General features: G+C 35.4%; 22 protein-coding genes, 2 long non-coding RNA genes and 1 pseudogene across 29 annotated transcripts; 14 read left to right on the top strand and 11 right to left on the bottom strand.

The window, feature by feature from the left end:
• Positions 1–18,140: 18,140 nt before the first annotated feature.
• LOC109006492 lies at positions 18,141–18,611 on the top strand. The gene has a single exon (XM_018985779.1). It carries the CDS (start codon positions 18,141–18,143, stop codon positions 18,609–18,611), a length of 471 nt encoding a protein of 156 aa, XP_018841324.1.
• A 3,601-nt stretch (positions 18,612–22,212) lies between these two features.
• LOC109006673 (brefeldin A-inhibited guanine nucleotide-exchange protein 1) lies at positions 22,213–33,881 on the top strand. Of its 2 annotated transcripts, XM_018986035.2 has the most exons (11): positions 22,213–23,702; positions 23,962–24,279; positions 26,505–26,826; positions 27,088–27,510; positions 27,905–28,197; positions 29,039–29,315; positions 29,628–30,130; positions 30,427–30,748; positions 31,090–31,450; positions 31,903–32,585; positions 33,108–33,881. In XM_018986035.2, the coding sequence occupies exons 1-11, from the start codon at positions 22,627–22,629 to the stop codon at positions 33,708–33,710; spliced, it is 5,181 nt and encodes a 1,726-aa protein (XP_018841580.1). In that variant the 5' UTR covers positions 22,213–22,626; the 3' UTR covers positions 33,711–33,881. The 2 variants fall into 2 exon arrangements, with proteins under 2 accessions (XP_018841580.1, XP_018841581.1); XM_018986036.2 differs by lacking the exon at positions 22,213–23,702 and having other exon boundaries at positions 24,155–24,279; positions 26,495–26,826.
• Positions 33,882–52,097: 18,216 nt separating this feature from the next.
• Positions 52,098–54,410, top strand: LOC109006674 (3-hydroxy-3-methylglutaryl-coenzyme A reductase 1-like). Its single transcript, XM_018986038.2, has 2 exons — positions 52,098–53,740; positions 53,979–54,410. The coding sequence occupies exons 1-2, from the start codon at positions 52,226–52,228 to the stop codon at positions 54,225–54,227; spliced, it is 1,764 nt and encodes a 587-aa protein (XP_018841583.1). The 5' UTR covers positions 52,098–52,225; the 3' UTR covers positions 54,228–54,410.
• A 17,457-nt stretch (positions 54,411–71,867) lies between these two features.
• LOC109006677 (AT-hook motif nuclear-localized protein 25) lies at positions 71,868–73,358 on the top strand. The gene has a single exon (XM_018986041.2). The coding sequence runs from the start codon at positions 72,095–72,097 to the stop codon at positions 72,914–72,916; it is 822 nt and encodes a 273-aa protein (XP_018841586.1). The 5' UTR covers positions 71,868–72,094; the 3' UTR covers positions 72,917–73,358.
• Positions 73,359–73,966: 608 nt separating this feature from the next.
• LOC109006675 (AT-rich interactive domain-containing protein 6-like) lies at positions 73,967–80,097 on the bottom strand. Of its 2 annotated transcripts, XM_018986040.2 has the most exons (14): positions 80,031–80,097; positions 79,792–79,942; positions 78,691–79,526; positions 78,565–78,604; positions 78,150–78,202; positions 77,783–77,828; positions 77,606–77,677; positions 76,485–76,607; positions 76,289–76,340; positions 76,133–76,208; positions 75,528–75,594; positions 75,374–75,424; positions 74,906–74,998; positions 73,967–74,358 (listed from the first exon to the last, which is right to left on the bottom strand). In XM_018986040.2, the coding sequence occupies exons 3-14, from the start codon at positions 79,443–79,445 to the stop codon at positions 74,254–74,256; spliced, it is 1,533 nt and encodes a 510-aa protein (XP_018841585.1). In that variant the 5' UTR covers positions 79,446–79,526; positions 79,792–79,942; positions 80,031–80,097; the 3' UTR covers positions 73,967–74,253. The 2 variants fall into 2 exon arrangements, with proteins under 2 accessions (XP_018841585.1, XP_018841584.1); XM_018986039.2 differs by lacking the exon at positions 80,031–80,097 and having other exon boundaries at positions 79,792–80,024.
• Positions 80,098–93,103: 13,006 nt separating this feature from the next.
• On the top strand, positions 93,104–96,469 carry LOC109006678 (probable L-type lectin-domain containing receptor kinase S.5). Its single transcript, XM_018986042.2, has 2 exons — positions 93,104–94,415; positions 95,402–96,469. Exons 1-2 carry the CDS (start codon positions 93,164–93,166, stop codon positions 96,253–96,255), a joined length of 2,106 nt encoding a protein of 701 aa, XP_018841587.2. The 5' UTR covers positions 93,104–93,163; the 3' UTR covers positions 96,256–96,469.
• Positions 96,470–96,500: 31 nt separating this feature from the next.
• Positions 96,501–98,367, bottom strand: LOC109006680 (transcription termination factor MTERF6, chloroplastic/mitochondrial). The gene is made up of 2 exons (XM_018986044.2): positions 98,170–98,367; positions 96,501–97,823 (listed from the first exon to the last, which is right to left on the bottom strand). Exon 2 carries the CDS (start codon positions 97,816–97,818, stop codon positions 96,820–96,822), a length of 999 nt encoding a protein of 332 aa, XP_018841589.1. The 5' UTR covers positions 97,819–97,823; positions 98,170–98,367; the 3' UTR covers positions 96,501–96,819.
• Positions 98,368–98,457: 90 nt separating this feature from the next.
• On the top strand, positions 98,458–101,591 carry LOC109006679 (pentatricopeptide repeat-containing protein At4g38150-like). Its single transcript, XM_018986043.2, has 2 exons — positions 98,458–99,567; positions 101,048–101,591. Exon 1 carries the CDS (start codon positions 98,549–98,551, stop codon positions 99,548–99,550), a length of 1,002 nt encoding a protein of 333 aa, XP_018841588.1. The 5' UTR covers positions 98,458–98,548; the 3' UTR covers positions 99,551–99,567; positions 101,048–101,591.
• A 2,379-nt stretch (positions 101,592–103,970) lies between these two features.
• On the top strand, positions 103,971–107,037 carry LOC109006493 (protein FAR1-RELATED SEQUENCE 6-like). The gene is made up of 6 exons (XM_018985780.2): positions 103,971–104,100; positions 104,194–104,347; positions 104,426–106,527; positions 106,610–106,735; positions 106,818–106,892; positions 107,011–107,037. The coding sequence occupies exons 1-5, from the start codon at positions 103,999–104,001 to the stop codon at positions 106,845–106,847; spliced, it is 2,514 nt and encodes an 837-aa protein (XP_018841325.2). The 5' UTR covers positions 103,971–103,998; the 3' UTR covers positions 106,848–106,892; positions 107,011–107,037.
• A 95-nt stretch (positions 107,038–107,132) lies between these two features.
• LOC118344847 lies at positions 107,133–108,702 on the top strand. The gene is made up of 3 exons (XR_004798541.1): positions 107,133–107,500; positions 108,175–108,239; positions 108,399–108,702. It is a non-coding gene; the product is annotated as an uncharacterized LOC118344847 (long non-coding RNA).
• A 518-nt stretch (positions 108,703–109,220) lies between these two features.
• Positions 109,221–111,452, bottom strand: LOC109006681. The gene is made up of 4 exons (XR_004798525.1): positions 111,376–111,452; positions 111,210–111,271; positions 109,628–109,799; positions 109,221–109,530 (listed from the first exon to the last, which is right to left on the bottom strand). It is a non-coding gene; the product is annotated as an uncharacterized LOC109006681 (long non-coding RNA).
• Positions 111,453–111,706: 254 nt separating this feature from the next.
• LOC109006683 (AP-1 complex subunit sigma-2) lies at positions 111,707–115,148 on the top strand. Of its 2 annotated transcripts, none has more exons than XM_035686155.1 (7): positions 111,707–111,923; positions 112,482–112,568; positions 113,129–113,220; positions 113,331–113,439; positions 113,543–113,578; positions 113,776–113,862; positions 115,077–115,148. In XM_035686155.1, the coding sequence occupies exons 1-7, from the start codon at positions 111,921–111,923 to the stop codon at positions 115,077–115,079; spliced, it is 417 nt and encodes a 138-aa protein (XP_035542048.1). In that variant the 5' UTR covers positions 111,707–111,920; the 3' UTR covers positions 115,080–115,148. The 2 variants fall into 2 exon arrangements, with proteins under 2 accessions (XP_035542048.1, XP_018841590.1); XM_018986045.2 differs by lacking the exon at positions 115,077–115,148 and adding an exon at positions 113,945–114,283 and having other exon boundaries at positions 111,710–111,923.
• Positions 114,532–133,949, bottom strand: LOC109006684 (phototropin-2-like). Of its 2 annotated transcripts, XM_018986046.2 has the most exons (24): positions 133,656–133,949; positions 132,803–133,459; positions 131,561–131,743; positions 130,552–130,643; positions 130,191–130,476; positions 129,780–129,996; positions 129,210–129,280; positions 128,351–128,457; positions 128,100–128,149; positions 127,817–127,921; positions 126,454–126,513; positions 125,815–125,904; positions 124,288–124,364; positions 122,999–123,083; positions 121,825–121,905; positions 120,787–120,890; positions 120,293–120,342; positions 118,901–119,007; positions 118,147–118,269; positions 117,584–117,635; positions 116,819–116,931; positions 115,441–115,581; positions 115,135–115,253; positions 114,532–114,877 (listed from the first exon to the last, which is right to left on the bottom strand). In XM_018986046.2, exons 2-23 carry the CDS (start codon positions 133,417–133,419, stop codon positions 115,137–115,139), a joined length of 2,928 nt encoding a protein of 975 aa, XP_018841591.1. In that variant the 5' UTR covers positions 133,420–133,459; positions 133,656–133,949; the 3' UTR covers positions 114,532–114,877; positions 115,135–115,136. The 2 variants fall into 2 exon arrangements, with proteins under 2 accessions (XP_018841591.1, XP_018841593.1); XM_018986048.2 differs by lacking the exon at positions 127,817–127,921.
• Positions 133,950–134,848: 899 nt separating this feature from the next.
• LOC109006685 (tetraketide alpha-pyrone reductase 1) lies at positions 134,849–137,266 on the bottom strand. Its single transcript, XM_018986049.2, has 6 exons — positions 137,008–137,266; positions 136,686–136,855; positions 136,024–136,212; positions 135,712–135,874; positions 135,377–135,569; positions 134,849–135,215 (listed from the first exon to the last, which is right to left on the bottom strand). Exons 1-6 carry the CDS (start codon positions 137,132–137,134, stop codon positions 135,077–135,079), a joined length of 981 nt encoding a protein of 326 aa, XP_018841594.1. The 5' UTR covers positions 137,135–137,266; the 3' UTR covers positions 134,849–135,076.
• A 1,086-nt stretch (positions 137,267–138,352) lies between these two features.
• On the bottom strand, positions 138,353–145,211 carry LOC109006687 (chloride channel protein CLC-e). The gene is made up of 7 exons (XM_018986050.2): positions 144,753–145,211; positions 144,161–144,596; positions 143,360–143,560; positions 141,702–142,168; positions 139,924–140,481; positions 139,326–139,531; positions 138,353–139,120 (listed from the first exon to the last, which is right to left on the bottom strand). The coding sequence occupies exons 1-7, from the start codon at positions 145,155–145,157 to the stop codon at positions 139,090–139,092; spliced, it is 2,304 nt and encodes a 767-aa protein (XP_018841595.1). The 5' UTR covers positions 145,158–145,211; the 3' UTR covers positions 138,353–139,089.
• Positions 145,212–146,159: 948 nt separating this feature from the next.
• LOC109006503 (UDP-rhamnose/UDP-galactose transporter 3-like) lies at positions 146,160–148,510 on the bottom strand. Its single transcript, XM_018985792.2, has 5 exons — positions 148,307–148,510; positions 147,867–148,054; positions 147,555–147,755; positions 146,719–146,880; positions 146,160–146,639 (listed from the first exon to the last, which is right to left on the bottom strand). Exons 1-5 carry the CDS (start codon positions 148,440–148,442, stop codon positions 146,283–146,285), a joined length of 1,044 nt encoding a protein of 347 aa, XP_018841337.1. The 5' UTR covers positions 148,443–148,510; the 3' UTR covers positions 146,160–146,282.
• Positions 148,511–150,504: 1,994 nt separating this feature from the next.
• On the top strand, positions 150,505–155,336 carry LOC109006688 (ankyrin repeat domain-containing protein 2B). Its single transcript, XM_018986051.2, has 8 exons — positions 150,505–150,721; positions 150,940–151,091; positions 152,086–152,298; positions 152,397–152,545; positions 152,684–152,852; positions 153,390–153,482; positions 154,769–154,908; positions 155,024–155,336. The coding sequence occupies exons 1-8, from the start codon at positions 150,688–150,690 to the stop codon at positions 155,121–155,123; spliced, it is 1,050 nt and encodes a 349-aa protein (XP_018841596.1). The 5' UTR covers positions 150,505–150,687; the 3' UTR covers positions 155,124–155,336.
• A 1,571-nt stretch (positions 155,337–156,907) lies between these two features.
• On the top strand, positions 156,908–167,842 carry LOC109006691 (annotated as a pseudogene).
• Positions 167,843–167,952: 110 nt separating this feature from the next.
• Positions 167,953–172,009, bottom strand: LOC109006689 (DNA repair RAD52-like protein 2, chloroplastic). The gene is made up of 4 exons (XM_018986052.2): positions 171,458–172,009; positions 171,287–171,324; positions 171,004–171,095; positions 167,953–168,338 (listed from the first exon to the last, which is right to left on the bottom strand). Exons 1-4 carry the CDS (start codon positions 171,892–171,894, stop codon positions 168,201–168,203), a joined length of 705 nt encoding a protein of 234 aa, XP_018841597.1. The 5' UTR covers positions 171,895–172,009; the 3' UTR covers positions 167,953–168,200.
• Positions 172,010–176,197: 4,188 nt separating this feature from the next.
• On the bottom strand, positions 176,198–178,372 carry LOC109006690 (60S ribosomal protein L10-like). Of its 2 annotated transcripts, none has more exons than XM_018986054.2 (2): positions 178,262–178,372; positions 176,198–177,074 (listed from the first exon to the last, which is right to left on the bottom strand). In XM_018986054.2, the coding sequence occupies exon 2, from the start codon at positions 177,067–177,069 to the stop codon at positions 176,395–176,397; it is 675 nt and encodes a 224-aa protein (XP_018841599.1). In that variant the 5' UTR covers positions 177,070–177,074; positions 178,262–178,372; the 3' UTR covers positions 176,198–176,394. The 2 variants fall into 2 exon arrangements, with proteins under 2 accessions (XP_018841599.1, XP_018841600.1); XM_018986055.2 differs by having other exon boundaries at positions 176,198–177,070.
• Positions 178,373–178,580: 208 nt separating this feature from the next.
• LOC109006692 (NADH dehydrogenase [ubiquinone] 1 alpha subcomplex subunit 2-like) lies at positions 178,581–180,497 on the top strand. Its single transcript, XM_035686314.1, has 3 exons — positions 178,581–178,713; positions 178,884–178,990; positions 180,084–180,497. The coding sequence occupies exons 1-3, from the start codon at positions 178,628–178,630 to the stop codon at positions 180,185–180,187; spliced, it is 297 nt and encodes a 98-aa protein (XP_035542207.1). The 5' UTR covers positions 178,581–178,627; the 3' UTR covers positions 180,188–180,497.
• A 4,411-nt stretch (positions 180,498–184,908) lies between these two features.
• LOC109006693 (heparan-alpha-glucosaminide N-acetyltransferase-like) lies at positions 184,909–190,782 on the top strand. The gene is made up of 13 exons (XM_018986059.2): positions 184,909–185,589; positions 187,149–187,286; positions 187,547–187,628; positions 187,874–187,950; positions 188,259–188,365; positions 188,870–188,984; positions 189,096–189,212; positions 189,304–189,395; positions 189,600–189,666; positions 189,752–189,830; positions 189,931–190,022; positions 190,226–190,369; positions 190,487–190,782. The coding sequence occupies exons 1-13, from the start codon at positions 185,317–185,319 to the stop codon at positions 190,511–190,513; spliced, it is 1,410 nt and encodes a 469-aa protein (XP_018841604.1). The 5' UTR covers positions 184,909–185,316; the 3' UTR covers positions 190,514–190,782.
• Positions 190,783–190,995: 213 nt separating this feature from the next.
• LOC109006694 (CDP-diacylglycerol--inositol 3-phosphatidyltransferase 1-like) lies at positions 190,996–197,514 on the bottom strand. Its single transcript, XM_018986061.2, has 11 exons — positions 197,376–197,514; positions 196,638–196,769; positions 196,373–196,457; positions 196,224–196,273; positions 195,488–195,527; positions 195,277–195,321; positions 195,091–195,156; positions 194,828–194,942; positions 194,682–194,738; positions 194,487–194,585; positions 190,996–191,830 (listed from the first exon to the last, which is right to left on the bottom strand). The coding sequence occupies exons 2-11, from the start codon at positions 196,699–196,701 to the stop codon at positions 191,771–191,773; spliced, it is 681 nt and encodes a 226-aa protein (XP_018841606.1). The 5' UTR covers positions 196,702–196,769; positions 197,376–197,514; the 3' UTR covers positions 190,996–191,770.
• A 4,172-nt stretch (positions 197,515–201,686) lies between these two features.
• LOC109006695 (glyceraldehyde-3-phosphate dehydrogenase A, chloroplastic-like) lies at positions 201,687–209,618 on the top strand. Its single transcript, XM_018986063.2, has 5 exons — positions 201,687–201,831; positions 201,918–202,034; positions 202,662–202,966; positions 203,076–203,320; positions 208,949–209,618. Exons 1-5 carry the CDS (start codon positions 201,790–201,792, stop codon positions 209,449–209,451), a joined length of 1,212 nt encoding a protein of 403 aa, XP_018841608.1. The 5' UTR covers positions 201,687–201,789; the 3' UTR covers positions 209,452–209,618.
• A 574-nt stretch (positions 209,619–210,192) lies between these two features.
• On the bottom strand, positions 210,193–212,966 carry LOC109006696 (probable xyloglucan endotransglucosylase/hydrolase protein B). Its single transcript, XM_018986064.2, has 5 exons — positions 212,843–212,966; positions 212,525–212,715; positions 212,278–212,378; positions 211,891–212,084; positions 210,193–210,811 (listed from the first exon to the last, which is right to left on the bottom strand). Exons 2-5 carry the CDS (start codon positions 212,709–212,711, stop codon positions 210,412–210,414), a joined length of 882 nt encoding a protein of 293 aa, XP_018841609.1. The 5' UTR covers positions 212,712–212,715; positions 212,843–212,966; the 3' UTR covers positions 210,193–210,411.
• Positions 212,967–230,963: the final 17,997 nt, after the last annotated feature.

Raw genomic sequence — 230,963 nt, 5'->3', positions numbered from 1 at the left:
TTTCTTAAAATTATTATTTTTATATATTTTATAATTAGCACCACATTCTCAAAAATATAAATTTTATATATCTAAATATTATCAATTTTATATATCAAAATGAGCAATTTTATCAATAAATATTAATATGTACTAAAAAACATTTTGTATCATCAACTTAATATAAATTTCATATATCAAAATTATCTTGATACAAATTCCACAAAGTTGATTTTAATGGGTATGAGAGAGAAAAACAGTAAAATAATGTTTGGAGAGTGAGGAAACATTATTCATAGCTATACAAAATTTTGAAAATGTATAATTTAATGTAGACCAATTTAGAGAGATATTATGCAAATATGAAGATGAAGATGAATATGAAAATGCATAAGCTATTGCCAATGCTCTAAAGAAGAGGAGAGCGAGTGTTTTTTGTTGTGGAGTGTACGTCAATTTCCTTTGCAACTAACGTTTGAGAGGCATCGTTTGTTTTCGTAGATGAGTTGAGATGAAAGTTGAAAGTTAAATAAAATATTGTTAGAATATTATTTTTTAATATTATTATTGTTTTGAGATTTAAAAAAATTGAATTGTTTATTATATTTTATGTGAAAATTTAGAAAAGTTATAATGATTAAATTATGAAAAACTCTATTTGCACTCGAGAAGGGTACCCCCCACGTACACGGGCCTCCACGTGGATAAATGAAACACTACGTTTCATATGCAAGCTCTTGTCACATGCAAGTAGATTCACTTCCCTTGGTCACAGACACAAAGCAAGCTCTTCTGCTTCCCCACCCACGAAGAGCTTCATTTTGGCGAGGGTGAATCTGCTTCCCACAAGCCATGAAAACATGTTATGCTTCTTAACTTCATCTTCTCTTCTTCTTCTTCATTTTTTGTGTTCGCATTCCTGGATCCAACCGTGTACCTCATTGCCATCGTCTTTCCCAATTTTTGGAAGCCCATAACCCTAACCCAAGAAGAGCTTCATTTTGGCGAATGTGAAGGGTGAATCAGCTTCCAACAGGCCACAAAAATTACAACTATATGTCACACAATATCGACACTCCTCCAAGTAGTAAGCAGGCGAGGGAGGTTGAAGCCCAGCACTTGACTGTAGCAAAGTTTTCATCTCGGCGGGCACGTTGTTTGTTTATTATTTGAAGCTAAATGTGGATTTCTTTTTATTGTGTGCGATATGATACGAGAGAAGATTAATAATAAGAAAAAAAAAGATTTGTATTATTTGCTTTTGCTTATTGTGTTGGGTTCGGGCAAAGCGTGGTTGTGCTACACATCCCCGTTTCCTTTACCTCCCCTTGTCTTTTGGCTTAGGTTCGAAGAACACGAATAAGTGATTGCATAAAAGGAAGCTTCAAGAACTGGTGCCCAACATGGATAAGGTAATTCTCAAAATTACAGAAAATTTGAAATGCCCAATGCTCAAATGGCCAAGGAATGAAGAAGATAAAGACAATTTATGAGATGCAAAATAGGGATGAGTTTGGCGCTAGATGAGATGTGTTTCTTAAATCGAGTTTTTTTTTTAATTTATTTATTAAAATAATAATATAAAAGTGACATGGCATTAGCCACGTCACACGATTCCGCGATAGGTACCCAATGTCGGGTACCTGTAGCAGAATTGTTAGATTATATGAGTTGAAAGGACTTTTGCATCAAATTGGGGCTTAGAATGTGTAAGTTCTGCCTTTCTATTTGAAAAAAAATATGGTCCACTATTAAAAAAAATAATTTTTTCACTTGAGTTTCATTTATAAAATCTTTTCAAAGGAATTGTGCAAAATTTACACATCCTATAACTATAAGTAGCATTTTTCTATATAGAATTTGAGGAAAAATAAATATCTAAGAGTGATTTGAATGTCTTGCATATATTTCTCTCCCATTCTTGAACTTAAGGAAATTTATGTCCTCCAATAAGTGGATTAATTGGCCAGAATTCCTAATTGGGAATCTTTGTTGCATGGCTAAAATTGACATGCAGATAAAATGAATTTCAAATTTTATAAATTTTATGTTCAATTGAATCAAAGAATTTGAAGAGGGATATATATAATATTAAAGTGTTAAATGGATGGCCGCCCACATGGAGTTGACCTCTTCCTCTCATGTTTGTAACGCATGGCGCCGTTACTTGCTTGTAATTAAAGGCCATGCGTTACTACTATTTAAATGGCAATTGGGGTGGGCTAAATATAGCTCCTCTCAATTGGTTTTTTGCATCATCTGAAAATACAAAACTCTCTCTCATTTTATTCTCTCTTGAAATAGTATTTAGGTTGTGAATGTGTTGAATGTTACTCTAGTGTATACTACGTAATACACTTCACCACTGAGAGAAGACGTTTGAGATTTATTAAACTGGATAAATTTGTAGAGCAACTTAATAAGCTATACTTGAAGAATTTTTCATTGTGCTTTCTAATATTGGTGTCAGAGCATATTTTTAAGTTGTTACCGATTTATATTTTTTTCTTTGCATATGCATGAAATCATGGTGCCATTTTTTTTTTTTTGTCCTCTATTTTTCTAAAATCCAAAGCCGTTCAGTGTGCGCAATAGTGGTGCTGCAACAATTGTTTTTCTTAAATATTTTCGAGCCACCATGGGCAGCGAGGTGCTACACCAATGCGAGGTGGTGCGAGCACCATTGCGAGGTGCTGCCCCCACCAGTGAGGTGGTGCGGCACCACTTGGATGCTTGGAGTAAAAAATTTATGGCGGAGGAAGCTGCTGAGGCTGCTTGCGGTGGTCTCTAGCGACGGATGGGTTCCTGCTGTGTAAGGGCTAGTGTTCACATGAACAGTAGCCATTCTGGAGGAAGAAGATGAGTTTTTAAGTCATTCATATGGGCTTATTTTTTGATTGAGCTTGGGCCTTTCAGCCTATTTGTTTTAAAAGTAAAAAATAAAATGGGCTGGGCCTTTTTTTTTGCGCCACAGCACCACTGAAACTCATATTTTTTAAAAAGAAAAAATATATATAGGACATAAGAAATGACACACAGTTGGGTTTTGAACTCAGTACCACCTACTAAACCAAGGAGCTAGGCGCATAATTAGGTTGCAAGTTTTCTTTGGTTTAGGTGGGGGTTTTTAATTTTTTTTATTTTTTACAAAATTTAATATATGCTTAGATATATTTTTATTGTCATATTACATGTGACATTTTATTTAATATTTTAGATTAAATATGATTACATGTGAATGTATGGTTATATTCATGCTATTTTTTTATTCCATAATGTTGTATTACACGTGATTTTTTTAATATTTTAGATTAAATGTAATTACATGTATGTGTGAGTTGAACTTGTGGATATGTGATTATTTTATCATCTATGAATGTTAGGCTTGAATGTTTAGACATTAGCATTGATTTCTTTTAGTGATAAAATAGAAAATTTCCACTAAGTAGTCTTAGTTAATATTATCAGTGTGAATGATAGGCTGAAAGAATTATAGTGGCCTTAGTAACAACTGTAAATGCACTGTATAGCCAAAAGACTACGGTAGTCCCAGTAAGAACTACAAATGCATTGATGGAACAAGAAAAATAGATTGTAATGGTCTTAAAAGAACCATCTTTATAGACTAGCCCAATATGTTGCTGTAGTCTGAGTAGTTATCCTTGTAGACTGGCCCAACAGGTTACTATAGTCTGAGTAGCTGTCCTTGTAGATTTGCCCAAAAGGTTACTGCAGTTTTAGTAGGTTATGTCTTTACATGTGAATAGGGTTAGATGACTACTTGAGATAGTGAAAGTATGGTTGATATTTAAGTGGATTTGAACTTCCATATATTTTTTAAATTAGTACGAAAATTAGGTTAGAAATTAATAATTGGATATTATGACACAATAGATGATTATGAAACTTAGCGATTTTTCGATCTTGCGACATATTTGTATTATTTTTTTCTAACTTGGATTGACGTAGCATATTTCTTAGGTGTATGTGTAATATCTATTTTTTGCGTATTGTAGTGAAATGACATCCAAGCGTATAGTTGCCGATTTAAACAAATGGGAGAAATTTGATAGAGAGAGCTATGACATTTGGCCTCGAAAGATCCAATATGTCTTAGATGAACAAGAGATATTGGAGGTCTTATCTCACTCCCTTACTGCACCTGAGGAAGGGGACTCGAACCAATATAAGATAGATCATCTATCCTATACTGTATGGGCAAAAAAGAACTGGTGTGTGCGCATAATCATGTTGATCAGCATGCACAATAATCTTATGTGTGAATTCGAAACCTATGACACTGTCCAAAGCATGTGGCAAGCTTTGAAGATGAAGTTTAGGGAAACTTCAGCCACGAGATTACGTGGATTAACCATAAGGTTTGACTCCTATAAGATGCGCTCTGACCACACGATGAAGCAGCATCTTAGGGCTATGTCGACCATGATCTGCGAACTTAGGACGTCAGGAAACAACCTGATAGATGAACAATAAGTCCAGGTAGTGATACTATCACTACCGAATTCTCTGGGAGAATATGAGCCAGAATCTAACGCATAATGAGAATATCAAAGACTTTGATGATGTCTCACGTCACTTGGAGCATGAGGCTGAACGCCTAGAGGCTGCTAAGTCCAAACATTCAGCCTATATGGCTGAGTCTAGTTCGCGCAAGACATCTAGGCCTAAAAATAAGAAGTCCAAGATAGGGGTAGCTACTAGACAAGTTAAAAAAGTATCAGGAACTTATTCGCGCATCAAGAGGGGCAATTGCGAGAAGAACAAGTCAAAATTAGAGTGTTTCAACTACGGAAAGAAATGCCATTTCACTCGTGACTGGACTGAGCTGAAGAAAGTACACTCTAACTTTTCTCGTATTGTTTTTGTAACTAGTCATGTGATGGTTGCTCATTCCTATCATGTGTGGACTGTTGATTCAGGAGCAATCAAACACATAGCGAGAGATCGAGTTGGTTTTGTGGAGTATCGTCGAATTCCAGCTGGGAGTCGTGATATCAAGGTGGGTAATGGAGCTAGCGTGGAGGTGCTGAGAGTTGGTACCTACAAGCTGGATTTGCGGGGTGGCCGCACTCTATTTCTCTAAGATGTGCTACACGCTCCCGAGATCCGACGAAACTTAGTTTGAATAATTACTTTATTCAAACTTGATTTTCGAATTGTATTTGAAAACAATGGTGTTTCCTTTTTATTTGGACAATGTGTTTTATGGTTATTTTTTTTATTAGACGATTTTATGATATTGGATTTGGACTATTCGAATATGAATGAGTCTATTGTTTTTCTTTCTGCATCTGATAATTTGAATTCATATATATGACATACTAGATTTAGCCATATAGGGTAAGATAGAATGACTCAGTTAGCTAGAAAATGTTTGATAGGCAATCTCGCTAAGGTCATCTTGTCCACATGTGAACATTATCTTATGAGAAAAGTCAAAAGAAAATCGTTTGGAAAAGCTACTAAAGCATCTTTTCAGTTGCAATTAGTCCACTCAGACATATGTGGTCCAATGACTGTGAGGCTAAAACACGAATGTGCTTTTTCATCACATTTATAGATGATTTTTCATGTTATGATTATGTCTACTTAATTTCTCATAAGTCTGAAGCATTTGAGTGCTTTAGGCAATATCTTAGAATGGTTGAGAATCAGCTAGACAATAGCTTAAAAACCTTAAGAACTGATTGAATACGAGAATATCTCTTTGAGCAATTTAAAAGGCTCTGTGATGAAAAAAGAATCAAAAGACAGTTGACGATACCAAGTACGCCACAACAAAATGGTGTGACAGAAAGGAGAAATCGAACACTGCTTGAGATGGTTAGATCAATGATGGAGCAAGCAAACTTACCAATTTCTTTTTAGGTGGTGCATTTTTTACTGCTGCCTATATTCTTAATCGAGTGCCCTCCAAATCAGTATCTCCCACCCCATATGAACTATGAACCAACGAGAAATCTAATTTGAGTAAATTGCGGCCATGGGGTTCAATGAGTTTTATTCATGACGTTTCTCATAAATATGGAAAGTTAGGCCCTAGAGGAAAGTAGTGTATCTTTATAAGGTACTCAGAATACTCAAAAGGGTATGTGTTAATATGTGAACAATCTGTTGGAATTATTATTGAGATTGAGTCACGAGATGTAGATTTCATTGAGAATGAGTTTCCAAGTAGGGGTGACGTTGATAGGATTTTGGAACTCCATGAGATTGTGGGTCAAGAGGAAGGCACTCCAAAATGTTTAGTTGAGAATGAGGAAGAAATTCCTCAAGCTCCTACAAATTGTAAGAGTGACTTGTCTCTGAGTGGGAGCACACCTCGGAGCACACCACTTGTATATGAACCACAACAACCTCAGTCGCATAGAAGCACACGTGAAAGTGTTTCCTATCGTCATTTTAAGATTGAAGGGGAAGGTTTTATGCTAGCTCGCAAAGATGATGATGAGCCTAGAATAATTCAAGAGGCTCTTTCGTCTTCAACTAAAGATGAGTGGATTAAAGCACTAAAAGATGAGATAGAATCTATAAGGACAAATCATGTATGGGATCTGGTAGATCTATCATCAGGGCACAAGGCTATTGGAAACAAATGGGTTCTAAAGGTCAAGCACAAGTCGGATGGATCAATAGAAAGGCACAAAGCTTAGTGGTGAAAGGATATACCCAACATGAGGGTATAGACTAAAGGAGACTTCTTCACTAGTGGTGAGATTTGCCTTAATTCGCCTTATTCTAGCTATAGTAGCATACATAGATTTGGAATTCTACCAGATGGACGTTAAGACAACATTTCTTAATGTAGAACTAGATGAGGAGATCTATATGGATCAACTCACGGGCTTTGTGGTCAAAGGTCAAGAACGCAAAGTGTGCAAGCTCAAACAATCTATATATGACCTAAAGCAATCATCTAGACAATAGTATCTCAGATTCCATCAAGCCATTCTCTCGAATGGGTTTACGATGACCACAAGAACCATTGTATCTATGTCAAAAGGTCGAAGAAGAGTTTCATTATTTTGTCATTGTATGCTGACGACATATTATTGGCTAGAAATGATAGAGGGTTGATAGTCGCCACAAAAGAATGGTTATTCTTCAATTTTGAGATGAAGGATATGGGTGAGACATAATACATTCTAGGAGTTAAGATCTATAGAGATCGCTCAAATGAACTTTTGTGTTTGTCTCAACAGACTTATATTAAGAAAGTTCTTGAGCGCTTCCAAATGAGTGAATGTAAACTTATTGACACCCCTATTGCGAGAAACGAGAACTTGTCAAAAAAGTTGTGTCCTAAGACTCAAAGAGAAATGGAAAAGATGGCCCATGTCCCCTATGCTAATGTTGTGGGTAGCCTGATGTATGCAATGATGTATACTCAGCTAGACATATGTTATGTAGTTAGTTTGGTGAGTAGATTCTAATCTAATCCCGAACTAGCTCACTGGAAAGCAGTCAAAAGGATTATGAGATATCTTAAGGGAACTGCAGACTATGTATTGTGCTATCAAGGTTCGGATTTGTAGCTGAGGGGTTACAACGATTCTGATTGGGGAAGTGGCCTAGATGAGCGCAAATCAACCATTGGGTATGTCTTTCTGCTCAACAATTGCGTCATTACATAGAGCAGTAAGAAACAACCTTGTATTATCTTATCCACCATGGAGACGGAATACATAACTTGTTCAGTAGCAGTTCAAGAAGCTGTTTGGTTACGGAGGTTCCTCAAGGCACGAATACTTCAGATCTAGTGACGATATTCTGTGATAGCATGACAGCTCTCGCATATGCTACGGACTCAAAGAATCATGGAAGAACCAAACACATAGATATTAGATATCACTACTTCAGATACATGATAGCGCAAAAGGAAGTGGTCCTGAAACACCTTTCTACTCGCATAATTGTTGATTCCTTAACAAAACCTATAGTAAGAGATGTTTTTTAGGATCATGTTAGAAATCTAGGACTGCGTAAATTGTAAATATAATTTGTGTTTCAAGTGACATTGACATTGAGATGTAACCTCTCATTTGGGATATTAATACAATATAATTTAGTTCTTATCTTTATCGTATTATTTTTCTAATACACACATAATATATGTCAACAGGCTTAAATCGGCTCACTCATACGAGCGATCGCCTCTAGCGCTTAAGTAGCGAGTAGAGATGATATATTGTGTCCCTAGGTACTTGTCCAAATGGGTAAGTTAGTTGACATAAAGATATGTCACCTTAGTGTACCATGCATGAGTTACCCCACTATCCATATAGCCTATGATTAGCCAAATGCGAGATCCTCTTTGATGCTTTGGAGGCGAGCAAATGGAGGAACTCGGGTTATACGTTTAAGAAGTGGCTAGACTAAGATATGTACGGTGTTAATACAGGCATATGTTCTTTAAGAAAGATAAATCCACCGTAGCATGTATTCATACTACATGTGCTTATTCGACCAAATGAGAAATTGAGTAAATGGTTTTCTTCTTTCTCATTGTGTGAATCTCATATTCTTTAAGTGTCATTTATGTACTTTTGATTATGTCATAAGATGAAGGTTGTGATGTCTGCTACTTTGGCATGTTGTTTATGACCATGATTGATACGGTCTAAAGAGGTATTGTTGGAAAAGCGATTCAACCAAAGTTGAATGACATGAGGGCAAAGGGAAGACTATTTGACATCATATTTTCGATTGTGTTACCGACGTCGAACTATGACTCTACACATTAGTAGCGACTAAGGATGTGAACACATTGAAATGATTTGGAGGTAGTCAAGTATTGTTCTAAGTTTTTTGAACTCAAGAGGGTTCAAAAATACTTGATCTGATGCGATCGAATGAGTCTAGAACATGACAATACATATTAGAGATGTTACTATGCTGGTCTTCTCAGGGAAAGATTTGATGTAATACTCTCACCTTTCTTTTATAAATGTGCTTGGTGGTTGCACAACTTATTTACTTGTATGAATGAGATTGAGAATATTAGACAAATGCAGACCTAGAATCATGTCCACTGTGTGCGAGTGTGAGATGTTAAATGGATGGGTGCCCATGCATTACTACCATTTAAATGGCAATTGAAGGCTAGCCGTGTGGGGTGGGCTATATATAGCCCCCCTCAATTTGTTTTTTGCATCATCTGAAAATACAAATTTCTCTCTCCTTTTGTTCTCTCTTGAAATAGTATTTAGGTTATGGATGTGTTGAGTGTTACTCTAGTCTATACTACGTAGTACACTTCACCACTAAGAGGAGATGCTTGAGGTTTGCTAAACTGGATAAACTTGTGGAGCAACTTAGTAAGTTGTGCTTGTGGTATTTTTCGTTATGCTTTCTAACACAAAGAATTATATATATCATCTTATATCGTTCTATCATTCTATGTGATCATGTGATCTTGCTCATCAAATATCACAATAATTCTTATTTCCAACGCAAAATTTTAATAAGAGTGAGATGATAGTATGGTTTAATCTTTTTTAATATAATTTTTCCTGTGATAATCTTTATTTGTAATAAGGGATAATTTAATATAATATTATAACAACTACGTGTTCATGCTATTAATTTATAAGAGAGAAATGCTAGATTTACCTATAGATCTTGTAGAATAACTTATACAATTATATTACTTAATGCAATTAATCAATTTCATAATAAAAAATATTTTACAATTTAATGTATTGCATTACAAGATAAATTAATATAAATTTATTTTTGTTAGATTTTTACCTCTACCAAACATTTTATCCTAAAAGAAAAAATGAAAAAAGGTTGGTGCATGGTTTAAGGATACTTTTAGTTGAGTAGTGATATATCTCCATATATATATAAAGAGCCTATCTAACGGAAATTCTTGCTTTAACAGTTCCCAATATTTTTCCATTAAAAGTTATTATTCTCCGTTAAAAGTTCTTCACATCCATTAAATAGCTCTATTTCCAATTTGAAACCCATTTATTGGGTCTTTTACGCCATCTGTATTTCAAATTTGATGATGCCCATTTATTGAATCTTTAAGGCCATTTATTGATTGTTAAATTAGGAAAAATAAATATATTAAACCGTTGTTTTTCCATCCAATCATTGAAATCCTCTCTATTTCTCAGTTCTTGACGATACAACTACGTGCATATCATTCTGAAATTCATGATATTTTGCATCTGCCGTTATAAATCCGCAATTAATAATTACACATTAAAAAAAATACAAATACATAAAATTTAAATAATAACAAATACTCTTCTTCTCAAATAATCTTCTCATGAAATACTCTTCCCAGCCGAGCCAGAGAAATTCCCCTTGTTCCTCCTTGAGTTTGTATTGATCTTTGTACTCTTGGAAGCTACTAGAGATTTACATATTCAAATTCTGCTAGATTTGGGGTAAGATTTCGTATCTTTATCAATCTTATGTTTAACTATTTGAATGAGAAAAATCCTATTCTGACCTCAAAAAATTCAAATACATAAAATTTAAATAATAACAAATATTCTTCTCCTAAAATAATCTTCTCATAAAATACTCTTCCCAGTCGAGCCCAAGAAATTCCCCGTTTCTCCTTGAGTTTGTATTCATCTTTGTACTCTTGGAACCTACTAGAGATTTACATATTTAAATTCTGCTGGATTTGAGGAAATATTTCGTATCTTTATCAATCTTATGTTTAACTATTTGAATGAAAAAAATCCTATTCTGACCTCAAGATCTACAACTGCATATTCACAGTTTATCTTTCTTCTATGGTCTGTTTCTCTCAAATCAGTTGTCTGGAAGCAGTGCAGTAGTGATAAAGTTTGAAGGAAACATTGAAAAGGTCAGTCTAACCACCTTTAGTGTGTTTATAGTATATCTATAGTCTACCTATGTTTTAGGTTTATAGTTTGTGTCTAATGTTTATGGTATATCTATAGTCTAGAAGTACAAACACAACCCAGATATGTTCTCTATAAGAAAATGACATAACTTGTATTTTGTGTTGTTTACAAGTATATAACTGCAGGATCTATATAGAGAAATAGACATAAATTTACAAAAAATTATAATGCACAAGATTCAAAATTCTAGATCATATAATATATAGGTTTCAATGAAACACTAACATATTATGGGTAATAAGTAGTTAGTGGGTTGGTTAATTGATCACTTATTATTTATGAAATGATTGAATTTGTATTTATACGGATACAACATAATCATTATAAATTCAATGACATACAAACATTTCCAACATATATTTCACTCCAAGAATTTATATTTTTCTGTGACTTACAAACAATTCAAATCTTTCAAGAAAACCGACAGCTTGGTATGATTTCAACACAAACAAAACACATTTATCAACTGTAATTCTAAATCTTCAGAGTCGGACAGTTTTCAAATGTTAAAAGTCATTAAGGTAAACAGTCTCCCCTGGCAATGAATGTGAATACACAGTTTAAGCAAAATTTCATTCCAGCTAATAGAGAAATCATTTCCCATCAGAATTTTTCTCTTCATAAGCAAGCCCATATCAAAACACTCATTCACAAGAAATCAATCGCAGGGGACTGGAAAGATTACCGTAAGTGTGGGCTGTAAGTTCTCACTTCTCAGTATATATTCAAACGCCCGACACATAAATAATGAAGATAGAGCACCTGTATAAACAGGAGCAAACCAACCTTCGGCTTCTATTTACAAAGCAATACTAAACTAAAGGTCATAATCCAGTAGCTCCTATTTTTTGTGGAATCCTTCAACGAGGTTTTTTTCTTTTAACTTAATTTCTTCTTTTTTTTTTTTTTTTTTGGGTTCAAAATATGTACCCAGAACTTAAATTAGCACTCTGACCAAATTAACTTAAGAAGATTCTGATATGGATTTAGTCAAAGATTATGGTCAAGAGCTTATAGAATTGATAGAAACATGTTTTATGAATAAAACATTAACTATGTTGAGAGGTGAGATATCCCAGAAGCTAGCTAGCCATGGTCTTAATTTATAAGTTTCTGGCTTTTCAAGCAACATTCAATATTGTTCTCCAATCACTCTGGCAAGTAAGTATATAATATATTAAAAGCTTACACCTTCCTATTTCACCACAAAAAAAGAAAAAAAAACTTTTCGATCTATCTTCAACACATTAACCTTACAAATAGCTTATATTCTGCATCCTCCAAATTAACCTTAAATCTACAACACACAAGCTTGGACAACAATTTTTACAGAGATCCGTGGCCCAGATGCACCTCTATGCAGAGGCCAGGACATCCTCTGATCTATAAACCCAACCACATGAAAAATTTGCAATAGGGAAAAGCAAAAAAAATAACTCATAAATAAACTGAGAAACCTAGGAAATCCCTCCTAAAAAAAGAGTTAAACCCCACTGCACAACCACATAGAAGCGAGCAAATGAAATTTGTGAAAGGACAACCACAACTCCACTCCATAATCCAGAACAAAAACAAAAACAAAAAATAAAAAACAAAAGAAAACCTAGGAATGTGGGAGAAGAAAATAAAAATAAAAAATTCACCTTTCCCGTGAAGAGGACGGCCTCACGGTGGATGAGCAGCAGCTATTTGGAAGCAAAAACCAAAAATAAAAAATAAAAATTTATCAGAAGAAGAAAAAAAAATATAAAATAAAAACTCCACCTTTCCCGTGAAAGGGATGGCCTCACGGTGGCTGAGCTGGGCTGAGCAACGATGCGGCTGGCCATGAGGCTTGGGAGGTATTGCCGTGGAGTTTTTTTCTGTGGGTGAGGAGGTGGCTTGCAGCGACGCGGCTGGCCGTGAAGCTTAGGAGGTGTTGTCGTGGCTGAGGAGATTGGGAGGGATGAGAAATCTAGAGAGAGACAGAGAGAGAGGCTCTGTTGAGCGGAAAATAATGGAGTTTCCGTAAGATAGAAAGAGAACGAGAGAGAGAGAGGTCAACTTTACATTTGTTGCGGGTAAAGTATTGGACGGATAGAATTCAGTATTCGTGTGTTGTGTTTTTTCTGTGTGAAAGGGAAAGGTGGATGCAGTCGTAAGTTGTGTTTTCTCGGTTGAAGTGGACAGCCAGGATGTGATTGTAGAGTGCTGATGCGGATTGTGATAGAACTTAAATGCAACTCATCTCATTTCAATTCATCATTACAACTTTTTTAAATTTTAACACAAAATATAATAAAAAATATAATATTTTTAAATATTAATAATATTAGAAAATAATATTCTAACAATATTAAAAAATAATTTCCTTACGGAAAATTTCTACTGAATTGTACTTTTTTTTAATTTTTCTTTTACTTAATGATTACTTTTTTTTTTAAAAAAAAGTTAATTACTGTTCCTAAAATATTAATAATATTAGAAAATAATATTCTAACAATATTAAAAAATAATTTTCTTACCGAAAATTTCTACAAAATTGTATTTTTTATTAATTTTTCTTTTACATAATGATTAAGTAAGAGTTTACTTATTGATTAATTTTTTTTTTAAAAAAAGTTAATTACTATTCGTAAATGAATTTCTTATCAAAAATTTCTACTAAATCGCATTTTTAAATTTTTTTTATTTAATGATTAAGTAAGTGTTTCTAAATGAATTTGTGATTTTATTTATTTTTTAAAAATATTTAAAATGTTTAAAAAAATTTCAGATAATTTAACTTTTTGTAAAAAGAGAAATACTATTATGCCACCCCATTCTTATCGTTCCATTTGACAGCATGGCAATTTTTTTTTTTTTTACTTAATGATTATGGAAGTGATTTTAAGTGTATGAGTGTATTTTTTTAATTTTTTTAAAATATTTAAAAAAATGATTGAAAAAATGAAAAACAAAAAGAAAAAAAATTGCCCTTTCGGTGAGGATTCTCAAACAATTAAAAATTTTTAATTATTACAAAATATATTAAAGTGAGAATTGATGAAAAACAAAAAGTGATGAGAGAGAGTACGTCTGAAGGGGGAGAATAACAGAATATTGAGAGAGAGTGAGAGAGTGGAGTTTTTTTAGTTTTTAAAATCTTAGTATAAATTATATATATAAAAATATTTCAATCAATTAAAATAAATAAAAAATCATAATGTTCCAAAATAAGAAATTAATAGAGAAATATTTTAAATAATTATTAGAGAAATAGTTGGTAGTTGCTTGGAATAGGGAATTAAGTTTGAAAAATATTTTCTAAAACATGTTTTATATGTGATATTGAAATATGCTTTTTATAGATTTCAGTTTCATAGTATTTTATCATTTGATTATTTATTTAATTTTTTATATGTGATATTGAAATATGTTTTTGTTATATTCCAGTTTCATAGTATTTTATCATTTGATTATTGATTTAATTGAGCCTTGGAAATAATAGTTATTTATTTATTTCATCTTGCTTGTGTAGAACAATATCTAACAGTTGAAACAATCATTTTCTTCATTAACATAATGAGAAATGGTAAAATTTTGTAAATAATTTATTTAAAAAAATTTAACAATGGAAATATAAATTTGTGTAAAATTTAAGTCTATAAACAATTTCTTGAAGATCATGGAAAATAACCTGCAAAAAGAATCATGTATAAAGATTTACCAGAAGGGAAAATGAGGAGATTCGTAAAAAGCAAAGAGAAAGATATGCTATACAGAGAGCATACAGAAGCAACTCGATTCGTATTAATTATTCGACATCATTTGATGATGATGATTCTAATAGATCTGTTGGTGATCAAACGACTACGTCGATTGCTCGATATTCAAACAGTGATATCCAATATACAGACAACATTCAAGACTTTAGTTTTGTTCAAAGAGTATCAAAGAGATAACGAAATTCTGATATTCATATTGATATCACTGAAGAGGATTTGTCTCGTGAATCATGTGTTCTTCATGGTGTTGATGTTTGTGTTATTAATTCAGAGACAAATTCATCCATAAACAACGTCTCCGAATCTTCTAATCAACTATTTATCTAGCAAGTTCTCCTCTAATAATTTTTCAAAATTTATTATTTAGCCATCATTATGTTATTTTTCTCTTAGATTTCAAAAAATATTATACAAATAGGATCCATATGTTGTTCGAGAGGAGTCAAGCTACGGTCAGTCGCATCACGGTTCTACTGGATTCAGACAATTGTTGAAGGTAGTGCCATCTGAAGTATATTCTCTGCCATTAGTACCCAGCTGCATACAATGTAAAGTAAAGCGATTCTGCCATAAAACAACTGGCTTTTGTTGTGCTGATGGGAAAATTTATTTAGCCACAAATGATGTTCATGATCAGCTTTATGCATTGTTCACCTCCAACACGGATGAATCTATACATTTTAGGACATACATTCGAACTTATAACAAGTTTGCTTTTACATAATTCGGAGTGAAATTTGATAAAGATCTATGTAGGAGAAATAGGAGAATTTATACTTTCAGAACTCAGGGACAGATCTATCATTATATCAACGATTTGCTTCCTTCAAATGGCCGTCCTTCTTATCTCCAGTTGTATTTCTATGATACAGAGCATGAATAAGAAAATCGCATTTCTAATTCAAATAGAATGGATCCATCAATTATAATTTAACTCATCGATATTCTTCATATCAATCCATATTCCATTTTTTTCCGTTCTCTTGGTGATTTGCCAGATTTAGAAAATAAAAAAATTCGTATAAGATAAGATGATGGCCTAGATCAACGTACATTTAATGCCCACACATCTTCACAAGTTGCAGCAATATGAGTAGAAAATGATGATGGAGGTCAACTAAGAGGACGCGACATTTTTGTCTTTAACCATTCTGGTGGAAGTCATATAGTTCAGTACTATTTTTGATGTTATGATCCGCTGCAATATCCATTATTATTTCATTTTGGCGAAATTGGTTGGCATCAAGGAATTGAAAGGGTCAGCAGAGGAAAAAGATCTACACATAACGAAACAAGCCGATCAATAAATCCTCAACAATCAGGAACTACAGAGGAATTATACTGCCTTCGTCATTTATTAGAGGTCCAAGAGACATGAGAAAAAGATATATGGAAACAATGGCTTTAGTTCAGCGATATGAGAAACCAGACATTTTCTTAACAATGACGTGCAATCCAAACTGACAAGAAATTACAAACGAATTAAGTCTGCATGAAGAGAGTCAGAATCGACCTGATTTGGTTGCTCGGATCTTTCATTCAAATTTAGAAGAATTAAATGATCAATTATTCAAGAATCATATTTTCGGTAAAGTCTCATCATATGTTTACGTTATTGAGCACCAAAAAAGAGATCTTCCACATGAGCATTTTTTAATTATCTTACAGAAGGATTGGAAAGTCTATGCGCCTGAATCTTTTGATAAGATCGTATCAGGAGAGATACCTGATAAAAATACAAACTTTTACTTGCATAATGTTGTTGTCAAGCATATGATGTATGGACCATGTGAAGCCTTGAACCCATCAAATGTTTGCATGAAAAGAAATGATTGTTGGAAAAGTAATTATCCAAAGAATTATGCATCTGCTGCAACAGTTGGAAATGATTCATTCCCAATATATAGACGTAAGAACAATGGAATAACTGTTAAAGTCAGAGGTAAAAATTTAGACAATCGTTGGGTTGTGCCATATAATCCATATCTGCTTGCAACATTTGACTGTCACATCTGCTGCAACAGTTGGAAATGATTCATTCCCAATATATAGACGTAAGAACAATGGAATAACTGTTAAAGTCAGAGGTAAAAATTTAGACAATCGTTGGGTTGTGCCATATAATCCATATCTGCTTGCAACATTTGACTGTCACATTAATGTCGAGATTTGTTCTACAATACAAGCAGTCAAATATCTTTATAAGTACATTTATAAAGGGCATGATCGTGTTGCTTTCAACCTGGTTTCTGAACAAAACAATCAACAAGTTGATGAAATCTAACAATTCCAATTGGCACGATGGATTGCTCCCTCCGAAACTATGTGGAGAATATATGAGTTTGTTATTAATGAAATGTATCCAGCAGTATATAGTTTACATTTACATCTGGAGGATCAACACCCAGTGACTTTCCAAGCAAATGAAGATCTAATTAACGTTGTCAGTTTAGATCGTTCCAGAAAATCAATGTTAACAGAATTGTTTGCATTAAATCGAGTAGATGATAATGCAAAGAGATTACTGTATAAAGAATTTCCAGAATATTATGTTTTGAGCCAACAATACAAAGAGTGGATTCCTCAGAAAAAGAAAACTGTTATAGGTCGTATTGTTACAGCAAATCCATTTGAAGGCGAGAGATATTATCTACAGATATTACTAAATCATGTAAGAGGACCTTTGTCCTTTGAAGATCTTAGAACAGTTGATAGTGTTTGTGTCCCCAACATTTCGTGAAGCAGCAACAATGCATGGTTTGCTACAGAGAGACAGTAGCTTAGAAGATTGTTTACAATAAACATCTCTATATCAAATACTGTCCAGTTTTAGACGATTACTTGCAACGATATTGATTTATTGTAATCCAACCAATCCCAGGGAACTATGGGAACGTTTTGAGCAAGACATGTCAGTTGATTTCAAATAACCAGAAAATTCTATATAAAATGTAAGAACCCAAGTATTGAGGTTAATCTCCTTCACAATCGAATTGATGGGTAAAGACATTAATTCCTACAATCTACTTGATGATGCCATATGTTTTGATGAAGAAGAATTTCAGTCTAGAGAAATCGATGATGAATTGGCTGTTGAAATTCCAGAATAAGATATTGTCGCTTCATAATCTCTTAACAGTGAACAAAAACATGTCTATAATGCAGTGCTGGAAAAAGTATTTGCAAACCAAAATGCTGCATTCTTTGTAGATGGCCCGGGTGGTACAGGGAAAACATTATTATACAAGGCACTTCTGCAACAATACGATCAAGAAAATTGGTAGAACTTGCAACTGCTTCATCAGGTGTTGCCGCATCTATTCTTCCGGGAAGTCGAATGGCACACTCACGTTTCAAGCTTCCACTTGATACTGACAAAAGAAGCATGTGTTGTATCAGCAAATAAAGTGCATTAGCAAACCTACTTCGTTTAGCAAAATTAATAATATGGGATGAGGCTCCAATGACAAAAAAACAACACATAAAAGCATTAGATAAAATGTTACAAGACATTAATGATTCGGATGTAACATTCGGTGAAAATGTTGTTGTTTTCGGTGGAGATTTTCAACAGGTTTTACCAGTGGTTCGCAAAGGAATGAGACAAAAACAGGTTAATTCTAGTTTGGTTTATTCGTATTTGTGGCCTACATTGACCAAGTTCCACTTAACTGAAAATATGCGAGCAAGATTTGATCCAGTTTTTTCAAATTATGTGTTAGAAGTAGGCAACAGAATGCAGCCGAACACAATTGATGAAACCATAAAAATCCCGAATGAGATGCTTGTTCCCTATGAAGATGACAATACTTCTTTAGATCATTTAATAGAAGATGTTTTCCACAATATTCAAGAATATTCAGCAAATATTTTAACTATGATGAATCGGGCCATATTAACACCAAAGAACGGTTCTGTTGATGAAATAAATGCATTGTTGATTCATAGGTTCCAAGGTGAAGTTCATTGATATTACAGTTTTAATGAGACAATAGATGCATCTGAACAATCAGTTATGAAAGATTTCTTAAACACTCTAACCCCAAATGGACTTCTGCCTCATGAATTATTTCTCAAGAAAAATTGTCACATCATGTTGCTTAGAAACATTAATCCGTCAGAAGGTTTATGCAATGGAATCCGTTTAATTTGTCGGTCTTTTGATCGAAATATCATAGATGCAGAAATTGCAGTTGGACATCATATCGGAAAAAGAGTGTTCATTCCAAGGATACAATTCTTACCAAATGTTGATGAAAATAGTGATTTTCCATTTAAACGAACTCAGTTCCTTATAAGATTAAGTTTCACAATGACTATAAATAAGTCACAAGGGCAGACATTGGATTATGTTGGGATTTATTTACCTTAACCAGTTTTTTCACATGGTCAATTATATGTGGCTTTATCAAGGGCGAAGACAGCATCTACAGTGAGGATTCTAATACGATCAGTGTTCATTGAACAACGTGAAAATAACTACACAAAAAATATTGTGTTCACGGAATTACTAACATTATCATCTTCAAATTAATGTTATACAGGTGACTAGATTTAATTGTATAGTTTTGATTTACTGTCTATTATAATATTAATCTCTATATGACTAATATTCAATCATTTAATTAAATGCCTTCGTCAATTGCTCTGGTAGATCATGAATTTAAATAAACACTTGTTATACTTATACATTTGAAATTTTTGTATCTTAAAATAGGAGAAAATACGGACGGTGTATATATCAATAAAAGATATCACTCTAAATACAAGAGACTGAAAAATTAAGATGATCGTTGCGGAGAAGTCACCCAAGCGAATAAGCAAACGCACAACTGGGAAGTACCAAAATCTGACATTATTTGATGAAGATGTATAATATTTATTGGCATATATTAGGTTTCAAATTTTTAATATTCTTTGAAATTGGAGGTTCTTAAATTCTATCACATATTATATAAAAATATTAACGATGCTGCATTTATTTATTTATCTGTTCACAACATATTTTGTTTCATAGAAATCAAAAATACAAAAATGATTAAAAAAATACTTTACTAAAATAATCCTCATAATTTTATATAATACGCTATTAATTACAATTATTTTTATTATTGTTCCAGGGAAATCGTATACATGCATCAATGTTTGGAACTGATATTGACCATAGGGAATACACTTTAAATATTTTCCAGTCATATTATATCAGCAATGCACATGTCAAACTAGTAGATCTGAAATACAAAATTGGAGAATATCAATATCAATGGACCTTGAACTCAAGAACAATAATAGAAGATGTTCCACAAAATCAATAGCAAATAGAGACACCAAAATATGATATCGTCTCATTCAAGGACATAGACGCCTACATAGAGACGATTGGAGAAATAGGTAATTTAATTTTAATTTTATTATAAATAATAATCAATAAATTAACATTTCTATTTGAATATTTAGATATTTTAGCTGTTGCAATCAAAATTAAGCCAACTAAAGAGGTAACGACAACATTTGGATCAACAACAATCCAAGAGGTATATGTCATTAATGAAAGGTAAAAAATTCTTATAACTTCTCATTTCTTTTAAAATTGAATTCCAATATTAATTTTGATAAATTCTATTAATTCTTTTAATTATTTCAATTTTGTAGCTTGAACCCCATATATTTGACTATGTGGGGTAAATTTGTCGAAAACGAATGCTAGAAAATAACAGAAATTGTTGAAGATAAACCAATAATACTTGGAACAAAAATATCTGTTCGATCAAAAAACGGTATTTATAATAATTAAGAAGCTTAATTATTTTTCCGTATTATATATGTCTGCATTAATATTGATCTCAATTGCAACAAATGATTGTCTCTGTCATCACGTCCGTCAAGTACCTTTACAATCAATCTACTCTTCCTGAGCCAGCTACAATGAAGAAATGGTAATTCTCAAAAATTAAATATTACAAATTAGTGCATTTATATTATAGTTAATTCTGCGATTTATGTAATTTATCTACATATTTCATTTCCTTATATTATTCTTCATTTCTGTATTTTAAGGGCGGATGATAATGATTTGATCATTAAAAATATCATTGCAAGAAACTTAACATACCCATCTGCCCCTCTGTCATCTGTTGGTATCCGAGAAATTGTAAAGAACTGTGATATTCCAGAGTTGATGAAGGGTCTGCAATCCATGGAGGTAAATATTATTTTATTAGTAATAAATTAAAATATTTACACAAACATTTATTCTAAAAATTGATTATGATTTAATGTAGAAACTCAAATTCTGGATAGAGGCCAAGATAAAAGTGATTGACTTTGACCAAATATTTTATTATATGTTATGTGTTGGTTGTAATAAAGGAACTGAATATAAGTATAATGAAAGTTTCGTTTGTATATATTGCAAAAGTCAATGGGTCTGTAAACTACGGTATGTATCTTACAATTTAAATTTACAATCGATATCTAATTTAATTTAGAATTCAACAATATTCAAATTTAAAATAATATATTCAATGCATTTAAAGTGTTATGGCATATGTTGAACTGGACGATAATACTGGAAAGATAGCTGCTATTATGTTTGGTGAAGTAGCAGAAGAGGCATTTGATTGTTTAGCAGTTGAGTTGATGGAGCATTCTGGAGAGGTATCTTTTAAAAATTTTATTCAAAAATTGAGTTTGGTTATAATGAGTTAATTAAAAACAAAATTAGGTTTTAATTAATTATGTAAAGCTATTCAATTTTTTTTTTTTTTTAAGGAACATCAACCATATATTTAAAGCGTTGCAGAAAAATTATCAACAAAAATCTAGAAGATTCAAGTTTTTGCAAATCCAGAGAAACTGAAGGAGAAAAAACATAATCATTTTAATGTCCTCTCTATCGAGGCAATACAAGATGAGAGAAATGCTGGATTATTATCCTAGAATCAAAATTATCTTAAATAACTTTCATAAGACTATGGACGACGTTTATTTACAAGGCTATGTTATAGTTTCTATTAATGCTCTTCATTTACTTGTGATGTTAATTTATACGAAATAAACATTACATCGTTATATAATTAAGCCAAAAAATTATGTTCTTATTAATAAAAAAATAATTCTTAAAAAAATTAAAATATAAACTAAGAAAACATGCATTGCACGTTGTTTTTATATAGTATATATATATTTATAATTTTATACTCATTTTATTAATTTTTTTTATTAATTTTTTTAAATTTTAAATTTTATAATTTTTAGTATGTCAATCATTGAGACGTTAATACATATAAATTATAAATATATTTTATTACGTTGTTTGATGATGATAGATTTATTATTTTTTTATTATTTTATAGTGTTTTTGAATTTTTTTTTATTATCTTATTTTAAATATTTTTTTAACATTCTTAATCTTTAAAATTTTTTTTTAAAAATATTCAACTTTATTATTTTCTTAATTATTAAATAAAAAATATAATAAAAAATTAAAAATAATAAATAGAGTAATAAATAGTGTGAGAAAGTAGCAAGTTTATTTAGCGTTATACCTGACCCCAGAGATATGTCGGTGAGGCCTTCCTGATTTGGAAGGTACGTAAAATTGTGTTGTATTTTCAGTCGTTAGAAATGCATGCATGAGAAGGTTTTATGAATGGAAGGGAAGCTGATAGTAGTGTTAGATATGATTGGTCTTGAACAAGGTTTATGAATCGAAGCATTATGATGGCTGTGTTCAGAGTTTTATGAATTCGTGGTCACAAGGGAAGCGAGTCAGAGATCGTGTCGGTGAGCAATACACAGTGTAGGCCGGCCGGCCGGTGGCCGAGCATTGCTTTCCGACGGTAGATAAACGCAAATGTGGCTTGATGGTACACTCTTCTTCCCGCATTGCTTCTCATCAAATTGAATGAGTGAATGAAAGAAAAAGATCTGCGAGAATCCATCCACTGATCCGCATCCAATCGAGAAAGTAGAGGAGGAAGGAAATGTCGGCTTCGCAAACCCTAGGGGGGCCATCCCGGTGCGGCCGGGTACTGGGCCCGTACCTGGACAAGATCATCAAGAACGCTGCTTGGCGCAAGCATTCCCACCTCGTCTCCGCCTGCAAATCCACGCTAGATGTTCTCGAATTGCTCTCCGACTCGCCCAGTCCGGACGTCGCCTCCCCTCTCTTCGGCCTCTCCTCCTCCCATGCCGATTCCCTCCTCCAACCCCTCATTCTGGCTCTCGATTCCGCCTACGTCAAGGTCGTCGAGCCCGTCCTCGATTGCGCCTTCAGCTTATTCTCCCTCAACCTCATCCGCGCCGAGATCGACCGCCCCGATCCCAGTAGCAACAACACATCCTCTCTTGTAAGCAACAACACATCCTCTGTTTACAAGATGATTGACGGCGTGTGCAGGTCGGCTGGTCTCGGAGAGGAAGCCATCGAGCTGGGTGTGCTCCGTGTTTTGCTTTCCGCCGTTCGATCCCCCGGAGTCTTTATCCGGGGCGATTATTTAGTGCATGTAGTCAGGACCTGCTACAATGTGTATCTCGGCGGATTGAATGGCACCAATCAGATTTGTGCAAAGTCGGTTCTTGCTCAGATGATGGTCATCGTATTCACCAGGGTCGAGCACGACTCCATGGACCTGGGTGCTCCCTTTCGAAGGGTTTCCGTTGCTGAATTGTTGGAATTCACAGACAAAAACTTGAACGAAGGTAGGTCCATACATTTTTCTCAAAATTTCATCAATGAGGTCATGGATGCTAGTGCAAGTGAAGGTCTTGCTGAAAAAAATACTCAGTTACCTATTACTAGCTCATTATCCGAGCAAAATGGCAATGGGCATATGCAGACTTCAAACAAAGTAGACGAAATGAATGAATCGACCGATGGGGGCAGTGAGATTATTGAGGACGGGTTTTTGATTTTCAAGAATCTGTGCAAATGGTCTATGAAGTTCTCGTCACAAGAGCACCCTGATGACCAAATCTTCTTGAGGGGCAAAATTTTGTCTTTGGAGCTGCTCAATGTCGTCATGGGAAATGGTGGTGCACTGTGGCGCACCAATGAGAGGCAAATCCTTCTCCTTGTATATTTGATCTTTATCAGAGTTCTGGGATTGACCCATTTCTTAATTCTGCACTTTTTACTTTCTTTTTGAAATTTGTGAGATTAATTTCACACCTGAACCAAGTATATGATTTATGATTCTTACTGGCTCGCCTCAATTTGTCTTTTTTTCCCTGGGGGGTGGGGGTGGTGTTTGATACTATCCGTATAACTTGAAAGACTGGACAGATTGTAAGAATCCTATTTCTTTTACTTGGTGCAGGTTTCTCGATGCTATCAAGCAGTGTCTTTGCTTATCGTTGTTAAAGAACAGTCCATTGTCAGTTATGGCTATTTTCCAGCTTCAGTGTTCTATATTTATGAGCCTTCTATCAAAATTTAGATCAGGGTTGAAAGCAGAAATTGGTATATTTTTTCCCATGCTTGTCCTCCGCGTACTTGAGAATGTGCTCCAGCCAAGTTTCTTGCAGAAAATGACTGTCCTCAAATTATTGGAGAAGGTCTCTCAAGATCCCCAGATTATCGTAGACATATTTGTCAACTATGACTGCGATGTTGATGCTCCAAACATTTTCGAAAGGTATTACACTTCTTTATATCTGTGTCACTATTGTCCTTAGATTAGGGATTTTTATGGAGTCATTTTTTTTAATGAATTTTACTTATTCAATTTTTTATTTTTATTTTAATGAAATTGAAAGAGGAAGATCTTTAGTTTGTGTGGGGAGTAGTATACAGGCATCCTCTTCATTTTCACAGTTTCCCTAGATTTAACTCTCTTGAAGGAAGTCTTTAATACTGTTACTGCACTGACCCTTAATTAATATTTTGTGACTTTTTCTTTGGGCTCACGGAATACAGGTAGATAACTATTTACACTTTGAGTAATGTGCCCTCAAAGTTATAAACTAAACGTAGTATTTGCCTCACAAATTAGTATGACTCCACATGGGTGTGAGGGTTCGGTGGGTACATCATGCGAATCCTACATTAATCACACATAATTTAGAAGTAAAAAATTTAGGAAAACTTGGTTAATAACCCCTTGTGCTTTGCTCAGGTTGAGATTTGGCCTTTGTGCATTTTTCTAACCCGTGCTTCGATATTTTTAAATCAAGCCCCTCCTTTAGAAAGTCCATCCACCTTAACTAACAGAGAACATGACTACCACATGGAAATTGTTTTTCTTATTCCAATGAATGAAATTAAAATAAAAGATAAAATCATAATAAATTATTTTTTAAAAAGTTAAAAAAAAAAAAAAACAAAAAAGAGGCACTTGGAAGGCAGGTCTCTCCTCCTCCCTTGGCCACAAGGTGGTGGCCATAGCTCATGTGCTCTAGCCACCATGGGGTAGCCTGGTCAGCCACCACTAGGTGACTTGAGCTTGGCCACCACAAGGGTGGCCATATACCTTGTGGTGGCTAGGCGGGGAGGGGAGACTTCCCCTTGATGCAACATTTTTTTTTTATAAAAAGGTTCGTATATATTTAATTTTAGTTTTGTTTTTAGAAATAAGAAAAAATAATTTTCCACGTGGATGGAATTTCTAACAGAGGGACTTGATCCCAAACTTGTCATAACAGAGAATGTTACTCCTTAAAAAAAGGAGCACAATGACTGCATCTCAACCTGGGCAAAGCAGAGGAGGTTATTAACCACATTTTCCAAAAACATATGTAAGATGAAGGGAATCTGTAAGAAGTTTCTCCTGAAGGCTATTATTAGAGGCTCTTAATTAACAAATCTTATAAGCTCAAAAATGATAACTGGGCATGGGCAAAATACTCCTATGTTGTTTAGTTATTTTTTGTTTTATTTAGGAGTTTGGATTTGAAGATTGCAACTCTGATAATCACTTCAAGGTAGAATAGTGGGAGTTCTGTTCTTGCTCATAAGAATTTTTCTTTTGATAAGTAAAAATTTTATTCATCAAATGCAATAGGCGCAGCCTAGGTACACAGGAAGTATACAAAAGAAATACCTAAATACATTCTAAAGCTAGAAAAACGAGGACACAAACTCATGTACCGCCCCTCCATTAAGTACAATAGCTGAAAACCAACTAAACAGGGAACACATAAAAAATTTCCAGAGACTCATAAGAATTTAAAATGTAATGCAATTTCATGGCCAAAGAAATATCTTGAAAATGATGATTATAGATTGTTTAGAGCTTAGTTGAGCATATTGAATGAAAGGGAGAAATATTGCCTTGCAATCTGAGGATCTTGACTGCAGGCCTTTTCTGTAAAATTCTATTTTGAATTTTAATACAACAGAACTCCTCCCACACTTCAACTTACTGGAAGGTTCTGGATCTGAAGTTGCCAACGGAAGTTGACTGTAGTGAATTATTTTCCAATGTTATTAGCAACTTATTGAACTGCCAACTATCGCACCTTCTTAGTATGTCAGTTGGGTGAGAAGAATCAAGGACCCCTTGGAGGAGTATCATCGGTGGGACCAATATGGATCATTCCCCTTACAATCCCTTTAGAGGCCATGTTTGGAGTTCTATTTGAATCTAAATTGTGCCTGATTTTAACTCTGGATCATTGGGTTACATTAGACTACTCAAGGTTTTTCCAATGTTCATATGTCCTAGATTGAACCCATTTTCTCTATTTTGAAGCTATTTAATCCTGTTTTTTTTTTTGTATCAAGGGATTATAACTCATTGGGTGTTTCTCTCTCTCTCTCTCATATATAATATATTATTTTAAACCTTTCCCATTGTTAACTTTTGGAATTGTGTTTAGTAAAATGTATTAAAACCCTTATAATTCCATCAGATATTTTCAGGGTTGTCAATGGCCTCCTGAAAACTGCTCTAGGACCACCTTCTGGTTCAGCAACAACGTTGTCTCCAGCACAGGATATCACTTTTCGGCATGAATCGGTAAAGTGCTTAGTTAGCATCATTAAGTCAATGGGAGCCTGGATGGACCAACATCTCAGATTAGGAGACTCGTATCTGCGAAAGAGTTATGAAAGTGATACTAATTTGACCCTATATGGAGAAGATGGAACTGCTCCTGACTATGAGCTACATCCAGAAGTGAATTCTGAAATATCTGATGCTTCTACCCTTGAGCAACACCGAGCTTATAAAATTGGACTCCAGGTTTAGTATTGTTTTTTTGGAGTGGCAGCATAATCACTCTGGCAATATTATATCTGCCATTTATAATATGTACTGATAGAGTATGCACCTATTAATAATCTGCTGTCCTAGGAGGTCCATTTATAATTTATCCTTTCAGTTGATTGGTTGCTGTGCTATAACTTTCTTATCCCTATTACTCCAACTTTTCTGTCATTTTTTTTCCTTATCCAGGATATATTTTGGTTCATTCTTTAGTGACAACCTTTGGGTTAATTGCAGAAAGGTATCTCTTTTTTCAATAGGAAACCTTCCAAGGGAATTCAGTTTCTGATAAGTACCAAAAGAATTGGTGGTTCTCCAGAAGCCGTGGCTTATTTCCTGAAGAATGCTTCTGGCCTCAATGAAACCATGATTGGTGACTATATGGGTGAAAGGGAGGAATTTTCTTTAAAGGTCATGCATGCTTATGTAGACTCATTTAATTTTGAAGGAATGGATTTTGGTGAAGCTATAAGGTTTTTCCTCAGGGGCTTCAGGTTACCTGGAGAGGCGCAGAAGATTGACCGCATCATGGAGAAGTTTGCTGAGGGCTATTGTAAATGCAACCCAAACTCATTTACTAGTGCTGATACTGCTTATGTTCTTGCCTACTCTGTGATAATGCTCAACACAGATGCCCATAATAACATGGCAAAAGATAAGGTATGCTCAACCTTTATCAATCTGTCCTCTTTCAAACCTTTTAATTTCTCCATTACTACTGATGTATCTACGTCAATTTTGGAATGAATATTTATTTGTGGGTGGTTTTTTATTGAATTTAAAATAGTGTCTTCATTAAAGACGTGATATAAGATCTCCCAAGATCTCATTTGTTATCTTTCTGGAAGATTGTAAATAATGGATTAAAGTACTTAATAGAACATGAACATGTCTATAAAAAGAACATATAATGTTTTTTACCTAAGTTCAAGAAAAACAATATGGAAAATTTGTTTTTGATTAATTATGAATGTAGGACTAATTTTTATTCTCTTATGACACATAAAAATAATTATCCTCTTACGATTCCTTCCTGCATTGGTTGGCTAACCAGATGACGAAGTCTGATTTTATCAGAAACAACCGAGGAATAGATGATGGAAAGGATTTACCAGAAGAGTATCTTGGCACCATTTATGATCAAATTATTAGAACTGAAATTAAGATGACTGATGAGTCTTCTGCACCACAGAGCAAACAAGCTAGCAGCTTTAATAGATTATTGGGCGTGGGTGGCATACTCAATCTAGTCACTGGGAAGCAAATTGAAGAGAAAGCATTGGGCGCAAATGGGCTTCTCATAAGGCACATCCAGGAGCAGTTTAAGGAAAAATCTGGAAAATCTGAGTAAGCTGAGATATGACATAATTAATAGCTGTTTTTACATTACATTTTGGAACTTGTAAGTCATTTACAAGGAGGGTCTTGTTGTGACAAGAGGATCAATGGGGCTTGGGAGGATGGGATGTGTTGCTGTGGTTTTAGGGCATATAATCTTTCTGCTTGGTCATTTTTTTTATAAGTTAACTTCATTAAAAAGCATAAAGGCGCAACCTAAATTTGAGCTAGCCACTCAATGGAAAAACTTTGTGCCCCATACACCCTCAACTATAGAGCCCTTGACATTTTCCTCTAAAACACCTCCGTTGTTAATGTAGCCCGCTCTTCATTACTCATGACTAGTTTTTTCCTCATCCTTTGATGTATAAGGCTGTGTTTGGGTAGTGGACTATTCAATATTTTATTATTATTTTTCACCTACTTTTTACTACTATTCACACTATTCAATATTGTATCATTACATTTTCACCACTTTTTCTCTACTATTCACAGATCATCTAAGATCACCTCACTATCCAAACGTAGCCTAAATCCCTCACTTCTTCCATACTACCAGTAGCTTGCAGATCTTCCATTAGAGTTATACAATGTTCTATATTACATTGAAAGAACACGCTCTCTCTCTCTCTCTCTCTCTCTCTCTCTCTCTCTCTCTCTCTCTCTCTCTCTCTCTCTCTCTCTCTCTGCCACAGAATGAGATACATAGGTTGATGATTGAGGACATTTTATCCAGTGAAAGTGAGACACCTATGTTTTCAGTTTTTTATTTTATTTTCTCTCGAGCCCTGAAATGTCCTTTCCTTGAGCCCTGTTATGATTAGAAATTCACTATCCTTTGATGTCACAGGTCAGTTTATCATGCTGTCACTGATGTAGCAATATTGAGGTTTATGCTTGAGGTTTGCTGGGGTCCTATGCTGGCTGCATTCAGTGTAACGCTTGATCAAAGCATTGACAGGCATACTACTTCTCAATGCTTACAGGGCTTTCGACATGCTGCACATGCTACTGCAGTGATGGGGCTGCAGACCCAGAGAGATGCTTTTGTGACATCTGTAGCCAAGTTTACTTATCTACATTGTGCTGCAGCAGATATGAAGCAAAAAAATGTTGATGCTGTGAAGGTAAGCATGCAATGGTTGTGGAAAATCTTGCTCCACAGTTTTGTTCAAAAGATGAGCCAGTGCAGGAATAAATTAAGGGTAGAACATATGCATTTAAAGGTGGAACTGATTGGATCTTTGTGCACTGTAATTTTATGCCTTTTCTTTCCAGACATTTAGCCATATATAATTCATTAAACAGAGTGGAATATCTCATTTAGGATCGTTCCAATACGAGTCAAGTTTATTTAGATGTTAAGATTGTTGTACCATAATTTATTTCATTCATTCCCCATGCAATGCTCTTTTACCTACATTTTTTCTTCCGTACAGGCAATAATATCAATTGCCATCGAAGATGGTAATTTTCTTCAAGAAGCATGGGAACACATATTAACATGCCTTTCCCGAATTGAGCATCTGCAACTGTTGGGTGAGGGCGCACCGACTGATGCATCATTTCTTACTGTTTCTAATGGTGAAATAGAGGAAAAAACACCAAAACCGTTAGGTTTTCCTAATTTAAAGAAGAAAGGAACTCTACAGAATCCAGCTGTGGTGGCTGTTGTTCGCGGGGTCTCATATGACAGCACCACTGTTGGAGTCAATACTTCAGGATTAGTAACTCCAGAACAGATTAATAACTTCATTTCAAACTTGAATTTGCTGGACCAGATTGGGAATTTTGAGTTGAACCATGTATTTGCTCATAGCCAAAGGCTGAACAGTGAAGCAATAATAGCTTTTGTTAAGTCCCTGTGCAAAGTTTCCATGGCAGAGTTGCAGTCTCCAACAGACCCTCGGGTATTCAGCCTGACAAAGCTAGTCGAGATAGCGTAAGATTCCCCCCGTTATTTGATGATTATTTTGCGAATTCATGATTTTTCTTAGATTTGATGCGGTATGAGAATGTAATAATAGCAAATCTTTACATCTAATGTAATCTTGATGCATTAGACTCGATGAGTTTTAATGAACCAAATGTTGATGGCCAGTTGCTGGAGTTCCAAGGGAACCTCTTTTATTTTGATTTTCTTATTAGAGTATTAGTGTATTTTTTAAATACCTCACTTGTCCCGGACTCCCAATGAGAGTGGTATGGATTTTATGATTATATCTTGCTCTTTTGCAGGCACTATAACATGAATCGCATCAGATTAGTGTGGTCTCGCATATGGAATGTTCTCTCTGATTTCTTTGTTTCAGTTGGACTGTCAGAAAATCTCTCAGTGGCAATATTTGTCATGGATTCCCTGAGGCAGCTTGCTATGAAATTTTTAGAGCGCGAGGAATTGGCAAATTACAACTTCCAGAACGAATTTCTTCAACCATTTGTGATTGTTATGCAGAAAAGCAGCTCTACAGAAATCAGGGAGCTAATAGTACGGTGCATCTCACAGATGGTCCTCAGCCGTGTTAGTAATGTAAAATCTGGCTGGAAAAGTGTTCTTATGGTATGTTGGCATTGGTTTATCAATTTCTGATGTCATAGATGTTTTAGCCCACATTACATAAAAATTAATTGGAATTCTGGCAAGAAACGGGATATTTTCACCTACTGATTCTTGAGAAATTATTTTGTATGTTGCATGTGATAGTACGGATGGATGGACTTAGCCGTCACCAGTTGACTCATTGAATCTCCCTATTTGAAAAAACTGGTCGGTCCATCCACATATCCCATTTTGTTCTAGAGGGGAAAAATGATGTTAAATTATCCTTCAAAACTGCTAGAGAAGCGGCTGATTCTGTCTTCAAGTGTCTTGCTTCTTACGCAGTTCTGTTGGTTTCTTAGGTTTTTACAGCTGCTGCAGCTGATGAGCAGAAGAGTATAGTCTTGTTGGCCTTTGAGACACTGGAAAAAATAGTACGAGAATATTTATCTTATGCTACAGAGACGGAGACGATGACTTTTACAGATTGCTTTAGGTGCCTCATAACATTTGCAAATAGCAGATCTATTAGTGACGTTAGCCTCAATGCCATTGCATTTCTCCACTTCTGTGCTGTGAAGCTTGCTGAGGGAGGACTAGTTTGGAATGAGAACAGCAAGGTTGATTGTTCATTCAATCCAGTTGGAGATGCAGATGCTTCAGATATACATACTTTTACTGATAAAGACGAGCACACATCCTTTTGGGTCCCATTGCTAATAGGTAACTTGATTCACAGCGAAAGCTAGAACTGCATGCCGGTCATGATTGATGGCAGAACCTGACTACTGACAGAGTGACTGATCTATGATCTTATCTAAATGCATGCAGGGATCTATGTTGTAACTCTATGTATATAGATTATTTCAGTTATCTAATTTTAAACTGAGTAAAAATGGCACTTTTTATAGTTACAATTATCAAACCAAGTCCATTTTGGGCGTTGACTTTCACATTACCCATAACATCATTAGTCTCCATACGGATTTATATGTTATGGTGATAACCCCTACATGTGAGCCTTAATGTTATGGTGATAACCTGTGTCTTCTTTCGGCACTTTCTATTCCGTATGAAGACTGATGCACTGTTTTTTGGGCGGTCGGGGCTGGTTGGGTTTTCAATGCTTCTTTTTTCGTTTCAAGTATATGATATTCTTACTTCAATTGTTTCAGGGTTGTCAAAACTAACATCTGACCCCAGATCGGCTATAAGAAAGAGTTCTTTGGAAGTGCTTTTTAACATTCTGAGGGATCACGGTCATCTTTTTTCTGACCACTTTTGGACTGGTGTCTTCAATTCTGTGGTTTTCCCCATATTTAGTTCTCATTCGGACAAGAGAGAGAAGCAAGTTGAAGATCAAGAGTATTCACCAGCTTCAAGATCTCTGCATTCTGAAGGAAGCAGATGGGACTCTGAAACTTCTGTTGTGGCAGCACAGTGTCTAGTGGATCTTTTTCTCAATTTTTTTGATGTAGTCAGGTCTCAACTACCAGGTGTGGTATCAATACTCGCAGGATTTATAAGAAATCCTGTTCAAGGTCTTGCTAGCACTGGGGTTGCTGCTTTGATGCGTTTGGCTAGTGATTTGTGCAACAGGCTCTCACTACATGAATGGAAAGAGATTTTTCTGGCTTTGAAGGAAGCAGCCACATCAACAGTGCCCGTGCTTATGACAGCCTTGAGATCCATGGATAACATTGAGGTGCCTGACAATGCTCAATCTTATGCCGACTTAGAAACATCTTCTGATCATATGTTGACAAACGATGATCTCAATGATGGTAATCTGCAGACTGCACGATATGCGGTTTCAAGAATTAAGAGTCATATAGCTACACAGTTGCATATTGTACAGGTTCCTCCTCCAACTTTATGCAGATACATGCTTATATACCCATAAAAAGGTGCTCACACACGCAAATACATAAACATCTAAGTGTGGTTGTCATGATCTGAAAATACAGATTGAATATGGATACTGAGTTTGGATTTTGTAAATACATAGTTTCCAACAGTATATTGGAAGTAGGATTGTGGGTTTGTTGAATCCTCATGCTATCTCATCTCATATACTTTCTTAACCAGTCGAATAGTTAAAAAATTGTCATAAAAGCCAGCCATGGTGGTACCCTTCATACTTTAGCTAATATTATACATGACTTACATGTTTTAAGTCTAGCATGATGTCTGCATTTGTGGTAGGTTATATCTTCATCACGTGGAAAAAAATACAACTTTTTATCCTGATAGTTTTAGCCGTGAACTGTCCTCCTGCGTCTACTTACCTTGATAAAAATATTCCAGTAGATTTGTCTCTGAAGTTGGATTGATGTGACAAAGTGTAATAGTAATACCCTTTAACCTTTCCTAATTTCAGGTTGTGACTGATCTTACACACCCAGAATCATTGTCGGTGGACAACATCGTGATCCTCCAGGGAATTTTTTCTTTTATCTCATCACATGCCCACGAACTTAACTCTGAGAAAATCCTGCAAAAGAAGCTGCCAATAGTGTGCTCTATCCTGGGGCTCTCTGAGCCACCCCTAGTTCATTTTGAAAACGAGTCTTACCAGAATTACCTCAACTTTCTCCAAAAGTTACTTGCAGATAATCCATCCGTGTCTGAGGAGATGAACATTGAAGCAGAACTTGTGGTCGTATGTCAAAAGATATTGGAGATATACTTGAACTATACTGGTTCTCACTCTGACGAGCAAAACTCAGAAAATCTGCGGGTGCTACACTGCAATGTTCCTTTGGGCCAGGCAAAAAAGGAAGAATTAGGGGCCAGGACTTCTTTAGTAGTCTCAGCATTATGGGGACTAAATGGCTTGGACACGGAGTCCTTTAGGAGGTACGTTTCACAACTCTTTCCTTTGTTGGTAGATCTTGTGCAGAGCGAGCATAGTTCTGGAGAAGTCCAGCGTGTCCTAAGCAATGTGTTCCAATCATGTATAGGCCCAATAATAATGGAATGATATTTTATTTTGTGTTATATATATTACACATACGCCATCTATTTATTTTGTCCTAATGGCTCGTGCCAGCTATTTATTATTTTTGTAGAATATACTGAGCCTTATTTATTTATGTTTACCTCCTAAATAGTATGTATGAGCTACTTGCTTATTAGATAAACTGAAAATCTTCCCAAGTTTCATATCATTGCACTATTCTCATGACCTCTCTCAGATTTTTTTCCTTTTTCTTTTTTACCCTCATTTGATAGTGGTAAAGATCTCTTATCCCTTTATAATTTCCCCTACCCTACTGTTTTTTTTTAAACTATTGTACTTGTATTTGCTTAAAAATAAACAAAAGTATTTTAGAGTAAATACTACTACTACTACTGTTTCGTTTGCTGAATGTCCGAGAAGTTAACATGGTTGCGGATCTTCTTGCTAAGGAGGGTGCAAAGGGTTGGAGTTTAGATTTTCAGGGTGAGGAATTTGGAGGGAGACGGGGAGACGTTTTCGTGGCTTTGTACGTACTGATAAATGAGGTCTTTCCTATATTAGACGCTAGTGTTTTTTATACTTTTTTTTATTTTTTTGTTGTTGCTGTATTTGTGGCTTTCCTCCGCCTTAGTGAGGCTATTAATAAAGTTGGGGCTTTTGCCTTGTTTTTAAAAAAAGAAAAAAGAAAAAAAAAATACTACTACATACAACATTCTTTCTAACCTACCAAAGACCACGACCATTTTGCTTTTATATTTTTTGGATAATTGGTGATGATATATTCCTAATATCAAATGTTACAAACGTATGGGGAGGACCCAAAAGACACCAATAAATCGAAAAAAGTGAAGTTAGGGAATGGCTCCAATAGGTAGAGTGGTCAGTCCCATTTTCTTGGTTTGATGCCATGAGAGTATCATTACGGAGATGGTCATAAGTTTTAGCCCAGGTACTAATTTTGCAACTGCCTTGTTTGTTTTTAGAGATGATATGAGATGAATTGAGATTAAAATTAAAAAAATTAAATAAAATATTGTTAGAATATATTTTTTAGTATTATTTTTGTTTTGAAATTTAAAAAAGTTAAATTTTTTATTTTTATTTTTGTGTGTAAATTTGAAAAAATTGTAATGATGAGGTGAGAGATTTTCAAAGTTTTAGATTTTAGTCTTGAAAGCAAACCAGGCAGAATCCTAACTTTTAAGGCAATCTAGCGAGAGATTATTATAATGATCTTCTCTAATAGATTATTTAAAAGCGATTATCATTGATCAACTTTTCTTCCACGTTATAGATTTTGGGAGTAGGGGTGTAAATAATTCGGTCCGGCCTGGCAAAATCTATCGGACCGAATTTTGGATCGGTCGGTCTCGGTCCCAAAATATGTGGACCGATGACATTCGGTTCGGTCTTAGGGTCTACAAATTTTGGACTGGACCGAATCGGACTGAATTCCTATATATATTTAAAATATTTTTAATAATTTAATATATTATTTTTTATATAGTAATTATATAAGTTAATGATATAATTTTTATCTAATTTATTATCATTGACCATATAAAATAATATATGTTATCAATTAATAATAAATCATAAATCACGTGATAATTTATATCATTATATGTAATTAGTTAATACATCATACATTCATACATACTTTACTATTTACATTTAATTAAAATAATTAGGTATTTTTTTTTTTAAATACCTAAGTTGCAAGCAAGCATGGATAATCTATGTACAATGAAATTATTTAATATTCATTAATTATATATAAAATGTATGACATTATTAATAATTATACATACTAAAGAGTAAAGTCTAAGTTAGTAAGTAGTAACTATCAATATGTATCATAAATATAATTATAGTAAAATATTTTTGTAATGAGTTAGTTACATAATCCACATTAATAATTTACTTAATTTTAATTTAGTAATTTAAATAATTTTTTTATTAATTTATTTGTAAAAAAAAAAATAATAATAATTAGGCCGGACTAACCGGACAGATAGCTACCAGTCCGGTCTGGTTCCTATAGATGTTCGGTCCGAAGAAAATAATGGACAAAAAATTAAGACCGGACCAGACCGATTTATAGCCCTAATTGGGAGGAGTGTTGAGGAGAGATAGAAAAAAAATTCTATTCAACAATCCTATACCATACACCTGTTGAGAAAAAAAAAATAAAAGGATAAAAAATAAAAGCTCACATAAGCATGAGTGTAGTATAAAACTGATGAGTAGAAGAATTCGAAACAGAAATCATGACTATATAATTAGATGTGGAGAGCAAAAGTGCCGTATACATATAATAAAACACCCGGGGGGGCGGCGCGGGGGGGTTGGTGGGAGCGCGCGAAAAGGTGGAAAAAAAAGGATTGCATGCAGCATGAGTCATCGTCATGACCAACAGATCATAGTTTATTTCTTTTCTTGATCATTTTCATTAATTTCTTTGTTTTTTCTGTTCATGTTCTTTGTGTTTTACTGCACATTTTGGAACGTTGTCCCTTCTGCCACTGACTTGTGTATTGTTTTATTTATTTATTGAGAGGTAGGCTTGATTTGAACAATCAATTAAACAGCTTGGAACTGACCACTACCGACGTACTACTCTGACTTGTATTTTAGAATCATTCTTGGTCAGCGATTTAATTATTAATTAGAACATTATTTTTGAGTAAAAAATTTAGGACGAAGACAAACAGTACTACTTCGTGTAGAAAAATACTAGCCTTTGGAACTCTTCAAAACCTCTTCATTTCAGCATATTTTGAGTTAAATTAATTGCAACCAACCAAGACAAAGGATATATCACATACATGCATGGATTCTCGATCGTGATCGTATGAGTCGATCGAGTTCTACTACTTATATAATATGTATACCATTTATTGTAAAAAAATATAAATATTTTTTACATAGTACGATTCTATATCAGGGTCAACTCTTTCATTAAGCAAGTTAGGCAATTGCCTAAGGCTCCTATTGGAGAAAGGTCCCAGATAAAAAAAAAAAAAATTAAGTAGAATTGTTTAAATAAAAAAATATCTAATTAAAAAAATTAATTAACTTAATGAGAATATCGAAAATATCAAATAAATATAATGTTATTATTAGTTTTGAAAGTATCCCACGTAATAATTATTTCAGATACTCTCATTAACTTAATGGGATCTCATTCTAAGAATAGACTTCTTTTTTGTCATTATTAGTTTAATATATAATGTAAAAAATATAAATAGTAAAATCTAATTTTCGAGTGTTCATAAATTTTTTTTATATAATTCTTTGCAGAGGCAAGGGCCCACTTTTCCCAAATGTGTAGGTTATTTATATAACTTTATTGACAATAATGATTATAATTGCTTCTATATTGACTCATTTGGATACTAAGAATATATCATGATATCTGTGAATAATAATAAAATAGTTTGTAAATAATAATAAAATAATTTGAGTTAAGGTATTTTATTGGATTTTGAGAAATGAGAGAGAAAAAAGTAGAATTTGAGAACATCTAATAGCAGCTAAGAAACAATTATCTTCCTAAGGGCTCCAAGAGTCTAAAACACGTCTTGTAAAACTAGATTTGATAAAATCCTCTCTAAATCGAAAGTTTTTGTGGCGCCTTCGACTCCCACGTGTTATTTTTATGGAGTTCGTGACACAGGAATGATGGCCACACAGATCACGCACCCCAACGACCAGTGCTCAGAATGTGTACAACATGCAATAAGTGTAAAATAATATTTGCAGGGGAGAATAAAAAATGTCTTTCTTTATTAAGTACTAGAATTGTTCAAAAACAGTAAAATAACTTTACAAGGATTATACAGTCATCCGACAGATAAATTAAAGACAGGAAATAATATAAGGGAAACAAATCCCATAGCGCTGAACAATATCTCAGCAACTCAAACCTCCGGCGGAACTGATCTCTCGGGTTCATACTCGGGCTCTGTGTCAGACTCTACGGCACCATAAGAAGGAATTGTAGGGTAAAACACCACAATGAGATTATGACATCTCAGCAAGTAATTAACCAAAACAACATCCAAGAGATTTATAGTACAATATTGAAATCACGCGTCCCCATACGGACAAATATGCATCAAACAACACCACATTTCCTTTTTTCCAAAATACCCATTTTTACAACTCACACCAAAAATCTCATTTTGGTCCAATCATAACCATTAATTAATAAGCATGCACCACGGTCTCCTATATGGACCGTCCGCACGACCTGGCTCTCATCGTCACACCACGGGTAACATCCATGAATGAGACTTCATAACGAGAGCGTTACCGTTTCGTCCATTCCCGTCGTCGCCCAGTAACAACTCAGGGGACGTCACGCAGTCTGTTACGCTCCCGAGTGATCAAAGGAGCTCCACCGAGATAATGTCTCATCTTGGCTTGGGGTCGTGATACACATGCACCCACATATATTCAGTCACAATTCCAAACAGACAACGTGACATCACAACAAAACACAATTTTATTAAAAACGATAAATATACATTCAACAATTTATTGAATGAAATAACTCATTTATATAAAATGGTTATCCATTTAGAAATACACAATTTTCCAATTACAGGCAAAAATCCCGTCCTCCAATCCGGCCCAAGGCCCAATTCCAATAACTCCAATTTACAAATTCAACCCAACATTTCAATGGCCCAAGGCCCAATTTCCAATCAAACCAACAGATTAACAGTTTACAAATGAACAACAGTTAATGCCAAATTAAATCACTTGAGTCGTGATGGAAAATTACATATACACGAAGATAGGAATACATCTGAAAGATCAAGTGAAATGGGCGTTACTCAAGGCGGCGACTCAACGACGGCAACAATAATTTTCAAGAATTAAAACAGTGGCTTTTCTAGAGGGTTCTCTCAAAAGAAATTCGATCTATGAAAAAGGATGAAAATCTCACCCACGGCAAGTACAAAATTCTCCAAGAAACCAAGTAAAATTTCACAACTTTAGAACAAAAAGAGCACGGCACAACTCCTCAAGCTCTCGGATTTAACTACCAAAATTCACAATTTTAGAATCAAAATAGAACTCGGCAAAGCTTCACAAGCTCACAGATTCAACACCAAAATTTACAGAACAATACTCAAAATATCAAGAGAAGCGAAAATCTTAAGAGAGAGAGAGAAGATGATGAACTCGGAGGGTTTTAATGTAGAAGCCGTTGCCTATTTATAGACCAAGAATGGTGGTGGTAAGTGCCCGTGTGTCACACGGGTAGAAGAAGAGAAAACGGCAACAAGCCGTGCGTGGTAGTGCGGGTTGCGTGGTGAAGCAGCGGTTTGACAGCAGATGAGGTATGGTGTAGCCGAAGGACACTGAGGCAAGCAAGGAAGCTAAAGGTGGAAGGTGGTGGCCACGTGGAGCGATGGCCTGCCAGCAAGCCTTCGGAGTCACTATCGAAAGACACGGAGCTGCCATGAGGTGGAGGTGGCTCACGGCAGCTGCTGGAAAATAAGAAACTAGAAGAAAATAAAAGAAGGAAGAAGAAGAAGAAGGAGGAAGTTGTGCGGCACATGAAGGAAATGAAGGAACCCTATGGTTCTAAGTGGAACGACGCCGTTCAACTAAGGGGAGGGGCTAGACTAAACCGCACGGGTTGGGCCCTTCAATGCACAAGACCGGGCTTTGCACTTGGGTTAGGCTTTACTCACTCGGTCTGGGTTAACACAAGCACGAGCTGGGCTTCACTCTCAACACGGGTTGGGTTTTTAAAACTCAAAGGATTGGGCTTCTAATCGGGTTGGATTAAAACAGAACACACATGCACACACAGCCTACCAAAAATAAAAACACTACAAAAACAAAGGCCCAAACCGAAAATACACCAATAACATAAATAAAATACCATAAATAAAATAACATAAACAATCATAATTAACAAAATAACACATTAATTAAAATAACATGGAATTAAAAATACATGCAAAAATTAGAGACCTCACAACCTCCCCCCTTAAAGAAATTTCGTCCTCAAAATTGCCAAGTTCCTTTATTGAATTCCAAAACAAGATACATTACAAAGCTCAAAACAAGCTTGAGAAAGAACACAAACATTCAAAACTACCCAAATAAATAAGGGTAAAAATTTCTCATGTCTGCCTCTCTCTCCCATGAGAAATCCTGAGCCAAAGGATCTCCCCAAGATACCATAACTAAATATATCGTATTAGATCTCAATTGTTACTCCTTTCTGTCCAAAATCTGAGTTGGAACAACTTCATACATGAGATCAGGTCGGAGTTGAATGCTTCCGGGGTCAACAAAATGTGGCTCTTGCTGTCCAAAGCTCTTCTTCAATGACGACACGTGGAAAACATCATGAATCTCTCCAAAATATTCTGGCAAGGCAATACGGTAAGCAACAGGTCCAACCTTCTCCAGAATCTGAAAAGGGCCAACATACCTCGGGCTAAGTTTCTCTTTCTTACCAAAACGCTTAATGCCTTTCATTGGAGAAACTTTGATATAAACCCAATCACCTTCCTCAAATAATAGATCTCTTCTCCTCATGTCCGAATAGCTTTTCTGACAACTCTGCACAGCTACCATCTTGTATCTTATGACTTGAATCTGATTCCTCATTTCCTGAACAATTTCTGGTCCAAGTAGATTCCATTCGCCAACTTTATCCCAAAACAAGGGAGATCTGCACTTCCTCCCATAAAGAGTTTCATAAGGGGCCATTTGAATAGTCGTTTGAAAACTGTTATTATAAGCAAACTCCATAAGCGACAGATGATTTTCCCAACTTCTCTTAAAATCCAAAACACAAGCTCGCAACATATCCTCAAGGGTCTAAATAGTGCGTTCTGATTGGCGGTCAGTTTGAGGATGATAAACACTGCTGAATTTCAATTTGGTGCCCAAAGCTGTCTACAAACTCTTCCAGAAGTGAGACGTGAATCGTGGGTCCCTATCTGACACTATACTCTTGGGTATTCCATGAAGACGTGCAATTTCCTTAACATACAATCGAGTCAAACTTCCCAAAGTATCAGTGTTAGAAATAGGTAAGAAATAGGCACTCTTGGTCAACCGATCAATAATTACCCAAATTGAATTCTTCTCACTAGGAGTCCTTGGTAGTCCTATTACAAAGTCCATTGTGATGTCATCCCATTTCCACTCGGGAATATGGAGTGGTTGAAGATAGCCAGTAGGCCTTTGATGCTCGACTTTAACCTGCCAACAAGTTGTACATTTTGCAATAAATAAAGCAATGTCTCTTTTCATTCCTTCCCACCAAAAACTTTTCTTCAAGTCTCAGTACATCTTTGTACTTCCAGGATGAACTGAATAAGGAGCTGCATGGGCCTCAGTCAAGATTCTTTCTTTAAATTCTGAATCTGTAGGAATCACCTTACGATTTCGGAATAAAAGAATGTCATCTCTGCTTACACTGAAATGCGTGAGCCCTTGCGACTTCTTGATTCTTTCTTTAATATCTAATAACTTAGAGTCATTTTCCTGCAGAGTCTTTAATCCTCAAAATCAAGAACCCGGATATCATGTATTGCAGTCAACATCTCTTCCTGCTGCGAACTTTCAACAAGTAGTCTCCTTATACCAAAAAGAAGAGAGTCTAACCCTGGTGACTCAGCCTCATTAACCGAATAAGACTTCCGACTCAGTGCATCCGCAACCAAATTTGCTTTTTCTGGATGATACTTAATCTCATACTGATAATCACTGATTAATTCTAACTATCTCCTTTGTCTCATATTAAGATTTTTTTGCGAGAAAAGATGTTTAAGACTCTTATGATCAGTGTAGATTTCACAAGTCTCCCCATATAAATAGTACCACCAAATCTTGAGAGCGAAAACCACAGCTACTAACTCCAAATCATGAGTGAGATAATTCTTCTCATGATCTTTCAATTGACGGGATGCATATACCACAACTCTTCCCTCCTGCATAAGAACACATCCCAAACCAAATTTGAAAGCATCACTAAAAACTACAAACGGCTTATGAGGTTCCGGAAGTGCCAGAACAGGTGCTGTAGTTAGTCTCTTCTTCAACTCCTGAAAACTCTTTTCACATTTATCGGACCAAACAAACTCCACATTTTTCCTGGTAAGAGTAGTGAGACGTCCAGACAATCGAGCAAAGCCTTCCACAAACATGCGATAGTAACCGGCAAGTCCTAAGAAACTTCGAATTTTGTGCACTGTTGAAGGACGTGGCCATGCCAAGACAGCTTCGATTTTACTTAGATCAACTGCTACTCCATCTCGGGACATAACATGACCAAGAAATTTAATCTCCTCCAACCAAAATTCACACTAATTCAGATTTGCATAAAGCTGATGCTCCCTCAACTTACTTAAAACCAATCGAAGGTGGCTGGTGTGCTCTTTCGGTTCTCGAGAATAAACCAATATATCATCAATAAAAACTATCACAAAGGAATCTAAATAAGGTCGGAATACTCTATTCATCATATCCATAAATACTGCAGGGGCATTGGCTAATCTAAAAGGCATCACTTTAAACTCATAATGCCCATACCTAGACCTAAGGCAGTCTTAGGAATATCCTGATCCTTTATCCTCAATTGATAGTATCCCGACTTTAAGTCAATCTTTGAAAAAGTTGTTGCACCTTGGAGTTGATCGAATAAGTCATCAATCCGAGGTAGGGGTACTTATTTTTTATGGTTACCTTATTGAGCTCTCGATAATCTATGCACATTCTAAGGGTACCGTCCTTCTTTTTAATAAATAGCACTGGTGCCCCCCAAGGTGAATAACTAGGCTGGATAAACCCCTTATCTACCAGTTCCTGCAGTTGACTTTTCAACTCTTTTAACTCCGCTGGCGCCATTCGGTACGAAGCCTTATGAATTGGTACTGCACCGGATTCTAAATCGATGGTGAACTCCAAATCACGAATAGGTGGCAAGCCAGACAAATCATCCATAAACACATCAGAGAACTCATTCACAATCGGAATATCTGCTAAAGATTTCTTCTCCGAAAGTGCAGATACCACTTGAACCAAGAAGGCATCCGCTCCATTTGCCAAGTCTCTACTTGCTTGAATGGCAGATATAACTGCAGGTTTTGACTTTACCTTACTTCCTGCAAACTCTAAATACTTCCCACCTGGTAGTTGGAAACTAATTGTCCGACTATGACAATTAATACTGGCAAAATACTGATATAACCAGTCCATTCCTAAAATAATGTCAAACTCAAGTAATTTAAACATTATCAAATCTGTCTTAAGAGTTATTCCACCAATAACTAGAGGACAACCTAGGGTAACCTTAGAACACCATACAGTCTCTCCATTTGGTAACTTCACCACCAAAGACTGCAATAAAGGTTTAAAGACTAGGTTGCACATCCGTGCAAAAGTGGTAGATATAAACGATTGAGATGCTCCCGAATCAAACAAGGTGCAAGTATGAAATTCAAACAGTCGAACTCTACCTAAAGAGATTAAAATTACTGATGAAATCTATCAATCAACTCACATGGTATAGCAATTTCAAATGATTGGATAGAAATCTATACCTGTGATGACTCTAGCATTTTGGGTTTCCGGAGCTTCATCATCTACCTCACTAGGGGTCACTGCGTACACCCTTGCCTGAACAGTTGGTCTCGGGGTAGTCCTTCCACCACGGTAATCGCCTCGGTTCGTCTTAGTCATGGTAGGGCAATTGCGAGCAAGATGTCCCATTTGCCCACATCTGAAACACTGAATCCCAGACATATGGCACTCGCCTACATGCGACCTATTACATTTGCCACATACTGGCGCTCGTCCCCCCATTCGTACCCCTGTGTTCATCTGCGGTCGGGCTCCAGTCCCGGTAGTAAACTTAGGTGCAGACCTAGAACTACTACATTCCCCGAAATTTCTTCTCTTTTGACCAATTGGAGCGGCAATAGGATCAATGAATTCCCACTCTGCAATTGTAGCAACCTCCACCAACTGCTGGAAGGCCGGGATTTGCAGACAAGCAACCTGTCTACGAATCTCTTGCTGTAGACCTTTCTGAAATCGCTCAATCTGCATTTCTTCTGTGGCAATTAAATGCGTAGCAAATTTCCCGAGTTCTATAAACTTCCAAGCATACTGCTCTACCAAGAGAAGCGAAAATCTTAAGAGAAAGAGAGAAGATGATGAACTCGGAAGGTTTTAATGTAGAAGCTGTGGCCTATTTATAGACCAAGAATGGCGGTAGTAAGTGCCCGTGTGTCACATGGGTAGAAGAAGAGAAAACGACAACAAGCCTTGCGTGGCAGTGCGGGTTGTGTGGTGAAGCAGTAGTTTGACAGCAGATGAGGTATGGCGTAGCCGAAGGACACAGAGGCAAGCAAGGAAGCTCGAGGTGGAAAGTGGTGGCCGCGTGGAGCGATGGCTTGCCAACAAGCCTTCGGAGTCACTACCGAAAGACACGGAGCTGCCATGAGGTGGAGGTGGCTCGCGGCAGTTGCTGGAAAAGAAGAAACCAGAAGAAAATAGATGAAGGAAGAAGAAGAAAGAAAAAGAAGAAGGAGGATGAGGAAGTTGTGCGGCGCATGAAGGAACCCTAGGGTTCTAAGTGGAACGACGCCGTTCAACTAAGGGGAGGGGCTGGACTAAACCACTCTGGCTGGGCCCTTCAATGCACAAGACCGGGCTTTGCACATGGGTTAGGCTTTACTCACTCGAGCTGGGTTAACACAAGCACGAGCTGGGCTTCACTCTCAACACGGGTTGGGTTTTTAAAACTCAAAAGATTGGGCTTCTAATTGGGTTGGATTAAAACAGAATACACACACACACACAGAGCCCACCAAAAATAAAAACACTACAAAATCAAAGGCCCAAACCGAAAATACACCAATAACATAAATAAAATACCATAAATAAAATAACACAAACAATCATAATTAACAAAATAACACATTAATTAAAATAACATGGAATTAAAAACACATGCAAAAATTAGAGACCTCACAGTTTTCTAATAAAGATTAAGTCAGTTATTAGTTGAAAAAATGTTATAAAATCTTAATCAGTAATTTTACTTTGCCAAACGATATAAATTATTGTTAAATAAAAATATAATATGAAAAATTAAAATTAATATATTTATTCTATTAAAAAAATTAATATATTTAATTTTACTTTTAAAAATTAATTTTACTTTTTAAAAAAAGTCTCAATCAAAATTTTAGCCTCAGCCCCCAAACCTATTGAGCTGGCCTTGTTCTCTATCAATGGTGTATTTTGTGTCAATAAACAAGCTAGTATTAGAACACTTGCAGTGAGCTAACCATAGATAAAATCTAATGAAAGTTTGGCTAGCCAGCTCAAAAACACCTCATAGTAAACTCAACAAAGCTACAGTAAATTTAGTTTTGGACTTTTTGGCTGGCCAAATGTAACCAGTTTCACTGGCTAGCCAAAAATATTTGATCACTGATCTTTAGGTGATCTATACAGCCAATATTACATTGGACAAATGTATAAATAAAAATTACAAATAGATATTTAAATGGAATAGTGATAGATTTAGAGAGTTGTGTTATTTAATGTTGTTGACAAGTGGCTTGCTAAACTAGAAAATGTGAATTTTTCATGAGTACATAAGCCTCCCAAGAAAAGTAAATGAAATTCAACTTTGTGATTATAGAGTATGGTGGTCTTACCGTCTTAGGATGGAAATCTTTTCATATCTAAATAAAATTGAATATTATTATATGCAATGGCATCTCCTTAAAATCCAAGTACTCTTATTAAATTACTATTGAACAAGTCCACCATTCAAAGTGAACAATTCAATGTATAATTTTTCAAATTGAGTAGGCTTACTATATTACAATCCAACATTAATAAATTAATATTACGTTTAACATGAATCATGAAATTGTCAAACTCGGTTTAACAAAAATTTATTGAATGTGTGACTATACATATATATATATATACTAGTAAGATGTTACGTGCCTGAGGCACGTATGTGCAATTCAAAGCACTAATATATTTTATTAAAATAAAAATAAAGTACATATATCTTATTATTTTATTACTAATATATATCTTAAAAGCTATTGAAAGATAGGATATTTATAAATTATTATAATGCTTTCCTATTATAATGAATACGAAAAGATAAATCTACATAAATATGTTTTCCTATTATAACGTATTTTCAAATTGGAAATTGAATCCATGATTATTATTATAATAAATCTGCTTTATTAGCATATTTAAAGATATTAATAGTGGAATAGAAACCAACAGAAATCATAAAAGTAGCCATAAACAAAATGTAAAGGAAAATACAATTGTATCCCTGTGTTCTGTAATTATTACAAATGGATGGAAAGTTAATGAAAATCAGCATATTCCGTTAAAACAAGAAATTTCTGTTAAAACAAGAAAATTCCGTTTCACAGGCTCTTTATATATATAGAGATATATATATATATATATATATATATATATATAATCATGCCTATAAAATTACTTTTATCAAGTCCATGCATGCTTATAAAATATTTTATCCGCCATAGCCCTAGCTCTTTAAATGGTTCCTTTTATATTTATATAATAATATTTGTACAAATACTTATTTTTGTCACGTTTATTTATGAATAGTAAAATCTCTCGTACACGCACTACAAGAAAATTGTTTAATTGTGGCAAACTATTTATTGCAAAAATGATAATTTTCTGCTAAAATGAGTTTATTTTCATTGTAAATAATTATTTTCGTCACAAATATTTATTTATCTTGTAGTGACGTGACTAAATTCGATTGTATAATTTGAAAACATATAGATATATAGTACTATAAGTTCTACAATATTTGGGGGAGGTTTGGATACATATATGAGATATGAAATTCTCAAGATTTTCTTTTCAAACATAACTCAAATACAAAATACTTTTCAATTTCAAAATTTTGAATTTTTCATCTAATTATGACTTAACATTATTCAAACACAAAAACCAATACAATTTTTACAAATTTCAAAATAAAATACAAAATTAATATAACTTTTTCAAACTTCAAAATAAAAATTATATTAAAAAAATTATATTCAAACAATTATTTAATTTTATAATATTTTTATTTTTTCTCTTTCTCATTATTAAAACCCAATAAAATATCTTAATTCAAACCATTTTATTACTAGTCATATATAAAATTCTGAGATACTCCAAGTGTCCAAACAAACCCTTAATATTGTTTGTTTAAAATTTTTGGCAAAGTATCGAATTGGACTATCCAATTTGAACAAGAAATTGAAATTGAGATGATCTATGATGGTTAATCTATAATATGGAAAGCCCATTTTTGACTCATGATCGGCTTAATTGATAGGCTGATCATCATGAGGCGTGGACTTTAAATATAATAAAGGTATATATAATAACGATGATGAAAGATGTACCTTTTAATGAGTCATGTAGTACGTATATTTTCTACAAAACAACAGGCGGAATTTTAACACTATTTTTTTTTTTTGTATTCTCTTGGCCATTATCTTCCAACTTTTAGGGCTGGTTTTGAATGTAAAAATGAAAATGCGATCATTTTAGATGAAAGATAAAAGTTGAAAAAAATATTGTTAGAATATTATTTTTTAATATTGTTATTATTTTAGGATTTGAAAAATTAATTGAGTTGAGATTTGAAAAAGTTGAATTGTTTATTATATTTTATGTGAGAATTTAGTAAAATTGTAATAATGAGATCATATGAGATGAGATGAAACAGTACTTTCTGAATCCAGACGGAATCTTAAAGTGACATTACGGTCCATATAGTAGTAGTAGTACTAGTCTATCATCATCATCAAAGTCCTTCACTCAATCCTTTTTGAATGTGAATGCAAGGAAATTAATTCCACACGTTATATTCCTTTATTATTATTATTTTTTGATCTTAATTTCTGTAATGTTGAATATGTTGTATGAAACGTCAGAACCAAGTTGGGGGATATTCTGCCTACAGAAAAAGACATGAGTTTTAACCTAATTCATGTACTTAGTGACGGTCTTGATGATCCAAGTACGTACATGAAGTCAGTCCACTTTAGAACTCACTTTTGTCGAACATGTTATGTGCGAAGACCTAACACTAATATCATTTGAATCTAATTTTTAAAAGATGATGATGATAATTTAATGTACTGTTGTCTCTAATTAATATGTTGACAAATGAGTAGTATATATGATAGATATGGGTACGTACGTCATATTCATTGTTTCTCTAATGATCAATGCGCATAAAATTAAAGTCGTTCTTTGTAAGAGAAATTAAATTACATGCATGCATGGCGCCAGCCGGTTCTGACCTTAATTAATTAGCTAGCGGATTGCATACATGCATGCGCGCAGGGCGCTCATGTTGAAAATAAAAACAATATTACAGTACATGAAAAACATGATAAGATCAATGAAATTAATTAGGAATATATTAGGAATTAGAAATAAATGGTACATACATGCATGGTTTTGTTGCGTGGGTTTGGTCGATATATATAAGATAATCTCTCTTTTTGCAGTAATTTATGACCTCGATCGTTTTGAACTCATGTGATCTGAATTTTAGGTGAATTTCGAAAAAGAGATAGTCATGCACGTACGTGGCTAGCTTATACCAAACAACGAATGATCATCAATGAATATTATTAATGGAGGTGAAACATTTGAATTTTGTTACGTCTACTTACTTTTACGTACGTATTCTTTGCACGATCTATTGATGTGATTGGTCAAAATAATTATTTTCTATTAAAAAAATGATGTAGCTAATCCCATTAGTTGAATGCACAAAGAGTACATAAAAGTGATTGCAAGTAGAGTTTTTTGAAACATTTTCAACTTTGATCAATAAGGTGAAGTACTACTCATATCAATAATTTATAATTAGGGTAGGGACATTAATGTTATAACTTACCGATGACATGGGTGGAGGCCAGGGAAGGGCACCTGCATGGGTTTAAATTAAGAACCCCATGCATGCCCTTGTAAGTTAATCACATTTTGCACTAAATTGCATCATGTAGTACTGCTGTGATATATATATATATATATATATATATATATATATATATATAGCCACTAAACCTGAGCGTAGATCTTAGAGATTATGGACCATACATGATATATCATATATAGGAATATATAGGCCGATATCCTTTAATAGAGGGCTAGCTGATGAGGTGCTATGATCCGCTCATGTGAACCTGTCCCATGCGAAAGCTTAACTGGTCGTCGATTTAATTATTAATTATATTTGTCTTAATATGACTACTTTCAATGAGTGGGCCAGCTATATATATTCTCTTTTAATAAATGGAGCTTGAAATATTTAATTAAATTAGATAAAATATAGACTTAAATTTTAAACTCAAAATTTCTGTTCTGATGATATTATGTAAAATTACAATTTATCTAAAAAATAGTTTAAGCTAATAAAAAAAATTTAATTATTTATATTTATCGTAACAAGCTGGGGAAAAGATCAACATGATGTATGTTTGCGTGAGAGAGAGATAGAGTGTGTGTCATATAGTCATATTTTACAACCCGATAGGCCACTTAATTATTAGCTTTGACAATATACTCGCAAAAATTACATATATATCAATCTCATTGAATATGGATATTTCCAATTGCTTGAAAAAAACGTACAAAAATTTAGACAGAAAATTGCATGCAGGATCGATCCCAATATTTCACAATATTAGCTATACACATGATATATAAATATATATATATATATGTATAGATAAAAAGTTGTGAAATGGGACGTTTGATGTTTCCATTAAATGCTAATTTATCATGATGATCGTATTTATATATATTTCTCTTTATAGTTTTTTTTTTTTTTTAACTAGCGCGAACCTTCATCGTGTGAAACCCCATGCAACTATATATATATATATATATATATATATAGAGGTACCGACGGAGTGTCGACTTTCACTACTTATTGCCAACATTACAATTAGTCAAAAGGTAATTTGCATCCATATCGCGTTAGAAAGTACTATATATGTGTGTATATATATATATATATGTATTATATATATATATATATATGTGTATGTGTGTATATATATATATATATGTGTGTATGTGTATATATATGTGTATGTATGTGTGCGCGAGCCCGCAACTTTTATATATCCTTATCGGAGTACTCTCGCTATGCTATCGTGTTGACGTTGCTAATTAATTCTTAATATGATAAATTTAGGAGTTGATGGAAAATCTCATATCCGTGTGATGAATTGTGTGGTATATAATATTTTTCTTTATTTATTTTTTGATAAAAAAATTGGATAAATAAACTATATTTTCTTGAAATATTCGTTTTGATCTAGGTGATATAAATAATTAAGAATAACTAGGTACCTAGCTAGTTAGCTACTTCTTCTTCCTTATAATTTATTATTGTGCGTATAAAATTATTAAAAATGATCATACAATCTTGTACACCCCAATTACTAAGGTCCCGTTTGGATACAGAAACGATATCATCTCATCATTACAATTTTATCAAATTTTCAGACAAAATATAATAAATCATTTAACTTTTTCAAATTTAAAAAAAAAAATATATATTCTAACAATATTTTTTTCAATTTTCAACTTTAATCTAAAACCATCTCATCTCATCTCACTATCCAAACGAGGCCAAAATTGACAAAATAGTATTATTGGCCTATTTTAATTGTTAGTATAGATAATAAACAAGTAATTACATAATACAATTTTAATGGTTAGATCTTAACTGATCATGATCATCGACCTTACAATTCTTTTAATAATTTATTATTGCTCATTGTTTATTTAAGTTTGTATTTTGAGAGGAACGAACTTGGCTTGGCTTGGCTTTCCCATTAAATTAATTATATTAAACAGATTTTGAAACAAATTGTGAAATTAATATATGAGTAGTGAAGACTGAAGCATAAAAAGTCAGCTTTCAATTACATTGATCTTTCCCATATATATCCCTTATACCTACTTTCTACAACTTCTTAAAAAATAAAAGAAAACATTTCTTTGTGAATCTCATGATGAGTCAAGTTAAAAGCCAATAATATATATATATATATAAATATATATATATATATTTATATATATATGGGAAAAAAATGAAGAGGAAAAGAAGGAAGAACCCACGCGTGACTATGGTAAAAGCAAACTTAATTAGAGCATTATTTATTGACAAAATCAGCTAAAAAAAAGAGGAGAAAATTAAATGGTAAGTTTTCAAATAAGGATGCAAACTGTTTGAAAATGATAAAAAACAATAATGGTTTGGATAGTAAAATCATGTTTTATATGGAAAAATAATAGTTGTTCGATATTTAATTAAAGAACTCTATATAGATATCATCCTAACGTGATATATAGAATAATAATAAGGCTTCGTTTGGATTTGAAAAATGTTTCATCTCGTCTCATCTCATCATTATAATTTTTTTAAATTTTTACATAAAATATAATAAACAATTCAAAATTTTCAAATCTAAAAATAATAATAATATTAAAAAATAATATTCTAATAATATTTTTTTCAATTTTCATCTAAAATCATCTCATCTCATATCTTCTTTGAATCTAAACTAACCCTAAAAAATCAAACATTTAAAACTATATCAAAGCGTAATGAAAAGTATAATGACTAAAGATATAATAAGTAAGATCTGATCTCTTCAACACATCATCCGACAATGAGTGAAATTGTAATGTTCTTTTTTGACCAATTTGGTTAACATTTTTATTGTAATAATAAAATTCGAAATTTGTGAATGAGATTAATGAAAAAATACTCTAAACTATGAAGATATTCATTTCCAAGAGCATCAAATTAAAAATAAAGAAATTAAATTAAATTAAATTGTTGGACTATAAAGATATGCACATCCCACGTTCATTGAATCAAAAGCAAATAAAAAAAAGTAGGTGGAATATAAGATAAGAAGAGACATTCAAAACAATAATTAAATTACTAAACTAGAGAAGATTAATGAGCCAAGACAAGGACTTGATCCCCGCAACAAAGGGCAGCAAGCTGGATATACAATTTACTAAATTAGGAGTCGTGTGGAGCCCACCAATCCTTTTTTTTTTTTTTACACGTGCCATTAATTTATTTTCACTCGTTAATGGAACCGGTCCTCGTTTCCCAACCCACCCTGCTTCCTCGCTCTGTCCTCGTACGTGTGAGCCGTGTTTACAAAAAGACAGAAAAGCCTACGAACAGAATCGGAAGATCCCCTACCAATTAGGACATACACGTAAAATGAAGAGAACAAAAGAGAGCAACTTTCCCACTTTCATTTCCTATAAATAGTGCCTAAATGCACGCTCTTCCATTCATCTAAAGATCAAAACCAGTCAAGACTCTACAGTAGTCTACACTCCTCCTCTTCCTCCTCCATTGGACTTGCCGCCGGCGTCTCCCCCGCCAGACTACCGCTTTCTCTGCTCATTTCACGATGGAATTGGGCCGGAGATCTTCGAGCAAGGCGCTGGCGCCGGTTAAACCAATGAAAATGGGCGGAGTTGTGGACGATATTTTAAAGAAGGATCCCAAAGCTTCGGACGCACTGCCTCTCCCTCTCTACCTCACCAATGGGGTCTTCTTCACACTCTTCTTCTCCGTGGTCTACTTCTTGATTACCCGCTGGCGTGAGAAGATCCGTCACTCTACCCCTCTCCACATCGTCGACCTCTCCGAGATCATCGCCATCCTCGCTCTTGTTGCCTCCTTCATCTACCTCCTTGGATTCTTCGGAATCGATTTCGTCCAGTCCATTCTTCGCCCTTCCACCGATGTTTGGGCTGCCGAAGATGAGGACCAGTCCATCGCAGCTAATGCTGGCCCACAAAAGCTTGATGAGGAAGCCCTTCTGAAGGAGGATTCTCGTAAAGTCCCTTGCGGCGCTGCGCTCGTGGACTGTCCGATTCCCCAAGTCTCCCAGGCGATCACACCACCGACCGAAGAGGACGAGGAGATCATAAAGTCGGTGGTGGAGGGGAAGACGCCGTTGTATTCGCTGGAATCGAAGCTGGGCGATTGCAAGAGGGCGGCAGCCATCCGGCGCGAGTCGTTGCAGAGGATGACGGGCAAGTCGCTGGATGGGCTCCCACTAGAGAACTTCGACTACGAATCCATCTTGGGTCAGTGCTGCGAGATGCCGGTTGGGTACGTCCAGATTCCGGTGGGGATAGCGGGGCCGCTTTTGCTGGATGGGAGGGAATATATGGTGCCTATGGCCACCACTGAGGGTTGCTTGGTGGCCAGCACCAACAGGGGATGCAAGGCCATCCAATTGTCCGGCGGCGCAAACAGCGTTTTATTAAGGGACGGCATGACCAGGGCTCCCGTTGTCAGGTTCGCCACCGCCCGGAGAGCTGCCCAGTTGAAGTTCTTTCTGGAGGAACCGGCCAACTTTGACACCTTGGCCATGATCTTCAACAGGTCCAGTAGATTCGCAAGGCTCCAGAGCATCAAATGTGCGATTGCCGGAAAGAACCTCTACATGAGATTCTCATGCAGCACCGGCGACGCTATGGGGATGAACATGGTCTCCAAAGGTGTCCAGAACGTCTTGGATTTCCTCCAGAACGATTTCCCCGACATGGATGTCATTGGCATCTCTGGCAACTTCTGTTCCGACAAGAAGCCTGCTGCAGTGAACTGGATTGAGGGTCGGGGCAAGTCAGTGGTTTGTGAGGTTATCATAAGCGGAGATGTGGTGAGGAAGGTCCTCAAGACCAACGTGGAAGCCTTGGTTGAGCTCAACATGCTCAAGAACCTCGTTGGTTCCGCCATGGCTGGAGCTCTGGGCGGTTTCAATGCCCATGCCAGTAACATCGTCTCCGCCGTCTTCCTAGCCACCGGCCAAGACCCGGCGCAGAATGTCGAGAGTTCTCACTGTATCACCATGATGGAAGCTGTCAACGATGGAAAGGATATTCACGTCTCCGTCACCATGCCCTCTATTGAGGTAAAATTTCCACATTTCAAACTGCATGCAGTGGTACTACTTCAACCACTTGCACGAATACTTCAAATTCCACAACTTGCATGAAATAACCAGGATTCTAGGAATTCCTGATTTGATTTCCCACCTTATCTCGATTCACACACGTCATTATTGCCAACAATCACAGATTATCCAAAACATTTTGTATTTTCCATATAGTAACGAGCTGTGGCCTTACGCGGATCTTTTCTCTTTCCAGGTTGGTACAGTTGGAGGAGGTACCCAACTTGCTTCTCAGTCAGCATGCTTGAACCTGCTTGGAGTGAAGGGTGCAAACAGAGAGGCAGCAGGATCAAACGCAAGGCTGCTGGCCACCATCGTAGCTGGTTCTGTTCTTGCTGGGGAACTCTCTCTCATGTCTGCTTTAGCAGCTGGACAGCTTGTCAACAGCCACATGAAGTACAACAGGGCCGGGGCGACCAAAGACGTTCCCAAGATCTCCTCTTAAGGGAACAGAAGTACTGAGATCGAAGACCCCAAGCTCGATCGAGGCTCCAAATTAAGCCCTCGATCGTAAATCCTGTAAACATGCAAAATTAACATGGACATACATAAACTGTCGATTAGGCAGGGATAGAGATGTTTGGTACGTAGCAGAGACCCATCAAAAGATACAAGTTCATTTGTTTTCAGTTTTTTTTTTTTTTTTTTTTTTTCTAAATCAAAACGCATACCTTCTTTAATTTCTGTTTTTCTTAATTTCATGCCATGTATAAGGTCAAGTACCTGCCAATTGTGAGCATTATTGAAAGGTTTACTATCGTTTAATTCTTTGGATATTTTACTTTTTTTAATTGAGTTTCCCAACTTTAATTTGATGGCTTTAGAACGTAATCCAGATCAACAAGAATCCCCCCCGCAGGCTACTGCATATTCCATTCTAAAGTACCGGTTCAAACTGAATTATATAATATAATATCAGCTTTGTTATTCATCATATTCACATACAACACATTATATTTTTTTTATTTTTTTATTTTAATCATCTTAAACTAATTGAATTATTCTATTCATCACTTATATACTACACATTTAATAAAAAAATAAAAATTATATATAACGTGTGGATGATGAGTATTGTTTTTCGTATAACAATTATCTTGTAATTAAGTTCTTAACCTACAATTTTGACTACTTTTTTAAAGTAGTAAATATAACATACAGTTAGGATTTGCAAACTTGATGCACTTCTTTTAAACAAAAGAAAAGTGAGATCTATTTTTAAAAAGTGGATATTTTTTATTATTTTATTTTATGTATATATCATATTTATTCATATTTTTTTTAAAAAGTACGTAGAATTTGCATACTCAAGACTGTATAAATAATTTCATTTTTTAAAAACATAATTTTGTTAAATCAGAAAATAATTGGACAAAGTTTTGAAAAGTGTTTCCAAACAAGAGCAGTGTTGGTCTGATTTATTCAGATAATAAGGAATTAGGTAAGATCCAATTATATATCATGTGAAATTGCTGACAGTAATGGCCAACTCAAAAGAAAGAAAGTATCTGTAAACCAATAGATAAATTAATTAATGTGCATCATGGCCATCCATTACTTCAGACATGGCTGCGGGCTAGTTGAAGCCTCATAAAAAAATTATGGAAAAACTGCATAAACTATACCCAACCCATCACTCTATTTAAAATCATGTCCAGACTTTCAATTTTTGAGGATCACTCTCCTGAATTATCACAAAATTGTAAAGTAGCCCATTTTTCCTTAATAATATATATATTTAATTTTTATTTTTATTTATTTATTGGATATATAGTAATTAAAGAGGCTTTTACATTTATTTATCTCAAATTAAGAATATTCTTATGTCGGCATGCAATAATAACAATCACCATCAATCCTTGCTCGATCTTCTCTCCTATTTTATTTATTGGAAACACTACTATGCCCACTTTATTTGACACCTCTATTTGACTGCTGGTCATTTTTTTTTTTTTTTTTAACTTAGTGATTAAGGAAGTGATTTTAAATGTATTGGTGTATTTTTTTTATTTTTTAAATATATTTAAATATATTAAAAAAATATGAGAAGAAAAAAGAAAAAAAAAAAAGTTTTTACGCTGGGCATACCATGCCCAACGGTCAAATTGGGGCGGCAGAGTAGCCGCACCCTTTATTTATATAGAGGCCTGACATTAATGCCCACCATTTTGATAAGAGAAGTGCTACAATTACAAAACGATCTCATAAAAATAAATTTATAAATTGATATAGTTTTATATAATATGTTAAATTTATTTTATAAAAAAATTAACTTTATAATTAAACATATTACATCAGACTACATTAATTTAATTATAAATATATTTTTATGATTAAGACTTTTTCGCTATGATAAACATTGCAGAGATGTTTCCGAATGTACACTAATCCTGAATATGAAATGGGGGTCACAGTCGATCTTTTTGAATAAATCTTCTCAACCTCCTAACACTCCACACTTTATATTATTTTTAATTTTTATTATTTTTTTCTTTTATTAAATATTTATTATATGAATAATAAATAGAAAATTTAAAATAATTTTAAAAAAATAAACTAAAAAAAAAATTTTAAAAAAATATTAAAAATTTTAAAAATTAAAAAAAAGATAAAGTGTGGAGTGTGGTGGAGGTTGTGTAGCAAAACCCGATCTTTTTTCCATGGTTGAAAGTCGTTTTCTTGAAGGTGATCATGCATTAATGTCAAGGATCGACTCAGAGACCAGTCAAACTTTCACACATAGTTCATGGGGGGACTACATATACATTAATCTGCAATATTTTTTAGATGGGATTATTTGCAGTTAGTTGACAGATTTTGTAGTCAACATTGATCTTTTTCTTCAGCACGATACACATGCCATGGAAATATCCTGGTCATGAGTGGCCAAAATTACTTCAATTGGGTTGTCACCTAATTGAGTATCCATTGTCGATACCGTACCACATCATACAACTAAACATTCAAAACCACGTGAATAATGATGTTATTATGAGATCATTACTCGTCTCAAAAGTTTAAACAGATAAAAATAAAAATATTTAATTATTTATATTATATTCTTAACGATCATTATAACTATTTTTAGAAATGATTCTTGCAGTCGTGAGTGTGCAAGTATCGTACAGTCACTTTGAAAAAAATAAATAAATATAGAACCCACGTGAAAAGAAATTAATTTTTTAATAGTAAACCTCACTCTTTTTCAAAATGACTGCACGACATTTGTGCATTCTACGACTGCATGTAGCATTACTCAACTATTTTACAGTAAACATTATTATAACTACAATCACTTAAACGCCCATCTCACCATAATTAAGAACTTCCATAACATCATAACATAATTTTATAAATTATTCTCACTCGTGGTAGAGGAATATTAAAATTAATACAACTAAAGACTTTGGCCTACCGAATATATACCTTGGTTGAAAATAGTTTAAGAACAAGGTTTATTAATGTCACATTGCATAATATTAGTGATTTAATCTTCCTAATCATGATTTAAATTAGCAGTTTCAATGGTTTGAATCACGTTGTAATTATTTGATCGAGCAGCAAATAGAACAGTACTACTTCCTAGTTCCCTTTAATCGAACCTCTTTCTCTTTTCCTTTTCCTTTCCCTTTTCCTTTTCCTTTTCGGAAAGGGCACGCCGGAGGAAATTCCAGAGGTTCGAACTACTTTATCTACGCATGATGTAATAGACAGGACCGAGTATATATAAAAAGGTGATGTCAAATGTACTGATTCCGCGTTATTTACGAGTAAGTTATAGGTCATGTAATTAAAATTATTTATATAAAGGAAAATACTTTAGCTTATTTATATAAAAGTAATTCTATAAATTAATATGACTTAATATAATTTATCATATTATAAAATTATTTTTATTATAAAATAAATCTAACGAATAAGATAAAATTATATCAATTTGTGAGATTACTTTTATGTAATTCTTTTATGGATGTAGCTGTACAAATATTAATCTTAATTAACATGGTATCTTAGAATAAGATGAGAGTACTGCATGTCTGTAATATGAAAATACTTAATTATTACTTGGTTAATGAATAAAAGAATAGTTATTCTATTTTTAAGTCGGTGCACAATATTATAACTTAAATGGTAAGATTAAAAATTTTATATTTATTTTTCAAATTAAATGATGTGATGTAAGTAATTTATTACATGTTCTCTACACATTAGATTGAGAACAAAATTTATTTAAATAGAATAATCATTAAATAGTCTTAAAATATAAATTACGTGACTCTCGTTGACACAATAAAAATTAATTTTTTTACAAATAATATGAAATATTGAAATAGAAGGAGAGATGGCATATTTATAAAATAAATATAATTGAAGAGCTCATTTGAGAGGATTCGTGCATATTTGAGATTGTGGTAAAAAATATAAATTATAGTTTTAAAGTTTATAGATTAAGTCATAAATTTTATTATTAAAAAATTATTTATTATTTGATAATCATATATTTAAAACACTTTAAAAAAGTATTACATTTTTTTATAAACAAATTAAAAATAATACTCTATGAAGTAGAAATGACATAAAAATATCATTTAATTTTTTAAAAATTATGAGTATATCTTTAAAAATTTGAAAATAGTAAATTATAATTATCTCAAACGTACTTTTAGCTTATTAAATTAAAACATACTTTCATCTATAATACTCAAATAAATCATTTTTATATTAAATAATTTTTAAAAATTATTAAAATACTTTTTAAAATTCCAAACACAACTCCAATCACGCCATAAACGTTGAGTCAGAAATGGTCGGCCCGCCATAGTGGAATGATTGGACCAGCCGCGTCAAGTCCAAGCTAAAGGCCTCTAATATAAAGCTGCTGCAAAGGCAAAGTCGTGTTCATATTTAAGACTTGACCTCGAGTTTCGACTTGGACTATGTTGTCTTGGCCCAAATGAAATCAGGGTCTCCCTACCCTACCCTACCCACCCTTTCTTGTTTCTATGTAACCACGGGCCTCTTTTTTATTCTTATTTTAATTTATCAAAATGACTCAATTTTAAGGTTTCTACCGTATAATATATTAGAGTATTCTTGTTTGAGAAATACTTTAACTATAAAGAAATTACATAAAGGTAAGTCTACAAAGTGATAATTTGATATGATACGTTAGATTGTAAAGTTATTTTTATTATAAAATAGATGTTACAGATCACATGAAGTCACCACGTCACTTTATTAGTTTACTTTTATGTAATATTTTTATGTCTATGATATATTTTTTTTTTGATGTTGTGCTTATGGCTTATGATTATACATAGAAAAACAGAAAGATATATAAAATTTTGATTTAGATCTTTTGAATTTTTGTTTCATTATTTAAGAATTAAAAGTGAAGAGACAATATATATACTATAAGAAAAATGACATTTTTCAACGCCATATTTCGTTGCTAAAAGTGGCGAGAATCGCTGGAATTAGTTTTTCCTGAACGTTTCTACTTCGATGCATGTTGGACGCGAAAGTTGCTTTACAAAAACATTTTACCATTGATTTCAAAAAAATGTCACAAAAACATAGTTATTTGTGGCGCTGATGTACTGTCTCAAATAGATATATAAGCGCCAGAAAAATGGTACACAGAATCGCATATATCATTGCAAAAAAACTTATATCAGCAATGCAAATTCGATGAAATTGATAATTTTCAGAGACTAAAATTTTTCGGGAATAGTCTGTTACAAAATAATAATAAAATACTAGTGAAACTGTATGACTGTCATAACCTAAAACACACAAAGGATGTGAATAATATATTATAAATGCACTAAGCGGATGAGATTAAAAAGGAAAGAAAAAAAAATAGTACAATAATTGGAATATATGTGACACAAAAAAAATATTAAAGATATACTTAAAAACTGAAGTATACATGACTGTAAGTATCAACTCATAACACAACCACGTTAACCAAAAATAGAGTTCTCTTGAAAAAGAGTTCAACAAATTTGCTGAGACTATAAGTGATGTACTAAGAGAGAACGAACTTGGAATGAAAAGCAATGCTCACCATGATAGCATCACCAACAGTTAACTGGATATCATATCTGTAGGAGAGAGAGAGAGAGAGAGAGAGAGAGAGAGAGAGAGAGAGAGAGAGAGAGAGAGAGAGAGAGAGAGAGACTTTTCAACTAGTCCAAGAAAATCCTACAAAATGAATTGCAAAAGATGAGCAAAGCAAAGAATCCTAATTCAAGCACATCGTTTTGATGGTTTACTGAGAGAAGGCAAAGGCAGAGAGAGAGAGAAAAACTTCTCAACTATTATTTTGATGGTTTACTTAGAGCAGACAAAGGCAGGTGAAGAATGCAAGCACATCATACTAGGGAAACATAATGCAAGCACATAAGATATATCTTGTCGAGTTGATCACAAATAAGTTCACAAATCTATTATACTAATTTTATCTAGCAAACATAACCGATATAACAATGTCAATAAAAAATACAGCTGCATCATAAACATTTATATTTACTGAGAAGAAAGAAAAGAGAAGGAAATGGTAATGACACATGGGAAATGAACAACAATAACCATTTTATTTCATACTTTAGTTGCAGACAAGTAATAAAAGGAAGTCTTGGGGAAGTATTAATTACCACTTGCAGAGGCTTAATAGAGGAAAGAAGTAGTTTTAATTTTTCGAAGAGAAGAATGTAATTCAAGCAATGTCTCATTTTTCAACTTCAGTAGCTGCATAAGTTTAGCAGGGGAAGGAACTATTTTCTTGTCGTGTTCGAACGAATGAAATCTACTTTATTGAGCATACAAATAAAAATAATAAAGTCTAGCATACAAAAAGCTAACAAGTATCTACTTAATTATTAAACAGTGGTGGCAAATTAACAAGCAAACAACCTATCCTACGAATCAAAATTTGACATCTCATAGCAAAAGTTCAGAAAAAATTAAGCAAATTCACAGTGAACAAAAGGAGAGTAAAGAAAGTATTAGAAAATAATTTTGAAGAGGAAGAAAAAGAAGATAAGAAATGTTACCTTGTGAAGTGAATCTGTGATGGGAAACATTAATGAAATGCTACCTTGTTCTAAATGGCTCCTCCTCTTCATTTAATCCATATAGTCAATTATGATACGGCATACTATCTGCAAACATATGATGAAATAAATACAAGTTTACTACACATGTGGAGAAAAATGGTCTTTTCTTCAATGGTTAGTCTTTAAGACATAATATCAAAGGAGAAATACTTTTACATCAAAATGCCAATTACTAGGTTTTCTAGTTATCGAATCTCAATCATACCAAATACCTAACAAAACTAAAAAGTACAAAGCACAAACTTTTTGAGCCTAAATCTTAAACCTTACATTGTCTAATTCAGAAGTGTTGCATTAGACTCTCTACTTACCCAAAAATCAATGCTTCTAAAATATGAAAAGAAAGACATTTTAATATTAAATACACGAAGATTATGAATATAACTTACCTAGGAAGAATTCCCCAATCCAACACTTTCAAAAGATTGCTTCTATTTGATCAAGGCATGTCAGTGATAAAAGTTGCATCTTTTGCGATATTTTAACCAAGTCAGGTACTTCATGTATGCATTTTATGGTTGCAATTTAAATTAAGAACCCAAAAATCTATAATAATTGATCCCAAAGCTATATAACAACACGTTCATCATCATAACTTAACCTAAAGACAACAAATCACAGCATATTAATATCTAATGGCATGAGAAGAACTTCAAGCGTCAAGGTATTGGTTAAATCAGGGGAAAATACCACAGAAAATAAAAGCTACTTGAGTATATGTACAGGGCAAACTACAAACCAAAATAGAGGCAACATACGATATTTGAGTGATCCTAACAACTAATTTATCAGATTGTGAAAATCAAGTTACTTTTTCATATACATTTGCAGTAGTTAAATACACATACGGGATAACAAACATTTGTTTGAGATCCTAATTCTAAGGAACAACTATTTTGAATGAATCTAAACTAGAGGAACTGACGGGTTTGTTACAATCTGTACAACTGTTTTGAAATGAATTCAAAAAATAGATAACTCAGAGGACAGACCAGTTAATGAGGAGTAGGGAAACTGAGATTCAACAAATTTGACATGTCTAGAGACATAGATTTTGGATGTTGAAGGGTCAAGGCAGTAGTATGCACCCAAGGAAAACACACGGCTTGGACCGTGATTCAAGTTTTTGTGATGTGTAAGGTCTGAGCCAAGGGTAGCATAAGCAGCCAAAGACCCTTAATTTCAAGTAATTTGGTGTTGTTAGAAATATCTTGTGGTAGGGTGAGGACAGATTTAGAGTGGGAGTGAGCATTCGATTTATGAGGTAGACTAATGTGGCAAAGGCATATGTCCAGTAGGAGAGGGGTAAAGAAGCATGAGTGAGGAGAGCAATGCCTGTTTCTACTATGTGAAGGTGCCATCTTTCAGAATAACCATTGTGTTCAGGTGTGTGAGGTGGAGTGGTGAGATGAGAGATATCATTTGTTGAAAGAAAGTTAGCTAGGGAGATGTACTCACCACCATTGTCAGAGTAGAGAGTTTTGATGGTTAAATTGAAGTGTTTTTCTACAATGGCTTTGAACCTTTTAAAGACTTCTTTGACATCAGATTTGTGTTTGAGTGGGTAAAACCAGATATATTTAGTGAAGTGATCAATGAAGAGGACATAATATTTAAAGCCATTATGTGAGACAATTGGAGAGGTCCAGACATCTGAAAATATGATTTCAAGAGGTTCAGTAGAGACAATTGTAGAGTTGGAGAAAGACAATTTGTGGCTTTTATTGCAAAGACAAGCATTACATGAGAAAGCAAGAAATAAAGAGGAAGATAAGCCTAAATGATTGCTAGATACAATATGCTTGAGAATTGGAAAAGCAGGATGTCCTAATCTATGTATATATTGATAAATATATATATACACCTATATATATGTATTAGCTAATAATATAAGTATACCACTTTTATAATTAAATATATAATATGTAATCTAATTACTTATGTCTATATAGTGAATATACTTCATAGATATATTTTACAATTTGTATAATAATTAATCGATAAAATTTAATAATTTCATATTGTGATACTCCATATGATATGGATAAGGGTAAGTGGTGTATGAGATCTCACATTGCTTGGGAATGAGGAGTTCTTGCTCTTTATAATGTTCCAATGGGGTTCCAATTGCATTATTGATTAGTCTTTTTGAAGTATAGGTCATGTGGTTTAAGCCTTCCATTGAGGCGTTACAAATGGTATCAGAGCTCATCCCAACCAGAAATGTGGGACTTGAGCCGTGCTACCTACAATGGATAGACCCGACGAGGACGTCGGGAATTTAAAGGGGGTAGATTGTGATATCCCATATGATATGGATAAGGCTAGGTGATGTATGATATCTCACATTGCTTGAGAATGATGAGTTATTGCTATTTATAAGGTCCCAATAGGATTCCAATTGCATCATTGACTAGTCTTTTTGGAGTATAGGGCATGTGGTTTGGGCCTTCCATTGGGGCGTTACGCATATACTAGTATGTGGGAAACATATATGAAATATATATATGCTATCATATTAAGTGTATGTATTAATAATATATGTAAGCATATAATATATTGTTATTTTGAATAAATATCAACTAGCTAGATATTAATTATTTATAAAAATTTTAAAATTTTATAATTCAATAGATGTTCTACTTGTTAGTTATATAAATTCAATATTAAATCTTTTATTTTTTATTTTTTTAATTTATTATTATTAAATCTTATTCAAAAAATTAAAAAATAAACAATTCGAGCTTGGCTCGACTCGAACTTGTTTGTGGGATGAGCTCGAGCTCGAGTTGAGAGTTTAGCTTATCGAGTCGAGCTTGAATAAAGAATAAAAAAAAATCTCGAGTTCGAGTATTTTGAGTCGAGCTGAGCTTGGCAAACCAAAGACTGGCTCGGCTCGGCTCGATTACAGCCCGTCGCGAGGAGATGTGAGTTTCGGATTTCACTAGAGGAGAGAAAGGGTATCGGGTGCATAGTGAATTGATTTTGGAGATTTTTCCGTCAATAAGGCATCAACACTTTTTGCAGCGATCAATGTGTCACCGCAAAAGAAATATAACATGGCCAACCGATTGATTTTCTGTCAGTATTATTTGCAGTAATAAAAAGTCACCGCAAAACACATTTTGTAGCTAAATATGAGTCGCTGCAAAATATTTTGGCTGCAAAAACTATATTTTCTTGTAGTGATATTTATTGTGAAGAAAAAAAGGGTCATTGTAGGTATAAAGTCGCCGCAAAAGATTACACAGTGAATTCCCATCACCATTTCCTAACTTCACGCTGGAATTCAAAGGTGAAATGACAAACGTCGCAATTAATATTCATTCACGATAATTTCTTTTGTGGCTAAATGAAAACCGTCGCAAAAGGTATATTTTTTTATAGTGAATTTATAAATATATAGAGTAATATTACCCACAATTCCTTTTATCATCATCCTTCTATCATTAGTGATATTAAATGATTCGGCAGAGTGAATAACGATGATTAATTAGACATTAAAATGGGTATCCAAAAAGCAGGGACCCCTAACCTTCCCTCTCTTTTTGAGTTTGAGAGAGACAGGAAAACTCTTTTTTAAAAGCTTTTCTGGGTCAGTTTGTCACCAAATTTTCAGAAGATCAATTGAGAGATTTTTTTTAGTATTTAATTTATCAACGATGGTCTCATGCAAAATAAAAGAAATTTAGCCTCGGCCTGTTTCGATCAGGCAATTAATTAGGAAGGAGAAAAAGAAATCCATGGCCTTCAAAAGACTTGTAAATTAAAATTAGAAATACAAAGGGAATAATTAATTATGAACATGAATAGAAATTAATTATTTTAGTTTTGCTTTAATTGCCTGGAAGCTTGCTAATTAATTTATGCTATTTTATTAAAAGTTTCTCTATTGTGTCCATGCATCATCGATCATCAGCGAACTAGCTAAATTAAATAATTTATTTTCACTGTATTAATACAATTAGTTGGCACACCACCTTGCTTAATTACTCCAAAAGCTAGCTTAAATCAAAATGATTTTATGTTAACCATTCTCATGATCTCATATTAGAGCAATACAAAAGCAATATTAATTAATATCCTTAAAAGGTTGAGTTTTTGCATATCCTGCAGCTAGCTAGCTGAAGTTCCTGACTCGGTATGTAGAGATCAGAAGAGGAAGGATCTATAAACAGCGTCGACTCCAAACACAAGAAAAATAGATGATAACTCGAAGTTACTGCAAACTAGATAAAAAATACCGATTTAAGTATGCTATTTAATTGCATATTTAGATCTCGTGTATTCGTTTTGAAAAAAAATGAATTTTACTCGCTATAAGAAATTAGGTTTTTTCTAGTGATTTTAAAATCGTTGCAAAAAAATAGTTTCAAATATACATTATTTCCGGCGATTTTTAAGTCGTCACTTAATTTCAAGTGCGAAGCTGGGAAATGGAGGAGCAGAATTTCAACTTCACTTTCTGTGGCAACTTTCTACCTTTAGCGGCGAACAACAAAGAATTGTCAACTGTAACGGCAATATAGTTCTATCGATTAGAAACATCGCTGCAATTGAGCCTATTTGCGAAGAATATTGTCGCCGTAAATGATATATGCGACAATTAAAGCTTATTAGCGATGAAGGAAAAGCACCGGAAAATCTAATAAAATTTAAAACGAGCGCGTAGCCATTTCCCCCTCTTCTTTCCCTCCAGCCCTCGCCCCCGCCCCCCCTCTCTCTCTCTCTCCCCAATCCCTCTTCTCCCTCAAGCCTCCGCCGCCCACAACCCATCGCCAACGACCCCACCACACCGCCGCCACCTCACCTCGACGTCCATCCCCTCATTCTCCCCCAACCCCCACGCCAATCTCTTTCATTTTCCCTGCATCTGGCATCACCTCTCTCTCTCTAGGATTTCTCTATATCGCCACCGCTGGGGGTGCCGTTTGCCACCACCCACACCTCGACGCCGTCGCCAGACCTCCGTCGGATCCCCCTTCTCCTCCTCGCCTAGTCCAGCAGCCCGAGGCCCTCCCTCTCTCCCTTGCTATGTTCGCAACCCACTGCCACCAAATGAGGAGGAGGTGCGGGGAGTAAGGCAGATGAGTATATCTGAGGCTGGCCAATTTGATTGGGTATTGCTGTGATAGAGATGAGAGGCTGCTGGTTGCTGAGTACATGCCTAATGATACTTTTGTGGAGCATTTATTTCACTGTATGTACGATTTCTAGCATGGGTTCTTCTTTTTTTAATTCTTGATTTATTGTTTTTGGCCTGTGTATCCAAGAAGAAATTCTTATTAATTCTTAGGTTGCTCTGATTCAGATGGTCTCTTAAGCTTGTCCTTTGTGTTTTAAGATTTTCTTTGAATCTTGGAATAACTGGCACTACTTGAAAGTTGACATTTGATTTGCGTTTATAAGGTGGGATAGTTATTGTTTGATAAATGTTAATAATTGCATTTCTCTTCCTTTGCACCAAGGTTGATGGATTATTGTATTCTTTTTTTGATATTATTTTTCTTGAATTTTGAATGCGGGATGCATTTGAATTGTTATTTCTTCCCTCTATCATATTGAGAAGTCGGTGAATTTATGTTTATCTAAATTTCGGGTCCTTGTGATCATGTGCATGCTTTGGTGGTGTTTGAAAAAGTGGTGGTTTGAAACAGTATTGAATGGAAGACTATCAACATTTGAATGAATGAGGAAGATGTGAGAGAAATGTGGCATCTAAAGCTAGCTTACAGTTAATTTTTTTTATAATGAGAGTAATGCTAGTTATAAGTTCTAAATGTACAAGTCTTGTACAAAAATCTTGTAAAAATGTAAATTCTATCAAGAAAAAGTAAGTTTCTTACACTTTTTCATGATGAAATTCACTTTTTTATAAAGTACTTGCGCGAACCAACCTCTAGAAATTGTATATATCATTTTTCTTATATAATATTCTTTTGTATAACAAAAATTAAAAATGTTGTAGAGCTTTTCAAGGTCTTGGAGAGTGAGCCCCGCTACCCGTGCTAATTGCTATTGAGCATCCTCTCATTGTCATTTTGTTTTTTGACTGGTGAGGGGGAGATTAGCTTTGCTTTTCTTAGGATAGAACTTAGTATGTGAACATTGTGTCTACATTCATTTGCATTACTTGATACTGTAAAAAGCCCACTGTACTAAGTCAAGACTGTGTCTACATTCCTTTGCATTTCTAGTACTCTTGAGAGGAATGTGGGTATTTTTATTCGTTTAGCCATATCCTTAGATGCAGTTTAAGGCTTCAAGCTTTTTTTTTTTTTTTTTTCTCCGTAGCAAGTGAAAGAATCTAAAACCTTCTCTGCCAGATCTATTGACCAAGATGTAGAGATGCAAAAGCTGCAAGCTATGGTATGATGTATATGTCCAATGTACTTAGTTACTTCTATCGATATATATAATATTTTTACTTATCAATTAAGAAAAAAAAAATAGAAGAACTTTATACCTGATTGTGTCATGTTGATGTATACGTCCAGTGTAAAAGAAATATCAAGCTCGGTTCTGTGTTTCATTGATGTATTTTCCTTGTGTTCTTTTATCTGTATTGATGCAATCTCCTGTTACACACATGCTCGCCCATCCTCCTACTTGCATGCCATGAATAGAGTTCTTTTCTTGAGAAATATATTGGATGCATCTTGGTCATCGATCGTATTTTTGTTTAGAAAGGGTCCAATTTGCATGTTCTTTATCATTGAAATAGTGAATCTATCAATAATTTGGCTTTATTATGTTTGGTTGTTTTCACTTGTAGGTCCAAGATTTGAAGGAAAGTGATATGGATTTAAAGTTGATTTTGGAAATGTATAAGCGTGAATTTACTGATTCAAGTTTAGAGAATTACACATTTTGTTTTTCCTTGTCCACATTTCTAATAATATTAGTATCTTTACTTAAAAAAAACACTACTAATTTGATATACTTTGTTAAAGGCTCATTGGGTATTGTCTAAAGTTGTTAAATGCGGCGAGAGGAATCTATCTACAATCATCACATTCGAATGGATAAGTGTGTGCGCTTTTTTGTCGGAATTAAACGTAAATAAACCACCAAATCTCTTAGATGGGTAAATGGTGTTTCACAAATTGCAAGATGATGTTATCTTCTTTTATAACACCTACATAATGTTGGTTCTGGTTCTGTAGTGTCAATATGATGCTACAATTGAATTTTGCATAAAAATAAATAAGTTTTGTGCATTCAATTTCATTATACAGGTTGCTTAGATGATGTGATATATATTAGTTTGTTTAGTGTTATTATGTCATTGTTCTTAGAAGTTTGGAATTGCGATGAGAGCAACTTGGAATTGCGAGTCAAGACTGCAAATGAAGCTAAGGCCACATGGAAGCAAAGGCTTGTTGCAGCAGAAGCTAAGATTGCTGAGCTGAGGTAGAAATTAGAAGCTTCCAAAATGTTTGATTTACTTTGACAGAACATGTTGAAAAATTTTATTTTAACCTGATCCTACTGTTGATCTAAGATGATTTTTAATGTTTATTTTCAATTCAAGTGGCTTCTATGAATCTGCGATTTGTGCGTAGACAGCTGCAATTGTACTAAGCTTAACAAGTTGTTGATTGGTATGTTGGTTTTTCTGGGAAGCTCTACCTATTAGTTGGTTTTTTCCTTTCAACTTCATTTAGGGATGTATAAGATGGTGCACTGGTTGGGTATCGATATATTGTCAATTGGAAAGGCTTGGAATGTAGCTCTGTTGTGAAGAATGCCATGAGTTGATATTAGAACGTTTGAGATTGTTGATCTTTTAGGGATCAAACTTAACCTTCAATTTCAAAGATCTCAAATATAGCCATTTGATTGGATGATTATATCAAGCATATTTTCATATACTTTTTGAGGACTAGATTTAGGAGTTTTCCCATTCTCTTGTTGAGTTTAGTTCTCCTGTATATTTCTAAGTTTACTAAGCCTGGTTGGTATTCTATGTGAAGACTTAATGATTTTTTTTTTTTTTTCATTTAGCATCATAATGATCTATGGTGCTTTATATTAACCTCCAGAAAAGGAGCTGCCTCTCAAATACAAAGATCTTCTTTCATTTTGCTTCCCTAGAGGCTTGGCGGTTGGGTGTATGCTTAATGGATCATATGTTGAATGATCATTGTGTGCACCCTGAACCACATGGATTTAGCTGGCTTTTGTACATTTGTCATGAGCTGAGGATGTGTTTAGCCATATTTGTGAAATCTCTCAAAAGAATTAGTTGCAATGAGAACTTTTTGTGCTAGCTTCATATTGGGAGAATGATTTATAGCTATATTTTCAATTTTTTTAATATGATAACTGATGTATGTAGAGTGGGCAAGAAATAGACTTTGTCCTAGTTTCATGCACAGGATTAGGAATAGAACCTATCAGAAGGGAGCAAGTTCTTAAAGCTAAGAGGGTGAGTTCATTCTTTTCTTTTGTTTCTTTTGCTACTTTAACATATTCCAATAATTTTTATCTTTGTTCACATGATTTCCCTAGGTTGGAGAAGAGTCATTGATTTTTAGATTATTTGTAAATCTAGTTTTGTGCTTCCCACTAGTGCAATTTTTTTTGAGCAAGAACATATAATTTGGATGTGTATTATATTTTTTCTGTATTTTTTTTTGTGCATTTTTTTAAAATTTTCTATAACACTTTTTCCAGCGAGTACAATTCGCTAGAAATAATTTTTTCGTTTCATAAACATATTTACGTCGATATTATATTGCTGACAAATATTATTTACGGCGAACTTACCAGCTGGAAATAAATAATTGCGTCGATAATTAAAAATCCTGCAAAAAATAATGAGCTATTCACAGTGCTTTTTTTAACCTTTTGCAACGAAGTATATCTTCGGAATTGACTTTTCTCATCGATTTTAATGATAAACGGAAAGTTCATTTTTGTCAATTTTTTAGACAGTTGCGACGGGAAAAAATAGTCAGAAATAGTAGTTTTTACGTCAATTTTTCTAATCACTGAAATTGGTCAAAAATGACATTTTTGTTTCGTAAAAAATGTAGCAAATTAAAAATCGCCGCAAATGATCAAATGTAGCGATTATTGGGGTTATTTGTGATGGTTTTAAGCGCTGAAAAATGTTTGATTTCTTATAATGACTTCTTTTCCAATGAAATATCTGGGCCTTCCATTGGGAGCAACGTTTAAGAATAGAGCTATTTGGAATGGAGTAATGGAGAAGATAGAGAAAATGTTAGCTGGATGGAAACGAGTATATTTATCAAAAGGGGGTCGCCTCACTCTTATTAAGAGTACACTCACTAACCTTCTCACATACTTTCTATCCTTATTTCCTATGCCTGCAGGGGTGGTAAATAGGATGGAGAAACTTTTTAGGGCATTCTTATGGGGAGGCATGGGGGAGGAGAAGAAATTTCATCTGATTAGATGGAAAACAGTTTGTGTCTCAGTTGTGAATGGAGGTTTGGGAGTGTGTAACTTGAGGACTTTTAATAAAGTTTTATTGGGAAAATGGCTTTGAAGATATCACTTGGAGGAGGGAGCATTGTGGAAGGAAACTGTTGATGCTAGATATGGCGTCGCTAGGGGAGGGTGTTGTTCCAACGAAGTAAGAGAGGGATATGGTGTGCGTTTATGGAAGTTTATAAGGAAGGGGTGGCCATGCTTCGCAAATCAAATCTGTTTTGTAATTGGTGAGGGCAATCGAATAAGTTTTTAGCGGGACATGTGGTGTGGAGATCAAACTTTGGAAAGGACTTTTCCGGCTCTATATCGTATTGCAGTTAATAAGGAGGCGTTAGTAGCGGAAGTGCGACTATTTTCTCATGGCTCGTATCAGTGGAACATTCTCTTTAGTAGAGATTTACATGACTAGGAATTATCTATTGTTGCAGATTTTTTCAGATTATTATATTCTGCACAGACCCCTATAGCACAACGTGATCGTTTGAAATGGAGATCTAACAATCACAAGTTATGCACAGTGAAGGCGTATTATAACATCTTGACATCTCAAGATAATACTCCGTTTCCCTGGAAGAATATTTGGAGGTCTCATGTGCCTTCTAGAGTAGCCTTTTTTGTTTGGAGTGCCGCCCTTGAGAAGATATTGACCATGGATAACTTGAGAAAGAAAGGATGTGTAGTCATGGAGTGATGTTACATGTGTAGAAAGAATGGAGAATCGGTGAACCATCTCTTACTACATTGTGAGGTAGCAAGGGCATTGTGGGATGAGATTTTTCAAATGGTTGATTTAGCTTGGGTTATGCCTATGAGGGTGGTGGACCTGTTGGGTTGTTGGAGGAAGATGCAAGGTTGTCATCAAGTGGCAATGGTATGGAAGATGATTCTGTCATGCATCATGTGGTGTATTTGGACGGAAAGGAATGCGCGCTGCTTTGAAGATAAGGAACGCACACTGGCCGAGTTGAAGAAATATTTGTTCCACACATTATTGTCTTGGCTTTCCGCCATTGTATTGCAGGGGGTAATGTTCATGATTTTTTGTCTTTAATCTATCGCACGTAGAATGTAATTAGGTGTTCTTTCGTATACTTTCTGTGTACATGGGCTATACTTATTTCACTCATATATATAATATTGAACTTTTACTTATAAAAAAAAAAAAAAGAATTAACGTACGTTACTCAAATACATATTTTCGTTCATTTTCATTTTAATAAGAAAAAAGTTGTGTTTAATAATAGAAAAGGCTGGAACTGCTAGCTTTTCTTTATCGGTGATACAGTACTGGTATACAGCTTCCCTGTCTTTCTCAGCTTTTTCTACGTACTTTGAATTCATTCAACTTAATGTTTGGTTTTCGAACATTCAAACGCATCTTTTAAAGAGCATATCTTTATTAATTTTACGTATAAAATATAGTATTCTTTATGAATAAAATATTATATGACATTGTTAATCATGATATATATTGGGCAGGCCGGTTTCTCCATCTTTTTATACTTTTGTAGGGTTGATCAACCTCTTCTTCCCACTTCTAAGCTTCTTTCAATATTCCTGCAAAGATCTCATGCTAGCTGGGTAGGGATTAGCAACTCATGATCAGTAATCATCATTATGGAGATCATGATTCTGTAGTATCATACGTATTCTCTCCTTTTCATTGTGGAAAGCATATAGTTAGGTGGTGAGAATCTGTGAGATAGAGATCAAATAGATTCACCAAATGTCCGGCTTAGAACCAGGTCCTGATCGCTATGCCCGGCAGCTCCCGGTGCCGGAGCTCCAGCTGCAAAGATCAGCACAGCCCCAACTCGCAGATTCAGAAAAGTCTTCAGAGAGAGAGTTAAGAACACCTGCTGCCCCCACTACAACTTCAGGAGCAACCTCGTCCACTACTCGCAGGCCTCGTGGACGTCCTCCAGGTTCGAAGAACAAGCCCAAGCCACCGATAATCATAACCAGGGATAGCCCAAATGACCTAAGATCCCGTGTACTAGAAGTCTCTGCCGGTTCAGACATAGTTGAGTCGGTGTCAAGCTACGCCCGGCGCCGCGGCTGCGGAGTTTGCGTTCTTAGTGCCAACGGGGCCGTAACCAATGTTACCTTGCGCCAGCGATCGGCAACCCCATCTGGGAGTGTAGTAACGTTACATGGGCGGTTAGAGATTCTGTCTCTGACGGGGGCAGCTCTACCGCCACCAGCTCCTCTGGGAGCAGGTGGCTTGACGATATTTTTGGCAGGCGGGCGGGGACAGGTGGTAGGAGGGAGTGTGGTGTCGCCATTGACGGCTTCAGGTCCTGTTCTGTTGATGGTTGCTTCATTTGCGAACGCGTTATATGAAAGGTTGCCATTGGAGGAGGAAGAGTCGCCAGTTCCGCTGCAGGTACAGCCGGCAAACTCACAATCTTCAGGAGTGACCGGTATTGGGGGGAGCGGCAGCAGTGGTGGAGGTGGTGGTGGTACTGTTCCTTTTTACAACTTGGGTATGAGCTCGGGAAATTATACTTTCCATAATGATCGTGCGTTTGGTTGGGGTGGCAATTAATGCAGCTAGCAAGACCTCCATTCGAGTGATCTTAAGGTTCTTCTTGTCAGACAAGGTGGAGAGGTAACGAGAAGCAGATGAAGATCATAAGATCATCATGGTGTGCTACTGACACAATTTTCTGGCCGGGAAAAAAGAAGTGCTGGCTAGGATGAAAATGATTTGATGTTTCATCATGAGTGGGAAAGAAATGTTTCCGGGGCATGATTTGTGGTACATATAGGAGTCCGTGAGTACTTTCATCAGGTAGATGAATGAAAGCATGATGATCAGTTGTCAGCTGGATGGGAAGCAACCCTGATCAGTCATGGCATTGTTTTCTTTCCTTCTTTTCATGAATTGTTCGAGATTTCTCCTTTCTTTCTTTCTTTCTGTCTTCTTCCCCATGTTTTATCAAATTTTTACCTTTTTCCAATTCATATATGTATCTCTGATCCTGATCTGCCTTTTCATATTGTTCTATGCTTTCTCATTGACACACGTTTGCTCGCGTACATGCATTTATATTTCTCGAAACGTAATACTTCTCCTTACGATCTAAAATTGGAAGACGAGGGAGGAAGGATCCCACATTGCTCGGAGGATCTGAGATTAGCTGAATAGTTTGGAGAGTATATATTTGAAGGTGTTAGGGGTGGGTTGAAATATTTTAAGTAGGCTGCAAGTTCACGTTGGGCGCGCTTGTCTTTCTGCAAGTCAATAGGATGGCTGATTTTCTATCCAAACGTTAGTTCGCAGGGCTTCTCAAAGGAGTATAGATCTTGATTCAGGTAGCCTTCAGCCACCCTAGCAGGTCACTTTTCTCTTGCACCACACCATATCACTGCAACAACCATACAGGCTGACCATATGAGATCTCCAATCCCCATCCCCCATTCCAAGAGTTCTAATTTCCAGGGATGATAAGATATTGGCATATATTTCAAATGTAACATAACATGAAAATCACGAACTTACCTACATTAATTGAGTTAAATCTCCAGGTATTTGCAATTAATTATGTAAGATGATTCAAGGTAACGATCATTATAAATGGCTAAAAGGGATCAGTAATCTACAACACCATAAATATACCAGCCCACGCCTGTATATGGTCCCATTATCACTGTTTAATTATAACATCTTACAATTATTAATTACATAATACTAGATTAATGTAAATGCATGCATACCCAATCAGGTAGGCTTGAGCTTCAACTGTAAGCATGACTAGAAAAAATAAAACTTACACTGCAAAATTCAACTTCTAATTGTCCACATGAAGTTAATTCATCTTCTAGACACAAACTGAAGCGGCAATCTTTGTGTCTGGGAAAGGGGACCGTTATCTCCACATTCTATAAATCTGACCGTTCAAACGGGACACGAACAAACAACTGTCCGTGCAGGGTGACAACAGCAGATGTTTGATGTGGATCAATTCTGGAAGGGAAGCTAACAACCTGGGAAAGAGAACTACTACAGTCAGGTATGCTTCGATAAAGAGCCTCAAGCCTATACAAAGATTTTTTTATAAATACATAAATCAGAATTCCTTAAACTCCTCCTATGCACATCATTAGCTCGAAAGCATTTACATCCAGTCCAAACTCAACCAAAAAAAGTGGTATAAGAAAAGGGGTTTAATGTAGCATCAGCGTCATTCATTATTTACATGAATACTTTTTAGCCAAAAGAAATCATCCACTCTATTATGCAAAGAATTTGAGATCCTCTCCACCGTCTAGCCAAATTGAATGGTCTAAAGCAAAGAGAGATAGATATAACATTAAATATTCAAGTGGGGTTTAGAGTATCCCTAAAATCATTTACGGGCAACATTAAATACTGTAGGGCTCACATGATGGGTCTATCTCTCTTTAGAATCGAGCCATTTGATTTAGTCAGGCAATTGGAGAAGATCTTTATTATGCAGAGTTACATGGACCCACTGCAGCAAAGCAACACTGGACAGCACATACAACCAAACATAAGAAATCCTTTACAAACCTTTTTAAAAGGTGTTACTCCCCAAGGATTATCCAGTTGCGCTGGTTGACCGGATATAACCAAGCATCCAGCTGGATCGGACTGAACATGCACCTTCATTGGTAGAAGAAGATTCTAATCAACATTTAAAAAAAGGGAATATAACAAGCATCAAAAGCGAGTTTCAATAAGCATTAGTGGTGGGTTACCTACATCCTAGAATTGATGTCAAGATTTCTATTTTGCCAATTTAGATTGATTGAGACCCACCAAAAAACAATCAAATCTGACCAAGAAAATTAAATACCATATGACAGTAGATATTCTGCTGAGTCAAAAAATACAAATAGGGGGTTGGGTTCATCCCAAACAGCTGTTTTGCAGCTTAGAATTGTTTCATAAACTCAAGGACTAAAAGATAGAACTTCATTATAGACTAGGTTTGCTTGAAGGGGGACCTATTTGCACTTGCAGATAGCTTATACTAACCTCCTCACGCAGAAGCCCAGGAACTAATGCATACACCTCAAAGCAGTCATTCTGTGAACAGTCAAAATTTTAAACCTAGTTAGATAGACACAGAGACAAAGGAAAAAAATATTAGAACTTTTGTTATGAAGAGTGATGCACAAGAGAAACTCACAAATCTTTGAACATTGATCTTCACCCAATCAGCTGGGGGCCCAACATCAACGACCATGGTTTCCAAGCTGTCCAAAATAATAGAACAATTTAATCTCTTAAACCAGAAGAGTCAAATCAACCAAGGCCTGGTGGTTGTCTCGTGGATATTGTCTAGAAACTGTACAGTTTGGTATCTTTGGGACTATTGGGATGAGTTAATGGAACTATTGGCGGATTTTGACTATTCTATTAAGCATTTTTTTAGAGAAGGGAATAAAGTTGCGGATGCTTTGGCAAAGGGTGGTGCGATGGGGGAGAATAAATTGTTCACGGATTGGATACAGTTTCCTCAGGAAATTAGGGGGCTGTACAGATTGGATATGATGGACACGGCATATGTCAGACGTAGTTGGTAATTGTATAGGTTTTGCTTAATGGGGGGTTGAGTGTTTTTTTTGGGTTTCAATTGAGTTCCATGGTTTTTTTTGTAGACAAGATTTCCCTCCGCCATAAGTGAGGATTTTTAATAAAGGGCAGTAGGTGCCGTCCTCCTTTTATAAAAAAAGAAAAAAGAAAAAAAAAAAGAAAAGGCCTGGTGGAACAAAAGGAAGTAGTAAACTTAACTGTGGCTTTGTGACTTTAAAGTGAGCAACTTGGACATTGCGCTCAACAGAAGATGGCTTTTTCCGCTTTAGAAAACCTAAATCAATAACCAAGTTCAAAGAGGAGGACATGATGGCAGTAAATACTGAACCTGTTAAAATAGTAGAGTGGTCATACCAATACTTTTAAGCTGTTTGTCACCCTTTGGCATAGAACTCAAGTTCTTCTCCTAGTGAGAGAGAGAGAGAGAGAGAGAGAGAGAGAGAGAGTGAAGAAATAATAACATGGAAGGAAGAACAGCAAAATAACAGAAATGAAAAAAATTCAAAAAAAAAAAAAAAAAAGTTATAAAGCTTAAAAGTTCTCCACAGACCTTAACAATTGGGTTGCCAGTCTCACCATGACCAAAAAGACGTCGAGAGTGCCAACCTTGTATTGCACGAGCTGCAGCATCCCTTAGTGTCCTACCTGATCCTAAAGCTTGACTGGCACCAACCTGCGTACAAAGTCATAATCATATATTATCTCTCTGGATACAAATAAAGCCATTATAATTATAGATTACGGCCCAAACACCACCATGTGAATCATCAGTCATTCTCATCACTTTAAGCAGAAGCAGATCTTATTTCCTCATGAATTAAAAATGAACAAGCAGTCCAGCTTCCAAGACCGTTAGCATACAAGCACATACATAATCTGTTAATATGATCCATTAAAATAATTGGCTATTAATTTTTTTTTCATGTTAAGATTCTCTTAAAAAAGACACAACTGTGCCCAGCGTGCATTCACATGTAGTTATGTGGATGTGTACCATGGGTGGTTGGGAAACATAGAAGCAAACAGAGTAACAAAAATTGCAAAACAGAAGCAAACATAGAGCAAAGACATCAGTTCCCTGAAAACTTGAGGAGAGGAAACCTCCAAAGCACATTCTTTGCAGGTTGCTCCAGAAGGGGAGAGAGTGAGAGAGAGGAGTCGGAGGTAATTTTGAAATGCACCCAATATCCAAAACAATCCCTGCAGTACTGATTAAACAACAGTAACCTGTTCTCAAATCAATTCATCACTCAAAGAAACATCTCATGTATGGACACATTTTTGTGAATCTCAGTCCAAACACAGTTTTCCCATAAGAATGATTTTATTTCCTTCGTAATCCCCTTCCAACAAATCATCCAATAACTTCGCTCATGTACTTAGGGCAGCAATTCCAGCATTTGCCAAGACATCCATTTCTCAAGCCCTAATAGAGTGTCTCTCAAAAGCTTATCAGCCAGACCATTTTCTGACATGTATTGTTCAATCACAGTGGCAAAAAACCAATCGTGCAGTTCCTCAACCAAACAACCACCACATCCTCTCCCCCAGTTCTCTTCAGCCTAATTGTCAAAATTGACTGAAGTAGAGTTTCCATACTGGCAATGGAAGGGACATCATTGCCTATAGAAACATCAAAACCTGGCCACATGATTAGCTAATGTCATATACCTGATTATTTACTATCGTGGACTCTGTGAGCTCACCACCACCCATTCTATGCTTTTCATATTCAAGTAGTGCCTGCAGAAATGATAATCAGAAACGATAAAAGACATAAAAATAAGAAAACAAAAAGGTGGAACTAAGTAGTGTACATGAAGTGAAACTTAGCAAGTAGAGCATAACCTTCTCATAAAAAATTCGGAAAGTCCAAGAAACAGTAGTGCAGGTCCTGGGTAAGTAAAACGATCAGAAATCAGCTGTTATATTCAGAATAAAAATGAAACTATAAATATAGTGTCCCTGCAAAACTGGAAACGAAGCTTATTTTAGTGCGGGTGGGAAGTGGACTATAACTAAATAAGAATGACACTCTCTTGGGATTGAAAGTTCTCTTGATTTTCCCTTTCCCTTTTTTCCCATGCTAAGGAGAACTGCAGTTGTCAATTTTTAATTTTTTTGTTATAAACTTCTAACTTAGCCAGAAGACAGACAGGCATAAACTTAAAAACAAAAAAAGAAAAAAAGAAAAGAAAACTTTTCTTTCCCTTACTTTGGTGGATTGAATGACTGTCCCACTTGCCTCCACAACTTGCATGAAGTCACCTATGAATGGCCAGAAACAGAAATCAAGCCTGTAATACACTATCATGGCAGTGACAAGAATAGAAAAGCACGTGAAGTTTCATTTAAGTGTATCATGCACGTCTATTTGTGAGAGAGAGAGAGAGAGAGAGAGAGAGAAGGGGGGGGGGGGGGGGGGGGGGGGGGTTTGGTGTGGGGACGGACTAGGCCTTTTATTTTGAATTATGTCCAATATATTCAGAATCAAGCCATGTATTTCTGATTTTGTGGTTTCTTTTTGAAATTGTTCAAACAAAAATCTCCAAGGCTTACGCATTACAAAAAGATGGCCCTCCAGAGAAAAGAAAACAATTGGAACTTAAGGAGAAATAAACCAGGGAAACCTGTTCATAGCCGCCAAGTTTTATTACAGCTCTCCATAACCTAGATGCAATAAAGAATCAGTATTTTGAAAGGAAAGTAAGAAGAGGTTCTCTAATCTAATCATAAACAAATTGCCAGACGCTTACTTGAGCAAATTCAATTCCTTTTGGTAGAACTTTGGGGGCTTGAATTCCAAGCTTCTCTCTTTGTAGAAGTTCTCTACCGCCGTCATGAATGTCGTTTGCTCCTCCTCTGTTCCTGAATCGTCACCCTCATCCAGCGCTGAGAGAAATGACTGCTCTGACCCCTTCATAGGAACTTCATTTCCTTCATTCAACTTGGATTTTGATACTTGCTCCTTAATCTCTCTACTCGGAGACAACTCCATGTTGCTCATCCCAACATTCAATTCATGCCCTTTCTCATCATCTTTGGCCTCCGTCTCCACAGACCTCTCACGAGATGCATTGGGAACTAGCCTATTCGAAGGATTTAAATCACTACCATCAATTTCTTCGATGTCCTCCTGTTTCTTTTGAACGTCGAGTTCCATATCCATAGACTCCTTAGGAGGAGAAGCGGGTTCTAGTTGATTTGAATGGATGACATCGCAAACATCAGTTCCAGCGTTGCCATTTACTACCTCATTGGCAGCCATATCATCATCGTTAGTGGCTTTCAGGGTCGAAGAAGCAGAATCAACCGGACCTGGGTTTTCAATTGGGAATTCACCAAGACCTTTACCATCAATGTTGTTCTCGGCTTTCAAATCCACGTTTTGAACCTGGGTGGGGTTTGGTTCTTTTTCCTCCTCTTCCTCAGCTCGTGTATTCATACGGGTCGTCAGATTATCATCCTTATCCTCTCCCGAATATTTGCCCGATTCCATGTTATCATCCATATCTCTCTTTCTGTTTCTTGTTCCCTTTTACTTCCTGTTAACGGAGCTGGAGATGGTTTCCTTTATAGTAGCACCCAAAGCCTACAAAATTAAGAAGGTTCATTACACAAATCCACACATCATATTCTGCAAGGAGACAGTCTTCAAACGTGTAAAAGAGATGCAAATAAAAACGGAGTATTTTAATGAAATAACAAAGGGCGTTAGGGAAGTTAAGAGATAAAGTCAGGAAAGAAAGCAAAAGCGCACAAACCCATGAAGTTGGAAAAACAATACATGAAATATCAGAAAAAACAGATAAAATGAAACGGCGAGGAGGAGGAGGAGGAGAGGAAGAATAATAAACCTCAATGCTTGCGAGTCAAGGTGGTTTTGTAATGCTGTTTCACCCAAAGATGGTACCGGCAATTTGCCACTGGGGAACGCTTACTGTAGCTGAATGTTCGTCCGCTCAGTCTCTGCTCGAAGCTAGCTCTCCTAGCTCTCTCAGTTGATCTCTGCATCCAAAACTCGGAGCAAGTCAGCAAAGACAACAAGTCCAGCTCTCCTAGCTCTACTAGTAGTTTTTTCCATATAAATTCTTACCCCAACCGATGCTACAGCTTTTTGGTAAGGCTCTTGCATACTCTCCGCATATGACTTTTCTTTTCTATCCAAACTAGAAATTAAAATTCTTTTTTGTCTTTTTCCCCTTTTTAATAAGAATTAAGAACTGATGAGCTTTTGTTGGGGGGCGATCGGCATTTAGCATTATTGAGAAATGATTTGTATAAATTTTAAATAAATAAATTTTATATAAATTTTTGTAAAAATATAGATTTATTTTGAAAAAATATAAAAAAAAGATTATTTTTTATTAGTAGAATTTACTTTTTTTTTCCAAATGATTTGTATTAAATTTGTTTGTTTAGAGCATTGGTAGTGGCTTCTCTATCTTCATCTTCATCTTCAAATTTAAAGAATATGTCTTTAAATTCATCTACATTGGCTTATGCATCTCTAAATTTTTGCATAGCTATAAATAGTGCTTCTTCAAATTTGAAGAGGCACTATTCATTCTTCAAATATTAGTTTACTATTTTTTTCTCTCTCCTACCCTTAAAATCAACTTTGTAGAATTTATATTAAGATGATTTTGATACATAAAATTTGTATTAAGTTGATAATACAAAGTGGATGTTAATTGTAAAATATATATAAAAAAATAATTTTAAGAAACAAATAAAAAATAAAAAAATAATAATATTTTATTATTATTTAGTTCAAAGATGCATAAACTAATGTGGAATTTTTTTTTCATATGCAAAATCATTTTTCAAAAATGATGATTTTACATATGAAGATGCATAAACCACTACCAATGCTCATTTCATATGAAGATGCAAAATCGTTATTCTTTTACATTAACGACAAGTTTCACATTATGGTGGTTATATACTCATTTCCTATTTTTTATTTAGTCCCGATTTAGATTAGAAACTCATTCCATCTCATCATTATAATTTTTTTAAATTTTTACACAAAATATAATAAAATAATTCAACTTATTCTAACAATATTTTATTTAACTCATCTAAAATTATCTCTGAATTTTATTATTTTATTCAAACTGTCTAGTTTTAAGATGTATAAATTTCGTACATTCTTTTTTTAAATCTAATATTTATTCATTTTTTTCAAAACAAGTGTTCAGCACTTACACACTAAAATATCATTTCTAATATATCGCTAAAAGCTGATTTAAAAAAATATATATATAATTAACTTTATTTTTTAATTTATATTATTTAAATAAATTTTTAATCATTTCAAATATTTTCTCTATTTAAATAAAAGGTTCAAGCGCTCGGTGTGAAGCTTTATAATATTTTCATATCTTTTAATATTTTCAATATTTTTCCATATACAATTTGATAATTTTATCATATACACACAAAATAAAAATATATAAACCAAACATAAGTTATAAATAAAACCAAAAGATGAAAAAATGGGATTATATTAATAAAATATTCTCAACAGAGTTTTGAGTATATTGCGAGAAATTAGGGTATGAAGTGAAAATAAGAGAGAATAAAGAGAAATAGGGATGGAAAAAGAAATAATTTAAAAAATCTAGATGGTGAATAGTACCTTCTACATGGGTTTAGATAAATGGGTCCATGGGAAATACAAATGGGTTGCATGATCCATTGGGCCTTCATTTCAGACAAATATTTATATTTTTAAGAAGAAACATGTGTTTTACCTAATCCGAGTGTCATTTCCTTAAAAGAGTATTAAAAGAGTAATGTTAGAGTGCTGTCCAGCAGCGACAGCTGAACGTGCTTTTTAGGTAAATTATTTTTTAAAACATTTTAAAAAAATAAAAAAATATTAATATACTAATAGTTATTTATTTAATCAATAAGTAAAAAAATTAAAAAAAAAATTAAATACATAAACAGTCAAAATGAGATAACAAAATGATGAGATATATTAGTATTATTCTTCCTTAAAAGAAAAATAGAAATAAAAACAAAAACAAAATAGATGTTTCCTTGAGGATGACACAATTTTTACCTTGTTGACATGTCTTAATTTGATTTGTAAGAATATTCAATTTTAATTTTTTTTTTTTTTTTGCAAATCAAATTATAACATGTCAACAATATAGATGGTGTGTTCTCTACCTCAATTTGTAAATATAATTTTTTTAAGATGAATAAGTATAGGTTAAATTTTAAGGTCAAATATTAATAAATACAATTCAAACAAAATAAGATAATTTAAGATGCATAAAGTTTATTACAAATGATTTGCACACAGGGCTTTTCACAAGCTTTACAAAATGGAAAATGCTCAGGTCACTTAGGATCCCCACCGATAAAGCTATCAATTTAGTTTTTATTATTTAATAATTTAGAAATGATATAGACAATCGCCTTGGGTAACTTTTGAAAAATCGTTATCCACGTGAAGATTAAACGGTTAGCCGATATATATATATATATATATTTGAAAAGTCTGAGCGCGTCACTATTATGGTAGAAGATAAGATATATGCAAATGAAAACAAATTACAAACAATGGATACAAGATGAAAATAAAGTTGGAGATGAGATGAAGAATAGACGCTAGCTGCAGAAAATCTTTCTGCAGAAAATTGGCCTTGAAAAAAAAAAAACATCACTGCCCCAACTACCTCATCTTCATCTTCTTTGCATTAGATTTCTTGTTCGATATTTTCGTCATTCGTTTTTTAATTCTTTTCTTTGTTATCTTATCTCTACCCTCTTGCTCCTTCCTAGCCTTCATTGTTGGGTTTGTTTTGGCGAGTTTTTATCTAGTTGTTTTAGGGAGAAATCACCAATGCTTGTGACTATGGCTTCCTTGGGTGTTAGGACTCACCGGATTTCAGCTTTAAGTAGATTAATCGAAGGGGGCTTTGATGGTTTTTATCGTGGGTTCGTGGAGACTAGATTTGAGTAGAGAAACGAAGGGGGTTCAAGCATACCAGCTTTGAGTGGAGAAAAAAAAGGGGTTAGTTTCGTGGGTTTGTGGAGAAGAGGAAGGAAGCTTCGATGGTGGCTTTGTGGGCTCGTATACTAGATCTGAGTGGAGAAGAGAAGGGGTTGCTCTGAATAGAGATGATGAAGTGGTCTTCGATAGTGGCTTCATGGAGACAACCAAGGGTGGAGAAGACGAAGGGATCTGCTTGGCTGGAGTGGAGAAGATGAAGGGAAGGGAAGGGGAGGGGCGTTTGAGTCATCAAATGAAACGGAGCGTTTCATCTCCACATGGACAACAGTTCCTCAAAGGTTCACAGGGCAGTTGTATATAACATTTCAATTAATAATTAAGGAATTATTTTTTTAATGAATTTGTGATTTTTTTAAAAAAAAAATTGATTAAAAAAATGTTTGGAAAAAAATAAACATAAAAAAATAAATTGCATGATCTGTGGCCCTGTGGTCACCCAAGGCTCCAAGGTGAATGTAGCAAGATCCTTACAAAATTGTGTTACTGTTTATCACTGTCATAAGGTGTTACTAACCTACTGTTAATTATTGAGAGGGAAGAGTTTGTGAAAAGCCTCGGTGTTATAACTCATGTGTGCGATAACTTCTCGTAAGTTTTTTTTTAAGGCAATTATTATAAATATATTTAACAGTTAGATTATATAATAGTCAATAGGATGAGAATGAGAGATCTCAACATTCAGATCAAACTAATTAATAAAACACAAGAAATAAAAATAAAGTAAGAAGAATTTGGAGTCAATAACTTGACCCCACCTATTTTACACAAGAAAAAATTGCTTAAAGCAGTTTTGATATAATCCGATTATGAAACTGTAATATTACGACTGGAAGTCACAGTGAAGTGAAGTGAAGTGTACCCTATTTCTTGTAAGTTAAAATGCAGACAATAATTTATCTCTGATTTGAAAATAAGCGATCAGGATCTTATTGAAAATTTCTAAACGCAGGCGTAGGGGGAAGGCCCCTTGTAAGACATCTTACGTTGAGTAAAACGTACCGTTTTGAATTGATTCAAAACGGTGTGTTTAGAGTTGAAGAGGAATGGTTGTTTTGAACGGAAGCTAGAATTGAAACGGTGCGTTTTCTTCTTATTGGTAAGAAGCTCCGACCGTGAACTGCGACGCCGTGGTTAGCTTTTGCTGGTGGGCTTCCTTTGATCTAAGTAACTCTCGGCACTGTTTTAACTCGTTGAGTTTGCTCGACGAACCAACAACAATAGCAGCAGTATCCAAGGAATCAGCGAATAGAAAACGGCAGCTGCTGTCATTTTTACAAATCCCTCTGGCGAAATACAGGCATGGTTTCCATCCAAGCCCAGAGCTTGCTCTTCCGGCCTAGAAGACACACCTGCAGGAGCCAAATAGCTTCGGGCGTGGAAAAAGGATTCAACATAAGCTCCCGGATTCACGGTCAAATCCAGCCGCAGATCGAGCAAGTCATCGATCTTAGAATCATTGAGGAAAGCAAGATGATCTTGAAGTGGGTAGTCATCAATGAGGTCACTAGAGTTATAGGGCAATGCAGAAGATAAAAATGAGCCGGGACCAATATCACTGGTTTCTTTAACAACACTGGCGTAAGAGAGAGAAGGAGTAGGGGAAAAGCCAGTACGAGGCCAAGGGTTTGGGGAAGGGGAAGATGGTTTTGTGACGTCAATGCCATTAGCTGTGTTTCTGGACGTGGAGGTGGTGGAGAGGGACAGACAAAGGGTTGGGCCTTGAGATGGGTTTGAATGGAGAAGGAGAGGAAAGTGTAGAGGGTGAAGAGGCTATCATGGAGTTTGAGGGCAGTGCGAAGCGGGTTTTGGCTTTAAGGATAAGATTCTGAAGATTGATGTCTGGTCCAAAGGCCAAGCGTATCATCTCCTTCTCACCATGGTCCTGCAAGAGAAGGTAGCCCTGATTTTCGAGGCATTTTCATGGTCCAAGGTTTGGATTCTAGAGTAAAGTACCTTAGTAGCTTCTTAAGTATCCATGGCAACAAAAACACCAACTCCCTGAAAATATTTAAAGGAGCTGGAGAAACAGTAACAGCAATGAATTTAGTATGGACTTTTTTTAAAAGAAAGAACAATAATGGGTGGATTATTATCCTAGTATTATAATGATGGCGGTGACTGCACGGTAGTAAGAAGCAAATTCTTCGAAGCTCGAATGAACGAAAATTCTTCGCTGTGGCTGTGTTTTTTTTTTTTTAAATAATATAATCACTGAAAATGCCACGTCAGTTGAGTTCGCTGTGCCTGTATGCAGCAGTACTGGGATCTCTGATTACATGAATATTTATACATTTCTTGTAAGTAAATGTGTCTTGTAAGTTAATTTTTCTAATATACCCTATCAAAAAAAACAAAAATGTGTCTTAAGATACGGTAGATGAGAGTTTCGACGGTGGAAACTGGAAATGGAATGCAATGTGAAGAACCTACCCACCGTTCTCCAAGCTCGCTCTCGCTCTCTCTTCATATCTAATTTTTCTTCAAAGTCTGTTTCTTTTTTTCTTTTTTTTTGGGGAAGGAACAAACCCTCCCAAATCCAAGACACAGCCATTCTAGGGCTTCTCCTTGTTTCTTAACAGGAACTTAAAGAAAAGCAACGTACTTTTCTACCTCGGCTCTGTCTCTCACATTTCTGTGTTAACCCCACGGCCACAGGACACAATTACTGCAGAAGATGGGAGAAAAAGGCTCTTGCTTTATTTTATTTTTTTTTCCCGGGGTCTCCTTTTTCTTGCTCTCTGTTGTTTATGTAGTGTAATAGTTTGGGGAGAGAGATTCTTTTGGCTGAAGAGCTCTCAAAAAGTCTTTTACGCCCATTCAAATTTGTATTGCTCAATGCCATTCTCCACTGCGAAGCATATAACAATTCACACGGTGGGGTTGGATTGAGCTCCTCGATAGGCCACGCATGGAAACGGATTCTCAAATTTGATATTGGGTTGGGAGGATGTGGTAGTGGACGAGAGCTTGCTGATGATGGCGTGGACATCGATGATGAAGAAATGGCCGATAGCCCAACTCCCAGGTGTGGGGGTGCAGGATTCAGGGAAATGGGTTGTGTCTGGGTTTGTCGGGGAGCACAACCATGTGCTGGTTCTGCCAAGACCTTGATTGACACTTTTCAGGTTGCTGAAATGGGTCCTCGCAGGATCATGTCCGCCCTCATTAAAGAGTATGGTGGAATAAGCAAAGTTGGATTTATGGAGGTCGACTGTGGAAACGACATGAGGAAAAACCGCCAGAGGAGAGAGTTTAGAATAGGACCTTCAACTTGGTTTTGGTTATTTGTGGCAAATGCAGGTGGAGAAGTTGAACCCCAATTTCATCTATGCTGTGCTGGGTGACAACGATCAATCCAGGGTAAAACATCATGGACAGTGTTTTGTTTGGTTGTGCTTTCCTAATAAATGAATCTGAGGCATCCTTCGTTTGGCTGTTTAAGACATGGCTAATGGCAATATCTAGAGCTTTATTACGAAGCATCCTTTACACAAGATAACTGTTCATGAATTCTTGACTGTGATGCTAATGATAAAAAGAACTTGTAAAAAAACGGGTCCATGAGGTTTCAAGAGGAGGTTCTGACTTTCATTGCATCCAACTCCAAGGCTGAGGATGGTGGGGAAATAATGAATTATCAAGTGGCAAAGTTTGGGGAGGATCACAAAGCTTGCTATGTTAAAATCAAGGTTTTGGAGATCATGAAAGCAACTTGTAATTGCCAGATGTTTGAGTTTTCAGGTCTTCTTGTATTGGCAGTTTTTGTGACCAATGTGCTTGATCTCCCATCTCTATATATATTGAAACGATGGACGAGAAATGCCAAGAGCAGTACTGTTATATTAGAAGAACGAACTAATGTTGTAAGATCCCAATTATCTACAATCCCATACTATCCGACGTAATACTCTGTCACGAGGCTTCAAGATTTACAGATGAAGGGGCGAAATCTCTGGAAACTTATGATGTGGCAAGGACTGGATTGCAGAAAGAAGTGTGCGAAAAGTCTGGACTGTCACATGGCTAGCTTTTTCTTCCTTTGATGGTGTTACTATCTTGCTAGAGGTGTTTGTTATTCACCAGCTTCAGAGGCAGGTGAGCCGGGTGTGTATGGTTGAAGCTGACCCACCAGTGCCCATATTGAGCCGAGCTCAGTCCTCTCCTGCGCTCCTCTCAAATTTGGATAAGAACTACAAAGAGTTTGGCATGTTTTTGCAACACGAAAGAATTGATACAGCTTGAGTCTCTGCTGCTATTGCAACCATGTCTTATTTGGTCTCAGATGATTACCAGCTGTGACTTGGTTTTTTTTTAAAGTGATTCTTTTGGTAATCTTATCAAGCATTCTTCTAGTTGATCATGGTTTTTTTTTTGGTTTTACAATCTATGAATGAGGATGGTCTTCAGTTGGGTTTTTCTTTTGCCAGGGAATCTCTATTTAGGCTTCTTAATTTGTAGATCATTAGTTCAGTTTGAATCTCATATAGTTTGGAACTTTGGATTTCTAGGGTGTGGAGAACATCTCCTTGGCTTTGTGTAATTCATTGTGTGATCCAAGCTCTGTTTGGGCTTGGCTGAACAATTCCCATTTGACCATGGAGCTGCCTGTTTTGTAATCAACATGCTGAACTACTTTCATTTTCTGTCCTAATTTCTAGTGTAATTAGGAGAGAAATTAGACATATGGGAGAGGTGCACCATATCTAATGTTGCCCATGTAAAAGACATAACAGTGGGCTAATTCATTGCCAAAAAAAAACTAATTAAATTGGTAAATGAAATTATCAAAATACACTATATTTCCAATATACGTTGCATGCTCAATTAATAGATATACTAGTAGATCTAGCAACAAATTACATAAAATTGTCCATTTTTTTGACTATTTTTACATCCTTTGCATCAATGAAATATTAGTTGAAGTCAGCCATGTGTACAAGTGCACCAATAACATACTAACTAAATGTGGAAGATATGAAATTATTGAAGTTTAAAGTCAGCCATGCGAAAGTTCAACCTTGAGGAATTAAAGGTAAAGTGGCCTTTGATCAGGAAAATAAAATATTGAAACAAAAGAAAAAATCAGGTAGCGATTATGTTAGATAAAGAAGTGTTCGGAATAAAATTAAATATAAAAATGATTTCATCTCATCTCATTTTATTTTATTGTTATAATTTTTTTTAATTTTTATATAAAATATAATAAATAATTTAATTTTTTTAAATCTTAAAATAATAATAATATTATTACAAAATAATATTTTAATAATATTTATTTAACTTTTAACTTTAATTTAAAATTAATATATCTCACCTAATCTTACCGTTGAAAAAGAGCCTGAATTATCTGATCCCTTTCCTTCTCTGTGTCAGGACAAACCCACGGCCATCCTGGAAAGTGGGGTTTTAACTTTTAGAGCTTGTTGAATTGACTTGAATTGTTTGACTTGATTTATCTCTCGCTTTTGAAAAAGTAAAAGGGGAATATGAGTGTTTAAAAATCAGCGAGAGGAAATAGAGAGCATGCTTCCTAAATTGATGGAGTTATCATGATATTCTAAACAGATTTTATTAAAATAAATTTATAAATTAATATAATTTAATGTGATATAATATTAAATTATAAAATGTTAATAAGTGAATCATTTTTATAAAAATTTATCAATGAACATGTTAACACACATGATGGTCAAAGCTAGACAGAGAACAAGTTACCAACCTAATTCTTTAGTACTAGTGGCAGCGCATGCATGATGAGCTTGCAGACCAACTCAATCGAACAGTTTTTGAATCAAGTCCATTCCGCTGTGCTAGCTTTTGTCTTTTTCACTTTATCATTGTCAACGTTCCATAGAGTAGCAGCCATATACACAAGGCCACCCTAATTCGTTTTGAAGCATGTGTTCAGCTTTAATTTCCACTTTGGATGGCTAAGATCTATCTACTCATGATGTCTTCGTTCCCTAAAATATGTGAATTAAATAAGACAGGTTGTCACTTTCTTTTTCTCAATTGAATTAGTTTGGCTGTAAAACATGTTAGGTGGTGATATCTCTCCATCTTGAAAGTTAGTTCAACGGATGAGGGTCTTTTTCATAATTTATAAACTGATTTTCGGCTCATTCTATAATTGATATGGGACAACTCCAACAATCTCTCTCTCATACATTGAGTTCTGGTTCGGAATAACGATAACCTGTTTCTCATTCGGATTATTGGTAAATCTGGAATCTGATACCGGTTTAAGTAATCATGAAGCTCTCTCATCCTCAAAAGCTAACTCCAGAGATGAAATTTTTTCTTATACTTATAAATTGACCACCAACTACTTTCACAACTGATATAGAATAATCCCATTAACAAAACCTTCATTTATTGTTCTCTTTTTCTCTCTAAACATGAATATTGAATTTGTTCAGAATTCTACTAATTAATATATCACATTTTGAGTGATTTTGCATTTAATTAATACTAGTCGGACTTATAAAAGTACTTATCTACTTGGTCGCATGAGATAGTCGAAGGCCATGCAGCATGAAGGCTAGCTGCCCATGTACTACAATAAATACTGATTTTTCTCAAGAGTACAGTCGTGGGAAAATGTATATCTTTAATAGAAAAAATATTTTTCTCACCAATTTATTCCGTAGGAGACTCATGGCATATAATAAGTGGAGAAATAGTCTTTTTTCACCAAATCACAAGTTTATAGGAAAAATTTTATTTTTCCCACGACATTTGTGGCGGTTAAAGCTTTTTTTTTTTTTTTCGTGACAAATAAGGTTTCATCTAGTATAATATGGTGGAAAATAACTTCATTCTCCATGAAAATAGGTTGTAGCAAAAAGTGTTTACCCACAACATATCTCTGTGGAAAAAGTGATATTTGGTATTTCCGATAAAATACTTTCTTGAAAAATATATATTTTTCACAAAGTATTTCGTTGAAAATACTTATTTATGAAGAAAGTTTATCGTAGAAAATAATTACTTCCTGAAAAAAAAAGCATTTGCCATGAATTTCATTCGCGACAAATGGTAAGAGATTTTAGAAAAAAAAAAATTGTCCAATAAAAAAATGAAACTGAGCCAAAAATAATCATAACAAATAGTCTAATATAAGTTATAATTATTATATCCAAATCAATGACAGACTATAACTAACCCAAACAATTATATTTAATTAAAATTTGTTTATAATTAAACTAACTTTAATTTAATTAATCAATGAAAAAAAGCATAAGTTTTCTAAATTAAGCCCCATCACACAATCCATTGTTTATGCATAGCACACTCAACATAATCAAATCTATCCAATTCTTAGACTTCAAATTCCTCGTGTAAAACCAAAACCATAAACTATTACATTTAAGTAAAATCTAACATATTTGTCGTCCATAATATTACAGCCAATGACATATATAATTCTCTTGGTATGCTTTGAGGCCAATTACCACGCGTTGCTTCGAAGTACTTACGTACAGTTCTCCAAATGAATTCAAACTTGGGCGGTTGGAATTTTTGACTATTAAACATTCCAAATTGAGTTTATAATTAATAAATATATATATCCATGCAGAATCTATCTATACGTATAATATATATATATATATATATTATGTAATTTTCAAAATATGGAACTTAATTTATTCCTAGCTATAAGCCACTTACGTCATGATCCACTCCTCATTTATCTTCTAATTGTATAAAAACTAGATGATGGATCATTAATTATTAAGTTAAATTTAGAAAAAATAATACATCCAATTGAATTAATAATTTTAGCACACTATATTAGAGTAAATTAATTCATAGATTTGGGAATCATTCAAGATGCTAATATTGACCTTCTTCTATATATTTTATTCATCAGAACCGCTTATAAGTGGTCGGGTTGTAAATTGCACAAAAGCAGCCCTCTATTCAACTGTTGCCACGTAAGGAAATACACTGTAATTTGAATAGGGCGCTCCACCACAAAGAATCAAGAGGAAGTGCACTGAGATTTCGTAGCCTTCTCTTTCGTCTTCCTCTTCCTTGCTGCCCCTCTCTTCCGTTTCTTTGCACTGCCCCAATCTCAATTCGACGTCGATGCAAGCATCTCAATAAGACGCCGACACAACCATCTCACTCCGTTTGGGTCTTGAACTAAATCCAGGACAATTCATCCCTTCCCACAAAAACCTAAATCCCACACCCTCTCCTATCAACAAATTCCCTCACCCCTCTCCAGATATATCCACCTTCGCATCATGAGTAGCTCTCCCAGATCCACTTTCAGTTGATAACAAATAATTTCCATCAAATGAGGCTTATTCCATTCTGGTGCCTCTCATGTGCATAATGTTAGCAGGGTTATTAGTTTTTCAAGTCTTGGGTTTGAAAGAATTTATGCAACCGGCCAAAGAACTCATTCCTCAACACCTCGAAAGTCCAATCCAACCTCTCAAACTTTTCCAAAGCGCTCTTGGCGTACATGAATAGCGCGTAATACAAATCAAAGTTGTCCTCGGCCGTGTTCTCAACCAAATCCAACAAGGCCTCACACCCCTTGGTATTAATCGACGTGGATTCCAAGTTGAACAGCTCCAAGACCCTCCCAACCATATGGGTAATAAATTGCGATCCTGTCTTGTGGATTCTCGAAATCAGTCTGTCGTTCAAGACTTCAAGACCCTTGGCTCGACAGGAAATCAATCTGTCGCGACAAGGTATTCGTTGGGTAAGCTTAAGGTGGATGACGAAGGAAGACGAAGGGTTTTGTCTCTAGGTCTGGTCAATTTGGAAGACGATGAGGACACTTGCTTTTTGTGGAGTTTTTGATCTTATGTAGGATGGGTGCATGATATGTAAATTGGAGTACTTACGTGGCGGGTTATTATTGGGGGGCTGTTATTTGGGGTTGGACAGCCCGACCGGCTTGAAGATATTCTCTTTATTCATTATATATATAGAATCTCAAAATATACTAGGTTGGTTACGTAGAATATTTTCATTTGAGAAATGATATTTTTCATTTATATTTTATCATTCTAAATCATGTTTATTTTTTGGTATAATTTAAATAGCTAACATTTAAGTAATTGATATATAAAACTATTTAAAATGTATCATGGGAGATGCGTGGCTTGCTTGGCTCAATGCATGGCCTGTTTGGATTGATGCGATGGTCTCAGATATTATTGTGCACATCGACCGACAGATCGCGTCAGTACAACAGAGTGTCGTCTAGGTTGGTCATCGGTTAGATATCCTAAATGAAAAGGTCAACACATTGATTGACAAATTTAATACATATGTAAACAACTTGTACTGAGTATTTTTTACTTTTATCGTGTTGTTTACAAAATTTTATCATATTTTATACTTTATTTTTATCATACGTAATGAATAATATTATTTAATATATCTATTATTTTTTAATTTCAATTCTCAATTTTTTTTAATTTTAACTTATCCAACTTTAATATTAAATTACTGCACTTTAATTCTCAATTTTTTTAATATGAAATATCCAACTTTAATATCAAACCAATTAACGCTCGAACGTTGGCATTAAAAATTTTCACGTTCACATGTAAGTAGCCTCAACGTTCAAATGTCCAGGGCACACTCTAATGTGAATATGTATAAGTTTAAATGTAATGCAATTTTTCGGCTGTCTTTAGTGACGATTTCCACAAACCGCCACAGAAAATATTTTTTTTGTAACGATTTGGGGATTGTCACAATTGTCAAACTGTCACAAAAAATTATTTATGTTGTAGTGCAATAGAGTAAGAGTGATGATATATCCACAACGATTTTACAACCCAGTTCATAATTAATCAATACATGAAGCATGCTATTTTGTTGAAAATAAATATCGATTTTACAAAAGTATCATTCATTCTATATATAATTATAATATAGCTATAAAAGAGTTATAAGTAATATTCTTCACTAGGGATGAACATTAACATGACTTCATCCAGATCGCCTAGATTTACAAGAAACAGAAATTTCGTGGAATGGGTCCAAATGTTCATATAGATTGACGCGGTGGCGTGGGAAATCCGCTCATATTTCTAACCGTTGAACTCAGAATATTAATATATTTAGAGAAAGAAAAGGTAGCAACGTGCGATCATTTGATATTCCTCCCCCCATATGCATTCTTCTCCTTCATTCGCTCGAAAAATATTCAAACAAATTAAATGGGTATCTCAAATGGAAGTTCGATAATTGCCGTTGCCATTATCCTGCTGATCAGCCTTCTGCATCCAGCTTACATGCAAGGTCAAGTACTACCAGTCGTGCGAAGGGATTATTTCTTGTTTGAAAACTTTGATCATACGAGGGACGATCCGCACTTGAAGTTTGAAGGCTCTGCAGAAATTGATTATGAAGCCTTTCAGATAACTCCAGATTCAAGAAATGATTTGAGCAGACTCCGAAACAAGTCCGGCCGCGCTATGTTTTCACGATCTTTCAGGCTCTGGTCTTCCGATGATACAGCCTCCTTCAACTCTACTTTCCTCATAAATATTTTCAGAGACGCAAACTGGACTGCTGGGGAGGGCCTTGCTTTTCTCATAGCCCCCGATATATCTATACCTAAAGAAAGTTACGGGCAATGGCTTGGGCTCACCAGCGCTGCAACCGATGGGAACAGCGCCAACCAGTTGGTGGCCATAGAATTTGATACCAGAAAGCAAGAGGACATTGATCCAGATGACAATCATATTGGCCTTAACATCAACTCTGTTAGATCAGCCAAGACCGTCCCTCTCGATGATCATGGCATCAGATTATCTCCCGAAATTCCCGCTAATTACACAGTATGGGTGCAGTACAATGGCGCGTCCAAGCTGATGGAGATTTTCATGGCGGAAGAAGGGGGGCCCAAGCCTGAAAAACCTCTTCTCAGCGAGAACATAAACCTGAAAGACTACGTCAGACAAGAATCCTTCTTTGGGTTTGCTGCTTCTACAGGTGATGGTACGAATATTCAGCTGAATTGCGTCTTGAAATGGAGTCTAGAGATAGATATTCTGCCCGGGAAAAGTGATTTGACTTGGTTGAAGATAGGTGCTGGGATTGGAGTCCCGGCGGCGACATTGTTAATCCTGTGCGGTGTTCTGTACGTGAACAAGAGAAAGAGAAGCAGCAGTAGCAATGATAAGGACGTTTTTGATGCGCACTTGAGATGGTTGCCTGGGATGCCCAGGGAATTCAAGTATAAAGATATAAAGAAGGCAACGAACGACTTCCATGAGAGTATGAAGCTGGGTGAAGGTGGTTTTGGGATCGTTTACAAAGGAATTCTGAATGCCAAAGATCACGGTATTGCTAGTGAAATAGCTGTCAAGCGTTTCTCCAGAGATGACATCAAAAGCAAAGATGATTTCTTGGCTGAGCTCACCATTATTCACCGCCTTCGACATAAACATCTCGTCCGCTTAGTTGGTAATTAAACTTCTTTCTCTTCATGTTCCTTATAATTTATGTTCCTGTTCTTCTCATGGTTCTAATTACTTTTCTCCCTGGCGGCCTGCTGTTTTTTTTATCTTTTGGGAATGATTTGTCACAACTTGCAATCCGTACATCCTTAAATTATTCAAAGATAATCTCAAGCTTTATCCACAAATTAGTAACATCATCTGATTATTTTATTTACCGTGATTTTCGCGTGGTCGCTAAAGAAATAGATGGAAAACATAAGATCAGATTCGAAGTTCTTGGCCCTTTTCATGAACATCTATTTTCATCGATCCTTGGATTAATCGATGAAACGCAGAATTCTTCTATTTGTTCTCATTTACGTCACCAATCATTCTCTGCTCAAGAATATGCAAGTATGTACACGCCTACATATTCTGGCAAGAGAAAACTCGTACGTTTCTGTATTCGAATCTCCAATAATTTTCATTTTTTTTTTTTTTTTGTCTTTATTGCCAATTAAGTTAAAATCCCGTATATCATCACATAGTCAACTTAACCAATAGGCCGCATTTGACAGAGTTTTAAGAGTTTGTTAAGACCATACTACTTACTAGTCACAGAAGAATTTGTGTACTGATGAAATCCTATATTTTTTTTTTGTATATATCAGTCATAGCTATAACTTCACTTTCATAAATAAATTAAGTCTATTTAAAAAAAAATTAGGCCGCCTTTGGCTTAATGATATTTTTCCTAGCTCTGACTCTCGCGTACGTAATACTACTGCAAAATTCTTTAGGGAGTATCATAGTAATTTATTACTGTTGCTCGTGTGAATTTTCTTATCAACATCAAATGTTTAATAAGTGTGTCATGGATGTACTTTATGTCATTATCTTTCTTCCACTCTTAGATGTTAAAAGTTTATGCTCGAATGTGTGTATGTGCCAGTTTTCATCCCGGATATATTACTGCCATCCTAACATATAGCTGGGTCTTGTGTTCGTCAGGGTGGTGCTACGCCAAAGGAAAGCTACTCCTCTTGTACGACTTCATGCCAAATGGTAGTCTTGATGAACAACTATACGAGGGTTCCAACCCGAACACTTTGAATTGGGAACGCCGATCCAGGATACTAGCCGGCGTGGCGTCAGCATTGCATTATCTGCACAATGAGTATGATCAGAAAGTTGTGCATCGTGACCTCAAAGCCAGCAACATCTTGCTAGACTCCGACTACAACGCTCGCCTGGGTGATTTCGGGCTTGCCCGAGCCTTGGATAATGACCGGAATTCCTACGCAGAACTAGGATTAGCTGGAGTCGCAGGCACCTTGGGCTATGTTGCTCCTGAGTGCTTTCACACAGGGAAAGCCACGCCTGACTCTGATGTGTTTGGTTTTGGGATAGTGGTGCTTGAGGTCGTGTGTGGCAGAAGTCCTCGGATCCAAATCAATTACCACCACCATCTCTATTCCTTGGTCGATTGGGTTTGGACGTTACACCGCGAGGGCAGCATTCTTGAAGCTGTAGATGAGAGGCTTGGCAAAGACTATGTGGTTGATGAAGCTAAGAGGTTTTTACTTCTTGGCCTCGCATGCACACATCCCATTGCCAGTGAAAGGCCTCAAACGCAGGCCATATTCCAGATCATAGCCGGCACTATGCCAGCTCCCCATGTACCTCCATTCAAACCTGCCTTCACATGGCCTTCCATGGGACAATCCTTGAGCATCACTGATCAGAGTACAACTTCAGCTGCAACATTCTCTTCCGAAGGTTTTTCTCATGTGATTAATGTGGATGTACAGGACGTAACACCCAAAGAGGAGTCGTCGTCGCTTAGGCATTCTCCTATGCATTAAAATGGGAGGTTTTTAAAGATACCCAATTTTTTTTTTCTGGACTCCTTGTAAACTCGTGAATTGTTGCATTAATGTTTCCTCAATTCTCTGCAGATCATCCTTACACACGCATGCTGCATGCTGTTGATTTCTTGAACATATTGTTCATCATGTATTCTGTCTTGTGCATATTACGGTCTAATTGGTTGGTTTCTTCGAAAACTTAAAGCTTGAAAGTTTGAAACCGTGTGTCACCTGCTGTAAGCTAATAACAATTAATATGGCATACAGTGAAACCAGATCAGATTCATACATATTCAGACTCAAAAAACAATGTTGTAGGCTTGTAGCCACGGCATTTAGTTGGTCACCCATGGATCCAGGGCACCTATGGTCCTATATATCATAACATGTTTCTTGAACGAGTGAAAGTCACTTCATCAGTCACTGAAGTCAGACGCTTTCAATGGACGCACCCAGAACCATGTAATAGTTTAATGCACTCCACATCCAAGAACAAATAGATAAATTACAAAAGCAACCTAACCTAAATTCTAAGAAAATTGCATGAAAAAGAAGAGTACCTTAGGCATACCCTTCAAACAAACCAAACTTCATTAAGAACTTCTTTTGATTACAGTCCAGCATTTCACTCAAGCTACAAGCTATATTCTTCTCTTTCAAAAGTTTGTGCCGCAACTGTAATCTCTTCTTCAACCCATGCCGAAAGAAGTCAGGATAATCAGTGACTTCATCAATTTGTCTACCCATTACCTCCACCAGAAACCTGATTCGAGGTTCTAAAGAATTCCTGATGCTCTTGATCAGAATGGGAGGAAAACCAGTTATCAAAACTGCAATCTGGTGATCTCCAAAACCACATCTTTTTAAATAAGCAAAATTGGGTTGCAGTACCTTGTTCGCATCTCTACATAGAACTTCAGGGAAGTTCATTGCCACTGATTGAAGATTGTGCTCCGTAAGACCTACTGATTTTAAAAAATCTGAAGTAGGGCGTAGCCTTTTGTCAACGCTGTAACCCATAATAAAGGGATTTTTTGCTAGAACTTTGCCAATCATCCCATCTCTGGTAAGGCCAAGTGTAGCAAGAAAATCCACCATCTCCGTCAACTTTGATTCGATGCTGTAGCTGATGAGCCTCGGGTTGAGTAATATCATCTTGCCAAGTTGCTTTTCAGGGACACCGAGTGCCTGAAAGAAGGCCAAAAGTGGACAGAGCTTCTCTTCCACACTATGGGAGAGTATGTGGGGGAATTTGGCAATGGCAGCAGCAACTTCATGGGGTTTTGGACCGAGCGTGGAGAGGCACTCCACCATGGGGACAAGCTTCTCATGGAGACCCAGTGCAAGTATCTTAGGACACTTTGAAACAATAGAAGGGAGCTTTCTCTCATGAATGCCAATGCTTTTGAGGTAAGCCCAGTTCTGGGAGGCGTTCTCACTTTGCACACCCTCAAGGCGCTTGCACTTTTTGAACATCTCTTGGATACTTTTATCATCAAAACCTCTATCCCTGAAGAACCAAATGATGCTACTACCACGTTGACTGCTGCATATTTCCATATCCCCTAACAATGTGTGACATTTGTTATTTAGATCAATGAACGCTAACAAAACTGTACATTTATAGGTTTTTCAGTTGTAAATAGAAAGATTTTCATAAGGGATGTTGTATTTCATTCGTCATAACAATCATCGGAAAATGATGATGATGATGATACGCATCACGAACCGAAGAAACCCAAAACCCAAAACAGAAAGATTGCAAATTTTACGATTTATGAGAACATAGCAAAGGAAATATAATAATTAATTCGAGAATACACCCCACGAATAAATCACAAACTTCATTGGAAGACGATTATTACTAGGATACAGGTGAGGCAGCTTCTATATGCGAAGAAAGCCGCTTACCTTTTGATTAAAAGCTAAGAAGCATTCGGAGAACAATCAAACGCAGAAGTGCAAAAAACCTCTATAATTTCACTTAATCTACAAGTCCATCGCCTGCGCCGGAGGTGGATGCAGAAGCAGGGAGGTATGGGAATGGAGGCAGTGGCAATTGGAGGGACAGTATTTGTGTTTCAGCCAACACAAAACAGAACAGAAAAGCCTCAAAAGAATTTGCCTTATCTGCTGACCGTTTTACCGTAATTGCCCTCTTCGTTGAACTTAAAATGACTCATTTGACCTCCAATTCCGGGTTTAGACTAGGGTTGCGCACAACAAAGGGAGAAAACAAAACAAAAACCCTAAACCCTAGCTTCGTCGTCCTCTCGATTCATTCTTATACATGGCATCGCTGCAAATTCAGGGTCGGATTTCTAAGCTTATTTCGAAGCCCCTTTCCCGTTGGGTGGAATTACGCCGCTGTTTGAGTTCTAGCTCCCTCGAGGACGACGGCGGTATCAGAGGACGATCCGTGAGACCGGGAGGTGGAGATGGAGGTGGAAGTGGAAGTGGAAGTGGCGAAAAACTCACAGATTTTCCTCCGGAGCCCATTCCGAATCGGCCTTTGAGAGGCCAAGGAAACTCAAAGTCCGACATTCATTTTCGCAACAGAAGACCATCTGCCGATAGTGACAAAGACAGCTTTGAATTCCTGGAGAAATTCAAACTTGGTGCTGGTGGTGGTTTCGACAAGGGGGAGAAGTTCCCCAACCGGCTCCAACAACAACAACAACAACAAGAGGAAGGAAAGGCGGATACACCAACGCCGCCTCCGCCCCAAGATGCGGATGAGATCTTCAAGAAACTCAAGGAGACGGGTCTCATCCCCAATTCCGTGGCCATGCTCGATGGGCTTTGCAAAGACGGCCTGGTTCAAGAAGCCATGAAGCTCTTCGGTTTAATGCGCGAGAAGGGTACCATTCCCGAAGTTGTTGTTTACACTGCTGTTGTCGATGGCTTCTGCAAGGCCCACAAATTTGAGGATGCCAAAAGGATTTTCAGGAAAATGCAAAACAATGGCATTTCTCCTAATGCCTTCTCTTACTCTGTCTTGATACAGGGTCTGTATCAGTGCGACGAGTTGGACGATGCTGCTGCCTTTTGCATCGAGATGTTGGAAGCTGGTCATTCTCCAAATGTCACCACCTTTCTGGGCTTGGTCACTAGGTTGTGTTTGAATAAGGGTGTTGAAGAAGCTAGGACCGTAATTGCAACCTTAACGCAAAAGGGATTTTTCGTCAACAAGAAAGCTATTAAAGAATATATGGAGAAAAAGGCAACACATCCATCTGTTTGGGAAGCTATCTTCGGGAACGAAAGCCGAGAGGCATCATTTCGTTTTTGAGGTTTCTGATAAATATTGTAAGGCTTTCTTTCTATCCTCGCCTGCCATGAATATATTTCCTTGCTTTTCTTTTATCTATCCTCACATGCCAGATAGCATGTGAATCACATTCAGTCATTCAGAGTCATTAGTGTAATTGCTGTGTTACTTGTGGTTATAATTTCTTATACTTTATGTGGTTAATGGAATTTTTAATCCCCCTGGCCCTGGGTAGCGTATTTTGTTAAACAGACAGACTGGTTTTCTTTCTGCAACCTAGTACTAGCAGTAGACAACAACTAAAATTATTTTCTAAATATCTCCATGCTAACTTCATTTTGAACAATATGGAGGCAGGAGCCTATGGTCAGCGAATTAGTTTTATGGAAACAAGGGGTTGGGGAGGTGTGTCCAATTCGGGCTTGGTGTATTTTGGGTAGGTTTCATGGGATTTTTGGGTCATTAGGGGCTCTTTTGTATGGGCTAGGTGTTTTCTTGTATACGTCCAGTGTACCTAGTTACTCCTATTGATTTATATATATAATATTTTTACTTATCAAAAAAAAAAAAAAAGGAGCCTATGGTCAGCGAATACTTCTGCTTCTCCACTTTGTCTAATGTTTCACTATTCCCCCCATCTCTATTTCTATATCTGTTGGACTTGCACCCTGTGTACTTGGTCAAGCTTTCCATGCTCATCCTCGGTGACGTTAGTAATTTCTCAACTAATACTTTCTATTCAACATATAGAAGGAAAATGATGCTTAAATTTATGTTGCAAGAAGTTACCATCCATTCTTAAGTGAATTTTCATGGGTGGGTGGTAGGGGAGGATGCGGCAGTGGTGAGTATTTGTCTGTCTGGTGGTGGTAATAGTATATACGAATTTTCAGAGTAGGGAGGCAGCAGTGGTCCCAGTAGTAGCAATGGTGCTTTGGAGGAAGATTAGGAGGTAGAGGAGGCGGAGAATTATGAGTGCATAATTTAGTTCACTTTCTTTCAATTTACAGTTGTTACATGTGTAATTTAGTTCCAGAATGGTCCCAGTAGTAGCAATGGTGCTTTGGAGGAAGATTAGGAGGTAGAGGAAGCGGAGAATTATGAGTGCATAATTTAGTTCACTTTCTTTCAATTTACAGTTGTTACATGTGTAAGTTAGTTCCAGAATTATCAGTGGAGATGAAACTAGTGTTGGTGAAAGCACACTGATGTGCAAAGCACCAAGGCCGAAGCACTCTGCTTACCAAAAGTGAAGTGCATTTACAAAAGCGCGCATTAACCTCACTAGTTGATCACTTGACTGTCGTATGTGTTTCACTTCAATCAGGCCTGCATGCTTGTGCTTTGTGCCTAAGCTCTAGGCAGCGCTTGCATATAAGTGCGCCTTGTGCTTTCACCAACCCTAGAGAAAACTTTCATCAAGGGTTGATCTTATATCTTTCCTTTTTCTTCTTTTGGATTGCAAATAGGGTCTCTAAGTTTCCACCGTTTCTAAAATAAGGTGCTTTGACCTTGTAGGACATGGACATCTTAAATTGCCATCGCCGAACGCTTTGGTCATCTAAGAGTCCGCTTCTTGTGCGCATCAAGGGGTCAGGAATTGTTTCATTCAAGCTAGCCAAGTGAAGAAAACGATATGAACGTACAGATAGTTTAAATGCTGATCAAACTTCACCAAAGATAATTCTCAAAGGCCTAGAAGATCTCTGTGATTCGGTCTGCCTTAATTTTTATTTTCGCTGCCAAGTTGATGGTAGTCGGATCCAGGCAAGAAGGAACTGCCTCATTACATTTGCTTTATCTATATTGTAATTGATGCCTCATGAGTATATGTTGTATTGAGCATGTGGTGCTCCAGCGTTTCCAATGCATACTTTGCTGTTGGCAAAAGCCAAAAGTAAACAAGACAGGAATGAATGCATGTGCAAAGTGGATGTAGGCAATGCATAGCTACTTACTATTGCCCTTGCTCGGCGATCACAGATCTCACCAATCAAATTAGGTTTATGTTTTTTTTTTTTAGAAGAATCTCCATTCCAACTTTGTATAAAAAACTCTAATATGAGACATAAATATAGATTACTATTATTATTATTATTATTATAGGTATATTTTCAAGCATATTATATAATTTTTTATTTTATTTTTATTTTCAAGCATATTTATTTTTATAAAAATAAAGTTTTCCTCCAAACTAAGTTGGAAGGAAGGAAATTCCTTGAATTCGTTTTAAAAAATCACGTCTCTCAAGCATTCGTTTTTTTTATTGAAAGAACATTATAATTTTTTTAACTTAAAATTTTTAGAAAAGTATTTATACGTTATATGCTCAATAAATACTTATAGATAAATTGGAGAAAATTCTTCCAACCCATTTTGTAGGAAAATCTGTTAATTCATATCACAAATAAGTCTTATTTATTTGAATGATTAGTTCAAGCTTTCAACTAATATATATAGGACAGTGCTACTGAGACCGATATTTAATAGAAATAAGTGTACCAAGAGTACAAATGTACGTTTTTATTTTTTATTTTTAATTATTTTTTACACAATTTTAAATATTTTTAAAAAATAAAAAATATTAATTCACTAATATTCATTTTTTTAATTATTAAATAAAAAAATTAAAATTAAAATTTAATCGATCACTTTTATCTCGATTCAATTTACATTTTCTATATATATAATTTATGTATACATACATACATACACATACGTATACATACATACATACACGTACGTATACATAAATTCATTATGAGTACTACTATATGGAGTCCACTGTAGCGGTGCACTCAGTGCACTCAGTACGTGGATTTATATTTTTTTTTTTTTAAAAAAAAAATCAAAACATGCGTTTTGATTGATTTGGTATTTGAAAATTCGTTTCTGCCCAGTCGAATGCCGCGAAACCCCTGCTCCATCGCGACCCAAGTCTCCTTCCGGAACCCACCACCTCCCGGCGACGCCTTCTCTCTCATCAGTGCCACCGAGCGGCGCTCCTCCGTGTGCCCAGTGCCTCCAATGTCCCTCGAGGTCGTTTGAACGGAGCAAAGAATAGTTGAATCCCGCGAAACCCCCTTCCTCGCCACGAACCTGCGTCCGTCGGCTTCCTCTTGCCAGCGCCACCTCGCAACGACTTCCTCTTCCCAGCGCCACCTCGAGACGCTCGTACGTCTGCCCAGAGCTGCCGCTCCCCGTGAGCTGATCGAACGGACCAAACCAACTACGTGTAAGAGTTCTCTGTTTCGCCAAATGTATTAGAGATAATATTTTCTGTTATTTTCTGTTTTTAGTAAGTTCCATTTTTAGTAATAGAGTTAGGTTAGTTCTGTTAGTTAGGTATTTAAAATATTTCTGTTAGGTTAGTTCTTTCCCGCCTATTATACTGAGTAATACAGAACTTCTTTTATGCTCTGCATATTTTTGGTGTTTTCTTGATATCAATCTTAACAAAATGGTTGTGTAGGTAAATATTGTATTAGCATTTTCAAACCACATACATGCTATGTACATCATGATTTTTGTATTTTCTGAGATGGGTATGCTTAGGGCATGGAGAAATTTCCAGAAAATGATATTTGCTATTATTCTCATTTTGTCGTAGTGAGCTATTACAATCTGTATTTACATGTGAAAACATTGAGGGAAACACGTGTGTTGTCTCCTAATCTGTACAAATGCTGATGTGTGAAAGCTTGATTAGAAGTTGTTTATTAGTGATAATAGTTAATATTTGAGCTTATTTAATTTTGGTTGCGTTAAAAGTTGTTTATTAGTGATCATAGTTAATCATTCCAATGAATTGACCTGTCCGAAACATATATTTTTTTAGGAGTATAATTAATTAGAAGAAAATGTGACAAAATAGAAGACAGTTTCATGTCAACAAAAGAACAAAATCTCTTAAACTTCATGTGTAGTGAAGACCGATTCGATTAAACAGTATGTGAACAAAGCAAACTTTTGACTTCTTACATAATAAGTCTCAAAATATGGCTATAGCATAGATACGATGCTGTCAAAGTAATTGTTTTTGCAATAAAATAAAATTAAAAAAAAAAAAGAAGAAAGAAAGAAACTAAATGTGTCCAATAAGTGTCTTGCAATAGTTTCATGAAAACACTATTAGAAACTATTCCGAGCACTGAGATTAGAATATATTTTAACTCAATTTTTTTTTGTTCTTGATAAGTAAAAAGACATAAAAATAGACTGACTAAATACTTGCTACATGATTCGATGGATTCCATGAATTGGAAATATCTGTATCTGCTCACTGAGAGTTATTTGTTTCTATTTTTTCCGTTCAAACAATAATTGTACGTTTGTATTTCATTTATGTATAAAGTGCTTATATTTTCAGATTTTGTATTATGTATGAGAGTTTAATATTTATTTTTATTGTTTTGCCATCTTGGAATACTACATAGAAATTATCGGAAGACATTCTTAGCCTTATTGTGATGGGGGAAAACGAAGATGGAATGCATCATTTTGATATAAATATGCCCTACAATTCCCCGAGTACTCCAATAGACTATAGCCCATTTTCTGATTTATTTGAGGTATATTTATTTCAATTTTTATATTTCAGAAGTTAACATGTTAAATTTTTTAGAGTCATCCAATTTTCCCTAACAACATGCCTGTTGCAGCAGATGCCACCTTATATGTCCTACTCTCCGTCGAGTAATCCAGATGACTTCAGGCAAGAAGTGCCCCCGACGTCAACTGTGCCAACCGGTAGCACATTTGAACAAAATCTTGGAAGTACATCACGGATGACTGCTGAAAGTTGTCTTGATGCCAACGGTAGTACAGTTTTGCCTTGATTACATAATCATTGTAATTTTGTTTTGATGACTCTAATCCATATGTTTTCATTTTTAGACATGGTATTCGACATAAATGAAGATTTAGAGGGTACCACTGTTGTCGAGAATGATGAGGTACGAGTTGAAGCACCAAGATCTGGAATGGAATTTGACAGTATGGCAGATCTTACAGCCTACTATAAGCAATATGCGAAGCAAGAGGGCTTTGGTGTACGGAAACAAAGGACTAGGAAAGATGATGAAGGGAGGGCTGTGTACGTGACTGTTGGTTGTGCCCGTGGCGGAAAGTACAATCCTACGAACAATAATATCTCGAAGCCACGACCAACAACTAGAACGGATTGTAAAGCGCGAGTAAATGCGACATTAAGCAAGAATGATAAATGGGTTTTCACCACTGTTGAAAATGTGCACAACCACATAACTGTGAGCCCCAAGAAGACAAGATTCTTGCGATCGCACAAACATCTAGATGAATACAGTCAAAGGATTCTCGACCTAAATGATCGAGCCGGTATACGAATGAACAAGAATTTTTATTCTCTTGTCGTTGATGCGGGGGGTTTTGAGAATCTTCAGTTTCAAGAGAAAGATTGTCGAAATTTCATTGACAAGGCTCGACATTTAAGGTTGGGTAAAGGTGGTGGCGAAGCACTTAATCAGTATTTCCAAAGAATGAGAGATCGGAATGATGGGTTCGTTTCTAACATGGACTTGGATGATGAGGGAAGGTTACGGAATGTATTTTGGGCTGATGCTCGGAGTCGAGCGGCGTATGAGTATTTCGGAGACGTAGTAACATTTGATACAACGTATTTAACAAATAGGTATGGGATGCCTTTTGCTCCATTCGTTGGTGTTAATCATCATGGTCAGTCCATATTATTAGGAGCGGGATTGCTTTCAAACGAGGACACTGAAACTTTTGTGTGGTTGTTCCGAATGTGGTTGGATTGTATGAATGGTCGGGCGCCCAAAGCCATGATAACGGACCAAGATCGGGCAATGAAGAGTGCTATTGCCCTTGTATTCCCTGAAACTCGTCACAGATATTGTTTATGGCATATAATGCGCAAACTTCCAGAGAAGTTAGGATCTCATGCGCAATTCAATGCGGGATTGAAGACTGACCTTCAGACTGCATTATATGACTCACATACCAGCGGTGAATTTGAGGAGAGCTGGGGTCATGTAATTGCGAAGTATGATCTCCACGAGAATAAATGGCTTCAATCCTTATATGAGGAAAGGTCTTTTTGGGTTCCAGCTTACTTGAAAAGTGTATTCTGGGCTGGAATGAGCACAACACAAAGGTCGGAAAGCATGAATGCATTTTTCGATGGGTATGTCCATTCCGGTACCACGTTGAAGGAATTCGTCGACCAATTTGATAATGCTCTTAGAAAGAAGGTGGAGTTAGAGACAATGGCTGATTTCAATTCTAACAACCAAACTATTCCCTGCGTGTCCCATTTTAATATTGAGAAGCAGTTTCAAAGGTTATATACAAATGCAAAGTTCAAAGAGGTACAAAGAGAGTTGCTGGGCCTAATGTGTTGTAATTGTTCGTTGGTAAGCACAGAAGGGTGCATTTTAAAATACCAAGTGTTCGATGAAATAAGTACTGATGACCACATCAAAACACTCAATTTCTGTGTTTACTATAACGAAGAGGAGGTGGAGGTCAAATGCACGTGTGCATTGTTTCAGATGAGGGGGATTCTATGCAGGCATGCACTTAGAGTTTGCCAGTTCAAAAAGATTAATGTGCTGCCAGATGTATATGTGTTGGATCGTTGGAGAAAGGACTTAAAGAGGACATACACATTAGTCAGAAGTAGTTACGATGACCAGCGGGACAGAACAGACGCACAGAATTATGAGCGGGTGCTTAAAAGATGTTCGAAATTAACGACCAAGATATCCTCTGATAATGAAAAAATTGATGCTTTCTTGCGTGTAGTTGATGAATTTGAGACTAAATGTGAAGGTTCAACACTAGAGTCGGCATATGAACAAACGAAGGCCAAAGCAAATGTCGTCTTGGATAAGGGTAAGAAGATACTAAGCCCCAATGTGGTTCGAGGGAAAGGGAGACCCCCAAGTAAGAGAAAGGTTCCACCAGTGGAAAAGTTGGCAACAAAGAGAAAGAAACCGGTATTTGCTTGAAGAATTTTGCATTGTTTTTAGTTAGTATTATGAATATCTAATATGTGTCTATTTATGTTTTGGACCTCAGACTTCCAGGAAAATCTTGGTAGATGAAACAGAATTGGGTGAGACACCGGGATCTGAACAACACCAATTTCATGATGGGGTTGATGTTGAGACACAAAACAGCATTCTTACACAATCAACTCCACAGGTTTATTGTGTCTTTTGAATAACTGACAACCATATATGACATCATGATGCACACTTGTAACCCTACGATTGTTTTATTACAGATGTGTCACCATCTTGATGCACACTTGTAATCCCATGGTGATGAGAAGCCACATTTTTTGAAGCTCTTGGAGAGGGTATGTTGTAGTTAAAGAGGAAAATATCATGTCCCTTTTGAAAATGATGCAATCTTTCTATTTGAAAATGATGCAATCTTTCTATTTGAAAATGTTGCAATCTTTCTGTTTTTTAAAGGAGAAGCTGGAATTTGGGAGTTCGAGGAGTAACTTGTCTCTGGGGGCCGTAGCTCATTCTAATTATCTCGCATTTTTTTTCCATGTTTAGTATTATTTTGCATGATTGGCTCTGTTGATTTTTCTCTAAAGTGTTATTTTTAGATACTTGTATTTCTCATTGATTTGTCTTTATATCCTCTAACATTGTATGATTGTATTTCTCAGATCTGCCGCCGTGATTGAGTTGCTGTTTTTGTGTCTTTTAGAGGGTTGGGTGGTAGTTTTGTGGCTTTATATCCTCCTAGTGTAGTTTTGGTATCCATGGGTGTATGCTAGAGGGTAAGGTTTTTTTTGGGAGATGCAACGGGTAATTTTTTGTACCTCTTGGAGATCGAAGGTGTTTTGGTACCATGAGCCAACAAGTTTTGGAGGACTACTACAAAGTTTTGGAGGTTGATGATGATGCAACTGAGGAAAATATCAGATTGAATTACCTAAGGCTTCCACTGGTTAGTGATCTCTCTTTTAAGGTTTACATCCTTCAATTGTGTTTTTTCCATTGTTTTTTACATCAAATGCAGCAATGGCTTCTTTTGCGTTGTAATAATCAGTTTTTCGCTGGTGGAAGGCAGCAATGGCTGTTTTTTATAACTTCCTTGGTTTTTATATCATGCAGTACTGCTAAGTATACTTTGCTAACTGGAAAAACTGAGATTGATAAGTATACTTTGCGGGTAAGAGAATGGGAAAAAGATACATATATATATATATATATATATATAATATAAGTATATTGAATCGTTTCCAGCAAAGTCTATCCAACTACCATTTTAACTAGCTGGGCAATGTTAATTTAGCTAGCTTTTGTAATTTCTATCATTATTGTGGGCTACTTATTTAGTTAGAACCTTTTTTTTGTAGTTTTTAAGAGCAGCATATATGTTCTTATTTATCTTAGGAAATGGCTTACATCTCCTTTGCTGAATATCCCTATTTCTATCTTATTTTGTGATACCTTATGTAAGCCCCTAGCATAATAGTAGTAATCATATTTATTCTTTTAGTGTGAAGTTGCATTGTTAGAAAATAAACTACTTATGTTGAGGGACATGTTACTACATGTGCCACTTATGTAAAAACAACATTGACTGATTTATTTAATTTTTATGTTGAGGGACTGCAGCAACATTGGTGAACAAGTTCACTGAAATTGTGAGATGGAAGTTGAGGAACAAATTTCACTATAAGGTATTCATAAATATTCACACACACAATCTCTCTCCCTCTCCCTTAAAATGCTTATTAACAAGTTTTGCACTCTCTCCCTCAAAATGATTATTAACAAGTTTTGCTGTATTTATTCATTAACCCTTCAGAAATCTGTTGCACTTTTTTTTTTTTGCCCAGGTATTAATCCCACTGAAGAGGATAATGAGAGTTGAGCTAAGTGAGAATGTAAGGAAGCCATGAATGGTGTACATAGAAGGGAAAAAGTAAGGAAGCCATGCATGACACGTTGCCACTCTCTCAATTAATAGATCATATTTGTCTATTTATGTTCTGGTTTATATATCAGTGCATTGGTTGGGTTGCCGCCTAAGTGAGAATGTAAGGAAGTCATGAATGGTGTACATAGAAGGGAAAAAGTAAGGAAGCCATGCATGACACGTTGCCACTCTCTCAATTAATAGATCATATTTGTCTATTTATGTTCTGGTTTATATATCAGTGCATTGGGTTGCCGCCTAAGTGAGAATGTAAGGAAGTCATGAATGGTGTACATAGAAGGGAAAAAGAAAGGAAGCCATGCATGACACGTTGCCACTCTCTCAATTAATAGATCAAGTAACGTAGGAGGAATGATACACATACAACCGTTTGGGCAAGATGTTAAATCAATTAACTTCATACGACTTGAATTCATTTCCAGAGGAATAGAAAGAATAACATGTACAAGAAACGCAGGCTCTTCATTTCTAAGGACAGCTAAATGAAATGAAATAAGAAAGTGTATTCTGTATAATGTTGAGAGAAATCACACAGCTAAATGAAATAAAAACAAAGGACATCGAATTTTGTTTCTTGTCATGCAAAATAAGAAAGTGTATTCTGGTTCAAAGTCAATCCAGTTCCCAATTACAGAAATTTTGGGGGCATTTTAAGCCCTATACTAGTGGTCGAAGGAGACTGTCCCTAAGCAGTCCCCAAACCATTCATGCACTTTCAACCTTTAAAGGAGAAGCTGTTTCTATTCAAAAATTACATAATTTTACACAACGTGCTTCTTACATTACATTTATCCAAACCAAGTAAACAATATTACAAAGGTGATAATCCAGTACAAACACAATAACTTTCACTTTTCCTTTTTCAGATTCTTCGCTATCTCTCTCACTTTTTCTTCCCTTTTCCGAACGGCATACTCGCGGCGTAATACATCATCCCATGTATTACGCCGTGAGTTATGTTTTAATAACATGTTCTCCACTAACAACTCAAAAATATCCGCCCATACGAAGAATTCACACCTCGCATCTCCCTGCACACAATACGAACTCCCAAATTAATATGACACAAAGTACAATCCACAACAGCAAATCAATTAGTTTAATATGAGAAATATTAAGTTACTTTACCGTATTATATTTGGGACAGGCAAAAAATCTCCTTCCAGGATTTTTCTTAGTGTAGGACGTCTTTAGTGGCGTTTTCAAACCACACCAACAAGTTGGTGACTCCATGACAAAATCATTATCTAAAGATGATGATTGAGAAGATGCCATGGTGATTCTGTCAAAGGAAAGACAACTACAAACACAAGAGTCTATCTCATATGAACAAAATTGAATACATAGTAATATTGCCTAGTGAATGTCTGATTAACTAAGACCATCCATCATCAAATTTAAACATAACTTGATTTCAAGTAACCCAACACTAGCAGCTCATTATCATGTTTATGACAATAACCACACACTTCCATTCAAGGATACAATACTTATAAAGTAAAAATAATTACTGATGTAGTTAGTCATGGTAAATGTATATCTAAGTATACATTAGTGTTCCCAAATGGATAAAGATGCCAAAAAGAATACAGATTTGGATATTCAAGTTGCAGGGGTCAGTTTTCAGCTTCATTAGTCCAGTTAATTGCAACATGATTGGCCGTTTATTATTATTTATTTGTATGGTTCTATATACAAGTACAAGTAGAGAAGAACAAGTAGTGATGTAAGCCTCCAACCACAAGTGAAAATTAATTTTGCGTAATGGAGAAAAAAAGAAAGTTTCAGGCAAAGAACAATCACAAGACAAGCAAAGTTTAAGAATAAGAGTTTTACTCAACAGCAAATCATTTCTAGGTTGTTTCCCTATGCTTGCAAATACACACACATATATATATATATATATATATATATATATATACACACACATATATTATGCCTTGATTATGCAACGCCAAAGCTAGTCCTAACCCTTGCAAAGCTCTCATCTCTGGAAAATGTCAAGTAGATTATGCCTTGACATTTTTTTTACTAAAGAGGAAAAAATAATAAGGGTAAGTTATATTGGATGAGCGAGTTTGGCTCCAAGGAAAAGGGGAGGGACAGGCTGCAAAAATGAACTGGGATTTACATATATCATACATACATAAATTAAATGGTATTTTTTGGTAAGATGGCTGATCTTTAGCAGTTGGGGGTTTTTTATTTTTTTTCTAAAGTTTGGAGGACCATTGACCAAATTTAAGAAATTCAATTTTATACTGATAATGCTTTCACTTATACATGGAGATAAAAGAAGAAAAGTTAGAAAGGTGCAATGATCATCATTGTCTCTCCCAAGATATGAATGAGAAATATGAACTGTAATGCGAAGGGAGCCTCACCTAACCCTCTCAAAGACCAAAAAAGCCTTACTAACTTGCTTTCAATGTCAAAGCAAAACCAGGAACATATAATTGTTCTTTCTCACCGAAGGCATGAGAGGCATGAGAGGCTATATATGTAACATATAGTCAGCGCATTATGTATATAAATGATAAATCTACTGGTTCGTCTCTACCTAACACTAGCTATGCATCATCCAGAAACAACACCATTAATTTACAGCTCATATAACTAAACCCTAGAGGAAAAAAGATGTTGTAAACACAGTGAAAAAAATTAAATGTATGACTAAACCCTAGAATCAGAGAGGAAAAAAACGTCATACATGAAAAAGCTTCACCCCTCTCGCAGCTCTGGGCTTCGCGTTGGTGGATTGAGGGCTTGAATCTGAGTGAATCGAACACAGAGAGAGAGAAGAAGAAGAAACCTTAGAGAATAAGAAAAAATCTTAGAGGAGGAGGAGGAGAAGAAGAAGAAGAAGAAGATATAACCTGCGAGGAGCTCGGCCTTCGTTTGAACGGTCTTCAAAATCGCAGTGCAGGGCCTCCCTTAGGGCAGAGGAGTCTCGGGGAAGTTGAAGAATAAAGTTGAAGACGAAAGGGGGGGAAAGTTGAAGAAGAAAGTTGAAGACGAAAGGGCGAATGTTGAAGACGAAAGGGCACCGGGGGAAGTTGAAAGACGAAAGGGCGAATGTTGAAGAGACGAAAGGGCGAATGTTGAAGACGAAAGGGGGAAGACGAAAGGGGAAATTCAAAATGAAAATGAAATCGAAAACGTGCGTTTGGGGGGGGGGGGGGGCGGGCCCTAAGTGACTACTTCTGCTGCAATTTTAGGGCCCAATATCTGGTCTTTATCGGCTAAAGCCTGTAATAAGGTGTGGCATTCGTCTCGAGGGCGAGTAGCCTCTTTGTAAGCCTCTTTAAGAATTCAGAGAAGAAGAAGAAGAAGAAGAAGCGAGTATAATTGGCGTGTGGTTTAGGAATTACTGAGCTTTTTGGGCAGTGGCATTTGATCTCATTGCAAAACACCCCGAGAAATGGTATTGTTAGCGAGTGAATTAATTAATTGTTAGCTTAATATGAATGACAGGGATATTAGATCTGGAGCTCCTTCTTGCAGCTCGAAATTTATGAGTAACGATTTCCTTATATATCTCTGAAACCTTATGCGATTGTGGTCGTTGAATACGGCTGTTTCTATCTATCTATCTATCTATATATATATTTTCTATCTGTTTCTCTTTCATTGCCTTTTTTCTAATTTAGATTTTAAATTCACTGCTGCTGTTGTATTTGTTCGTAAAAATTTCTTCTTGCGTTGGCTTTGACTGTTGTAGATATGTGCTTCTCTATTCGGTTAAAACTTTGAAAATCACGCCTAAACTCTTGCATTTGTTTTTGGCTGTTCTGGTTATGACCTAATTTGACTATTTGGGTGGCTTTGATAGCTCAAGAATCATGTCACGCAGATCTGTCGATCTTGACCACAATTTTACACGCCCGTTACCACTGTGCGGTAGTTTTTCCGGGTTCGGGGCATGATGAGGTTTTTATGTTTGCTGCTTCTTTAATGATTTATTTTCCTGTACTTGTTGTAGATTCACTTTGTGCTTCTTATTAGTCGGCAAGGAAAAGTGAGGTTGACAAAATGGTATTCACCTTATTCGCAGAAGGAAAGAACTAAGGTATCACCCGCATTTTTTTGTGTTGTTCAGATCTTGAATCTTTCTTCCCGTATACTTGGGCTTTTGCCTACTCTTTTGATCAATATAAATTTTTTACCGATAAAAAAAATAGATCTTAAATCTTTCGCTTGATTGTGAATTTGTATTTATTCCCAATTACCAAGGCTTTATATAATTCAGAGAAATAGATGCATTTATTCTCTATCAGATTATATTTGTTTGATATACTATTATCAAGATAAATGTGAATGCTGAGAAAAGAACATAATGTAGAAAACCACTATTGATCTTTGGGGTGATAATTTTTGTAGGGTTGATGATAAATTTACAACTCTTTCAAAACTATATTACAAGTCTATTTCAAATGGTGGGTAGTTACGTAAAATTGAAATTATTTTTAATGAAGTGACAATCGCATTGGTTGATTGTAAAATAAGGTGTATTGTTTATCGCATTCCTAACTGAGTATTGTTTATGCTGATGTTTCTGAATATTATGTGCATGTTTTTCCAATATTGATATATATGTATATGCATATATTTTTTGCATTTTTTGTGAAGGTTATACGGGAGCTAAGTGGAGTGATCCTTACCCGAGGACCCAAGCTGTGTAATTTTGTTGAATGGAAAGGTTACAAAGTTGTTTATAAAAGGTAATGCAAGAATAAGACCATGTTTGATGACGATGAAAATCTCTTTCTTGAGAAATATTATTTTTTGTTAATATGAGCCGCTGAGCTGATTCCAATATGCATCTGTGCAGGTATGCTAGCCTGTATTTCTGCATGTGCATTGATCAAGAAGACAACGAATTAGAGGTTCTTGAAATAATTCATCATTACGTGGAGATTCTGGACCGATACTTCGGCAGTGTTAGTGAATTGCAATCTGACTCATTTATAAGAGCAGTCCACTCTTTTTTATTTGATCGTTGATAAAGGATAGACACCCCACTAATCTATTAATGCTTTGCAGGTCTGTGAGCTGGACTTGATTTTCAACTTCCACAAGGTATTTCTACTTTGTGTGCCTTTTATGGCCAGCTTTTCTGTTATCCTGGTATTTGAGGATGGTTGTAAGTCCACCTATCTGCCATCGTGTATATAGTTCAAGCTTAAGTCAGTAACAATACCACGTTGTTCTTTTGGATTTTTAATAAACAAGGATGTGAATACAAGCTCATTTGATTCATTGTTTGATACGTGAAGGCCTACTATATACTGGATGAACTATTGATTGCTGGCGAACTTCAGGAGCCTAGCAAGAAGACAGTTGCGCGGTTGATATCTGCGCAGGTATGTGTTCTTTTTCTCTGTATTCATGCCTTTGTTTGGCAAATTTACCATTTGCTGAGAGCATTATATTGTTGGTTATTAGGATTCATTGGTAGAGACCGCGAAAGAGCAGCGCAGTTCAATAAGTAATATAATTGCTCAGGCTACAAAGTAGAGGACAGGCGTTTTTAGTTGCCTAATATATTGACATTGAAGTGCTGTCTGTATTTTTGTTATTCTGTGTCCGTCAGCCGTTTAACAACTGGAATGCACCTTTTTGTTGTTTGGGTTCTCAAGATTGTACGATTATTGCCTTTCTGTTTTTTCCTTTGATTACATGTTGTATATGGTTTATTCATCTTCCGGATACTGGAGATCATTTTTCTGTTACGTAAGTAATACCATTCCACTATTCCAAGGGTATGTTTAGCAGTTAGAATTAGATACAAGGCAATGTGACTCACAGATGCATTTTCGTTTCTTTTAATTAAAAAATAAAATAAAATAATCTACTATTTGTGAAGTGACCTGCTCAATAAAATTCAGAGAGTAACGTTATAGAGTAAAGTTAGATACAGTCTAATCCCATTAAGCCAAGTCATTTTGTAAGATTTTTTTTTTTTTTTTTGGTAATTATTTTTGTGAATTAAGTAATTCCCTTTGGATTATTGATAAATGAATACATTTAAAAAAAAAAAAAAAAGGATTTTCTTCATCCTATTAGTTATTTCCACATCTGCAAATTAGTGTATTTAAAACTTAGAAGGAAATGTATCTCGACAGACCTGGAAACTGACCAACATGTACCTTATTTACAACATATAGTAACAGCTCTGATAATACCGAATCTCTATGGAATAGACGCTGTGCAAGAGGTTATTTTGTCGTTGATATCTCCTAACACCACTTTCTTCCTGCATGCATGCCGTTGATGCAGCAAAGCACAACCAATATAAAGCATACTACAGGATCCTTCCTGATGACTCTTTTTCTTCCATCTTTCTAAGTTAAGGTGGCGTCTACCAACAATAACTGCCTGCACAGTTGATACAGAAAATGTGTAAAACCTAAAGGATCTTAAAAGTCATGCTCAAAAAACTAAATTCAAGCAGCTCTAGGATTTGTCCAAAATGTGACATCCACAGATAACTTCAAAAGATGAACCTTTTTTTTTTAACATTCTAATAACCGCTGATGTGGATGAACATGCTGAACATTCTAGCTTCTGTTTGCAGTGACAGCATGAAGAATGGCATAGTGCTGATCTAATTTTAATTAACAATTCATGAGAACCTTCAAAAAATCTCCATATCCGTAGACTGAACAAGCACTCCATCATCTTCCCACCGCACTTCCTTGGCGTTTGGATATTTTCCGATGCATTGAAGAGGCATATCCAGTGGCGGAGGACTCTGCATATAATCAAGCTGATAATCAAGATGAGTGAGTGCATGGGTAAACAGTATTTTTAGCCTGTATCAAGTCCTCTGAAAGATTCATTTCTTCTAGTTCTCAGCTAGTTTTCAAGTCGTTTATCATTATTTCTAAGAACCAGTATGAAGGGATTCATCTATTACTTAAAACTGTTGCGTATACTACCATGCAGCGGATTAGAGGCCAATTAATTCCATGGAAGAAAGGATGTGCTTTGATTTCATTTGCACCAGAACTTGATCCTAAACGGCTGGTAGGGTCTCTTTGCAACAATGCATAAATCAACTGTCTGGCTGTAAGACTTACCTGCAGCATCAAGGAATTAAGGTTAGCTGCTGCATAATCAGCAGAGAAGTTCCAAGAAAAATGATTGAACAATGCATGCCTAATATGATAAATCCAATATTTAAAGAACCTAATTGCCGGTCATCCCAGGATGCATTTTAATACATAACTATTATCACTTAAAAGATAAGATAGACTATCTTTGGCGATCTAGAATGTGGATCCCAGAAATCATAAACATATAACTACTGATCTTGTGACTTACAAGCAATAAGTTTATCCTAGACAACAACAGTCCATTCCTTAGAACATGGCATGCATATCCATGGTTCCTCAAGATGCTATTCTTCCTTCAAATAAAAAATAAAAATGGACCATTGGCATTACTAACTTCACAGTTTTGATGAAGAGCAGTCTCCTTTAGCTGTGCAATATATTTATTTTCCACAAATGATGTCCACTAGTAAATGGAGCCTTAATTAAATCATCACTTTCCAGATATGAACATATCTTTAGCAATAACTTATCTGAGGGATATCGATTGAAGTAAACTCTAGGCTTTCAACTAACTGTATGTACATTTTGAAACTTTCTAGAACTTCTAACCAACATTTCATTAGCCAGCCGAAGTCAGAGATCAGGGAGTTTGAGATGCAAGACTAATAGCATTAGCAACAGCAAAGTCCAGAGCAATTAGCAGTACCTGCAGCTGCAAAGATCTTGGCTCTTCCCTGATAATATTTCCAGTCATTTAAACATTGGTTTTGTTTTTCTGTTGCACTAAGTTTGTGCAGAGCGTAAAATGTCATTTTTTTTTTTAGTTGTGCTTTCTGGGCTGGTCAGTTTTGGCTCGTGATGATGGATCACTTACTCTCTTTTTTTGTCTCTTTTTAAGCAATAACCTAAATGCTGAAAAAAGGCTTGGACCCAAATGTCAGCTTACAACCTTGTATTAATTTCTTATATATTAAAACTCTCATGACTTTAGGGAGTGTTTCCACTTCTTTGGCAGTAGGAGTTTTGGGCTAAACCCAGGTTATCTGGAATCTTTTTTGTTGCAAAATACCACGTATTGCTCTTCACTATAAGCAGAAGTTAGGGTCAAGTTTTAAGCAAAAGTATAGTTGACTAGCATTAATTCCACTCTATTGTTAAATGTTGTCCCTACACATACATCATCAGCCAAAACCTCCAGCTGGATGGTAAAACAAAAATTTCCCTACACATACACATGCTCATAAGAAATTTCTGAACTCACAGAAATGCTGCTTGGAAAGGTCAGAACTTTGTGCAAGATGTTGGTAAATGTTTTCTGCCTGTTCTTCCCCCGAAAAGGTGTACGACCATAGAGCATCTCATACAAGAAGATACCTGGATATTAAACATGAATCACTTCAGGGCAATAACGGCAAAAGAACGTGCAAAATTATTATGCATTGTACAGAAAACACAATATTAGTAAAATAAACAAAGAAAGAAGTAAATAAAACTTCAAAAGGCTAGCTTCAGAGTGTGGCAGTTCTAAAATGCCTTGATTCTTTCAAATTTAATCAGGAATCTCATCATGCATACACCTAGCGAGCGAAAGCATATTAAAAAATGAGCATTTCATGCCTTAAATCATGAGGCATAGATCTCGTGTAATGTACATTAAATACTTGACTATTCATGGTAATGTTGATGCAATTGGATGTGATGAGGAGTTGATGATTTTTCTTTGCTTTGCTATATAAATATGCTCAAGATTGTCCGACTTTACATTTTGCAATTTTTTTTTTCCGAATTGTTACTATGTTTTATATACTTATAATCTACAATAAAAGCATTAAAAAATTAATGCCCAGTGCAGTGCTATAACCTTTGTAGATACAGAATTGCATATCCTTTATAATCAAGTTAACAGTTCCGAAAGACAATTTTCACGCAATTACAACAAGAAGAGCAAACAAGCTAGTAATGTAAACAGTAATAATAACTGACAGAACATATCGGAGTTGTATATCATGATTGAGCATGTGCTTACCAAGAGCCCACCAATCAATGGCGCTACTATGTCCAGAACCTGTAATAATTTCCTGAAATCAAGTATTCATAAGAACTTTGAAAAGAAATTAGTGGATAAAATATTATTACTCTCGTTATAATTCTCATAACCAATAATCTCGGTTGTTTTTAAAACCACTTCCTGCTAAATATGATCAGGATAATGGAACAGCTCGCATGTTCTGAAACAAAAACATATTTCTTACAAATTATGAAAAGCCCATGCCAGAAATTCTTATCCGGGACATCAAAGCTGAGTTCCATATTGGACTAGATCCAGAACCTAATATAGGGAAGCAACGTCCTTAGCAGAAAAGGACTTGCAGGACATACAGGTTCACCTAACAATTATCTTTCCATGGATGCCTGGAAAATTGACATTTAAGACATTCAAAACATTCCATAAAAGATGGCTTGAAGAATTTCCCGAGAATTCTAGAATCTGACAGAAACCAAAACAATGGTTTTGTCTCATGTGATAAATTATGGACTCAAGTGGCATGAAGCACATGGACATTTAGCGTGATTGAAGATTCACCATACAGGAGCAATATATTCTTCAGTTCCAACAAATGAGTTTGACTGGGTAACTGGCTCTGCAACAAATGTTGGCGGTGGTTGACTCCTAGATCGCCTCCTATTACCAGGTAGTGGGTGTGTGATGATCTGCAGTACACAGTAGCATGTATGAGCAGTCAGTAGTTCCCACTTTAAGCAACTAATAATTGTTAAACAGAAAGGAAAAACTAAGAAGATTAGTCATTCAAGTTCCCCACATTTCATGGTTCAAAATTTATTCTGAATGGATAAGAAAAGATCCAAAGAGAATTTTCAACAGTATTTGGGAGCAGATAATTGATGGAGTATAAAGCTTATTCGTATGGTGACGGCATAATGATGATGAGGAGATAGAACCAAGAAAGAGAAGCAAAAAACTTCTACTACAGTGGAATTGAACCACAGACTTCCACCATTTCATGAAAAGAAAGATATACAATTTAGAAGAGTGAGCAACAGGATTATTCTGGCTTCAATCACACAGCCTGTCAAAGACACAGAATAGATTTTCCATGCATGATCCATCAGTAAGAAAAAGAGCAGTGGATTGCTTTCCTGTGAACAGTTTGCACTTTAAATAGATACTTTTACTTTTATCACTGTTTTAACATTTATATCTACATTGTCAACTTGGCCTTGTAATGAAGACAAGTAACACCATAGTAGGAAAGAAAAGAAGCTCATCTACGAGTCTGCAAAATGTAAAGCGGAAAATATTCTGACAGAAAATGTAACATACTTGGGGTTTACTTGAGGTCATAAATGATAGATCAAAGTCAGTTAGTACAACATGTCCATCCTTTTGTAGCAAGATATTTTCAGGCTTCAAATCACGATAAACTACTCCTGTGCAAAGGCATGGGAAAAAATTAATAAGTGCAATGCTGAAATTTCTTCATCTTCATTGATGTGGATTGATATAATCATCCAGTCAAGCTTGCTATACTTACCAGTATCAATTGATATGCTAGATAATTAGGCTACTCTACTATAGCTGTATCATAAGCAGGAACTCAGTTTCTAAAGGATTCTGATGGACCAATGCTTAATAGTAGAGATTCTTAATTTCGTAGCCAAAGATAAGCACTACTTTTAGATGGTAACATTGTGTATTACCCTTCAAACTAAATATTATATGAAAATCAGTTAACTGTTAGGTAACATGTGCTATTAGATATGTATTTTATTTATTTTTATTATTATTATTATTTATTTTTATAAGTACATTCCTATATTTTTTTAATAACCAAACATCTTGTGCGTAAAGAATTCACCAGTTAATATCTATTAAAATACTTCTTCCGTCCTATATTTTTTTAATAAGTAAAAAAAAAACTTCATTAAAAAGTACAAAAGGCGCACCCAAGTACACAAGGTGTATAAGAGAGTCACCTATCAATACATGAGAATCAAGAAAAGTTAGCCCATTGAAGTCTATAGAGGGTGTCCAAAGGAACAAAGTATTGAAAGATATAGTTTTGAATTCCTTGAATGTCTGTCCACGATAGAAGATCATATCGTGGCCCTAGAATTTCTTTGCCAGAGGTAGACAAATCCCAGACTCCATTCTTATAGCTAACGACAGCTAGGATGGTAGGCATGTATCCACAGAGCTAGAGGTGCTATACAAAGCAGATCGAGAAAGCCTATGATACTGTCAATTGAGATTTTCTTTTATGCTTGTTGAGGATATAAGGGTCTGGAAAAAAATGGTGATCTTGGATAGTGGATTGTATTTCTATGGTGCACCATTCTGTTTTGGTAAATGGAACTCTTTCCGGTTTCTTCAGTAGCTTTGTGTGTGCATTTGGCCTGAAGAGAGGAATGCCAATTGTGGTTTGAGCATAATTTTTTTTATAAGTAAAAATAAAAAATAACATACAAATGAAAATAATCGTTAGTTTTTTCATGTTTCCCCCTCTCGCTAACAGTAACCTGTTATTTTCCCTACATTTGGACTCGGGAAATGATTCAGTTCTTATATCTCAACAATGATTTCCACTGTCCTAGGCAGCACTTGCATATAAAATTTCCCGGTGGTCTCATCTGATTCATTATATAAACAAAAGGGAAAGGGGAAAAAACTTGAGTAATACAGTAAGGACATGAGATTCTCATGTTTTCAAAATACCTAAACAGTGGAGGTACTCCAACCCAATGACAACCTCTGCCGCATAGAACCTAGAGATTAATAAAAGTTAGCACCAAAAGAGTAATATTACATCGCATACTCCCCTCCCACTTTCATCCCACTGTAAAATGTGGCACTTTTATCATCCTTGGATCATCCTTTATTTTCTTTAAAGAAAAATGCAAAGGTTGATAAGCAATGCCACCTCATCATAGTGGAATGAAAGTGGGATGGGAGTATGGTACGCAGAGTTTTCCAACAATTAACAACCCAGTTTTAGAGACATTTTGCAAGGGATACGTGAAGTCATAACATTTATAGTTGCAGCAACCATATGTGACAGTTTATATCAACTTTGATGGTAGCAAAATTCCAGTACAATCAAGAGTTTCGACTGGCTAAAATATGTTTTCAATACAACGAATTTCTAATAAAAATCATGCATCAAGTTTCTTTTGCACTCAAATATGTACAAGAGCACAAACCAAGAGTACCTTGCAGATTCCTCTTTAAAAAATTTCATTGGCTGCTTGTCAAGCAAAGCAAACAATTCTCCACCAGGGCAAAAGTCTGTTACCAAACAAACGTGTGTAGATGTCTGAGGAGATAGAAAGAGATCAGTATACTCAAAATGTATTACAAATTCAGTATACCAACCAAAAAGGAAACTACCAATACTGGTATCAATGAAGTATGTAAGATCACAAAATTAAGGGGTGCCCAAAATAGTTTAACAGAAAAAAGAAGCAACCCCCCTCTTCCTAAATACATCTTTACAACTCAATCTTTATATTTTGGATATTTTTTTTCTCTTATGTAACTCAGATGCTTCTACAAGTGTTCCGATATTCATGGATACTCCCAACATGTATTCAATACTCTACTAAAACAATACAAATTTTGAAAATGAACTTTTTGAATATGGAAATGTAAGTAAAACTTCAATTTTTAGGGTATATATTGGGATCTTGTAAACTACAATACAACCTCTTCAACTTTTTATTTTTTTTTATGTCGGGGAACCACTCCAAGGTAGGGCCCTTCGGACCCACCTCTGCAGAGTAAACCCCGGTCCCGTGCACCGCACTCTCGGAAGTTTCCCTACACGAAACTGGTTAAATCGATGGCTTTTTACCAAGGGGTGTGGCCCCAAAGGATTGTTTGCACTCATGAGATGTTGAACCTTAGACCTTGAAGGGAGTGATACCTCAAGACGAAGGCCCTCACCACTTGGGCCAACCCCTTGGGGTTACCTCTTCAACTTCATAAAAGGAAAACTAGTTCAAGTTAATTTTCAGGACAGGTTTAAAACAGATAAATTGACAATTGTTTAAATTATGATGCTTGCATGATTACATCAGTCGTGTTAGAGTTGGTGTACGTAAGCTTGAAAGCCATAAAGTCTGATTGAATCTTTATGGTATTCCAGTTACAGCTCACAGACTCCAATTCTGAAGATAATACACATGTCTATGTTATTGAGCATATAGGTTTGAAGTAAGGAAAAAATATGGTTACAAAAACAAGAATACCTGAAATGAAGCATAAAGTGTGGGAAGAAAAGGATGATCGAGTAGCGAAATGATTTCCCTCTCAATGCATGCTCGGTGAACCTGTACAATACCAATGATAATAGTAGAGGTTTAGAACATACAAGTGAAATGAATTCAAAATTCTGCAGAAACTAAAAGAGTGCATATATAAAAGCATGTAGATGGGTGTCAGTGCCATGTGTGCATAAACCAAGTAACAAAAATCCAATGTAAACATCACTGATGATATGTGGATGCATTTCTAACAATTATACTTCTTGATTATGATTTATAGAAAGTATAAAAAAACCGATGGATTAGTCTGTGTGAAAACAGCAGAGTATTGTATAAACAATTAATAAGTTGGGTGGGGCAAGCCCTGCTACAACATGGACAAAACCATAAGTTCACAAGTAACCTACGTAAGTCAAATAACTTGGCAGATAGTGGTGCCCAATTTTAAACATGGGATACTGAAATTAGAATGAATTTTCACAATCTGAAATTGTAATACCCATTCCAATTTATAAAGAGAAACTATTATAGCTGCACTTTTTCTTTCTTTATTAGCCAACCAGTTTTAACTTTTAAGAAAATTGTGATAGGTGATAGACTGGTCTTAACTTGACCACGTTTAACAGAATAGGAAACGTCAAAACAACCTTTGTCACAAGTGAGAGTGAATAGTCAAAGATAATAGCTTCACTAAGCATTAAACAATTTCCAAACATGTACATACTTTTCCTGAGCTTTGTACCTTTTATAGAAATGCATATTTCATATGGTTTTAGGAATGCACGTATGTATCTTCGCGTTATGAGGAAATAATGACAGTAAGAAAATGCCACAGATTCTAAGCAATTCAGTCATGGAATGTATCAATATTAGAACAGAAACAGAAACCAAATAGTCTCCAGACTCGATAGGAGTCAGCTTTAATTGACACCCAAGAAAATTTGTCAGAAACTTTCTTTGTATAGTGCAACTGCTTGCATTCAACACATTTCAGAATCAACAATATAGCGAAAGGAAAAAAGCTTGTGTTAATTCCAGGTAGCATATCAATTAGACAGGAAAATTGCAATCAGATCATTTATTACATCAATTTTGAACAGAAAGGAAGTGTTCTAGGTATCTTTAATAGTCAAACCACGGTTTTCTACTATAGTCAAACCTTGTTACGGTTCAGCATGACTGACTTTTCCATTGCCTTCATAGCATACAGTTCACCTGTACCTTGCAGCTCCACCAAATGGACACTGCAACAGATACCCGAGTAATTTAATCAATTACACAGCAGTCTCAAAAACATGAGTGAATCACCATGTGCAAAAAAGGGAGTAACAATTCAATTTTCCTTCAAGCTAAATAAATCAGTATAAAACAAACAATGTGGGAAGTCATTGGATTGGTGAGTGTTGGAAAAGATACGTGCCAAGGTTACAGTTGTGCGACACTGTCCTTCAAGTTGAGCATATTGCCTGGGCTAGATTCGTCTGCTGTCCATAAAATGAATCCTCTTCTTTTCATATAAAAAAACCAATTTTTCTGTTAAACATGGATTCTGAAAAGCTTACAAGATTTATGGGGTCCAAATTCCTTTTCATTTTTCCTTCTTCTGATCAATTACATCCTCATGGTCTTACCAATTTATCCTATAAATTTTAGGTCTCTAAGGAAGTGCAGTTTCATGCCATTGGACTTCTTTTGCATCTCTAAACTATCTTACAGACTTATTTATCTCATAATCCAAATAAATAAGTTAGAGTTTATCGTGCACTTATTCCTATACCCTTCCAGTCTTCCTCAATACCTTTTTTTCTTGGGTATTTATCCACCTCCATACCTTAATGCAAGAAGAATATGAAAGTTACATCTGAACATCCATATGCTTTATTTTATTAATTTTTTATGTTTAATGGGTAAAAGGTCCCCACTAAATGTTGTCCTTAATCCATTCGTTTTGGTCGATGAGATTACATGATCGGTAGATGCAGCATTAAAACCTCGTAGGGATTCTTGGGAATGCAAGTGCGATCAATAGTAGATTAGACAAAGTATACATGATACACGCATTAAAGTACAGGATCAAAATATTCCGAAGGTCTGAAGTAACCACAGAGGGAAGATGGCAGGAGTGACTCGGACCAGACGGGGAATAAAATGCCCTAAGTTTAGATAATTATAAGATTTATTTCAGAAACCTATCTTTATAGAAGCGGAAAAAGGAGGGAGACATCCTTCCTTTGTTCCCAGCAAATATATGATATGCACACTAAAATGCAAAATGAAGACAATTTTGTCATTAATAGGGATAAATAAAATATTATAATATAGGCACCCGTGCAAACAGAAAATTAGACATGCATTATTTTGTAGTTTGGAAGTCAGACAAAATTATGTCGCAAGTTTTCAGAACAAAGACAATCCATTTCAATCCCATCTGGAATACAAGCACTGTACCTGCCAGTATCTCCAAAACCCAATTGTCTTATGGGCTTAAAATTATGTAGCCCTATTTTCTCCCCGCGTGCAGTGATCTGATTACAAAGGGATAAAAGGAAGAAATAATGAGATAATAGTAAAGATAACAGCTGCTAGGTTCCAAAGCATACATAACTCACAAACAACATTAACGGATTTCAAAGAATCTCAGTTTGTAATAGCAAATCTTCAAGGCCCATGGTGCAGAATCAACAATACATAACATATGTGACACTTGTAAAAAACCATCAATAATATTTAGTAGAATGTTAGTAAATTACATTTTTGTACCAAAAGCTTAAACTATTTACATGAAGAGGCTGAACTAGTGCATTGGTCCATAGCAGATTCAATACATTTAATCTAATGTTGATAAACTGTCACTTGTCCCAAAAAATTAAACTACTAATTGTACTAGTATATGTCAAAGTATTGTGTGAATGGCCGAATCAAGTGGCCTTTGAGTGATCTGTATTTTACATATGAACTTTACAAGAGAGCTATACATGGAAAGAAACTAATTGCTGAGTGATTCTAGCAGTCTAGCCTTATATGGAAACTATATATTCCGTCAATATGCTAACTGTACAAGCCTACGTAAATTAAGTAAAGGTGAAACAAGGAAAGAAGAATAGAAGGAAAGAAGATTGATTATGGACAGCAAATTACACACCTAGTCAATAGGAATCTTTGACTCCCACTCTCAGGAGTAGGCTCAAAATTGCATGCCTACCCCAAAATAGAAATGAGTCTCAATTTATGTGCGGCCAAACATGTGGATGGTTAAGCTAAATGGTAGGAATATAGATGAGACAATATTAAACACAGAATCTTCACCCCTAATACCATGATATATATAACCACTTATCCTAAAAGTTAAGGCATCAAATGGAGGGCCTAGCTATATATAGATCCATATTCAACTCCATAGATAACTGGGACTTTCTAGGAAATGCCAATCCACATAGCGGACATCTATAATACCATAAGCTCAAATCTGAATGTAGCCTTGAGGCATGACTCTAAGATATACACTACTCTTTTGTGCTTTAGGTGCAAAATTCCCCTTGATAATATTTTAGATTCAATCAGGACTTAGAGTCCATTACTTAGAAAGGTTAGCCACAAAGGTGAAATGACAGAAGTACTCGAAGCTTCAGAAGTTTAAAAATCCCAAAAACAGAACCCATGCACTTGGGATTGACACCATCAATATATATATATATATATATATATATCTATATATGCCAGAAAATAATTTCTATGTAATAAAAATAATGAAAATTATATAGACTAACTTTTTTTTTTTATAACTAAACAAAGATGTATTAATAAAGATAGGCAAAGCCCAAGTACACAAGATAAATTATATAGACTAACTTTACAGCAACTTATTATATCCTTATCCCAACCACTTGAGGTTCAATTTACAACATCAGTTTGGTGAAAATATATGAATGGTATTTGAATGTAACACAGCACAATCTAACTTTTACAAATTTGTACCTTTTGTATTGCTATCCAAGAAGGACTGTCCTTTTTGTGCGGTCTTGGAGAGACAGGTTGAGAATGAATTGCCCACAAATCTTCTGGTCTCTGAGAAATTGAAGGGTATAAAAGTTGTATCAGCTATGAACCAACGTAATTGCTAACATATAAACTGTCCTAAGAACTGAAAAGAAAATTTTGAGGATGTATGTCATACAAAAACATGACTTATCCATAATTGAAAATACTTGTAAATTCTGAACTACTTTATGTTATGAAAGAAATTGTATCAGACAAATTTTCCATGCCATAAGATGTCCCAGAGTTTCTAAATCAAGTCAATGCTTATATGGGTGTGTGGGAATTGGCATGCACGTGTTTGTGTGTCTATGCACACAACATTCAAAATCATATACATGTTCAAAATATTATGGTTTGAACATTTGGTACATATTTTTTATAGACATATTCTGAAGAAGTTTTATGAAGTCGGATGAGTCACGTTATTCCTTTCTGAAGTTTGGAGGTATGAATTGTAAGAATCGATGACCACGCAACTTTATATAATAGTATTCTGAAAGAAAACCACATTACAATATTTTAGAGCAATGATATATGCATCATATCAGTCCAAACATGAAAAAAAGAGTACCTTACCAAGTTGGCATCAGGAAGTTCTCTGACAGCTTCATCAACATTTTCTGCAGTGGCTTTGACCTGACAAAAGAGAAACAAACATTGAAACATGTCAAAAAAAAGGGGGGAAGATACCATTGATTTCAAAATATAGCTTGACCTAATGAAGATAAAAGATGAACTTGACATGGAATGAGTTGGCACTGGTATCAAATAAGTTCAAATCCCTTCACCAGTACTATTTTAAATATTCTGGCTGGCAGTTCCAATCTCCAAATTATTACTTTCGTATTTTTAATTTCGTCTTTTACTTATAAAAAAAAAAATTAATTCCATCATAAACTGTCTTTCATTCTACCAAACCTAGATAGGCAGTTTGGCACAAAGTATAATCTGGTTGATTACATCAATAAGGGATATGTAGTTGTAATTGTAAAATTGTTTGAATTTTCAGACGTGATTATCAATGCTCTATAAAGTGATTTTTTTTTTATTGGTACATAAAAAGTGAATTTTTTTTATCGGTACATAGAAAGTGAATTATGAGAACACATGCAACTCAACTCAACTCAACTCAACTAAGCTTAATCGCAACTAATCACCATGGGATCTATGAACACTAATCGGCATGTATCTTTTTTGGGGGCAGTCTGTTCTATCCAAATTCTCTGTCAACTTTTCTCATGTTAGATTGATAGCCACTACTACTACCAGTCACTGGTGTTCATCATAAAAGGCTATATATGTATGTATATATATATATATATATATATATATATTTTCAGTAAACAAAGCTTTATTGATCATAAGAATAGGCCAGAGCCCAAGTATAAGGGACATATAAAGAGCATGATTTTCTTCTTTAATACCTTATTTCTTTGGGCTTCAGTCATTGTTTTTAATGGAACCAGTGTCCATAATTTTCTTGTTTCTCTCTAGTTCCTGACTGTAACTAGGTTTTTGCATTCGTATACTTCCTGTGTACTTGGGCTATGCCTTTTTACTTGTCTTAATAAAATCTTTTCTTTTTTTTTTATAAGTATTGTCTTAATAAAATCTTCTTATCTATCAAAAAACAATATACAAGAGCATCGCCTATGAGTGCTAGTTTAGTGAAAAGGCTTATATTATTTTGGATAGCCATCCCTCATCTCTTCCTCAATAGGTGCCACAACCAATTTTTGACCGAAATCTTCATTATTTATCCCATACTTCTTGGTATGTCCCCTCATTCATCTTGCAATTCTTATATTAGTTACTTTACTTCATAACTCTGTTGTTTTTAATAACCCAGCATTACCAACCATGAAAGTGTGCTACTTTTATAGAAATCCTTTACAGAGACAAAAGAAAACATAAGACAAAAAAAAACACACACACACACCAACTTGGCACCCTGCTGCTCTGTTGTCTCTGAGAGGCGGTTGCGCAGGGGTTCCACATGATCGCTTCCATCTAATTGGACACCAATGAAGTATTGCAGCTCACCCTATCAAAGTTACATGGACCTCTAGTGAAAACCCGCAAAGGGAATTAAAATCCTATTTCAATGGATGTTGAATTTAATAACTGATTTCACAATCCTATTTCTAGTGAAAACCCGCAAAGTAAGAATTGTTTTTTTTACTTATCAAAAAAACAATTCTCCATACAAAAAAATCTGTTACCTTTAGGTCACGCATAGGTTGCAGGTGAAATAAATTCCAGAATTTCTTTCCTAGAGTCATGAAATCATAAAAATTTAGCATGACAGCAATAAAAGGTTGAAAGGGAAAAAAAACGTAAAACATTAAGTCTCCAAAACAAGGAAATATCATAACACCAAAACCAAAGCACTATATATATTATATGACACTTCCAACCAAATGCCATTCTTTCCCTAGATTTCAAGCAACAAGTATCAATAGAATTCACTTACCACTCTTAGTATAATTGATCAACTGAACTGTGATTTCCCTCTGTTCTCTAATGGCGTCTCTAATTTTTGAGATGGTTGCATGATCTGTTTCAGGTCCTTGAAGAAATCTGTAAAATGCAGCAGGTAAATTAGGGTAGAGTTTGCATTACCAATCAAAGGCTTTTTAGACAAGTGCAAAATAACAAAATAAAAAGCTAAGAAAGATGATTCTTTTTATAAGTGAGAGATAACAAAGAAGATAAGATCAAACAATATGATATGCTAATTTCTTACAAATCATATCAGACAAATCGCCATAAGATCTAATATTACTCAAAGTCCCAGCAAGTAAAATAGCATATCTGAAAATAATATAGGCAGAACTTTTATACTGAATTCCCCAAGCTTTACGGTGCCAATCCAATGGGGGCGGGAATACAGTACAGGCACCAATATCAGAAATAAATCTGCCATCAGAATTCTAAGAGTCTTTATTGGATGGGGTAAACAGGCTAAAGTGAAGTGGCCTACTTCTAATATCAACCACATCTGAAAGCATCACATGCCAACATACTTATCCATCTCCCAGACCATATAAAATTCCACATCATCCATGCCTAGGATGTTCAACAACAGTTTCGGAATCTTAATATATGAGTAATCGCAACAGAAGAGTGAGAAATACTTTGAAGTACAATACTACAAGTTACAATCAGAGAAAAATGCTTGAGAATCAATTGTCAAGGAGGAAAAGGAAAAATACTAAGATGTGTGCGAGAAAAGTGAGTCCAACTTGATATCTCCTAAAATGTGAGGGAGGTCAATGGCAACCCAGCAAAAGTACAATGTAGCAAATATATAAAATATAGTTATTTCATACCTACAGTTTCTTCCCAAAATTTCTTCACGTGTATATTCTGTCAATTCGAGAAAGGTATCAGATGCATATATCTGCACATCAATGATTAAGATCAGTTTCAAAATAGAATCCGTACCATGTGTAGATGACAAACTACTGCAAACGAGAACCGTGACAGTTAGATTATGTAGAATAGAGAGTGTATGTAACTATGTTGTGTATTGATACTACTTAAGACATAAAATATGCAGTGTCAGTCTAGTATAGATGACGGTTGTTATTTTTTATCATTTGTTTACGCATAAAGAGAACATATTAACACTTTCATATGGTGTAGAGCTATATTTTCATGCAAAGCGGGGAATAAGACATGCAGTATGCTGTGACGGAAGCAACTTCAAAAAAGTGAGCAGCGGTGTGCAGGAAATAACTTCAGAGAAGCATCTTACATCTATGACATGCCACATTTACATTTAAAAAACATGAGAGGATTGAATTCACTATATTTGAGAGCCTTAGATGAAGAACTACCAAAATCTGATTTTTGGAGTATTTATCTTGAGCTTTTCACATTATTGACTTTCATCTTACAATAGGGTTGTCAGGAAGTCTAGGATCAGTGATCACAAAGTTCTTCTCAATGCGTTCCAATGTGGTTGCTAGGTCAATTCCTTGGCGTATATCCCTTTCTCTTTCAGCATGGTCCCAACTGTCGGAGTGCTTTATGTCTTTAGTCATCAAAACCTCTTGTTCTATACTTTGTTTCTTTTCATGCCTCCTGGCAGAGCTCAGAGACCGCCCTTTAAAACTGTAGAATTTACACATGCAATAAGAAATTTGACCCTTCTAAGGAATTCATGGGTCCTGCTACGAATTTCATAGCCATCCTTGAAAGAATAAATTTGCATAAGAAACACCAAGGCGCATACCATAAAAGTCCCTTAGGTAGCAATGTAGCATCAGCCTTACCATAATGAAGCAAAGTAAATCAAAGAAACTCACCTCATTAAGGAAATGCGTCCAGATTTTCTAGATTTCTTGTCTGCTTCCTGACAAGAACTTGACTGAGACACATCGCCCCTGGAATCAGACCAACGATTTTGTCTATTAGGTGTATTCGTATTCTGAGTTTCAGCAGATTTTGGCAGAATATAATCAAGGTTGAAATTTTCCCATTCTTCATGGTAGCTGGAAGTGTCATGAATCATAGCTTGAACGTGAGATTCTGGATGTTTTACAGTTTGTACCACCTCTGTGATCGAGCCTAGAGCCTTCTCCTTCTGACGAGCTGACATGCAAGAAAATATGATGATTAAGTGAAGTCATGGTCGCATCCAATAACCAAGTGGGTACACATGCTCACCATCATAACAGATTAATGACTTGGGCAAGCCATTTGGCCGTAATGCCTTATCATTAACACCTTCAGTGTATTTGCTGACCTCCACCTGCATTCTGCAGAGCCAGCATCATTCAAAAAATTTTGGAATAAGATAAGATCATAATTCATGCCAAAAAGGAAAGCACTGCAATAAACAACTGCTATGATAATTAAAAAGGCCAAAAAAAAAAGACGATTGTTAAACCCATGAAATGCAGAGTAATGAGGTGGGGTTTCAGCTTTCTAAAGGCCATAAATAAGATTCTTTATTATGAAATTGGAGATTCGGAACTCAATGTCAAGGAATCCTCGTTTGAAATAACCGCAAGATTCTTATGACAGTAAGGTGACACGAATGCTTATTAAACATCACGAAATTACATTGTGAGGTGATGTAGTCACCTGTAGACATCCCATGTTAGGCAGATTTGCAGGAATGAACTAACATGGGCATTTTAACCCATGACATGCCATAGACAGAACAAGAGAAGTGAAACTTCACAACTCTAGGACACCTCACCATCTTTTAACAATTTTTCAAACCATAATACATAAATCCCAAGAAGTTGACGAACTTTTAAAATTGTAAATCAAACTGTAGCTTTTTGAACCCGAGGTTTCTGAGTCCATTGGAATTTAATTCTCTGAGATCCGTACTCTTGAGGTTTGTTGGTCATAAACTTCTCTTTTTTTCCCCTCCATTTCTAGGCAAAAGCACTTTCAGCGTTCATATTTAGATTATTTTGGTTCAATACTAATGGAAAGAAAATCAGCGTTAGCGTAAGTTGGCTACTCGTGCAAAGAAAATGGGGAAAAAATGCCAAGGCCTGAGCTGAGGCCAAGAAAAGGAGCTACAACTTCATGAATGAACCTACAGAATCTCCCGTACAAGTCTACGAGTAACTAGAGAACAAATGTCATAAATTAGACCCCAACAAATTCTTGAAAAGAACTATAAAAAAATAAAAGGAAGGAAGGAAGAAACATCTACCCAATAAATTTGATGGTTCTCCCATGGTCATCTTTGATTGGAGTGACAGTAAGAAGATTCCAGAAAGGGGTACCGTCCTTCTTGTAGTTCAAGAGCCTGCCACAGTAGCTCTTCCCGTTTTTAACTGCATCTCGTATTTTGGCCACTTCACTCTGGTCTGTTTCCGGCCCCTGAAGAAATCGGCTGCACCCAAAATACCTCACTAAAGTCACAGTTCAAGTTCTCTCATTCTTTTCATGGGACACTACCATTTGAAAAAAATTTCTCTTTTTTGTTTTTCGTAATTTTGGTGCCCACTGCCCAGACTCTGCTAAACCCTGAACTCAGACAAAGAATGGATAAACCCAAAAGATTAAAGAGCGGTAAAGAATGCTGGTGTACACAAAATCCATATCGACGGGTCCGGCTTCGTCGACAAAGACCACCGAAGTTCCTTAATCCTTCTCACTTCACCTGCCCTTTGTCGACTTTGTTTCAGCGAGTTGCTTCCCACTTCCCGCCCTTTGGGTACGTGGGTGTTCATGAACTTGAAGCATACCTCTCCAATAATTTTAAATAATGGTTCTACTCATCGTCAACAGACTCGACGCTATACACTTATTTTTATTTTTTATTTTTTATTTTTTTAATAAGAATGATGAATACAATAACCCAATTTTAAATAAAGTGAGAACATAAAATAAAATAAGAAGAAATATTTTGTTATAATTTTTTTTTAAAGTGATAAGAGTTAGAAAAAAAAAAGTATAAAAATAAATTAATAAATTGATGTAATTTGATATAATATATCATATTATAAAAATATAAATATAAAATTACACTTGTGAGGTGTCTTTATAACTTCAGCATTTAGAATCTTGACATTCATCTCCAAGATACCTTAGCAAGTAAAATTAGATTTCAGATAAATTTAAGGTTATTAAGAATTTGTGCAAAAAAATAAGAATATAAGGTGATTAATATAAAGAATTTCCTAAAATAAGCTATGTGTTAATATCAACGAAAATACCAAAATTAAGATGGAAAATAACACTTCTTATTTTTTTTAATCACAAAAAATTTGTATGAAAATAAAAGTTTTCAAAAGCGGATTTTGTCGCCTTTCCTTTTACAGAACATTTATCAATTTAAAGCATTTTCCAAGGTTTAATTAATATATATATATACAACATATTGATATGAGAAAAAAGGAAAGTAAAAAATATATTAAAAATAAAAAATAATAGAGGGACGGTGGGTTACCAGTTCCTTCCAATGACCTCCTCCGAGGAATAACCGGTCATGCCAAAGAAGCCGCTGCTCGCGTACATTATGGGGCATTCTGGTTTTCTGGCATCCGACACCACAAATGTTTGCTGCAGAGTTGCCAGAGCCTCCTTCAACTCTTGCGATACTCTCGGGATGTAGCTCCCCCCCGATGATCTTTCATATCCATAGTTCGATTCCTCCGATGTCCTTGTCGACTCCGCTCTAACATGTCTCTGATCTCCATGCTCCTGAGATGACTCCGGCGCCGTCTGGAAGTTCTTACTCCCTACTGCTCTGAAACTTCCTCCTCCCACGGGATCTGCCTTCACCACCAGACCCCACTCTGCTGTCCTTTCCACTATGCCAGCTTCAGTTCTTATTATTTTATCGCTAGAAGAGTTTGACTTTTCCAGCTTGCCGCCGACAACCTCACGGTCAAATGCCATCCACTTGTTCGAGTCCGTATCTCTGCTACCAACAGTACTACTAGAAGCAATGGAAGTGCTTCCTAATTCGCCCTGAATCTTCTCCGGCAGTTCGAAGGCCTCAATGGATTTCCACTCATCATCTCCCTCGTACACTGCAGAAGGTTTTGCTCTCGGTTTCTCCATTTTCCGATTAATCTCTCTTCAGCGAGTTATGAAGAACTGCCTGCCAAAGTACCAGAGCAATAAAATGAGCGGAGCTGCACTAGTACTTGATCTATGGATCGACGTACTTATTAGAACAAAGCAGTTTTAAAACACATACTACGTACATATGTACAATATTAAACGTAAGGACCAAATCTGGAAAAAAGAGAAATGATCCGGAAATTGCTATGAAAATTAACTAGAAAGAGTCTTACAAATTATTTCAAGTGTAAGATCAACATCATGTTGCAGACATATATAGAAGAGCTGCAAAGATGGAAGACGAACAGGTTTCTCATTGTTTGACCAGATGATTATGTGCTCAAACTCGGAAGCATGCATGAACTTAATATGGCATGCATGGCAGACCCATAACTGATATTTCTCGATCAATATGCTCGTGCTGATACGAGGGAATAATATTTAGCATTCATCCCCGAGTTGTCGTCTGGTTTTCATATCTTGGTTGTGATGTAGAGAGAGGAAAACATGTGGATGAAGATAACGTTCGAATAATATGCTATCACACCCTTTGTTTCTTAGACGTTCGTCTGTTGTCTACACGTACAGATGAGTTTGAGCCATCAATTTACTTATCCAATTTTTTTCTGCGTTTGGAGGAAAAGAAAAAAGAAAAGAAAAACCCAAGTAATAATGATGCTACGTATGGGAGAATAAAAGGACACTATTTGGCATTCGCTTGTGAGGCTACAGAACAGAAATGTGGCAGATTGAAGATAGATTTCCTTGTCAATTCTAATTAAATTTGGTGTTGTCCTTTTTAGGTGAAAAATTAAAAAAAATAAAAAATAAAAAAAGGACCTCAAGATTGCGATAACTTTTACGAAAATGATATATGTACGTCGCACAATTTCTTTAAAAAATATATTAAAAAATTGATATGATAAAAAATTAATTTTTTATAATAAATATATTTATTAATTTTGAAAATAATTATATAATATTTATTATTCTATTACTACATATAACATTACTCATTTACGGATCGAACCAACTCGAGTCACTGTCCCTCTTTATATCAATGCGCTTGAATTGAGAGGGAAACAACAAAATCGCGGTAACAAAGAGCGCTTGAGCTCAACCAGAAGAATCGCATTGTGGTCACATGAGATGAATCATACCTGTGGGGCAATGCTTAGGTTAAGGCCATAGGTCGACAAACATAGTGTGGTCGAACTCGACCAATGTATATACATACCTCTTGAATGATATATTGTCGTGTAAGAATGCATTACGGACATCAAGTTGAAAAAGCGGTCACCATGCGCGCTAGAGATGGAAAGTATGGAGAGTACTCAACACATCACTTATACATGCATGGAGTATAGTACATAAATGGGATCATCAAGTCGTGTAAATGATATAAAAAATTAGATACAAGCTGAGGTCACAAACGTTGGATACATATGTTGTCACGATGTTTTTCTAAACGTCATGTTATTCTTTTTATTCCCGTGAATGTATGTAAAAAGGGATATAGAAAGGATGATAGACATTAATCATAGGAGGCTAATTTATTCAATATAAGGTATTTTTCCTCATTTAACGGCTTCATTAGTTATAGTTGAGGCCGGGCTGTGACTATGGGCAGGAGAAGTGTCACCACTGAGCATTGCTAGACAGAAAGGTAACCATGCTCCACCAGGGATGCAATGCACTCATCAAACATCTCTTGTATTGATTTGAACTTGAATCCCAAACTCTCCAACTTCGATGTGTTCAATTCATAATATGGTCTGTTTAGTTGCTCAAACCTGAAAAAAAAAAAACCCACATTTTTTAACAAAAAAATACAATAAATAATTTATTAAATTATAATAATATTTTATTTAATTTTCAATTTTCATCTCATCTTATCTATATAACGAAACGAGATTTACAAGACAAGAGTGTCTAAGGAGGAAATACCATCTACCTTTTTGGAATAGGCAGGGAAGGATATCGAGCAGCTAACAAGGATGCTAACTCATTATTATCTACAACAGTAGAGCTACAAAGGTATCGTCCGAAAGCAGCTTCATGTTCGTAGACAAGGATGTGGCAAAGTGCTACATCATCTATGTGGACATATCCCATCCTTCCATGCCATTGGAATTTCTCCGTTTCCCCTGTTTTATTCATTCCAAATTTTTAAAATATATATATATATATATATATATATATATATATTAGAAAATTAACAGGAAAATAAGTATTTTTGAATCCATAATCCCAATTGGATTTCAAGGACCAGTCTAAACTGCAAGCTACCTTTAAGTAAGCCAAGCACATCTGATGCAGTAGAACACAAGTCTGGTGGCAAACTGGGTCCAATGACGAATGCGGGCAGTACGGTCACCAGGTCGATCCCATTTTTGTTGCAGAAATCCCATGCTGCCCTTTCAGCCAGCGTTTTTGATAAAACATACCATATCTTTAGCAATGAATCAATCACCATGCCCAGAAGATGACAAAATAAATGTTAGTTCATGGTTTAAGCTAAACTGTTCTCGTGCGGTGTGAGTCATTCTCTCCCTTAATAATAGTGAGTCAAACGCGTGGAATATTTAATTAATATGTAACCTGTAGTCTCTCGCAGAGTTCGACAGAGCTCCAAGATGTTTCATCCAAAGGTATATTGGGGTCAAAATCATCTCTTGCCCTCGCGGTTGAAGAAGATGAGGTGAGAACTACACGCCTTAGAGATGGATTCTTTTTGCATGAACTTAGAACGTTTAGTGTACCCTGAATAGCCGGTTCCAAGATTTCTGCCTGTTGGTGAGAATGGGCGAGAAAAGCACAATAAGGCACTGGATGTTTCCAGCTTAATCAATTAGTCTTTTAAGATCTGATCCCTACTGATCAGAGAGACAATTACACCGAGTTTCATGCAAGACTACATGAACTGCTATCTGGGCGTTTTGGTCTCTGATCATTTGAGACTGGAGAAAGATGAGAGTTTGAGATATTCAAGCAGAAGAGAAATAGGCAAATAAATAGACCCTACATCATTTCTATTAGCTAGCATGGAAATGTTCTAGCACAATAAATATTGTAAGGTGCAATTCATATGTCTATATCTGTTCCATTTAAATGTCTCAAATTTGGATGAGAAATTTGAGAGAATCTGGATCATTGAGACAAACCTCTCATTGCTTAATTTGGTGGCTTTAAATTATAAAACTGGCAAGCTGCAGACTCAATATGTCAGGTATATATATATATATATATATATAAGAACATGCCTTTGGATCAGATGAAGGTTTCAGCACAGGAGAAGCAATGTGGAAAACACCATGGCATCCCATGATTGCATCGTCAAAGCTGCCCTCTTCCATTAGATCAGCCTTCACCAGCCGGAGTCTCTCCCTCGCTCCTTCCAACCTCACCAGATGCGCTGATTTCTTCTCATTTCCTGCTCATGCATAAAGACAAACTCACGGTATTTTCAAAACAACTAATTAAGAAGCTAGAATGGGAGGGATGATACATGCAGTAGCCGCGCGCTAACATTGCTTGTTTTTCTTGTTTTCTGGGGAGGGGAAGAAAAATGAAAGGTAGAAAAACCTGGATCTCTAACAGTTCCAATGACATGATATCCAGACAAGAGAAGTCGCTTAATTAGCCAAGAAGCCAGAAAGCCAGAAGCCCCTGTCACACAAACTTTGCCCTTAGATTCGAGCTTCCCATCCATTGTCTTGGCTACCAATTAAGACCATGCTTTCCGTCATTTTATATATAGGGCATGCTGCTTTCCCTTTTGCTAGCTGTTGGGAAACACCAAGAGCATGGATGGTAGAGGTTATGTTGTTGTTGAGAGTTTCCAAACGTATGGAAGGAGAAGGTAGCTAGGCCATCTGTTGAGCGGCTTCGCTTCTTCTTCACGCGGGGAAGAAAATTTGCTTCAACACCTCAAACTTTATGCATGATCTATAAAGTTGAAGGTACAGAAGTACATTGAGAAATTAGGAAATACGCAAAAAATAGATAGTTGTTTTCTTTAGTTTCCTTTCAGTGTGACGAAGAGAGTTTTGAGCCTTTTTGTTGGTGCACATAAGAGAATAAAGTTTGAGTTCTTTTTATTTACGAAAAATTTTCTTATCAGCCACTATTCACTACTCCACATCCCACACTCTATAAAAAATACCCACATATCCTATAAAAAAAAAACTATAGCTGTGGGATGTGAAAGTGAATAATGATTAATACATAGAATTTCTCTTTTAGAAAAAACTTCATAATACTTTTTTCTTTTATTAAAAAAAAAGAATCTTTTGTTTATGAGTGAGATTTGAGTGTATTGGGGTTTTGGGTTTTAATAATTTTATCAATATTCTCGTTCATATTCTATTTTTTTATTGGTGAATTTCTTTGTGATCATCTTCACCAGTGGATATAGTCTTTGTTCAAACAATAACCATTTAAATCTTAATCTCTTGTGGGGTTGCTAAAATTTATTTATTTTTATGTGTCGACTTCCTGGCGATCTTAAAAGTTAAAATCTCCATTTGTCACGACACGATCCATTGCCTGTTGTCGTTGTTGTTGTTGGCGCTGCTGCCTCCCTTCACCAATAACAGGATGATCAAAGAGAGAGAGAGTTGAACACAGAACCAAAACAAGAAAAAAAAATTGATGTTTGTTGGTAGCAATACATAGAATGAAAATGCCATGACATTGATAAAAAGCGGAGGGGGAGGCATAGGCCTCCTAAAGGCTGATCCAAGGAAGTTCCATTGCAAATTAATTGTCATTTTTAACTATTTTTTTTTTTGTACTGCTCAAAGCCTTGGGAGTTGGGATTCATCGGGGTGGGCAGCGGGAGCCCGCCCACCGCACCTCTCCATTTTTTAATATAAAAAATTATAATTTTTAATATTTATATAAATATATTATATATAGATATATACAATTGAAGTTGAAAATCACACTAATTCCACTTGTTTATTGATCTCTCAATGCGATCTTAAATTGTATCTTGTGTGAACGGTCCAAACCTAACCGTGGACCAGTCCGAAAATTGACACTAGAAAATCTTAATGCCTTTCTATTAAATTTAAAGACATTTATGACCGATGGACTTTCGTCCGAGAACTAAAACGACTTCACCAATCAAATTATTTGGCACTTAACTTATGAGATTAATCTCACAAGTTTAGTCACATTAAGATGGAGCATAAATGTGGGTCAAAGGCAACAGGAAAATCCAAGTAATTTTAGATTAAAGAGAGAACCTTAATTAATGAACACGAGCTCTATTCCGATCATGGACCAAATCTACCTGTCCCCGGGAGAGTCCATCTTGCCATTCTTTTACCTCCAAGGGCTGCATTTGGTTGTTAGCTACAGAAGAAGCTGTATCCACCTTTCTTTGTAATATAGCACAGTTGATCTGAGTCGAACTCTTAAATGATTCTGGATACACGATATAATGTGCAAGAACCTTTCACCATGTGGGGTGAGCCAATGAGGTCCTCTAAGGCACCTTGTCTGGTCTGGGTTGAGAGCCTGAGACAGGAAACTCTAGAATTGAAAGATGAGCAAAATCTCTAGTGTCAGGTAGTCCGGTTCATCTAAAGTATTTCTCAAGCAAGTATTACGCGACTCAGACCATCCTCAGTAAGTGACGTGCCTTTCTCAAGCGGAATATTAGCTTAGGAATTCTCTAGTTGCTAGAGCTCTGCACCCACCACCAAAAAGGTCAGCAAATAAAAAACCTTAGTTAAACTATTCATCCAAATAAAAAGGAATTGAAGTTATTTATCAATTCTCTTCTAACTAAACATCTTCTTTTCAAGTTTCAGTTTTTATTTTTATTTTTTATTTTTTCCGTTTTAATTTGATTTCAGTATGAAGGGAGAGGTAAAAATAATTGGTCACTAGACCTGCAAGTTAGATCGATACATTCTGCATCTAACAGGCCAACTAAGTGCCCTCGGTGATCTTCAACATCCTCTATAACTGGTACTTGACTCACACCATGCTTATTCATGATAATTTGAACAGAAAGAAGATCCATCCCAGGTGTAGCAGTCCATGGTACTCGACATATTTCTCCATCCAAAGTACACATTTCAGATACCAAAAGCTCCTGTAATAGAAGTAAGCAAGTAGTCAAGCTTACACGGTGACAAAAGGGTGCAGAAAGAATTTACTCACTTATGGTTGAGGAACACGAGAGACATTTTGGTGAAAAATCTGCATTGGAAACTGTAATGTCTAGAGCGCTTTTGGTTAACAAGTTTTTTGTTCTGATCTAACAGTAAGGCTGGAAATTTTGAATGTTCTCTAATAAAACATGTATTTTCAGAGGTACCTTGTCAGTTCCAATCAACTGACTACCTCTCTCAACTTTTCTTATCCATTTGAAATGAACTTCAATCTACCTTCCACAAGAAATCATTCTCATTTTTCCATTCTCTTCCCTCTCCTTGATTTGCTTTGTGTTTCTTCTTTAGAAGTGATTGGAGAAGTGTTATTTACCTTGGTTCTTTTGCTTCTTGCTTTCACAATTTTGCTGAACTCTTCAATGCCTCCAAGTGTCAGTAAACCAATCAAGATGTTATGATCATTAACAATCATTGCACAGGACTGCTTCTCTGTAAGCATGAGACTCACTGTGTCATTAAGTGTACTGCTCATCAAGACAGTAACATATCTTGTTCTCATGGCTTCAGAAACAAATATTCTCTTTTCTAACTCTTTGGCTTCAATATCAGAATCATTTATACAAAGTGAACTTTCAACTTCACAAAGGTTACTCATATAAGATGCCTTTTCAGCGAGTGCAGAAGAAGATGCGCCAATTGTAGAAGAGGAAGACATTTCAGGTTGTGGGGTTGTAGTAGAACTATTTTGCTTGATTTTTTTAATCTCCTTGACATCAATTCTTCTCGTCTGTCCAGAAGTAATCCATGAGGATAGTCCTACTGCTCCAAGTAGCGGTAGAACTATCCGATAGTCTTGTGTCAATTCGAAAAGCAATAAAACTGCAGTGAGAGGAACCTGACACACCCCTGCAAGAGTAGCAGCCATTCCAACCTGCAAGGAGAAGCTCCCCATTGATAAACCGATCACAGTCTTTAGATATCCATGATAATCCAAATAACAGCAACTATAGAGAAAGAATGAGTGTTTATAGTCCCAAATGCTACATAAAGGCTTTTTATTTGGATGCGTAATATCAGGTAATTGATATATATATATATATATATATATGCACATACTTGGTAAGTGCTATATCATGTAGAGATTTAACGTAAACAAAGTCCAAAAAACCTCAGTTGGCAATTTTGGGCATCAACCTATTTCAACACTTGGCTCTATCCGCATCCACGCTTCATCTTAAATCTTTGTTCAACATGTCTTATCCCATATCTGGCATATGTTAGTAATTTAAAAGCACAAAAGTTGAAGTTGCTTTGCAAGGACTAATATCTTATCAGAATATACCATCATTTTTGTATAAACCATGGACCAGCGTGGTTGTGTACTATAATGTTCTAGGCTACCATGGCTTTGAATTGTACGGTTCTTATTCTCTAGTAGTTCAACCATACCGAACTTATCTACCACACTTGAATTATAAATCTAACTTTACACTTTAAACATATAAATATTAAATAACACGCGATTCCCCTCTCTCTCTCTCCCCATAAAAACTTGTAACATTAGCCTATAGCAAATAGACACATTAGATCCAATAAAACTTTAGTAATAGAAACTAAAGCAACTTTCCATCCATTGCCCTGGAAATATAGCATCTTTTATAAATCACAGTAGAGAATGGACAGGTTGTGACTCTTGGAGTTAATCACACCATAGGTTCACCACCATTCTTACCTTTTTTTCCTGTTGTTTCTATTTTTTACTATTTTTGTTTGCTGAAATAACAAGAACAAGAACAAGAACAAATATTTACTTGATTACGTGGAAAATACTAAATAGCTCTACAGCAAAGAGGCCAACTCCTTTTTTTTTTAATTTTATTTAATTTTATTTTTTACGTCGGGGAACCTCTCCAAGGCAGGGCCCATCGGACCCACCCCTGCAGAGTAAACCCCGGTCCCAATCCCATGCACCGCACTCTCGGAAGTTTCCCTACACGAAACTGGTTAAATCGCAAGGTGGCCAACTCCTTCCAACATCACATGCAATTTCTGTTCTCAGTTACCAAATCATAAACAGCAGAACCCTTCAAATTTATGAGAATTGTAGATAAAGTAATTCTTTGCTAAAATGGAAATGGCATAGAGCAGTACCAGGCCATATGCTTGGGGTGATGCCACTTCCAATATCGAGAGATGAATCAGAGAATTGGATTGAGCAACTGCAAGACTAATGAATTTCCCATATGCCATTCCTGTTGCAGCACCAATAAAGAGGGATGGGGCATAGTAGCCTCCCACTAATCCAGAGGCCCGGCACAAAGAGGTTGCTACTATTTTGACTGCTACCAGCTGAAGCAATAGATCAGCTGATAAACCTTTAACAAATGGTCGAGATTCTAACAAAATGTCAACATTCTCAAAACCCCAGTAAAGGATTTCAGGATATGCCAAGGCTATCAAGCCAACAGTTAGGCCTCCCATTACAGGGAACAAAGCCCGTGGTATGCCAATGGAACTGTGAAGATTCTCAACAATTACCAACATGTATGACGTGCACCTAGATAAGATCAATGAAACGAAGCCGCATAGCATACCCAGCAATAAGTATAGTGGGAGCTCTGAAAGACAGTTGAATAGCTTTGAGTAAATATCTTGCCTTTCTAACAAAAACTTGCTAAAACTCTAGAAACATTGAGGTGGCATTTGCAATGTTTGCTATCTCATAGAATGTTCGTCCTAAAAATTCTGAACCTGAAGAAAGCACCTGGTATGCGCAATATAAAGCTTAAAACCTATTATCAGTAGCAGACCTGGCCATTTGTCCTTTTTTTTTTTTTTTAGGGGGGGGGGTGTTGGATACATAAAGGACTTGCGATATAAAAGTTGGAAAGCAGATATGTATAAATATAAATGTTAGTTGAATACAAATGAAATAAAAATACCACTCTTGGGGAAGAAAAAAAGTTATAATGAGATTAACATATACAAGTTAATAATCAACGTAAGCACAGATTTTCTTAGCTGGTCCCACAAAATAGGTAATTGCGCGTGCTTAATCAATAAATAAATTTGAACTATCTTTCTCAGAGTATTTTATTTGGTGTAGGGGTTACTTTGTATTTTCATAAAATAAATTTGGGGAGAGGGTAATGCCTAGCCCGGGCTTGCATGCTTCTAGTATAGAAGGTATATCAAAAAATTTCAAAACTTAGGGGGCTATCACCCCCCTTTCCCCACAGCAGCCTCAATATGGCTCCAGCAATCCACCTTCTGGAAAACTTACTAATAAATTGAAGCCGGATTCAATAAAGAAAATCATGACAGCAATCAATGACACATATTCTAATAATATTATTGAGCCAAATTCCTTTCGAGAATAACCTAAAAATAAATTGATAATGGTGTGGTGGAGAAGGAAGTAATTCTGGTGGCAAATGTGCTGATGGCTATAGCAGTGTTGTGGTCGCAATCATCGGAGTGATGGTCTATTAACAGAGGAAAGAGTGTTACTGAATTAGGAAAGGGTATTGTCTCTTGCTCATCTCCTTTCAGTCCTTCAAATGACTTGTTCAACCTATGGTATGGATCATCAGACCAGGCCCCCAAAAATAAACCCGGTTATTCTTATAAATTTAGATGTCTTTTGAGTACTTTTACCAAACTTGGAGAGAGAGAGAGAGAGAGAGAGAGAGTCATGTTGGCAGCAGTAAAAAGTGGAGAGCAAGAGCTTTTCACAATTAAAGAAAAAGTACATTTATTCAGTGTGTTTCTGTGTTATATCTGCAATTAAAAAAAAAATCAAATTTTACCACTAGGTGAGCGGAAGTCATATTCTGGAACCTTAAATGCTGGTTCAGAACCAAGACCAATTTCGGAAACTACAGCAGCTATTACTGCACTAAGTATAACCATAGAAGTGGTATTTGTAAGCGATACGGACGACTCTGCTGGTGATGGCCACAACACTGACTCCACAGCGAAAAAACAACCAGCTACAGCAGCATTGAACCCTGTGAAAGCAAAAATTGAACTTCGTTGGTAGGAAATCGATATTGACAACAAGTAGCATGCAAAGAACATGGCTTACTGCGCCATGCGTCAATCAATGTATTGGCAACATGTTAAATTGTCAAGGATCGTGAAATCATTTTTTTAGAAAATGCTATTTGTACTTATAATTTTTATTTAACTAACCATACGTTTCAAGTATTGATATACTGAAGATTATCAAAACTTGAATTTAAAAAGAAAACTGATAAAATGGATATTGTATGTAGAATTATAATTATGCGTAGCATTTTTTTTTATATAGGTAGTCAAGGATCGTGAAATCATAATCCAAATAATAATGATGACGACGATAACACGAGACAAAAAAGATGTTTCATGGTCTCTTACAGAATGAAAGAAATGGAATTAAGTGGTATTTTCATGAGAATCATAACCAAAACAATATCTATGTACTTTTCGACAAAAATGTAGACCTTCATGCATATCAGTTTGCACAAGATATTTACCAAAACCTATGCAGAAATTAATGTAGACAAGAAAATTTTAAGAACGTTTCCACGATGACGTGAACATTATACTTTAAAGGAGGAATGACCAACCGGAAGCGATTCCAGCAGCTGATCCCGCAGCCACAAGGGAGAGCTTTCTATTGGGACTTTTGTCGAACAAAGTGCCAACACCTTTGGCAATGGAAGTGCCTATATCAACACTAGGACCTTCAGGCCCTAAGGAATTCCCCGTGCCGAGGGTGACACAAGCAGCGACTGCCTTTAAAAATGGTCTCAAAGCAGCCTTAACATTATTAGGCAGCGAAAGTGAAATGGTTGGTGCGGAAGAAGGGGGAGGAGAAGAGTCTCGTTGGTCCGATTGCAGAGAAGGATCAGCTCGAAGCAGGTTCAACAAGCTCACAATGAGGCCCCCACAAGCAGGGACCAAAATGACTTGCTTCCATATCACTTGAGTGGGCTCATCTCTCAACCACGAGGCACCTCGATACGGAATCCCATCCCAGGAAAAGTCACGTATCTCGTGCACCTTGGCCAATCAAATCAAAACACAAAACTATACTTTTAAACATTAATTCGCAAACATTAATTCGCATAAATTAATATAGTAGGTAAGGAAAGAAGAAGTCTGAAAGTGGTAATGAAATACAAGAGGGAGATAGAGAGATTGGAGAGTGAGACGCACTGCGTTATTGAAGAGCACAACGGCAACGCCTGTAAGAAGACCAACCAAGCAAGAGGATAGTATCGTCGCCGAATTAGATTCTTCTGCGACGGAAATTGCTGAAGCCGTTGCCACGCTTCTGAGCTGCTGTTTTTCATCTTCTTCTTTACTTCCGTCCGCACCCATATCATCCTCATCGAACTTTCCACCATCAGGCAGAGCAGAGGGAGGCCTGAGTCCAATCCCGGGTTCCGTATAGCTACTGCAATTGTACACCGGTGACGACAACGAGTTGTTGAGAGATTGGAGTGAAATTTTGTTGCAGAAAGAGGCGGAGATGAGGAGGAGCGGAGGGCCTGGTGGCTTCTGATAGAAACAGTGGCGCTTCAAATTGGCGAAGCGCCATGTCCATTCCAAACTCCGCATTATCTTATTTCTTTTCCGTTTGCAGCAGATTCACCTCTGCCTCGTTGTCTCTCATCTTATTTCAAATTGGTGACGTGGCATTCTATATGATGAAAATTAATGGACGAAAATCTGACAAATGTATTAATAATTCATTTCATAATTTTGAATTCCCGTTTTGTTCCAATCACAACAGTCACAACTTTTTGTTGTTTTCACTGTTCGATACATTATATATCCTCATTTTCATTCTGTATCGTTCTAAATTTCAGCTCGTTTCGATTATTTCTATCGATTTCAAACTATTTTATGGGTCATGATTAGTTTGTTTTCAAAAAATATCTCATCTCTCTCATCTTATATCATTATTATAATTTTTTTAATTTTTAATATAAAATAAAATAAATAATTTAATTTTTTAAAATTTTAAAATAAAAATAATATTAAAAAATATATTTTAACAATATTTTATTCAACTTTTTAACTTTAATCTCATCTCATCTCATTTCTAAAAACAAACGAACCCTTATTAGTACTATATTATCTAGCATAAAAAATTTTATATAGAATCCTTACACCACACACTTTTACCTTTTAATTAACATGTGATTTATCATTTTTGTCCTTCTATCTTAATACTTAAATAGAATGACAAAAATGACAAATCATATATTATTTAGATTTAGATGGATGTGTTTAGTTTAAGGTTTCATTGTATAACTAGATTGGAGGACATGACATGAATACAGAAACACGATTTAATAGAATTATATAAGTAGAATTTTTCAGTAGAATATCATCAAGACTACAGCTTTTTTATTTGTGGCCTGACTCATCTCGTTTTCCATTTTTTAATCATTGCAGGATGCGAATCTGCTGCTTTCTTTGCACTATGCTCTTTTTCTTTTGAAGAATCTGATAAAAGAAGAACGCATCCACTGGATGTGGTATAGTTCAGTATTTAACTCAACCTATAAACTTCATTTCCTAGCATCTACCAAAATGATGAAGAACAATTGTGCAGGAAAAAACAGAGAACAGATGACTAACATCTTCAATGGACAAGTTTGCAGATCATGCTCACACATGTTCTTGATCATATATGTCTAAAGAAATTGTACTTTTTGGCTTTATGAAAAGGTTGGCCTATTCTAAAGACTTGCCAAGTTCTACATCCTTCTCTAGACCCTCTCCATTTTCCCCCTTCAAAAGGTGTGAATCCTCTTCTGATATACTGTGTTTCATGGCAATGATCTTGGTACCAGCTTGCTTCTCAACCTCCACTGCCCAACTATACACAACCATGCCGATAATGGCAAGCAGCATGCCGAGGATGTTTTTCGGTGTCAACTCTGAATCAAAGAGTATCCACCCCAATGTCAGGACACATACTGTTTTCATGTGACCTAAAACATTGAAGGAGACAGCAGAGAAGCGTCCAATACAGAGATACTGACTCATATTGCAGAATACAGCCAGAGAGCAAGAGAGTAGTATGAAAAACTGCACAGATATATTCTAAAGATCAGTAACAAACTCTTTTTTGATAAACTAAGTGCATATAAAAAAAGGTTGCACTTACAATTGCACCAGAAGACAGCTTGTAGTTTGATAGAAGTTTTCCTGTAAGGTAATAATCGATTACTGGACCAACAACAAGAAGGGAGAGAGCTTGTAATGGAGCTGTCTTGCTTAGCAATTCAAAAGAGCCTACTGAGTACTTCTTCTGTAAGGAACCAATCGACTGTTCCAAAATATCATTAATCAATTACAATCAAAGATCAATGCTTGGAGGTATTGCTGTAAAACAACCTGATACAAGAGATTTCTACAACATAGATATGTTCCCAGTCTCCACAAACCCAAACATGAGAAAACGGAAATCTTAAGCTCTTGCAAATTCCTATCATTGCAAAGTGCAGCAGGAACATTGTCCATTTTCCACACAGCATGTAATGAACAAGACGCATAAGCAAATTCGTCATATGCCGGTGGTTTGAGTTAAGATATTTTATGGAGTTAAGATGTTTGGATAGTGAGATGAGGTGATCTGTGAATAGTAATGAAATTGTTCGAGTTAAGATGTTTTATGGAGTTTTGGAAAAGGAGAAAAAAAAAAGTTGAATAAAAATATTATAAAATTAAAATATTTTTAGAATATAATTTTTGTTTTGAGATTTTAAAAAATTGAATTATTTTATGTGTTTTGTTTGAAAGTTTAAGAAAGTTATAATGATTAAGTAATGATTAGATGAAAAATTTGAAATTGAAAAATATTCATGTTTATGGTGTTTGGACATTGAGATGAGATGAAATGAGATAGTATGCTCTTGTTATCATCATCTAGAGGTTATTTCGCCTAATTCATAACGAGAGTAACACCAAAGCAAACTAAACCAAAATTTGGGTAATACTCACAATTTGTTGCAAGGATGAACATATAACTCCAACACAGGAACAGAGAAAACCTTTGGCATTAACTTTCACATCTGTTACTGTACAGATGCCCACCCCAACAACAACAACTGCAACAGCCATCTTGACTTCCTTTGAATAACGTTTGCCATGAATAATCCATTCCATCACACAAACAACAGGAATCATACTTAATTTTGAAATCTGCACCAGATCAGCAAAAAATAGAAAAGATCAAAAGTAAGGCAAGCATGCGAACTTAATTGCCCACAAGAAAAATGGGTAAAAAAAAAAAACTTGTTAAGAAATGCGTGCCTGGTAAAATCCAACAGAGTTCAGCATGAGGCTGAAGTTCATTCCAGCGATTGAAGTGTTGGCAACAATTGAAAACCAAAGAAGCTCCCACATCGGGATGTGCTTTGATGCAGCAGAATAACCGGCAGCAGTAGACAACCAACCAACCAATGCAGTCACAGAAAAGTGGAAGCCAGTTAAAGTTGTTGCTGTAGAGTGCAAAGCAGAGACAAGGGTCAGTTTTTACAGGAAGTGATTGTGATAAAGTGCCAAGTTCTTGGACATTATCCACAGCTTCGTCCCAAACCCACCCATTAGCATAATTGCAGGCTGTATTTCATGATCCCAAATTGTAAATTTGTAGGAGGTAAATAGAATGAATGTTTACTATTTGTAACTCAGTTTCAAAGGCAAATGGGAAAGAAACAACACAAAAGAAGAAAAGAAAAAAAGGAACTGACCGAAGGTGAAAGCAAAACCAGAAGAGGAAAGAAGCTGCTTGTTGGCCATGATAATGCCTACAGAGCTTATAATGTTCATAGCCCATGCTCCAACATCCGACACTGCTACAGTCGATGATTTCCTCTCCTTCTCCATTTACGTAAACTTGGCAAATCGCATAAAGATGCCAAAGTTCTAGCCGACGGACAACGTACAGAACGGTATAGAGACTCTTTTTATAACACAAACAATAACGTATTTCGACGCAAAAAGTGTCATAGATGGGACTTATATTCTGCTTTTTAACTCGGGAAAGTGCTTTGTTTTTTTATGGCTGATTTCATATAAATATATTTATATATATATATATATATATATATATATATATATATTCCTTCCTTTGCCGTCTTGCAGAGCAATCTGCAGCATGTTAGCATGCATGTTAGTCACATAAATATTAAATACACACATAAAAAATAAATAAATATAGACGTGAAGTGAAGATGAGGTTAACGCTATTATCCTTTTTAATACCTGTACGTTAGTATTGACTATTGAGGATCCAGATTTCCTCCTTCACTTCCATTACTCCTTCATATTTTCCTTCATTTCCACACCTCCACCATTGGAACTTGGAAGATGTCTCCTCCTCTTTTTTTTTTGGGTGATGCTACAGCCCCCGCTGGGGGCTCCCGCTGGGAGCTCCCGCTGGGGTGTAGTGTTATTTTACATATATTTTGTTTTAATAATTTTTTATATAGATCTTTTATTATTTTAAAATGTTTTTAAAAAATAAAATAAATTTAAAACATCATTCAGAAAATATTTTCTTAATCAGAAAGTAAAAAAATATATATTAAAAAATACTTTCTTAATCATAAAGTAAAATAAAAAATTATAAAAAATATTTTTTAAAAAATAAAATAAATTTAGAACATCATTAAAAATACTTCCTTAATTAGAAAGTAAAAAAAAATTCATTAAAATATACTTTCTTAATCACGAAGTAAAATAAAAAAATATTTATTTATGATTTTTTTATTTTACTTCGTGATTAAGAAAGTATTTTTTAATAATATTTTAAATTTTTTTATTTTTTAAAAATATTTAAAATTATTAAAAAAATCTATATAAAAAATAATTTTAAAAAAACACATAAAAAAATATAATAATCTCCAGCAAGAGCTCCAAGCGGGAGCTCCCAGCGGAAGATATAGCATTTCCCTTTTTTTTTTAATATGAATTTGAAGCGGAAACCAGGATCTTGCAGCTAGCAGCCTAGAAATTAGCTAGGATGATTACATTCCAAGTAGTTTACTTTTTTCAATGACTTCATTTTTTCGGAAATGCTTCGAATTTATTTTATGTTTTTTTTTTAATCACGTGTCAACCCTGTGAATCGATTGACGTGCCCACACGTGGTGAACATGTTCATAATGTTTTTACTTTTTAGTATCTCGATCGGACTACAATTTATATTTTATTTTATGAATAATGTTAGGAAGAAGTTATTATAGCAGTATATATTTTATATTCATTGCGTGGCTGCTTCTAGTTAATTATTCTCAACACTCACTTAAAAAGATGTGTGGTCTAGATTATGCCACATCATATGTATAAAATAGATACTCTCAATAATGATTTCTATCTATTTTTTTTTTTTTTGTATTATTCACAAGTGGTTATTTATATACATAATTGTAATCAAATAGAAAGATACAAGCTCGTTTCTATATAATTTTTTTTTTCAACGTGATATTATAAATAATTATGAAAATCTCTCCTCCATTTTCCTAGCAATTTAAATTATTTTGATTCTTTATTTTTCCGATGCTCAAATATCAACGTATATGATTAAGAATAAAAAAATTATATTTAAAATTTGGCGTGGATAACACATTTAATAAAGTGTCAACATATAATAATTTAATTTAAAAAATAAATTTTAAAATTTTAATCTTATAAATTAAATCTTATTATTTTAAATTACGTGAATAATGTATTATTTTATCTCGAATCCTATGTTGCCAGTTCTTGCCCAACAAGCCTAGGGCCCAATCTTGGTGGACATAATCGAGCCCATTATTTGGTCAGCCGCTGATGCTATCTAGAAGAAAGCCCAAAGGCGAAAGGGTCGTTTAATAAAATCAAAATGATGAAGATTGGTATGGCCCACGAAAGTGTTCTTAGGCTCGGCTTGTATTGGGTTGTGTATCTGTATATGATATAATCGGTGCGGTGCCTTGCTGTGCTGCTGGTGGTGGTGAGCATTGAGCATTGAGCATTGAGCATTGAGCAATTCCCTTGGGTCTTCTATAGGGTTTTGGGAATTTGGATACAGCTTTATCAAGGATTCAAGAGGATCTTAAGTTACATCTCCGTTTTCCTTTCCTCTTCCCCGATGGCCTCAAAGTCTTCCAAGGATCTTCCTGCTGGTGAGCTGCTGCTTTTACTTATGCCTTTTGTATTTCATTTTGTGTTTTATAAATTCGTTTTCGTGTGCTTTGGGATTCAAGGCTTGTTGGATTTCCTTGGGTTATCCGCAGTGATGATGTTTTTGATGAGTAATTTGATTTTAGATTCTTTTGATAGATGGAAAATGATAACTGCTTTAAGGTGTTTAGTACTCTTACATATGTCTGTTGCGTCTTAGATGAAAAGTCAGGTTCAACAGATAAAAAAAACACCAAAACTGAGACATCCTCCGGGGAGTCACAGACAGGACAAAGAGGGCCTACTTCTCCGCCAGGAGCTGGGATTCCTGACAATCCTTTCGATTTTTCAGCCATGTCTGGTCTGCTCAATGTAAAGTATCTCTTATTGCCCTTCATAGTCAGTTTTATTTGAACGGTTTATTTTACGCGGTGCATTCATGAAGATCCCGCAGTTAGGAATTATTATGGCATTTGATAACCTTTATGTTTTAATTCTCTGATTATGGTGTTCAATTGATTTTCGACGGATGCAATTCTGTATTTATAGCTAGTTTGATTATTGTATTTGTTGGAAAGAGGATCTGTCTGTAATTTTAAGTGGGAGAAGGAATTTTTTGCAGATTATTTGTTATCTATCTTGTTAACGAGCTCTCATTCTATTTTATAAATATTAATTTTATTACTATTTAATGTGTAATTGCAGATTATTTGTTATCTATCTTGTTAATAAGCTCTCATTCTATTTTATAAATATTAATTTTATTACTATTTAATGTGTACTTTAGTGATGGCTGTCTAAGGGCATGCATGCATTTGTTTTGTATCCATATGGGTGTGTGTGTGTGTTGAAATCTTTCTATCCACAAGTTTTAAAGTTCATTTATTAAAATGCCAAGCTAGACTTTATGAGCCAACTGATAAAAAGAAAAAGACTTTATAAGCCAACTCACCTACATCTAGTGTTGGGTGTTGGCCTGCTTTTGTGCACCATATACATTGATAGGATGTCTGCACTTAGAATGACACATGGCCACCTGAAAGTACAACCACTCTAGGGAACCCTGGTGTGTTCAGATGGTTGAAAATATGGATTGCCTACCAAGAAAAAAGTATCGCCTTTAAAATCACTTTTTGAATCTGATTGATAAGCACCAGAATTCTAGAATTTTGGAAATTGGAAGGGTTCTACAAGTTAAAGGTGGTTTCTCTTGTGAAATGGTGTAAGAGCCATATGGATATAACATTTGATTCTTCTTCTGCCCTCCCCCATTTCTTCTCTGACCTTAAACTTGATCTTAAATTTCAACATCTATTTTAAGTCCCCTATTTTTTGCTTACAAAAATCCAATGCATGAAATGCACAGGATCCAAGCATTAAGGAATTAGCTGAACAGATATCAAAAGATCCTTCCTTCAACCAGATGGCAGAGCAACTCCAGAAGACTTTTCAGGGTGCATCACTTGAAGATGGTTTCCCACAGTTTGATACTCAACAATATTACAACACCATGCAACAGGTTATGCAGAATCCCCAATTTATGACCATGGCTGAGCGCCTTGGTAATTCATTAATGCAGGTATTTATTGTATTTTATAAGTTATTCCTATTTTATAATTCTTGTCAATGCACTATAAAAGTGTCATCTGTCAGATGCTAAGTCTTATCTCTTCTTAGGATCCATCAATGTCTAATGTGCTTGAAAGTTTTTCAAATCCGTCAAACAAAGACCAGCTTGAGGAGCGAATGGCACGCATCAAAGAAGATCCATCTCTGAAGCCTATTTTAGAAGAGATAGAGAATGGTGGTCCCGCTGCCATGATGAGGTTGGGAATATTAAGATATCATTGTATCATTAAACACTTGTGCTATAATATTTTTGGACTTGCTGTATGGTATGGTGGTTGGATTCGGTTGACCCTAAGCTTTCATTCTTTAGAGAGTTTAAAATTCTGGTATTGCAGGTACTGGAACGATAAAGATGTTCTACAGAAGTTGGGTGAAGCTATGGGTCTTGCAGTTGCAGGAGATGCAACTACTTCAGCTGAAAATTCTGTACCAGATGAACCTGAAGATCCGGGTAATGAGGATGAGTCAATTGTTCATCACACTGCTAGTGTTGGTGATGTAGAGGTATGGCACTCCCATTTCTCATATACCTTTCAGGTGCTGTTTGGTTGGTCAGTGTGGTTTGGAAGTGTGATTGAGGTGTGGTTGTGAAGAGTTAAAAAAATGTTTTAAAATTTGACTACTGGTGTGGGGATTGTCTAAAAAAATAGTTTATCTCCTTTGCAATGTGTCTCCCTTGCAAGGAGTTGTACAACTCAACTGAACTCAATCAAGCCTTTTTTTTTCATTTATTGGTAAGTTTAAATATGAACTCTCTGGATTCTGAATCTATATCCTTACCTCTAACCCCATTTTAATGGGGAACAAGGATCAGTTTTGAGATAGAAATGGATATGACAAATTAACACCTTATTCCCTGTAACATTTATGAAAGAAATTAAGAATACTTGTCAATCTGTTTTAAGAAAATTAAGCACCCTACATCAGGTGCCTTGTCTTGGTGTTGAATTGCCTAAGAAAGACGCAGGATGTTGTTTTCTATAGGTAATTCATTTTAGCAGATTTGCTAGAATTGAGGTCTTCCCTCTGTATATCAATTAGGGTTTGAAAAAAGCACTAGCCTCTGGTGCTGACAAGGATGAAGAAGATTCGGAGGGAAGGACAGCATTGCATTTTGCATGCGGGTATGGTGAGGTATGTCATTGTTCTCAAGTTTTCTTACCATTTCCTTTCTTTTCCCCATGAGTAAGACCTCTTCCTTATTTTAAAAAAAAATGTTAAATATCTTCGGTCAAGGGGCTTTTTAAAGCCTTAGCAGGTAGAATGGTCAGACTGTTTTGATATGAGGAATGGCTAAATTGGGAGTTGATTATGAGTAAATTTCGAGAATCCTGTACCTGCTTGATGTTTGGAATGAAGATTCTGTGGAATCCTAAAACGAAAAAAAGGAAATAAAAGAGAATAGAAAAGGTGATACTCTACCCTAGCATTCCTGAAAAGGCTCTGATTGTGGGCCAAAGCCAAGTGAGTTTACATTGTGATAGAAGTTGACTTGGTTTCTGGAACGTGCATTTTTTCAAATGTTTCGAAAATGCCCCTTTATATTGTCAGGAATTACAGATTTGCTTCAATGTCCTGTTTCTGTCGTTTGTCCTGATGATATTGTCATAAATGCCTTTGGTTTCATATTTTTTCTTATGAGGTGTGTGCAATTTCCTTTGGTGTAATTATAATAGTATTTAGATATATACTTAAAAAAACGCATGAATGGGAAAATGGTATTTCTCGTTTTACCGAACAGTGAACTAAGGTTCTGACCAAATACTTGGACTTGTTGAGCAATGGATTGAGATTTATCTCTGACATTCTATTTCATGGAATCAGATTCTGCAGGATTGTGATTTGTTCTACCTTACACACGTATTTTGAGTTTTTATTAGGATATACCATGAGGTGGAATCGGTTGGGTTTCCTAACCAACCCAACCCCAACTGGTGTGATTTTGATGTGTGCATTAATTATTTGGCTGACTTAATGGACTTTGTTCTCAAAGTTATTGTCATTCAGACTGAGACAGCAATCGCAGCATTTGTAGCTTGTACTAATCAGCGCATTATCTAACCACCAGTAGCAGTGTTTGGTAGTTAACTATGGTTTGGAACTGTTGCAACCATGACAGAAAAGCTATGTGCTTCTTGTTGTTTGCTTCTGTATCGAAGTAGGGCACACCCTTGTTGCGAGCTCATCCAACGAGTCGAAGCAAAACCTGCTGTAATTGGCTTGGGCTTAAGTGCTCATTGTTAAACTTCTTCACTATTTAGAGTCTAGACCACATTAGTTATAATGGTTATAGAAATAAGGTGAAGTAAGATCGGGAGGCTGACATTGCTCTCATGATAAACGGGGAAGGTGAAATGGGTTTTTGAATTTTTTACGAGAAATTGGCCAAGTCTGAGCAGATGCTCTTGAATTCCTTTTAGGTGAAGTGTGCTCAGGTCCTTCTCGAAGCTGGAGCAACAGTGGACGCATTGGACAAGAATAAAAATACTGCACTTCATTATGCAGCTGGTTATGGAAGGAAGGAGTGTGTGGCATTACTGCTGAAGAATGGTGCCGCCGTGTAAGTCAAAAACTTACTAATGTTTTCCATCCTTGACAGGCTGATTTCTTGTTACTTCTTATTTTTGGATCTGCAGCACAAAAATTTTATTTTATTTTTCCTCCGCGTTCTGCAGTACGCTTCAGAACATGGATGGAAAGACTCCCATTGATGTTGCTAAGTTAAACAACCAACAAGACGCGCTGAAGCTGCTCGAGAAGGATGCCTTCCTGTAACTTTTGTAGGTGGGGGTGGCATATGTATGCTTTTGTTGTGGCATGTTATAGCATTTTCATTGTGCTTTAGACCAATTTGCTTTGATCAGCATAAGGTTGCAATCACCACAACTTGATCCGTTGTCTATCCTGTATTTACCCTGATGGCTGCATTGCATGAATTTGATAGTGACATAAAAAAAAGTCTCTTTCATGGATCATTGTGACCTTCCATGTGTGCTGTATTTCCCAGCCCATTGCTTTTACTTGTCTTAGTGCCTACAAACAAACAGGAAAAGGAAAATTACACATTATATCTGAGGTGGAATAAAATAAAGAAGCATGTTTCGAGTAGACAAACATCACTCATAATGATGACCATTCATCTTCTCATCTTTGCTTGATTTCTCGAAGGAAATGGTTTTCACCATCATTTCTGTGAATTTGAAAAAATAAATTAAATTTTTGTAATTTGATTGTACACCGGTTTTGCTATCGTACAATGCCGGTACAGAAATGCTAAAGATACAGTTCGAATACCGCAAATCTATTACTCTTATAAATTTATAATTATTTAAATAAAAAATCTCGTAATAATAATATGCTAAGTGAACGGATAATGTGCACCGATTGTGTATTGAGTAATGTTATATATAATCGTTGAGTGCGTAAGTGTTGTGCAATCGTTTTGAAAAATAATAGTCTATTATTAAAAAATTAATTGTTTTATATGAATCTTATATTTATTTACTTTTCTTTTTTTTTTATCTTTTATGTATTTTGTGCACACCATCGGACGGGACCCCTATGTTTATATCATTTTTCTCATAACATAGGACAACTGAACCAACAGTAGATCTCTACCACCTTCACAAGACATTGACTGTCCGTTTGCAGCAAAACTTCTCTTTTATTTGGAAGTAGGGTTGTAATCTATCAGTTGAGTTTTTGGATTATGGAGACGAGTTGGACTCAAATAACTTGAGCTCAAACTGAAAGCTCATCATGGCGAGCCGAGCCCGAATTGATCAAATACGAGATGGAGTCGAGTCTAGTTATATATCGATCTTTCTCTATACTCTTTAACGACTCCAAGTTAAGTCGAGTTGAGACGAGTTATTACTCGAGTTTTGTTTATATTTTTTTATATATATTTATTTATTTTTGAATGAATTAAATAATTAAAAATACCAAATTATAAAAAAAAAAAAATACATCTAATGGAGTTTGTACAACTAATATTGAATTATCAGATTATAACATTTTTATGAATACATTTTGATCATCAAGGTTGGGTGTGTGTTTTCTGGCGTACTTGGAAATATCGTGCCGCTTCTGCAAGACTTGCTCCACAGCCCACTCCGGGTCTGAGGTCGACGTGCCAGTCTCACCCAGAACCTCCACCTCGTGGAGAAGACGAAGACAACTGAGAAAAATAAAGAAAAAATTGAAAGAAAAAGAGAGAGCGCCAACATATATGATTACTATAGCTCAAAGTAAATACAACCAACTCCGCGATGCCTAATCCGTTTCGGCCCTTTTTTTTTTTTAACATACATTTGAGGTAGGGGGATTTTCATCTCCACGTGCATTTTGAAGACTTAAAATTACGTCAATCAAACTACAGACCGTTTCAGACATATTTTAAGTGATGTTAGATATATTAGTAATATATATCCGGTGCTTTAACCCCGATAATCATGTTCTGGTGTATTTAAATTTCTCGTATTAATAATAACTATCATTAACAGAGAATAAAATTTTAAATAAAAAATAGTTTTTTTTTTTAATTATTAGCGTGAAAAATGGACATCCAAAGAGGATTACCCTCGTGCGGGTGGGACACCTGTTCAAGTACGTATTCGCTTCACTCGGTTGGCGGCAAGGATGGAACGTATATAGTCGAATCCTCTACTTCTCCTGCAATAGTTAGTTGGCAGCGTTCGTGGTTTTCTTCGCTTTGATCAATGGCTCTCAACCAGCAGCTGTTTCTTTCCTAATGGGATGCCGGTTCCTTTCGTCAACGAGTTCGTCTTGGCTAGGGACGGCGTCGAGTTCGAGGTCGATAAGATCCCCGGGTCAGTTTCTTCTTCTTCTTCCACTGCTATTGTGTGTAATCTTAGTTTGTATAATTAAAAATGTAGAGAATTGAACAACAAATAGAAGCGGAATTACGACAATATGGTGACACTCCCGTGAGGGTATTTGTCCCACAAGTTGGTGATGAACAAAGGGAATTGAGTGCATTTGTTTGTGCACCAATTACCCCTATTTATTGGCCATCATGTACCGGTTGGTAAAGGGCACATCCATTGGTTAACCAATGGTAGCCCAAAGGTCACAACCTTAAGGAGTGACACATCCTATTGTGAAAAGGCACAACCATTGGTAAACCAATGGTAACCCAAAAGTCACATCCTTAAGAAGTGACACAACCTTTTGACTAAATCAAAAGGTTATGTCTCTTGACACTTCCTTTAACATCACCCCTCATGGGAACCATCACCATGTTAGAGAATATCATTCCAAGGGGTACACCGTTTGGTGATCACACCCCTTAGAATAACATCTCCCACTTGATCACACAAAACGGTGATGATCCAGTTGAGTATTTTACCTTGGTACCAATATGAGCTTTCCACTACTCAACTCTCATCTGCAACTCTTGCAGATCGGCGTCAGAGCATGACAAGCCTATACGTGCACACGTTTTTGTCATTACCTTATCTGACCGCACCTCTTACCATATGTGCTCCCACTGATCACATATTAGGGGTGACTACATTTTACAAAAAAATTTTTAGTGAATGGCATCAATTCTCCGTGACTGGATCAACAATCCATACCTCTGTCACAATTAACGACTTCAGCCGAATACATAACACGTGTATCGACCTGCGCTGAATTTTTGTTAAGTACTTCCTCTAGAGGCTATTCCTGAGGTTTTTCCCTAATCACCTTATCAACGACTTTGCAAATGATTAACCATTTACTTGGGTAATCAAATCACATTTCACTAAAACTTTAGTGAATGGCACTGAATTTTAGTTAAGTACTTACTCACTTGAGTCTTTCCTTAATCACCTTATCAGCGACTTTACCATGATCAACCTTTTACTTGATTAATCAATCTGCACTGAAATTTTATCAAGTACTCACCCTAAGGCCATTCCTGAGGTTTTTCTTGATCACCTTATCAGTGACTTTACAAATGTCCAAAATTTTCATTTGGGTATCTCCATAACTCCAATTTTCTAGGCGTCCCCAGAATTTGCTGAGTTATACATGCTGACCATGAAATTGGTTCACCTAGGTTTCACTCAATCCCATTCTAGTCACATGTTCTCTGAATTTCTCCAAAGATAAACCTTTGGTCATTGGATCTGCTACCATCTCGGTCGAGGAAACGAAATTAACATTGACCTCACCTCTTTCCACTATATCTAAAATATAGTGATAATGCACATCAATGTGTTTTCCCTTGGAACTCTGTGTTCCACTTTTTATCAAAGAAATGGCAGACTGATTATCACAAAACACATTGATTGGTTCTGTGGATGTACCCAAATTTAAGCTTTCAGCAAAGCGTTTTATCCACACCGCATTACTCACTGCAGTACTACAAGCAATATATTCTGATTCCATAGTAGACTTAGCAACACAGCCCTGTTTCTTACTTAACCAAGAAACTGCTGTTCCACCAAATAGAAATATATATCCAGTTATAGATTTTCTATCATCTACATCACTTCCAAAATCAGCATCACTATAGCCGATTAATTCTAGATCACTGTTTCCAAAGCACAATTTCAAATTTTTGGTACCTTGTAAATATCTCAATATACGCTTCACTGCTTGCCAATGTTCTTTACCTGGATTAGATTGAAATCTACTTACCAATCCAACTGCATGACAAATATCTGGTCCGGTACTTGTCATTGCATACATGAGGCTTCCCACAGCTTGAGCATAGGGAACTTTAAGCATTTCACTTATTTCATCCTCATCTTTTGGGCACATACTTTTATTTAAAGTATGAGCTTTGCAAACAGGCGTACTTAAAAATTTACAATTTTCCATACCAAATCTTTTAAGTACTTTTTCTAGATATTTCTCTTGATCTAAATACAATAGATTTGAATTTCTATCTCTAGAAATTCTTATACCAAGAACATAAGCGGCTTCACCCATGTCTTTCATTTCAAATTTAGATTTCAAGAATTCTTTTGTTGCATGCATCATATCTAGACAATTATTTGCCAGTAATATATCATCAACATACAATAATAATAATGTTAATTGATTATCATTTTTCCATATGTATACACAGTGATCTAGTGGACTCATTTCATATCCCATTTCAAGTACCACTGTCTTGAAGATTGCTTAAGTTCATACAGTGACTTTCTCAACCTGTAGACTTTCTCTTCATGTCCTTTAATTTGGAATCCTTCTGGTTGAATCATAAAGATATCCTCTTTTAATTCACCATTGAGAAAAGCTGTTTTTACATCTAACTGATGTAATTCCAAATTCATCCTGGCAACAATGGACATGATGATCCTTACGGATGTGAACTTCGCCACAGGCGAATATGTATCCACAAAGTCTACACCTGGTTGTTGAGTATATCACTTGGCCACTAACCTTGCTTTGTACCTTTCCAAACTGCCATCAACTTTAAATTTTCTTCTGAGAACCCATTTACAGCCAATAACTTTTCTATCTTTTGGAAGATCTGTTAACTCCCAAACATTATTTTTGTTTATTGATTCTATCTCATCTTTCATGGCCTCAAGCCATTTATCTGAATCAATACTATTGACTGCCTCAGAAAAATTTTCAGGATCATTATCTAAATTTTCCAAACTGGTATTTAGTGCATAATGATCTTGAAATAATATTGATGGTCTTCTGGATCTTTTACTCCCACTGTCTCCAACATCAATGCCTGAAGATTGATTTTCATCTGACTTTCTTTTATTATTCTGGATTTGAATAATATCATTATTTTCATTGTCAGATTCTGTGGAGATCCGTTGATTCTCTAAATCATTTAATAAATCTATTTGATCAACATGAGTAACAAGGTTCGTGTTTTCCAAGAAAACGGCATCCCTACTTTCTATCAATCCTTTTTCAGAATGATAAAATCTGTAGCCACTTCCGTTTTCTACATACCCAATAAACCTGCATTCCCAGGTTTTACTTTTTAATTTATCCCTTAGTGGCCTTGGGATAAGCACTTGTGCCTTACAACCCCACACTTTGAGCTTACTTAAGTCTGGTTTATGTCCCGTCCATAATTCGTAAGGTGTAAGAGGTTTCGCTTTAGTTTCAACTCTATTTAATATATATGTAGCAGTCGATAATGCTTCACCCCAAAAATGTATTGGTAGATCAGCATATGCCATCATCGATCGCACCATATCCAATAGAGTTCTATTTCTCCTTTCTGCAATGCCATTTTGTTGAGGTTTATATGGCATAGTATAAATATGTCTTATACCATTCAATTTGCAGAAATTGTCTAAAGTTTCAAATTCTCCTCCTCTATCACTATTCAAACTTTTAATAGGTCTACCCAACTGGGTTTCTACTTCTAATTTAAATTCTTTAAATTTCTCAATTGCATCAGATTTATGCTTGAGTAAGTAGATATGTCCATATCTTAAATAATCATCAGTGAAAGTAATAAAGTAGTCCATTCCTCTATGAGTTTTTGTTTTAAAAGGTCCACACACATCAAAATGTATAATTTCTAGTAAATCCGTAAATTTCCAACTTTTTAAAAAAGATTTACTACTTATTTTTCCTTTGATACATGGTTCACATATATCAAAATTATCTGAGTTTTTTTGTGGTATTAATCCACTTTTATACATTCTGATCATCTTATTTTTATTTATATGATCTAATCTTAAATGCCATAAATATGCACAATCTGTAGACACATTCAAATACTCAGAAATAGGTACTTTATTAATATCAACATTCAGTACATACATATTATGATCTTTCACGCCTTTCACTGACACATTTCCCTTACTAATTACAACGGTTCCAGACTTAAACTCAACTGTATAGCCTTTCTGATCTAGTACAGGCACAGATACTAAATTTCTACGAATACTAGGTACATATAGAACATCACTAAGTAAAATAATAGAACCATTTACTTTGAATTTACATGTACCTTGCCCCAAGACATCGCAATATGTATTGTTGCCCATATAGACTTTGTGCTCTCCAGTTTGTTTATCTTCAAGTTTGACAAACATATCTCTGTTCCTACATATATGTCTTGTCGCAGCAGAGTCAACCCACCATGAATCTGTCACTGGTTCCACTAGCATTACTTCTGACATTGTGATTTGTAATGACCCTTCTTTCCACACTTAAAACAGTTTCCAGAAAATGGTTTATTTTGTTTTCTTTTTAACCATTTCTTTTTCTTGAACTGTTTTGACTTCATCTTATTCTGTGTAGAACGTTTATCTTGAGCCATTAATAAATTGGATGATTCACCATCTTTATTCCTTCTTTTCATCCTTTCTCCTTCAAGTACTAAAAGTACTGGAAGCGATATCATTGTTACTTCATTTCCACTGTGTGTTAAAGAAGTAATAATGTGATCCCAAGATGAAGAAAGACTATTTAGTATGGTTGTAATTTGCATTTTATCACTGAGAGGATGACCGGCATCATTTAATTCTTTCGCCATCAACTCCATTTGAAGTACATGATCGCCAATATCATCATTCTCTTTCATACAAGTCCGGTTATACTTATCCAACAATAACTGTATATAAGTATCCGACCTTAAACCATACTTTTCTTCAACTGCATCCATAATTTCTTTAGCAGTTTCATAATCTTCAAATAAATGAATAATATGATCACTCATGCAATGCAAAATTAAAGCTTTTGCCCATGCATTGTGTTCTATCCATTTATCTACATTTGAAATGCTGTTTATACTTTCACTTTCATCATCTTCTACAATTCCTTCCCATGGCTTTGGTGTTGTTAATGTATATAAGGTCTTTTCATGGGTTAGAAGAAAAGTTATATGCCTTTTCCAGGCCCGGAAATTTCTTCCATTCAATTTTCTATCCCCGAGGGATCAATACTCTTCTTCGGTGCCATGAATAATAAACCTTAAAAAATTAATCAACAAGAAGAATGTAGAAATAATAAATGTGTACTATTTAAATTAGGGGTGATTAACGGTCCGGTCGGACCGAACGGACCGACCGTTTCGGTCCGGACCGGACCGGACCGAGACTTAGACCAGTCCGGTCCGGTCCATATTTTAGAGGACCGAAATCATTCGGTCCGGTCCACGGTCCACAGTTTTTTCGGACCGGACCGAATGAATAATTAAAAAATATATATATTTTATATATATTTTATATATAATAATTGTACAGTTAACAATATAAATTTTTAAATATATTATTAATACTTGTTAATATTCTATAAATTAACAATATTTTATATATATCTTCATTTAACCTATCACTATTAACAATATAAAATTTTAAATATACTATTAACACTTGTTAATATTCTATGAATTAATAAATATATAATATCAATTAGTTAATTATATAGTAATTATATAAATTAATAATATAATTTTCATCTAATTTATTATCATTGACCATATAAAATATTTTTTTATTGAGTTTGTTACATAATCCACATTAATAAGTCACTTAGTTTAATTTAGTATTTTAAATAAATTTTTTTATTAATTATTAAAAAAAAAAAAAAGAGGGCGAACTGACTGGACCGGACCGATAGCTATCGGTCCGGTCCGGTCCGGTCCGGAAAAATAATGGACCGAAAATTTTCGGTCCATCGCCGGACCGGACCGGACCGGACCGGACCGACCCGTTTGCAGCCCTAATTTAAATATAATAGTTCAACTGTGAAAAAATTAAAATTATTACAAACTTAATTAGTAATAATAACCCTTGGATTTAATCCAATGTGGCAGCCTAGAAATTCTCCTATTATATTTTATATAAAGAGAATAATAAAAGTGACGCCCCGATCGAGGATATCCACGACCTTTCCTTGATGTTTCACCTCTTTCAAAGAATTTCTGACGATAATTTCGATCAACAGGTGCTTTATAATGATTTGGCTTGAAATTTGGAGCACAACGGCTTTTGAACGGACGAAATCGGGCTTGAAATGATCTCGAACGGCCTGATTGAAAATTTCTGCCCTGAACCGGTTCAGGAAACCGGGTGAACCGGTTCAGCCGGTTCAAGCCGAGTACTGGAGATCGGCTTCTGGAGGCGGCTCGGTCAACGGCTCGGTCAACGGCTCGGTACTCGGCTCAGTCAACAGCTCAGTTATCGACTCGGCTTGGCGGCTCGACTCCAGAGTCTCAGAAACGGGCAAAACGAAGGGAATATGGTGACACTCCCGTGAGGGTATTTGTCCCACAAGTTGGTGATGAACAAAGGGAATTGAGTGCATTTGTTTGTGCACCAATGACCCCTATTTATAGGCCATCATGCACCGGTTGGTAAATGGCACATCCATTAGTTAACCAATGGTAGCCCAAAGGTCACAATTTTAAGGAGTGACACATCCTATTGTGAAAAGGCACAACCATTGGTAAACCAATGGTAACCCAAAAGTCACATTCTTAAGAAGTGACACAACCTTGTGTCTCTTGACACTTCATTTAACATCACCCCTCATGGGAACCATCACCATATTAGAAAATATCATTCCAAGGGGTACACCGTTTGGTGATCACACCCCTTAGAATAACATAAAATTTCTGAGCGACCTACGCCTTTTCCTTCTTTATTCGTCGATTCTCGATTGGATTAGTGAGAAAGGAATTGATTTCTTTTCGGCGGTGTGTTAAAGTAGGACTCATGAGGATTCTTTGAATTTGGAAACGAGAAATGAAGTTTAAGACCTTGCTTTCTGTGTTGGTGTTTGGATTATCCGTGTCCTTAAAAGTTTCAGCGTGGCATTGGACTCTGTTCTGCTGCCAATTGGAAAACTATTCTGGAGATGTCTCGTGATTGTTATTCATCAGATTTTTAAAGATTGGGATGCAACTCACTAAGGTCATCACAATTCACTCCTATAAATGATTAAATGCTGTTATTTAAATATAAATATATATATATATATATATTTCTTTGATAAAGTAATAATAAATTTCTTGACGCAAAAATAAACAAGAACACATTGGGGTGCACCCTGTGTATCCTCTCAAGAGGTTGCTGTCGAAAATCCAAAAGAGCACTGGAATCCATGATAGAATAACACCAATGCTGTCAAAGAATAATTAATTGTGGTATGCCTTGCTGCCTAAAGCGTTAAAAGCACACACGTGTTTCAGGTTCCTTCTCTCTTAATTAAGTTTGATGCTGACGGAGTTTCATGGTGTTTTTTGTTCTCTAGTTTTAAATTAACTCAACACTTGAATTGCCAGATTTAATGGAGGTCACCTTAAAACAAAGGGAACAATCTACTTGTCGAATATACGCATGGTCTTTGTTGCAAATAAATCTGTTGGGAACTTTACTGCTTTTGACATGCCCCTGGTAATGGTATGTACTGCTTATTGTATCTGTGTACTCTGTTTCTATCCGCAAACAAGTCATGTTAAAGAAGTTGCCATGCACCTAATGACCTCTTTTATTTTATTTTATTTTATTTTATTTCAACTTTGGTGGTTTGTTTTGACCTCTTTTATTTAGATTGCTCTTGTTTAGTTTACTTTTTTATTTTCATTTGTTATGAATGGTGCGAAATTGCAGAAGCTCTATCGAGTTTGAAATGCGTTGTTCATGTGAAACCATGTATCAACATCTCAAGTACTTGATGGTTCCAATTTGCAGCTTTACGTTCATGGAGAAAAATTCAATCAACCAATATTTTCCTGCAACAATATTTCCGGTCATGTAGAACCTATAAGTAGCCCGTGAGAGTTCTGTGAGTGTTGGATATGTCTTCTTCCCCATTTCCAGGATCCTCACTTGTAACACCCTCTTCCCGTAGGTTAGGAATGTCACGTATTTTTTATAAAAAAAAAAAAAAAAATCCGACAAGAGATCTCAAATTTCATAAATGAAATTCGAAATTTATTTTGTAGAAAAATATCTAATAAAATGTCTTCCAAAAATATTAAATAAATAAACTGAATAAATTCATGTCATAAAAGCATGTTTTATTTTAAAAAATCTGAAACTAAAATTAACTGCTCCTTCTATTCCTGGCCTGCCTGCTCGTAGTCATCATCCTCACGTGGGTGGTTAAAAACATGAAAACAAACTAAAATGAGTCGAAAACTCAGCAATAAATCCATCACAACATAAATATAATAAACATAAGATTTTCATAAAAAATTTCATGCTGAGAGTTTAAATTCATGATTGTTCATATTGATACTTATGCTATGTATGACTGATTTAACTGATTGATTTGATTGATTTATCTGATTTAACTGATTTATCTGAGTGACCAACACACTTAACCCTGTGTGCAAGGTTGTGCACCGACCCCACGTCCCGCTGCAGCAAGGAGAGCCATTGATAGTATTATGGCATACTATGATGGAACACGACTGAGTTCGTGGCTTGCACATCCACCCTGAAACTGAACTGCATTGGTACCATGCATCTGAATGACCATCTTATCAACTGATCTAATCTTATCTTGCACTTGAATTTAAGATGCCTTATATGTCTTATACACATGAGATGCATGACATATTACATACATAATTATAATTTCTGAATTTAAACATAATGCGAAATGACATGATCGTATGCTATGCTGGATGATATGTTTGCATATGACATAAGCGGTGCATAAATAATGGCTGACAATGAACTGGCTTGAATAATACTTATCTATAAGTTGAACTGTGATGATCCTAATTTATGATCAAATTACTTACATCGCTGCGCTTCTTCTTGAATAACACTTCGTAACTTGACACATATATGCAATAGTAACTATCACTAAATTTGTTTGGGAATAAATAAGTACTAATATCTTGCTTGATTAAATTCATAATCTAATAAATAGTCAAACAAATATTTTATTTAACATTATAATCAATAAATCCTAGTATTTAAATTACTTAAATACTAATCTATAATTTAGTAGAATACTCGAGTTATTTTAAAATAATTCATAAAACTTAAATTCTTAAACTAAGTTTCATTTCTTAACATAATTATTAAATCTTATAAGAAATCTAATAATTTCTATTAAATATTCTTAACATCATAATTTTATTAAATTCTTAACATAATAATTTTATTAAATTCTAATAAATAGACAAAGGAACATTAACAAAATATTAGTCTCAATAATATACTTTGAAATATAATTCAATTCTTTAAACACTTCATTAAAAATGGTCTTCGACTAATATATTTATTTAATTAAAAACTAACCTTTAAAATATTAAGTCCAATAAAATTACTAAAACTGTTGTTGAAATAAAATAAGATCAAGCCCAATTTAAAATACAAGTTCATTTAAACATCATTAGAATTTTGTAAGAGTTGAAATCTGGCCCATAATAATAATACTACATGAGCCCAACAAAAAAAAAAAATAAGTCCATCCCACGCACATAAAGGCCTAGGGCCCAAGGCCCATCAAGAACCTAAGGGTTCTTCTAGAACCCGAATACACGGCTAAACAAAACAGAGAGTTTGAGAGAGAGGGAGAGGTTCTGCGATATAGGGCCGAAACTCACCGAGGGAGGAGAGGCTAGTTCGACGATTCTGAGCGGCCAAAAGTGGTTGGCGACGCGGCTAGATTCCTGAGCAAGGTGGTGCGAGAGAGAGAGAGAGAGAGAGAGAGAGAGAGAGAGAGAGAGAGAGAGAGAGAGAGAGACATTAAGATCCTGTTATGCCAAAACAAAAGAGAGAGAGAGAGAGAACTGGTGGTCGACGGCAGTGGGCTTACCGAAAAGGAGTGGGTTCGACGGGGTTGCGTTGGTCGGCGGTTTCCGTGGCCTAGGAGAGGGTGGTCTGCTGCGGTGGCTGCTGGTTGCTGGGATGGAAGCTATGGTGGTTGCTGGACAAAGAAGAAGGTTTATGCACAAGTGAGTTTCTTCGTATTTTCGTGTGTTTAAAACAGAGATTTTCTTGTGAGATTTTATAGACGATAGGGAGGATATATAGTAGGATTTTTCTAATGTGAGTTGGTCTCCTATTAGGACTCGGATTTACAAATTACGGGATGAGAATGAGTATGAGGTTAGGGTTACAAATTCAAAAAATATGGATGAAACTTACGGGTTTGGAGGTTTAAAGTGTTTAAATTCAGAGGCTAAAATCAAGAGATGAGGTTCGGTGGAGATAGGAAGAAATAAACTTTAAATTCAAACCAAACTCTAGTGAACGTAATCTGATACAATTTAGTAATAATTATTAAAATTAATAATAAAACAAAACTCTAGTAAATTCAAATAAAATTATAATAGAAATTATTAAAATAATCAATATAAAAATCTAATAAAACTATAATCGTAATAATGATAGAAAAAGTTTTACTAGGAAATTTACTTATATTCCCTAAATTCCAGACTAGTATGTTACATCACTATCTCTATATCTTATCTCAGGTAGTTCCAGAAAACCAGCACAGGGCACTTTACTCACTCCTTCAAGGATTTTATTCAAGGGGGCTGTGAGTGTTTGTTTCCTGGGGGGGACAAGACGATGGGGGGGTGACAAAAACCAGGAATTCAAGGTTTCTCCTTTGCATCTTCTGCATCATCCGATTGATCTCAGAAACAAATGAAAGGACTATGGCAGGTTTCGTCTTCCTTTCTACACAAACATGTTAAAATGGACATCTATTTGTCTTATTTATAAGCTATCGAAAAACTCTGTTTTTCAAACAAACCGTCTACAGCTTAGTTCTTCACCAAACTGGATAATCTACAACTTCTCGATTACCACGTTGTATCTATTAAAATATATCTACATCAACTGGAAGGGCAGACAGTACCGTCCAACTCTCAACAAGTTAAACAAAAGCTCGATACATAATTGTAAGATTGACTTCTCCTTGCTCTCTCTGTATTATCTATTCTTTGTGATAGAGATACAAGCCAAGGCCAAACCGAGCACATGCTCTACAGAAAGCTATTTCCTCTGCTGCAGCAACTGGATCCACAATGTGGCCCTCACCTGGCGATACTGTTCCTGTTGACTCGCGATGAGCCTGTATCGTTGTGTCAGATAAACAATATACGTTAGAGATAAAATGAAGCATTATGAGATTTTCTTCTTGGTCATTGTACTATTAGGAGTAGCGTATCCCTCTTCCTAAAGCATATGTAATTATATATAGGTTTAATTCATGCAAGTTTTAGGCAACACTCAAAATGTACAACCACGAGATGAGTAACATTTTTCTTAAAAAAACCGTTCTCCATGTCATCTTCATACAACTCTTTCTAAGTAAAAATAAGGGATTAGAGAGAATCCTCATACAAATCCGAAACAATGAACTTCAATACATCAACTTAACTCCAATTAAAGGTTATTCTTATTTCTTGTTTTCACTAAAGACTGAAGAGAATTGTGATGGTCATTGGTCTTCTCCTGTGGAAGTGTTGATATTTCCTAATTGTAGTAAATTATGATCAATTTCATCTCACCCAGCTAAAACATATACCAATTTTCGTATTACATCAATCATCTCTCTCTTCATCCCAACCTTAAAAGCCCTCTTTCAAATTATTATTTTTACCTCTTTTAGAGTGGCACCATAATTTCCTCCCATGAAAGGCTTTTCTCACTGAGAATACTAATTTCCTAGTATCAAGAAATTAACCAACGCTTGCATTATAGGTTTAGGCATCCAAGAGGCAAGAAAATTGGGAAAAGAAAAACTTTTATTCAGAATCTTCTGAAACATAAACTTCTCCAAACAATTTCATTCAGAATGCCGATTTGGCCACCCACAAAGAAAACCGGCAACCTTATCAAGCCTACTAATTTCCTTTGAAATCTTATGTCAACCCAATTTCCTCATTTGCAATGGCAACTGACTTTCACAACTAATTCCTCCCGACCGATACCTTTCCCATTACGCCCTCTCCCTCCACTCCACGCCAAAACCACCACTTCCCTCCCTTTAAACTCCACTCTTTCACACCATTACCACAACCGCCACCTACCCCCTCCTTCTCGCCCACACCACCATTGTCATCAACCCTCCCCCCTCACTCCCCAATCACATGTCAAAGGGTATGCCCAAGCTAACACAACCTGACAACAATCCAATCTATCATAGTTGATTGGTGTCAGTACCAACCAACTTTTGGGAGCTTTTGTGGGGTTTTTTAATATAATTTGGGGTCCCAACTAAGCAATAAAATAAAACACGTTCCCTTTAAAAGGTTTCAATTAAAAAAATTGTCACAAGGAAAATGTTTTACATTGACTAATAAAAAAACACATCCATAAAAACTAATGATCTTAATACAACTCCAAATGGATAAACTTGTGAAACATTCACTGAGGGGTCCATTAGATGACACCAGATATGAATCTGTCGAATCATTTCACGTTTTTCAGGTAAAAGGGTCCATCATTTCTCACGAGTGAAGATTCTTACATTGCGATTACCCACCCAAACACCAAAATGACTAAATGCAAAGTTAATAAGCAAGACAGTTCAGCTGATTGTCTGGATCAAGCATGGCTTAGATGCTCAAAGGACCTTGTCAATAACTTTTATTTATTTATAATAAAAGACCTTGTCAATCACAATCAAGATTGCATGTTTTAGCCTCTTTTTTCTAAATTCCGAAGATAACAACTTCACAATTGATTGAGAACACATATATAACCATTACCTTTTTTGATAAGTAACCATATATATAACCATTACTACAACAAGAAATATGATACTTCTATTAGAACCGAAAGAATATTACTTATGTTGAAGAGAAAACGCCAAGTAAAAGACTGTTAAAGGAGCAGGACCAACCCTCTTAATAAAACAACAGTTAAGACCTACTCCATACCATATATTTATTGAGATTAAAAAAATGTAACGCATAAGGTTGATTAAGGAGAGTTTATGCAACAACAGCCTATCTATGAGCATTAGTCATGTTATCAGTAGGAGCTATACCATTCAATCCCTTGACTAGCCAAATAAACTGTAAACAACGAATCGTGGAGGGGTTTTACCATGATTTGATTTATTTGTAAAGACCATTAAAACCACCCACCCAACCAGCCACCACCATCCGATTTCATATAACTACATGACCACCCGTTTGAACGTCCACTGAAGCTAGGGCCTAGAAGTTGCCATTCAAACCCCTAAAACATGTTAGCAGATCTTAGTTGATTAAACAAATTTGAATATGACTCAATTCTAACCTCTCTCTTCGGTGACACACCCTCAAGTTTTCCTTTGCTAATGTATATTACTTTCCCTCATCTGGCTCCCCTACAAGCTGAATGGTTTATTCTATCTTCCCAACCATGAATTTTATCATGCAGGTTCAAACACTATATTCATGCTTTGCTTTTTTTAGTACTTCCCAAATCCCATGTAATTAGGTTTTTGATAAGTTAGTTGTTATTGATACGCAAAAAGGGTGTTACCGAAATACACAAGGGATAATTTTAACAAGAATAACGAGAATTTGTAATGGCATGCATGATGCAGGATGCAGGATACAGTAACATTAGAGGAATCAATACTTTTCAGCCAAACAAATATTGAATAACCAAACAAAAGGGCATCATTGCATCCTCGAAAGTTTTTATATTTTTAAGTGTGCTAGATAGGAATGTAATTCAGTTTTGTTTGTTAGTGTCCGTCCATACACAAAACACATAGGAAACTAAAGAGAAAATCACACCTCTCCATCAGATCCTCGAATGGTGACACGATAAACCACAGTCACACTTCCATTTTCAGCGAATATAACATCACGCATCTCTCCGCACCATCCTGCCATATTCAAATTTTAAGTAGCATGATAAGTTCTAGAAACTCTGAATGGATGTAAAATGAGTAAGATAAACACAAAGGTGAGATTTAAGATGATGGTCGGAAGACTTGTTGAGATCGCGGCACATATACGCATGTACGTATTAAATAATATTAGCTAGGGAAGTAAGGTAAGGAAGGATTAGACTGACCTGGGGCGTAGAAGCTCAACATCCGGTTGGCATGATACCTACACAAGGGCATCGTCAGATCACCAAAAACTTGTATTGGATCAAACACCAAGGGATTGATATCCATTATTCCTTGCTAAACTATAGAGACAAAAAAAAAAAAAATCGAACTGTAGAACAAGTGGCAATTACCAGGGGATGAAGGTTGTGGGCACAGTATGATCATCATGAGGCGGGGGAGAACTCGTCTTGATGATATTGTCGGGGATTCTCTTGTTAAGGTCACGAAGGATCTCGACGAGAGGGCGAGTGATGCAGGACGAGTTGGTCGGAGAAAACGACTTGTCCAGGGGCACCACATAGTTAGAATTGGACACTGCTCCCTTCTTACCACCATCGCTGGCGCCTCTGCTGTTATTGCTTCCATTGGTACGGTCCAGAGCGCACACGACGAGTTCCAGAGCATCCCTACGCCCTCTTCTGGCGCTCCTACCCTGCTTTCCAACTCGAGCGACTCCCAACTGGTTAACGTTGTTGCATTTGGACAAAAACGAAGATGGGGGGGAGACGGATGGCGACACAGATTTCGAGAGGAAAGGATGATGATTCGCAAGGCTCTGCAAAGCCATTATAGGATCTACCAAAAATTCCAATCACTGTTGGGAATTATGAATGGAGAGAAAAAGTAAACGTGATCGGAGTGGAAGATGAAGACACAGGATGGACCGGCAGATATATAGATTTAAGAACTGAAATATGAAGAAAAATAAAATAAAATAAAATAATTAAGTCAATAATATAGAATTATTAAAAAAAAAAAAGAAAGAAAGAAAGAAAACACGGCCACGACAACGGCACTTTCTAATCGGCTCACCTACTAACGCTACTAGTCAGTATTCTCCGAGATTGGGACATGAAAAAATCTTCCCAATCTTTTATTATTCACATAATTTTCATACCTTATATTTTTTTTAATTTTTATTATTTTTTTATCAATTATTTAATATATAAATAATAAATAAAAGAATTGAATTATTTTTAAAAAACTAAATTTTAAAAAATATATTAAAAATTTTAAAAATAAATATAATGTGCCATGGTTATATAACATTACTCTTGGGACATATATCAGCCCCCAGTTCCCCCCCCCCCCCACCCCATGGGTTTTTTATATTTGTAATTTTAGATTGTGTATATTTTGTTCTTCTTTTTTTTTTTTTTCTTTTTTTTTTGAAAAAAAAATGAATTAATCTGAGATTTATATAAAAAAGTTATTTTTTTAACTATAGCTTCTACTTTTTTTTTTCAAAGGAGCTATATAGGGACCGTACATTCTAAGAATGTATATATCATTACATTTTTCTTTTTTAAATAATGATTTGTATAAATTTTAAATACGTAAATTTTGTTAAGTTCCTTTATAAAATATTAAATTCTACCGTATACTTATTTAAGTGGGATTTTTTTTTTTTATAAAAAGCTTGTACAGTATTTACAATGCTTAAGCTTGTACTTAGCATTCTTACGTTTTTTAGTACAATGTTGTCTTCATGAAAAGCACTCGACAAATAGATCTTATAAACTACCGTGATATACTATCAATTAAGTTTTTTTTTTCCTTTTACTCTCCCTACCCTCATTCCCTACCCCCTCAGTCTAAATCGGGAGAGAGAGACCGAGAGAGAGATTGCGTACCTATAGGTGTAAGGTAACGATAACAATGTTCCGACATCGGTGACGGGGCGTGAAAGATGACTGAGTTGCGGTGAGGGGTATGATAGCGACATCGGCGAGGAGCTGCTCTAGCAACATCAATGAGGGAATACAGTGGTGCTTGGCTCAAGGGTTTGGGGAAGGAAGATGGGAGAAGGGGAGGAGAGAAAATAAAAATAAAAAGTTAACATGAGAGGTGAGTTTGTGGAATCTCTGTAAGTCTCTAACAACCCTCTATTTTCATTTGTTTGAATTTGATTGTGTATTTTTTTTTAATAATTTTACATATAACTGTGAAATACGTAAATATCGCGTAATCGTTTTGAAAAAAAAATAAGGTCTATTATTAAAAAATTAAATTTTTTTATGTGGATTTCATATTTTATTCACTTTTTTTAAAACGATTAGGCGACAGTTGCACAATTCACGGTTACAAATATATTTTCTCTTTTTTCTTTTATGAGAACTGCACATCTATATAATTTTTTTTATTTTTTATTTTTACAAATGACAAATTATAAGTTGATTTGGTAATAGTAATGCTAGTCTTGTCTCATCAAAATATTAATTAAAAAATTAAACTGAGAAGAAAATTAACTGACACGCCAACTAGAAAAATCACTTTAATAAGATTAATGCGTAGAACGAATAATTCCCGTTTGTGATGCTTGGTTATACGTGTGATTTATCGTGACATATGTGATGAGGTAATAGAAGTTGGGACCAGAATAACTATTATAACATGTAGGCGCTGGCGGCTTAAGGATCATTATGAAACTATAAAATAGGATTTTATAATTTAATTTATAGAAATATTAATTTTCAATGTCATGATATAATAGGATTTAATATACAGATACTTCAAATTATCTGATAATTAATAATTTTTTTAGTATAGTTCCTCTCAAGCTGAGCTGAAGAACCATTTTATACAATAGTACCACATTAAATTAATTGGGTTGATTTGATTCATTGATAGATTGTTAAAAAAAAAAAAAAAAGGCATGCTCAACTAGGTTATTATTCCATCTTCGTGGTCCTTGTTGGATTTGACCCATTTCTTAATGTATTGTCATTTTTAAAAATTAATTATTAAATAATCTTAAAATATGGGTGATATAAATTCTTACTATGTTATTTTATTAAAATTAATATTACTGATTCAACTCTAATTATCGAAGTGTTATATGCTAGCGGGGTGCCCGCTTACCGCTAAATGTACCGCTAGTTATAAATTATTTGTTTTTTATTTTTTAATTTTCTTTTAAATATTTTTTAACATTCTTAATCATTAAAACATGTATATATATAATTTTATTAATAATCATTTATTTAACCATTAAATACAAAAAATAAAATAAAATAAAATGCATGAGCGGTAAGTTTAAGGGACTTCACTAGTGTTTTTAATTTTTAAAAGAGAATAATATTAAATATAGTCATAATATGTGTAAGGTCTGTACACTCTTTTTAAAAAATAGTGAAATCTACTATTAAAACTTTTATTCTTCCCATAAGTCTTATATATTTATTTTTTAAAAACAATACGGAAGAATTGAACATTTTAAAATTACAAATATTATTTCTCTTTTTACCATATTTCACTGGTGTGGTGTGCAAGCTGCCATTGTGTACTCCCGGATTCTCGAAGAGGTTTGCAAGACTTGGAAAGGTCCCCAACTCTTTGGCTAGTTGGAATTTTTTTAGTAGACTGTTTTTGTGTGCTTGTAGGTTTGGATAATGAGATAAAAAAAAATTATTTTAGATAAAAGTTTAAAATATTATTTTATAATATTATTATTATTTTAAAATTTGAAAAAAATTAAATTAAAATTTGAAAATGTTAAATTATTTATTATATTTTATGTAAAAATTTTAAAAAAATTATAATAAAAAGACGAGACTTTTGTGTCTTACCTCACTTCAAACATATCTACAAACTTATGTTGGTTTTGGTGAGCAGGCATTGAAGTAGGTCAGGTTCCTGCAGATTTGAAAGCTTTGGTTGAAGATACTGGGGTAAATGTAATCAAACAAGGGTGGCTCTAGCAGCTCTATAGACTCCATTAGGTCTTATGTAGGGGTGTACAGGAACCATCTAAATCGATCAGAAACCAATCAAATTGGCCGCTGGAGCAATGAACCGATTGGTGGGAGGTAGGAATTGATGAAAATTGATATCGACTGGTTCGACATCAGTTCAAATCCTTAGAAAATTGCTAAATCGACCAACCCTATATTTAAATATATATATATATATATATATTCGTTTTGCCGTTTCACTTAAATAAGAAAAATGACGTCGTTTTGCCGCTTGGAACTTAATATATATATATATATATATGGAACAAGCCAATCGACGCCGTTTCAAAATAGATTTAAGGGAAATGCTATGCATCAGCCCCACACCAGCACACGCTTCACATCACTTTTTTTGTTTTTTTACACTCAATAGGTTGAGTGTGTGCTGGTATGGGGCTGATGCAAATATTTTTCCTAGATTTAATAAACCATCTGGCCCCTCTTCTTCTTCTTCCTCGCGTCTTCTTCCTTCCTCAGTCGCCAATTCACCTGTAACTTTCTTTTGCTCTCTCATGGTGAACGTCAACGGCATCCCCCCTCCCTCACAGAGATGCCGATGGCAAACCGAGAAGCCAAACCATATCGTGCCAAGACCGATTATATCGATTTTCTCTCTCCAAATTGACCAATTTTGGCCTGTTCTTTCCTCTTATGACAAACCTTGTCGGTTTAGCATCGGTTTGGCATCAAAATCACACCGAACCCATCAATTTTTAACCCTAGTCACCTGTTATGTGCATTGTTTTAACACTTTAAATATTTTAAAAAAATCACAATATTATTAAAAAATATTTTTTTCAAAACCATTTCTGCAATGAAAGAAATGACAAAAATGGGGGAAGAAAATAAACATTTCAAGTTTATATGAGTGAGTTCTTAGCCGCAAGGGGGAATAAATCTGTCGACAAAGCTTTTGTTTAGGAATGCCAAACCTACTAGAAAAAGTGAAGGATTCCAGTGCATAATGACAGGAAGAGGACTTATCTTCCCTTGAAGGTGGTTGGCGCTGACCTGATGGATATATATAGACTAATAATTATGGGAGGAACTTTAGCATATCTAACGGTCGTATCTGTATGTATATCATGGAGGCCGAGGGCATAATATGACATCCACATCCACATTGGATCTTAAATATTGAAGAAGGGTCATAGCATGTGCAATAGACATATAAAGATATCCAAATTTAAATGTCATCGAAATAGATGTTCAGCAGTTCAACAAAGGTTCAAAGATTTAACGAGGGTTCAAAGATCCAAAACGGAAACAAAGTCTAAAATAAGACAATAAGGTATTCATTAATTCTGATGACAAACTGTCTGAACGCCAAGAAATCAAGCTGCAGGATTCAATACTTCACTCAAGAAAGCCTTCCCTGGACGCCTCACAGCAAGGGGTCCATGGCATCCTAAGAGCTTAGCATTCACTCCATCCGGCTGAATCCTGTTCTCCTGTTTCCACTTGACATAGTCAGTTCTGCTGAACTTTGTGAAGCCCCATTTGCGGCTGACAATGATCTTCTGTCGTCCAGGAAACTTGAACTTGGCCCTTCTGAGTGCTTCCTGTGCATGGGTGCCATTTGCATCTTTGCATCGGACAGACAGCAGTACCTGACCAATACTTACCCTGGCACAAGTCCCCTGGGGCTTCCCAAAGGCACCTCGCATACCAGTTTGGAGCCTATCTGCTCCAGCACAAGAAAGCATCTTGTTGATACGCAGGACATGGAAAGGATGGACTCTCACTCGAAGGTGGAATGCATCTTTTCCTGCAAACTTGGCCATGTACTTGTTGCACGCAATGCGTGCTGCTTCCAGGGCTTCACTTGTGACATTCTCTTTCTCCCAAGAAACAAGATGGACACAGAAAGGAAATTCATCAACTCCTTTCTTTTTCATGCCCACATCATAAATCCTAATCTTAGGATCAGGAACACCTCTACAGTACCTAGACTTCGGATATGGCTTATTTTTAATCTGGCGGTAACATCTTGCTGGTCTTCGACCCATTCTGCCTGCCCCAGAAATAACGAGAAGGCTTTAATGAGGGAGAGAGTTATAAGCAGAAGGAGATAAGATCCGCACCACTTATTATTTATTTATATTTGTGCTTACACCCCCATCCACAAATATCATAACAGAAATATAAGTATGCTCCCTCAGAAGTGTAGTTGTCAACATCCAAATTCAGACAAGGCTGAAACTGATTTACATCTATTCAATCATTGGGAGCAACATTCAAGCAACCAGTAAAAGAGAATCCATGAAGAAGAGAAACAATCCGGTAAACTGAGACAAATATTTTCACATAAGAACATGCCAGCGGATACATGCAAGAGCAATCGAGTAAACAAGGCAAAAAAAAGTACCCAATTGAACAGTATCAGCTTAACAAATCAACACTAGAAGCATGTAGCAAGTACTCTGTAAAACAAACGTTAACACGGATTGTAGAGAAATTTGATTAATGAACACCGACCATTGAAGCAATCCACTGGGTACTAGCAAAAAACCCAACAGCTATTCTAAAAAGTAGCAACTAGAACTTAAAAAAAGAGAAATCCACAAACTTGATAAATAGGTCAGATTTAACCGGACTTTATCAATCTATATGAACCGTAAAAAATTCATCAATCATGGATATTAGCTAATTTTCTAGTAAATTTTATACTTTCCAGTGTGAACTATGAGATGACAGGCCATGGATCTTCCCCAATGAACCTGACCCAAATGAACCCAAATCATCTCATCAATTCAGAGATCCAAGAAGACCTTCGAAGATCGCATAAGAGCTTGGAAACAACATGAAAGCGAAAAGCTTTTTACCATGAGGAAATCATCTTATTACATATTCAGTATTTAACAAAAGATATCGTCTTCAAATATAACTCTAACTCACGCAATATGAATTCTGAGACCTGAATCACCGCTGTCTTCCTAAAAATATATATAACTAATAGACAAAGAACAGTGCACAATATGAGAAAGTCTCAATTAAATCTTCATATGTTTCTAGGTTTACAAGGTAACGAAAACGAAACTCTCTCCAAGAGAAAAACAAAAACACAACATCCAACATACAACGACACGAATCCATTAGCAGAAGAAAACAAAGAGAACGAACGCAAATCAGAGCATCCTCCTCCAGAACGCATATTTAGAGTAATAGAATAACAACAGATCTCAGTAAATTAGGGCTTACCCGTGTACACCTCTGGACGTTCGCGAAGCTGGATACGAAAAGAAATGGGGCGGCTGTTCGAGTTCGGATGCACCTTCCTTTTATAGAGTCATGGCGACACGTATCTGCTGCTGACTATTCGCAAACCCTAACCTAACCACACTTTCACCGCATGTCAGTCAATTTCGGTTAACCATGGTTTATACTCTTCTGCTTTCTTAACCGCGGTCGATAAACGAGTAACGCTAAAATACTACAGGCTGTCCTCTAGCCAGCCCATTAGTTTTGTGGGCTGTATACTGGGCCAAGGCCCACCTTCCTTTTCACTTCCCTTCGCTGTTTGAAAACTGCTGAAGATCGCAGGGGCAGAGACCAGAGAGAGAGAGAATGGCGTGGAGGGGACATCTGTCTCGGAATATGAAGGAGCTTCGGATCCTATTATGTCAATCATCCCCTGCGAGCTCGGCTACCAGGTTCTTCATTTCTACCAATATATAGATATATATATATATAGTATTTGAGATATTAATGTTCTTTTCATTGTTTATTACTACTGGCGGACTTGAAGAAGCTAGTTTTTTTTCCAAATATAATCTGCAATGATATGCTTTTAATCAGTTCTTTTGTTTGGAATTTCTGAAAGAGTGTTCGTGGAGAAGAATTACAAGGATCTCAAGACACTGAACCCTAGACTCCCAATCTTGATTCGTGAATGCAGTGGGGTCGAGCCCCAGTTATGGGCTAGATATGGTATCTCCTTTTCTTGTATACTCTGTGTCTCTCCTTTTCCTTTTCTCGACGATTTACCAGACTTCCATGCCTTGATGCTTCTAATGTTTTTAATTAAAGTAACTGGAAAAATCTATTAGGAGTGTGTAAATATCCACGAATTATGAATTTCATGTTCACTTATTAAGCAAGCAACCAATACGCAGTAATGTCTATTAATATATACGTATTTTGTTGAAATACATTGTTATTATCCTATCAAAAAAAAAAAAAAAACGTTGTTATTATCCAAGTCCAGATGCATTTCCTCCTTGTGGTATATGCATATGTTTTTGGGGTCGAAGTCTTTTATCCTGTAAGAATGGAGGTGACCTGGATAGTTAAGTTTATAGGAATATTCTTTGATATCGGGCCCTCCTCTAGGCAATTTGCAGAGAGAGTTGTGGTCACAAGGGAGGGAAGGATCAGTGAGCGGGTTGGCATTGAGGACATGGAAATGTGCCTGGGTGTCTGTGTTTTAATGGTTTCAGTAATTCCACAATATGTGTCTAATAATCGATGGTGCAGTATTTTAATAGATTAAGCATAGGAGCAAAACATCAATCAGTTGCTTGCCGGTGAGAAATGTAATGAATGAAATAGGGTTTCCCATAGTAAGAACAGCACTGTAAGAAAAAGGATGGAGGACATAGCCTCTCAACTGAGTATTTGCTTGCATGGTTGAGGTGACAAGTGAAGGTGCCACCCTGTTGTACCAGCAGCCAACTCTGGCCTATTAGCATAGTTATATCAGTCAGTTTGTCTGGTAATTTGAACTAACACGCACGTAAGATGTGGCAAATGATTAATAGAAGACAATAGATGTTTGATGGTGAATAGCTTCTCTCCTTCTTAAACGGTTTTAGGCTAAATTTAACATTTCTACATAGAAGTTTCTTCCAGATATATAAATGGCAAGTGGGAAGACTTGGCATTGGCTTATTGATACGTGAATAGAGTCTCTTTGATTAAGCTTATTCATGTTATGCAATCGATCATTGGTTGTTTGGCCCTGTTCTTTGAACTTGAATTGTATGCATTAGTTTCATGTATTTAATGTTTGTTTATCCCACAGACATGGGTGTTGAGAGGGGCATTCGTTTGGAAGGCTTGAATGAGGCACAAATTTTAAAGGCACTTGAAGACCTCGTGAAAGTGGGGGCATCTCTTAAAGCCTGATGGTGCTGCCATTGACCCTATGAAATGGAATAAATTAACACGAGTGGAAAATCTTCCCAGAGACCTTTCTGTCCAAACAATCTGTCGTGTTTTTCTTTTCTTTTCCAAAAAAACATGTTTGTTGGGGACTCTGTATCTCTGTCGTGTGGTTTGATAATTTGATGTACCAGCATCTTCTATTTAATCAAACCAATATACCATTTGGCCAATGCTTGGCTACAAACAATGAGTTCAATTCTATAACCTGACCTCCGTTTTTGGGTCCTGTTTGGTGTTGATCAACAAGTGAATTGAATTATCCGATTTGGTATAAAACTGAGAGGATCTCTATCATTGATCAATAAATTGTGCAAAACTCTATATCATTACTCCAATGCAATGCCATTCCACAATGGCTTTTACTTAGTAGCTAATTGTTTCATGCAATCTCTACATGTGAGTACGTTAATGGTAATAGATATATGATACTCTAAATAAACCCCTAAGGGTTGGCTCAAGTGATAAAGGCCTTGGGTTTGGGGGTATGCTCTCCCAGGTCCAAGGTTCAAATTCTCTTGGTGCAAACAATCTCTAGAGGACCACTTTTGAGGGTGCAGTGCACGGGATCGGGATTTACTCTGCAGGAGTGGGTATGAAGGACCCTACCTTGAAGAGGTTCCCCGACATTAAAAAAAAAATTAACAAAATTAACAAAAAAACTTTTTAAAAAAAGAAGATATATGATGCTCTAAATGTAATAATCTTGCAAAACAGACAATCCAATAGTCATGAATGATATCTTCTTGTTTTTTCCCAGTTATTCTCTTTATTTCTTGTTAGATAGAAGCACATGACCATCTTTAATTCATATTTTCAGATAGTCCCTATCTATCTGCTATACTGCATGTATGTATGGATGGGCGGATGCTCTTCTTCTTACCGCATTCATGTTAGATTTTTTATAAAATTTCTTATAATTTAATTAAAAATCACATTTTTTAAGAGTTTTTCCTAAATTTTATTCATCTTTTAAAAACTTCATATATCTCATTCCTCATTCCTCATCTCTATCTCTATTCTATTAAATAATATTTCTTTATTATTTCTTTATTATTTTTTTCTCTCGCTTTCATTTACAATATTAACTATTGACTCTTTTGTCTTATTATATTTTTTTCAAATATCACATTCTACTAAATACTTGTACGGTTTTTATTATTGAATAAAATATTATTTTTCAGACCGAAATTCGTATTATAAAAATAGTAATTTTTTTTAATATGTGCATTTTCTAATGTAATGGTATTTTTTAATATCTATTATTTATCAATTTCTTTAATGGTAATACCTAGCCACATATTGGTGATAAAAAAATTTGTCATTTCTGTAATGGTAACATTTATTCTCATTTCTCTAACGGTAAGATATAAAAGACTTTCTCAAATGGTAATATTTTGAACTCCTACCTCAAACGGTAACATTTTTTGTCTTTTATCCAACGGTAACATTTCGTGTGATAGCATCATTAATTTATCGGCAGCCAAACAATCAATACAGCCAACCACATACACAGCCAAAAACCCACCGTAAAGTATCCTAAAAAAGCCACAATCGCAAGTCTCAGTGAATGGATCGATCAATAAAAATGGTTGGACAATAATGAGATAAATATATATATATATATATATATTTAAATATGTGAAATTGCTCATCACTTTCTCAGCAGCCAAAAAGTCAATACAGCCAAAAACATACATAGCCAAAAACCCAACGCAAATCATCCTAACAAATCCACAATCCCAAGCCTAATCAATAAAAACAGTTGGACAACAATGAGAGAAACAAAGTAATTAAAAAAACAGTGTCAAAGCATTATCACTTTCTTGGTAGCCAAATAGTCAATACAGCAAAAAAAAATAAAGACAAATCAATGGTAACGCAAGAAAAAATGAGAAGCGGTTTCTTCAAACAAAACCTAAAATCAAAATTCTAAACCAAAGTGAAAAAAAAAAAATGGTGAAAGCATCTCAACTTTCTCGGCAGCCAAATAGCGAAGAGAACGCTGACGCATAGAGAGAGTTGTAGGCTCTCCATCGCATACTTATATCTTGATCATGGCGTTGGGATGAAGAAAAATGGAAAGAGATAAATAAATAATGAGAGAGATAGGAAAACAAATACAATAAAATGAGGGAATAGATAAACAGTAACGATTTTGAAGAAATCAAAATCAAACTTATAAATATTGCCGATTGAGAGAAGCTACGATCGTTGGTGTTGCGAGGGAAGGGCCAACCCAAAGATAAGAAGATGCGGGACGAAGGCCAAACCGAATGCGATGGGATGTACAATCGTTCCTCATTGTACACACCGCAAACCCTAACCACAAAATGGGGATTGAGATGAGGATGAGTTTTTCCTCAAAATCTTAAAATTTTTCCTAAATTATAAGGATAAAGGAGATATAGAGAACCCAATGAGAATGCTTTTAGGTAACATAATTTTGCTGCCATAATCTACTTTTTTAGTCTGGGAAGTCTGATTCTTTCTAGTTTGGGTGTCAAGGTATTTTTAGGTATTCTAAAAATATATCACTATTATTTATTATTTTATTATAAATTTTCACTACTATTCAATATTCTATCATTATTTTTTCACCATTATTTACAGAATACTTTAAAATACCTCACTACTCAAATACTATTCACTACGTTTTAAGTATAGTAAAATCAATACTTAAAACACATTGGATTATCCATTCACTCTCTATATAATATAAAAATATTATTACACAGTGGAATCGATATTATTGGCTTGACCAAATTCATCTTCAAAATTTAGCCAATATCACACTTTTTTTACATTTATCTATTCCATTTAAATTCAATTCTCACATTAGATTATTCACTCTCTATATAATAATAAAATATTATTAATTTAATAAATTTGTTGTTTAATTTATTTTTATCACATTTTACAGCTCTACCAATTAAATGTTAATAATAATTATATTATAATTAAATTAATATTAAATAATCATATTTTCAAAAGTTATTTAATGCTAATAACAAAAAATACTTGATTAAACCCATCTAAATTTCTTTCTAAATTTTTTAATTACAAATCAAATAATATTTTTACTAGGAGTGAGAAATTAATATTTTAATGTTTACTTGGAGTGAGAAATTAATATTTTAATATTTAGTGAATCAATTGTAGTTCTTTATCTTTAGCTAACTATTATAGTAAGAATCTAAAGAGCTTTGCCACACAACTTCCACCACACTCTACACTCCACATTTTTTTAAATTTTTTAAATTTTTAATATTTTTTTTTGAGTTTATTCTTTTTAAATTATTTCAAATTTTTTATTCATTATTCATATAATAAATATTTAATAAAAGAAAAAATAATAAAAATTAAAAATAATATGGAGTGTGGAGGTTGTGTGAATAGTAGGAGGTTGAGTAGATTTTTTGGAATCTAAATTATTTTAGATTTGTCTAATTCAATGTAAAATATTTTTTTTTATCAATTATGTAAATTCTAATCAATCTTTTCATTTAACTAAATCAATAAAGATGCTCTTAAACACAACGGACATATGAACAATTTCATTAGTAACAGAAAAGAAAAAAAAAACATAATGATCAAAAGGCATGCTAAAAGGCTCTCTGTTTTTTGTTTTTTTTTTTAATAATTAAGGCATAACAAGCTTAGTACCGCACTGATCAAAGGGCATGCTCTGAAATGTAGGTTGACGAGGTAGGAATAAAATCTTTGAAAATTTATCATGTCTGCCTGGTCACGTTTCCTTATTTCCATAATTTTCAGGTAATATTGGCCATAATCGATCTTCCATGTCTTATTCCTTCCGTGTGCTCTATCACAATACAGTAATTTTCTGAGCCTTCAATCTGACTCAGTTTATTCGATAGAGGTGGAGTAAATTGTTGGCTATTCTTCTGCATCTTGCCATGATCAACATCTTTTCAACATCATATGCGTCTGCAAGCGCACGCATACATCAGTGTCTGTCACTGGTGGGTGGTCAGCAATTTTGGGGATGTCTGCTTTGCTTTGGGCGGTGGGGGCAGGTCTAATTACTGTGGACGATTTGCAATCGATTGCCATTTTGCTTTACTAAAAAGAAACCCATCTATTGCCATTGCGGCTACAGAATAAATGCTGCTCCTTATCATTCAGCTACAGAAAGCCAGCTGGTTGCCCTTTTTATTTTTCTTAATTTAAAAAAATAACTTATTTTAACTCTGATTTTGTAATTTTCTTCATAAACATTCATAATATAGAGATTTGGTGGATGAAGATTTTAGAGTGTCACATATCCAAGTCTTTTTTTTTTTTTAACTTATAGATGCATATGTTCCACGTGATTTTTATTGCGCGGTAAAAGACCTATTAGAAATCTAAGAACAAACATTGCATATATGCGGCTTAGATTTGATATTTAGATATTTGTTTGCATAGATTCGATACTTATATATTATTAGCATTAAACGAGGATGGTCTGTCGGTTGCAGGCTTGCAGCTACTGCCACGACTCAACCCTTTCGACCACTCGCCATGCAAAAAAAAAAAAAGAGAACAAAAAAGAAAAGAAAGATTTTTCCAAGATTTTTTTTTTCTTTTTTGAGATTTTTTCTTTTGATTTAAATAAGATATCAGAGGTGGAGAAAATGATGGATTTCAAATACAACAATCATAATGCGATTCTTATTCGGCTATTCATAGCCCATCAATGTTATTCCTTGAAGATCAATTCTACCCGTTTGATCTATATCTCCAAAACTCCTGCTTCCTATAAATATGGGAAGATAAGAAAAGAGTAAGGGAAGCAGAAGACGAAGACGAAAGAGAAAGAGAAAATCGGGGAGGATTCAGGGTAACTGAAAAGGGAAATCTGATCGATCTTTCATTTGTAGAAAGTTTATTCTTTTCTTTAAAATGAAAACATAAGCAACGACAACAAATCTGACGCTCTAAAGTCAGGTGTTTCTCGTCGCATTACAAACAGAGAGAGGTGTTGATGGGACTAGTTCGTGGGACTGCATTTTGCTTTTAACATTTGAGTGAACGGGGGAAGCATCGGGAAATAAATCTATAGAACGGGATTTGAGAGAGAGTGAGTGATGGGAATATACGAACCTATTAGAGGGCACGATGATGCTGAGGAGCAGGACGAGAAAATCAAGCGTGGAGTGAAGCCCTCGTCTGTTCAGGACGAAGATGATGTTGAAATGGCTGTCCGTGGAAGATCCGGCACCGCCATTCTCATTGCCGGTGGTGTTGGTGGTGGTGGTGGTTTAAATAAGATCGAAGAGGAAATCCCCAAGCAAAAGCAGCAGCAGCAAAAACAACAACGTCTTGTTTCGCTGGACGTTTTTCGTGGCATCACTGTTGCGGTAATGGTTCCCCACGCCCATCATCTTTCTCCTCTCTGTCTCTTATTTTTCTTCATTTTTTTCACACACACATAATGTGGATTTTAGAAAACTGGGGTTCCACTGCACGTTTTTTAATTCCTTTTAACCAAATCTTTGGGAGTTCGGAAGCAGAGGACTTGAGATCAGACAACGTCCTCTTCATGCGGCTTCGATTTTCTACAGTCCGAGGAAGAATTTGACTTCCGTTTCAATTGAGTACAGTTTACTTTTCGTTTTTTTATTTGCAGAACATAAAAAGAATATTATTTTTTTGGTTGAAAAAAAAAATTTGTTTTTTCCTATTTCCTGAATTGGTTTGGTTGCCCCCATGATCCTTATTGTTTGAGTTAATCTAAACTTGGAGAAAGAGGACTTATATCTAGTTACTAAATCAAAAGGGTTGCTATTTAAGGTTTTTACGTCCCTATAAACACTTCTATTTTTCGGGCTTCAGCTGCGTTGTAATTTGCAGTGTCTCAGAACAAGTTCAAAAGTTGATGTGCACGAGACCAAATCCATAGTATATGATATGTATTTATGGTAGATGGTTTAGAGATACATATCATAATGATTCATAGTTTATATTGGAAGAAAATAAGAGAGGAAGTCATTGGCGCTTGAAAGAGTAAAGGATCAAGAGCATCTGATGCAGGCAACGATTGGACTGGCAAAGTCAACGATCTTCCTTTGTAACGCTTTTACGCTAAAGGAATCAACAGTCATAATGTCAGCCCGAATTGCTTGATATAGGCATTTAATGCACCACTTTCCTTTATATTAGTTAGTATCGACGGGCCACTCAGGAGAAGGCCACCGACCCACCACCTTGTCGTGGAAGCTTTCACTAGTCCTCTGTCATTTCTCTATACTCTTTTAGAACAGCTGCTTATGTGGGGCTTTGGCCTGTTTGGGATGTGCTGGGTAGCTAACACCACCATAGGGTTTAAAACCTAGTACTCTTAAGACTTTAGACCGCCATGCCAATGATGCACAAATGCAGAGTGGAACACAGCAGAACCTTCAAACATGTTGAAGCCTTGAGTATGGGGGATATAAAATAAGGGAATGCATGTTGGGGTATAAAAGATTTATATATGTCGATTTTAGTTTGCTCTATATGAACTAACTGGAGTTTTTAGGGAAATGAAAAACATCTATCTTGTTTAAAGTCGCAATTGGTTTATGGTGTTTTCCATTAATGCGATCTTAACTATAAATAAGTAAGGAAAGCTAGCAGTGTGTTCTACAGCATGATGCTTGCATGGACTGTATACCTGGACTGGGTTTGTGCAGATTAATGGGAAAAAGTGAGCAACTGTTTGAGATAGGCATCAATTGTCATTGATATGTTAGTTATGTCCGTTTTAGCACTATGATGTCCCTCAATCAAGGCAAGGTGCAAGCCCCTTTTTCATTTATTGACGACAATAATATACCCTCCATGTACATGCTAAACAAAATTTTCTCTTTGCCCATACTCTCTACATATATATGCTAACTGGTGTTATGTTTCCAAATCTCTCTCATTCTTGATGCAGCTAATGATAATCGTAGATGATGCTGGTGGAGTCCTTCCTGCTCTTAATCATTCACCTTGGAATGGTTTAACCCTTGCTGATTTTGTCATGCCGTTTTTCCTCTTTATTGTTGGTATTTCGCTTGCACTTACTTACAAGGTATCTCTTGCTCTGGCAACCTAGTGCTTTTATCATCAGCATCCAAGTAGTTTTATCGCAATATTTAATATGATTAATGTGAAATGTTACTTTCATTTATGTTTTCAATCTAATTTGTCTTTTCTCATGATTCTGTTCAAGGCAGAGAAGAAGATAACTTAGATCTTATGTTATATTTAGAGAAAATAATCTTATTGCATGGATGCTACTTCTACTACTATTGATCCCTGAGCCTAACAAAAGTCCTTGCCATCTTACAGAGATTGTCATGCAGAGTTACTGCAACTAGAAAAGCAATACTACGGGCTCTAAAGCTTTTAATTTTAGGCCTGTTGCTTCAAGGTGATTTACTAGATATTCATGTTTTGGCCTCCTCTATACCAGAATTTATCCAAGTTTTTCTTTTTTGCTGTTACCCTGCAGATGAAAGTAAAATGCTTAGCAGTAATAGTAGGATATTAACGATAATAATATTCATTGTTTTGCAGAAGCTAAGTATTTTATGTTCATTAATCTTGGGGGTGTTTCATCAAGAATGCATCTTTCATTTGTTTTTACTGAATGTATAGTCTCTACATCCTGTACAGGTGGCTTCCTCCATGGCCTTAAAGATTTGACGTATGGAGTGGATATTGAACATATGAGATGGATGGGTATTCTGCAGGTATGTCTTGTGTGTGTGTGGATGTGGCTAGGTTTTTCTCTTGTTGAATGTTTATTATGCCAGGTACCATAAGCAAGAAGCATAGTCATGGTGGGCTATGGTTCATTCAAATGTTTATTAGTTGAACCTGAGAGCAGAACATACTGCATAAGTGATTTAATGTCTTCTGGAATTGGCTTTGCCTGGCTTAATACTGTGCTAGATTTAACCTATAATTTGTTATGGACTGCCAATGAAACAGATTTCCAATTTATGCAGAGCTTTAAAATAACACATGCCTTTCCCCTCTCCCTCCCCTGCCCCCACAGAGAATTGCAGTAGCATATCTGCTGGCAGCACTGTGTGAGATTTGGCTGAAGGGTGATGATGATGTTTATTTGGGGTCGTCCTTGCTCAGAAAATATCGATTCCAATGGTAGGTTTTGCTGATTGCATTATTTCTAATTTTCAGCCAGACTCTAGATTTATGAATTTGAGGTATTGGTGAACCTGTGCCTCTGTAGAGGCCAATGGATTTAAATTTATAGAAACAGGAGAAAGTGGGATCATATCTGTGATTGTTTGCTAATTCAGAAGACCATCTATGATATCTCTGATTTGTTACACAAGTGACTGAGAAAACTAATAGCTGACGGAGAAGGGACCTTAAGCAATAGTAGGGAAAAAAATAGAACTCATTCCTTTTTTTTGGGGGGGGGGGGAGAGGGAATATGATAATGACGTTTGGAAGCATAATTCAGTTGTGATATATTGATACATGGGGAAAAATATGCTGGAAATGAGTGATTGCAAGGCCCTCTGAACGTGGAAATACCAATGTTGTATTTCTTCCCTAGTTTGTAGTTTCAAATGTTGGCTTTTCTGTTTGTGTATTTGCATTTGCACTCTCTTTAATGTATGCTACTTGTCTCTCTCTCAGGGCTTTGGCTTTGATGCTTACCACTCTATATCTTTCCTTGTTATATGGCTTGTATGTGCCTGATTGGGAGTACCAAATTCCAACTGAAAACTCCTCTACACCAAAATTGTTTTCAGTAAGATTTGATCTTTTATTTCATCTCCCATGATGATTTTACACAAGGTTAGAGAAAGAAGAGGTATGGTTTTACATATGAAACTGATGGCTGAATGTTTCTCTTTGGAAGGTGAAATGTGGAGTGCATGGTGACACTGGGCCAGCTTGTAATGCTGTTGGAATGATTGATCGTAAGATATTGGGTATACAACATTTGTACAAAAGAGCAAGCTATGCACGAACACCGGTATCCTTTTGTAAATTTGTTTTCAATTGCCTTCCCCCCCGGGCTGCCGTTTTTCCTAAAAAAACTCGTATTTCTGTCTCTTTGCTCACAGCAATGCAGTATTAACTCCCCGGATTATGGCCCATTACCTTCCGATGCTCCGACATGGTGCCAAGCCCCTTTTGATCCTGAAGGACTTCTAAGGTATGTTCTGCTATAGCTTAAAGAAAAGTTCCACAATAATCTGGACAAAGGAACAATGCTACTTGGGCCATTGGATGATCTTATTTCTTAAACTGAATCCCATCATCTTAGAATCCTTGAATAGGAGATGAGATTGCTAGTATAGATTATAATCAAATTTTAATTTTGGTGCTTTTGGGGTGACCACCATCTTTATTTTTGTAGTTCAGTGATGGCCATTCTTACCTGCTTGGTTGGTTTGCATTACGGGCACATTATTGTCCATTATAAGGTGATAACTAATAATGTCGGAGCATGTTTCCCTTACTTCACCGAAGGTTTATTTTTTCTCACGAATTGTATTCACTGTCATTTAGGACCACAGAGATAGGATCCTTCACTGGATGGTTACCTCGTCTTGTCTTGTTGTCTTTGGCGTTGCATTGGACTTCTGTGGTAAGTAGTCTTTTCACATATATCTCAAAATTTAATATATGGTATTGGGTAATCATTATGCTACTTGCAGTTTATTTCATCATATGCTTCCCTGTTGCAGGGATGCATTTTAACAAGGTTCTCTACACGTTCAGTTACATGTGTTTCACTGCTGGTGCTGCTGGTATTCTTTTCGTTGGGATTTACATATTGGTAGGATGTCTAATAATCTTAAATGATCAATTCCGTTAAGCGAAGAAATTTTTCTTCGTTCATTTGCTCATCATTGTCTAGCATGGATCTTTATTTCTGGTGAAGTTACGGTTAAAAACAATGAACAACTCCATATAAATGTTATTTTCCACTTTATATGTTATCTTCATCTTCGCGCTGATAATCATGGTGGTTTTCCACAGGTTGATGTGTGTAGATATAGGCGTCCCACTGCTGTGATGGAGTGGATGGGCATGCATGCGCTGATTATTTTTATCCTTGCAGCCTGCAACGTCCTCCCAGTTCTCCTGCAGGGATTCTATTGGAGGAGGCCTCAGAATAATATTGTATCTCCTTTGATCTTTTTTTTTTTTTTTGTGATCTCTTGCATTCCCTGCTGTTGGATATTACTGCACCTGTGACTCATTGAATGGTGATCTGATAACCTTTTCCATCTCCTGCAGCTTAGGTTAATTGGAATTGGAGCATAAAATGGTAGCATTGAAGTTAAGCCACTTGAACTACATCTTATCGATTTTGGGTAGTTGCAGTTGGTGCTAGGAGAGAATTTCGGAATTGAATCTTCAGTGTCGGAGGCAAACTCTCCTGTGACTCTTATGAACAACACACTCTCCATCGGAAGCTTTTGTAGAAGTATATAGGCAAACCTTTGAAATGGGAAAACTTGATATTGCAACTTTTGGTCGTACCTATAGGATGTTTCGTTATAAAATGTTTTTTTCATCCTATTCTGACTCAACTTTCTATGATGGTAAGAATGCTAAAAAGAAGTATGCATGTCATTATCAGTAAGCTGACTCGCTGAGTTTACATTGTTGGTACCATGTGTATGGAATTTATTCAGATGAGATTGAGGAAGAAATAGAGAATAGGTATCAAAACAGCCTCATTTGTCAAAACCCACGGCTGAAATGATTCAGTAATCTTGACCACTAGAATAAAAAATATGGTAAGGAAAACATTTTCCAAGATCCAAAGCAAACTCAGTATAGAACCATAGAAACAGGGAAGAGGAAAGAGATCCACTCCCTGTATATAGAAATTATATTTGCAGTTATAGCGTATACAAATTCCACACTCTTTAAAAAAAAACGCATAAATCTGAAACACAACCTTGAGCTGTTTGCGACTCTTCTCTTGTTACTAGAACGCCATGCTACAATCCCAAGTTAAGAATCCAGTTCGCACCCATTCTCATTAAGCTGTCTTTTACCACCACTTCGGCTAGTAAATGAGAATATATACACCAGCAGGCAAATCAGCAATGAACAATTGCGTACTATTCACAAAAGTAGCTCATGCCTGAATCATTTACTAATTAGGTAACTTTTGGCCGTCGGATTGCATGAAACAAGCATAAGAGACGATCTGTATCATCTTTTTACCCATTGATCTTTAAAAAGGAGAGGAAATTTGAAAAAAAAAATTCCACTTTCACATAAAAGATCAAGAACAATAAGGCCTTGTTTGGATTCGAAACTTACATCAACTCATCTTGTCTCATCATTACAACTTTTCTAAATTTTCACATAAAATATGATAAACAATTCAACTTTTTCAAATTTCAAAACAATAATAATATTAAAAATAATATTCTAATAATATTTTATTCAACTCATCTAAAATTATCTCAACTCATTTCTGAATCCAAACGGGACCTAAATTGGATTTCCAGTATATACAGAGGTTAACTACCTCAACCCCAGAAAAATATGAGTCCATAAAATTCAGGGCCGCTGCTTCTTGTTGATGTCATAAAGCACGCATAGATCTGCTGCAGTCTTCATCTGGAATGAAGAGAGGATTTGCATATAGTCTAAATCACTATATTTATTTTCAACGTTTCTTTATTTTAAGTGAATATTTGAAACAAGAACAGGCATATCACGAAAATAATCAGGTAGTAAAGAACACATCCATACATGCCATATTAAGTATGTTGCTTCAAAAGAACTAAAAGCATTTATAATGTTTACCTACACACGTCTAAAGTTTTCATTTCCAACGCTTAATCATCATTCCTTCTTTGCGGCATCCTTAAAGATGCAACACTTGGCCCCATACACTTGGAACAAACTCCACATTGACTTTTAGCCATTAGACTTCATCCGGACATGCCAAACAAAGCAATGTTCCACCACACTACAGTCAAGCCAGACACAGAAGGGTATGAAGGTCTGGGTTGGGAGAAATTTGCTGCGGAAATACGCAAAGCTGTGGATATGCTTTTTACTGATGGGTCAAAGAAGGAAAACTAAAAGAAGAATGAGAACATCAACTTGGAAGTGAATCATAAAGACCCAAGTACATCCACGGTGGCGAGGCAATCATATGCGGCAGCTCTAAAGACCGGTCATGCTTCAGGGGTTCATAGTGAGGGGATTGATGGAAATGGTTTGTAGATCACGCCACAGAACCAGCTTGTCGCAATGCATAATTCCTTAAAGGAAATGGAAACCCAACTTGTCAAATTGAAGGCAACGATAGCTTTTTTGTCTACAAAAATAGACCTGCTTTCAACTGGAGCTAATAGGGTTGTAAGGAACAAGACTAAGATAGGATCGAATCCTTTAAACTCAGGTAAAGGAAAACGGAAAATTGGATTCGGCCCTGTTCCTATACCCAGATCCAGAAGAGTATGGCGGGTCAAAAGGAAGTCTGGGTTATTTGAAGTGGGTTCTACATCGGGTATCAACGTAGAGACATCTGCAATGGAATGTCATTTGCCTCAGGTGACTTCTGTACTCGAAGAGACTATGGCTCCCTCGTCAGAGTTGAAGGAAAATGGTCTTAGACCATTGGTGAAGGGACCCACTGAAGTTGCACATCAAGGGTCACCAAAGGTAAAGGGACTTGATGTCATACCATTGGAGAGACCAATGGAGTTGTTGAGGAGGTACGAGATTTGAATATGGATTTGGCGTTGGTGCATTTGGATACTGTGTCTGGAGATATTGTGGCTCCCCTGGTCTCTCTTCCTCTAATAGCGGATTGGATTCTACCTAAAGTTAACGAGATTAAGCATTTTGTGGGAATTTCACATGGAGGATGTGAAGACCAATTTAAAAAACTAATTACGGCGATCAAGGCAAGCTACATGCTTGAAACCAAATCAAGTTTTAAGAAAAGCAGGGAGTTACAACGTTTTTTTTCGGGAATCAACTACAACGCTAAGGGTGGTAGCTCATCTAGAGGGAAGTCTAAAGGGAGGGCATTGTGAAGACGGGAAAACAAGAGGTTGGGGTGGGGTTTTTGGGTAGAGTTTTAGTTCTACGGAAAGTAAGGGGTTGGGGTCCGGCTTGGTGTATTTTAGGTTGTTTTTCACGGGCTTTTTGGGTTATTAGAGGCTTTCTATTATGAGCAAGGTGTTCTCTTGTATACATTCAGTGTACTTGGTTACTCCTTTTGATATATATCTAATATTTTTACTTACAAAAATATATATATATATATATATATATATATATATATATGAATACCTTACGTTGATCTTTGATTTCAGGCTACATTTTTTTTTCATCCTCCATTTTTTAAGGAAGCAATTTATCCCGACAAAGGAAGGAGACCCCTGACTGGATCACTGGGAATGTCATTAATTTGATTTGTATGAAGACTAACAATAACCCTGGCAATGCCAAGAGGCAAAATCAGCAGGCACATCTGCCAGCCAGATGGGCAGCGAATGCCGAGGTATGGTAACGTAGATGTAAATCTGGTATCCCAGCTAACGTCCTTCAATAGATGTTGTACGTGATGCACCATGAACATGCTTATCATTAATGAAATATTGGCGATCACTAATTACAAAACCCAACTAGCATAACAGTTACTAATACTCCAAATTCACAATGGTTTAATTACACGAGATCCTTGTCAGCATGAATCCTACAATTGTAATTCACTATCACAAATCTGTTGCTCACTCTACCATACCCCAATACTTTTACACTATACATTAATTACTCATGAAAATGAGGTTTCAAGGATCCAAAGGGCCAAAACCCATGCCAGCAGACTATTCTACCATTGGCAGGCATACCTATGTTCTCAGATCCTAATCCTGTGCTCAAAACTTTAGCACCTTCAAATAATTTCCCAGAATCAAATAGGCAATTCTATAATCATCTAACATTTCTTATGCAGCATGTGGCTGAATTATGACCCAAATGATTCATTTTCTTCATCTACCATCAATGTCAACCATATAAAAGACTCCAAAAAATAGCGACCACGTGCATTCACATTGCATAAATTTTGAAAAAATCAAACATGTTTTAGAACAAGAAATATAACAAAAGCAGCTTTCACCAACCAAATTCATGGATTTGCAAAAAACAGTGATCAGGGAAAAATTATTAAAGAACATCTGGGAACATTTCTCAATTCCATACAGAATTTGAGGGACATGAGATTCAATAAAGCAGATACATGTCTATATATTACCTGAATTATGTTGATTGCTTGCTTGATTGCCCAGCCAAACAGAGCTAAAGCAACTAAAAGAGACAGGAGTGAATTCTGTTTTGCAGTATATACTAAAACCTACAATGTGAAGACAGTAACTAGATTACCACCTAATGTTCAAGTCAAAAGGAAAAAGAAAAAAATATGCCATGAACAAACAAAATAGAGGCTTACATCAATCACATCATTTGTTTGGTTTTTTGCAACAAGAAATAGAATAATGTAAAGAACCTGTAGAAGCCATAAAATCATTTCAAGAGAATAGTAATAATCATTGGAATAAATGTTTTAAAAAGATAGTCCAGAGTAACAATAACAACCTCACATGACACACAACAGTAGGCCATAAATATCCTGTTCCCATAGTATGCCTTAAAAAGCCAATTTGTGCTGTCTTTTACATCTTTATGACTAGCCCTACCGAACAAAAAAGTGCTGCAAAAAAAAAAAAGTGAAGGTAGTCATCAAATCATGGCCACTTGGTTTTTATTTGACAGCAGAGGGAACTCTTCTTCTGGAGTAAACCACTCTGGACAGATCCAATATGAATAAGGTTAGACTAAACATGGTGAAAAACAAATACCTGTACATTTGCAGCCAATGGCTGGCAATATCTAAGGCAAGCAATGACAAAAAGATCAACCCAGGCCTGGAAATTATCCCATTAAAAACACAATTAAGTGAGCATTTGAAAACATGGATATTAAATTAATAGAAGAGGAATATTATCACATATCTTACTTGAGAGAGATAATAATACTAATCTTACCTATAAACTTGAGAGAGGATGACAAGAAGACAAGCAGTGCTAATCCTGGAAAGAAAAGATAGAATTTACATTGATAGAGAATTTATAAAGAACAAATAGAATTTTAACATTAATATAGAAAGGAGGGAAGCATGACACGTTTCTAGGAGACAAATAAAAATGGAGAGGAAGCTGGGATTGGGGTATTAGGAGGAGCGATTATTAAGATCACCTGTCTGTCACCATGTCCAAAACAGCACCAAAGGTTGAAACTGGAAAAGGAAAGGATAAGAATTACAGAGAGATTATAAGATCACCTCTCTTTCTCTGTGTGTGTGTGTGTGTTTGATATCAGCAGTTTAAGAAGTAATGTAAGCTAAAATCATCAAAGCAAGTTCCATATCTTAATCATTATAAAAAAAGGTGACAGTGTTTCACTGAGAGAGAGAGAGGCTTCTGGTAGTTTTCCAGATGCACAACAACCATTATCAGTATTCTTTGTATCACGATTCTTAAAAGCTCCTCTTCCACCAACTGCTTGATGTTAACTATAGAAAGCACTGGCATATTATAATGTGTTCATAACATATATGGTTTAATGGTGCCTGCAGTAGGAAAGAATTATAACCTCCTGGACTTGTTAGTTCTTTACAGATAGTTGAATTAATAACTGAATACCACTTGTCATGATACAATTACGTTTGAAAGACAAAATGTCAAAAGGTGGCAAGTTCCCAGACGGAAAACTTTCTACCACTAAAATGGATCATGGGAAAACGATTGCTATAACTTAGCATTTTGTTGACTGATGTATCTAACAACATGAGTGGCAACAAAGAAAATTGAGGCGCACCAAATTAAAATTACTAGTTGGGAGCTGAAATAATGGATCAATCAGTTGCATTACGCTTCAGTTAAAAGATTAATAACATACTAATGATGGTGATAATACAGGGTGCAACTTATACCTTGATTAAGCTTGCGGGCAAAGTAGCCATCCAAGGCATCACAAACAAAGCTGAAACGGAATATTTCAATAAGCATGAAGCACTAGTTTCACAAATAGCAAAGCTTATAAAACTCAACACAGAGAAGAGGCCAAAAGATTGACTCTGACCTGATTAGGTATAGAATGGAAAATAACTTTTTGTTCGAAAAGCATACGCCAAAGGCAAGGCAGTTCATGAGTATTCTTATGTATCCTACACGCTCAAGATAAGCAGAAATCATTCATTCAAAAGGCAACAAAATTATGTAAAACCAAATGGAAATACAAGAGAACTCGTTCTTGAGATATTTTTTCCTGAGAATTTATGTAAAGTTTTCTTCTAGCAAAGAGAAAGCACGCGCAATGAGGAAAATATGATAAAGATCAAGCAAACCTATGATATTGGGAATGTACAGGTACACAGATAATTTTGAACGAGGCAACTTGGTGTCCATCATGGACTTCTTTTTTTCCAAATATCAGAAAAATTGCCCCAAACTGTCAAATCGCCAAATTCATCTTTCACCTGCACAGTTCAATATCATGTCAACCAACAAACGTAGAAAATTGTAGGCAAGGAAATCGATATACGAGGGAAGGAGAAGTTGTTTGTTGTTGCCTTTAACCCACAATCCTAAAATTTTTTTAAAATACTGGTAAGGAAATTCCGATTACAGTTAAGTGAAATGGGCTGATATGTAAACCGTAGCTTTTCACGCCAAAGTGGCCTTCAAACAGACATGACGAATATATTTCCGCTGCTTTTTACTTATCATATTCTGGTTTTCTTGAACAGTTCTTTCCCCAAAAAAAAAAAAGAAAAGAAAAGTGATTCCTTTACGCTACAGCACCAGTTGATCCCCGGACATATTCCTCTCGTTCAATCAACTAATCTTATTCTTAAAATTCGTTTGTGGGATTGACAAGAATAAATGTTTTTATGCATTGGGGAAGGGGTTTCATTATCACATACAGTACCTTAATTGAAGTGGAAATAGAACCCACTTATGGTATTGGAAGTTTTCTATTCTTCCTATGAAGACGGAGACTGCTAAAAATTCAACAAAAAAACAAAAAAAAAAGCAGCTTTCTAAAAAGAAGAGGAGAGAAAAAGAGATAGAGATGGAAGTACCAGTCAGTTAGGCTTTGAGATAACGGAGAAAAGAGCGATACGCGGAGACACAGAATATTTTTGGTTCTAAACTGCCGATGCTGATTCTGAACTGCCGATGCTGCCCAATTGCTAGATTGATAGAGACGACTATTTCGGTGGGTTCCCTCTGTTTTGCCAAATTAGCTCCCAACGCACCCGACTCATGCTCCATTTGGAGTTAGACCCGAGCACCAAGCCATGAAAGCCCATCATTTCCTAGGCCCACGCCCAAACAGACCATTTCCCATACCCACCATATCGGCCATCGGGCTCCTCGTTTAGGGACGGAGTGTACGCCCCAATTGAGACCCTTTAATTTTTCAATCGAAGTGGATATAACGTAAAAAGAAAAAGATATAACATTAAGGTCCCGTTTGGTTTACATATGGCTAATCCATCTCAACATTTAAATATTATTTAAATATAAATATCTTTTAATTTTAAATTTTTAAATTTTTTATCTAATCATTACATCTTTTTAAAACTTTTAAACAAAATATAAAAAACAATTTAACTTTTTTAAATCTCAAAATAAAAATAATGTTAAAAAATTATATTATAATATTATTTTAACTTTATAATATTTTTATTCAATTTTTTCTCTTTCCTTTTCTAAAATCTCATAAAATATCTTAACTCAAACCATTTCACTACTATTTACAGATTTTTTTTTATCTCATATGTATAATGAAATGAGACCTAAATCTTCATTAAAGGCCTACTACATCATAAAGGAAAATGATTTGCACTAATTTTGTGCGAGTCTTTTTGGAAGATATCCAGAAACAATTATTATTATTATTATTTTACCGTTGATCCTACTATTTTTAAATGGATTAAATGAGATTTGTATACCCTGTTGATGTACATATCATTTTCTAAAATTGAGATTGTTTGTAGTTGCATTAGGAGTCGTTAAAAGTATTTAAATAGTCTCAAAAGCTCATTAATGATAAAATTAAATTATTTGATTGTTACGTATTAAAGGAATTTTCAATTTAAAAAAAAATAAAAAAGTACATTTCAAGAAAGCATCAAATGTGCTTTTTCGAATAATGAGGAATCTAGTTCTAATTTTAAAGAAGATTTTCAATTGACAAAAATATTCATATAATTTTCATATAGTTACAACTAGGGCTGAGCACCGACCGATTCGGAGTCGGAGGGCCCAGACTCCGACTCCGACTCCGACTTTGTCGGAGGTCGAATCCGACCTCCGACTCCGACTCCGCGATGTACATTATCCGATCCGGATCCGACTCCGACTTGTCGGAGCGGAGTCGGATTACCAAGAGGAGCTGCGGCCTACATGAGAGGAGGGGCTCTGCGAGAACGCCGCGCGAGGGAGAAGCTACGTGAGAGGAGGGCTGTGCCTCGCCGCCTGCGCGTCGCGCGAGAGAGGGGTTTCGCGAGAGAGGGTTTGTGCGAGAGAGGGGCTCTGTCGCTGCGAGAGGGTTGCGCGAGGGACGGGCTTCGCGAGAGGGAGGAGTTGTGCGAGAGAACTGTGCCGGCTGCGGCGCTGTGCGAGAGAGAGGGCGACTGGCGAGAGAGGGCTGCGGCGCTGCGCGAGAGAGAGGGCGCCAGGGATGGGCTTCGCGAGAGGGAGGAGTTGTGCGAGAGAGGGACCAGAGGGTTGTGAAAGACTAAGAGAGCTGCGCCGGCTGCGGCGCTGCCCGAGAGAGAGGGCGACTGGCGTCGGGCGAGAGAGGGATGCGGCGCTGCGTGAGAGAGAGGGCACGGGTTTGAACTTGAAGAAGGGATAAGCTGGGCTGCACTGCAGACCTAAATGAGTATCCAACGGCGCCGTTTTTGCTATAACGAATAGTTACTATAGTAATATACTAATATACATTATATACTAATTAATATGAATCTATTTTATATTATATATATATATATATATATGAAGATTCATAAAAAAATATATGATATATATTATTATATATGAATATTAAAAAAAAGACACCGACATTGTATACGAAATATTATTAATACACTAATATACTTTATATATATATTAATATATATAAATATATGTAATACACTAATAGTATTAGTATATTAGTATTAGTATTAATATTAGTTATACTAGTAATGATATTAGTTATACTAATAGTTATATTAGTATTAGACTATTAGTTATTATCAATACTATATATTATACTAATAGTGATATTAATACTATATAATATATATAGTTATAGATATAGTCATTTAGTATAACTATATTAATATAAGTTATAGTGATTTAGTATAGTTATGATACTACAAGTTATAACTATAGTCTATATTAGTATTAGAATTAGTTGTAATGATTAGAATAACTATATATTAGTATTTGCTATAATGATTTTAATTTAGTAATTAGTATAACTATATAATAGTATTAGTATATTAGTATTATACTGACTATATATATATTTTTTAATATAGTCAGTATTATACTGACTATATTACTGATTGTATTAGTATACTTAATGTCTAATACTAGTATATCACTATAGTTAATAACTTAATAGTATCATATAATAATATAGTATTAGTAATTGATACTACAGTAATTTATATAGTCATTTATATATAGGCTTAAAGTGGTTTACTAATTTATATATAGTAATTAATACTATTAGACTATTAGTAATTTATATGAATAATACTTTAGTTATTATACATTAGTATTATATGTTATTATAAATTTATAGATTAGTGTTTATACATTAGTATTACAATATTACATGTCGATGTTATTATTCATCTTAGTGTTTATAGTATATTATATATACATTAGTTATTACTATTATATGCTATTATATTTATACATTAGTAATTTAGTGTTACATGGTAGTAATATTGTAAATTTGTAATAGTATGATATTTACATATACTAAACTATTATTAGTCAATTTAGTCTATATATTATAGTATAAATATATTATTTAACTAGTATATTATTGAGTTTAACTAACTATATAAGATATAGTTGTATAAAGTTTAAATAATTAATATATAGAAAAACACATATTTTATAAAATATGTATAAAATCGGAGGCGGAGGCGGAGGCGGAGTCGGAGGGAGACGTCGGAGGCGGATTCGGAGGCGGAGGCGGAGGATCGGAGTCGGATCGGAGCGGAGTCGGAGTCGGATCATCGATGGATCCGACTCCGACTCCGACTCCGACTGTCAAGAAGAAAAAACCTCCGACTCCGACTCCGACAAGTCGGAGCCGGAGTTGAGTCGGAGCGGAGCCGGATTCGGAGTCGGATTGTCGGATTTTTGCTCAGCCCTAGTTACAACTTTGCCATTAGATCTTATGCATTGTTGAAGGGATTTTTTCGTTATATTTACTGAAAATCCTATTAGACTATTTTCGTTATTATTTGATTATAACGTTTGATTTCTATCAAGAATATGATCATAATTTTTAAAAAATCAAATGGACTTTTATGTGATTTCAATCTGAAAAAGAATTTTTTAAAAAACAAATATAATATATTTGAAAGTGTTATAATATGATTATAAAGCAAGAGCACTTCCAATGGATTTTTTATCTTATCCTTTAAAATATATCACTAAAATTTATTTTTTCTATTTTACATACTGACTTCTACAATATGTCATTCATAAGCTTATTTATTTTTTCTTCATATCATTTAAATATTTCATTTTTACTAATAAATTTACAATGTCCACATATTTTTTTATATTTGCAATTTGTTTTTATGTACAATGTAAAATAATTCAATCCTATACATGTAAAACAAAAATATATAAGCCAAATAAAAAATTAAAAATAAAATCAAAATATGAAAAATTGGTTTAAAAATATTTTCAAGATATTTTTTAGAAGAAAATGAAATATATGTGTTTTAAATGATAAACAATAAAAAGAATTTACTTACATGATAAAAAATCAAAGTAAAAGAAAATAAGGAAGTAAATGAAATATTAATAATAAAAACGATTTTACAGTACCCGGGTTACTGTTGGTAATTGTATTTTACAATTCCTTTTCATAATTGGATGAAACTCATTTTTTAAACAATTCTTCAAATAATTTATATTTTTTATATAATAGAAAAAAGCAATTGAGAGTGCTCTAAAAACTATATCACTCACCGGAATTCCAAACAATGCACTGAATAGTCCAATTGGATGAAAGAATTAACAAGGGTCTCGTAGGGCCAACCCGAAAAACCAATGGCTTAGGGTGCATGGGAGATAAAGACCGTAAGGTTGATGATGGGGGTGGAAAAAGTAACATGCCACGCAACCACAGCCATAAGTTGAATGAGAGGCTATCGGCAATCTCATCCTCTCCATGTTATCTACCCTCCCACCTCCTGATTTTGAACTCACATTAGCCACTGCTGCTGATCAGGTTGTAAAACAACCATGGCTTCTGCTACTCTCTCTGTGGCCAAGCCATCTCTCAAGGTCTCTTTTAATACAATCTTACAAAAACCCATCCATGTCTTCCACATTAGCTTCCACTGACATGATCGATTAGTTTCTGTATTCAGGTAAACAGTCAGGGGTTCTCAGAATTTGCTGGCCTTCGCAGTTCAGCAGCTTCTCTTCCCTTCGTCCGGAAAACCTCCGATGACTTGCTCTCTGTTATTGCATTCCAGACTTCTGCTGTGAGTTTCAATTTTCTCAACAAAGTTCTCAACTTCTTGCACTTCATAAGTCATAATGCAATAGAGGAAACAAGTTTGATAAGCTGATACTTCATAATGTTTGCATCGTTTTTACTTCATTTTAACCATAACATGTGCATGCTAAATTGCTATTTTTTTTTACCCAAAAGTACACACTCTTATAATAATTTGGGCTATGATCCACTTGGATGATCCAGTTTCAGCTCAGTGTGATTGATTCTACTTCAAATATAATTGTAATAATTTCCATCGTTGGCTTTGGCAAAGGATCAACCTCTGGTGGCAAGTACCCAAAATGTTGTTTTAGACCAATGATTCACGCAACATGATCAGCTTGAACATAAAATGAAGAAACTCAACGTCGTTGGAGATTTCGGGATTTCATCTCATATTTTGGAATAGAAATAACTTGCTTTATGTACAACAACTTGAATGTTTCATTATCTTTCCAATTGCATTGTGCATGTTTAGTGACACCCAACGTGGGCCGCATTCCTTTGATTCAGTGAAGATTAATTTGCAAGATTACTTTTCGTCTTTAATTACCTTCAGGCAGAATTGGAGTTCTCAACGTAGGTATATATTGAGTATTGGACATTTTTGTAGGTGGGCAGGAACGGTGGTTACAGGAAGGGAGTGGTGGAGGCCAAGCTGAAGGTGGCGATCAATGGATTTGGGAGAATCGGAAGGAACTTCTTGAGGTGTTGGCATGGCCGGAAGGACTCCCCACTAGACGTCATTGCCATCAACGACACAGGCGGTGTCAAGCAGGCCTCCCATCTTCTCAAGTACGACTCCATCCTCGGCATCTTTGATGCCGACGTTAAGCCCGTTGGTGATAATGGCATCTCAGTTGACGGAAAAGTCATCAAAGTTGTCTCCGACCGCAACCCCGTCAACCTTCCCTGGAAGTAAGTTCAAATTTTGACTCCAAAAATGGAACGCCTCATCTCTGTTCGAGTCTGGGCATGGAGGAATAGCACGTAAATAGAGTAACTCAAAAAAGGGTGGTTTGCGCAGGGACTTGGAGATAGACCTGGTGATCGAAGGGACGGGGGTGTTTGTGGACAGGGATGGTGCTGGAAAGCACATACAGGCAGGGGCCAAGAAGGTGCTCATCACTGCGCCGGGGAAAGGTGACATACCCACATACGTGGTTGGCGTTAATGCCGACGCTTACAACCCGGATGAGCCCATCATCAGCAATGCCTCCTGCACCACCAATTGCCTTGCCCCCTTTGTCAAGGTGCTCGACCAGAAATTCGGTAACTTTCTTCTCACTTCCGCCTTTCTCTGCAACTCTCCTTTCCAATCTTTTTTATAAATATATATGCCCGAGAACCATTCGTTGATATTTTCCTTCCAGAATGACTTCTCAACAGCATTTAGGTTTCCTCCTCAGTGATCGATGATATTGCTTTGTCTTTCTCTCCTTAAATCTGTAGCTCTGTTAAAGACTGTTTCCATGGGTGCCTCCATGGAGGATAGTTTATCCAAGTCTCAGCCATTATCTTAGTATTTTCATTCAGCTGTATTCACCAGGCTACAAACACTCCCCAACATTCTGCCCGTTAGATTGAGAGAAAAGTTCTTAGTTTTCCGATTGCAAAGCTTAACCCTGTCATTTGTACCCTCACCAGTTGGCCATATAACTTCCTCAATTTTGGCACAATCACCTTTTCAAATTATCCCAAGTAGCATTGCTATTGGCATCTTAGTGGCTTAAGAATTGGGAGTCCTACCCAACCTCAACACCCTCTAGTCTTATATACATTTTGGTTTTGTTTGGAGGATGGAAAGAACAATCTCTCCCCGTGGGAGATTTTTTATATCATATTCGTACAATGTGTGCAGTGCAATGGGAAATAAGCATGGAATGGCAAAGTTAAAGAATATGCAAAAGATGAAAAGAGAAATACTTTCTAAAAACTAAATTATGTATTCCTAAAGATCATAAGTTGTATTTATTGGCATCTACATAGCCTATAGACTGCAGAGAGCTTTTAGAAACGGTTAAAAATTAAAATGCACGACTTTATACACCTGAACAGTGAAAAGGAAAGAGGAGAATGGCTTCATATTGATCTATGATTGTCTAGGATTCTCTTCCTCTCTTAGTCCCCCTTCAAATCCCCTAACGGGGTTCCTTTCTATTAAAAATCTTCCTTATAGGTGGAAAACCAAAAGTAAATCAATCAAAAGAACCAAAATACACATAAGACATGAACCAACATCAGTATAACCAGAAAGCCTAAGGTATAGGAAGTCTAACTTATCCATGTGACCAACATCAGCATAACCAAAAATGTCATTACCAAAGAACCTTGACCGAATCATGCCACCAGCCCCTATTTGTCCCGGATTTCCTCGGGAACTCCCATCGACATTTAGCTTAAATCAACCAAGCATCAGTCTTAACAACTTCACAATCTGGAAAATTTTAGTTCTTGGAGATTTGTAGGGAATATTCATATCCTTAAGCACTTGTTCATTACGTCTAGAAAGAGTTTTTGTGCTCTTTAACTTGCTAGCAACTCTGGCAATCCAAAACTTCACACTGCGCCAGACATCCTCAGCCGACACTGCCGTATTCTCCATTTAGACTTTACATCTCCTTCTCCAAAGCTGCCATGTGATGACGGAAGGAATAATATCAATAAGTTGGCCCATGGTTGATGACTTTGCTGCCTTCATGAACCAAGCTTCCAATGTATCCCTCCATTTTCTGCTTGATACATGTTGCATGTCGACAAGAGCCACACATCTTGACCAAATAACCTGCACTACTTCCCCCACGCCAAGAACATGGTTTTGATCCTCATAAGCTCCTTGCATGCAACAATTGCACCTTGATACCACCGGCATTCCAACTTTACGAACTCTGTCATCCACACTCAGAGCATTGTTCAAAGCCTTCCACATGGTTGTCACAATATTCCTTGGCAAGCATGAATGCCAAACCCAGCCTGCCCATTTATTTTTTGGGGCTTTAACCCGAACACATTTCCATGTACTTCTCGTGGAGAATTTCCCAACATCATTTTCAGTCTATACCAAAATATCCTTACCTTCTTTTCTTTTACTCAACAAGGTGGCTATTTTCTCAGCTTTAACTGTCCCCACGAGGCCAGACAGTAGTTCGAAATCATATCCCAACTCCAAGATGCATTTTCTTACTTTTTTTTTTTTTTATAGAAGAGTCGGAAGCCACATGTCTAATAGTGACCTCGTCCCAATTTTATTAATAACCCTCACTTATGACGGAGGAAAACAGTGGTAACAAAACCAACACTCGGGATTTTAAAAAAAAAACACACTAATACCATCCCATGTATCCAACCAAACAAAACCAAAACCAAACTAACAAAACCAACTAAAAACATCAGACCTATACTAACAATAACATATACCTGCCTATAAAAGCAAAACCAAAAACAAAAGAGACACAATAACTATCACAATGATCCGCGCCTCCACGTATCAGAAAATTTTAATTCTTGCGCGTTAGTTAAACTGCAGTTGAGCCCATAATCTGCACGGAACTTCCAACACTTCCGCACCACTTAAACCCAGCATCTAGCTCTTACGCCTAATTGATGGAAGACCCCACTTATCTACTCTGATCAAGCCCCGCAATAGAGGAGAGATCTCACTCATATTCTTCCATTCCACTTCACCTTCTCTTACTTGAAGCTTCGGGGAAGCAACAATTGGAAGGGTCTCTCCAAGCACGACATCACCCAGCCACTTGTTGTGCCAAAAGGACAGGTCCCCATTCTTTACCTTCCATTTAGAGTGTTCAATAAGACCCAAAATACACTTAATGATCATTTTCCAGAATCTAGTGTCTTTGGCCGGATTCACCAAGAAGATATGTTTTGATTTCACATATTTTGATTTAAAAAAATTAGACCAAGGAGTTTTCTTCGTTAAGATCTTCTATGCAAATTTCATGTGTAGAGCATTTTGCATATCACGCAGACTACGAACTCCAATACCACCTTCTTGCACAGGTTTAGACATCATCTCCCAGCCTCTCCAGTGCCTTCTTAATTTTCCTTCTTTCATACCCAAAAGGAAATTGCTAAAGGATCTATTCGGGGATGCTAAGACTGATTCTGGTACTTGCAAAATGGACAGCATGTAAATAGGAATGCTGCTAAAAACATGCTTAAGAAGGAGTAATCTCGCCCCATTAGATAAAAGTCGTGCTTTCCAGCCATCATTCATCTGTTGAACCTTTCCAACCACTGAATTGACCAAGCACCTATCCAGTCTGCCCATTACACCATGACAACTTGTTTCCTTCACTATTCATATCTGATAGACCAGCAGCATCAATAAAGTTGTTAAAGTCCTCCATGCCTGTCAACAACCTAGGCCTTCCACCCTTGTGTTCTTCATCCCTTCGTATGATGTTAAAGTCCCCCAGCACAATCCATGGGGCAGAGCCAATGTTAACACCCAACAAGTCAACCCATAAGGTTCTACGATCACCTTGTTGACACTTAGCATAGACACAAGTAACATACATCTATTTCGAGCCTACCATAGCAAGAATGGAAATGGACTGGTTATTTAAACCAACCAAACTCACATTTATTCCTTTATCCCATAACAACCAGAGTTTTCCACCACTTACTTCATGTGAGACACCTCCCAACATGCATAACTTCTTTTACAAACAAGCCATATGGATTTCAGAGCTGAAAGGTTCAACTACTGCCACTACACTGTGCTTAAATTTCCTTACCAGTTTACAGAGCCTTCTTCTAGAGGTACCTAGACCTCGTAAGTTCCAGTAAAAAATTGAGTTCATCATAAGTTCATTTTGTTAGGCCTGCTTTTGGCCCTAACAGAGCTCCTAACTTTCGGATAAGCTTCATCAACATTTGAGAGAACTTCTTTCTATTTTTGCAGATGTTTAACGCCGTTCTCATTTTTTGGTTTCGATTGAGACCCTAAGTCTTCAACCACTGAAAAAACATTTTCACAAGGGCACTCCTCCTTAGGATTATCAACCATATGCGCTTCCTCTGGTTCCTTTACCTCAGCGACAACAACCATGCCAGACGTTTCTAACATGAATTGAGTTTCGGCCTCCTCAAAGTGCCAATGGGGGATATTATTTTCTACAGCTTCCATGTTATTTCTATCGCTTCCATTGTTTTCTACCGCTTCCAAGTTACTCGTTCCCTTTACCTGCTAAATCTTCTCTTCCTCCACTTCTTCTACGATGACAACATTAGCATTACTAGGCTTCACTCTATTTCTCTCTGGCAACAGGCTATTACCCACTTCCCTCTCTATTGACATAGGCTGATCTTGCTTATTACTCTCATTCCGTTCTTACGGGGGTTTAGGAAACCACCTTTGTTTTGGTTTTCCCCATTCCATATTCCTCAAAGCACCACCAGATGGGTTATCATCATTCTTGTTACACGTAGAACCATTATGTCATTGCATTTGACAACCTCGACAGTAAGCAGACAAGGTTTCATAAACAACTTCTTGGAAACAGCTACCTGTAGATCTAGGTAGCCCAATCTAGAAACCTTCAATGAATCAGAGGTCTTCACTCCATTTCTCTTTGGCAACACGCTATTACCCACTTTCCTCTCTATCGGCATAGGTTGATCCTGCTTATTACTCTCATTCTGTTCCTGTGGGAGTTTAAGAAACCACCTCTGTTTCGGTTTTCCCCATTCCATATTCCTCAAAGCACCACCAGATGGCTTATCATCATTATTCTTACACGTAGAACCATTATGTCCTTGCATTTGACAACGTCGACAGTAAGCAAACAAGGTTTCATAAACAACTTATTGGAAACGGCTACCTGTAATCTAGGTAGCCCAATCCAGAAACCTTCAATGGGATCAGAGGTCGCGTCCATCTTGATACACACCCATGCACCATCCGTTCTGGTAGCACAACGTGTACTGTTATCCCATCTGATGAACTGACCTAGAGCTGAGAAAGATTTACAGAGCAATGATTCATGGTAGTAGTTAGGAGGCAAACCAGGGAAAACAACCCAGACCGGAACTCTAGACAGTTCATTCTCCTCATTAAATTCAGTCGTCCACTAAAAAATACAAAAAGGAACACCCTCCATTTCACAGGTCTCACGAGAGAAGGCCTTCAAAAAATCTTCCTCATTCGGGAATCGAAGAAACACATTACGTGGCTTTCACAAGCTAGAGACCACGAGTTGAGCATGGAGACCCCATCGACTCCGAATGAAAGACCGAATCACATCCAACGAGGGCCTTTAACGAAGGAACTTCAACACTAGAGAGGACCTGAACGGCGTAGTAGATTTTTGAATTTCTTCCTTAGTGAAGCTTACATAGGTTTCTCCCTCAAGAACCTTAGGCGGCCTTAATGGAACATCAACCTTTGGGAGAGGCGACGACTTCTGGCATACCGTATCAACGAAGGATTTTGGCCTACCAAGTGGTGTCGGGTTGCCCAGGGGGGGCCCGGCTACAGCCAACATGTAACCTAATAGAGCCAAAGGGGAAAAGGACAAGACGACACACTTCCTTAGAGATTGCCGGATGGTTTCTCTCTTGAATAGTCTTCCACTTGGCCCTCTGTTTCCAACTTGCAAACATTTTTTACCCGTCATTGAGAATAATATTTACAGCATATTGTTCTTGCATGATCTGTTATGTGCCTTCTCTGCTTGGATAATATTTAGTAAAGATGAATGTTTGGGGTTGGCATTAATTACTGTCTTAGTAAATATTTTTCTATAAGAAGTTTTCCTTGAGGTTATCTCATCACTCTTTGTAATCATGAATATTTCAGCAATCCTACTAATTCCTCTGGCGTGGTTATGACTTGTACGACATGTCCATAGTGACTAATGTAATATCATATCTCAGGCATCATCAAAGGTACCATGACGACCACCCATTCCTACACTGGAGACCAGAGGCTTCTTGATGCAAGCCACCGTGATCTTCGCCGTGCACGAGCTGCAGCTCTAAACATAGTCCCAACTTCGACTGGTGCCGCAAAAGCCGTGGCCCTTGTTCTTCCTAGTTTGAAAGGGAAGTTGAATGGCATTGCCCTCCGTGTGCCCACGCCTAATGTCTCAGTTGTTGACCTCGTTGTTCAAGTGTCAAAGAAGACCTTTGCAGAGGAGGTAAATGAAGCTTTCAGATCTACTGCTGGAAAAGAGCTCAAGGGTATCCTATCTGTGTGCGATGAACCTCTTGTCTCAGTGGACTTTAGGTGCAGTGATGTGTCGTCAACTGTGGACTCTTCACTAACTATGGTTATGGGAGATGACATGGTTAAGGTGATTGCTTGGTATGACAATGAATGGGGTTATTCGCAGAGGGTAGTTGATCTTGCTGACATTGTTGCCAGCAATTGGAAGTGATCTTCGATTTCCTGCCGTTTCTGGACTTGTCTCCCAGTTTTCTTGTAGATTTATGATTTTGAAGATATGTAATCAGATGTGAACCTGGTTTTTTTTTTTTGGATGAGTACCGATTTTATTCATCCAGCTATCAAAAGAAATGCAAAGCAGCAACGTATTTGAAATAATCAGAGAGCAACAAGCAAACAATAAAAAGCTGATAAGTAAAATTGCGCAAATGTGGGTACTAGTAACAGGAACTGAATTAAGATCAGAGGTAACTGCATAATATTCCTTTCCCAATTTCATAAAATAAATACAGAATTGATGAAAAAAGCCCACCGTTTTTAACCGGGTATGAATCTAATATATACAATTAATGTTATTCATCATTTCAATTTTCATTATCTCATAATGTGATATTAAATGAATAAAAAATATTTAATATATTTTACTTATAAATCTATCATCTAACGTCATATCATAAAATAATAAAATGATGATAAAAAAATAGACGATAAATAGATTTTTTCTAAATATACATATAGTTTATAGTTTCATCTTCTTTAGCTGAGAATTGAAACCGTGTAGGAAGATGAAGCAGCAAAAGGACACAAAAACTTGTAGCCTTGTAAGGTGTTGTTATTAATGCACATGCAAAGTCGGCACCTTTCTCGTGAATCTTTGATTGCATCAACATAAATCATTAAAAAACGCAAATAGCCAAGCATGTGAATACACGAATCTCTGGATACCTGTCCGAACATGAAAATCTTCTGATCATCAGAGCAATTAATTTAAACCATATAATAGTTTAGAGAAAGATAAAGCCAGCACTCCCCATCATAAATCAATATCTATCAAAGTGATGAACATAAGAAATCTCGTAAAAACTTTAAGATAAAAGAAAAATTACGACATTAATTCATATGTTAAAAATAAATAAATGGTAGTAGTAGAGTAGGGCAGGAGGAGGGATGATTATATGTCTCTGTCGCGCTTGCACTCTGGAGGGAGGGAAGGGAATCTGACTCTGTCATTGCAGTAGTTGTAAATGGTGTATTTGCTGCGAACCCACTTGAGGCGTCTGTACTGATATCCATCCAGGTCCTGGAACTCCTTCTGGTCCCACCATCTCTTCCCCTGGGTGTCGCAGAACTTGGCCTGGACAGAGGCCTCGCAGCCGTCGACGTGGAAGCTCTTGTACGTGGCGATGAACGGTGCCTTGGACCAGTCTGTCTTTTCCAGCCCACCTCTGGTCGCCCAGTCATCGGCGTTCCAGAGGCTTGAGTATATCTTCATGGGTTGGTTGAATGGGAATTTCACTCCCAAATCCTTGCTGTTCTTGAACACCCGAATGGGCACATCGTCCACCAAGAATCTGCACGTTATAAAAAAAAAAAAAAAAAACATAAAATATTAACAGTATTTAAGAAAAATATAAAAATAAAAATTTTAGCGACATTTAGACAGTAAAATTATTTTATTTTATTTTATTATTATAATTTTTTAAATTTTAATATAAAATATAATAAAATTTTTAATTTTTTTAAATATTAAAATAATATTAATATTAAAAAATAAATTTTTAATTTTATTCAATTATATCATCTCATTTTATTATAAATTTTAAATTTTAAAAAAGAAAAAACTTGAGTAATACTAATAAAAAAATAAAAATTTACATTTATCTCCCGCCCAATCTCCCATTTCCACGTGAAGACAAGCTAATATTTCTTCCGGTTTCGAAAACAACAAAAGTTAAAAGCGAATCCGCTGAAAACTATTGGTTTTTGAAAGTTATGTCGGCATCAACGTTGAAAAGCAAGACCCGTGAGGCCAACAATCCTCGTTCCTGATGACTGAAGTTGACACTAATGGGACACTTCCTAACTTCTCATTATTGTTCTTATTCTGTTGGAAAATCCTGTTTACATGTGCGATAAGTGTATCCGCTGATTGCGGCCAGATGTTGGATGTCGATGAGTTCTAAAAATGTCTAAAAGAATGGAAGATATCAGGGTAGGAGTTTCGTCAAAGCAGTGTTTTATTTTGTAGGGAAATAACGGGTCATTGTGAATAACTTGATGTGATACTCAGATGATCATAATTCATAGGAGATCGACATTAAATAGTTATTAATTCTACAAAAACAGGGTGATAAGAATCTTCTTAAAACGTTTGGATTAAGTTACTATTCAGTATGTTCAACATCTCAACTAAAAAAGAGACAAATAGAACTGTGGATGTTTAGGAAAATCTAATCCAAACAGCAACTGATTGTATCGAACCGGGGGGGGGGGACCTCTTAAGAGTTCGGGAGACGCAACTATTTTCCATTTAGCTATATAAATACTTAGATACGAGCAACATCATCGTAAAGGATCTAATACGGTAATTTTCAAACTAAATGCAGAAATGAAAAGAAAGATCACGGAGAGAAAGAACAGAGGAACTAACACAATCTGATACAGATTCCAGAGAACGGAGTAGGAGTGGTAGGATTTGGTTGGGTCGAACCAAAGAAAAATCCTCTGTTCTCTGTCACCCTTCCCTCCTGTGAAGACATTTGTCTGTAAAATATAAGGCTGCCCCGTCCTGTTCCCCAAGAACTCGAAGTCTATTTCATCGTGCTCCGAGTTTTGAGATGATAGCTGCAGCATGAATACTTTAAGATCAGTTCTATACAGGAAACAAGATATACTAGGGAAAAAAAGCCCCGAAATCAGCCTAGAAGTCTCTGCTTTTTCAACCAACGAGCCAAGACTACGCATCTGTTGGTGAAAGACAACACCTTCCTACTGATGTGCAAGAAAACCGATATGAAAATGCGATGAAAATACTCACGTAGAAGGCAGTAACAGTTCCGGCAGAATCCCCTGGAACTAACTTGATTTGCATACTGAAGTGCCCGAACAGGTAAGAACCCTTGGATTGGAAACCAGTACCTTTTTTTTCAGAATCAAGCACAAAAGTGTAGGGAGAATGTTAGCGATAATGGCAAGGATAATACTTATACAAAGACTTATTCTACGAATCGATGGCATCTGTCTATTTATGGGAAAAAATAATACTTTTTTGTTGCTCTTTTTACCAGTGTATTTGTCAAGGTGGAGCTGAATCTCAGAGCCTCCATTGAAGTACTTAATGTGATCAAAAGCCCAAGTGGGCATATAGTTTCTACCGAATGGCACGTGTACGGGCTTCCTCGGAGCAGCTCCCAGAGTTCCGGGGACAACGAAAAGGAAACCCAGTAGCAGAGTCAACAAATACAAAGCCATTTTCCTGCATAAACAAAAAAGAAGAAAAAAAACAAAGCTTTCAATGTAGTGGCGGAAAAAACAGACTCAGGAGTATTCTAACGACAAAGGAAAGTAAGGCAATGAGACTGTATAGTCTTCCAGAGCATTACCTGGCCACACAGAGAGAGAGAGAGAGAGAGAGAGAGAGAGTGGTGAGGATGTGACGAGGAAAAGTGGAGGAGGGGAGGCCTTTTTGTAGGGGTCTGATTTTATCTACATACAAATAGAATACGATTGATGGGTCATTTGGTGCGACATTAATTTACTAAGTAACACATGGACAAGGTAATGACTCCCAACTTTAATAATAGCAAGCAGGATACAGCTATATCAATGCCGGTTGTGACTGGTGGAGGCTTTTCTTTCTAGTTAATTTTATTTTTAATGATTCTCCTTTTTTGCGAAAGTTTTCTGGTTGTTACTCAATTGTGCTGCCCTTAAGCCACGTAATTAAGTCTGGGTTGAATATAGAAATTATTTTATTTTATTTTATCTCATCATTATAATTTTTTTAAAATTTTATATAAAATATTATAAATAATTCTTTTTTTTAATCTCAAAATAATATTAATAATATTAAAAAATAATATTCTAATAATATTTTTTTCAACTTTCATCTAATACCATCATAACTCATTTCATTATCTAAACAAGTTTTAACAGAAGTATTTAGCTCCTTAAAATCAAAGAGAGTGTGTTTGAAGTCAGTGGATTGACAAACTTACGTTTTGTAGTGAAGCCTGTTTGAGGTTGTAGATGGCATTTTCCAACTTACACACATGTAGGAAAATTAGAATTTACAAATCCATAAGGTTGGTGCATGTACACTGCCTCTTCCAAGTTATCATGTAGGAATGCATTCTGGATGTCAAGTTGCTGTAGTGGTCAGTTGGAGGAAAAAAGCAAAGAGATGTGAGTCTAATGGTTATGGGTTTGACAACAAGAAAAAAAGTTCGTGATAATCAATCATGATTTTCTGATGAAAATCATTGGCTACATGGCAAGCCTTGAGTTGTTCAAGGGTTCCATTAGCTCGCTGTTTGGTTTTGAGGATCCACTTTGGTCCCAAGATACTGAATGATGGAAATGATGGCTCTAGATCCCAGGTGGAGTTATGTAATAAAGCTTGGAATTCGATTTTTATGACATTTCGCCATTCAGGATATTTGGACGCTTCAATATATGATTTAGGTTCTTCAAGGATATCAATGACTTCAGAAATCATGAGAGAGAGGGAGTGTTTGGATGGGGACCAAGGGATGGTGCCATCAGTGCGTGATCGAGGACACCAAATGTTGGCTTTCGATCGTGTAACCCTAGGATGAGTTGGATGAAGAGATGCTTTTGCAGGTGAACTCGAGGAAGGAGGTTGCAAGGGGGTGGCGGCACATATGTGTTAGGGTTGAAAGAGATGCGAGAGGAAGGAGATAAGGGATCAGATGGGCTTGTCGAGATAAGAGAATTAGGTGAGATGGGTACTGATTCGTGTGGGCCAAATTCACGAGGTAGCAGGTTGGGGTCGAGAGTGGGTGGGGAGGATGGGCTTGGCAGATTGAGGTTGCGTTTCAATGTTAAGTTGAGTTGAATTTTTTATGAATAGTAATGAGTTGAGATGGTAGAGTGAGTTTTGTGGGGTCCACTTAAAATGAGTTTAGATGTATTTATAGAAAGTTGAAAAAGATTGTGGGTCCCACATGTAAAGACGTTTTGAGTTTATATGAGTTTAGTAATTTGAGAGTTGGGTATTTTGATTACTTAAATTAGACTGAACTTAGTTGAACTCAAATGAGTTTAACAACCAAACGGGGCTTGAGTGAAGTAGTGGGAAAAGGCCCAAAGAATACATGACTCGTAGGTCTAATTGTCTGAGATGATGAATTGGGCTTAGAAGCAAATGGAAAGTGATTCTCATTAAAATGGACATCCCGAGATATATATGTTCAGCTCAAAGAAGATAAATGCAAACAACAGTAACCTTTATGATCAGGGTTGTAACTCGCAAAAACACAGAATTTGGAACGCAAGTCCATTTTATGACGATTGAATGGACAGAGATTTGGCCAGCAGGCTGATCCAAAAGTTTGAAAAAATTTATAATCAAGTGGATGGCAGAAGAGAATTTGAAAAGGAGAATTATTTTGTAAGACTAGAGTGGGCATCCTATTAATAAGAAACACTGTTGTTTGAAAGGCGGAAGACCAATATTGAGAGGGCATCGAAGCTTGAGCTAGAAGTGAGAGTCTACTCTCGACAATATGTCGATGACAACGCTCTGCACTTCCATTTTGAGCATGAGAGTAGGGACAAGTGATTCGATGACCAATGCCACAGGATTGAAGTATTTTATTAAGGGGTGAAATTCACCTCCCCAGTCAGTTTGCACAGTAAGAACATTGGTGGAAAAGTAATTGCTTACGTAACGTCAAAAGGCAACAAAAATAAAAGAGACATTTGATTTCGATTGAAGTGGAAAAAGTCAAATATATTTAGTAAAATCATCTATAATAAAAAAATAAAATCGATAACTAATAGATGACAATATTGGTGCCAGTCTTCAAACATCAAGAAAAAGTAATTCAAATGGTTTACTGGAGCAAGAAGGAGATGGTGGATGAGGTAGTGCTTGAGTCTTGGCTTGAGAACAAGCCAAACATGGATATGATATGGAGCTTGAATTTGTTGGAAGTTGAAACCTATGAATTATAAAAGACGTGACTCTTGGTGAGGCATGACCAACTCGCATATGCCAATTGTAAGATGAACTATGTTCACCAACGAGAGCATGAGGGGAGGCAAAACATCTGTGGGTAGGACATACAAGCCATTCCTAATGGTACCTTGAAGAAAAACCTCTCGGGTGTGTAAATCCTTCACAAAGAAATAAGAAGAACAAAATTCAAAGTAAACCGAATTGTCTAAGCAAAATTGACGAATGACAAAAGATCTTTTCTAATTGAAGGAACATGCAAGAGTTGAGAGAGAAGAAAATTGCCAGAAGATGTATGTAAATGAGCTGAGCTGGTAAGTTGAATCGGAATGGTGGAACAATCCCCAATACTGACTGGATCAGATCCCTGATAGGCTATTAAGTCCAGGTTGAGATTATTTGAAATGATTTGTGGCAATTTTATCTGCAAACCATGGGTTAAGGTAGGGTGAGGATGAGGGTGAAAGAGTGGTTGTGAGGTTGGCTGAGAGGGACGGTAGGGCTGGAGCATGAAAGGTCTAATTAAACCTATGATAACAGGACAAAGTTGTATGCAATGTTTTGAATACCGTTTCGGTTAAAGCACTGGAATGAAATATTGCGGTACTGGTACCGTTTTGAGATAGTTTATATATAATAAATTAATTATATATGTATAAATTATATTTGAAAATAACATCAATACAAGTTCTAAAAAGTTAAAACACATATTTATAAAACTCAATAATACTTCTAAGTTATCAATCCAACTGTTTAAAAAAATAATTACTCATTTTCATCACGAAAAGGGAAGTATGAATTTGGTTTTTAGTCCTTAAGAAAAGGGGATTAAAAAAAGTTAAGAAAATAGTATTCAGATGTGAGAATTGGAGTGAAAACTATGAAAAAAATCAAAATTTTTACATTAATTACAAAAAAAAATTCAACCAATACATCGAAAACCAACCGGTATTTGACTCGGTACAAAATATATACATTTGTTGTACTGGTCACTACCCCGATGCTATAAATACCGGCCGGTACGACTCGTATGAAATTTAAAACCTTGGTTGTATGTCCAATCTTATGGCATACTTGATAGGTAGGTCGTGGTGGCTAGTCCGGACTCATGATTGTGTAAATAGCTATAGATTTGACGTGGGGATAAAGGTTTAGCTCGTGTGGTAAGAGATGTTTACCAAGGAATCATAATCGGTGCCCAGACTAGCTATAAGATATACAGAAAATTCAGTTGGAGATAAAGGGTTCCCTATGGCACTTAGTGATGCAGCTAGAGTTTCGGACTCGTGAAAGTAATCGGTTATGGATTCTGGTCCCTCTTGAGAGTAGCAAGCTAAAATTGGATTCTCTAGGTGTAACGCATAGTTCTCCTTTAATCCTGCTAGTTCCTTCGGGGAAATCCTGTCTTCGATCACTTGGCCACCCCGAATCTCTAAAGAACAGCAAAGAACTTGGGCCCCCGTGTTTCCTAGTTGGTTCCAACTGGTTCCTTCTCTTGTCTTCTGTACAAGTGTTTGCGTCTGAGTTTTGCTTTTTTCAGCACAGCTTAATGAGTATGGCTAAGAAAACATTTTCCCCAGATTCATGAACCCTGGGCATTGTTTTTGTCATCCAAATATGCATGCAAACAGATGATGATCATGATAATATGATGGTGTGGCTAAAGTTTGTAAGAACAAGATTAATTCATTCTAAACTTATTTGAGAATTACTACTTTTATTTATATATATGTCTTTATTTAATGGATGAGTATTAAATTATAGAGTAATTTTATATATAATCGTGAAATGGGTAAATATTATGTAATTATTTCGAAAAAGAATAGGATCCACTATTAAAAATTATTATTTTTTTCATGTGAATTCTATATTTTATTCAATTCTTTCAAAATAATTAGATGACAATTACATAATTCACAATTATAAATATATTTTCTATAAATTATCACTATAACCCACGGAAGACCAAATATGCATGGATGTATGTGCGAGTTTGATTTTTGTGACTAAAAAATAAAATTTTAAAAATATTTCATTTCATTATTATAAATTTTAAAAATTTTATTTTTTAAAATTTTAAAATAAATATAATAATAAAAAATATTTTTTAATAATATCAAATTCAAATTCAAATTCATTTCATCTATTTTTTATAACTGATTTTACTCAATTATTACTGATTTACTACTCAAAAAGCGAGGAATATGTCTTTTTTATTACTGATTTACTATATATATATATATATTTTTTTTCTGTTCTTTGAATTTACTACTCTATTTGTATATTCGGTTGTATTATTTTGAAGGAAGAGCCGGAGGGTGGCTGTTTACAAAGCATGATGATAAAGGAATAAGGCTGGGAGGAAGTGGGGTCCAGAGGGCTTGAAAACATGTGGCTGGTCTGCCGACTGCACACCAACAAAAGACTGTCAACCTGTGCACATGGCCCATCAATACTCAGCCATGAAAACCCTCGTAATAATAATAAATAATAACAATAAGCTGCTATTTGTATCTGATAATAGAGCAGAGAGAGAGAGAGAGAGATGACATTTGGGAATTAGATAATTGGTAACTGCTACTGAACTGGCCTCGTGTGCTGCGTTCCAGCTCCATTCAAGCTGCCTCTCCTCATCCACTCCACATTCTCGGCAGATTCTAATTGGTCATCAATTTTTCTTCTCTCTCCTCTTTTTCCCATAAAAAAATATATATCTTACTCTCGATCAACGTAACGTCTAATTCATTATCTATATATTTAATTCGGGTTTTTTTTTTTTTCTAGATAATTTTTTAAGAAATGATTGTCCTCCTAATAAAAGGAATTGAATTTGAGCTCTGAACCAATGTATAGTTTATATAATAAGAATTATATGTGTAGTCAATTTTATATATTTTTTTAAATATCTATAAAATGTATAAAAAATATGTAAAATTGATTTTAAGTAATAAAATTCTAATTTCTTTATATAAATTAAGGATGAAGCCATTCAACCCAAAAGTAAACATTAAATTCGAGTTGCTACATCTGTAATTCATCAATCTACACGACCGACCAATGAGCATACAAGGACTAATAAAGGCAAGTTTAATGGCACAACAAATTCCCCATAACTAACTCCCTGCTACCATTATTAACGCGAGACTTTGGATTGGGGTTGCGGCTAGCCTAGCCTAGCCTGCGCCAGTCATGCATGCATGCGCTCAGATAACGCGTTGTGGCCACTTTATGGCAGGCAGCCGCGGTGCGGGGTTCATTCTCAGACGCCAATCATCCATTGCATGCGGCCAAGAACGCGCTCTGATAAATGCAAGCCGTTGAAGAGATCAAAGGAGTAAAGCAGCCACGCATTACGCAGACACGTTTCTTTCCCAACACCACCACTACAAAATCAATCAATGATCGAGCGTCTCATTTGGTTTTCAATAAAGTCTAAACACGCACATGTTTGGTTTTTTAGCGAACTGGCCCTTTATCATATGATTCCACGTGCAATCACCAAGCAGTACATGAATGACGTATTTGGATGGAAAAAATTTATTTTTCGTTTCTTTTTTAACATCCTCTTATCATCTTATGATATGATATTAGATGATAAATTTCTAAATAAAATATAATAAATAATTTCTAATAATCTATAATAGATCAACATAAACTCAACAATAAAATAAAGCAAAATGAAACAAAAATAACAAACCATATCCAAATGACAGCCAACGTGAAGATAAGAATCAAGGATAAAATATAGGAAATAATAATTTTTGTACACTTTCATATAAAGTTTTGTAACAGATTCACATGTACCGACATTTCTATAAATAATAGACGTTGATCCTCATTTGATTCATTGAGGAAAACATTTCTTATACAATCTGTCTTTCATAATTCTTTAATTTAATGTCACATAATGAGATGATATGGAAATGATAATAATGGAAATGATGAATAACATTACTCATTTGGATATGTTGTTTATCTGGCGTGTGACGTGTCATGATAGGGTTATTATCCTCCTACTACTCATTTGCTACTTTTTTTTGTATTTGATTTTGTTTTAATTTTTTATTTTACTTAATGGTTAAGAAAGTGACTATTAATAAAATTATATTTTTTTTTTTAATTTTTTTTAATGATTAAAGATGTTAAAAAAATACTTAAAAGAAAATAATAAAAATATAAATACACTATAAATAATAAATAGATAGTAAAAAGTTAATAATCCTATCACTACTATATGGAAAACAATATAGTAAATATACTTCAAAATGTTTTAACTTTTTCTTTGAATAAAAAAGGAATATTAAAAGCGAAATTCTCAAAATGGAACTGCCATGCCATGCTCACCAATCTCAGACAATTTCATCGGGGACTGAATCCTAAGCACAAATTTGTGGTGTGTCGGGACGGACTTGGTGCCTTTAAAGGTGGAGTAAACGAGGTCAATGGATTCCATTCCAGTTTCCACGTGAGTACTGTTCAGTGGCAGTACTGATACGGATTTACTCTAAGCACGCACTCTATTTTTCTATTATATCTATAAAATAATTTTATAAATTAATAAATTAATAAATCTATTAAATCTATTTTATAATTAAAATAATTTTACAAATAAATGATATCAAATCATATTAATTTATAAAATTACTTTTATATAATTTCTTTATAAACTAGAGAATTTTTTTTTTTCCTATTCATGAAATAGTAAATATTTTTTATTTTATTGGATCTATGTTTAGAAGGAACGCTGTGTGGGCTAGAATTCTAGGACCCCAAGGCTCAGAGGTCGAAGTTATATTCAATTGGCCATTTGGGCTTTATACAGACTTTTTGTTTTCCTTTTGGGCTTCTATGATTGCCACTACGTCGTCTCTTCCTTTCTTGTAGAAAATTGATCATTTTTTTTTATTTAGATATATTCTATAATTTAGAGAGAGTTAGATACAATAATGTAGATTCCATTGCATTAAATATTGAAATTTACATTGTTTATGGGCAATATTTAATACAGTGGAGTCTATATACTCTCTCTCTCTCTGAATTGTAGAACATGTGTTTGATTAGAAAACTGACCATATATGTTTGGAAAAGCCTCATCTTTTTGTTATGCTCCAGACCATCGCGAACTATTATGATAGATCAGAATGCCCTAATTACAAGACTCCAACATAATAAAAACTTGTCAACCTTTTCAGACCATAGCCCAGAAAAGTGTTGATTTACTGATTTCCAACCACCCCCGATTGTCACGCGCCGTATTGCAAGACTCCCAAGAAGCAAATCGTCAATAAAAGTGGTGTGTGTGTTTCACGCGCAGCCCAAACTAAGCTTGAGATCCACGAGTTGATGTACCAACTTGGAGAGCCTGTCGCAGCCACATGCGACATTTTTGGGGAGCAGCCTCAGATCTCTTATATCCGACTAGCCTCCACTCTCCTAGTGTGGCACGTGGTCTTCACGTGCCTCCATAACTCCTGGCGGCCGTCTGCTGGCGATTCGATGCTTCTTCCGCTTGTTATCTTCATATGTTATCACTTCTTCTGACCAATGATTGTTGGAAAAAAGTAGTGAAAATTTCTTTTAGACAGTCCAATGACGTGCAACACAAATCAATTCATTGCAGCTTCCAGTCGTAGTATTACAATCCATTTATCGAATTGTATCAAAATCACTTCAAGCAGTTTCCCCTTGTGAGAAATGAGTGGGGGTCAAGTGATTGGCCCCAGATCCCTTTTTTTTTTTTTTTTTTCTTTTTTTTTTCTTATGTTGTACTAGCTAGTTTAGGATGAATGTTGGAGCCTCCTACCTTGTTGTCTCTTGTCTCCTGTAACTATTTTATATATTTATAATTTGCTTACTTAGAAAATAAAAAATAAAGACTTATCCACCTATCATAGGTTTGTGCACGTTTTGTTGTAATTTTTTAGGGCATAAGATACATGAGTAAGTTTTTCATGTATCATTTATTTACTCACGTATGTTAATTAGAATTTTTACCCTTTATATCTTAATTATAATTAAGATTTTTACAATTTGTCTCCACCAACCATATGTTAATTATAGTTTCATTATTAATTAATATATAATTGGTAGAATTGTAAAATATTAAAAAAATTAGGGAAAAAATTATTAAATTAATAATATTCTATTATTATTTTGGTAATAAATGAATAATCCAATATGAAAATAGATTTTGAATGGAATAGTCAAATGCAAAATCATGTGATATTATACAAATTATAACTTTATATTTGCATAATCCAATGAAGATACTCTAAACATGTCCCAAACAACAATTACTGGTCTAATTTTTACTCGTAGAAGCAGGCTGATTGTGTAATGAGCCTGCATATTCCCACCAAGCTACATATATTGGAGTTCTGTGTTGGGACAAATCAAAAGAATCTGTCGGATCCCAAATCCTCCGAAAAGCTAATGAATTTCCTATCCTTCCCATGTATCATCGTCTCCACGAATGTTCATTCGTGTGCAACACATCAACGTGCTGGAATTGCAGAGTAAGCTTATTCAAAATCTTAAATTCTAATCTAAATTAAAATACAGAAATATATATAAATAAAGTAGATTATGCAATAATTATTAAGCATTTAATGTTGTTCATGAATTTCAAATAAACCAAAAAATTATAATATACTCTGGGTTACATCCGGTTAAATATTCATTGGATACATTTGTTTGAAAAATGAATGGACAAATATTATTTGAAGTGAAAAATAAGTTGATTTTTTCATCAATCTTCCTATATTATCCATTCACTTTTCAACATAATGTATAGAGTAGATTTTTCACATGATTTGGGGTGGCGGAGGGGGTCCCGCCACCCATCCACTCGCCCCCACCGGTCGGTCCCCGCTTAGGTGGCCAGGTGCCCTCAACCGTCAGATGCATAGGTGCGAGCTGCCACCTGCACTAGAACACCCATGCGGGGATAATCTAGGCCCTTAAGCCCCTTCCGTCCATATATATATATATATATATATATATATGTATACTAGCGGTTGTTTAACGTGCAAAACATGTTTGTCACATTTGCCTAATTGGAAGAAAAAATAAAATTCTTGAAAATAATGTGTCCAAACCTTAAATAAAATGTGACTCCTTACATGCAACACATAAGATTGATTAGTAACTAGCCTAATTATTATGAGAGTTAAATTATGTTAAAATTTCTATTTATTTAAATGGTTTTACTCTTTTAAAAATATTTAGCAAAATTTCATCATTAAATTAATGATGAAAGATTAGTATTTTATAAATTAAAGTTAATTTTAAATGTATGATATGATATTTATATTTTAATTATCTATTTAAGTTAGTATATTTTCAATGTTTTAATCCCAACCGTTGGATCAAATCTAGAGACTCAATATGAAGGGTTGGCTGACAAAACCAGAAGACTAAAACCATAATAACAAATCAAATAAGAATGGCTGACAAAGTACAAATGAAAAAAGTAAAACACAAAAAGTAAAGCTAAAATAATAATAATACCTAACTATCAAGGGCATTGATGGAATAAAAATGTTAAACAAAAATTATTATTTATCACTGTTCATTATTGTTCATATCTTATAGACGCTTTTAAGTATAAGGAGATATTTAAAAAACGACAAATCCCAAAATGATGTCATTGTGAAGTTTATTTGTGTACTATATAAAGAAAACGAAACCCTAAATCTAGAATGATCTCTCCTCTCATTTCTTCTCTCTCTCCCTTCGTCATTCTCTCTGAGTCTCCTATCCTCTTATCCTCTTCCTCCTAATGATCTTTTTTTCCTACTCTTACTCATCTTATTCTCTTCATTCGCTTCTCCTCCACTTTTTTTTGCCTTAAAGGCTTAAGCTTGTGAGTTTATGATTGTCAGACACTCATGGGCCATGGCGTGGTCGTGGGTCTGAGGCCTTGAATGGCCATGATTTTTTTGCTAGGACCAACAGCCATATTGTGGTTTTGTCGAACCTTGCAATTTTTTTCAACTTATTTTTTTTCTCTATGTTTGTAACCGTTTGACGATGGATTTGTTATTTTGTGGATTTGATGTTTTTGATTGGTTTTGAATTTCTTGTTGTTTTCCAATTGTTTTTTTGCCTTGGGCGGGCGGGGTGGGGTTGATGGCCTTGGGGGCCAATTCACCCCTCGGCATCCGGACGGGGGCACCCTCCCACATGGAGCGATAGCGGAGGCCCATGCTTTTATCCCCCCCCCCCCCAAAAAAAAAAAAAAACAATACGGGGGCCCCCGCCCTAATGTGCGGGTAGCACCCCTAAACATGAAATAAACCAAATCCTAAATATTTCATTTCATGTGTCTGTCATTTAATTTGTATCTCTCCAAATGACTACGTAAAAAACAAAAGCAATGACAAAGAGACTATATAGTTAGTTTACTTTAGAATTTTGTTTTCCTTTTAGGCTTCTAGCCCCTTCGTCGTCCCTTCCTTTTATTGGCAGTTTTTTCTTATCTAGATATATTCTATCATTTAGAGAGATTTAGACACAATATGAGGACTTGGTTACATTAAATACTATCATTTTCATTGTTTATGGGCAATATTTAATACAATAAGTTGTCTTTCTCTGAATAGTGAAACGTGTGTTAAATCAGAAGGAAATATTGACCATTCACAGATTTGGAAAAGCTTCATCGTTTATGATCCAGACCATCACGATCCTATAATGATAGATCAGAACGCACTAATATTTACAACACTCCAACATAATAAAACTCATCCATCCACCTATCAGAGTCATTGTGTTTTGAGCCTCCATATCCCCACCAAGCTATATATATATTGTCGGATTCCAAAGCCTCCAAAAAGCTATTGGATTTCCTATCCTTCCCACATATCCTCATCACCACGAATGTTCATTCATGTACATGACATAAACGTGCCGTATGGAATTGCTAAGGAGAAAGTTCTCTTTCAACTCGGTATCCAAAATCTTAAATTCTAATCTAAATTAAAATGCATAAATATATATATATATATAAATATAAATAAAGTAGATCGATCATGCAATAAATATTAATTAAGCATTTAATATTGTTCATGAATTTTAAATAAACAAGAAAATATTAATATAATTGAGTTTGGCTTGCTTTGGATTAAAAATTTATTAGATACACAAAATTAAGATAAGTATTGAAAAAATAAAACCGAATCCTGCTTGTTTGGATTCGCAAGTCATCTCAACTTATCTCAGCTCATCTCATTACTATTCATTACTATTTAGCAACTTTAACTCACAAATCTCACTACTATTCACAATCCATCTCAACTCATCTCAAGTCATTTTCAAATCCAAACATCTCAGTTCTTCACTTCATATGATATTCGTGTCTCTCCAAATGGCAATGAAAAAAAACAAAAGTTATGACAAAGACCAACCGCTTCCGAATATAGCCGAGAAAAACACGCCATCTACCGAAGAAAGAAGAAAAGTAGCATAGACCACCTGGGCCATTCGGACGTCAAATACTGTTGGCGTCGAGCCGGAACAGCTGTATCACTATCATCCGTGTTTCAACCTTCTATTTAAAGCTCATTTGACTGGGTCATCCGGTCAAAGATTCCATGAATGCATCCGCGCTTGCAACGCATCCAGTCAACCGGCTCGTCTCTCTACTCATTATCACTTAAGGTAGGTTTTATTTATAATTCTTTATAAATATTAATCAGTTAATATTATAAAATATAAAATTTATTTAAGATAAATTTAAATATATTTATAAAAAATTAAAAAAATTATAAATCTCACGTATAAATAAATATTAAATTAAAAAAATTTTAAGTTTCATGTGTAAAAAAATTTTGAATGAAGATGATTTTAATAATTTAAGAGTTGAATATTTAAATATTAATCTCAATTTAAAATTAGACTGAATTCAATTAAGTTTATCAAGCAAATAGGGCCTTCTTCATGCCTCAGATCATGGCATCATGTCGCTTTACATATGCATAGAGGTAGCAAATGATGATCGATGAATTAACGATCGGAGAACTCTATTTCTACCGTAGATACCCACTAAATTTTTGTATCGAAATGTTTTTTTTTATATATATTTAATGATTAATAAAGTATTTTTGAATGAGTTTTTAAATTTTTATTTTATTTTTAAAAATATTTAAAGAGTTTTTAAAAAAATATTTAGAAAACAAACTACACTAATCTGTATAAAATTTCGGTAGATTAATCGGTATCCCTAACACCACTCTTAACAATCGACAGTGCAAATTATTAATTAATCAAATACCTTATAAATGGTTAACCAGTCGAAGAAAGGAGATTTTTTTTTCCTTTCATAATCCAAAAGACAGACGTTCTGGTCTTAACGAACCTCTTTAACGGGCAATTAATCACATTCAGTTCTATTTAGTTGATTTTATTTCTTGATCGATGTGTTAGAGAGGTCCGAAGATCACGTCAGCTTGCTTTCACATTGGTCAAACCAAAAAACTAAAATTAAACAACGTTTGGATTAAGTAAATATGAGTTTTAGATAGTGTTAGATGAGTTGAATAAAATATTATTTTTAATATTATTATTATTTTAAAACTTTAAAAAATTAAATTATTTTTTATATTTTGTATGATTATTTAAGAAAGTTGTAATAATGAAATAACATTAGATAAGTTTAAGAAAAACGAGAAGTCTTTGATCTGATAAGTAATATTAGATACAATTATAAGTTATATAAGTGTCGACACTTATTTTAAAAAAGAGTGAAATACATGATTAAAAAATTAATTTTTTAATATAAAAATATATTTTTAAATCATTGCACCGTATTTGTACGTTCTATGATGGTAAATATGATTTATCTTATTCAATATATGAGTCTTTTTTCAATATCATCTTTCTGCCAAGAAAATAAAAGGCCAAAAAAGATGTAGTCGGAGTATATTTGACCGACTCAAAAAAGTGAGGATGGGATCAAATAATTTGGGGTTAATTACACTTTTTTTTCCTTAAATTTTCACTTAATTTATATTTGAATTTTCACTCAATTTATAATGTATTTTCAAAATTAATAGTTACATCAAAGTTGACTACTTACTTTCAAAACTTATCAATCCTCCATCTATCTACCCGCAGCGTTAGTATAACGAAAATTCAATGCATGTGCTGCTCATATGCATAACATTCATTGTAAATATATAATTTTTTTAATTTAATATCATTAATTATATAAAATATAAAATAATATATATTATCAATTAATAATAAATCATAAATTATTAACCATGCATAAAATATATGCTATTATTAATAATTATGCATATTAAATAGTAAAATCGAAATTAGTAAATAGTAACTATCGATATTATAAATATAATTATAGTAAAATATTTTTTTAATGAGTTAGTTACATAATTCTTATAAATTTGAATTAATTTAAAATAGAACATAATTATATAATATTGTATATGGGAATATATTATAAATATCAAAATATATGACGATACTATTAATACTTAGAAAAAATATTTGAAATGAATAAAAAAAATTAAAAAGTATAATATTTAAATTATATAAAAAAAATAGATAAGTGAGATAAGAAATATTATAAAAGTTAATATATAAAATAAAAATAATAAATTTTAAAAGATATGATTAAGAATTCATTAAAATTACTCTAATCATCATCAACAATCCACTTTAGTGTCATACAATTATAGGCCACACATGTCCCAATGCACGTACATAGCTGCAATTTTCAACTCATCTTTTATTAGAGTATTCTTGTTAGATTAGTTAAAAGTTAAATTTAATGAGTATTTAGCTATTCAATAATAAAATATGCTCACATTAGATTAGTCAAATTCTAAATATTAAAATTTGGCTACAGTGACTTTTAAAAGTTTTTTTAAATTTGAAAGTTACTGTACATACATAAAATATATATTTTATTAATTATTTCTCTCTCTCTTTTTCTATAACATATTTGATCACAATTAATATCTTAATTTGACTTAGTGATATATTAATTTAATAAGAACATGATTATTAATTAACATATAATAATAAGTATAATAGTAAAATATGATATAATTAAAAAAATTAAATATTTTTTAAATTATTAGTTATTCATTACCATATAATTAATAAATGTATAATCTAATGTGGAGATTTAATGTAAATAACCAAAATCAAATTTATCTTATATTATTTTATTATTATATAATGAAAAAAGAATTTTTCTAATGTGAAGATTTATGTGAATGGAATAGTCAAAAGTTAAATTTCTCTTACATTCATCAAAACTGTCATTTAACTTTAGCTAATCCAATGAGAGTGCTCTTAAGGATGGTGCTACTGTGCTGTCAGTTTGACAGTTGGGCGTTGCATTATTACAAAATTTATTTTTTATTTTTTACATTATTTAATATATTTAAATATTTATAAAAAAATATATATTAATATATTGATAGTCACTTTTTTAATCAATAAGTAAAATAAAAAATTTTAAAAAATAAATAATTACGTGATCAATCAAAATGAGAAGTAAAATGAAAAGACATAATAGACTAATAGTATTATTCTTTTATTAACATATTTACAATTTTTTTATAATTATTTTACAATCTTATTTCTCCTATAATTTTATTAATTACTCTCATTTATAGCCAAGAAATATCTTACACATGCAAAAAGAGTAAACTTGAAGGTTACGTGGATAAAAAGAGAGTTCCTATAAAATAGAGAAATAATAATTGTAATTATGAATGTGTAAGTACCGTATAATTACTTTAAAAAAAATAAATAAATACATGACCTGCACGAAAAGAAAATTAATTTTTTAATAGTAGATCTCCCTCGTTTTTAAAGCGACTACACGACACTTATATATTTCATAAATGTATATAATATTACTCGATAAAATAACTAAACATTATATATAAAAACAAAATACAACTATCCTAAGAATTGACGAAAATATGTTAGTGCAAAGAAAGCTTGCACAATCTAAAAAGAAAAGCGCACTCGTATATTTAGGGAGTTAAAAAAGAGATGAAAAACTTACCATATCATGTATTATGGCACCATAATTGACTAAGCCTGGTTTGGATAGGGAAATGTTTATATCTTATTTGATCTCATCTCAATATTAAAATACTATAAATATAAATATTTTTTAATTTTAAAATTTTCATTTAATTATTACAATTTTTCAAACAAAATGTAAAAAATAATTTAACTTTTTCAAACCCAGAACAAAAATTATTTTAAAAATTATTCTAACAATATTTTAATTTTATAATTTTTTTTATTCAATTTTTTTCTCTCATTTTTCAAAAGCTCATAATACATTTTAACTCAAACAATTTCTAACTTATCTCACATAAACTCAAATATCTCACTACTATTCGCTAACCTAAACCCAGGTTGAAGGGATCGGAATCTCTGGACGCACGAATTCCTGTTGTCTTGGTCCATGAGTTCCTTGGCCCCGGGGCCCTTTAGCACAGCTCCTCGACTCCCATGTGCAACCCCGAGAAAATGAGGAACCCTCGCCGAATCCCCCGGCCTCACTACCTAGATTCCCCCTGAGGCAGATCATGACGCACCTTTGGTCATTTCCCCTGGCCACCAGAGGAGCTTGAGGCATGTTTTCGCCCCTAGGGTGAGGGAACCTCACCCAAGAAGTTCTTACCTATCGCGTATGAGCAATCGGGCACAGATAAGTAGTTCCGAATGTTCTCGTTGAAGAGCACTAGGTAGGTTTGCGACTCCTCAGGATGGGCCCTCACCCAAGCCGAGCCTCTTCCCTCTGGTTCTACGTGAGGCACAGGCTTTGCGAGGAAGGGAGAAATCCCCAGACCGCCTGGACGGAAAATTCCTTATGGACTACCTCCCACTCGGGATATTCCCAGCCTGAGCCTGCCACGAATAAGTACTTCAAGAATCTCTCTTTAAAAAATTAATTTTTTTATGTAAAAATATATTTATTTTTTTAAAAAAATTAGTGCACAATATTTACATATTTTATAACTGTAAATATCATTTATCTTATTCAATATACAAGTTTTTTTTTCAATATCATCAATCTGCCAAGAAAAAAAAAAGCAAAAAAAGATGTAGTCGGAGTATATTTAACCGACTCAAGAAAGTAAGATGGGATCAAATAATTTGTCATCATGGATTCATGGGATAACCAGCGGATATTCTTTCAAGGAAAATGCTAGTCACACCGTTCTTCTTTCCCGCTCGAGTGTCCCGCTTGACGTGGCATCCAGATGGCACGATTTAATAGATTAAAAAATGTCATCTCGAAAACGCTTGCTTCTTCCTCCCGAAAACACGCTACCTTCTTCTCCCTCCCCTCTCCTTGCAAACCCTTTCTCAAAAACCTTATCTGCTTCTCCCTCTCGAAAACGAAAACACTACCTTCTTCAAGCCATATCTCCCTCCCAAAAATCCTCTCCCCTCTTCCTGCATATGCTTGGTAAATTTACATCTCTTTTAATTTATTTTCCTGGTTTGTTGACACATCTTCATTTTAGCTTGTCCAAATGAATTCATATTTAGAAAATTGCCATGTGAACAGACTTGAACCATGTAGAAGATAGTCCGGGACAAAGTGACTCTGTTTTTTTAGTCCTAATTTTGGCCTCTGTTTTTTAAAGATGCTCAATAACATCTCCACACAAGCGCTTGCATCATTTGTTCTCTGAAGGTTATGAGATACCACCAACATTTACTCAAAGAAATGCGGCACCACCTGCTATCTCTGTAGGATTTTCTATACAAAATACACTATCAAACCATGCAAAATCCAAAAATAACAGAGGTAGTTTAGTTTGAGGAAGAAGGAAAGAAATCTACATCTTAGATTGGAGGTCGGACGGAGGAGAGCCGCGAGAAAGAATGCCGGAAATGGGTCTCTTGCACCTTGCGAACTGGTACAGGTGCTAGACAAGATCTTTCGAGGAGGTGTCTGGGGGTTTTTGCAAGGGGCGAGATCTGTAGGGGATGGGTTTGGGGGTAATTTTTAGGAAGCAGTAAATGAAGTTAAAAAAAAAAAAAAGGAAGCAGAAGAGTAACGTGGCATTCCACGTCGAGCGGGAAACGAAAACGGGAAGGATGAGCGGTTGCTGTAGCAATTCAATCATCTCAATATCTATATATATTATATATGACTTTAAAGCACGAGGTTTTACTCTTATATATAAGTTAAAACCACATCATCAACAGTCCACTTTAGTGTCATACATTTATGGGCCACACATGTCCGCATGCACACAGCTGCAATTTTCAACTCATCTTTTATTAATATATTTATAATTTTATCTCTTTTATAATTTTATTAATTACTCACATTTATAACGTGGGAATATCTTATACATGCAAAAACAAAAAACTTGAAAGTTACGTTGATAGAAAGAGAGTTTCAAAACCGAGTTCCTATAAAATAACTAAATATTATATATAAAAACAGAATACAACGATCTTAAAAATTGACGTAAATATGTTAGTGCAAATAACGCTTGCACAATCTAAAA

This window comes from Juglans regia, chromosome 16, assembly GCF_001411555.2.
Source record: "Juglans regia cultivar Chandler chromosome 16, Walnut 2.0, whole genome shotgun sequence".
NCBI lineage: Eukaryota > Viridiplantae > Streptophyta > Magnoliopsida > Fagales > Juglandaceae > Juglans > Juglans regia.
Note: the sequence above shows the minus strand (reverse complement) of the source record. Positions and strands in the feature narration are given on the sequence as shown.

What these genes read in the sequence shown, in the direction of transcription:
- LOC109006492 (XM_018985779.1), top strand. Translation starts at nt 18,141, where the DNA reads ATGTTACAAGACATTAATGATTCGGATGTAACATTCGGTGAAAATGTT.
- LOC109006673 (XM_018986035.2), top strand. Translation starts at nt 22,627, where the DNA reads ATGTCGGCTTCGCAAACCCTAGGGGGGCCATCCCGGTGCGGCCGGGTA. An exon ending in TTGGGTCCCATTGCTAATAG is followed by an intron (nt 31,451 to 31,902) that starts GTAACTTGATTC and finishes CAATTGTTTCAG; the next exon opens with GGTTGTCAAAACTAACATCT. An exon ending in CACAGTTGCATATTGTACAG is followed by an intron (nt 32,586 to 33,107) that starts GTTCCTCCTCCA and finishes TCCTAATTTCAG; the next exon opens with GTTGTGACTGATCTTACACA.
- LOC109006674 (XM_018986038.2), top strand. Translation starts at nt 52,226, where the DNA reads ATGGAATTGGGCCGGAGATCTTCGAGCAAGGCGCTGGCGCCGGTTAAA. An exon ending in TCACCATGCCCTCTATTGAG is followed by an intron (nt 53,741 to 53,978) that starts GTAAAATTTCCA and finishes TTCTCTTTCCAG; the next exon opens with GTTGGTACAGTTGGAGGAGG.
- LOC109006677 (XM_018986041.2), top strand. Translation starts at nt 72,095, where the DNA reads ATGTCCGGCTTAGAACCAGGTCCTGATCGCTATGCCCGGCAGCTCCCG.
- LOC109006675 (XM_018986040.2), bottom strand. Translation starts at nt 79,445, where the DNA reads ATGGATGATAACATGGAATCGGGCAAATATTCGGGAGAGGATAAGGAT. An exon ending in CTGGCAACCCAATTGTTAAG is followed by an intron (nt 76,341 to 76,484) that starts GTCTGTGGAGAA and finishes CTCTCTCACTAG; the next exon opens with GAGAAGAACTTGAGTTCTAT. An exon ending in CTGGGCTTCTGCGTGAGGAG is followed by an intron (nt 74,999 to 75,373) that starts GTTAGTATAAGC and finishes CTACCAATGAAG; the next exon opens with GTGCATGTTCAGTCCGATCC.
- LOC109006678 (XM_018986042.2), top strand. Translation starts at nt 93,164, where the DNA reads ATGGGTATCTCAAATGGAAGTTCGATAATTGCCGTTGCCATTATCCTG. An exon ending in ACATCTCGTCCGCTTAGTTG is followed by an intron (nt 94,416 to 95,401) that starts GTAATTAAACTT and finishes TGTGTTCGTCAG; the next exon opens with GGTGGTGCTACGCCAAAGGA.
- LOC109006680 (XM_018986044.2), bottom strand. Translation starts at nt 97,818, where the DNA reads ATGGAAATATGCAGCAGTCAACGTGGTAGTAGCATCATTTGGTTCTTC.
- LOC109006679 (XM_018986043.2), top strand. Translation starts at nt 98,549, where the DNA reads ATGGCATCGCTGCAAATTCAGGGTCGGATTTCTAAGCTTATTTCGAAG.
- LOC109006493 (XM_018985780.2), top strand. Translation starts at nt 103,999, where the DNA reads ATGGGGGAAAACGAAGATGGAATGCATCATTTTGATATAAATATGCCC. An exon ending in CATTTTCTGATTTATTTGAG is followed by an intron (nt 104,101 to 104,193) that starts GTATATTTATTT and finishes CTGTTGCAGCAG; the next exon opens with ATGCCACCTTATATGTCCTA. An exon ending in AAGTTGTCTTGATGCCAACG is followed by an intron (nt 104,348 to 104,425) that starts GTAGTACAGTTT and finishes TTTCATTTTTAG; the next exon opens with ACATGGTATTCGACATAAAT.
- LOC109006683 (XM_018986045.2), top strand. An exon ending in TGGACCGATACTTCGGCAGT is followed by an intron (nt 113,440 to 113,542) that starts GTTAGTGAATTG and finishes AATGCTTTGCAG; the next exon opens with GTCTGTGAGCTGGACTTGAT. An exon ending in TGATTTTCAACTTCCACAAG is followed by an intron (nt 113,579 to 113,775) that starts GTATTTCTACTT and finishes TGATACGTGAAG; the next exon opens with GCCTACTATATACTGGATGA.
- LOC109006684 (XM_018986046.2), bottom strand. Translation starts at nt 133,419, where the DNA reads ATGGAGAAACCGAGAGCAAAACCTTCTGCAGTGTACGAGGGAGATGAT. An exon ending in AGCAGCAGGGTGCCAAGTTG is followed by an intron (nt 126,514 to 127,816) that starts GTGTGTGTGTGT and finishes CTCTTTTGTCAG; the next exon opens with GTCAAAGCCACTGCAGAAAA. An exon ending in GGAGTACCTCCACTGTTTAG is followed by an intron (nt 119,008 to 120,292) that starts GTATTTTGAAAA and finishes GCCTTTGCACAG; the next exon opens with GAGTAGTTTATCGTGATTTG.
- LOC109006685 (XM_018986049.2), bottom strand. Translation starts at nt 137,134, where the DNA reads ATGGATGGGAAGCTCGAATCTAAGGGCAAAGTTTGTGTGACAGGGGCT. An exon ending in AACCTTCATCTGATCCAAAG is followed by an intron (nt 136,213 to 136,685) that starts GCATGTTCTTAT and finishes TCTCACCAACAG; the next exon opens with GCAGAAATCTTGGAACCGGC. An exon ending in TCCCTGCCTATTCCAAAAAG is followed by an intron (nt 135,216 to 135,376) that starts GTAGATGGTATT and finishes TTTTTTTTTCAG; the next exon opens with GTTTGAGCAACTAAACAGAC.
- LOC109006687 (XM_018986050.2), bottom strand. Translation starts at nt 145,157, where the DNA reads ATGCGGAGTTTGGAATGGACATGGCGCTTCGCCAATTTGAAGCGCCAC. An exon ending in TGACTTCCGCTCACCTAGTG is followed by an intron (nt 142,169 to 143,359) that starts GTAAAATTTGAT and finishes ACTGTCTTTCAG; the next exon opens with AGCTCCCACTATACTTATTG. An exon ending in TGTATCGATCTAACTTGCAG is followed by an intron (nt 139,121 to 139,325) that starts GTCTAGTGACCA and finishes TGGTGGGTGCAG; the next exon opens with AGCTCTAGCAACTAGAGAAT.
- LOC109006503 (XM_018985792.2), bottom strand. Translation starts at nt 148,442, where the DNA reads ATGGAGAAGGAGAGGAAATCATCGACTGTAGCAGTGTCGGATGTTGGA. An exon ending in ACTCTGTTGGATTTTACCAG is followed by an intron (nt 147,756 to 147,866) that starts GCACGCATTTCT and finishes GATCTGGTGCAG; the next exon opens with ATTTCAAAATTAAGTATGAT. An exon ending in AGCTGTCTTCTGGTGCAATT is followed by an intron (nt 146,640 to 146,718) that starts GTAAGTGCAACC and finishes ATATCTGTGCAG; the next exon opens with TTTTTCATACTACTCTCTTG.
- LOC109006688 (XM_018986051.2), top strand. Translation starts at nt 150,688, where the DNA reads ATGGCCTCAAAGTCTTCCAAGGATCTTCCTGCTG. An exon ending in CCATGTCTGGTCTGCTCAAT is followed by an intron (nt 151,092 to 152,085) that starts GTAAAGTATCTC and finishes TGAAATGCACAG; the next exon opens with GATCCAAGCATTAAGGAATT. An exon ending in CTGAAGAATGGTGCCGCCGT is followed by an intron (nt 154,909 to 155,023) that starts GTAAGTCAAAAA and finishes CGCGTTCTGCAG; the next exon opens with TACGCTTCAGAACATGGATG.
- LOC109006689 (XM_018986052.2), bottom strand. Translation starts at nt 171,894, where the DNA reads ATGGCTTTGCAGAGCCTTGCGAATCATCATCCTTTCCTCTCGAAATCT. An exon ending in CCCACAACCTTCATCCCCTG is followed by an intron (nt 171,325 to 171,457) that starts GTAATTGCCACT and finishes GCCCTTGTGTAG; the next exon opens with GTATCATGCCAACCGGATGT. An exon ending in GTTGAGCTTCTACGCCCCAG is followed by an intron (nt 171,096 to 171,286) that starts GTCAGTCTAATC and finishes TGAATATGGCAG; the next exon opens with GATGGTGCGGAGAGATGCGT.
- LOC109006690 (XM_018986054.2), bottom strand. Translation starts at nt 177,069, where the DNA reads ATGGGTCGAAGACCAGCAAGATGTTACCGCCAGATTAAAAATAAGCCA.
- LOC109006692 (XM_035686314.1), top strand. Translation starts at nt 178,628, where the DNA reads ATGGCGTGGAGGGGACATCTGTCTCGGAATATGAAGGAGCTTCGGATC. An exon ending in CCTGCGAGCTCGGCTACCAG is followed by an intron (nt 178,714 to 178,883) that starts GTTCTTCATTTC and finishes AATTTCTGAAAG; the next exon opens with AGTGTTCGTGGAGAAGAATT. An exon ending in CCAGTTATGGGCTAGATATG is followed by an intron (nt 178,991 to 180,083) that starts GTATCTCCTTTT and finishes TTTATCCCACAG; the next exon opens with ACATGGGTGTTGAGAGGGGC.
- LOC109006693 (XM_018986059.2), top strand. Translation starts at nt 185,317, where the DNA reads ATGGGAATATACGAACCTATTAGAGGGCACGATGATGCTGAGGAGCAG. An exon ending in TTCGTGGCATCACTGTTGCG is followed by an intron (nt 185,590 to 187,148) that starts GTAATGGTTCCC and finishes TTCTTGATGCAG; the next exon opens with CTAATGATAATCGTAGATGA. An exon ending in CGTTGCATTGGACTTCTGTG is followed by an intron (nt 189,831 to 189,930) that starts GTAAGTAGTCTT and finishes TCCCTGTTGCAG; the next exon opens with GGATGCATTTTAACAAGGTT.
- LOC109006694 (XM_018986061.2), bottom strand. Translation starts at nt 196,701, where the DNA reads ATGATGGACACCAAGTTGCCTCGTTCAAAATTATCTGTGTACCTGTAC. An exon ending in TTGGACATGGTGACAGACAG is followed by an intron (nt 195,322 to 195,487) that starts GTGATCTTAATA and finishes TTTTCTTTCCAG; the next exon opens with GATTAGCACTGCTTGTCTTC. An exon ending in CATTGGCTGCAAATGTACAG is followed by an intron (nt 194,943 to 195,090) that starts GTATTTGTTTTT and finishes TTTTTTTTGCAG; the next exon opens with CACTTTTTTGTTCGGTAGGG.
- LOC109006695 (XM_018986063.2), top strand. Translation starts at nt 201,790, where the DNA reads ATGGCTTCTGCTACTCTCTCTGTGGCCAAGCCATCTCTCAAG. An exon ending in TGGCCAAGCCATCTCTCAAG is followed by an intron (nt 201,832 to 201,917) that starts GTCTCTTTTAAT and finishes TTCTGTATTCAG; the next exon opens with GTAAACAGTCAGGGGTTCTC. An exon ending in TTGCATTCCAGACTTCTGCT is followed by an intron (nt 202,035 to 202,661) that starts GTGAGTTTCAAT and finishes ACATTTTTGTAG; the next exon opens with GTGGGCAGGAACGGTGGTTA.
- LOC109006696 (XM_018986064.2), bottom strand. Translation starts at nt 212,711, where the DNA reads ATGGCTTTGTATTTGTTGACTCTGCTACTGGGTTTCCTTTTCGTTGTC. An exon ending in CCACCTTGACAAATACACTG is followed by an intron (nt 212,379 to 212,524) that starts GTAAAAAGAGCA and finishes CTGAAAAAAAAG; the next exon opens with GTACTGGTTTCCAATCCAAG. An exon ending in TGGAATCTGTATCAGATTGT is followed by an intron (nt 210,812 to 211,890) that starts GTTAGTTCCTCT and finishes TATAACGTGCAG; the next exon opens with ATTCTTGGTGGACGATGTGC.